The sequence below is a fragment of the Camarhynchus parvulus genome, chromosome 3 (genome assembly GCF_901933205.1).
Source record: "Camarhynchus parvulus chromosome 3, STF_HiC, whole genome shotgun sequence".
In the NCBI taxonomy this organism is placed as follows: domain Eukaryota; kingdom Metazoa; phylum Chordata; class Aves; order Passeriformes; family Thraupidae; genus Camarhynchus; species Camarhynchus parvulus.
Genome location: NC_044573.1, coordinates 99471759 through 99744488, shown reverse-complemented (window position 1 = coordinate 99744488; position 272730 = coordinate 99471759). Strand labels below are relative to the sequence as shown.

The following is a 272730-nucleotide window of genomic DNA, read 5'->3' as shown; positions in this document are numbered from 1 at the left end:
TGTTAAGGAAAGTAGCAAAACATAATTTTAAAGAAGATGATTCTACTTGAATTTAGCCCTTACTTGATTTATTTGGAGGCAGATTTCACAAGAAGTGAGTGATTTTCAGAATATCTTTATCAGGTAGAACACCAGTCTCGTGGCTGGTGTGGATGTTGCAAGTTTTTAACCCACACTGTGGCTTCCCTGGCCTGAACAGTTACTTCTAGTCTGGATATTGAAATTATCTGCTGGAGAAAAGCAGAGCTTTGGGATCATAGAGAGTAAACCTACTTAGTTCAATTCTGAAATCAAGCAAAATGCTGAAATCTCAAAATTTGACAAGAAAAATGGAAGAAAATACCAATGAGGAAAATGAATTTGCAGTTGTTTTGGCATGTTTATCCAGATGTCTAAAACTGGCTGGCAAGGAAGTAAATCACATATTACCCTCACACCTGCACAGCAAGATGGTGTTCCAAAACATTTCCTTTTGTTCTGCTCTGTCAGTTGGTCTGAGATATTGTTACTCTCCCAAGGAACCAGGGCTGGCCAAGACCTTTTCACTGTCACAGAAGGATGGTGCTGTCTCTAGTCAGTATGTGGCTAGTCTTCCCATCCCAACCATTTTCCCAGAGCTCAGCCTTGGAACAGGTAGCTGGAGGGCTGGTAGAAGTATTCACAAAGATACTTCCTCCCACTTGCTTCAGGCAAGGGAGAAATGTATTCCTCCATGGTGGATCAAGCTGTGAGCCTAATTCAGAGTCCTGAAATGGATGGTGCAGAAAATAACTCTGCCTTACAAGTGAGGCTACGCAGGTGGATACAGGAGAGATTACTCTCAGATGTCTTTAGCATTCTTGTTCTTGAGCATTTGTGAATACCTCACGAACTCCCCAGTCATCAGAATCTGGTAGTGAGGAAAATCAGAGACGATACCTGCACTCATTTTGACCCATCTGTTGTGTTTCTGCTGCTGAACATTATTTTGGACTTCAAAATCTTTTAATAGCCAAATATATACTTGACTAACACTTCTCATAGTATGAGTGCACAGCATAACTTGCCCTGTTATTTGGACCAAGGCTAATGTTTGATGTATTATAGCCATTTTAATCTAATTACCCCTAGAATTAGTATTACCAAGAGCAGCACAGGCCATGCATATCCTTTGTGTGTCTGCAGGCAGGCTACAGGAGGACCTGTGACTCAAGGAGAAGTCTGAGAGTCACTACAACTCCTCACCTCAAAGAGCAGCAGGGTTGTTAACTCGTGGCACTGATTTTGCAAGGTTTGTGCCTACAATCCCAGCTAACGTCACTAATTCACTCTGTGGTTGCCACTCAGCAGACAAATTAATGGCGTGAGTCATTGTCAACTCCTACTAAATAAACCAGTGAAGTAGAGATGAAAGGCTCTGTATCCAAGTTGTTTTCATTAATTGCACTGTGGGGCAAGGGTAGATTTAATTTCAAGGACGGGAATATTAACCTCAATTCCTTTTCCTTAATTGAGTGTGGAGAAACAAGAGGCATAAGCAAGGGAAGCAGAGAACAAGGACATGGGTCATTAGCACTGTCATCTGGTCTCACAGGCAGCAGTGCCTTGTAAAAAATGTCATTGCAGCAAGCAGGAGGCAAAAGCTTGTTTGGTAATGCACGGAGCATAAGTAATAAGGAAATTTACACTGGTGACTGAATTTTCAATTTTCAGTGTTTAGATGTACAAGTCTCAACACAGGCTTATGACGATAAACTAGTAACTGGAGCCCATCTTGCAATGATTCCTAGGGTAAAAAAAAACCAACAAAATCCTGCAGAACCCTCTCCATGGCTGATGCTGGCTCCATGGGAAGCCTTTAAGGAAAAAGATGTGGTCATTAGGCCTATTTTATTACTGATAGATAACACTGGCAGAGCATTTCTCACCTGAAAGCTTCAAATCACATTCCAAAATGCATGATTACAGGAAAATAGAGGCCCAAGGGAGCACAGCTGACCTTCCAGAAAGGAGTAAGAATTTTGGAGTAAGTTTCATGTTTCCTGCCTATTGTTCCACTAATGTATGTGGGGGGCTCCAGTGATCCTGTCACTGAATAATTATCAGCTAAGCAGCAGAGTTCAGGAGAAGTTTCCTGGATCTAGCTAAGCCAGGTCCAGGAAACATGCTTTTAGCTAGTGAGGACTTGGTACATTTTTAATTTCTCAACTGTCTGAGTTTATTAAGCTGATGCAAATGGAAATAAACTGATTACATACCAGGTCAGCTGTCGTTGTGAAAGTGGGATGGCAGTGAATGAATGAATGGGTACATCTTTTGGGTATGCATAGCAGGGTGGGTGATGAAACTACATCTTAGTATGAGATAAGGTGTCTCCTACATATAAAAGGCTTTAATAAAGACCATGAATTTTGGGCTTGCTACAAACTAGCTGACTGTGCCTAATCTTGTTCAGGATCATAACTGTTAAAGAAATAAAAACCCTAAGAGACAACTTTTTGGTAACGCATCAAAGAACTTTATAGTTCAAGGGGAGAGTAAAATATTCTAAACCAAACACATTATTACTTGTTAAAAAATTTTGAAAAATAATTTTAAAATTAAGGTATAATTTTTTGTTGATGGAATAGGTTAACAGAGATTTATTTATGTTATACACTTCATGATGTTGGTTGGTTGGTACGAGTGACTGTGTTTAATTACATTTAAATGCTGTGCAGTTAGGAAAGAACTAAAGCTGTATCTCCACATGCAGTGCTCATAAGAAGAAAGAATTTCTCACCAAGCTCAAATTCTATCTTCTCTGCTATTTAGAACACAGGAAACATAAGATCGTCTTTCTTTATGAATCTAGCAGTGACTGCAAAGCTGTAAATAAAAATGCAATTCTTTCTTGTGATGCCTGTGAGTGAGCATATCAGAATTAAATAAATAAATATTTCTCTTACATCTGCAGAAAACCTTTAGGGCTCTACGGAAGAGTAAATTGTGGGAGTCTCTTGACTTAGCTCAGTTACACTTGGTTCCCTGGAGGCCCATCATTTTGAAAGAACTGTGGCCTACTTGGCTTGAGAAACCGGGTCAAACTCCCTTTACATGGAAAAAAGTAAAAATAAAATATTAATGCAGCGTTTCTTGCAGTTATCCAAAGCACACACCAGAATCCAGCACACTACATAATGGCACTGCTCTGTGCTTACTCTCAGTGTGTCGTTGCTGTGTTAGTGAAGATCTGATTTATCATCTCTTGCCAGGAGAGCTGACCTCTCCTGGAGAAATTCTTTGAATCCTGCAGAAATTTCTCTGTGTGCTCAGCTTGGGGTTCTGTTACCATCCTGGGGGTTCCTGGCCAGAGAGCCAGCCAAGGCCAATGTCTGTCCAGAGGAAATGCCCACAGCCTGTGCCACCTATACCCTACACTGTGATTGAAAGGATCAGTCAATTTTGTGATCAATGTCTTCTTCGTGCCCAGCTCTGGTTTCTTTTTTCCCCATATTCTTCTATCATTGAAGCTTAGCTGAGTACAGAGGCCTTAGCTCACCCTCTACCTGTAGTCTTTGTTGTAAAATTGGATATGGGCCCACATGAGTTTTAAACTACCTAATCATTGACCTTATTTGCCAATATGTAGAGATAAATATATGATAGACACACATTAGCCTTTCAATTCAGGCAAAGTGGAAAACAATAATGTGCTATTCCTTTTTAATTGAGCACACTAGTATACAAAAGCAGAATTTTTTCACTATGTAAGTGATCATAAGTGCAAGTAGTTTTTCTGCAAAATTCCTTGGTGTCAGCTTTGCAGTAGCCAATACACAGCATTTATGCTGGGTCTGCAAGAAACGGCAATAAATTTGAAAAAATTAATTAACCAATACTGAGACTGCCAGCAGGGGCTAAATTACATCATGCTATAACCTGGATTTCCTGGAGGTGAGAGACTTCTGCAGAAGGAGAGATGAGCAGCAGGACAAAGCCCCTTTTTCTGAGCTATGCTGCTCACAGAGCCCTTCAAACCATGGCATTCTGCTCTGTAACAGTGATAAGACCCTGAGTAATGACCTGGGGACAGAGAAATGGTGCCAAATAACCCTCATAATCTCTTTTGTGCAAGGCAATTTTTCCCTTGCATTAACATGCCAGAGCGCTGACAATTTCGTATTTACTAAGACTTTTTGTTTTGCCATTTCCCAAAGAGCAGTGAATTTTGTCCTACTGAAAACTGTGATTATGCAAAAATAGGGCCTCTTTTTCTCCCCCTTGCCCCCGGAGGAATATCACTGCTTCTGAAGAAGCGGCTTTGCTCTGCAAAGAGAACCCAGCAGGCTTGGTAACTTAAAAATTTGATCGCCAATAAGCAAGTCTTCAGTTGTGCGCACATTTCATTTCAATGCAGTGGCCTGGGAATGTTCTCGAGCTAATTAAAATGCAGTAAGTAGTCAGCTGGTGGTGCTGAGAGCTGTTTTACCACTTGGAAATGGGAATTGCAGTGGTTTCCTCCTTATGGCCTGGAGCTGTTGGGAAGGAATATCACATGGAGAGCCTAGTCAATGCACAAAGCATCTCTAATGGGTGCGAAATGGTTTGGGGGTTTTTTGTGTCTAAAATCAGACATTGTTAATAATGTAAGAACAAGGAGAATGTGCTCTTAGGAGAGGCTGGGCTTTGCAGCTGCTACCAAGAGCCTACTTACAATCCAGGCTGATCTTGATTGTACCTGGACAGGCTTGAACTCAAAAAAAAATTGGGATATAGCCATTAAGAAGCATTAATCTCAGAGGTATCTGAAATTAACCTGTATTTATTTTCATAAATACCTTTTGTGTTTCTTTTGGTTCAGAAAATTCCACATTTAAACAAACCCAACCAAACCACAGCACAATACCTAAAGCCCAAAGATGAATCACTAGAGTAGCCTTTGAAACGACCAGAGGATGCTTGCAGTACTTGCAGCAGCTGCCAAAGAGCAGCAGGACAAGTGCAGGGCTCTCCTGCTCCATGATAAGCCTTGGTGTAAGCCTCCATATCCATAGTGGCCACTTACCTTTAACCCTGAGAAGCTCAAAAAGCACTTGCTGGAGTCCAGCTTCTGTTTCAGCAGTGGGCAGGGCTCTTTAGAGGGAAGAAGTGGGATTTTTGTACCACTCTCATCCTCCTACCTGGCATAAAAGATACAGATGAATCACTTGGAGGGGAAGCATCTCTGCATTCAACTGCATGCTGCCTCTGACTACCTCTTTGCAGCACTGCAACCTTTTTAAACTTACCAGCGATTTACTGGAGCGTGACAGAGAGGAAAATGAGGTGTGTTTTAACATTTCCTTCTGCCAAATGAGCACACAGTCTCACAGTCACCTACGGAAACTGGAAGGGTGGAAAAGTGAATTTTCCTTTTCTCATTGCAATTTAAAGAAAGTATATGGAAACTAGTTTGGTGGATCTGCAATCTGTACCTTATTTAAAATTAAAATTGTCCATTGAATAAATTTCCATTTACTCTAGCAGAGCTCTGGTGATTTACATCAGTTAAGAATCAGCTCATCATTTCCTTTAAAGCTACTTATATCATTCTGTGGTTATGAGCACTCTACAAAGCATTTAAGGCTGCATTTTTAAAGAGTATAAACCCTCGGCAAGTTTCCTCTTGCAAATACAAGTCTGAAGTGATATTTTACCATGAAAACATGGTTAATTTCCCTCTTCCAGAGATCTTAGTGAGGTTTAGTGCTATTTTACATAGAGTGATCTGTTTAATAACATGGAAATGTTCCATCCTGTTGGTCTCTGTATCCGTGTTTTTTCTTCATATTATGCTTTAGAAAAAAGTATTACGACAAACCATTTTTTTAAACTCAGCATGTTAAACAAGGCTTTCCTGAAGTTCTGATGTAATATCAATTATTTAATAAGCATGGAGCTTACAACTTAGCTAAAGGTCATCATCTATAATAGATACATCTGCTTGTGTTTACCTCAAAGCCATGCATCTTGACCTTTTTGCTATACAAAAGAATAAACTGTTTCTGTGTCTGTACAAACTATGATGACACTGTGGTTTTCCCTTTAGAGTTTGAACTCCTCATTTTACATGATTTTAAATTTAAAGAAAAAGAAAATTGCAGCAGCATGTTTATGCCAGAAAATGAATACAAACACTGCTGTACTCTCTTGAACATCGTCGCTATGATGTAAAGCTTTAAATTAAAACCAATTTTGCACACTGTCAGACTGCACCCCTATACTTTCCTCAGGACAATGTTCCTGTCAGAGCAATTCAACTTTTCTAGCAAATGAGACCATTTCTAAGGAGATAACACTTTCTCAAAGAATTGAATGACTTAGGGATGTGAGCTCCATGCTCAGCAGAGTGTTTGGCACACTGAAACCTACATTTCAGTGAAGTGGGTGGGACTGGCATTCCTAAAAGATCAAGTTGCTTTTGAAGATGAGTGCCAGTTGGTCAAACCATTTTTATCTGGAGTAACAATCCCATTAAAAAAATTCAGGTCTTTTGGCAAATGTACCAGCAAAGCCAGGGCCTCATTATTATCATTATTACTTCTTCTGCGGTCGTTGGTGCCCTTGGCCTCGGGGTGACACAGACCACAGGAATTTGACACCTAACTTTCCAGATGCAAGAGTGGGTATTGCTGAGAAGCAGTCCAGTGATCTCACAACCAGACACTGGGGAATGGGCCCCAGTCACCACCAGCGTCCAGAAGGATCAGTCTTCCAAGTGCCTGCATTTATTCTTTTTAAATGGGACAGAGGCTCTTAAATCATTGGGTGTGTGTAAAATTTTTTGCCTGGTCATACCAGAATTACAATTTCAAAGACACGTGGAGGAGTTGTATGGTTGTAACAATAATCCAGAGCTGCTTCATTTTAGTACTTGGAGGTACTTTTATTCCCAACCTACCCCTCTTTCATAACAAGAAAAGGAACCTCCCCAACGGGGAGGAAATAGGGAAGAAAATTTCCTAACCTAGTGGTCAGTACTGTGGTATTTTGGAGTTAGAGTTTGCATGTGGTCAGCTGAGATGTTTCTCTGGTTTACTCCTAAAGAAAGATATAGCCAAGGCTTCATGTGGGAACTCTCTCTGTTCCCTCCATGAACCTATACTGAAGCAGGTAGGTAGGCAATCTCTTATTTTTAAAGAAAGATTGTTTAAACCAGAATGCCTGGAAGTACCTTAACTCTAGATGACTGGAAATCATTTTCTAAAGCCTCTTATTCACTCAGAATCATTTAATTCTTTGAAATCTAGTCCATTTTCAAGTAATTTTCTTCAACAAATGGGACCAGCTCAATCTGTTCTTCACATTTTAGTAATTTAAAAGGACATAACTGAATTTTATTTTAATGGTAATTGCAAACTCATGCAGAAAATGTAAATGCATACTTCCCAACTAGCTTGCAGCATAAACCACGGCTTCTATTAATGTATTCCAATTTGTAATTCTTTGCACAGTATGAGATTTGAAAGCTGTGATTAAAATTAATTAGGTTAAGTAAAGTTTATCCCCCCTGAGCACTGCTATTTGAAGAAAGAAATAGTAAAACACTAGCTACATCTGGCACCACAGGAGGCTAAAGCATCACGAGGTGTAGCAGCATTGCTTGTTCAGAAGAGTTGCTTATGCTGCTTTTCTTGGTGAACTTTAAGTACAGTCCTTCCTCCTCTAAAAGCCAATGTGGAGTGTTGAGTTACACTTTGCCTCTTTAAATGCTCTGGAGCTACAACATCTGTATGAGCATCTGACAAACCAATTTTTGTAATACAGTGGTTGATGCTAATTTGCAAGTGGCCTCATCCTTACCTACCTAGGCATTATGGTGCTGCCACACTGCCATGGGAAACAAGCCTCACAAATTTAAGATTCACAAATACAAGAAGCAGTAGAAATGTTGACCTAAGTGAGGTCCCAAAGTTTCTGCTTGCTGGTGTATTGTTCTTGGATGGGTTTTTACCAAATCTTTCTTAAAGTATTTTTCCCCGGAGAAGGAGTGTTTGGATAAAAAGGAGCATAAGTGTTGGGAACGTGGAGCCTGCTGGGATGGAAAGACCTTTTTGAAAGAGAAGACAGTCATACCTGATCCCCCCATTCTGGCTCAGAGACAAGCACACTGGTTGGAAACAGTCTGACTTTTCTGTGTACACCATTTTACACTCTGATTTTTGTCACTCCAGAAGCAGCAGCCAATATCTCAAAATCTGGTCTTTTGCCACTCTCTGTTCCTTCAGAGCAACTCATTAACTAATTGAGCAATTCTTCATCAGGTGAAGCCTTTTGCAATCAGCATGTGTCACAGCCGAACTCCTGTATTACTTACTGGGTATTGAATGTGCTTGACCTAATAACCAGGGCTGTGCCAGAAGCAGGAAGGTATTTTTGGAGACTGATGCCACTGGTGACTCAAGACGAAGCCTTCATGCCTCTCTGATGAAGACAGGCTGTTCCCATCAGGGGAAGGTAAGGGCACTGTGCCAGATGACAACTCCTGAAAATGTTTTGCCCTGCCAGCCAGTGCTCCCTTTGCCTTCTCTTCCAGATGGATCTCATTATAAGCTGTACCAGTGGAGCACTTCCAGCTCCTGTGAGCTGTGTTCCCATGCCTGGAGTCCCTCTGTGTTTGTGTGCTAACCAGGATGCAGCTCAGAAATTCAGTCAGATGGGAGAGTGAGGAGTGGCAGGAGATGCATCCCTGCAGAGGGAGAAGCACGATGGGCTTGGCCCACAGCACCCACCAGGCACCCCAGCAGAGAGCAGAGGGACACATTGGCACAGGGATGTCTGCCAAGTTAAGCCAGTACAAAACTGGATAAAAAATTTAGAAAAATTAAAGCATTGAAATCTAAAGCCCACTCCAGGCCAGCAGTGAAGTCTGAGAGGAAGCTTTCTCATAATTATCTCTGATTCTTCTATGGCATCTGATTAGGAAAGAAATGGAAATTAATTCTGCTGTTGCTACCCTTGTTCTAGTCCAATACTAAAAATGACATCAATAACAAAAGTTGTGTCTTTCTCACCCAAACAACTTCACTCTTCCACATATTTCATTGCCTGCAGTCAGGCACTGTGCAGAGAACTCAGTCCTGGCGGAAGCCTAAGGCCAACCTGCCACATGATGGAGAAGCCACCACAAGCTGACCCCCAAGAAAAAATTGCTTGTTTCTGTTACTTTAATGTGAGAGTTGAAAAAGAAGAAATGGGAAATCCCACTAAAATCAAAATGCATTACATTGCCTCCCTGACAGTCATTTCTGAGCAAGAATTTCTTCCTCTCCATGGTGTTTCTGGGTTAGAAAGAAAGACCAGGGCATACACAGATGTGTAACCCTTGAGCTATGGAGCTGCCCAAGATGGTGCAAGCACTGCCACTGGGGTTGTAAACAAAAGGAGCTGGAAAAGGAGACGACTTTGCAGTACTGAGTAAAGCCACAGGCTCCACAAGGTGATTCATGGTTTCCCAGGCTCACAAGGAAGGTCTGCAATCCCCAGGTCTATCATCCTTTCAACTCAGGCCAGGGAGTTACACCCAGTAATTTTTGGTGCAGGCCTGTAATTTACCTGAGCTACTGCTCTGTGCTTTAGCCAAAATGGCATGGGGAATGGAGGGAGTTATGAATTGTTAGCCTTGGCACAGCAGTAATTCTGTACGAGGAGACGTCAGGAGGCCACAGGGCCCATCAGATGTGGTGCCTCTGGGATGGGTGGGATGGTGAGGCAGCTCAGGAGGGCTGCAGCTGACCAAGGTCTGCCACGTCCCCTTTGAAGGATGTCCATGGGCACTGAGGGGCTTTTTGCACCCTCCTGTCCTTGGGGCTGCTGTCACAGGCACAGAGCAGGTCTGAGTCTGGCATTCAGTCACCAGCAAGGAAGAGACCATACACAAACCAGAGGCCACTTGATTTGCTAGGGCCAAAGTTCTACTTTCACTTTTCATCCCACTCCTTCTAGCTGTCCCTTTATCCTCCTTTATCTCTCTCCTTGGCCCACCACTGATACCATGCCAACTCTTCTCTTCCTGCCTTTCTGCTCCTTCCCCCCACTGCAGCTAACACAAGCTGAGCAGCTTGGGTTTGCTGGTTTGTTGGAGGAGTCAGAGCAGGGGCAGGAAAAGGCTTGGTCACTACAGACAAAGGAAATAAACAGGACTGACACTTACTGTGTCATGTCACCTACTGTGCTGCAGTACTGGCAGCACATAGGTAAGGGCGACTGGGAGCAATGCACCATGATGGATAACGATGGGAAAATGAGAAGCATTGCATTTGCATGGGACTTCAGCAGCTGTGAAAGATTCACAGAAGTGCAAAAGGTGAAAGATAGCATGTGAGAGGGGTGTCTGCTCCCTAGCATTCATTCCCCTGTTCATTTTAGGGAGCATGAGAATGGCCAGTCTGAGCCAGTACAATGGTCTCCCAACCCTTCCTGCCTTTGATGGATGAAGTCTTTGATAGATGCTTTGAGAAACAGGGCACAGATGATGAGATCTTTCTTCTGGCAGCATGTCCCAGGCCTATGTGAGCAGCTTGTGCCTCCCTTGAGCTGGAGGTTGAAACATAAATCACCATGTTCCATGAACCTTCACAGCTGCTGAAGTACAAAATGAAACCAACTGCAAAGCATCTGGAAACCAAGATCTTTCTATATGACACTTACTCTAGAGGGCTCCCTTTTGCTATGTACCTAAAGGAAGAAGGCATGTTGTCAAGAATTAGGTAGAAAAGAGAGAAAATTTGTGAGAATAATTTTCCTGTTCCTCTGTAGGGCAATATTGTTTTGACAATTACATGTTTCCCATGAGGAGGATCCCTTCATTCACTCCCAGGGCAGAGCTGGCTTTACAAAGCTAGATCATGGGTTGCTGAGATGACCCCTAACCTGCTGCGTTATCCAGCGCTCTTATATGGGCTTCTGCTGTGAGCACTACAAAAATTTTGGGGAGTTGTTGGTTTGCTGGGCTTTTTTGCTTAAGTCCAGAATGGTGTACTCTGGAGCAAAGCCCATCCTCCAGATAAGAGATCAGAAGGAAGGACGCGACCAGCTGCCTACAGTAGCAGCATAAACTCTCCCTGACCTGCATGATGTCATGGTCCCAAAGTGCTGGGTTGGAGAGGTTCCTCTGCATGTGGGACTCTGCATAAGGAGAGGTTAATAGGTTTCTGCTGGCCTGGCAAAAATTCATAACAAATCTGCAATTCTGCTTCAAAGATCACCATAAACAATTCAGTGCTCTCGTTAGTGTCTACACCCTGCAAATGTTTAAACCACAAGAAACCACAAACCGCAAGAAACCTGCGAACTGAATAAACAGCTGCTGTTCCAGAGTCCAAATCAAATTTACAATATTCTGTTAATAGACAGGCATTTGCATTGCAAAATCAGATTTCATATTGCCAATATCTGTGTCACAATTAAAGTATTGCTGAGCTTTTAGGTGTTGAAATGAATTCATGATAATATACTCAAGAAAATTATGTCTTCCATTAAAAAAAAAGGAAGCTCTAAAATGTCGAAAGATAAAGTGGCACAGGATGTGGATGTATTAACATCTCAGGTAAATGGGACTCATTAGCTACAATATTTCATACTTTACAATATAAGGTATGCACATAAGAAAAAACTCCCTTGGGCTTTTGCAGCATATGAGCTCTCTGAGTCTTCCCCAGTGCTGTTGCCTGACTTGTTTTAACATTAACATTTATTGTGTGTAATTCTATCTGCTCTCACACTAAAGAAAACATCCCCCTTAGTGCTCTTGTCCTTGGACTTGCTTTTGTGGCTGCATACAGGGCAAGCAAAGCCATCGAGGGCACATCCACACTCTGTGTCTGGCCAGTGGGGGATGCTTGGGGAGCCATGCCAGAAACAGAGCAGGTGTGAGGTGCTCCTCCTCTCACCTCACAGTCACCTGGGAATCTCTGAAGAAAGAATGGAGGGTCTGAATCTCCTTGGTGGGTGTTTCTGGTGTGAGTTTATCTCAGTGCTTCCCCAGATGTGTGGCACCTTTTTGATAGGCATGTCAGGGAAGGGCAGGTCTCGTGGGAGGTGCACAGCCGTGCCAGTACAGCCCTTGTTTGCTGAGAGGAAAGGAGCAGAGAGCTGTTCACTGAGGAATTGTTTCATCTTCTGGCTGATGGGTGAGTCATTCATCATAACAGCATTGATCAGGCTAATTACAGCTACCTTACTAAATAAAATGTGCCTGAGACTGCTTTCAGAGTCGAACATCCACCCTCTCACAGCACCCAGGTAACCTTGTCCAATTGTTGCTGCCAGCTAGGAATGCTCCTGGAGTGAGTTCTAGTGTGTCAAGACCTTGCTAATTAACCATGCAGAGCATGACATGCCCCTGCTCAAGGCCCTGTTCCTTGGCCACTGGAGCTTTGTAGCAGAGGCATGGCTGTTGTGTCTGCCCTTCACAGGAGGAGAGGTTGTAATCCCCAGAATATCTGTGTTAGTCAAAGCTGTGCTCGTGTAAAAGGAAGAGTGGGTCAGACAGGAGAGATGGCAGCTCACAGCAGAGCTCACTGGTTTTCTTAGCAAAACCTGCTGAGCTCTGCAGAAAGGGACAGCGGGAAGTGTCACAGGGGAAGAGACAAGCTTGGGCCAAAGGAGGAGCTGAAATTCCTGGTGTAGGTCTCCATGCAGGTGGAGAGAACAGTTTGTGCAAATATAGACAAACCAGAATAGGAACCTGCACTGCGGAAACTGGGAAAACTCAGCATAACCCCAATATTTCTATTGGCGATGTCCACAGAACGGGAAAGAGACAAACACAGCTGGAGGGCAGGTTGGGAGAGGGGTCAAGAAATGCCAGGAGCTGTGAGCAGTGAGGAGCTGGCAGGAGCAGGGAAGCTGGGTCAGGAGCAGGCTGCCCTGGAGGCAGAGCCAGCAGACAGCAAGAGGAGAGGCAGGAGAGTGTCCCCTCCATGTCAGGTGGCTGCAGATGGGGGACAGGAGCAGGAGACAGGCAGCCAGGCCACAGGCATGGGGTCACACTGACCCCTCTCTTCCTTCCTTCTGTCTTGTGGGAAGATTTCTCCTACAAGGTTAGTTTCTTGAGAGCATTTACTGGGTCATTCTGTCAGCAGCCTGGCTGTCAGAGTCCTGCAATGGGTTCTCACTAGCAGGAGAAGACACAGCCCATCTCTCACCAAATGTCCTGACTCCGTGCCACTGGGGGGACGCTAGGGAGTGTGAGGAGGGGCACAGCCAGAACCTGGCTCACATGCCCTTTAGCAAACCTGTCCTTGTGGATTTCCCTTTCCTGACACATTTAAAGTTCACATGAAATAGGAACTTGGATCTGAGCAGCCAACAGCTTTCATCAATATGAACCATCCTAAATTTTTGTCTTTCCAGAGTTGTCCTCTGTAATTCTGAAATAAAGTGAAAATCTGAGTCAGGAACTTCATCTATTTTTTTAAGGCATTCTAACCCAACATTCACCCTGAAGTCTGGGTCTCTTCTGACTTCAGTGTTGATATTTGCATTGGTCCATCAGACAATATTCTAATTAAAAGTGTCAGCACAAAAAAAATGCTGGAAAGTCGACCTTGGACACAAAAGTTGGTGTTGCCAACAGCCCTACCCTTGCAGCCATCCTGGAGAGAACTCCATAAGCATAATAGCCACTAGGTGCCACTATAAGCACGGCTTTATATTTAGAAATAAGATTTTTTTTTTCTAAAAAAACAAAGTGAACCATCAAGGTTTTCTTATTGGAAAATAGTCCTTCCAGTTGTAGTGCATTTCCTTTGTACAGGACAGCTTTGCTTTAGAATTGCCATTTTCCTGGGCAGGCTTTCTGTTACCTCTCTCCACCACAGTCACCATGCTCGCAGACAACATAACAAAATGTTCTTGTGTGTCAATGTGAGCAGGCTTTTGTGTTTTGCCCTTTCTGGGCCATTCTCCTCAGAAACAGCTAAAGTAGAAATTACCTTTGGCATTCTCTCACGTGTCTTTCAAAAGGACTCCTCTGGCCTCCATCAGGGAGACATTCCCGTGTCACCTCAGGCAGAGAAGTGCATTGCAACATCAGCAATGTGCTTTGCTGCAGAGCATCAGCAGCCCCACGCTCCTGTGCACACTGACCCCATTTCCTGCAGGACAGAGAAGGACCGTGCCTTAATCGGCTTTGACTCTTACACCCCAAAGAGCCCTGCCCACTGCAAAACGGGGAACGGCCCAGGAGCCCCCAGGTGAAGGAGCCTTCACACTACGGAGAGCAGCACATCTGCAGGGAGGGCCGGGGAGGGGGATACACAGGCACCGTGCCAAGACTCCATCACATCCCAGCCATCCCACATGTCCCCTCTAGTATTCTGCAGTGCCCCAGGAGACGAAGAGCCCTATCCCAGGCTGTGCCCCTCTCCACAGAAAGAGGACTTTGCCCCCTTGGAATCTCATGCTATCAAGGCATCAACCACAGGATCTCTCCAGCCCGCAGCAGAGGCCAGACACCCGCCCTCCACCCCAGAGTGCTGAGCAGGCACATCTGATGCTGCCACAAGCAGGACACGCACGCTCTTTGTCCTGGTTCACTCCTTCCTGCACCACCTCTCACTGGGAGCCAGTGAAAACAGCACTGGTGGTGAGGGGCAGCCTGGCCACGTGTGACTCCAGCCCAAACCCTGTGAGCCTGCAGGAGCAGCCCCTGTGCTGATCCCTGTGCCCATGTGGGTCAGGCTGGCCTGGGCCAAGCCACCACTCAAAGGGATCCTGAGGAAAGGAGGCTTTCCTTGCTTGCTGCCAGTGCTGCAAACTGGAGTCTGAAAATTAAGCAATGATCTTTCAGCCTCAATTAGTCATCTAAGAGACATCTATTCTAAGGCCAGATGATCCTCATCGTAGGTGTGGAGTTATCCACCATAATAGGTGGATAAATGAATGTAGATCTTGGGAAAAATGCTTCATCTTTTAAATTTCATCCCTGTTTCATTTAGAATTGAAAAGCCAAATGGAAACTCCTGCCACTCACTGACAACTCACATCAGGTTTTAGAGCAGCTTTTGAAAAGTAGAAGGGGTATTAGGCCAACAACTGGTGCTAAACACTAAAGATTTTGATGGGTTTTCCCACTTGATAATTATTTCATTTGAATGTAGAGGAGGTCTGTGGGATTTAGGAAGAAATGTACTATCCTTACTGGTTTTGTACCTCAGTTTTGTTATCTTGTTTTAGTTAATATAAAAAGAATGGTTTTCTTCTGATCATTTTCTAGTTATTTTTAAAATGGAAAGCAGAGTCTTAAAAATGAGGCACTTAAAACTTTTCTCTTCTATTTTTACTTCCACAACTGAATGCTTTAAATCCAGAGCTTTTTCCAAAAGGACATTAATAAAAACTGACAAATTCAAAAATAGATAGGGAGAGCATTGGGTATGAGCACTTGTTGGGCAGACATACAAAAAATGAGAAAAAGTATCAATTTTCATGTGAGTCATCCTCTTTGGGGTGGTTGCAGACACCAGCAATCCTCATCACATTTGTGGTAGGGTTGGTTGCCTGCTTTACCCTCTAGAGATGTGCCTGCTAGAAGTCCCAAACCTTCCCAAACCATTTGCAAATGCTTCTAAGTGGAGCAACTATCTCTATTAAAGCAATGAAAACTAAGTTTTTTTCCCCTGCACTCCTGGGATTCTCTCTATTTTGGCTCATATTCAGGAAGGCAATTAAATATGTGCTAACTCTATGCTCATGAATAGTCACATTGAAATTTAAAGAATTACACATGCCTAAGTGCTTTCTTGAATGAAGCCCAAAGTTTGTATCCCAAAGAGAGCTAGAAACACTGTGGCTGAAAGCCACACACTGCTCTGAAGGCCATGTCAAGGGAACTACAATTCAGCAGACGCTCCCAGGAGGGTGTGGGAAGTAAAGGAAGGGAGTCCAGATTTATGGAGGTTACAGAGGAAAATTCACCATTTTCCATTTGTAGCCACTGCCCTACTGCTCTTGAGGAAAGTATGTAGTGTTTTTCTTCCATTCCCTGTTTCTCCTTCCCCAGCCTGATAGAATTTAAGTAATACCTGATGCTCACTGTTTTGCAAAGTTCACCTCTAGGATCCATCCTGTCCCCAGCCTCAGTGCTGTGGAGTACCTGAGTACATGTGAAGAGGATGCAAAGAGACCCAGGGGAATCTCTGCAAACCAGTCACAGGAATTTCATCAGGCTCTTACCTACCTCTGTGGCCTTAGCAAAGGCAGCCAACCCTTCTTCTCCTTTTCCCCAGCTAATGATAACAATTTCTCAGGAATAAAAAGTGAAACTCCTTCAGGACAATTTATTTGTTGTAATCTGTGCTCGCATTGGTAATTGTGGTGTCCTCTCTTGGTAGCAGAGCTGCTGTCAAAATAGAGAATCCTTCCTCACTGGCTGCTATGAGAGACAGCAGTTTACAGTCTCCTGCCAAACCACCTCCACAGTGAAGGCCAACTTTCCTACCATGATAAGTGCCAACCCCAACCCTGCTGATGCAGCCCAGCAGCATGTGTGTGCTTGGGTTGGGCTGAATTAGTCAATAACCTGAGAGAAATGGGGTTTGTTAGGTATCAAGTGTATCCTGACAGTATTACTGAGTGGTTTTTCCCTCCACTTCCCTTTTTTGCTAGATGGTTCTGGTACCTCCTGCTTTGTGCAAAGTGCAGCAGAATGTCATTTAGCACAAAAGATAGGGTTTTTTCCCTGCAAAGTCACTGTGGATGCACTCTACCAGGAGCTGATGAACGATGATGTCACTATGAAGGGTCACTTGGGTGACAGCTGATAATTCACATATCATTGAGTTGACTTCTTGGGGCAGAGTCACTGAAATCAGCACAACCCCTCCACAGGTGCCAATGGCTGGCTCACCTGAATGCCACAATTTCTTGTGTGGCCTCAGACAATGCACCCAGGTTCCCACCACATTCCTTTTCTCTATTCCTTTTTGTCCTTTCCATCTGCAATCTCCATTACATCTTGCACACTGGGAGATCAGGCCCCGTTCTTTTTGGAGGTTGTCCAGGCTGCCCAGTGGAAGAGGTCATGCAGAGAAAATGTTTCCGCCAGTTGTTGCCCTTGATTTGCCAGTTTCAAGTCAATATGCAAAGGCACAGGGTAAAAGGAGCCTAATTTTAATTCTTAAGATTGTTTTGAACCATAATGTACCATTGACAATATTTTTTTTCTGTATTTGCCCTTCTTAAATGCAAAGACTTTAGTTTTCTGTTATGCAGAAACATGTTTAGTGGGTTGACTTTTGGTTTCAGTTTAGATAATGGGTGTGAAAAAGACCACTTTCTTCATTTGGACTCATTCATTCACAGTTAAGAAATCAGTTGGGAGTGGAAGAAGCAGTAAAGCTCATTTCCTTGACCAGCCTGTGACTAGAAGTAGGTGAGCAAGGTCAAGACCTGCTCATTTTAGAAACATAAAGGATGTGGTTGAGACTTTCCAAACTGCAGCTCAAGCAGGTATGGTTCCCACTTCACACAACGGTCACTAATTTCCAGTGAGATGCTTTGGAAAATGCCATAGAGAGCTCACCTCTATCTTTAAGGACTTGCATGTCTTTAAATATCTAGTTCACAGTGACCAGTGGCAGCCTGTCCAGTCACTAAGCACACTTACTACTTCCCTTGTTTAACACATCCATTAGATGCAGGTACAAAACCTGTTTTGATGCTTTGTCTAGCCAACCTTTCCCACAAAACACCAGGCACATTTGAAGCAGTTGGGGTTTTGTTTATTAATAGAAATTGTTGGTTAAATGTCTGATTTTCATGCTTTTTATTGATTTTCCACTTCCACCCACCAACTCCTTGACACTAATAATGGAACTATTAGTTCTAAGAAACATTGTCTTTTACCTTTTTCTCATACAATATTTGTGTGTCTACACATACAGTCTTGCTCATGATCAGAGAAATTTGATGTTTACCCTGCTCAATCATCTGGTCCTGTGCCTGAGTATCACAGAGGGTCTCCTGGTTACCAGCCATCCACTACAAAAAGTAAACATTCATGCCCTTTATAACCTGGCTCTGCAGATGGATCACCCACTCTCCAAAGTTGGGGTTTTTTGCCAGCACGAGAATAAAACTAATTTCTTGGAAACTTCTACAAAAGCAGACCTCAGGTGGTGTTCTGCTACCAAATCTAAAATAACTGCAAATGTTTTCTGAAGACTTAGCTGAGTTATGACTTATCCTTTGCTGAAGTTCCCAAATTATTACCTGATCTGTAACCTAAAACTGGTTTCTGTGAGAAATACTTTCAGTTTGGTTCTTCATTGAGGTCTGAAAATAGTGGTCTGGTACAAACGTCCTGCCCATGTTACCAACCACAATCTTTATATATAGCAAGCACTCCTGTGAAATAGATTGATTACAGTTAGCCAACAAGAATTATTTCTACCAGACAGTGAGATCACCTTGCGGGTGTGGAGACTGTTTTGGAGGAGGTTGCTGTTTTAAGCTTGCTTGAGGTGTGCCCACAAGTCTGTTTATTCTCATGTATCTTATGTGGTCAGGGTGGTGGTGCTGGAGATTTTCATTTCTGAGCAATTTCTTTTAGTTTATTAAATTAATTTCGTTTCAAATGGAGTGCTGGGTTTTCATTTGTGGTGCTGCTTTTCCTGTTACTGTTGTTGTGGTTTACCGTCCATGCTGGGGTATTCAAAAACTGTTCTTCAAACTTCACCAAACTTGTTTTGTGATATGTGTTTTTGCAGTTCTGAGCATTTCTTATTCCCAGGATGCTGTGCATGGGCTGGGACTCCCTGCAAGAAGGATCAGAGTATATACAGTGCCGAGACATCACTGGGGGCTTGTGGCTTCAGCCAGACTCATTTCATGTCCTTGTTGGTCAGGAATTGAGAGGATGTAGAGATCCACCCAGACAGGGCTTACAGCAGCAGTAAGGCTTTTTTTAATGTACAGATGTTGTTAAGGAGTTGCATTTCCAGACTGGCTTCTTCCCTATATCCAGTACTGCATTTTAATTGCTAAAGCAACTAATGGAGAAGAAAAACAAATAAATAAATAAATAAAGGAGAGGTAGCGATAGAGATAGAGTCTTTCCCAGGCTTAAGCAACGATTTAGAGGATGATGTTAGGCAAGTTTTGGTACTAATTTTCCTATTTGTAAGATAGAGATCTTAAGATTAATCACAGCGGGCCAGTCCCTCAAGGATGTCATGAAGGTTAACTCCTATTAGAAAGTATTCTGAGCTAATCAAAGAAAAGGTTCTACCCACACGAACATAGTGGGAGGCTTGGCATTTCTCTACTCAGCTACAGTGACGACATTTGAGATCGTGACTCCAGTTCCCAAACATGAGCAATATGGGATTTCAGCTGGGGAGGTAGGAGTGAAACAGTGCAAGAACACATCAGGAAAGGGATAACTGAGGGCACCATCTGCTCAGACCCTCAGTGGCCAGCAGAGCAGGACCTCCGCATTTTCAAGCGCACATTTACATCAGTATACATTTCCATAGGCTTCGGAAAGATACGGTTTAAACGGCACAAGAAGCACAGAAAAGCAGGAAGATGCCCCCCTTTCCTTTGACAGGAGCTCTGCTGTCAAAGCTGTGTGCTTGGCAAGGGCAATATATCTGACAAAGTCTGCTCAGACAGTACTTGCAATCATAACAAGGTCTGCTTGAATAACGTCACCTCGAGACTGGGTCTGAGCCTCCCTCAGAGATGCACAGCTGCTTCTGCTGGGAATCTCTCCAGTGAGGTGTGCACCATGGGGTCACAGCAGCTGTGGAAAAGCTGCTGCAACCCAGCCACAAATGCCCCCCAGCTGTGCCCTTTGCCTTATTATCATATCATGTCTCTCACAGTGGTCCTCTCTGCTCCCAGCCCCATGTCATGCCAGTAATCCCAGGGCCACCCACAAGAGTCCTTAGTGTCCCTTCATCACTACTCATCCCAAACCCATTTATTTCTTGCTTGCTGAAGATGGACTCATCACAGTCTATAACAACTCCTCTTGCACAGCCCCCCGACTTCTACCACTGTACTGTTTTCTTCACACCCCAGTCACATCCCAGTCAGTCCCCCAGCACTCTCTCACACCTAAAGACCATTACAAACAGATGAGTAACTCTCAAACCAACTTTTCCTTTGTTTTTAATAGAGATGGTGAGTTTCCTGTGTGGTAACTTCTGCCTGTGTCATCATCATCTCCATCATTCCTCCCAGTATTCAAAAGCCTTTAAGGCTCTTTGCTTTATATCAAAACAGTTTTGCCATTTAACAAAGGGAGGCAGAACCCTGTCAGTTTTCTCAGCTGAAGTTTGGTGCAAAATAAATTTTGGAAACCATCAGCATAACCAGTTCTTAATCTTGTGGTAGTCTGCAATGTGTTCCAGTGCTCCATGGTCCTTATCATTGGAAAATGCTTCTGATGGCTAAAATAAATGTTGTGCTATTGCCACTAGATATGGACAACATTTTATCACAGTCTCCATCGCATCTACATATTACATATTTGAAGACTGTTTCCTTCTCTTTTCCAGAGTAAATACACTCTCATTTTTCAATTTTTCCCCCGAGTTCACATTTACTAGACCTCTAATCACTCTTGTTGCTTTTGTCTGAGTTTTCTCCAGCATGTTAGTAGGGCAGCTAAATATATCACTGCTCTTCTTTGAGATTCAAATCGGTCTTTATGCTGTGAATTATCCCCGGAGCTCCCATAGGCTTGGTTAGCAGCCTATTCACCTAAATCCTTTGCTAAACCACCACTTTCTAGGATAAAGCCCCTATTCCTGTAGGTAAGCTGCCTTTATTTATCCCTAGCTTCATGGTCTTTCATTTGGCTGTCAAAACGTGTACTGTTTAACTGACCTTCCTTCAACAAGTAATCCAGATCAATTTTTCTAGCTGACCTATCCCTAATGCTTCTTCACCATTTTTTTTAATCTCCAGATCTTCAGTCAGGACCAGAAAGAAAACCTGTGGGACCCTGCAAGGAACAGCCCCCACGGGAACAAACTCTCATTTACGTGCAACATTGAGTCTATTCAGGATGGGCTCTTTTGACTTTGCAGATCTCATTTATTTTCACAGCACCGTGCTCAGTGAAATCACGTCTTACAAAACCCTAAAAATGTTGTGTCATCGCATTTACCCTTACCAAACCTGAGATCTGCTCAGGAAGCAATAGCAAACCTGCTATCTGGAAAGAACCTACAGCTTTCTTAGGGAGTGGCAGAGAGTTTGAGAAACAAAAGCTGGTGTGTTGCTCGGAATAGAAAGAGAAATGTAAAGGCAGGAAAACTATTAGACATGGGAGGAGTGTATCTGTACCCATTTCGAAAAGATACGAATTAAGTACTGGAACTGACTATCTAAATTGATTGCATCTGGTAAGCATTAACTGAGCACACATTTCTGAACTGTTTGCTGCTTTTTTGATCCCACTGGGTAGTCGGCTTCTGATATTTCCACTGAACCGTGTTTAATCATGTTTAGCAATATTTTAGTGATAAGTGATAGCTCCACTTCCAGCCTTTGATGCATATGATTATATTACCTCCTTCTTCAGTGAATGCAAAAATCCACTGGTAACTGGTACTATTGACGTCTGAGGAAGTCAGGGCTGTTATTGTTTCAGTGTTCAGCATGCTGCTGCTGCTGCTGCACCGCTTTGATCCGTGGCCTTACGTGGCTTTTTAAAGCGGAGGAGGGTGGAGGGAGAAGGGTTACTGGGCTTGTAAACATTTCTATTACATCAGATTAGTTTCCCTGCCATGTACAATCTGCTGGTGTGACTCAGACCTTCACATTTTATAAAGTCAGTTATGTCTACTGGGACTACAACCATCCTGAGAAATTCTAGATAAATGTGAATTAGTTTTATTCTTATCTTATTACACAATGTACAATTGTACCAAAAGAATGCCCTTTTGTTGACTTTTAGTGCAGATGTGCAACCACTGGCAGATAATGAGAACAGCATGTTCCCTGTCTCACCAGCTCTTTTATTCCTCGGCTGAAAGTCTTAACCCAGGTTTAGGACTAATCCATGCTCATTCACGGTGTTCTCAGCTGCTCTCCACCCACCTTTCAACTTTTCTTTTTTTCACTGGAGCTTCACCACGGACACCTGAGATAGAAGCCACTAAATGGCTGGAGTCATGTTTCTCAGTGCAGATCATTCAACCACTTTTACTCTGGGAAATAGGGAATGCTTTTTTGCAGTTATAAGATCTGGGCAGGGCAATTTATTTTTGCCCTTGATTTGGCTTAGGGCACCACCAGTAGCATGGGAAAACTGATAGTCATTACCAGCACAACTATTAATGTCTCATACGAAATAATCTGGGGCACCACGTGTAACGTTTTCCCTTCAGGACATTCTGGGCAGGATTTTCAAACACTCCACGACAGTCCAAGTTTACAACTGCTTTGTTATTTCCCACACACTTTCTTGCCAAATGTTTCCACAGTTGTCTGCTATTCAAATAGTTTCTTACTAGAGGGGTGGTAATTTTCATTGTTTCAGGGAATAAGCAGGGTTAGTGGGTTGTTTGCAGATATCTTTAGCAATGGCTGTGATTTCTTCAGCATTGGGGTAATCAAAGAGTGCTTTTCTTTTTGGATGACCTACCAGCCTGCCTCACAAAGGCACATCGCTGTTTCAAACTTTTCTGGCAACAGTAAATAGGACCCATTCACTAGCCCTAGGCAGAGGAATAAACTGTACTGTATCCTTAAAGAAAACATGATGATGATTTGGAGGGAGACCCCAGAGACTCCCCCAGGGTCCTGCAGTGCAACAATGCAGCACTGCAGCATGGAGAATCAAAACCTATGTTTTTGGAAAGCGCAGGGTGGGACTCGCAGACAAATAATGACAGTGAGTGAGAAAAAAAATCAGGAGATTGCGAACGATCCTTACCAGTCCTTCACTAATTGCTACTAAGCAAAGAAGACACTAAAAACCATACAAGAAATATTTAAGCTAATTACTAGACCAGCCATCACAGTGGGATGCAGCTCAGAATTATCTGCTAGGGTCATGCAGAAGAACCATTGTCACACAGACCAGAATCTCACAAGGGGATGGGAAACAGGACTGGAACACAAATCAAGCAAGAAACTTTCATTTCCCTGAATGAGTTTCTTGTTCTTTCTTTCTGCACCTGTATTTAATCCCACTCTCACAGCCAGTTTTGAATGCAGAAGCCTCCAGGAGGACAACTCAGTGCACAACTCCCTTTCCTTCAGGTGAAGGGGGATTTTGGTGTAGGTGGGAGGTGAGGCAGGTGCTGATATCCCTCCAGCCACTGAAGCCCTTTCACCAGGCTATCATGGACCAGCAGGCTGTGGGACAGATCAGGAAGATTTTATCACTCAGAGGAGTGTGTCAGTGCAGGATATGAGCCTAAAGATGCTCTATTTGGTAAAAAGCGTTTTCTTATTAACTAACCAGTTTTTGACAGGGTTTTTACTGAAACAACAGCCTCCCCCAGGGCAGGTAAATGTGACTGTGGCAGCAGTTAGCATTCCCCGGGGCCTTCCTGCATCTAGGATACAATTAGATCCATTTGTCTGCAAATGCTTTAAATATTTCAGCTGGTATGCCATTAAGGAATAAGAAAGGGTTTTATGTAAAGAGCAACTCAGAGCACTGCAAGGCAGCCAATATCACAGACAAGGCATAAGAATGATCTGGGATAGATAATGGTTGTGAGTAATGTTATAAATGATCTCATAGATTTTTTATTTTTTTTCTTCTGTGAAGTAAATGACCTTCTTTCTCCCACTTAGGGAGCCGTGGGGCCATTACAGTGTGAAAAATGTTTCTCTCAGTCAAGACCACTCAGTACAGTTTTACTGAGGTCCACTGGATAATTTTAATAACGTCTGCTCATTTTCACTCAGCTCTTTCTTGTGGTCTTGCCAAGACACAGCGATGATGGCAAGGAGCAAGGGCTCTCTCACAAGGGTGCAGGAGGCTTCTCGTCTAGGTCTTCTCTGATGTCTGAAACATCACTTGTGCACCTTTGCCTTTTCAACTCCAGATTCAGGGGTAGTGTTCTCATTGACAGCAGCAGGAAGATTTCCTCATATTACAGCTAAATTTATAAGCATCAATGAGAACCATGGCATAACATGATGAGACACTTCACCCCTGCAGCAGCAAAACAAAAGATCCTTCTTTCAGAGAACTGATGGGCAGTAACGTGAAGGCTGGCATGTGAGGATGCAGACAGTGGCAGTTTTCTGTGAGCAGAAGGCCAGAGAAAAGAGGGTGTGACCCACAGCACCGCAGTGATGCTACCAAGTGGGTTATCAGCGGATATCGCACAGTGTCAGCAGCTGACTCAGGCTTTCTCCTTGACTTTCCAGGCCATGTCTTGCAGGTGCCACATTGTTCACCCCTGTCACTGTACACATAGTCACAAAGCTGTAGTGTGGAGGTTCTAATTTGTCACATGCCCAGAGGCAGGGCTGCCCCAAGATCCTGTCTTTGCTCTCCTTCTGTGTTAAGGCCTTGACAAATAAGTTCCATTTAGAAAAGAATTCCACTCAGGATCTACTTAAAATCTTTCCTTTCCTCCACTACTTGGTACAATTTCCTTCTTTCCATCTCTGTGACATGTGCAAGTGATGTGAAAACAATTATACCTTCACTATGCCTTTGTTTTCAGAAGATGCTGGCATGGGAGATTTCATGAAAGGAGGCCTTGTGCCCTGGTCAGGTTTTATTATTCGGGGTGTCTAGAAATGGGAGAATAGCTTGCAAAAGCCTTGCATACTTTTTATAAGTTTAAGTGCTTGTAATCATGTATTCAAAATTGTTAGACATTGTGGCTAAAAGTCCAACCGAGACATCTTTAGGAAGAGCAAAACCCCCACAAAAATATTTCTGTGATACAAATTATTCAAATCCTTATTAGTCTCACCCATTCTACTAGTCAAAACCTATCTGAAGGATTCCTGCATGGAACAAGATTCAGCACACATGGCAACAATTGTGCAAATTCTTTTGATTCCCAAATTGCTGTATTTACCACAAAAACTTTGTTTCAGTCAGAGTCCCCTTGCAAATGTGTTTCAACTTAAAATGTCAGTTAAAGCACATCACAAAACCTGAAGCCCGGCCTCCTTTTTCATTTAGAATTTGTTCTGGCAAAGCTCTCCTCAAGTCAAGCAGAGACACCACCACTCTGGACAAAAGCTTCACAGTTTGACTCAATAAACTTGTCATCTTCACATAAAGAAATGGATAAAGATGCAAACAAGGCATTGTCCTGACACGTCACGTAGCTCTTAGGCAGGACGCTTTGTTCAGCCTCTAGGCAGGCCACCAGCCCTGGGCTGGCACTGATCAGTGCTGCTGAGCTTAAACCTGTAGTCGTGGCAGTCCTGCAGTGAGTCTCAGATCACTCTGCTCTAAGCAGCTGTGGTGGTCCCGCAGGAGCAGGTGACGGCCCAGGCCAAGCTCTGATGATTTCTGGTGCTCACACCAACACTGCGGTGTCCCACCCCACCCCATCTCATGGCATGGAGGGAGCACACTTAGGTCTGAGTGCTGGAAACCTGCCAGCCATAAACCCACCAACACCCATCCCTGCTTTATAGCCTTTCTGCCAGAACATAACTATTGCTTCCCAAGGCTTCCTCCCCTTTCTGCAGGTAAGGTCTGACAGTGCTAGAATGTGGGCTGCCTGCTGGTGCCTGGTGAGGGGAGCTCTGGTGCCAGACTATGAGATGTAATTAAGGCACGGGCAGGTGACTCCCATATGGTGCAGGCTGACCAGTTGTGTGCAGAGACCTCATACTTGACTAGTAAATTATCACATAATATTTACAGGGCGAGTAGATGGTGTGCTCATGCCATATTAGAGCACACTCTGTGCTACATTAAACAGAATATTTCTTTCAAGTTTATCAGTGTTTTTTTTTTGGAACCCATAGACCAAAATATCTAATGTAGCTTATTTACCTTATGCTCAACATCATCAAATATTGCTCCCTAAAATTTATGGGCATTCAGGGTGACAGATTGCCTGCATTTGAGATAGATGTCATTGTGCAATAAAATGTTCATGTTTAGAGTTGAAAAAGAAAATGATTTAGTGGAATATTGATTTTATAAGGAGAGGGGGAATTACAATTGGTGATTGGAGTCAGTCCAGCTAGAGATGAGTCAAAGCAAATGAGAAGATTCATGCCATTATGTTAGGAACTTAGTTTCCCTTACTTAGATAATTACTTACCTGTCATTGTAGAAAACCTTAAAAATACAAATGCAATGTCTCTGTGAGATAGGGAAGAGCTGTTATCTTCCATTATGCTCACAACAGAGGCCCAGAATATTCAGGCAATGCCCACATGGTTTGTTGAAGTCCCTCTTGAAGGCCACCACCATGGTCCAAGCTGTTAACAGCCCCCATCTGCCATCAGATCAGGGATATGGCTGACCATGCAACTCAGCTGAAAGGGTCATTCTCACATTACCCCCTCAGCTGACATGTTTACATCCTCTGATCCCAATCCCTGTAAGTACAGATGCATTCAGTATCCAAATCCCTGCAGGTTTCCAGCTTCCCACTGACCATGGTGCTATGATAAACGGGTTTGGGTGAGCAGAAAGGAGCCTTTTGGAAAGGGTATAATATCATCACCCATGTTGGGATCAAGCCAAGAGAGCTCCAGGTAGACTGTTCTCCCCTGCGCCAGGAGCTCTGAAAATTTCTAGAGGTTTTTCCCACCACATTCACACCTGACAAGCTCAGGGCATGACCATGACCCTCACTTCTTTTTGCACAGAGGGGACAGAAGACAGCGCATGAACCAAGAGCTTGCCCAAGGCTCTAAATCAAACTAATAAGCAAATGTAGAGTGCAAAACTATTCTGCAATTGTCAAAAGCAAAAATCTCTGTTCTCCAATGCAAGAAAATTATAATGATCCCCTGCAGAGAAGTTACTGCCAAGGGGTAAGACCAAAACCAGTCCACATTTAATGGCTTTGCACCATTAATGACTAAAAGCAACACTAAAGTTTTACAAAAGTCCAGACTTCCTCACTGGGGAATGCACAGATAATAGAGGTATTTTCATATCACTATTTTTTAATTTGGGCCAGCTCAGATAAAGCACAGACCACACACCAAAAGACTGGTCACTCTCCATTATGACAGCCATCTGGAATCTCCTCAGACTAAGTGTGCCCAGGCCATCACTGGTTTATGGCTAGAATAGGCCACTGCAGAAGAACAGAAAGCATGAAATTGTAATGTGACCTAAAGCTTAAAAATAAGTAAGAAATATAGTCTGCCCTTTTAGCACTTTCTTGGGGTTTGAAGAAGTTCGATAAATGAAGAGAGCCACTAGCCCTTTCTGACTTACTATGTCAGGTATCAAATCCAGATTATGAGCTATCCATCCATCTTCTTGGTAAAGTGGATTTGTTTCCATCATCTATGAAAGAACACGGGTAAGACAGATTACCCAACCCTGCCACATTCCTCCTGTCAAGCATCTTCAGGATTACTTGCATTGCTACTCCTCAGGGTCTTCCCTTCTCCTTGCAGTGGTGGCTTTTCCAAAGCAGCAATCCTGTACTTACTCTTTCAGCATGAAAAGGAGCACCAGGATTCTAGACAGGCCATACACAGGGATGCATCTTGTGTCCATGCCCCAGTGGTTCTGTGGAGGCCTAATGCAGGAAGGTGCAGTCTTGCCAGTTTTCTCACAACTTCAGGGCTCAGAGCAAATTCCAGAGTGCGTATTGCCGAACACCATCTGTCTTTCCAAAAGTGGATGCTGTGGAGGGCAAACAGAAGGCCAAGTTTCTTACAGATTTCATGCCTAGAGATGTTAACTGAAGTGTCCACTGCTTTGGCAGCTGGGCACACAGGCAATGAAAAAAATCAGCCTTGGATTTTCCAGCAGGGCCACTTTTGTTAGATTGTGCTGGATACAAGCTGACATGGCTCAGGAGAAGAGCACAGCATAGGATGCTGAAACTCAGGTCTCTAAACGCAGCTGTCAGTCTCATCTGGCTGTCCTCATTGCTGTGTATCCCCTTATGCAGATGCCTATGCACAAAGCAACCCCTATTTAAAACAAAACAAAGCAAACTTTTTCTTATCACCTATGGGGCTTTGTACCACATGGCATTGTTTTCCTTCCAAGCACAACAAAGGTCTGTGGCAGGATTTGTCAGCACACCAACAGCATTCTTTACTCATCTCGGGTGAGAGAACAAAGCAGTGCCTCCCTGGCTGCCCTTGAGGACCTTGCACAGTGCCTACACAAACATTAGCAATGTGTGCAGCTGCTGCACTGTGCACTTGCAGGGTGGAAGTGTCAATCTGATCTCCTGGAAAGGTACTTTTCATGATGCCTCATGACATAATAGTCTTGTAGCATCTTTAATTTAAAATAAAAGCTCCTTCAGAGGATTGCTCTCGCAGTCTTCCCAACCTGAAGAGCTCAGGCAGGGAGATGGCATGTAGACAGCAATGCCTTAGAGGATTCCACCCTTGGCTCTTTCATTGTTTGTTTGACGGTAATGCAGAAAAGGTGCAACTGAGATCAGCATCAGCCGGGCTGTGTGTCACCCAGATACACAGAGAGATGTAGAGGCAGGTCTGAAAATCTGTAGATATATTTAAGTAGCTGCTTCTGATCTGTATAGCACCGTGAGGCAGCAGCAACTCTCACTAGGCAGATGAGCAGAGGCTGAAGGAGCCAGAGGTCAGGTCTGTACAGTGTCATCTGCAAGCATGTGCACTGACACTATTAACCAAGGTGGTGTCAAAGAAGAGCTGCCTGATTCATCAAATCATAGACCTGCCCATGCACTGTATCCATTCTGAGTGTGATTTTAAATGGATTTTGGACTAGGAACTTCAAAAATATACATTTGCATCTTTCTTCACACAGAAGAGATGCTTAACCTAATTTACAGTGGGGACACACAAGGAACATTGTCAGCACAGGTATGGGGAAGAACCCCTGCAGAGAGGAAAAGAGTGGCTGAGGGTGAGCTGGAGGTCCCTGATTTGGCATTGACACCAGCCCTGGGGTGTCTGCAAAGCTCAGCCTCAGGAGCACCAGGTCTGGGTACCGCCACTGCTGCCAGCTAGCACATGTCCATTCACAGCTGTGTCCACAAGAGGATCAGGGGAGAGAAGGAGAATTAGAGCATACCAAGAGAAAAAATATATCACTGGCTGCACAGGAACGCTGGTTTTAGTTACTGTCTGCCATTTCTTTTCCTCCTTTTATTCCATTTCTCTGACATGAATAATTTAGAAAATTAATAGATTAAAAATTAATATATGCCATTGTAGAATGTGCATAAAGGCACATTGCAAGAGATTATCCTTTCCCAACTCATACTGCGGGCCCAAAGCTGACCTTAGCTTCCCCACTGGACTCAAACATTTTTATTTTTTCCTTTGTGCATTTTGGATCCAACAGCTCAAGGGAAACTGAACAAAGCTGGGAAATGGAATTACCAGCCTAAAAACAAGAGAGATCATGACTGTGACATTTCTACACTGAAAACTGAAAAATAAAAGCACAGAGAAAAGAAGGACTGACTGAAAGGGTACATGAAGAATTCCCCCTTGAGAACCTGCTTCTGTGTCTTTTGGGATTAATTTAGTCAAGGAGGGGACTGTGGATACATTATAATGCCTGCTGTTTCAAATGAAGGCTATTCTAAGCAAACAAAATCTTAAAAACACACAAAATCTTAAAAATACACAAAGCAAAGCTTTAAGCCCAAGAGAGATGGCTTTGAAGTAGTATTTTCGATCACCCTGTATCTGGTACAAAAGTTTCTATTCAGCTCAGTTTATAACAGTTTAAACAATGTTTTTTCCACAGGAAAGGAAAAGAAAAATAACATATTTCATGGTAAGCCACATGGTTAATGACCATATGCAAGGAATTGCTTTGCACTCACCAGGAAGGCAAGTTTTGTGATCCAGCCTTTGGGCTTGAGACAAGTTCCAATTTTAGTAGAATCCATTCAATGCTTAATATTTCCGGGGTAAACTCAGTGAATATCTGTCAGAGTTCTATCTGTATTTACACCATTAGGATTCACATCGCTCTATTTTCCAAGCTGCTACTCTGTGTGAACTTTCATGAGAACTTTCTTTGTTATCTGCCCGACATGGATGTGGAATATTTTGGTCAGGGTGAGGCTAAAGTCTGATACAGTGCACTCAAATTTTTCCACAGTACAGGCTGGCTTTCCTCTGGCATGGGTTGATCAAAACTTTGTTTCAAGTCTTTGCAAACCATTTGTGATCCGTTCACTTTGGGTTCCCCCTCTGCTTTCATCTGGTTTCTCCCATATTCTCATTCCTTACCCCTTCTGACACTTGTTTTTATTTCCACTTGCATTGTACCTTTCCAACTGGAGATACAGCCCTACAGAGGAATCCCCCTAAAACCTAAACCTAGACACAAATCCCACAGGAAGCATGCAGTTAGTCTTGTATTTGATGCCATCACAATATTTACTGTGCTTAAACATAGCATCCTATTTCTTCCTGGATTGAGAACTAGATGGAGACACTTTGGCAGTGAGGCCACCCTACTCTCCTTTTCTTTTTAAGCACTGCTTTGTGTCCCTTCTCCTCCCCTGCCACAAGCACTGAGCATCCAGGCTGGAGAAACACAGGGCAATGGGGCAATCCATGGGCTGGGGGCCATGTCCCCTCATTGCCTCTGCCCCAGTGAATTTCTCCCCTCTTGCAGAGAAATCCAGCAGCAGCAGAGGCAGCTAAATCAGGGAAGGTGAGGGCTCACCTCTTACAGTGGGGGGCATCTTTTCTCTGCACTTCTCTATCACAACTATTCCCTGGGTGGATTTTTAGGGCCTGGATCCCAGAGTGTGGGGAGCTTGGAGCTCTGCAGCTGAGTTGCATGAGGCAAGAAACTGAGAGGGGTCTCTCCCCTCTACAGCTTAAACTGTAAAACAGGGATGTTGGGAACGTGCCCTTGTATTCAGGGCTCATCCCAGAATATTTGATACCCTCATCCTTAACCCTGAGGAGACTGCAGTCCCACAGGAGCCCTCACAGTCACTGATGCCACCAGTATCCCAACAGCATCAGAACACAGAAGGGCTGCAGCATCTTTACCTCTTCCTGGCACCTGTCTTCTTAGGGGGAAATCAAGGAAAAAGTTTCCAGCTTACCCATTGTTAAGGCTTTTTTTTTTCTGGCTGTCTATCTGACCAGCAGAAACCAGCTGCTGTTTATGCAGTGTCTGGCATGCTCAGGTTACAGTTTCACTGGCACTTTAATAATTTTATTGATAATTATTATGGTTAATTTACATTGTCCCACTCCACGGTGTACACTTCGGCCATTCAGAGCAGTTGCTTGCAAGTCCTGTCCCCCAACACAGCTGCATTTTCTGTGGTGTGCCTGATCTACCTGTAATTCATGGCTCAGCTGGGATTTCTGTGGCACAAATAGCATTACACCGTTGTGAAATGACAACAGATGCCAGAGCTGTTATCTGTCAAAGTGGAGCCCGAGAGTGCAACTTCTACCAGACTAGCAGCAATTAGGTTTGCAAGTGTAACCAGATCCTATTGTTAATCCCAATTCTGTCTGGGCATCTCTAACAACTGGTTATGTGTAAGACCACGATGGCTTCCAAGTAAGAAATCATAGCATTCTCATTATGTGCTGAGTGTTCATCACATCAGATCCATTTCTCAGTATTTAACGTTAATTACTAGCTTGGGTTTGTATTAGCTGAGAGCTAAATGATGTAGTACTGCAGAAAACTATTAAGATCTGCGTCACATAGGCAAACATGACCATCCACTTCCAGAATGTGAAATGAATAATGAGTGGGTATAAAGGAGTTCTCAGAAACCCCAGCTGAATGCATTCAAGAGTAGTGCTTCCTCTTTAATGGGCTCTCTGCCAGAATGACACATCACTCTGCCTCACTGAAGTAATTTATAAACAGTCCTTCACAACACTCTTTTCTCTGTAGCGTGTGCTGCTTCTCCTCACAGGGATAGCTGCAGAGGGAGGATGCACCTGACAATAAAATTCTGCGCTGTTCAGAATAGCAAAACTCCTGGAGAAAGTGAGAGCCTAACTCTCCCCAGGACTAAGCCTAAAGGAAAAGGGAGGGCAGGGTGATGTGAAAAACAGAGTTACATAGAAGGAGTTGGCTACTGACCAAATTCCCAACTCTTTGAGGCTGACTTGGGCTTTCCACTCGAAAGCACTGCCTTGGTTTCAGACTGTAACGCAATATCTGAAAGCATTCTGTGTAACTCCCTGCATTCCTAGAGAAAGACAGGCCAGAGCTGGAGGCTGGAGTAAAGGTCTGTGAGGTTTGTGCATCATTCCCCCAAGGGATGGTGCTGAGGTATATCAAAGAGTGTTTAAAGGGAGGGAAAGGATCTTCTTAAAACCTCTGTGTACCTTCCCCTCCCTTCGTCTCTTTCTGCCCAAGCATGCTCCCATGCAATGAGTCACTGGTGGTTGTCACAGGCTTGGGATCCCCATTGTACTATTCAGTACACATGAACACAGTCCTCGCTTACAACACAAACATGAAAAACTAGATCCAGAGACACAACAAACCATAGGACAATTTCAGCCATCCTGCAGGTCCAGCAAACTACAGACAGGATTTTGGCCTGCAGTGTTCAAATGAGAGTCTTTCTGAAAGCAGGAGGTGGAAGAAAGGGAGAGAGCATTACACATTTTTAATCAGGAGCTCCACCCAAGCCCGAGGAGAAAACAGCAGAGGTTCTTGCTTGTGGCTGATGAAGGTGGAAGTCAGTCTCCTGACAGTGAAGGAAAGTTTATGGGCAGGGTGGGAACAGCCTCCATTAGATCTTGCAAGCAAAGAGAAATTATTTCTGCCTGATATCACAAAGAGATGAGAGCCAGCACAGGGATGTGATCACCACAGAGAGAAAGGAGCCAGCAAAGAAAAAGTGATGATTGGGTAGTCTAAGCAATGGGCAAAGGAAATGACCACTGCAAAGTTCCTACTGCAATAAAAATATTAGGATGCTGGATGCTGAGAGGCTATGAAGCCAGCCAGCCAGGAGACATTATATGTAGATGACGTATGAACAAGAAATCTTTGAGGCATAAACTTGGCATGTTTTTTTAAGAGAAAATACTAATTACTTAGGTTGGAAGAAAAAAATGCTTCCACTAATGTCTAAAAATCCTTATGCCAGAAGGCCTGTTACACCTTTCTCAGGAAAGGGGAATCAGCTTTTCCTTTGGATACCTTGCCCATCAATTACTTGCTTCAGCCAAGTGATTCCTTTGTCCACTGCCAGCTATTTATAGGCTATGACTGTTTGTACATGGCCCTACAGACATTCTCTACTTGCAGTCCAGATGTGAAACTACTGGCTCACATCAAAATCACAGACAGCACTGTGTCAGGAAAAGGTTTCCTAATCAGACAAATTCTAATCAAAATCCTTTAGCAGAACTTTAAAAGATTGCCCTGCCTTTAACTAGTTCTGTGCTATGAGATACAGCACTGAATCTAAGATATAGTGGATCTATCAGAAGAGTGCTGGGAATTACAAGGGAAGCTGTTCAATTGCCAGGTTTATATAGAGAAACTATGTGTATATGCTTCCTTGCTACAGTTTTTTGGGCTTTAAAGGCCCTTCCCTTTCGTCCCTTTGAACATGCAGTACTTCTGCCTCGATGCCCTGGAGCCTCTGTTACTTCAAAACCATTGTTGGGAATTTCCACAATTGCAGCCTTCTCCTGCTGTTGGAGGAAAGGATGGCCTCTGACAATGAACTTCACATACATGCAGACAAGAAATGCATTGTGTGGCTTCCCACTTGCCTTTGTTTCCCTGTTTTGCAGAATTTGCTTCTCTCATCAACCTGCCTAGGGCTGCCAGGGACTAATGTTGCCAGTGTGGTGTTGGATACATCAGTCAAACGATGAGCTTTGAGCAGAGAGTATCTTCCCTTACAATTAAAATGAGCTGCTCTCTGGGGAAAGGTAAGGCTGTCAGCTCCAAGGAAATTTAACTTGTCCAGTAATCTCCTTCCTGTTTCAAGACTTCATGACCTCCGTGAAAAGATACTACAAATTTTGTTAGCATAGCTCTTACAGTAATTCAGCTAAATCCTATTGAACTATTTGAACTACTTCATTTCATCTTTAACAGCAGATTTGGAACGTGAATACTTCTGTAAATTGAAAACAAACGTAGGTTAAATACCCAGCAGGGATTTCTCTATCTACCCCAAAAGCAACTTAGAACTTTGCCTTCTCCTAGTAGTACCAACAACTTCTTGCTAGGAAAAAATGACTGAGAACACAGATGAGCTTGCAGCAAATACAACAGGGTAACCCAAAAACGCAACAGCAGTGGAAGATAGGGAGCAAAGCATATAGAGTAAGAAAATAATTCACATCTTCACAAAAAACTCTGACTCCATCCTTTCCTCAATATCAGTGGCTTCAAGGCAGGATAGGTGGGAAGGACAAGGGACAAAGGTCTTCCCAAACAGCATGGTTTGCCTCCTCTCTAGGGCTGATTCAGAGGCCAGGTTCCCAAGGACCTGTTTGGAGTCAGTGGGAAAGGCAGGCAACTGCAGAAGACAATTCATGGGACCTTAAAAGATTTCAGATCTGCAATGTCCTTGGGGCCCTTTCACTCCAGCACAGCGGGAGACAAGTGACACTGGCTGGAGGCAATTTATCGGCCCCTCTCTTGACATGGTAAAGCCAGGGAGAGAACCACAGGGAGAAAATGCAGCTCTTGTCTCTGGGCTGAGGGACAGAGTAGGTCTGCCCACTGGACTGAATGATTTATCTCCATGGGCTGTACCCCTCAAGGTGCCTGCTGGGGTAACAAAACCAGACACCAACACCTGGAGAAAACAGGTTTCTCACCTTTCTTGTGAAGAAGGGATGCTTTCCCATACACAAGTGAGGTCCTCAGGTTTCCTGACATGAGACAGCACTGTACAAGAGTGGTTCTGCTCTCTGCTGCGTGGTGCTGCTGGAGAGCTGGCAGGAGCCCAAGCAGTGGCTGAGCCAACAGGCTCAGGTCTTTCAGAGTTGTCCCGTACCCTATGGGTCAGCTCAGTTAGCTGGGTTGTGTGTGAAAAGGAGCATGGCCAAGGGCCATGGCCTTAGCTAGTGCTCCAAAAAGAAAGAGAAAAGGAAAGGAGGGAAAAGCCACTCCAGTACAGAAAGTTGATAACAAAGTTCATAATTAGGAGAAAGGACGTCAAACATTTCAAGGCTCTTTGACTGTAAGTCACCAAGCTGGAACACTTAAAGAAGAGTGAGTGTGGGTGTTCAGCAGAGACAGATGCCCCCAATCAGTAATTATCCATGTATAAAAGAAAACTTTAAAGTTTGCTGTCTTACAGATTTCACTGGCAGGGTTACTTGTCAAAGGAAGCGCATATGCACAGTAATAATGTTAGCAAGGAGTGGGATTTACAAATGACATTTATCTCCAGCATTTAAAGAATAATAGCTGAGGAAGTGAGGAACTAAGGAGTGCTTGTTTGGCTATTTCATTACTCTGGTACTGTCAAAAACTGGCATACTTATCTCTATGGCTCTTGCATTCTGGACTGTGACAAATCAGTCAAAAGACAAAATTCTTCATATATATAGAGAGAGCTATTTATAAATATGTGTGTGTGTGTGTGTGTGTGTGTGTGTGTGAGAGAGTGTGTTTGTGTGTATTCCAACATATGCTGAAAATATTTTCTCTGATTCTTTCTGAATCATTACAGTGATCTTTTTTAGTTTGGCTAAAAATATGAACATTGTGTCATCAAATATGGCCAAGAGGTAGCACTATCATAGATATTGCATTCTTACCAGCAGCCATACACAAACAAACAAACAACCCAAAAACCAAACCAGGAAACCCCAATAAAAAAACAAGAGTATAAGAGCATTTACACTGCAAGAAATCCTGGATGATGAGCTGAGGTATTAGCAGACTGCTAAGAATATTCCTGGACATATCTGGTCCCTGAAGGAGCTTCTTTTAGGGTTTGTACTTTGTTAAAGAAAACCTCCAGCCCCTGGTCATGGTGCCACAGTGAAGCAATCTCCCTCAGTTCTGCTCCTCTGACCTACTTAGCTGGGCTTGGGCTGCTATTTTCATGCAAAGTATTAGAAATCAGCCTCATCATTACAGCAAAGATCATTATCTCTCGATGTTTTCCATCTAGCCCCAAGAATAACTCTGATGTCAGTGGGAAGCTCTCTCTCTGGCAGCCGTCTCCTTGCTGCCAGCTTGTCAGATAAAAGGTCAGCTGGCTCTGCCAGCTCCTCGGACAGCCCCACCCCGTGGGCTCCTCTGCTCACACCCAACTGCCCCAAGCAAAGCTGCCCTGAAGGAAGCCAGCTCCTGCACTCTGCTTCCAAGATCCCATTCAGCTTCCTGTCCTCAATTTCACCAGCCAAGTGCAGTCCTCAAAAACACACACAGCAGCAGGGCCATGCCAGTGCCTCCTGGTCCAGCCGTTCCTCCTCCACAGCAAATATCCCATGCTGGAGCCCCAAGAAGGGGAAGAACATCCCCATCCTGTCAGGGCTTTCCCAGCAAACAGCTGGCACGTGGTTTCCACATCTGTGTTCTTACAAAGTGATGTGAAGAGAGGGGAAGAGGGCAAAAAGCTGGGCCCGAAGTGCTGACTGGCAGACTTTGGGCATGCAGAGGGAGCAAAGGCTCATATTGGCCTCACCAGTAAGAGCTGGAATACTTTGTCTGCTTCAGGAAATTTGTCCTCCAGCTGAAATGCAGCCTAGAGTTCCTTACATGAAATCACTCTTCCAGTGAGGATACAAGAAATTACAGGGTGAACAAGAATAACCCCCCAGGAGTCCAGCCCTGAACACACAGTCCTAGCAAACCTCATTCATATCACTAACCACAATGGCCATTTTGCCTGAGGAAAGACAGAGCTAGGACTTCAGAGTTTGGCCCAAATCCTAGACTATATAAATAGATTTCTATGAATCAAAGCTCCATTATGTAAGACATAAAAATAAAAGAACAAATGAGAGGAAAAATAAGCTGAACTTCAGAGTCTGCAGTGAAGCATCATCTTAAGAGTCTGGGCACTGAGTCAAGACACAGATATTTTTCTTTTATTTTATTTTTTCCCCAGTTTGCCTGCTTTGCTTTAAAAGTGACTCATCCACTCACTCCCCCTTTCTCCACCACTTCCCATGTTGTTTCAAACATGCCTGTACATTTTAAAGCTCTACAGAACCATCCAAACTGCCTGATTATTGACTGCACATCTACATTTGCATTTCCAAATTAGAGGGGCGAAAGGGATGTGCCCAAATGAAAAATGCCTTCAAACACGTCGCCAAGGTTAAAAGAACCATGGTGTGAGGCATGCTGCAGTTTACAATAAATTGAAATGTGACTAAAGGCAGCATGTGACAGCCTTCTATATTTAGAGGTGGCTTTTGCTTTTACACTCTTTGAGATACCTGTCAGAAAAGCATCTGTGTTTGTGCATATCAGCAGAAGAATGAGCCCCTGAAGGTGTAGGAAATCTCCAACAATGGCTTTGTATACATTCCAGTTGTCGCTGGGGCATTTGTTTACACACATTGCGGGCTCGCCTCCCTCCCCACCTCTGGCACATTCCCATCCGCTTTTTCTTTGGGCCAGCAAGTATTTTTAGCTGATGTAGAACAGTGATTTCACCATTGGATCTCCTTGTCACACCTCTTCCACAAGCCTTTAAAAGAGAAGGCTCGAGAGCAAAACAAAGTGCCTATCATAGAAGTGCTGTGGTTATCATTCCAGTAAGAGAGGAGATACATATTCCGTTTGCATTTTCCTTAATTTATGTTATTTGCATAGCCAAAGGAGTGAGGAGTCTGTGTTTTGTACAAGACAAATGCACACTGAACACAGTTTGGTCTGAAGGGTTTTCTTTTGTTCAGAGAGATTCCACTAGTCATATGTGCACACTTTCAGCAGATTTTTTTTTTAAAGCAAGCCAAATAGATATAGATTTTTTTTAAAAAATCACCCTGAGTTGTCATTCTTTTGGGAGAGGTAGACTCTTTGCTTCTTCTTTTGTTGCAGCTTTTATCTACTGTTTGGTAAATAAAAGCATTTCTGTGTAATGTGTATTACATGCATCCCTTTAGGTTTATAAATAGTTACACAGAATGATACTTTTTTCACAGTCCCCTTTCTAGTCTGCTTAAAGCCTTGCCTGACTGCTTTTAAAGAAGGCTTCGCGACATTTAGATAACATGGTGATGCATGCATATAAGAGCAGCACTAATAGTCTAGCTGGGATAAGCATTAGAGCATTCCCACTATCCCAGATTTCCATAAATAACATTAATTAAACTCCCAGCTATTTATATGCAGTACCAGCTACAATAGTCTTTTATTTCATTCCCTTTTTCTCACCATTTGCTAAATCAATATTCAGCCAACATTCTGGAGATGGCATCCATTTTTTTGCAACAGGCTGAACAAGCACAATGGATGTTGCATAAGTTTAGTGGGAAACAGCCACCAAAATGTCTCACTGCAGCCCATTGCTGCTCCTTATAGGCCTCTCCACTGGGAGATTTGCAAAACAAAAGTAAGGCTTGTTTTACAAGGAGCTCCACATATTGTCATTCCCAACCCGGATGACAGAGTCTGCCACTGAATTCATGGCAGCTGTGAGACTCTACAACAGTAAAAGCATTTCTTTGCATAGGCCAGGAAAGGGATGAAATGCTCATCCTCCAGACCTTGCAGAGATTCTTGGTCCACAGCCCAACTCTAGACCTATACTCCATGTTTCCAGGGTTTGGACATGGTATTTTGTGTGCTACCATAGCAACTGATGCTCACATATCTTCTAGCAGATGGCAGTTCCAGGAAGGAGGCCTGAAAATGTCTTTGTAGCAATAATTGCATCCCTTGGACATTTCAGAATGACTCTGTCTTCCAGGCTGCTCTTCATGATGTTTCTGGCATCACTGCTTGGCATGTGGCTTCACGAAGTAAAGACAGGGCAAACTGGGGGTTGCCTAATCAGTGTCAAAGTCAGCTGTATTAAAAAAGAAAAAGCCAAACAGTACAAACTTTTAAAAAGCATAAAACAAGTAGATACATAGAAAAATGTGATAGAGAAGGATAATGAAGGCTGCTGTGCAAGGAAGATGTGTCTTACAAATTTAGCAGTGTTTTCTAATGGAGTTAATAAACATGTAGGGATAGCTCATTTGATTGATAATGTAGGACCAGATTTAAAACAAAGTTTCACAATATCCCTTACCATGGGCTCATAAAGATGCTAAATGAGGGGGAAAGTTCTCTCATGAATTAAAGTTAAAAGAAACAAGAGGAGGAATAAACCTGAAAGTCCTGTGGAGATCTGTTCTGCTAGTCATTAAGCATGTTCACTAACCACCAAAAAAGGCAATGGAGAGTAAGCTAATGAGGTTTATTGATGATACTAAGCCACTGAAGCTGTAAAAATGAGTGATGACTGTGCAGAATCACAATCCAGTGCTATGATACAAAGCAACAGGACAATAAGATGCCATGCAAAATTTGGTGTCTATGAACACAACATTTATGCATATAAGGAAAAGCAGCCCTAAATTCAGAGATAAGTGATGAGTTCAGAGGTGCCTATTAACCCTTTGGAAAGTAATCCTGGTCTTACAACAACTTTTTCTACGAACACTTTAGGTCAGGGTTTAGCAGCCCTTTACCAAAGGGACAACTGTTTTAGCTGGAACTATTAGGAAAGGAACAGAATCCAAAATCCTTGTTATTCCTGTATTTTGAAGCATCTATGGAGTTCCAGTCCTTCATCAATCTCGGGGTGGGGGGTGGAATAAAGGATACAATTACAAAGAGGATTAACACACACCAGCAGTGATTAAAAATATGAAAGAAAATATTCAAGAAGCAAGTAAAAAGCCTAGGAGGAGGCTTGCACCCAGAAAGGTCAGTAGGGAAATGAAAGGTAACCTTGAATGGCATGGACTAGTTGGATGGGGAATAATTATTCACACTTTCTATACAGTGAGAAGTACACAACTTCACATCTTGAGCCTACGAGGTGGTAGTACCAAAGCAAAGGTTGCATTTTTTCACAGCACTAAGGATACACTGAGGAATTAATTTCCACAGGATACTGTAGCTGCCAAAATCTGCATGGGTTACAAAAAGCAGTTGGACAAAGTCGTAGAAAAAGACCATCCTGAGCTACTGTGCATAAAGGTGCCACCTCCAGCTCAAGAACATTCTGGGTTAGAGATTGTCAGAAAATGGGAATACTCCTGTATCACTGGCACCCCAAAACCCTTTTCCTATAGACTATCAGTTAGTGTCAGAGACAGGATACTGAGTTAGCTGGGGCTTTGTCTGGGTGGTCACAGTCCCCTCATATTGCATCATCTGAGCTGTAGGAACTGATCTCAGGCTGTGCTAAACGTGACCCAGCTTAGTGCTTTTGACTGAAAGCCAATCTCCATCAGCTGCTTCAGATTTACCATACATTTACAAGAGCACACACAGTTATGGTACTACTCCCTCCTGCCTTGGCATCATGTGCTCTCTTGCTTCAAACTAAAAGGGGCAACCCACAGAAAGCATGAAGGGAAGCAGAATATTTTGTATTAGGCTTCTTCAAGCCCTCTGGACCTTATTCTTTTTCTGTGCTTTGTTTTCATCCCTATTTTACCTGAAATGTCATAGAGAAAATGAAGATCTCTTGATCCAATAACCTCCCTCATCCATCAGCTCTTTTTCAGCAGGAAATTACTGCCATTTGGTCTGAGCTTTTCTCATGGAATAAGGAAGGGCCAGACTCTGAAGACTGGGCTCACCCTAAGTTGTACCTCACCCAAATACAAGTCAGATTGCGATCACTGTCACTACTTAGAGGATTAAAAATTACAAGGCTAAGAATGAGAATCTGCCCCTAATGTACCAAGTCCCTCTTTAAGAGTCCTATTTGGTTCATCTTACTGTGGCTGCTGTCCCATTAAAACCTTAAAGAGAACTCATAAATATAAAAATACCCAAGAACATGGCCAAAAATCCTGCCCTGAATAATTGTACTGAAATATTCTAAAAGGGGCTTAATTTCCTTCTTGATAGCCTCAATAATACTTTGAAGAGAGAAAAATGAAAGTGAGGACATGTATTACATTCTGTAAATGTACAAAAAAACCCTTTTCTCAGGGACTACGTCAGGGGAATATGTCTAAAAGGGCATATCTGTGAAAATATGACCTCTGATTTTGCCAAGGTCAGCAAAACCTACCGTGATTCGCTTTGTAAGTGTCGGTCACACAAGTTAAAGCTGCCTCAAGGCAACTTTAACTTCTCTACTCAAATTCAACAAGACACAATGTTTTTGAAAGGTTTGCAAAATCCTCCTCTGTACGGAGGAGCAAGATTATCTGGGCCAACATTTGTTTATGATTATTTATGGATCCAAACCAAGGTTTTTTTAACTATAAATTCATATGGACTGGCAGATCAAAAAGCCATTAAGAGCTGTTAATCTAACATGGAATAGGCTTTTTAATTTGAGTTTCCTGGCACATGCTGTTCAAGGGTGGGTGCTGTTCTTCTCTTAGCCTCAGTGGCAAGAAGACCCTCACATCACACAGGCCTACAGTGCCATTTGTTGAGAAAATCTGTTATAATTCTGGGTTACACCATTTGCTGAACTTTTCTTGAGTTAAAGCTGAGAAGAGGAAGGGATGGGTCTTGCACTCTGCCTTGAATGCCCTTATATGGCTGCTCAGAGGCTGCCACAGCACCTCATATTCACTGTTCTGGAGACAAAGATAAGCATCTGGGGTCACACCATTACCCCTTCCTTCAAACATTCCTGGTTCCTAGTGTCAAAAATGAGCTCCCAACATCCTCTGCACTTGTGCTCACATGGGATTTTATTATTGTGCTAGGAATAGGAGGATTTCCATAGAAGGTTAAAGCATTTTGTGTCCTGCATGAAACTGGCCAGTTCCAGATGTTTTGGAAAAAGGTGCCAGGACCTTATTAAGCAGTTGTGGAGTAGTGTGATATCAGGACCTTATTAAGCAGTTGTGGAGTAGTGTGATATTCAAAACAGTTTCCAATTTACCTGCACTAGGGAGAGAAAGTAGCTTGTCATCTGCGATGTATTTATCTCCTTAATTTTTCCAGATATCTTACACAGACTAACAGTACATATTCTTTTATTGATGTAAATGTCTAGATGCCTAATAGTCCCTTTACTTTCCTCATATCTTGTAGCAATGAACATGATAGATTGCTGAAAAGGTATTTACCTTTTTCTGGAAATGGTTATCTTTCAGTTTCACTTTAGTTTTATCTCAGGTGATATTATATGCAATGTTTGTGTGCCATTGGATGCTCTGTCCCTTTCTATTCACCTCCTGCCTAAACAAGAGCAGGCCCTCTTAGTCAACCATTCATCAAGAAGTGTCCCATCACTTCAGTTGTTTTATCACCAGATTTCTGTGTCCTCTCTAGAAAGATTGGCCCACCTCCCAATGAGCATACCTTACATGACAGATTTATAATGATTTTGCAGATGTAAATGGTATCACTTCACTCATTTTTAATTGTCTGAGGCACATTGCTTGTTTTCTGATAGCTATGGTGTAGCATGCAGCATCTTGATGCTCCTGTTTACAAAAATACTCCCAAATCCTTCTGGTTTAGTTGTAGCCAGACAGGATCACTGCTGCCAGGAGGTGATGTTCCACTACATCCTCACAACACCTCTACATTCCCACCCTGCAGATGCACTTATTCCCACCCTGCAGCACCAGTATTTCTCGGAACTCTCACCGAGCTCAACCAGCTCCTGAAATGAGAGGGAAATGAACACCAGGAATAAAGGGCATATTCTGATGGATCAGGTAGCTGGATCAGTTCCACAGTCAGCCTGAAAAACAATATCAGAAGGAGGGTGAGAGTCCTGCTTGACAGCAGCAGCAAGAGGAGGAGGAAGGAGAGAGAAGGAGATCAAAATGGCATCTGTCAGCAGCACCAAGCCAACAAAGCACCCCCAGCAAGAAGACAGGAAGATGATTGTGATGCATCTGCTCCAAAATACACGTATCCAAAGACAGAAATACTTCTTAAACTACATGCCTGCTAAAAGCTAAGGGCATGCAGAAGATAAGTTCACCTTTCCATACAACTGCCAGGCAAGCATGCCAGCAGTGCCAAGCCTCCAAAAGTGTTACAGCCCAGTTGCCAGCAGCCATCTCACTCTATCGTCTCAGCCCTTTTTGCTGCTCTTCGCTGCCCTCTCTTGAGTCACCAACCCGTGGCAGGTTGTGTACATCTGTGGCTGCAGTGGTTTCCCCTCCTCTCCAGAGTGACATATTTCAAACACTTGCCCTAGATAAGGTGTTGGGAGCTTCTTGTCCTTGTTAGCTCTTAGCACACCGAGAATTGCCAGCCTACTTCTGCCCTGCGCTTCCCAGCCATCGAATACAGCACCCCTGGTCCTGTAACTACTTCCTCAATGAAATTTTTGATTGGGATTTTGTCAAAGGCTTCCTGAAAGTGCAGGTACTCAGGATCACTGTAGAAAAACCCTAGCCATGCCTCTGAGGAGTCCATGGAGCTGTAGTGTTTTATTTTTGCTTTAAACTTTTGCTTTCTCCTGTGAGTTTCCTTTATATTCAGATGCAGAAGTGATGCAAAATTTCATAGGAGGGAAAAGGTGCAGAGCAGAAAAGATGAGATAGAGTATGATTATGCAGGAATCCTGTGCAACTTGAATGGTAGGAAAGTCATTTTGTCTCCTGCACTGGAATGTCTCCTGCTGATGGGTGCAACCCTTTCCCAGTGACTGTGAAAATCTTGATAAGGAAAGTGATGATACACTTAGTGCAGCTAGAGCTCTAAGACTTGGGTTTGCCCTCCCACACATTTTGGGTGGGCAGGCAAACCACAGAATGTCATCTGTGAAGTCAGAAAGCATTGGGTACATTTAATTACTACATTAGCACTTGCTAACTCTTTGAATGCCAAGAACTGGTTGCGGAGGGTTTGGGGCTGTTGTTTGCACTTTGGTTTTACCTCAACATATCTATTGGGGTAGGAGCTCACACATCTGAGAGCTGGAGTCAGCCCATTAATAGGCACTTACTGCAATAAACAGCTCAGGAAATAATTGTGGCAAAGCAAAGAGCTGAGTGGCTTTGGCTTATTCTTTACTTCTCATTGTTTCTTATTCTGCATTTTCTCGCTCACAAGGTTTTCTTTTCAGCAGTTTTCTATTTCCAACCATCTTACTTGTTCTGAAGAAAATTAAAATTATGTAAATAAAGGATCTTTTCAGTTAAACAAGGTATTTCAGCCCTTGGGAGTTAGGCACCACAGAAATTCCCCCTGAAATTCTGCGCTGACCATTTTAACAGTGTGTTACATACTGCACAGCCCATTTATCAGCAACACCCTGCTGACTGACCACAGCCTCATCACGCATCCCATAGCCCAGTCACTCCTTTTCCCAGATATCCGAAGGAGCAGGCCAAATCCACTGTCAATAAGAGCAGCCAGCTGCTATCACCCCCTTTCCCATGAGTGCTCAGCCCTTTCACAGCCATAGGGTAACACTGCATGGCACTGGAGCAGAGAGGGATCCCAACATCCCAAGGAGACAGGAAAGATCCTTGTCATCTCAAATTACCTGACTCACCCCAGCACCCAGTTGCTCACCCAGTGAAGCAGCTGTCTCAGATCTTGCTGTACGAGTTCTCTGGGCAAGCCAAAGCCCCTTCCCCTGGGACACACACTCAGCACCTCCAGGACTTTGGCAGAGCCATACACAACTGGAGGCATTGCACAGCACATCTTTGTCTGACATGATGGTAAACCACATGGCCTAATGACCCAAAAACTTGGGCGCCATTTCTTCACACAAGAAAGGGAAGTTATTTTTGCATTTGGCAGTTTCCCTGAGAACAAAAGCCAAGACATGAAGCTGTTCTGATGTGATCTTTATAAATATTTGGTTAGGCAAATACCTGAATCAAAAGGAGGTTTCTGACAGATTTAGGATCTTTCAGTTACTTTTCCATTCTTGGGATATCTGAAATGAGTCAGTCTATCAAAAGTCACTGTTGCTTAATGCTGGGAGATCAGTGACAAAAACCACACTGTGGAGAGCTCCTCTGTTAGTCAGCATTTCCTTCCTGATCCCTCAGCAGGCACTGAGGTATGTGTGTATCAGGGCTGAGATTTGCCTTCCCTGTGCACACTTCTCTCCTGCTCACCTGGGAAGGAGAGAGCCTTCCTGCCACTCCTAGTGTGCTGCAACCCTGCCATCTGCCCCAGGGCCATGGAAATGTCCTGACACTGGGCGTCTTCTCAAAACACGCTCAGGCTTGCAGGATCTATATTGTCTTCCCTTGCTCTGCTCCAAATGTTGTTGAATCAGAGGCTAAAAGATTGCAGTGTTTGTTGTTCAAAGCAGAATTAAAGCGCTACTCAAGTTTGGGTTTTATTGTTGGGTTGGTTTATTTCCTCACAGCAGATCTCCCTTTACCAAACTTTTAAACTTTGAGGGCATTTTTGTTCTTTTATTTCCCCTTTAACTTCTGCCATGCATACCCTTGTCAAGCAGAAGCTCAGGCATTGGGACACTGTGGCTTTACTCCACAGGGAGTTATTAAGCCTGATGTAAACACAGGCTTAATAAACACAGTTGTTTCCATTTAGCTTATAGGTGAGATACTAGGCAGGTTTTGGTCAGTATGAATACATCTCACTGAGCCTGGGGTAGATTTTTGTACGTGGATATCCTTTACAGGTCTTCACTCAGGCTTCTCTGCAAACAGCAAAGTAAATGGGTATAACTACATCCTAAATCAGTCCAGAGAGATTTGCACTGATGCAACTGAACACATGGAGGTTTGGGTGTGCACAAACTCCTTAATTGCTACCAACCAACTTTCTGCAGAGTTGTGGTCCATATTCAGATGTATCCTTTTCTAGAGAGACTGAAGGTGGTTGCCCCAGAGAGCACTTTGTGGACCCCGATGTCTGCCCACATAACTTGTAATCTCATGTTTTACTGAGTTCAGCTGGCTTGCCAGCACTTATGAGCTCTGAACCACAAGAACCTAGACACAGAGATCAGCAGGACCAAGGGCTGTAGGCTCTGACCAAGGAGAGCGTGCCCCAGGGCAGGGAAAGTGTGAAAGGTAAGGGTTCATCAGCGGCTGTGGGCAGGTTCACCCACCACGTGGTGCAGTCAGCTGGGCCAACCATGTCACCTCTGCACCCCTGTCGTGCCTGACTCACCCAGCCCACATCCATACTTTATCATCCAGGACATTATCACAGCAGGAGCTCTTTTCCACACAGTGTCACAGACTAAAAAGAGAAGACGAGGAGGAACATAAAAATACAGAAAGTCCATGCTTTTTTCAACACTGACCTAATAAAAAAAATTAAAAAACTCCCATCCCAAATAGCAGTGAAACTGATAACTTTCTGTTCCACACAAGTTCTCAAGCATTGTCAGCCTGGAAAATGGCTTGGTCTTAACCTGGCCCAACCATCGGTGACAATATCCAGGAGTGCCAGACTATCTGCAGTGGGGCCACTGGCCCACAGAGACACCAAACATACACCAACCCTTTGGAGTAAGAGGGTCTAAAGCCCAGGGTATGGGACCACCAACAAGGTGTGCTCACTCCTAGTGATTGGAGTGAGGTCACCTGGGGCTCCAGATGCCACATGTGTCACCTGAGGTTGCTAAGAGAAACGGGCAGACAATAAAAGCAAAAGCCACAACACACACAGAGCAGATGTTTTTCCTTGCAAATGATGTTGGAGTAGTCAGGAAAACAGAGTGTCTGCTTATTTTCTAATATTTTCACACATTTTATTTTCACTTGTATCATCTTTTCAGGGTATCAAGCTCTTAGAAGGATTTTGGTTAAATCATTCCATGAATGGGAATAATCGAGCTTGTTATTTTTTTGTTAAAGCTTTTCCCTGCTTACTAGGAACTAGTTCCAGGACAGTATTGCTATGTATTCCTTTTACATTTAACCTTCCTGTCACTCTAGTTTTACCACTGTGAGTCTGAAATCCATTCATGTGGAAGCCAACTGTGGACTGGTGGTTGTGTAATGTCCCTTTATTTTATTATTTAATCTTCTTTTCATCTTGCTCATGTACAATATCCATGGATGCATACTTTCAGTGTGGCTATGAAATATCAGATCACTCTCTCTTCTTCCCAAGAAAGGAAAGAGAAAGGAAAGGGGCGATTTCATCTCAATCCCCTGGTATCAGGCTCTCTGAGTGTTATTCACTGTGCTAATAACTGTATCAGCATGTTTAAAAGATTATGTGCTTTTAATTGTTTCACTCACTCTCTCATACACATGAAGTAAACACACTCTAATGGGTTCTGTACCTTTCATCCTTTATTTTATTGTTAATGGTATCTCCAGTAATATAAAATGACGGATGAGTGCAGTCTGAGAAAAGCAGAAAAATCAATACACATCCAGACTCCACATGAGAGAGGCGAGGAGCTGGGGCTGCCAGGCACTGCAATCCCTCTTGGGCCAGACAACAAGAGCAAGGCACTGAGCGAGGAAAGGCACACCAGCAAAGCACCCCCTGTGGAAACAAGCAGTGCCCTGGGCATCCTGCACACTCTGCCCCATCATTGTACCTCCTGTTTGCAAAGAAGGGGTCTGCAGACACACCTGATGTACTGACACATGCAGCATGGCTGTGAGCACAGCACTCTTGCCACAGCTGGGCTCACCCACAATTCAGGCAGCACACATGGGTGGAAATAGCCAGTGCAAACTGGCTGGAGTGTCTTTGTCCCAGGCTCTCCCTGAGGTGAGGTCCAAGGGGTCTTGAGGAATGAGAGAAACAATGGCAAGACCTTTCCTTCAGCTCAGATGTGTCCATGCAGGCAGGGGCCATGCCCAGACTCAGGTGCGGGCAGACTCACGTGTGCTTGGAAAACTATGCCCCAAAACACACGATGGTGTTAGAGGGTGTCAAGCAGAACAGTGAAGCAGTTTTCCACAGCTTGTGAGGAGCACCTGACAGTCCTCTGCCCTGCTAGAGGAGAGTGTCACACACATTCTGCAGGAACACAACATCCCCGTGTCACATTCAGCCATCAGCCAGCGACCGTGTTAATAATGCACAGGGGCAGCCACTTGCCATTTCCAATTCTCTAGACATCTCTGTTTTCCCTACAGGTAAACATAGTTTGGTCTCTGGTCTGTTTAAAAAATCAGGGTTTTTTATATATATATATATATTCTTTTTTTCTTTTTAATTTTCTTTTTTTTTCAAGGAACAGGAACACAAAAGTCTAACAGACACCAACAATTTTTAATGCATTTAGGGAAGTAAGCCCAAAGGTAAGGAGAAGTACTGTTTGTTTTAAAACAAGAGCCCATCCTTCACATCAGGCTGTAGCCTGGAGTGGGTATCGTACTGCCAAATTATAAGAGCCTGTAATGGAAATGCTGACAGACCTTCAGCACCACGGCACTCACAGTCCCTCTATAAATAGACCGCAAATGCTTGGTATGTGAGATGGGTTCAAGTAGCCACTTGACAGACTCTGGCAATTTGACCAATGATTATTTCAGAAAACAATCACAGATGAGATCTGCTCATCTTTGTAGTCACTCTTGCAGGTGGTTTGGGTGCGTATCCTCCCAATTCTCCAGTGCCAGATACAATGCATTAAGATTCTCCAGTGCCAGATACAATGCTGTTCTGGCAGGTACAATGCTGCCGCTCCAACAAAGCTGTAATATGACCTACTTTGCTCAGTCTAGTACTATTCAATAATAAGTGGCCTCTATTGGGTTTCTACATGTAGACAACATCAAACACATTTCACTGAAACATTTAGATATTGATTTTACTCAGTCTGGAAACTTCAAAGTGGGTTCTTTCCATGTCATCTTGAAAATGCATCCTCTTGCCCCCATGCTATAGATTCTGTGCTAGTGCACGTGCATGTGGACTCCCTCAGCTGCTAGTCATCCCTCTGCTCTTTGTTCCTAAATTGAGGGCAATTGCTGTGCTCCTTTATCCTCCTAATGGCAATAACTACTCTGTACATAACATAAGAGCAACATAAGAGCTGTCTCTGCTGCTTGGCTTTCTTTCGGTTACCCAGCCATGCCTGGTTTTTAACCAGAATGCAAAAGAATGCACTGATTCTAAACAGGAGCACTGGAGGTACTGGAGGATTGTTTAAAGTTTGTGAGCCTGTTTCTTTACTTTCAGGGAATGTGTTAAGTTTTTATCATGTATTTGCTCATTCCATCATTGTTCCGGAGCTCTGTCTCCAACTAAAAACTCCATAGAGGTTTGTTTAGGTTCTCCAGCTATTGGAATTGTACTGATGGTTTCTTTTCTTTCTGTTTTCTTGGTTTTGGGATAAGATCTCAATCACATAGATAGAGACCTGAGTGCAACAGGTATCTTGTTAAGGGCTGACAAGAAGAGAGAAATGGCCATCAGATACACTTTCAGTGAGGGACTTAAAGGCTGATTTGAGACAGATTTCCAAGGACAAGGCGATACTCTTTGTCCTGAAGTCCTTGTGGTAATTTCAAGTGTGGGAAAAGTGTTCCCTTCCTGACCCAGTTTGTTACATTGTTTTTCTGCACATAATTATACCTCTGCCACTAATTCATCCAAAGCCTGTTGCATCCTGAGTCAGCCTCATGCAGAAAGTGGTTGAGGGCCTTTAGTCTTGAGGTATGGGTGCTTAAATTAGCTGCCCTAACAAGCTCTCCTGCAGCAGGAGAGGCCATAGGCATCAGAGGGGATCAATGAAATGGAGCCCTACCTAGGCATGGTCCATGTTCTTGCCATGTATTTGGGATTGGAAAAAAATCTTTTCCTGCCCAGAGTTGGGAGGTGCTGGTGTCCTCGGCACTCTGCCAGAGCAGCACTGACCAGATTCCTGACCTCCTTATCTATGAGCCAATGCATGTGTCCAAGTGAAACATCCACATGCCTCATCCTCAGATGCACTCTTCAAAGTTGCACAAGGTATTTAATCAGGAAAAAACGCAGCAAGTAGATGTTCTCATTTAGGGTCTTTTTGGATGGACTGTCTTTATGTAATCTATCATTGTGGTACGCTGTGCATGATGATGATGATGATGATGATGATGATGATGATATTATTATTAATATTATTATTGTTATTATGTCTAGAGTAGCATCATTAGGTCAATGGCAGTTATTTTCTTCTAGAAAATTATGAGTTAAGAGCACCACAGCAAAGGAAAACCAACAAGCGCCTGAAGCAAAGGAGCCGCTGCAACACTCTGCTGAAGAAGGTCAGCTCTCTTTCAAACACTACTTTTTCAAACTTTTGCCTCTTGATTGGCACAAATGAGTGCTCTTGACCAAGTGCCATTTACTCTGTAATCTTTCCTCCTAAAAATTCTGGTAAGAAAAACCACATCACTTATATTCACAGCAATTATTTCCTGGGAATGTCATTTGTTTGAAAGGCTGAACACAGAAGATGATGTCATATTCCAGTAATACTTGAGGACATTTGAACCAAAGCAAGACTAATCACATGGGGCACCTCATGAGAAAAACATTTCATCTAGGAAGCACAAACAGGGTGGACAGTGGCACTACCCAGCACCAGAGCCCTTCGCAGCACTTGGGGTTCCTGGTGCTTCCCTCAGCTTTTTGCTCAGCCTACAATAGATAGGCTCTCTGGGACCCTGGGCTTTGCACTGACAGTGCTTTGGGTATTTCTGTGGCTTGGCAATGCCAAATGTCACCTGCTCAGTCAGCACTGCAGAGCACACGATTCTCACCACGACTTTGGTGACAGTAGATGGTTAAGCAGCAACAAGTGCCAAAGGCAGAAAGGATGGGGTTGTTGTTTTAAGTCTGAATCCTTACAGTGATGGGGATGTTAGAGCACTTTCAGCACATATTATAAAAAAAAAAAAAAAAAGACCACGAGCAAATCAGGACAATTTGATACTGCTGAAGTCAAAAGCTTCTGCTGTTACATTCCTTTACGCATCAGAAATACTTATTAACAATTGCGTGTTTCTTTCAAAGGAGCACAGACAATCCACTGTGGTTTAAAGAAGGTGGAGAAAGCCCTGACAGAGAATAAAGATGAGCTACAAAACCCATAGTAAAGGAATGCCTCAGTGGAGATCACTTTTCTGCATCATTCCTGCTTTCCCTGGAGCTAAGCACAGTGCTGCACTTAACTGGGACCAGATCCTGTTCATTTTTTCAAGGCCTGTCATCTTCAGTTTCGCTCTTTGTATACAGCAATTGGGGTTCTATCCTACATGTTAAAATAAGGATATTAGCTAGCAGAGAGAATCCCTTCCCAAGCTGCGAGATAGTGATGGAGTCTGCTTTATGAATGCTAAAAGAGAGCGTGCAGTGTCTGGAAAACACTACACTGACCTGCGGGGGTTGAAACCTGCCTATAAAGTTCTCATTTAGCTGAGATGCTCTCAGAGTGGATAAGCCAAACTATGCTCTTCCTAAGTGTCTGCTAATAACCTTAATGGAGTGCAAAAGCATAGAGAGGCACCAAAAGGGATTTAAAAGCAGAGAGAGCGGGAAGAGCAGTAATGTCACTTCGTACATAAAATCTCACACCCCAAATAACAGAGGTGCTGAGGTAGGCAGAAACCTCTGGAGATTGTCTCATCAGTGTCTTAAAATGAAACACTCTGATCTCCACATTCACATTCACTCAAAATGGGACACAGACATCACATCATTGTCATTTGACCAAACACTGTGGAGGGCCAAAAGCATTGTCAGGGAAAGAGGAGGTTGGAATCATAGGATGAGATCTGCAAACATGTCTGAGAGTGCTACCATACCCGAGGCTAAATCCGCTCCAGTCTCAGTGCTGCCTGACTCAGTGGTTCGGATCTATAGGAATCATAGCCGCAGGGCAGGAACCCACATTCCCCACAGGCTGAGTGCAGAGCGTGGAAAGCCAAACAGTGAGCTCTTGAAACACTGGCAGGGTGAGCAGGGAGTGAAAGTAGGTGGCCATTAGCACCCAGAGCAGACTGGACAAAGCCCCTCAAAGACAGCTATGTTCTTTGGTCCTTTTGGAATTCTCACTTGCAGCTGGCTGCCAAAACTTGCCGAGTCATTTTGTACAGGATGCAAAGAGCCTTCCTGCTGTGTCCCAGCTTGGTCTGCCCATCAGTGCACAGCCACAGCACCGGCTGGGAATGCACCTGTGCTGACAGCCCCGTGCATTTGAGGTGAGCAGGTGGCGAGTGCAGGACACTCACCATCTACACAGGCTGCCCACACTATCAACAATTTGAATGATTCTTCCTCTTTTGAGGACACTCCGGCTGTAATGGCCCATACCCTGCTGGGGGAGTCAGGATCCCACGGAGTGTAAACTTTCCAGGTGGTTTCTCCAAACCAGGCAGCACAAGAGTTAAGCTCGGGCTTTGTGTGTGCTGGGGAAATACTCTAAACACTCAGGTGAGATAGGAACTTACTTGCAGGGCTGCTCTGAGGGTTTTGTCTGCTCTGTTTACAGAGACATTAAAGCAGCAGTCTCCTTTGTTAGGGCTGGTGGGAATCTTGTACTTCTCTCCCTTAGGGGGTTGAGAAATCCCACCCAGGAAAACAGAACACACCCAAAGATCCTGCCAAGCCAAGTGACGATAGTGGAGGGGAAGACATGCTCAAGGTTCTCCCTGAGGAATTTGAGCACCCAAATTGCAGCCAGAATCTAGGGGATGTCTCAGTAGTAGTTGGGGTGGGGGAAGTGTGGAAGGAGCAAAAAAGTGTATCTGGCTGGGCCAGCCCCTTTCCTTCAAGCAGCACAGCCAAGCTTTGAAAGACAGAGAACAAAAGGCAGACTGGTGAGCAGGGGAAGAAAGTGCTGGAAAGGAATTTGTTGCTACAGGAAGCTCAATGGTTTGTCGTTAAACAGACTGCAGTTCTGTTGTTTCCACGTTAAACCCTAGAAAGGGGCAGCTCCAGCACACAGGGGATTCTCTGTTGCAAAACCAGTGGAGGTTTGAAAAGAATGAAAGGCAATTTGAGTTTTCCAGCTATAGTAAAAAACAATAATAAGCAGAGACCAAGCTTTTTTCCCTTTTCTTCTCCTTCCAAAAATTCCCTTGTTTCATCTTTTTAAGTCTTAAACATTATTTAATTCCAGGCTTGCCTTTAAGGAACAAGAAAATGTGTAGCAGGCCTTCTAGATCCCAAATCTACGGCAACACTTCCAATTTTCATTACCAGAAATAGCAAAAGGAAATCAAAAGCAGGTGTGGGAAGGCTTCTCTAAAAGATGCCAGGACTGTCCTTTAACCTTTACTGGAGGCAAACACACATCTATGCATGCCAAGCTATTGCTTTACTGCGTAGTTCCCTTACAGTTACAAAAACCTGACAGAAGCAACCAAACACACTCAAGTTTTTCTAAGCATGTTTGCTGACAGCCCTTGCCACCAAAATATTTCACTGACCTTTGACAAAGACAGTAAATAAGGTTTGCTAGGCTGTAGGGAGGAAAAAATCAGGGCATTGGGGATCTCAGAGTTAAACAAAGGAAAGGGTAGCATGAAAACAACTTTTGAGATCAGTAGGAAGAAAATTGGCATCTCATTTATCTCTTGATCACACCATGTCCTTTTTTTTTGCATATATTTGCAGTACTTTCTCCAAGCTACTTGAGATGACTTTGGTTTGATCCTGTCAGATGCTGAGCAACAAGCCACAGCCACATTCAGCAGTTTGCAGAGATGGAGCCGAGATTAGTCCCAGATTATCTTGGTGCAGCCTGCGAAAGCCAGTCATTCTGTTTTTCATTTCTGTGGCAAAACTGCAAGATCCTGGAATTTGTTCTTTCTCCTCCTATATACCATTCAGTGAAGCAAGAATTAATGCCCCGGAGCTAGCTGTACACTGCCAACTCAAGCCTTTAAAATGAACACAAAAATCACAGCCCAGCCTGAACAGGGAAATGTAAGCCTGAACCTGGCCCCAGTGACAGCGCTGCTGGAAAGGCCCCTGAAGGCAGCTCCAGCACTGTAATAACCTACGTAAACAGGGATGGTGTTTTTTCTTTTGTTTTCATCCTCCGCCTTGCTTCAGTGGAAAGGGGTGGAAAAATAACTCACTTGCGTACACAGTCATTTAGGCCCAGTCATGATTCCCTTAGAGCCTGTGCCAATGGATTTTAGTCATTTTCTGGCAAAGGTTTCCCTTTCAACCACAAATACTGAATAGTTATTGGGTGAGTCACTGCCTTGAGTAATCAAATTCTTTGACCAGTAAATGCTTGCTTCCTGTGCTGCAGAATATCTTTCTTCACTAGAATATTTTAACCTGTGCCTTTTGTTCAGGGATTTTCCTTCCTGCAGTGCCAAGCATTGCAGGTGTGGGAGACCAGAGGGGTGCAGAGGAGCTCAGAGTTCAGCTTCCAGGGGAATTCCTGCTGCAGATCCCTGGGTCCCTCAGGGCTGAGAAAGGCACTGTGGCCTACTGGCCTCCCCCACCTCAAATCCAGCCTGTGCTGTCCTGGGAGAGTGGCAACCTCAGGGTTGGAAGGTAATTTTTAAGACAGAGGGACTTTACTCAGCAGCTCCGGTCATAGCTGGAGGTATCACATGGTTCTATGCAGCTTTGCCAGCAGATTGTAAAACAGCCAAACCTGCACATTTGCCTTGTGCCAGTGTCCCAGCCAGCCCCTCCAACCAGAGCAGTCGGTGCCTGAGGGCTGATCTCACTGACTTTAGGAAGGGAATGTGAATAACAACTGCATGGGATGGTGTTGGTGCAAACCATAGTAGCTAGTGTTGGTACAAGCTTTTGCAAGGGTTTTGACCTGTTTTCCCTTTCTCATGTACTAGCTTTGTAAGAAAATATACTGCTTAAAAAATCACACTGGTTTAGAAACACTACAGGGGAAAAATATTTCTTTTCACCTTTAGAAAATGCAATGTTTCAGGAGAACTTAAATGCTCAAGAATTATATTGTGGTGAGTGTTCACAAGACACCTTTTGAAGAATGTTAATAAAATCTTTTCTAGCCTTTTCTTTCATGTTTGCAGCTTTCTGTTTCATTTCCTATTTATGGGGGCCCATGCTTTCCTCAGGGCATCTTCTGGCCACTATTTACTGAAAGCTTTTTCTCTTCAGGGGAGGAAAAGAAAAGAGAGGCAGCAAGAAGGGAGGATTAAATTATACTCTGATATTTTCATGACAAGAAAAGCAGACTATAATAAAAGTACTCTAATATAAATTTATGATGCTAGTAGAAAAATCTCAGAGTAAGATGTCTTTGTGCATTTATGTACATATAAGCACTGCTGACAAATGGAGCAGATCCAGCTGTGGCTATGTCTGATAGCCTGTATGTCTGCTAGAACCATTTGATTCTCTCCTGACCCGATTTGTATGAACACAGAATTACTAGAAGAAAACAGAGCTGTTGAGACACCCCTGAAGAACCCTGGCTGTGCCAACACTCTCCACAACATGCCAGTCAATGGAGCCCAAGAAAAAACCTATTTTGTACCTTTTCCTAGAGTTTTCCTAGGGACTAGGTGTTTCCATGTTTGATGTGAGACCAGCATGACATGTTGCTGTCTCTGCTCTCATTGTCCTCTTGTCAGCTGATGTTTTTCCATCATTACTGTAGAAGCGCACCAAATTGAACTGGAAAGGACGGGATGATACCACCTACTCCAATTCTTCTCATTCTTGGGTCCATTAGGAAGAGCAATGCCAGCAGGTTGAGGGAGGTGATCCTGCCCCTCTACTCAGCCCTGGTGAGGCCACATCTGGAGTGCTGTGTCCAGTTCTGAACTCCTGAGTACGAGACCTGGAGCTCCTGAAGCAGGTCCAGCAGGGGCTACAAAGGTGATTGAGAGACTGAAGTGTCTTTTGTACAAGGAAAGGCTGAGAGAGCTGGACCTGTTCAGCCTCATCTCAGTACATGAGATGAGACAGCTAAAATGGGACCTCACCTACGTCTGTAGGTATTTCAAGGGAGGGTGTCAGAGGTTGGAGCCAGGCTTTTCTCGGTGATGCCGAGCAATAGGACAAGAGGCAACAGGCAGAAACTGATGGACAGGAAGTTCCATCTGAACATGAGGAAGAACTTCACGCTGGAACAAGATCACACACTGGAACAGATTGGCCAGAGAGATTGTGGAGCCTCCTCCCTCACTGGAGATATTTAAGAACAATCTGGATGCAATCCTATCTCATGTGCTCTAGGATGACCCTGAGTGAGCAGCAAGGTTAAGCCACATGTCCCACTGTGGTCTCTTCAAACTTTATGCATACTCTGATTCCTTGAACTGCAGGCTTTTAAATGTTTCCTGTGTTGGCAAGGTCTTCTGAGGTTAGGAGGTGGCATGGGTGAACCCATGTGGCTTTTGAGCATAACCTGACACCACCCTTAGGGCAAACCATCACCAAAATGAGCAGTCCTTCACCTCATCATCACCCCCATGCATTTCTCATGTTCTCTTTCCTCCAGGGTGCTGGCATTCCTATGATTCTTCAGTACAGTAGCTGAACAAGCAGGGAGCAGCACACCTTTTCTTCCGGGGTTAGTGTTCCCATGGCTTTCTGCCCTCACAAGGTCACAGTAGGGTCAGGCCAGCCAAACACAGATGGCAGCAGTGAAGGAAGCTGTGGAGCCACAAAGAGTGAGAGACAACAGTCAGAGACAACTTTTTGAACACATTGGCTGTATCAGTTTGGTTATCATAAAACTGTCCTTTGTCTCGCACGGATGTCCCTCAGGACAGCTTGTGAAACCCACTGTGCTTCCTGGTCTGAATCAGAGACATTCATGCTTTACAGATAGCTGTCTTTTCTTAAACTTGCTTAAACTTCCATGCATAAAGTTTATCACCACTTAAAATTTATCTTAGTTTTGCTCCTTAGCATTTCTTGTAACAAGAAGAATTTTTGTCCTGTATATAAACCTTATGTAGCCTCAATAATGTGAGGAATACAAGGTCTAAAAATTTAATTTAAGCCTTGGGACTCCCAGGCACAGGCCCAGTGCAGGAGAAATACCAATTTCCTGCAATGTCTGTGGCTACCACTGCAGAGAGAACGCAATCTGGTGGTAATGTTCCAAGGTTCCCAACAGCAAACCTCTGCCCCTGATGCAGAGCCCTGAGTTACCAACCTGGTTCTCAACCCTTCGTGCCACCCAAGAGCTGCATCCCTTCTAACCCTGCCTCCATCACAGCTTTAGTTGATCTCAGGTGTGGGGCTCAGCCTCCTCCCTCCCAAAGCCAGAAACAACTGCATCACCATAGAAAATCTGACAGCAGTTTGCTAAAGATGCATCATTCAGAAAAGCAACTGATCTCATTCTAATGACATGAAGCAGTGTCAAAGCCTTCACCATCGTGGTAAGCTGTTTCAATATCTATTTACCACCACTGCTAGGAAAGTGCTTCTATTTCAAGGTTGAATTCATTTAACTTCAGCTTACAGATATTGGATCTTGTTATGTTTTTATATATGGCATTAAAATATCACCCTAGGTCTCATTTCTCTGTGTAAATATCTATAAATACAGATCATGTCACCTCTCTGCCTGCATAAGCCTTGTCTTTGGGGCTTGCCTTCCAGCCCTTGGGTCATCTCTGTAGCTGTCCTTTGAATTTCCTGCAGTATTTCACATCTTCCTTGAAGCATGAAAATGAGAAGTGGACAAAGTATAGTAATAGCTGTCATTAATTCAAAATCACTTTCCTTCTTTTACTTCATATTCCTTTATTATACATCTAGGGGTTGCATTGGCCAATTTTTCCCACCACACTGCCTCACATGCTTGTGGTTTGATAATTATTTGCAATGACTCCCATGTCCTTCTGTTCAATACCACTTTCCAAGAAAGGGCTCTTCATTTTGTGCAAATTTTTCTATCAGAAGATAATGTGGTATGAAGTCAAATGGGTTTGAGAAGTATAAGCATAGATATTGGTGCAGCTCTGTGGACCAGTAATCCTATCAAAAAAGGGCAAGAGGTCTGTGTGATGAGACATGCCACACCTGAAACTATACTGACTTACATTTGCTATAAATTTGGATGTAACTTGGTTTATTGTTTGTAGAGTCCTGAATTCAGTCCTCTAATACTTTGACCAGGGTCTCATACTTCCCCGAATGACACTGCTTGCCCCCTGCCTACATCTCCAGCTTTTTCAAGCTCTGAGCACCTTGACTTACTCCTTTCATCCTCTTGGCTATGGGTAATCTGAATAGGCTGATTTAAATTTTTGATCTTTAGCAGATGCTGTTTCATGCACCTTTTTCTGTACTTCAGAGGTTTCTACTCCCGGCTCTAACTTCTTCTGAGCTGGATATATCCCCCTGCTGCACCCCACCTACAACACAAAAATCTCTTTGAAAATGTCTGCCTTTTTGAGATCAAATTCACACACCCACAAGCAGCAGTGGAGCTTTAGCTGACCCATAAATGTTCTCCTTAATATGACAAAGACACCTTCTTATTGTCTTTAGCCATTTAGTCCCAAGCTATGCAAGTGACTCCTTCAGATCCCCCCATCACTGGGCATTATTTACAGATTTTAGATTCACTGTCCATCCACCCTTTCAGCCTGGAAATCTTTCCAGCAGCATATCTTCCCCATGTGACTGCAGAACCAAGGCTGAGGCATGCCAGCAGGACAGCACAAAACAATCCTCAGTTTGAGGTAATGGTTCCCATATTACAAATCGGTCATGTCACCAAGAAGCTTGAGTTTCTGGAAAACTCTCCCTTTTGAAGTTTCAAATACGTGTGATAGATGTTGGTACTTTCTTTACAAGGTCGATGAAACCAGACTGATTTCACTGGTGCAGGCACAGCTGCCAATTTTTAGGTCAGTGATGATCTCATCTTCTTCAAGCAGAATGAGAACCAGTATGCAGAGTTGTCATATGTTCTCCTGATACCCGCACGGCTACTGCAGCACCAAGGTCAATACTAATTTAATCTGCTTTTGTGACTGCAGTGAAGCCACAGCACTTCTGCATTAAGAAATCATTCGTCATTTCTGGAAACTCAGGAAATGCTACTACTGGCCAAGGGAGTCTAGTCAGTGTGCACCAAGAGAAAGGGGTGTGTGATAATGCAGTTTTACTGCACATTATAAAGAAAGATTAAGAGCATGAAAGACAAGATGCATTTTAATAAATGCTCACTAACACCAACATGTCTTTAATTCATTGCTTGAAAGTGTAGTCTATAACCTTTCAGAGAGGCTGGATAGGATCTGTAATGGTTTAAAAAGTTCCAATGCTCTTAATGGACAGTGCCTTGGGTGAAGTTGATGTCACTGGTGCAGATCCCCACCACATATATCAACCTGGGATGCCCGACATCAGTGTTCTTTATTATTGTGATGTTGTCCTTCACTTCTGGAAAGCAGAAAACTGCTGTGGAATACACCTATTCCTCCAAGAGCCATATGCACTTTGGATTGATAGCTCTCTCTCTGCATCTTCTGTCTTCACTGGGACCAGCTGGGATGCCCTTATGGGCTTTTCTGGGCCCTTTCTCTGGCTTTAGACAAGCAGGATCTCTCAGTTTCCCACTCCAACCCCTGCGTGTCCCCACTTCCATTTGGTTCTTGCAGGTTCTTGGTTCAAATGTCTGATTCAGCACCTGGTGGTGAGTTGATACCTCCAGATGTGACGATAGCATTCCGGTTCTCCTGCTTCTGATCATGACAAATTGCCAGCCTGTTTCTTTGTTTCTTCTGTTCCCTGGGCAACCTATCTCCTTTGCCGAAGCTTGAAAGATTTGCCATAATACTGGCCAGATCAAGGAGACTTTAAAACAGCATTCATATTTCTGATCTTTTGTGAGATTATCAGCTTTTTCTTTAACTTCTCTCTGTAGATCTTGTCACTCCCACTTTAAGATGACCACAGGTAAGAAACAAATATGATGTGGTAGAGGTAAAAAGAGCTGGTAATGCTCTTCCCATTCTGATCACTGCATTTTTAGAAGAAAGCTCTCAAAGTACCAGAGAAAAACTTCCTATATGAGATGTCCCTGTCCAAACTTTATATTTTTTTAAGAGTTGTTGTTTCAAATAGACACTTCCACATTTTGAATATAAGTGGAAGTGTCTGGCTTCTATTTCTAAAAGATATACAAGAAGTCTAAGCAGCATTTGGCAATAATATAGAGTGCAAAACTGATACTATTAAGGTTCTATTTAAAAAAAGTTTTGTAAGGGATTAAAAGATAATTACAATGAGGATTAAGAAAATATATAGTATTTTTTCCTTCTTTTTTAAAATTCAATGCTTAATTCTCCAGAAAGAATAAAAAACACCGACAAAAGACATTTATACTGTATATAAGCTTAGCTATGAAAAATATGCCTACCTTTTTTTAATGGTATTTCAGCTTTTGTTCTGGAGGTTTCAGTTTGTTTTTTTTAACTACAAAGACAAGCTTTCTATTGTTGTTTAGCACATAAATGTTCTTTATGTCGTTATGATTCACAAACCAAAGAACTGACAAAGCTGGGCCTTTGACTGTACAATAACTGGAAAGCTTTGTGGGCCCTGTTCTGCTCTTACAGCTTAATCAGTGCAGTAATAGGACCTAATTCTGCTCCCATTCAAGTCAACTGGATTTTCACAGTTAACTTTTATGAGAGTAAGGTCAGAAAATATATTGCATGGAATTAAATACCTGACAGGTCGGGTGTTTTTTTTTTTTTTTTTTTTTTTCTTAAAGGGCTAATTCTTCACACTGAATTGCTGGGAGCTACAGTGGAAATGGAGAACGAGTTGCTTCAACCTTTACTGGCAGTGCCATGGTTTTGATCTGTATTACAAAGGATCACTGAACATGAAGAGGCCTGGTGGCTTTGAAAACCAGCCCCAGAGTGGCTGTGATCGTATTTTGCCCCACATCCCACCCACTCTCAGTCCATACAGCTGCCTCACAAACAGTTTACTCTTGGACTGTTTGGATGCACCTGGGAGCATCCTAGCCCACAGAGCAGGCTCAGGCAAGCACAATTCCTGCAGCTGCTGTGGAGAGCACACCTTGAGCCCAGGCAGACACTGTGCTTACAGACTCCCAGCATGGAAAACAGTCAAGTCTGCTCTTGAGGGTGGTGTTGGCATAGTCAATATTGTCTCTAGAGATTTCTGGGCATCTCTGAGTGCTCTCTGTGACCCAGTTCAGTTTCTGTTGCACCGCTGTTTGCCCATAGCATTACCCTGGTGTGGGTGGAAAGAAAAACATGTTGTCTGCCAGGTACAGCTGTTGGAAAGGGCTAGGCTCTCCCTGCTCTGAGAGGAGCATGCCTGCATACTTATAGGAGAAGAGCAGAGCTGGGCTCTGCAGCAATTAAGGGCTAAAGCTGCAGCTCGCACAGATCAGCCCTGCTCTAGGGATGTTGGTGATGCTACCTTGCCTGTGCCAACTGAGGATCTGGCTTCTGGCATCCTTCTCGTCTGTCATAAAGGCACAAAATGCAACATAGCAGTGAGCAAAAGAATAACAAAGGTTTTTGTTAGCAGCAAGGGTTAGAGAGCTGTATCAGTTTCTTCAATCACTGACGGAGTCCCTGCTGCTGGCCTCGTCACCTGCCTGTTTCAGGCAATCTCTTCTCTAGGTTGCCTTAGCCATCTGGTAAGATTACAAACAGAACAAAGCAGCAGCAAAAGAGAAGAAGGAGTAGGGGCAGAGGGAGCTCGTTCATCCTGCCTCGCCTCCATGCCTCCTTTTCATCCTCTGAATGTGTAAATCCTGGCTGTGGCCAAGCTCCTAACAAACTGTGTGTGCAGAGGTAGCCAAGACCATTTGATTCAGCTCTATTGGAAATCTGATTTCTCGTTGGTTTTACACAAAGGTCTATTAATTAGGGCTGATAGAGCTTAGTAAAAAAATCTGCTTGGCTAGCAAGGGCACTCTCTCGTTTGCTCACGCTTTTCTTAGATCTTGCCAAGATCTCAAAAATAGAGGGAGCTTAATTACAGTCAGTGGATTAATCTCTAAGGGAAAGAAATTGTAATTAGCTCTTTGAAATGCGCCACTTTTTCTTCTGGGCTTTCAGAGTTTGTCATTGTGTCTGTCTGTCCTTCTGTAGGACTAGAAGAAAGGTAATTCTGCATAGCTTTTATGCTCATTTTTCACACTAAGCCAGACATGCAAATGGCAGCCTGACTTCATAAACATTTCCAGTTGATTACAAAGAAACTGTTGTTTCCTCAGTTTTTTTCTCTTAAGTCCTGCTTGCTGCTTCCCCTGGAGCAATTCTCTGAAGCAGTGGTCACTTTGGGTCCTGCAGCTGAGGCTGCAAAGGGCTTTTGGTGTCTCTTCAGACTCGTTCTCCCCTTCACGAGAGGAACAAGGAAAGCCTGGGGTTTGACTGTGCCATTTCGAGCTGCTCATGTGATGGCATGAGTTGTAACCGCCCGTCAGTGATCGATGGGAAGGCAATAAACCCAGTGCCTCGTAGTCTATCATTTATGTTCATGTTCAAGTAGGTTTGAAGGTGAACAGGGGTGTTGGGGAGAAAATCTAAAGCCAGAACAAGGCATTGCAAGAGATTTCAGTGAATTCCCATTTCTCACGCATGGGAAATAGGCACAGGTTTAAAAATCACCTTGATAAATGAGAATGTGTCCAGCAAAGACACACCAAGCACTCTGATTTATAACAGTCATTGCATGCAGTCATGTTCCTGATACACAGTGCCTTTGCTGTTGACTTTGCATATATGTAAGCTGATTTTCCAGACATGTGCATTGGGGTACCTCACACTTTGGCAGTCGAGACCAAGCCCTTTATGTGTACACACTGGCAGTGTATCAAGGAGAAGAATAAAAAGAGAAAATTAAATACTGTCCTATGGGGGAGCGAGCATGGAAGGATCCTTCAAGATGTATATCCCTTAATCCTTCTGCCTAGTATTTCATCATTCCTCAACAGTGCCGTAAAGCTATCCCTTCATTAAAACTCTCAGTCCTAGGGAAGGTGACCCAAACTCCCCTTCCATCCATTTGAATCTTGCTCTGACAGCCGGTGACTAGTTAATTATTAATATGAAATATTTGATGGTACATACAGCAGCTGAACCCAGTTTAATGTATGCTCAGGGCAACTCTATGAAGCTGAAATCAGCCATTCTGATGCTTTGGATTTTTCTACTGAAGTTTTGCCTTTTGCTTCCTCTTTTACTTCCCTGTCTTTCTTTCTTGTGCCTTTGTGCCTTCATGCTGAGTGTCTTCTTTTATCTCAGCGATGAACTTACAGGTCTGCATTTCAATTCTATTCCTTTATGCACTGATCAGGCTTAATGGAAAAAATAGGAAACAGGACACAAGCCCTGGCTTCATCCAATCCTCAGAAACGCTATTTCTTTCTTACATCTGAGATGGTCAGCCAGTCCAGCGACCCACACTTTGAAACACTGCTCATGTCTGCGTACCCCTGGAGTCTGAGCTGTGCTAGTAGCCTCAACTGCTAAGTGAAATCACATCACCCAGAGTTAAACATGTGCTATGTGTGATAAATACAAGCTTTAGAAGACTTATCTTCTGTCTTAGGGCATGCTTTTAGGATGCAAATCTCCTCTTTAGAATGATTTGCTCACTATGAGATTATGATTTGCTACCTGCATGCTTTGCCCACACACAAATATGTTTCCGAGGTCATAACTACCTGCCCACCCTGGGTGTGGCCACCGTTACAGAATCTGTTGCTTTACTATTTAAAACAGAGGAATATCATCTGTTTCACTCCCGTGCAAGCTCTTCAGCACTGATTTTTCAAAATAGTTTTCCTTTATTGGGTCAGGTCACATTTGGCTACACCACCTTTGTCCTTTTGTTTCGGCAGCATCTTCTTTGCTGATCAAGAGAATCCATTCTAGTTAATGTTCCCCACCCTCACCCGCCCACCCCCACTTGCAGCAAATATTTTTATCCACCTCCTTGCATTTTGCCCTTTTGAGAATTGTGAGCCATGATAATACACAAAAGCTGGGCCAACACAGCCCGGAATCCAGGCTTACCCTGGAGAAAATCCCTCTCCTTACTGGAAGGAGCAAACTCCAAAGTACCCCAATATTATTTCCCTCTTAACATGAGAGTCAGCTCCATTAAAGCCCCTCTGAAAACCTGGCCATCAGACCATGCAGGAAAATAGAAATCAGCACAGCTATGCCCAAATAGTGCTAATATCAAGTACAGCAAAGACACTGGAACTTGGCAAAGCCTGATTGTCTGTTCATTCTTACTTACTGTACCTCCGGTCCTCATGTTACGATCACCAGAACACACACAGTAGTTATATGCTTATTATATTACATCCATCCCGCTCTAGGGAAAATGTGAGCACGTATTTAACCAATATTCTATTGCCTGCTGTAATTCCAGTTCACGTGAGGGACTTAGCAAGCAGCACACAGCAGAAGCAACAAGCCCTGTTCCTTGTTCCTTCCCTGCTCACCCAGCAGCCGCACTAAATTATGCACGTTGTTTTTCCTGAAGAATCTGTTTAAGCAGCACCATAAACCAGCGGTGTTTGCATCGCCGAGACAACCTTTGTTCTACTTAGCACAAAGTAGTGCTCAGTATCTGCGTGCAAAAGCAGAGGGGGAGATGATTTGGAAAGTATTTTGGGAGAGTTTAGAAAGCAGGATTGAGATTTTATTATTATTATTATTGGAAATGTGAACATTTTCTATCACATTAACTGACTTTACAGCAATTTATTTTGCTGCTATCATAAAGGGAGGTAATGAACCATGAAGTTTCTTTGGGAAATTGTCAGCATCTGCCTGCAAATAATTTTCAAACACGTGAGCCATGCAGGAAGAGCACAGTGATTCAAAGAAAATTGCTTGTCCTCATCGTAAAGGAAAACCAGTCAGTCTCATTGGTGTTGGACACATTCAGGAGGAGGATCTAGTTTAAAGACATGTCAGTGGTATGTAACAATGGAAAATTTAGATGCATGTTAGTCATCTCACAGATAAGATTATCTCCTTTGGAAGCATATGTTTCTGCAGCTGGATAATCATAGTGAAAGGATAATCAATAAAATGAGAAGAAATTCAACAACCTGCTTTTTATTCTCTTAGGGATCTCACTTTCAAAAACAATTACCTCTCTGTTATCTGTGACACCTCCTTTGTTCCTCACAGTAGGTGCCTAACACTAAATCAAAACCGAAACCCATATCTAATCAAAGATAATAGGAAATTTAAAAGATTTCCTTATCAGTTCCAAACACATATGACATCAGGTAGTAGTTATCTCGGATTAGGAAGCTTTCTGGGTGTGAGTTGCAGATAGAATTTACCTCATATCTCTCCAGCTTTGGTGACAAACATGGTACTGAAGAATAAAGCAACATTCTCAGGTTGTGATATGCTGGAAATCTATGGGAAATGAATTCTCCATGCCTATAGCTTTGTGTGGTCATTATGGTGCAAGGGGAATATAAAATGCAACCAGTTATATGTGAAGCACTTTATTCACACCATTAGTGGGTGTAATTGACTGTGTAAGGTACCTGGCAGGGAAAAGTCAAGCTCATGTATGTTTTAATCTTTAAAAGATTCCCAGTGATAGAAAAGTTGTACATTTTCTCTATTCAAGCTTTCATTTTATACAGTTAGGACATCTATCATTCCCTCTCTTGGGTCTTTTCTTCCTTGATGTAATAAGAAAAAATGGGGTTTCATTTTTTTTTTCCTTTACTGATATATTATCATTAAAAATATCTCAGACTTTGTTATGACTTCACAAAAAAACCTGGTCATTGATATTTCTCTGACTAGGAAAAAGCCAGTGTTTGTCTTCATAGCAGGTTCACTGGCTGGAGAAATATCTCACTAAACTCATCACAAGCAGAGTTAGAATTCATTGATTTACTCATTTTCCCCTGTGCTCATCACTTTAACAGCTGAACATTTCATAACTTTTGAATGGATTTGTCTCTGAAATAGATTGGTGAGGTAAAGAAACTTTATTTACTTTTATTTTAGTGGTGAAGAACTGAGGCAATGAGACTAAGTGACTTGTCACAGGTCACAAAGGAATCCAATAATGTATCCAGGAACAGAGACCAGACCTCTTTAATATCAGTCCAGTGCCTTAGTCACAAGAACATCTTTCTTCTCCTTTCTCCCTTAATAACCTCTAACTCATTTCTTCCAGGGATTCTTGTAGCAGTCTCTGTCTCTGTTCACATCTTGCTCGCTTTCACCGTAATCCCATCAAACCCTCCATCCTTATGGTGCTTTCAAAAACATTTTATATTTATTTCTGATATCAGTACAAACAAACGATCACAGTATTCTCAAAGTAGCATTATAGCAAAGTCAGTATGAAACAGATGGAACAAATAAAATGAGGTGATGAAATGCCATTCTAACAATAGTGAGAAGACAATATATTGCTAACAACACACAGTCTGCTGCTTCTCCACTGTGTGTGTAAAAAAGCTTTGTTAGCAGAAACCACAGCTAGTTATTAATCAGTATTATGGTTAGTGTTTGCTTTTACTTGGTTTTCAGCTGGGAGAAGGACATGTAGCAATTCCTCCCAGAGTACATGTCAACAGGCTAAAGATGTCAGAAATACCTGGTTTCAGTTATGCACTGTAACAGCATTTCCTTGGCTGGGAAGAAGACGAGGAGGAGAGCTTGCAGCACTTAGAAAAAGAGGAGAAAAACAGCATTTTGGATACATCTTTACAGGGGCCTATGCCCTTTTCTAGTCTCACTGCAAAAAAGCTTAATAGTTGATGAGGAAATGGATGGTGTTCATCAAGGTCTCTGGAGCCAGCAGCAGTCCCAGTTACAGTCATATATCTCCTGGTGAAGGCAGTGGGACAGGGTACCCAGTGGGCTGCAAAGCCATTTCTCCAGTGCATGGATGATACAATTAATTCCTGTTTCAGAAGTGATCTAGCAAGTGATTTATGCTGGTATCAGTGAGTAAGCATGCAAAAAGCCATGAAAAATTTGAAGGCAGAATTTGTCTAATTGAAGGTGGAATTTCTCCCTGTTTATCTTTCAACATGATTATAGGTCAGGGAAAGGGTCTACTTTGTACCTGACCTGGGATTCTTGAGGATGCCCACATCCTAACTCTCCAAAATCCTTACTGTGTTTGCATTCAATCTGAATTTAGGCTGCTGCAGCTTACAAACCCTGCAAATCCTTCTAGTAGCAATCTTGGGCTCTTTCTAACAGTGTAAATCTTCTAATCCAGCGACCTCTGACTGTGGCACATGGCTGTGGAGGCTGCTGGCAGGGGAGAGCCTGTCACACCAGGCACAAAGACAATGGTCATTCTCCTCACCACCATTAGTGCAGTCCTGAACAGGCTCAGAAACCCACCTGAGTACGCCCTCGCTTTACCTAGTCTTCATCTCACCACAATTTTCAGGGTGAATAACAGGGCTTTACAGCAACTTAGGCCTCAAGTAGCATCAAAAATTATCTTGGGGGAAGGTCTAGACTCAGCTGGGATATTTAGAATTAAATGGTTTCCACTTACTTTGTTTAGCACACATTCAAAGTTCTACTAAGTTTCAAATCAGCTGCAGGTAAATGTTATAGCTCACACCTACAACTTGTGTCATAGGGGGAAATATTTCAGTGTTTGCCCCTGAGAAAACTAGCAGATTCATTTGGCTCTCTCAGTCCCACTCATGTATTTCCAGTGGAACAAGGAGTAGAAATCTCTCAGATTTACAGAAAAGGCGTACAGGTCTCTACCGGGGTGACTTTATGATGCTGGATTGTATCCCCATTCATCTGTTTGGCCCAGAAATAAGTTTTGTGCCTTTAAAACTAGATCTGAGAGCGAAGTGGGGGCAAGGAATAGGGGTAGAATTTTCTCACAGCTGTATCAGCGATAAGAGCTTCGGCTCTCTCTCTCTCGGTGCGTGTTTTCTGCAGCAGAGCAGGGAGCAGGAGAGAACTCTCCTTTGCTTTTAGTTAGTTTTTCAGCTAGCTGAGGCAGAGAATTCCCTGGATTGTGGCTTTTTCTTTCTCTGGAACTGTTCAAACCTGCTCTGGACAAAAAAACAGAAAAATTCCAGGAGCTCATGCCCCCACTGGGGCCCACGATGCTGCATTCCAGCACCAGAGGGGCTGAGAGACACTCAGTGAGCTGAGAAACACCCACAGAGGACTCTCTCTGGACAACAGGGCTTTCTGAATTTGCCATCTCTTCAGAACAGCAAGAGGTTTTATTGTATAATATTATTTATTTTTTTAATACTTGTGAATATTTTGCTTGTTAAATAAACTTTTTCTCCCACTTTTCTAAAAGGAAACCTTTCCCAAACTGGTGGGGGAGAGGGGCTGCTTGAATTTGCTTTCTAGAGGGACCCCATTCGGAGGTTTCCTCCCAAATTTTGCCCCAAACTAGGGCAAGGTCAACTCTATCAACTACTTTCATCCAGACCTGGCAGGAGGAGTCAGCACAATGAGTCAGACTTAAAAACAAAGTGCTGGAACTACTGAAACTTCAGTATGTGCCAGATGCAACCTGTTTTCTCCAGCCTTTTTCAAGGTCTGACTACAGAAAACTGGCCCAGAATTAGCAGTGGCAGCCCCGCTGAGGATGCACATCCCCACAGCTCTGCAGCCACAGCCACATTCTGTGGCTGGGGAGGGTGTTTTGCACAGTACTGCTGAAGGAACAGCCCCTGCTATGGCACTACTTGTGGATGCTATGGCAAAATTCAGCAGCGAAAACCTTGGCCATTCACTTCAAAAAATACATTTCTGGAGAACATAAATTATGTTTATCTTGTTTGTTAATCAGAGTTCAGAAAGATGGATGGGTTTTCCAGGTCCTCTGGTAAGATCTATAACAGTCAGTTTTCAGGAAGCGCCATAGGTTTTTAGCAGAAAAGTCCAGAAACTTTAAAAAACCCCAACCTCCATATAATTAGAAACACTTGTATTGGGAGTGATGGCTTTCTCTGGTTATGCTACAAGATAGAGAAACTTGTCTTTACATGAATTTCCAGTAACCTCTGTTTTCTTACTCTTTTATACATGCTGTCCTCATAATATTTTTATAGGATTCGACAAAGAAACTATTTCAATAAAGCTTTTCTTTCTTCATGTACTGAGGAACTATAACTTTTCATTTAGCCTTTTAAGATATGACACATCTTTTGACACTTTCTGACTCCTGGTACAAGGCAAAGGCAACTTCTGAGCTTGTGTTTTGGTTTTCTTTCTCTTTTTGATCTGTTTAGCTGAGCTCTTGTCAGTTGAGAAAGAATTTTTAACCCATACAATTCTGGATGTTGAAAAAAAATGGCTTTTCATTAACACCAGGACTGCTGCACTTAAGAGCTGCAGCACAGCTCTCTTTTCCACCACATGGGACTGGACCCTTTTCAACAGAGCTCTCTTTTACACCACATAGGACTAGACTCTTTTGTCCTTTAGTGCTTCTTTGATTTGTCTATGATGTCCCACTTATTAAAGTTTTACATTCATAAGCTCCCTTTAATAATTTTCTTATTTCTTACTCTTTATGAGCATGGTTATTGGCCTTGACCAATAACATAATCCCATCTGCCCTACAGATATCCCTAATTCCACAGATAAGCTTATGGGTCTTTTGCTTCCTTGGTCTTTACTCACTTTCCCATCTACTTCTGAGCAAAATCCACAAATACTCAAGTTGTCATTATTTTTATTTTTTTAAGTTTTATATTCTCCACTAATATTTACATTGGCTATTTGGGATCTTTAACACTGAGATACTGAAACTAAGTTGTCATAATTTTGCATGTGAATATGCTCCTACAAAGGTGAAAAAATAGGCTAATTTGCACATTCAGATAAGAAAAAAAAATCAAATATACTTGTGTGAATAGACAAAAACCCATGTAACATTTTCTGCAAATGAATCTGGATTTGATATGTTCATTTTCCCTTCAGGTTAACATCAAGACAACATTTTGCCCAGTCACACCCATATTCATCTTCAGAATTTAGCCCTAAGCTAGTTCAGATATAATTATTGTCATTTCCTCCTACTTCCCTCTAAAGTACTGTAGGCATAGTTTGCTTTGAAAAGAGCTGAACAACTTTTTCTCATGAAATACATAAACTAATCCTCTGCTTAGAGCACTTGCTTCTTTTCACTCTCTACTTTACACAGCACATGTGGTTCTCATGACAAGAGAAAGGAACAGATTATTTTCCTCTCCTTTTTAATTAATCCTTTTTGTACCAAAGCTGTAAAAAGAAAGCAAAGATTACTTGGTCAAAAGTTTTTCTGTCATGACCTTCTCAGTGATGAGTAGAAATGGAAATTACCTGGAATTAAAGGCTGGCTAAGGTAGTGAATTACCTGTGCATGTTTACAGGTTTGCCTCACTGCCAGTTTACATCAGACATACAAATTAAGTTTGCGGTCCCATCCAGGGCCTCATTTGTATAAATCACACACTCCAAAAGGACAGTGCTGTAAATCACCCCCACAGGCAGCCAAGGGAGGAAGATGGGTGCACGTGCTGTGTTTCAGCCCTGGTCCTTGAGTAGTCTCAGTGTTTCCTACCAGCTTCTCATTCAGCTCCACTCTCACTGCTTCCCTCACCTCCTGGCCCACCTTGCTTCCAAAAATGCCCACTCCTCTTCTCAAAAAAAGACAGTTTTAATAGATGAGATGGACCCAGAGCCTAAAAGAAATCACCTGCAATGGTTAAAATGAGGGAATTATAAGCAGCTGACAGGAGGAAAGTATCTGACAACCTTAAGTTAAAGTTGCTCTTCTGGCTAATATCTTTGTTAATGATATTAAAAAAATCAAATGCCTCACTGAAATATCACATTGTACTTCTTTATCACACTGAACTGAGGCAAACAAACCTTTATTAAAAAATTCAGAGCCTTGAAGGCTCTTTCAAGGCAGGAGCTGCTGTAGTAGAATGTGGTGCTGTGAACTTCAGAGACATTGCCTCCAGGACAGCACTGAGGGAGCTTTCATACAGACATGTTAGAAATTCTGACCAAACCAGCTCAGCACAAGTAAACTGTAAATAGACAGTAATTCAGAGGGAGGAGAGGGAGTGAACAGCCAAAGATAATAAGATAAACAATATATAATTATTCAAATAGACTAAACATAAATAAAGCTGCATGTGTGTCTCTGTAAGCCCTCCGGGTCATTACAGAACTAAGGACACAATTAACAAGGATTAAGACATTTTCAAGAAGCTGAATTTATTATTTACATTTGTTCTCACTGTAGTGGGGGATTTTGAAATTTATTGAAATGCTGATTGTGCTGTTATGAAGATAAACATTTCTGAAGAGGAGGCAATGGAGGTTAAGAAAACCTAAGCTGATGAAGTTAAAAGAATTCAGGAGTGTTCAAAAGCTAAACTTCAGAACAGAGGGACTGGCAAGAGCATGCAGTGTGGAAAAACAAGGGTGTTTTCCAAGACTAAAGAATGTCTCTCTTCCAAAATATGAGACAGAAAGGAAGGTAGGCAGGGTCAACCCAAGCACTAAGGATGCTCACTATGTGCAACCATAGACATTGTTAATTTGGGGTGCAGGATCAGGCCAGCTGAGCTGCAGCTCTCTCCCTCAAACCCAAAAAATAGTCCCATTGATTTAAGGAAGCAGAAAGTGTCAGCAGGTTTTCAAAATCCTTTGACAGAGCTCCACACAGCAGAGCAGTGGGTCAAATGACAAACTGTGGATTAGTACACTGCATTATAAATGGATTAAGAAATAGGAAACAAATAATCTGGGTACAGTCCTGTGTGACAATAGTAAATGCTAAGTCTCTAGTGTCTTAAAGGTTGCCCCTCACATCTCCCCTCTTCCACTATGTTTATTTGCTTATTGTGAGGTTTTATGAAGAGATTGCCTGAAGAAAATGGGGAACATTTCTTTCAGCTGGAGTCTCCTTGCCTCCACCAACATGGCATGACACTGCTAGGCTGAATAGGCATGCCAAGGTTCCTGCTACCACATTATACATTCCAATTTCTTACTACTGGGAAAATACACACCTTCCTGGCTGTGATTTTTCTTCTGCTGTGTCATCCTGCCACCTCAGAACCCGGTCTGAAAAGTGAAGCAGGAGAAACATAGAACACCATGGATCTGGTGCTGTTCCTCAAATGATTTTTCAAAATGATTTAGAGAGGAATGACAAAGTGTCACTGAAGTTTATGCACGCTGCTAAGACTGAAGAGCAGCATAAATTATGGAAGATGGCGAGTGATTTCAGTAGATCTCACATATACACCCCAGGCAGGTAAAATGTAGTTTGAGAAATACAAAATAACATGCTGCTAGGTGAAATAACAGTTCCTTGACATGAAATGGCATTCTTTTCACATCATGGTTTCAGAAAAATTCAGCATAGGTTGCAGAAGGCATTCCTCCCACCTCTCCCAGGATGCATGTAATGACACTTAAGCAAATAAAATAGCATGAGCCATGCTAGGTAAACAGACCAACACACTGCAGGCTATTTCAGACCTCTGTATTTGGCAGAATGTTTCTTCTGTGTGTAGATCTTTGCTGAACAAGGGCTCTGATTTGGGTTTTGTTCTGTTGTTTGCCAAAGCTGAAGCAGCAGCTGAAGAGATCCTGGGAAGGCTGGTAGAAACAGAAGTATGGCTGCCTTTAGGTGCAGAGAAAACATGAAGGGAAAAGGACATCAGGCAGAAAAACACAAATATGCCCACCCTCACTGCTCACGCAGGCAGCTTGCTCCCAGCCCTCGCTGCACTCCCAACCTGCCCAGTGTCTCTGCCTCACACAGAAGGGCACACAAGGTTCAAGAGTTCCCCATTCTAAGCCTGCAACAAGCCAGCAGAATCATCACTTTTTCTTCACTGTCTGAGCCCACTACCTGACCCCCATGTCCCCTCCCCTCCTCCCTTCCCCACTGCACCAGCCTTTCCTTCTTCTTGGACTCCCAGCACTGCCCCTCACTAAAACACAAAGGTTATGAAAGCTCACAGGGGAGCACCAAGCAGGCAGATCAGCCTCTAGTGGGTGCCAGGCTGAGCCAGGGGTGCCTCTTTGCTGGACTCTCCAGGCAGAGGATCCACAGCAAGATAGGGTGCTCTGCCCTATCCCCAGACTCCCATTCCCACTCCTCCCTTTGCATATGTCCTGCTCCTATCTGCTCTGGTCAGCTGGTTCAGGAAATTGTGCTGGCAGAAAACTAATTCTGCAAAGAAGTGCGCAGCTGCTTGATGTCCCAAACTGGCATGCTGCAACACCAGTGCCTGCCTTAGGGGCAAGTAGCAGGGAAGGGATGTGAAAACACAGCCAGAGCTGAGGATGCTGTGGCAGCAGTGCCATGAGAGCTGTTTGGAGCTGGGGTCAGTCTGCTGGCCACCTGAAAACTGAGGCTTGTCTTCCTTCACCTGTGCAGCAATGACAGCCTCAGGCTGTGAAGGCAAAACTTTGGGATGAAAACCTGCAGAGTTTGGGCACCTCCTTGTTTAGAAGCCACCTCTCTGTTCAGGAGATCAGGCTTACACCTTTAGGCTTGAGCACTTAGGCCCCATGGGGAGTAGTTAAGCCTTTTTTGATCTCCTTTACCTTCTGATATTGCTGTTAAGGTCCATGTGCTGGATTTAAATAACCATTTTGCCATGTACATAGTAGAAAACCACATGCAATGGAGAGAGGGCGGAGAGGATTATCACTCTGCTGTAATGGAGCCAGGATCACTCTGCAATGATGCTCAAGGTCATGCAAGGTCATCAAAAGTGATTTGAAAGTGTTGCTTGCATTCTTGCCCAGGAGAGAAGAAAATCTGGACTAAGCTGGGAAGAAGAGGGAGTCTCACAGGCATTGCATGTTTTCACAGAGCAGTCCAAGTGGAACTCCTGCTATTTCATGAGGAAATACTGGAAGGGCAGAAAGAAGCTGACACCATTGCTGCCCTTTGTAAATTTTCCCTATGCCCTGTTCCTCCTCCTGCCACTGCTCTCTCCTTTGCAACTGTGGGAGGGAGGCAGCGTGGCCAGGCAGCATCCTCTGACTGCTGGCAGACCTCTCACACAGAGATGTGAGACACACAGAGGAACCTGTCCAAACCTCCTGGAAGGATAGAAAGGGGGAGCCACTGCCCAGTGCCAGCAAAAGAAATCTCTCTAAAGCAGTCATTTCACAAATGGGGGCTGGGAAAGAATGAACTGCTTCAGTTAGGCAGGGCTCAGGGGGAAGGGAGTGGTAGCTTGGGTATTTTTCATCTAGACAATTAGGTATGATCCTCGGGGCAGTGGGTGTTAGGCCAAGGCTGGAAAACTTTCCCTAAACTAGCAAAGCACAAAGCTTTCATGCAGAGTGTGCTCAGCCCTGAGAACTTCCTGGTAACTCTCGGGTTATTGAGGCAGATTGTTGATTAGAATCCAAGAGAGGATTAGAAACTCTTTTAAGCATAAATAGTATTTGCAACTGTGTGAGTTAAGCAAACGGATACAAGGGAAATCAAACCTCATGCTTCAGGGCATAAACTGCTCTCTTGTGAGTCAGGACCAACCTTTTTTTTTCCTCTACGCATCGCATCTCATAATTAGCTAGGTGCTTGCTGTGGTTTTGATTTGCTCTGCAGCATCAGTTACTGGCCGCTGCCAGAGGCAGGATGCTGGACTAGATAGACCCGTGATGTGTTTCTGTAGGGCAACCCTTTTGTTCCCATATTGGCAAAGCTTTGTGGGAAATCTTTAGTGATTCATGTCTTCAGCAGCTCCTGGTCATGCTGAACATTGTCCTCTCATTTCCATAGGCACTAAAGTCACTGTGAATTGCTACAGAAATAAAAAGGCAAAGTTGCAGGAAGGGTTATTTATCTACATGGTGCAGACAGCATTTATTTAGTAAATACAAAGATGCTTTTAGGACCTGTATGGGCAATTTTTGATTGCAAGAAATTAATTATTTTCTGTATTCCATTTCTTCTGCAAAGCCAAACAGCTTCCAGAAGGTTTTGTATGTTAAAAAAATACATATTTCTCTGTGTATGCACATACATTTATGCACATAGATATATATAAATATAAGTTGGTCCAATAAAAGGGTTTGAATTACTAGCATTTCCTTACAAATTAAAGGCAGGCAAGGACCAGTAATGCAGGTGACAGAGCATGCACTAACAAAGTCTGCCTCTCCATGCTGCCTCTTTGATGTACCTCATCTTTGCCCCGAAGGAATTTCATTATCCTATGGTGAGCTGGTAATGAAATCTGTACTCAGAATCAAGCCTTCATAGACAACGCTATCTTGACTCTTTGTTCTGTACAGACTAGCTGTGTGTGGCAGGAATATGTTTCTATTTGTGTGTGATCTGAGTGTACTTTGAATACTGATCTCCAGATAAAAAGGATAGAGATCTAATTTGACAAAATACTAAATTACTCTATCTTGCCTTATCTAACAAAATTCTGATGCTTATTATTGTGATGAATATTTGGGGCGATACTTGTGGTGTTCAGCATGTGTGACAAAAATCTCTCTGCTGAGAACCGACTGGAGTGTCAAAGACCCTGATTTATAAAGAGTGCAGAGGGCTCTTAAGCGCTATTTTTAGAACAATGCCGCAACAGATTTACACGCAGGGAAGAAACCTTCCTCTACAGTCACTTAGGAGGAAAGTAGCATTTCACTGCATAATAATGAGGAATTAATTGTTCTTTGTCATCACTTTTTATGCAAATTGCCATAGAGCACTTGCCCAATGTGCATTTTACCTTTTAACAAAGAAAGTAGTCATGACAAAATAGACCAAATTTCATAAGCTAAAGACAAAAGAAGGCTGCACCATTCCAAATTGAAGCTAGCAAGTCTATTCCTTTGAGGAACTCTATCAACTTCCTGTGAAAGTCCATTAAAAAAATAAAAGGAACAAGGAAAAGATTTCTTGGCCTACACATCTAGTTAAATTAAATTAAGTTCAATTATTAGACAAGTGAAATTTCTTCACATGGAATTTGCTCATCACTCTTTACAGACTTTGTTTATTTTCTCCTTTTCGCTTGGCATAATCACCAAATATCACCAATATTTTTTCCTTACTGCTTACAAGGTTTTACTGTATCATTACTGGATTTCAAAAGCTGTGGGTGGCCAGTTTTAAAAATTATTTTCTGACTTATACTTAAAAAAAAAAACCCAAACAAAAAACCAAACAAAAATAAAAACATTATCAGCCTTGTGTTTCATGTATGTTTTCACAACACCTACATTTAGACTAAACTGACTATTCTTCAGAGAAAACCAGAACAGAAACAGCTACGGAATAACATTTCTTTTCACTGCAAGAAAGAGAAATACATAATGAATCACCTTTCTTCTACATGAAGCTTTAATTTTTTAGTCATTCTGCAACTGACACTGAAAATTTAATGTAAAAATTAACTAGATGGCAGACTGGGTCAAAATGTAGACATCGTAATGGATTGCCTTGTGTCAAAGAATTTTGTCCAGAAACATCTCAACATATTTTCTTTTTCCTGAGAAACATAGGAAGGATATCAGTGTGCCAGGACTTTCTGTCTTGCATGTGCAATGAATTAATTCAGTGAACCAGCGGGTCTTTTCAATCTCTGGTTTCTACCAACTTCAAACATAATAGCGAGTTCCAACAGAGTCCCTTTTCTATTCATAAGCTATTCACTGCAAACCTTTGTAGTTCACAACTTCAAGTTAACACAGCAAAGAGCAGTTTTAAATCACTCCTCTAATCAGAGGTCACAATTATTTGCTGCAGCTCCCAAATAAACCCCACAAAAACACCACATGCTGCAAGCCAATGCACTCTGCTTTCACCTCTAAGAGAGAAAAATAACAGAGGCTTGACTTCTGCCTTATGTGTTAACACTTCAGTAGCACTATCTATTAATCAAAAAATAGTTGAAGGCAGCTTATAAATCCCTCTGCATGGAAAGAGCCATCTTCATCCTTACCGAAATACATTTTCTGCCCTGGTCCTTGCTTAAGGTGTCTTCTTGAAAAAAAGCAAAAGAAATGGATGTGAGAAGTAAATGAATCAAACAGATAATTAAATGTATCAGTGGAAAGCCAGTTTCACTGGGGTCCCAAGTCTTTGCTATTAGAACTAAAAGGAAAATGAACTACCCCTGCAAAAGCCAAAGCCTTCAGTGTAGCACTGAAGCACTCCAAGTCCCCACCCCACACCCTCTCAGAACCGCAGCATGTCAGGCATTTAGCCTTTAATAAAGGTCCAAAATACTCCAACAGCTTCCCTAAGGCCATCAGAGGCAGGGGGAGCCACCATGCCAGCAGGGCCAGCGTGTGCCCACTCAGTGCCAGTACATCTGCACCCTCTGTGTTCCCCCCAAGCACTCCCACCAGTCCTTCTTCAGTCTCTGCTCAGCCAGAAGCCATCCTCAACCAGCACAAGCCTCCTTATGCTGCAGCTATGTTTCAGCTTCATGAAGCACATGTTATTATTAAACTACATGACAATCAGACTTGCCTTTTAAATTTTACCTTCCCAAGTGTTGCTGTGCATCAGTTCCCACCCCTCCCTCTGAAGGCACACTGGACACCTTGGACATCCCCCACAACACAGCAGTGTGTGCTGCTGCTGGGCTCTGACAGAGCTGGTGGCTTTGCATTCTGCTTTGTCCTCCCCTCCATCTCCACTGCCCAACCCCAGTGCTCCAGGCTTCTCTCCCAGTCACACCAGCACTGCATTGTCTCCATGGCTCCTTCTGCTACATCCTGCATTACTCATCACCTGAAATACCTCTCCAGGTAAGGCTTAAGCAGCCGAGTGCTCAGTATTCCTCCTTCTGCAGAGGCAAAGGGAGCACACAGCCACCATGACACCACCCCAGACAGCACCGAAAGAGACAGTGCCAGAGGCACAAGAGGCAGCCAGGCATCCAGTCAGACATCCCACCAGAACTGCCAGTTATGAAGAAACTCCTTCTGACTTCCATAAGACAACAGCCAGATGTCCTCTGCTGTGGCTGCACAGTGCATCTAGGAAAGAGAAAAAGCCCCTATTACAGTATGCACTGAAAGCAGAATCATGGGTGCTAGAAGGTCACAACTGTTACCAACTCAGTACCTCTGTGAGTAATATTTACATCTAGGCTTTTAATAAGTGGATTTAAGTCTATTCAGCAATTGGCACATGTGTATAAACTCTCATTGATGTTGAAGACTCCATGGAGTAAAAGGGACCTTAGAGACAGCAAATTCTCTCCACAGAATAGTGATATTCTTCCTACCTATCCTCTGTTCCTTCCCAAAATAATGGCTTTGAATTAAATCTTGCTAAATAACTGGTGTCCTGTGGCATGTCAGAACTGCAACCTGGACTGCTCAGAAATATCTCTGAGCTCTTGAATGGAAAAAAGTCTCCAGCCTGACATTTAATATCTAGAATGCAAACACCGCTCTGTCATATCTAGATTAACCTCTGCATGCCCTCTTTGTTCTCCAGTCCCAGATGTTTTCCCTCCCTCGGCACTGTTCAAGAGAAAAAAGCATTTTTCTAATCCTCTTGTGCATCCCTTGATTTGCAGAAGGACAGCCTGGATAAAGCAGATGTTTTGTCTCCTCTCACAGTTGCTGCAGATATTTTCACTTTTCTGGATAACTGGGCTAGGAATGAGGCCTATAGCCATGAGCTATGCCATAACTGATATGGCGAAGGGATTTCCATGAGACAGTGGTGAAGCAATTACCATGGACATGATGGTCTGCTGATGGGGAGATAAGTTATCAGGAGGATGGATGACCCTTACCAATGGGCCAGGTGGGAGAGGGAGTGGTGGCAAGGTGTCATGATTCTGTGCTTGCCTTGCACAAGACCCAGAGTCTTAGTACTCTCTCTGTAATTGTCCATTTACACATGAAGTGGTTGCCCCCTTCCCCACTTATGACAGCAGTAATAGAATATTTGACCGTCTCCACTTCTCCCTCAGAGTGGAAGCTGGCATTGTAAATCTCTCACAATGCAGACAAGTCAATGGGCTTGCTGCTCTCTCTTCCCCAAGGCCAGTGACACATTTTTGGCCTCTGACTGCATCGGAGCATACCCTGGAACACTCATACATAGTGCTACATGCTAGTATTTTGCAGGTCTAGTGAAGTTATCACCAGCAATCTAGGGAGAATTTATAAGATGTTGCTCCAATAAACCGCACTATTTGTAAATCTGTGTTTGTGAAAGTTCCTACTGAATGTGACCACACTGATGGTGCTGAATTGCACACTGCACTATTTGTGAATCTGTGATTGTGAAGGAGAACAGACCTACAGCGTAACCCAGACTATTTGTGCATCTGGATCTTAATGAATGCAAGTGGACTTACAGTGTCAAATTGGTTGTAAACAGAAATTAAGCTCAGCTCCACCCAGCCCCTCTGATCTCAGGGCTAGCTGGAAAGCAAGGGGGCTTAATTTCTCCCAGATCTCTATACTCTTAATACAATAACTCTAAAGGCCAAGTGTTGTTGAAAAGATGGATTACAAGCTGAGCTAAAACAAGGTTTTGCCCACAACTGCCCCCAAACCATTTGACCGTGCTGATTCTTAGTGATAGGAGAATGTGTGAACCGAGATTTAAATAAGTAATTTCAGATGTCTTTGCTTTTAGAAACAGACTCTGTGATCATCCTGACCTGCAAAATAATGGAATTTGACTGAGTTGACCTTCAGAACTCTTTAAAAAAGAAGTTTTATGTTATATTTTAAAATATAATTCTAAATGCAAATTCTAAAATGTAACTCAAAATTTGTAAATAATAATAAGCACACTAAGTAAAAAAAAAAGCTGAATGCCGTAAAAGAGTTGAGGAAATTCTCAGAAGATGTTTCTGACTTAAAACAAAATGAAGAAGGACAAAGCCTAAACCTGGCTAGCCATCTCCAGGACTTGCGGGGGGCTGTATTTGCACGGCTTTTCACACAACTGAACTTCAAAGCACCAGCAGGCTGCTAGGGCTGTGTTTGCTTTGGGGATAACAAATTCTCATCTCCTGCAAAACCATTGGAAAGAATAATCTTTAGCTGATTCATCCCACCTGTCTAGCATAGGTGTTGCAACTACTTTTGCCAAATTAAACTATGTCAAACCTAAGTTGGGTGACCCCAGCAAGCAGGTGATGTGAATAGTTTGCATCTTTTTTTTTTTTTTGAAAAAGAAAAAAACAGCGAATTCCCTTAGTGACCACAAAATGCTTTTTGGAAATAATGTGTAAACCTTAGTGATTCCTGGCCCTCTGTTTCTTGACATACAAAGAGTTCCTTATATTCCTTTTTTATTATGTTACTCGCATCAATTTTTTTAAAGGTCAGTGCCTGCCGTGTTTTCCTACCTTGCTTCCTGACACTGTAACTTTAGTCCCAGAAACAACGCTGATACTTCAATATATTTCCAATATTATATCTCACCAGATCCTCAAAATGCCATGCCAGGGATCTGAAGCTCCGTGCATGACAAATGCTCCTTTGTTGAGCTTTTGATGTGATGTCAAGCCATGCTCCAGAGATGCTACACTGTGGATCTTTGATATGGCACACCATGACAATGTCTCCTTCGTAGCTGTCACTGCCACTGACTCAGGGTGTGCTGTTAGTCTGTCAGTGCTCCAGGAAATGTAATGTACCTGGGGTGTGTTAGGACCTACTTGTGAAAAGACATGTGGTGCCTTTAGTATAATCAATAATCAACTGTGAATTTCTTAATCACTGCGAAGAAAATGATGCAATGTCATTAAATCTACCTGCATAACCCAGGAGAATATGTGCATAATTACCAATAATGACTTAGATCTCAGCACAGGACCAGGGCTTACCCAGGAAAACTGGTATTTTTCAACCCAAATGCTGCAGGGCAAAATGTGCTTCGGAAGGAAATGACAACTTCCTGAATTAAAACTTGCAAAATTTGTCCTTATTTTTCCCTTTTCACTCCTTCATTACCATTGTAAAGATCAAATTGCATAAGACCCACTAACGTGTTGCTCCTTCATAGTCTTTGAGTCAGCGTGGTTGAAGCCAAGACTGCAGTACTTGTCTTTCCATAGCACTTTAAATTAGGAATTGCCTCTCACTAGGAAAAAGCCATTTGTTTTTATAAATACGTGACTGAAATACCTTGCAATACACAGAGCTCTCCAACAAGTGGCACTATCAAGACTATTCAAGCTACAAGATTGATATGCAAATGAGATCTCAGAAAGGGATGTTGGGACATGTTTTACAATATTGGATTCACTTTAAAATCTTTTAAATTTACATATGAAATATGATTGAAATATACATTCATAATTCAGCTACTCTGGAAAGTTTTGTGTTATCCAAAAAGGAGCCACTGAAAAGTAGGTCAAGTGCCATAAGCTCAACCAGGCAGTCCTCCTGAAAGAGATGAAGTCACGGCAGTGTGGAGAAACCACCTAATTAATATGTTAGTAAAGGTAACATGCAACCAGGAAATTTGTCCATAGCTGTGAGCCAACACATGTTGTTGAATGTGTGGATGCAGCCTTTTCTGGAGGATGAGTTGCAGCATTTGTGGCAGCTTATGTCTTGAAGTATTCTTGGGTCAACTTCTAAATTGTACCTCTTCACCTTCATTCTTACCCTATTTGGTTGTTATTGCTTGACAAATTGGGTATTGTTTTGAGACATCATACATGACGCCTCTTCAAATAACTCATATTTGTCTGGAATATATGTCTGGCTGCACTGCAAGAAAAATGGTCCAGAAATAGTTACATATACAAAAAATTTAGGCATGAAGATAGTTGATTGCAATGGAAACAGTATCAGACCAGATTTGTTGCTGGAATATAAGCAGTTTGGGAATGAATTGGGAAGCCAAGGCATTAAAATGTAAAATATGTGATATAAAAATAGCATTTTTAAACTGTAGGCTTCATTTGGTTAGTATAGTATTCATTTTGGTTAGTATAATATTCCTTCTGTATTTGGAAAACAACTGTCAGCTTTTCCTCAGTTTTCTACTGTTATATGGAGATACAACAGCCATAACAAAATCATGATCTGAGTGACTTATGGGAATGTGAACTCTGCCTTGAATTATGAGGTGATCACAAAATGATTAATAGTATTTGGGTACCAAAAGCTGCATAGAGATCCTTGGTGAGTTTTCAAAAAGCCTCTGTGCAGAGCCCCTGCTTAGCTCTACCTCCTTTCACTCTGTGCTGATATCTCTGTCCTGCACAAGCATGACCTGATTCACACTGAAGCCACTGCAAAATTTTATCACAGCACAGATTGAATAATAAAACCCAGAAGGGACATTCTCACATTACTCCTCCTTTTAGCCAAATGGTAGCATTCATTCTAAAACATCAACCAGTAAGATAAATGGCAATTATTGTGCTATGGGCAGAGCACACACGGTGTGCTTTGTTTCCAGTTGGGATGGCTTTGACTACCTGGAGCCATATCTCCTGTAGTGTGCTGTAAATAACAGAATAGGTGCACTCTGAATGCAGGGGCATAATGGGCACGTAGCATGCTAACTAAAGCATTACAAATGCTGCATGGCTTATTTTTATCTCTCTGTCCTTCTCATTATAGTATTTTTATCTCTCATGCCAATACAAAATTATTTTTGTGTCTCAGGGAAAAACACGAAGACTCAGCCCTGCTGGTGTATAAACATGATGAGTCTCCTTACACCCTGTGGGACTTTTTGTGTGCTTTACACCATATATGTCTGCAAAACCTAAATGGTGAGCAAGGCTTCATATGAACATTACTTGGAAAGGGAAAGTGAAGTTTATGAATCAAAATCTCCAGTGGGGTGCTATTCTGCAGCTACATGTAGCTAGGAAAAGTAGAGGCAAAAATGCTGTGAGGGACTGAAGACTTTCCATTTTACACAAGTAGACAATAATGCAAAATGCAAACTGAGGAGAATCACATTTTTGAAAAGTGACTATATGCTTGCCCTGACAAAGAGTCGAATCTAGGTTGACAACATAGTTTTCTGGAGTTTAGCAGACTTTGAGAATGCAGGTAGCTGATGCAATTTCAGAAGACATCGAGAAAGCTTCACAGGAATGGCTCCTCTCTAAAAGATACAGAAAACACAGTATATCATCTGGCTGTAGTGAAAGGGGGAAACAGAGGATGAAAATGTACAATGAAAACTGACAAACGCAGAAAAAATAACAAACATGCACATGTTAATTACTGAACGTGCTTTTGTTAGCAGTAGGTCACCATCATTCTTTATTGACATTTACTGCAACTGCAATTTCTTTTTCAAGATCACTGACCCAGGAAAATGTAACCCTCTAGTTATCCAACGCCCTTTAATTAGAGATGTCTCCAGAGATAATCTCACTCACGGCCCCTATTGTGAATCATTTATTCCCCAACTTTCCTTTTTATCAGCTGTCTTTCATCTTTATGTTTTTCCGTCCGAGCCCGACTGAGTAACTCGGGCTTGCAGAATGCGGCTTATTCATTTACCGGTTCTCCCAACTGCATTTCATGTCCACTGACATTTGGGGTCTCGCTCAGAAGCACTGGCTGCCGGCACCGGGATAATTTGCAGGAATCACAGCTCTCCACTTGGCAAAAGGAACCATGGCGCCAAGCCTCGGGGTGGGAAAGGGGCTCGGATTCGGGCGCTTCACTCACACTCACTCACTCACACTCACTCACACACACACACACACACACACACACACGCCCGAGGGGAGGCGAAGAACAGAATAACCAGGGCTCCCGCGTCGGGAGCACTTGTCGGTGTTTTGTTTTTGTTTTCAGTCCCGGGAGCGCTCACCTCCCCGTGCGATGCTGGGCACGGCTGACTCATGACTACTGGGCGCTTGCGGTCGCCACTATAAGTAGGATGAGGTTTCTCCGAGGGGCGGAGCGCGCAAAATAACGCAGGCATCGACACCGAGGCGGCCCTGCTGGCAGCCAGGGCTGACCGGGGTGGGTGCTCTTTGCCCTGTCCGTCGCACCCTGCCCAGTGCCTCCCCACCGCCACAGCCATCGTAGCGGGGCCCCCTCAGGCCGCCCCCGCTGCCATGGCGGCCCCTCGCGGCGGACTACGGCTCCCAGAGCCCCCCGCGGCCGCCGGCGCGAGCCCCGGCGCGGGGTCTGGCGGCACGCACGCACGCACCCCCCTCTCACGCGCGCACACACACACACACACACTGCCGCGGGAGGGAGCGAGCCCGTGCGGCGCATGCGCTGGCCCCTCGCGGAGGGGCGGGGCGGGCGGAGCGCCGCGGCTATTCTCGGAGCGGCCGTACGCCGCTCCCCGTGCGGAGGGGCTGCGGCGGGCGTAGGCGCGGCGGCGGGAGCTGCGCCGTTGGCGTAGCGTTGTTGTGAATGGAGCGCGCGGCGGGGCGGGGAGGGTGACGTCAGCCTGCGAATGTCAACAATGTAGCGATTGAGGGGCGGGGGCGGCGCTGGGCCGGGGCGCGGGAGGCGGCGGCGGGCGGCAGAGCCGGGCAGCAGCAGCGGCCGCGGCAGCAGCAGCACAGCAGCGCCGCCTTCCCTCCTCCACCGGCTGGGCTGCCACCGCCGCCGGCCCCGGGTGCCGCTCCGGCAGCGACACAGCCGCCGCGGTGCTGCTCCCCCTCCCCCTCCCGCCGCCCGCCCTCTCTCCACCCGCCCTCCCTCCGCTGCGGCTTTCTCTCCTCCTCCGGCCCCCCTGCCAGCCCTCCCCTCCTTCCCTCCCTTCCCCCTTTATTTTTCTCCGCAAGACTTTGGCTCTGGAAACAGCTGGTTCAAAGCAATCGCCATGTGATGATCGTCTGGGTCGGGTTTTTTTTTTTCATTTGGGGGGGGGAGGGTGCAGGTTTCTGACCGCAGAGAAATACTAATAAGAATTTCCGAAACAACAGCAGCAGCAACAAGAAGAGCAACCTCCCCCTTCCCCAAACCTCCTCAGCCGTAACAGCCCCCCCCAGCCCCGGGCCCGCTCCACCCCGCCCCACTGCCTCCCCCACCTCCCGCCCAGGCTGCAGCGACAGGGGCGATCCCCGAAAGTTGCGCGGAGGCGAGGTGAGTGCGCCTGTTCCGCGGCTCGGCAGCCCCGCCGGGGAAGGGGAGCGGGCGGCAGGGGGGTGAAGTTTGGGGGAGGCCGGCCGTGCGGGGGGGCAGCGTGGCTTCTCCCCTCCTTCTCCTCCTCCTCCTCCCAGGCGCAGCAGCTGTTGCGCGGGGTCAGGCGGGGGGCTGCACCCCCGCCCCCGGAGCTCCGCGGGCTGTGCGGGCGCGCTCAGCGCTTATTCCTTAAAGTGGGAAATACGCGCGTTGCGTAACGGGGAGTGCGCGGCGGGCGCCCGGGCGCGCGTGTGTCCGTCCGTCCGTCCGTGCGCGCTCTGCCGCTCCCCTCCGCGCTGCCGCGCCCGGGCGGGAGCCCCGGGCAGCCCCTCCGCCGCCGCGGGCACCTGCAGCCTCCCGGGGCAGCGCGTCCCGCCGCGCCCCCCGCCGCCCCCGGTGCCGCGGGTTCGGGGAGCGATGCGAACTCCGGTAACAGGAGTCCCGAGGATCGCTGAGGCGCGGCGTGCGGGCTCGGCGGCAGCGCGCCGCGGAGACGCTGGCTGTCATGAAAGAGGCTAAGTGTGAAACCGTGCCTCTCCTTTTGTGGAGCGGGCTATTTTGGTCATGCAGCGGGTGTCTTGCTGAAATCGCTTCAGTTGCCGTGAGATCATTGTGCCCTTGTTATTGAAGCTCCGGAGTAAACCCCGAGTTTCGGTCTTTACTGATAAACCTGAGGCAGGGACGACATCTAATTAGAAATACTCCTTAAGATGTTGGAAAGATTGGGAAATTACAGCGTTCCTGTTTGCTCTTGTTGAAGCCGTGTCAGTGTTTTCGTGATGAAAGCCCGTTTTCAGAGACTTTGGAACTGTCGCTAAACTTGTGCATATTTTAATTTTTTTCTTCTGAGCCTCGAGCTGAAAACAAGTTGGGTTTTTGTTGTTGTGGTGTTTTTTGTTGTTTTTTTTGGGTTTTTTTTTTTGAGCTGGGAATTGTCTGAGATTCTGCTGTAGCTGGTGGAATGCTCTGAGGTTTGGGGAGGGTGGTGATGCTTGGGTAAATCGACTTTTTCAGGTATGTAAATAGTGAAATTTGAGATAATTGCTGAGATGAGGTGGGTAGAATAAAACGATAAGGTGGTGTGTTAGGCTTTTGCTGCAACAGCCCCAAAGACAACAGCTTTAAACCAGTGTTCTACGAGCTCTGCCTCTGACAAATAGAAATAAAATTCCACCTCACATGTGGGCTTGCTCTTTTAAAAGCCTTGTTGCCTTTTGTGTCCACCCGCTTCCCCCTGTCACTGGGATCTGGGCAGCTGTGCAGCAAAATGGATCGGCGTTGTACTTCCCTGCCGTGTACTGAACCTGAGCTTTCAGCACTGCTTTTCACATTTGACCCTTCAGCTTCAAAGGCTGCTCTGAAGGTGCTCTACAAGGAATGGAAGGAAGCCGTGACTAATTGGAAAAGTAGAGAACTGAAAAATCAGGATCATAGGTCTAGTTGTCTTGTTAGTTTCCTCTGTAATGCCGTGTGAGCCGCTCAAACAGATGTACGCCAGTACACAGCTGCCAAGGGAGCAGGAAAGGTCCCCAGTGATTTTGGAGATAGGGTGGTTCTCAAGGTATTTAGAGATCTTTTGCAGAAATGCTCCAGAGGAGCAGAGTGTTCAATGCTGGGCAACTCCGCTGTGAGTCTTGCGGTTGAACAGCTAAAATTTTTTTAAACTTTTACCATTGTGGAGAGTAGATGGGGAAGATGCAGGCAGTGAATAGATGACTAACGCACATGCTGACAGATCTGTTAATCAACAGCAATTGTTTATGCTCAGGTATCTCACTCTGGGAAACAGTTCTAGGACAGGTACTCCTAGTCTTTTTCTGACCCAGAGGCACATCTGGAGCATCTGTTGGTGGTAATGTGCATGCTGGCAGATTGCTCTGGTGATGTAGGTGGGATACCTTGGTCTCTTTTCCTCTTGGCTTTCAGTGATTCATTTTACAGCAAGAAAACATTGGCTGTTTGCTCTTTTGTGTTGGGCAGGAAGGGAAGTTAGGAATAAAACCTGACTTTATGAGGAGATTTTGATAAATCTGTGATATTGGAGAAGTCTTCAGATACTCATTGAAATAGTGAAGTCTCCATAATATATAGCAATCTTACATATCTCTTTCTGCAAGTGCACAGTAAAAGACAAAGAGAGCTGAAAATAAAACCCTGTGTAGATTATGTGTAGTGTAGAATATGTGACAGAAGTTGCTTCCCTTTGCTTATTTTAAAACTTTTGTTGCTTGATTTTTCAGTCTGATGTGCCATTTTTTTCTTTATGAGGCTGCAGTGTGATTGCCAGTTATTTTCTTTTAGGTTTTCTCTAAAGGTGTAGTGTAAAAAAAATCAGTGGGTTTGTTTTTTTTTTTTTTAGAAATAGATGTTTTGTCATTGTGTGCCTGTGACATTCTTTTTGGGTAGGGCTTCACATATGCACAGATAAAGAGACTTCTCAGACCATAGCAAAGAGAGGTTTATGGCACTAAGCTGAGAAATGAGATGTGTAACATTAACATATGCAAAGTAATCTTTTCAGTAATAATGGCGTTTTTATGTAATAAACTTGGTAAAATTGAATAGTATTTATTGTGTGACATGAACACTGTCTCTTGTGGTTTTAATCTAGGTGGTATGAACATGGTTTATATATTCAAATCAAAATGTGTATGCCTTTTTACTCAAAGGAATACTTTGTGAATGGTTTCTTAGTTTACACTAAGAATGTACCTGCAGTGTTGTGCAGGTCTGACTTAAATTTGAAGGCATGCATGCTTCTTTCACCTCTGGGTCTGAATTTCCAGCTCAGTTCATTTTGGGTGTGATGCTTGTATATAAGGGTTTTCTGAGTTGAGCTGTTAGGGAAAATACACTCATTATTCCATTGATGTGCTGAAGAAAATTCAGGTTTAAACTTCATGCTTTCTCGAGTTACTCCTGCTGCTTTCAGTGTTCCTGCAGACTACAGAATGCTTTAACAGAATGTGTAAAAAGTGTTGTTCTGATACTGCAGTTCTTTACTGATATTTGAGCAGGTGCCCAAATGATTTTGTTGTTGTAGATGAATGGGCAGTAGAGTTCTACTCCCAGTAACTCCTGCAGGATATCTGGAATAGTGCTCAAAGTACTCATTCAGGTTGTTACAAAAAACGGTCATCATGCCTTTAAATTCAGCCAAAAGATACTAACCTTGGCAGCTGTCTGAATATTACACATTTATTTGAAGCTTGCATCAAGAAGATGTAGAATGTATGAATATAGCCAGCTGAGTTGCAATGTGCTCATCTTGCTTTTTAGATAGGCAGAAACATCTTTGTAGTGGATTGAAAAGAGCACTGCACACTATGCCACTCTTAGACTATGAATTACAATTTTAAAGCAGGCAAGCAGAAGAGTGTATACAAATGCTGCCTCTATGACCAGTGATGGACTTGCATCTTCTGAGTTACTAGAACTAATGATCAAAGAGCAACCACATGTTCAGAACAGGCAAAAGAAGAGGAATGAGGGAATAAGTCAGGGAAAGCCCTTATGCTAAAAGTTTACATGTATGCCAGAACTTTGATCTGTCAAAAATTGGGCTCAGAAGACTCCTCTGCTCGATGGTATTGATCTTCATGCAGAAGGAGCCACAGCAACAATCTGAAGAACACCACCTGTGCTGCACTGGCATCTCAGCAGATCAATAGATGTATCCCTATTTAGCTTGAGAAAGACTGTCTGTAAAAGCTCCTAATGCACTGGGGGCTGAACTGCAGCTCCCCAGTGGTGTACCCCCTCAGCCCTCGCTGACTTCTGTGTCTGCTCCCCCTTTACTGTTTACACCTGCTGGTGCAAACCTGCCCCCAGAGCCAGCCGGGACATTTCGGATTCAGTGCCTCAAGGAGACGGAGAAGGAGGAGGTGGTGCCGGTGGTGGCTGCAGGGGCAAGGGACATGGGGACCTGAGCTATGCCTTTTTCTTCTTTTTACTTTGAAAGGGGACCTAAAACGGTCAGATCCTCACAGATTTATTCCTGAGACCTACCATTTGCCTACAACTGTCTCTGCTATCTCAGCTGAACAAGATGTTTGAAAGCTATTAGGAACAAAAAGCAAGGGAATTTCCAGTTTATCCCTAGTAAGAGTTGAAACAGGAGCCTGAAGCTTTTTTTTGTTTGTTTGTTTTTCTCCTCCTGGATGTTGAAAACAAATCATCCGGGCTGTGATGGGTAGATGGGGTTTGGTGCACAGGTTCAAAAGGAGTCTCCCCACTAAGAAAAACAGGAACTGTTTGCTGCCTGTCACCACGCGGGGCTTCTGGGCTGTGGAGCAGCAATTTTGTTTTTTGAAAAGAGGAAAAGCAGCTTAAATAAACAAAATGACCCTTGAGACTTAATCACAGCTACTTATTATAGCTGACATTCACTGAGTACTTTTTTTTCTTTCTTTTTTTTTTTCTTCTTTCTTGAATGATCGCTTTAAAATTTTAACCTGAACAAGGAAAACAGGAACTGTAGGTGTGGAGGTGTTCCTTCAGCCCGATTTGCATGCAGGCTGTTTTTTATTTAGCGGGTAGGTGTGTTCGGTGTGTGTGCGAGTGCAATTGAACATGTCAGCAGTTTCCTACGAGCCGCTCTTGCTGACTCACGTGTCTGGTGCAGCTTGGAGCTACCCTGGCTATAAACTATCCACAATGGGAGGCGCGGGCAGAGAGACCGGCAGTGCCGAGCCGCTGTTCAAAGGTTATTTTCGGTTCTTCGGTCACTGCTTTGCTGTGGTTTTCTTCCCCAGCAACATCAAAACACACTGTCACTCTGCCAGGCTGCCATTCCTCTAGGTGCGGAGGGTAAAGTGGAAGTTCATTGTGCCGCTGCAGAGGTTGCGCCCCAAGTGCATTCTGATGCTGCTGATCTGCAAGCTCAACCTCTGGGGTTTAGGTGTTTTTGTTGGTGTTGGGTTTTTTTTGTTTACATAGGGTTTGGGTTTGTTTGGGTTTGTTGTTTTTTTTTGTGACTGGGATGTTACCCAAAAATCCCTCTGAGCACAGTTTCAAATTTGGGTATGGCAAGTCTAGCCTATGAATTGTGTTTTTCCTTTCCAAATGCAAGCTGTGCTGTGGAGTCTCCTACCCTCCACCCCTTTTTATGGCATAAATCTTCTTTAAAGCCAGTAAGGAATTATGATTAAATTTTTAAAAACCCGGTTTTAGCTGTCTTTAATTTTCAAAATTTTGCTATTTCTTAGTCTCATTTTTACCTCATGTGTGGCAATATCACTGGCTGCTAGCATGAAAGGATTCGTTCATCTGCTCACGGTCTTGTACAACTGCTTCTTTATTTACAGACTCTATTCTGATTACTCATAAGGATTCTAAAATGATAGCTGCTGCTGACTGATGATTTTTAACTGATCTTCTTGTTGTGGTTTTTGGGTTTTTTTCTTCTCTTCTTTCTTCTTTCTTTTTTAGCTGATCACAAAAGCCTTTGCAGAAGTGGAGTGAATTAGCCATCTGCAGTTCTTGATTTACTGTGAGGGAGTTTAGATTTGTAGTTGTCTTTTGTGTATTTTTCTTCTTCTTCTTGTGGAATGGGGTGAAAAATAAGCGGTCTTTGAAAGTGTGATAAAGAAAATCAGCTGCTCTAGAGCAGGGTTCAAAAACAAGGTGAGTTCATATCACTTGTTTTGTTTTTAGTCAACTACTTTGACCAGTAATTAATAGAAAACCACACTGAGAGCTTTATAACACATGAAGAAAATGGGTGTTCTTGGTTTCTGCCAATACAAATGACTCATCAGTATCAGTAGGGTTTCTATTTCTAATAATAAAACTGTGGAAGACCTTTAAAACGTGTGGTTTTCGCCCCTACTCTTAGTGAAAGGTTGGAAAATATTACTTTGAGATTTTTTTTTTTTTAACTTATGGGAGATTTAGTGATTTGCTATGCAGCAGTGAAAGATCTTGTACCCTCCAAAGAAAACTTACTTATACCACTGCTTGCAATGCAAAAGTCTTCACCTCTCCTTTCTTCTTTTAATGATTTGCATTTCACTGTAGAGTATTGCCGATCCTTAGCCTCGATGTCAGAGATGCTCATCTGGAAAATATAAACTATTTGTGTCAAATGGGGGAAGACTTGGCACACAACTCATCTTGCTGAGCTGCTGTTTTCTACCTCTTCTCCAGTCTGGTGAGGAGAGGCACAGTAAGACTGCTGAGTGACCTGTATTGCTGTTTCAGTTGGGGGTCAGAGGATGTGGAGAGGAAGATAAACAGAAAATAGGAGTTGAAACATAAATGACAACTGTAGGATGTGTCTGTCACTACCTGGAAGGAAGCACGCATCTTCCAGTACTGAAAGTGATACTGAGAAAAGTGCAAATCAGAAAGTGATCTGTTAAATTATTTTATTTTCCCCTCTCTTTTAAAAAGTAATAGTTTTCAAATCCTTTTAGCTGTTTACCTTTTTGTAAAGATTCTGTGCTTTGTTCAATGCAGTGGAGTAACCTCTAGCACATTCTGCTTTTTGTTTGAAAGTGTTACTTGTAGGTTGCGAGGTTATTTTGTTTTCATGTAAGCAGAGCATGCCCTTCATGGTGTTACAGTATATAAAATTTTAATTATTTTTTTCAAGGTGTTGTACTTTGAATTGTAGTCCAATCAGTGTCTCCTGATCTGCTGCATTAATATTTAGTGTTGCTATCTGTTTTCAAGTTGCCTGTGTTGTTACAAGGTTTAAAGGCTATACATGAGGCAGAGCTAGTATTTCCTTCCCTGTTGGAGTGAAAATTCCCACATTTATGAAGCCTTCATGTTTACTTTCACTGTTGTTGCAATATTTATACTAGTAAGTTAATCCTTATAAGGATACGATGGTTCTTTGTTTCTTCTTATTGTATTTTAAAAGCAGAGTGTGTTTTTAACAAAATCCACTCAGAAAATCTAGACTTATCCCAGCTTCCTCATTGTCAGTGGGCATCTTCTACCACTAAATATTTATATATATTAATGTAGTTGGTTTTGGTTGCACTGAAATACCCTGGATGTATTTGTCAGCTTTTTGTGTAACCAAACTCTGATGGAGAATCTTTGTCTTGTAGCCTCTTACTGGAACAAGTGCACTAAAAATAGAGGTACAGAAGCCTGTGGAAATAAAACTTTGCAACATGTGGAAATCCAGTTGTGTGTTACATGGCAACAATAAGGCAGGTTTTATTATTTTCAGATGGATATAGCATAAAAGGTCAAATTCCATCTTAAGGGATTTATTTAGGGACAATTCTTACTGAAGTTCACAGAAGAATAATTGGTAAAGTCTGCAAAATAAGGTGTCAGTGGTCATTCAGAGTTCAAGAGGACACAGGTTCAGCACTTTGAGTTTGGCATGTCTTTAGAAAATCCTGCCATGAAGGTTGGATCATGGCAAGTGAATAACGGGTCTAGATCTCACTGACGTTTTGAGCTCTTGACTCTGAAATGGGATTTGTGTCCAAAATCACTGAGGACTGGACCTGTGAAGGGCAGCTGACAGTGTTGCTGCCAAATTTGGGGCTGTGATTCAGCTTGGCATCTCCTCTCCTTGCCTTTGCTTGCCCTGGCACCTGTCTCATCCCACAGTGGGCCAACCCTGAGAACTAAATTGGCAGGAAATTGCTCTGTCTATGTGCAGGGTTAGTTTTGTGCATGTTACGTTTGCTGTGGAGTTTGTCAGGAACCTGGATAATGCATCAAATTAAACCCAAACTTGTTAAAAGGCTTAGAGCTGGCCATGGGACATCTGGTCTCCAAAGTGCACTGACCGTCACTGCATCATGCCCCATGCATCATGCCCCATCTCCTGAAGGTTGTTCTTGTCTTGCTCTGGCAATGTGGCAGCTCTGCAGAAAACCAGTAGCAGCCTGTGCCTAGCCTAACCTGTAGCTTGGCAGTAGGAACTTGCTCCCCAGCCCATGAGAGGTTAGGGATATTTATTTCCAGCTTGTTTGTGCAACAAACAATAGTTTGTTGCAAAAAATAGTTAGAGGAAAGCAGAACTCAATCAAATGAGTCTTCAGTTAACAAAATGCAAAGTACTATCTCCTGCAAATATTCAAATAACTGAAAGAGGGTAGCTTTAAATTAGATGTTGGAAAGAAATTTTTGCTGTGAGGATGGTGAGGTACTGGAACAGGTTGCCCAGAGAAGTTGTGGATGCCCTAAACCTGGAAGTGTTAAAGGCCAAGTTGGATGGAACTTAGAGCAGCCTGGTCCACTGGAAGGCATCCCTACATATGACCGAGGGTTTGGAACTAGACGATCTAGAAGGTCCTTCCAACACAAACTATGCTGTGATTCTGTAACAACTGTTCTAATTCCTACCCGATTCTGGCTTCTGGCCTCATGCCACCAGGTCATGTCACTGATCTCGCAGATATGATGAGCTCTTGAGAATTTTACATTCAAAGGGATGAGCAGACTTGCTGACTATGGAGAATTTTTTGAACCACGTGGCTGCATTCCTAAACCCTCAGGTCTTCTCACAACCTTTTATCACTCTGGGGATGATGGTGAGCAATGTTGAGTAACAGGTTCAGCAGATGACCCAAGTGACTTGAATTTACTCAGGTGTGAGAGGGATGACTCTAGCGTCATCCTTCAAAATGAGAGGGTGAAATTGAGAGCTGGTAGTGCCTTGTGCCACTGCGTGGGAGCACGAGGTCCTGCTTGGCCATCTGCTTGTCGTGCTTTGCTGAGCTGATTCAGCTTTTCGACCTAGTACACATCAGTTTACCATTTTCTTAACCCTGGCTAATTTTCCTAGGCAATTTGATGAGTAAGACCACAGATCCAAAGAGCAGCAGGGCTAATGTGGGAAAGTCAGGAAGGAGCAGTGGTTGTGCAGGTTGCTGAGGGGCAAACCCAGATCTCCTAGATTTGCTGTCCGTATCTTCACCCCACTAGGCTGCTGGAGCTGGGTGGCTGTTGTTTGGGAGTGGGACAACGCTGCTGCCCCTTTTCTGTGCTCTTGAGCAGCGCCCTGGGATGATTTTCTGCAAAGCTGAATGCTGATTGTGCATTAGGCAAACTTTTTACCAGACCCTGGGTAGCAAAAATTAAAATGGAACCTTTTGGTTAGGTCCTCTTCTTGAGCTGGGAAACCTAAATTCTGCTTCAGGTCAGCTTCAGGTATCTGCTGTGCCTGAGGTACTTTTGTGTGTTCTTTACCCTGCCAAGTGCTTGTGACTCAACTCAACAATTTAACTTAATTTCCAATCTCTTAATTTGTTCCTGTAACTTATTAAATGTGTACCAAGGGAAAGTGTGGAGCATAGTTCTTACAGAAATCCAAATTAAGTGAGGCTGTGAAGTAATCATGGGGCATGTCAGTAAGCTAACCCCAATGTAAAACTCATGGTAAATTATGAAATGTATGCATAGTTTGTCATAGTTGGAAATTAATGGGGAATGCAAATTTAAATGCTTTGCAAGGAAATTTTTTTGTTTGTCTTTTTCCCCTTCTTGGTCTTCTTCATTTGTCTTATTATTAGACTAAAAGTAAAGTCGGTGATTCATTCAGGAATCTCTTTCTTGGACAGTTAGTCATCTGCCAATTTGTGTTAACTTTCCACTTTTTTCAGAAAGTGAGTAATGCTTAAAGCACCAACCAGCAAATTCCAAGCTTAAAAAACTGTGAGTATCATTCAGAGCATCTCTAAACTTTCTCTAAAAAATTTTACCGTTTTGTAAGATCAAAGTAACGGTCTGACATGCAGTGTTGTACAGCTACAGTCCAGTTGTTTTGTCTAGCCCCAGTTACTAAAGCAAAACACAGGGTTGCAAATGCAGTGCACAAGTACAAGAAACCCACGTGTTATTTAGCCAATGTAACGCTTCTTGATTTTCTTCCAAGGTACTACTTTCAAGGGGTAAATACTGCCTGCATAGTTCTTTTTCCCTCCCCAGATTGCCATGGCTTGTTAATTTCTATTGTTTCCTACCTCAACAAATTGTGATGCTATCAAGGCTAATTTAGTGAAAATAGCTTGCAAGGAAAGTAGTAATTGTTATTAGCTGCCTGCTACAAATATTTCTGGTGCTTTTCATGATGAGTTTTGGTAGAGGGAAAAAAATACTGCGCTGTTAAGTGTTATTTGTATAGAACTTCCAGCTATGAAGTCTTTCTATAGCAGTGGGGTAGATATTTTGATTTCAAAATGATGCCAGTTATTTCTGAAGATGAACACAGTACTTGATTGAATCACTTGAGAATGTTACTACTTTTTTTCTTTCTTATAAAGTCTGGAGTAGCGTAAAGAGCAACAAGGTCAGTAATGTCGTAGGAGAACTTTATAGGACTGAAGTCTTTGCAGTCTGCTCTAAAATGACACCAAAGAGCTGACTACTACACTGAGCAGCAAAGGAATTCAAAGTGCAGATGAGACTTGAGTGCTCTGGAGAGGGTGTGCAAGTGCAGAAGGGTAGGGCAGTGGTAAACATGAATGCCAGAAGTGGTTTGCTTGGCCCCACACATTTCCTTGTTCCTTCCCCAAGTGCCTGTTGTCCTTCCCCCCCACTTGCAGTCTGCTTCTTGCAGTGAAGTTGTCTTCTCTATGATTGTCCTTTGGTACAGGTGGTTTTAGGGTTTCCTGGTGCCACAGTTCTGTAAACAAGCAATGCAAAAGCTGGTAGAGAGGAAAGAATAACCTTTGGTTATAGGGTCTGTAGCGTGATGGGGCCATAGCAGAGTTCTGTTGTGCTCAGCTGTTGTCAGAATAAAAACATCATTTGGTCTTGAGGAAAAGGTAGAGGAAGATCCATTCCTAGAATCCAATTCTATTCCATGTAAAAAAATATCCCGGTAACCATGTTCCAGTGTGAAGAATTAGGGCTTTTGAAAGGTTTTCCCTTCCAGTCTTACTTTGCACCTCAGTAAATTTCGATAGTTTGGTGAAGCTTTGGACAAACAGCCATACCAGGGATGCTTATTTGATCACCAGCCTTTGGGATTTGCCCCTCCTGGTTGCCTGCACATTTTTCAGCATCAGCAGTGTTAGTTAATGCAATCCACCCTCCCCCCTCCGCCTTCTGGGGCGTCTATTGCTAGCATTGCTTGCATATTTCTGATTTAAACCTTCAGAGCATTGTGAAGAAGTTCTTTGCTAGTTTTGGGGTGAAGGTGGGGGTGAGCAGGCAGAGAAGAGCAAAGGCTGAGGTTCCTGGTGCAGCTCTCAGTTGAGTTTGGTGCACTCTGTGCATGTGTGACTCAAGCAATGGCTGATTCACCACCTGAAGATGGTTTGGGATTTGCTTGGTGTTTTTTTGTTTGTAAAGTAGTAGTCCATCCAGAGGTGAAAGTTAGTGCCCTTTTGTTGGACTATGAGTAAACCAGAACTGTGAGAAATGTCTTTGCTCCCAGCCTATTGCTTCAAATGCTGGGCAACAGACCTGGAGTGCTGAACTGATGTTGGAGGAGATGGGCATCTGGGTTTCCTGGGACTGTGCAGGGTTTGAGGGATAGATTAATTGCTGGATTTGGCACTTCAGGTTGCAGGTCACCTGGATGGGGCAGAGAAGGCTGTAGGATTTATAGCTCTACTTGGTAACACCTGGCACGGCTGCTTTCTTTAGCTAGTCAAAGATTGTGGGGTGAAGGAGGGATGACCAGGTGCCTGAGATCTTGTATGTGTTGAAGCCCAGAAAAGGGCAGTGTTGACTGTAGCAAAGCTAAAATTGTATTCAGGGCATTTTTATCTGAGGAAATAGATGTCTGTATTTATGTGGTTTTGTCCCCTGCCCACCTTCCATTTGTTACTTGGCTGTAAAGTTTAGGCTATTGCCAGGAACACGGGCGCCCGTTGCCATCATCGTGCACAGAGAGGCACCCGAGGAGGTGCAGCCCAGCGAGGGATCTCCTGGGTATTTATGGAGGGGTGTCTCCTGCCCCAGCCCACTCTGCAGGTGTGCTGTGCAGTCGGTTAGAGAAACCACAAGTTGAAGGGTTCGCTGGGGTGAAACAGTTTACAAATAGCTTTTCAGTGTTTGTTTTTATTTTTAACTCCCTCCCCACCCATGGGTCTCTCCTCCGGCATATCGGCAAAGGTGAAATGGCTCAAAGAGGGAGAGGATGGTTGCAGAATAGGCAAAGCACCCCAAGAGTTTCCAGACAACCTTTGGAAACCAAATTATTTTCCCGGGGTCTTTTTTCTGCTCCCTTTTTCTTTGGGGTTTACAGGGTTAAAACTTCTTTCTCTGTGGCTGCTGGGTTTTTCAGGGGTGTGAGGGGTGTCATGATTTTTTTTTTTTCCCCTTGGTTTAGTTGTTTTTTTTTTCTTTCCCTTGAAGACTGACCACTGACAAAAAGATACCTATAGCAGTGTATTTGAAGCTGGTAGAGCCAGGGTGCCCTTCTGGCACCAGCAAGGAAAGCTCCCAAACCAGGTCACACTGCCCTGGCACCAGTTCCCAGTGTCCCCCGTACCATGGTCCCTATGGCCAGGCATCTTCTCTCTGGCACTTGGTGTGTGTCCTTTTTGCCCTAATTTTAGGTTATCACGGGGAAGTGATCTCAACCGTATAGCCTCATCTGAGCATGAGAGGAAATTTAGACATTTCTCTATTTTATTTTCCTAACCAATGTTCAATTGCTTATGGAAAATTCTGGTAAAAAGGGTAAAATTTCTTTGCTGGGTGTTTAATCTCAAAACCACAGCTCCCTGTACCCAGGACACAATAGTGGTAATGCCATGCTTACAGCCTTTTTCCAGCACAGTGTAGGTGTGGGTAGGTGTGCATGCGGGGGAGAAAGGGAAAGGGCACGAATTCGATGGAGGGGTTCTCTTTTGCTCCTTGGGCTGCTTTTCTGGTTTGTTTTTTAAATTAAAAAATGAGAAAGTAATTCTGGCTTGCTCACAGACGAGGTTAATCATTGCAGAGAGACCCGATGCTGGTTCCCCCACGTATGCATTTTCACACATGTGTTTCTGGCTGCGTGCGGACTTTGCGGCTGGCACAGCATAGCTGGAAAGTATGTGGGAGCATGTCTGCTTCCTCTGAGGCTGCTACAGGTGGTTGGGAGGGTGGGGGCTGGAGGAGGAGATGCTGGAGGCAGGCGAGGTACGACACCCATTTCCTTTGGCGTGTGCTGTGCGCTCCAAGCCAAGCGGCTGCATGTCGTGCCCGCGGTACTTCATCTTTGCGCTTACTGGAGGTTTATGACTAAGGTTGTGGTTTAATATGCCCTTTTTAGGTATGCGAAGGGTTTAAAATTATCTAGTGCTGCATTTCTTCTTTTTTCTTCCCCCCCCCATGGCATTTTCTGCCTTTAAAAGTTTCCATAATTTTTAGAGGGCAAGAAGGATAAGTTCATTTTTAAAAGAGAAAAAGTTTTCCCTGATTACTCATCAGCTAAAAGTATGCATTTTTGCCTTTCAAGGATCACTTTTTGAGACTAAATAACTGGTTTGTAAGTTTTAAATACCTGATACAAACTGTTGGACAGCCTTAAAAGAAAATAAAAAGAAAGCTTCGATACCTGGATTTTGTGAGGAAACGCTCTTTCATTAGATGAGATGCCTTCCTTCTGCAGCTGTACCCCTCAAAGCTTGGTGTTAACATTTGCAAGTACAGATTTGTTCCTTGTGATTTCAAAGTCTTTACTTGAGGGCTTGTAATTTTCCTGAACTGTTCAGGTGCCTCTTAATGCCTTGAATATTTGTTGTATGTATTGCATGTGGCTTGTATTCCCTGACATTTCAGATGAAATGCTATCACAAAGCCAGCTACCCTGGATAAAATTGCACATGCTGGGTTTGGAAGGAGGTAGAAATGGAAGGGAGCAGACCTACACATACACACCTTGCTTGATGTAACACTTCTTTCTTAGCTGGTTGTGCTGCTTTTGTGCCTGTGATTCCTTTTTTTTCTCTCCTTTTTTTATCTTCATGTCCTGAACTGCCATGGAGCAGGATATAGTTTATGTACTCCTTTTTTTTTTTTTTTTTTAATGAAGAAAAGTGTGGTTTTTGCATGAAGGTACCTGGAATATTTGGCATCAGCTCAATTGACAGGAGCTCCAGATGCTCTGCTCCAGGGAAGCTTGAGCAAGTTGAACTGTCAGTTGTAGCAATTAGATGTCAGAGGTGCAGAGCAGTCTTTCTGATGTTTGTGCCACCTCCTATCTCCTTGTCAACTAAGATGGATACTGAAGGACCCAACAGTAGTTTTCCTCTGCGTGTTTGACACTTTAGAAAATGTTGATACACAACCATTGTTGGAAGCCTTAAGGCTTGATACATTTTCAGAAAGGGAGTAAGTGCAGGGAAATCTGATGTTCCTCAAAGATCAATGAATCCATGCATCATTAAAAGATCCGTGAATCATTAGCAAAGTCACACAGAATTAAACTGATTTAATTTGGGAAAAGGTGCTGAAAGTCTCATGGCAGCTTGGCTTTAGCTTATCTCCTGCAGAAAGAGTGCTGATTTGGTGTCTTTTGTGTATTATTTGCTTTGGACTATGGGTTGCTGTTCTTTGTAACCCTGCAATCCATTTACCAAAATCCAGGTATAGATCAGGTGTCCCAAATGTCCCTCCGTGAGCACTGCAGGAGCTCCAGGAGCAGCTCAAGTAGTTGGTTCCAGTCCTCCACGAGAGGATTTGCTGCTGAGTGCTACCTGCCAGTGCTCCTGGGAGCTCAGCAATGGAATTAACCCAACTCAGCACTGCAGGCTGATGGATGGTCCCTGCACCAATGGACCACTCGTGCCTCTCGGGTAACACAGTCAGTGGGAATGGCCCCTGAATTGCTCATGAAGGAAAGATTTCGATTTAAGAGCTGTGTGAAAAAATGAGCAAGACAAGGGAGGTTGAGTTGAAATAGTCATAAACGTTATGTGCAGCTGCCAGGCTGGAATTGTTGGATTAGAAAATGAGGGAGAAAAAGGTGCAAAGCCAAGAAGCATCTGAAAAAAAAATCAGGAATTATACAAAGAGTAAAAATGAGAAGACAGTCAAAGTCCAGTACTCTGTCACACTGGAAAGAGAGACATCATTAAAACTGCTGTAGGAACTAAAACCACATACCTGTTCTAATTAGCTGCTTCCTAAGCATCCTCACTTCAAAATTAGCCCCCAAAAAAGCTGCTTGCTTACAGGAAACCATGTTTTTTACTAGAAGGTACAGTAAAAAGACAGGGTGGGGCATAATTGTGCTCTGTGGCATAAAAAAAAAAGTCAAAGTCAAGGGTATGCTGCACAGCAGTGTGTGTGAATCCATGGTACTTTTCTTTTTCAAGAAGAGTTCAGAAGGTACTGTGCTCTCAAGAATACCACACCAAGGCTTGAGCAGTTGAAAAAGGCACTTAGCTGTTGCAGGGAGCTTTAAGACTCTTGACTCCCTGAAATAACGCGAGCGTTAGTTCAGCACATAGAGCTTGCACACTGACCAGAGGCATGGCAAATACAGCTCTGATTTATTTTATTTTTTTAGCAGTCCTGCTGGTAGACATAAATGAAGCAGATTGAGATCTCACCACGGTTGCAAGCTGTGGCAGAAAAATTAGCACCACACTTTCCAATGGAAGCAGAACAAAAATGTAAAGTCTGCCAATTAAATTGGAAACAGCTCTTAATTTTCCCTCTCCTCCTCCTCACCCAAAGGATGAATGGCTTACTCTTCTGGATGGAACTTTGTGTAATGACTCATAGTTTTATATGGATTAGTGTGAATATGTAGGTGAGGGAGATGCTGGTATCTGAGAAACTATAGTGTCTGGAAGAAGTGTCCTGGAACACGGAATAAATGAACATTTGATCTGTTTCTCATGCTGAATTAATGGAAATATAAATGCAGAATGTCTTCCTCCCTTTACTCCCTCTCCTCCCAGATGCACTCACCAGATACTAAGGAGATTCATGGTGAATAGAGAACATGCCTGTTATGATAACTAAATTAGTCACTAAAATAAGGGTATTTCCCTTGCCCACTCTGAAATACGCATGGACAAGGCGCTAGGAACCAGAACTGTGGCACTGCAGACATCAGCAATGAGCATGCTAAGTTCTGTTGTGCCCTTTGTGAGGTGGGTATTGTTCTTAAAGGTTTCCAGCAAGAAAAGAAAAGCCCATCCACCTTTATGCACTGTGCTGCTTCAGTCAGAGGACACCAAGGACATGCCTTACACAGCAGCTGGAGGGACGAGCATCACACACATTGCCCTTCTGCTGGCACTGTGGCACACCTTGTGTTAGACTATGTCACCATCATTCTTGCTACTGTAAAGCAAGATAGGGCAGCCATATTCCTGTTTGGCTAAGCCAAAATCTCATGGCTCTGCAGTCATGTACAGCTGGCAACTTGAGCTGAAAGTATGGATTCACATGGGGCTTCTCCAGAGGACTGCCAAGTTTTCACCTCAAGGCTCCTGGCTTACCCTGTCCTCTCTGCAACCATTTACTATACATCCACTTGGATCAGAATAGCTGCTAAAGGCATGTCTGGGGAAGTGATCGTCTCCCTGTGTTTGGCACGGGTGAGGACACACCTTGAATACTGTGTTTAGTTTTGGGACCCTCACAACAAGAAGGACTTGTTTGAGGTGCTGAAGTGCATTCACAGAAAGGCAAGAAAACTGGTCTGAAATACACATCTTAGGAGGAGCAGCTGAGGTTGTTCAGCTTGGAGGCTCAGGAGGGTCCTTATTGCTATCTACACCTACTTGAAAGGAGATTGTAGACTGGTGGGAGGGTCAGTCTCTTCTCCCAAGTAAAAAGCAGTAGGACAAGAGGAAATGGCCTCAAATTGCATCAGAGAAGGTGTAGATGGGATATTAGGAAAAATTTCTTCATGGAAGAAGAAATTGGGAGAATTGGAAGAGGCTGCCCAGGACAGTGGCGGACTCTGTCCCTTGAGGTATTTAAAAGCCATGTATGTGTGGCATTTGGGGACATGATTATCTACTGTTGGACTTGTCAGTGCTGGGTTAGTGTTTGGACTTGATGATCTTAGAGGTCTTTTCCAACCTAAGCAGTTCTGTGATTCTAGTAAAACCCCTGTCAATGAAATGTTGACGTTAGAGAAGAATAAAGAGACCACTTTCTTCAATGACGTTTCAAGCTCAGTCATTTAGCCATGTTTCTCATAAGTGGTAAAAGTAAGGGGTCAATGTATTGCAGTAGAGAAGGTCAAGGAGGCAGAAGAAGATGGATGTGTTGAGCTGGAGCTGCTGCAGGTACACACAGTAGGGTCTTCACCCTCCAGTTTTGTTTACTCTTCTCAGTCTGCAGCAATGTCGTTTGGTCCTCAGCAAAAATGACTTTCCCCATGGAGTCTCCATTAATGGCAAAAGTGAAAGAGAAAACTGTTCTTACATCCTTCTATGACAGTCCTAAAATTTGATCTTATGTAATGAACTGTCCTTGTTGAGCATTTTTCCCAGTCTGATGTAAGTGGGTCCTCATTTTCAGATTGTTCACCAATAGCTTACTTTAACATTTAGTTGAAGGGGCCTTGTTTTCACATCTCAAGCCTGCAGACATGTATTGTGCTAGGGTAGCATTGTTACTAGGTAAGAAGTTTGAAAATCCTGAGGTCAGTTCTGAGCTCCTGGCCTCTGCTTTCCTCTGGCAATGTGTTGCTCCTCTTCTCTGGGAGGACCCTGGCTGTGGAGTCTCCACAGTTGTCTGCAGGAGAAAACTTCAGCTTTCCTTTCAAGCAAGATGCCACGCAAGACTTACCCTCAGGGTGCCACAATACCCTGGGAACATTTTCTGGAGAAGGGGAAATGCGTTTACATTAAAAACACGCAAACACTACCACCAAAAAGAAGCAGCTGCTTCTCATATAAGTGTGGGGGGGAATCCCACACTCTCTTCAGAGACGTAGACTTATTTGGTCATGTGCAGTATCTCAGACCTCCCACCATCTCATGTCAAGGAGGTCTGACTTCCATTTTAAAACTAGTACCTGGCATGGAATAGAGTTATACTGCAGTCTTATTGCCTAGAAACCCAAACATGGACACATCCAGAATTCATGTTGCTTGGTTTAATTTCTTGAAAAGAGTTTAAAACTCCCAGTGTTTATTTTGGATCCCCAATGCAAGGCACAGGAGGGTATTTTATGATTAATGAGCTTTTCTGCATATGTTTTTTTTGTGCCTCTTGGCATTTAGTAGTCTCAGTGACCTAGCTTTTTGCTTCATTTCTGTCTTGTTGGCATTGTCATCAGTAGTCTCTCGTGAGATGCAAGAATCTACCCTCAACCAGCTCCTTGGCTGCAAGATTCCACCACTCATGTTGCTTTTCTGTCCCACCGCCACTCATTTTGTTCCCTGCTTTGGTACAAAACAATTCCTGTAACACATAAAGCCATCATCCTCACCTTGAAAACAGGATCTGCTTAAGAAGGGGAGTAGCATTATACTGGAGTTTTTGGCCTAACTGAGAAGAGGTTAGTTTGGGTACCAGGAGTCTGGCCACAATCCTTACTGCTCAGGGGAGTCAGGTTTGCACGCCAGGATGGTCCCCATGCACAGCAGGCTGGTGGTCCCAGTCACTGCAGCTGTGTGATGGCAGCAGAGACCTGTCCCACACTGGAACACTGGCCAGAGGAAGGAGCGCCCTTCACCCGCCTTTCTCTGTGCTCGGAAAAGGAGAAGCACCAGGTAAAAGCACATGGTTCCTCGTACTCACATGAGAAATTAATTTTTCCTCTATAGATCTGCATGAATTTTATCAATAGGGAAGGGTTTGGCTTAGACATGGGACTGATCCTTCACCTAGTGTAACAGTGTGAGGAACTTCTGACACTGAAGATAAGCAATTTATCCTTTCAGATGGAAACTTTCTCAACTGGTGGCAGGCTGTATATGGCACATCAATCACTCTGCCTCCCTTGGGGTTTGTCTCTGCAGCTGCAGACCATGTGCTTGTGTATGTTGCATTCACCAAGGAGGTGGGGGTAGTAGCTAGCCAGCTGTAAATCAGTGAATCACTGTAGGGGAAATTATTTCCCTTGGGCAGAGGAATGTTGTGCTGGAGCAGAGGCTGAGTTTGGCAGGCCCTCCAGCATTTCAGGGAACCAATGCCACTACTCCATGGTGGCTCACCTGGGCTGGAGAAGGGAGTCCTGGTTGTCAGGTCCCGCTGAATAAGTCCTGCATGCTTTACAGCTGCTCTCAACTGTCCATGTCATTTCTTCTGCCACTTTGACCAAGGTATGGAGGGGATGGGCAGCAAACGTGGGGACAGAGGGCTGGAGTATGAGCCAGGGTCTCTGTAGAGCAAGAGCAAGGAGATGGAGGACTACTGAAAAATACAGGTGTACTGCAGGTCAGGCAATAGGTCTTCAAGGACTGGAATATGAGAAGAGCATGCTTTTGCTTCTCTGTCAGTAGGACTTAGACCTCCTTTCCTGCCTCTCTCCTACTCGGAGAGTAGTTAAAAAAAATCATCTAATCAACCTGTCAAAAGCCCTGCTTGTTGCTTCTGACCAGCTGAAGAGGCAACCATAAGTTTTCTTTTTTTTCTTGGCTGTTGATGCACGAGGGAGTTCAGTTTGTTTTGCTCATATACAGCTAGTCTATCTACATAGTAAATATTTTCTGTCTTTCTCCAAACCCAGGATACAACACACCTGGTTTTTGCAGTGATAGATGTGTGTTGATTTAACTAATTGTCTTAAATAGAGGAAGTCAGCAAGTAGATGGAGGATTTTAATTTCTTTGAAGCCATTCAGGAAAAGCAGCTGGATTTCTGTTCTGCATACGTCCTTATTCCAACCCATGCTTGACTAGTTTGGGAAGTGCTGTGGTGAGCACCTTACAAAGTGAGTTCAGTCACCTGCATGAGTGGCTGGATGATCATTGCAGAGGCTGCAGAAGAAGGTGTGCCTGAATGTCTGGGGCAGAGAAAGTGGCTCAGCTTCATTTTTTATGGAGGAAGCCTTAGAGGTTTGAATGAGCTTTTTCTCCATCCTGGTGAGTAACCCAAAAGAGTGAAGCTTTCCAGGGTAGAAGCTGTTGGAAAAAGTTGCTACCTGACAGCCTAGTGCTTTGGGGCAAAGGCATCCTTGTCAGAGCTTGGTTTCCAGCACAGTAAGGGGAACAGAAGAGACTGGATGAGGTAGTTTTTCTTGTGATTGACTGGTGTTAGTCTTTTTGCACCTTTCTCTGAAGCTTCTGTAGCTTTATGCCCTGAAGCTTCTGTAGATTTACTTCCTGAAGCTGATGGTGGGCTGGATCATGAGTGTGATCTGAGAAGGCATTTTCTGGTGTACCGTATAAACTATTATATTGATAGTATTTCCTGTGAGTGATGCATTTGGGAGTCTTGTAAAAAATGTAAACAAAAAGTACTACTCTGTGGGGAACATTTATCTTCTGCAGAAATGAAAATGAACAAAATGAAATGCAGTGTATTACATCCAGTAGACCACTATCCAGCATCCAGTGAAACAGATAAAGGGATGGAGACACTGCATGGACCTGTGCTGATTTAGGGTCCCATCTCCTCCAAATGGAGTGGAAGAGCTATAGTGAACGTTTACACAAAGCAGCCATTCCCTGTATGGGACAGCAAAGACCATGCTTACAAACTATGGTCCAAATAATGAAACAGTTTTCACTGTGGGGTTTTGGTGATTATTTCCTTTGCCTGGGAAGGGTATTGTTTGAAAATTGGAGCTCATAAATATGTAGTGAGGCCTTGGTGCTCCGAGCACTATTATATTGCTCTGGAAAATGTATGGCAAAGCTGTTGCAATACGTTTCCTCTTGGATCTTGAATATGAGGAATATCACAGAGGGAGAATCGTAGATCTCACGTAGCATTGTTAGTGAAAAGTGAAAGATAATGTTGATTTAAAGAAATCACCCCTTGGGTGTAAATGCTCTCAGTAGGTCAAGGGAATGGCAGAGACTCTGGAACAGGTCCCAGCATGGAAGTAAAGTGTGAATGTGACCATTAGCAATTGAGTCCAGCAAGGAAGGTATCCCGTTTTGTACTCAGGGATTGTACTTTTCAGTTCTTAAAAAAACCCAGGTGTACACTTTTAAAGTGTTGGGCCTTTGCTATTATGTATACATTTCCTGAGAAAGATGGTATGTTACTACACATTGTTTGAGTGGGCACAATTCCTTGCTTGGGCTACAAACATGTGTTTTAGATGGGACGTGTTTGTGCATGGAGTTTTATATAGCAATTGTCCTCTTTGCTTTGGTGGGTAAATTTTTTAGCGCTAAAATATCGAGCTGCAACACTGTGCTTCATTGTTAGACTCCCTGACCTTTGCCTCTAGTTGGAAAGGGGGCAGGAAATCTTTGTTTCCTAAAAGCTGCCTGAAGTCAGAGAAGAAAGCAGTATCCCTTCTGCTAGCAACATATGAAATGACCTCTTGGTGCAAACAGAAATAACTGCAGCCACATGAAAGCCATGCAGAAGCTTGGCTGTGGGGAGTCAGTGATGATAGGAAGCAAATTAATGACAGGGAACTGGATGGTAATGTTGGTTGTCAGATACATAAGCTCATAGGTTGCAGTAGTTCCATTTATCAGGATCTGCAACCCATCTCTTCCCAGAGCAAGGACAAGCCATGGAGCAGTCCTCTCCTCACTGCTTCAGCAGAAAAACCCAGTTGTGAGCAAAAGAAAAGTGATCTTACAGGGAAGGGAAGTCAAAATTGCTGCCTCTTCCCAACGCTTGGATTGTGTAAGAGAACAAAAAGCAATCCAGCATGGTGAAGACAAAACATCTCAGCCTCTCTTGCCAGTTGGAGAATTGCTAATAATGTTTACAGTCCTGGAACAAAAGACAACAAAACAAGTTACTTAAGAAAAGAATCTGTCACTCTGACAAAAGTAGAGCTTTCAGCTAGTTTTTTGTCTGAGCCTGTGTTTCTCCAGCCAATCAATCCTGTTACTGAATAAAACTCTGGAAATAAATGTAACAAGATTAATGTCTGTAACTATTTGTAAAACCTATGTGTTACACAGTCTCCTTAAATGAGATTATGTCATGTTTATAATACTCATATTTTGTCCCCAGTCTGGCCTAAAATTGAATAGTTTTCATTAATTTTTCTTGCTTGTTTAATTTTGTGCTTAAACCAATAAGTTACAAATCTGCATGACTGCCCACTTATTGTTACACTCAGAATAATTGCACTGAGTCACTGTGCATGGACTCGGATTGCCATAGGGTGTTAATACTTGATACTTAAGCAAGCATGTTTATCTGAGAGCTGGCTCATCAGTCTATGGAATGTGATGTTTACTACACGAGGTTCAGCCTAGAATTATTGCAGTTAGGAGATGGAGCCTGTGCTCATTAATAATGCCTAGGATCAGTGTTGGTATTTTCAGGGGTGTTAGGGAAATTATCTGCTAAGTGTGGGAAAATAAATGCAGGGAAAATAAGCGCTAGGCTTTGACAAAAAAGGGTTTGTATGCATTTAATATTGTTTTCCTAAAAGGTTTTTTTTCTGGCCTGTGCTTTTATTTATCTGTGTAGGGATCTGCTTTTTGTCTGTGCTCTGTCTTGAATGTCTTGTTTACCCAGAGGAGGATTTGGGATTATGCAAGTTAATAATCAATTCCCTTCATAAATGAAAAGATTGGTTTCTTCATGTCCAAGTTTTTTCCCAAGCTTTAGTCCAAATGTTTAGTTCCAAAACTGATGCAGACTTTTTTTCTCTAGTGAAATCTTCATCTGACGCAGAATAAAACCCAGGGAAACTGGTATTTGAAGTGCCATTTCACCTTCGTTTATTTTGCTAATGTGTTTTCAGATAATTCAAATCCTGAGAAATTTAGCAGCAGCATCACCTGCTGGAGTGTGTTTTACAAAAGAAAAACAAATAATGAAGGGGGTTTAGGGTTTATTTGCACCTTCTGCTGAGAGACTGTTCTCCAGTACTGAAGGATGCAAGTGATGTTCTGCCAACTCTTGGCAGGCAGGTAAGAGCAGGGAACCCTTCCCTGAGCAGATTCCCTGCACCAGCAGGTAAGCAGCTGTTCAGCTGCTCTGTGAGGTGTGGGCTGGGTAAAGCCTGCAGAGCTTCTCTTCCATGAGCAGGGTAGATGATTGCATGTAGGACTTTGTCAGAATGGATACTTCGGATTAGCAGAAAAGCACCATTTTTTTAAAACTGCAGCGAGTCCATAGTTCTTGTTTTTGGGATTACTAGCGAAGTGTCAGCAGCAGGCTGGATGTCATTTTTCATGGGAGAAACATCTGTTCAGTTCCTCAGATCAAGATAAAACAAACTTTGGCTTGGAAATCAGATGAGTTTGTCAGTCAGAATTACTGTATTGTGGAGCTCCAGGTGAGTAGTCAGAGGGCACTTCATTCTTTGTAAAAATAGAGGAAAGATGTGATATGATGTACCACTTTTTCACATTAGTAGTATTTAATGCCATTTAGGACAATAGCTCCTGACCAAGGTGGTTTTGTTAGCTGATTTCCTGTTACCACAATTACTTGGAATAGCCAAAGGAATCACTGTTATTCAGAGACCACACCTGTCAGCTTAATACTTTGTGTTTCAGGTGACATTTTTATATCCTTGTACAATAATTATAAATAATGATTCTTGTTATTTTTTAGCATATGTATTACAATAAGAATATACAGGGGAAAGGACTGGAGTCATCATAGTTAAAACTATTATTTTATTTACAGACCACATTTTGATCTCTTGTTGATCTTTTGCTTGCTGTACAAAGAATGCTTTAGTAAACAATATTGATTTGATAGAGAATGTAGAGGAATGTGTATTATGTTTACAAGAGAAGTTTACATGTTTTTTCCAACTGCATAATACATTTTTTTTTTTAGATTTTAAGTACTTTGCACTATTCTTAACAGCAATAACACATGGAACATACTGAGATATTATACACATATCATTTGTTCTTGTGAACCAGTATAACATACGTGGGTGTCAACTGCATATCACTGCGGTTTTTAACCAATTTATGATAGTTTTGTTCTGATGCAAAGCTTAAGTATGCTGGAACCAGGATTGCCGCCCACTTTAAATGTTGTTGCTAGTGGATAGCATTTATTTCAGTGACTTTTAAATCTTAACATTATGAAGTGGTTTTAAGAGACTCTTGTCGTCTTAAAGGAAGTTTTATATTCCATCTGAGTAATGTCTATCAGCATGGGTACTGGAGATCAGTCTGTAACATGTAGTGTGGGTGTGGAGTTCCACCACATTAATTAATTCCACTGAGGTCTTGAACCTCCTAGGAAAGTAGAGTCATCCCCTTTAACTGTCCAAGCAGGGTACAACTGATTGAACAGTGGTGTTCTCTCAAAGCTCCTGTTGATCACAGAATCCTCATTGATCCTCTGGATGGAGTCCAGGAAGCCCATCACTTCGAGGAACACATGTGTCAGACCATATGACCTTACATAATAACTACACACATGAGAAACCCAAAGGGTGGGTAATCCATGGGATGTCCAGTGTGATGCTGGCACTCTGGTGACTCCTTGTGCTGGAGGGGTTTGCAATTGCCTGCCTTGTGGTTCCTTCAGCTTTCATTTGTCCTCCTGCCTTTCTTCTATAGCAGTTAGGCTGGAAGAATGGGGAATATGGTTTGTGCAGTCCAGGCAAATGTTTCTGGAGGAAGCTCATGGATTGTTCCTGTTGCCTCCAGTCAATTCTTTGGCTGAAATTAGCTTGAAGATTAGAGGAGAGGATACAGCCACAAACATGCACACACAAGCTTACAGAACAATGAACATACCCAGGGAAATTGCCCAGAGTAAATTTTTTGTGTGTCACGTAAACAAACAGATCATAAACATTCAGTGCCTGCTTGTTAGGTTTGTTTGTTAGGTTACCCCGTGTTGCCTAAGAGCTTAACTTAAAACGCTTACCAGTGGTGTGCTTGATCTTCAGGGATCTACTGATAGAAACAGGCTGAACCTCATCACCCCTTCTTCCGTTTCTATATGTGTAAAATGGAGACTGCCTGCCTTCCCCGGGCTTAGAGAGGATTATTTACTCCTTACGGCCGGCTTTGGAGGGGAGAAGCACTAAGCAGGGCGGTGTGACGTATGACTGCTCCGGTGGAGATGGGGACAGAAAGGCACCAGGGTGCTCCTGGAGAGGGAGGAGCATCAGCCGGTGAGGACAAGGACAAGGAGAGTCCCTGCGTGGGCACATGGGGGTGAAGGGAAGGCCACCAGTGGCCACAGGGACACTGCAGCTGCTTGGGGCTGGCTGGCCCTGCTGGGAATATGCAGCCTGCTCTTTAAAGCAAGCAGAGTGGGACAGGCAGAGGCAAAATACCCACAGCATTTGGGTACTTACGAGCACAAACCTGTTGGATTTAATCAGCTTATGCAAAATGAACTGTACCTGGGACCTGCACGTGCAGGGCTTGCTGGGTGAGCTCAGGTTCTGGCATGGGTGTGTGCAGGTCCCTGCACCTTCCCTGGGCTGAGGGTTGCTGCCTTTAGGTTCCATCACCCTGCCCCAGGCCTCCCCCAGAAAGCACACCAGGAAAGGAAAGCCACATCACTCATCATGATCCAGCACAAATCTGGTGTTTACCTGGAAAACCATGCTTGGGTTCTGCTTGACTAAGTCAAAACCTGGTTCACGACAAGTTAACCTTATGTAGCAGCATTAGGAGAGCAAATGGTTCTTCCTACCCAGCTAAGTGTGTTTCTTTCCTCTTGAGGTCTAGCCATACCTGCTAGTCCCTGTTGTCTCTGTGTTCACAGAATCAATTAGGTTGGAAAAGACCTCTGAGACTGAGTCCTGTGACCTGTGACCAAGCACCACCTAGTCAACCCAGCCATGGTAGTACTAAGTGCTATGTCCAAGTCTTTCCTTAAATACCTTCAGGAGTGGTGCCACATCGCTGGACAGCCCATTCCAATATCTAATTACCCTTTCTGTGAAGAATTTCTTCATAATGTCTAGCCCAGACCTCCCCTGGCAGAGCTTAAGACTATGTCCTCTCATCCTGTCGCTGGTTGCCTGGGAGAAGAGACTGACCCCCACCCAGCTGCAATCTCCTTTCAGGCTGTTGTAGAGAGTGATAAGGTCACCCCTCAGCCTCTTTTCCTCCAAACTAAACAATCTGAGCTCTCAGCTACTCCTCATAGGACTTGCACTCCAGACTCTTCACCAGCTTTGTTGCCCTTCTCTGGACCTGTTTCTGCTCCTCAGTGTCTGTCTTGTCATGAGGGGCGCAGAAGTGGATGTGGCACTCAAGATGTGGCCTCAGCAGTGCCAAGCACAGGAGAACTCTGTTGAGGGGATGCAGGCCCATGCCACTTGCTCTCCCCATCAGTAGCTTCCCCATAATCTGCCTAAAGGTCCTGGTGGTTTTACCCCCCTGCCATGACTGGTTTTCTTTCCTGCCCATTCCCTTCAGCATCCTTGGGGATTTAACTCCATGTGATTGGGCTGGATAATCCCCAACAGATAAAGCAGTGTCTGAAACTGGGGTGCAATGAGCTCCCACAATGGGCAGAACAAAGGGATGCCCAAGTGCATCCTGCCTTCCAGAGGACTTCAGATCTGTATGTTAAAAATCAGCTGGCTTCTCACATTAACTCAACTTTGTGCTGTTGTTTTTTTAATGCTCCTCATCCTTTCCAAGTAGACAAAAGGCTGTAATATTAGAAAGAAAATTTATAAATCCAGGGAGAACACACTTCTCCTTGTACAAATTAATGGTCTGTAATAACTACTGTGTAGGAATTGATTTTCTGCAGGTAACAACTTCATGGTCTTGATATGATAAAGTAATAAAATTCTGCATTTTCTGTGTAACCCCTGCAGTATTTTAGGGCTGTGATAGAAACAGCCTTTATCATGCAAGAATAACAATTGCATTCCAACATTTTTAGATTTCAACATCAAACACAAGAGCAACAAAATAAAAAAATCTGAAATTCATTATCCATTTTCATCTGAGTTTGCCAGGCCTCACATTGTAAGTGTGGTGGTACTTCAAAGACCATGACAGTTCAGTTTAAAAAAAAATTAAATAATGTGTCATCCTCTTGAAATATTAGCATAGGAGAAAAACAAAGGAAAAGCCTCTCTTGGCATCTGCATCTGCGATGGGTGGATAATTCCTTTGTCATTTTGAAGTTCTACCTAAACTTACGACAGAAAACCTGGCACTTCATTATCATTAGGCTTCTTGCTGTCTCTTTTTGAAGCAGTTGGCAGGCTCCTGACTTTCCCCATGTAGCATGAACAGGGAACCTCCAGCTCTCAGAAGCCCTGGGAGAATGCACAAGGAGCTGTATAAGGGCAGAGAGGAGCTGTGAGGTGTGATTCTGTTATAAATGGCTCACTTAGGCCTGGGGGATTGTTGCAGCAAGAAGCGTGGCTTGGAGGGTAGATGGTGTTTGTTCCTGGTATAGAGAATGAGCGCTGTGACTCTGGACAAGCAAATAATCCCTTAGGGTGCTTACTGTGTCCTCCTCTGCATCAGCTGAAAGAAAGTGTAGAGCATGTAGAGAACTGCTGGTTTGCCTGGCTACACACAAGTCTTGTACTTATTGAAGTAAAAGTTGGTTTCTAGAGCCTACATGAAATCCACTCATATGCCTGAGTCCTTTTTCTGTGCCTTGGACAAAATAAACTTGTGGACATGGAGTTAGGTCTGAACTCTGGCTAAGCATTTGTATGCTTAAACCTGCTGGCAGCCTGAGAGGATGGTGCTGATCTGTGGAGGGAAACTGCATTGTGATGTCCTGTTTAGAGGGAAGCCATTGGAGAGCATGACCTAAAGGGTGCCAGAAGAGACACAGTGTTGATACCTTCTTGGGTCAAGACAGACCTAGAGGGTGAAGTTGCCTTCCCAGAGCAGCAAGAGTGGGCATGGATCAGGTGCTATGATTCTCCTGGTTGCACAGGTTGTGGTTCTCCTGGTTTTACCCAGAGCTGTTTCTTGAGAGGAACAGGACTTACCAAAGCCATAAGTACACCCTGGGCAGGCAGCGAGCAGATGCTGTTGATGCTTGAGTAGGGCTGTAGGGCTGTTACCGCCTCTTCTGATGGTGAGGGTGATGTGCCTCATCCCTCCCTACTTACATTATCAGCACTGTAGTTCTGCAGCCAGCTCTTCTCAGTGTGGCAGTACAAGTCTCCTCTGTTTTTATAGCCACGTTTGAAATATCTTGTTGCTTATTATGTAAAGTATCTGCTTTTCATCACTACATCTTTTTGTGTGAATGCTGTGTTGAGTCTTCAGTATGTATTTAATATTTCTTGAATGTTACATGTTAATTGCTTCCAATTTTCTATTGCTTCATCTTTTGGCCACTTCAGCGTAAGTTATTGTTATAGCTGCCCTTTTGTGAAATGTGTGATGCCTGTTCCTATTTTTCCTGTCAGTTCCATTTAAATACTTGGCATTTTAACTAAACCTTCTTGCCTCATATATTTTGTTTAGAACAACAGATTCCCACTGAATCAAATATGGGAATTTATTTAGTTAATAGGGAGACTGTGTTGCATTAATGACTGTAAAATTACTGTTGTAGCCTGCAGCATTGAACTGGGAATGGTGTGGTTTTTGAAAATAGAAGTTTGTGTGTTGATTGTTTATATATATATATATATCAGTTTCTCAAAAAATCTTATTACTGCTCTTCATGCAGAATTTCACTACAAGAAATGACATGTGCTATTCCCCTAGACCTTAGCCTTTGTGTAGGGAAAAGGGTACAGAATCTTCTTCATATTGTCTTCATGTTGTATGAAAAGGTGCTCTTTCGAAAGGCTAGTGAGGGGAACTGGACCTCAGCAAGAAAAATGCATCAAGGTAATGTGTCCCTGACTCTGAAGTTTATGTGGCTCTTTCTTGGTGGAAGGGTGAGCTGCTGGGGTCCTTCTGAAACACTGCTGAGTGTCCTCATCCCAAAGACAACTCTTGGAAGATGTAGGGTAAAGAGGATGGTACAAAGTTCAGAAGTTGCAGGGGACTGAGAAGGGAGTGACTGACAAAGAAAGCTGCATAGATGGTGATGAGTTTTATCTCAGCCCTCTTGCAAAAGCTTGAATTCCCCTTGGATCTGTTGTGACAGAGTGACAGCTCTTCCGAGCATGTCCTTTTCCTCTGGGTAGTGAAGGATGAGAAACTTTCTCCTAGGATGTGTGGGACCTAGACCAGATGAAACAAAGGGTGGCAGGAAGGGTCCCTGCTGCAGTGTGGGGGTATTTTGTTAAATAAGATGACTGTGCTAGAACTAAGAGATGCTGATGCTTCCCCACAGTCTCAGACCACTTCTTTCCTGGCTGGCTGTGCAAATCCTGGTCCTGCCATTTACTCCATACAGAAAGTATTTGGCATAAAGGGGATGTGCACATAAAGACTCATGAGGAAATGCAAGATCTCCCTAAGATAGCACAGAATTGTTTCTTAATTGGGGTTGTAGTACAGTACATCATAATGGACCATCAAAAGTTATTTGCCTCAGTGTCTGATATCCTCTCCAGAGCAGGGGCTGGTCTCCTGCCCATGCACAGCTGCTCTGGGCTCCACTGCAGTGAGCAGCCCCTCTGAATCCTGCACCTCATCCCTTCCACTCTTGAGATGTTGTATTTAATAACAAGGCCACTCGCATGCTGGGATTTGACATTGTCTTTTGTAAATTAGTGTTTTGAAAGGAAACCAGTGGACTTCGCTGGATGCCCATGAGTTGGTCCAGGTGCTTGTTTCTAATGCAGACAGTAGCTCATTCATGGGCATAACCCAAAGAGGATGTAGTTGGTTGTACCTTTTTTTTTTAACTGAAAAAAGTATTTTTGTAAGTTATTTTAAAATGGCATTAAGTTAAAAAAAAAAACCAAAAACAAGCAGGTGCCATGCTAAAACATGTAATGCATTTACAGTTTCATGGCATATCTCTGTTTTCTTCCTTTATACTATTGTTCCCCACAAAAGCAAGTGAATTTAAGACACCAAGCAAATGACTGATCATAATAACCTTTAAGATGCTGGATTATTCCTTAGGTTTATGCTGCTTTGGGATGCCTGTTGATTGCATGCCGACTGCAAAAGAGTTTGTTTATCTTAATAGTTACAAAACAAAGTGCAGGACCAAAAGAAAGGGTTACCATTAAGATGTTATAACTCAGAATGAAAAATAAATACGCTAAAAATGCCTTCCATTTCTTCGTAAAATAAATGAAAACAGTGTTAAACAAGTATCCGATTATTTTTAGAAATTTGTAGAAAGCTTAGAATGCAAGGACATGAGTGTGACAGCTATGAACCCACTACAAGACCACATGGAAACATTTAATTAAAAGATCGTTTTCTTTTCAGATTATAGGATGTGATTTAAAACCAACTTCAGCTTGTTTTTAAAATCAGTTACTTTCATCCAGTAACCTCTAAACACAATCTATTTCTGCTTTGTCTGCCCTGCATGCACTGAGGCTGGGAGGAGGCGAGAGGGGCGCTGAAGCTGTGGGTATGTGCTCTGTGCTGCCGTGGCACTATGCACCAGATGGTCCCACCCTGCAGCTCACTTGCTGCTTATTCCCTTCAGTTTCCTAAGCTTTACTGATTTTTTTTCTTCTATAAATCATGAGTTTCCTTTTCTAGCAATTAATCATTTTGCGTATTTTTTGGTTCTATATTTAATCCTTCCCATTCATCAACTCTCTCACACATTAATCTTCCAATATTGGAAGAGATGCATGCATTTCTGTGCCAGTTCAGATCCCTGTCAGTATACCCCAATTTCCTCTCTTTGTTTGGGTGACCAGGAACAAGATGCTCCAGAGGAAGGAGCAGTACTCCTGCCCCACCTCGAATGGCAAATACAACATCCTGACAGCTGGTGGTATCTTTACTCCTTAGTAATTGGGTCAAGACTGGACAGACGTGAGATGTTTATGTTCTTTTCCAATGTTTTGCTGAGATGGGAAACTCATATCCATTCACTTTTTCAATCCAAATGGACTCTTGGCCTGCCTGGTATAAAGGGAAATGAATTATTTTTGGGTAAATTGCGTGTTGTATAGAGTATTTTGTTTTACACATAGTGAATTTTTATTTGTGTGGAATTTATTTTCTTCTTGAGTTACAAAAAACACAATCTCCTGTTTTATCATCTCAGTTTATTTTCTAAAACAGATATTTTAAGCAGACCAAATGGAGCATGTTATCCAGAACTGGAGCACACCTTCTTTCCTCTCAGCAGGACTAGGGCAAAGGTTTTGCTGTCTCCCCTTTTTTTTCGGGTCACCCATTGCCGGAGTGCCCATGTTCAGAGCCTGGTTATGGGCTGGGCAGGCACTGGTCCTTCTGTGCTGTCCTCCCACCACAGGAGGGCAACCCAAGGCATCCCTGGTGGCACCACTTAAACTGGAGAGGTGTTTGTCAAATTACTTAAAGGCCACCACTGCATGGATGCATTTCTCGTTTGGTTTTTTGGTGTTTTGTTTTTCTTTTTTTAACAAAACAAGGTGGAGATATCAGCTGAGTGGCCTTCTTGAATGTAAGTAGGACAAGGGGTAATGGTTTTAAACTGAAAGAGGATGGGTTTAGATTAGATATTGGGAAGAAATTCTTCACTGTGAGTTTGGCGAAGCACTGGAACAAGTTGTCCAGAGAATCTGTGGATGCCCCATCCTCGGGAGTGTTCAAGGCCCGGTTGGATAGGGCTTTGAGCAACCTGGTGTAGTGAAAAGTGTCCATGGCAGGGGACTTGGTGATCTTTAAGGTCTCTTCCAACCCAAACCATTCTATGATCTATGAATAAGAGCTCTTTTGTTCCAAGATACACCTGCAACACATATGTAGATTGCTTTATTTTACTCATATATATGAATTCTACAGAAAACTTTATAAAAGCCACATCATGTTTCCTAAGCCATTCTCCCAACCAGCCCCTGGCTTAAAAACACTTCATGGGAAGGATGAGGGGATATGCTGAGGTGTTGACACCTGCAGCATCAGTTGGAAAGACCTGAGGCTCTCGTATCCAGTGCAGTAGGGCTTCCCATGGAACAAACCTGGCCTGTAGAGCCTACAAGAGGGTGACAAGGGCGTTTATAGCTCTGGATTTTAATACGTGCATGCAGTGCCTTATTTTTGGCAACAAGTGCTGCCAGCATCTCTTACCATTCCATGACTTACTCAGACATGTGAATAACTTCCCGCTTCTCGACTGCAGGTTGATAGTGGTGCCCTTTGTGGACTTGTGTGAACTCCTTTAGAGTACATAGTGTTGCTTTGCCTTCAGTGTGTGTACATTACTGCTCAGATAAAACAAACTCATAGTACCTCACTGCAGCTGTCAGTTAAAGGAAGTTGTGCATTTTTCCCTTGAGTTTTGGGATTGTTTTTCTCCAGCCTTTCATTCTTTGGAAGTCCTAGTAGCATGCTACTTTTTAGGTCTCTCTCTTTCTTTACAGAGGAAAAGTCACTTTCTGATTTTTTTTGTGTTCAGAATTATGCAAAGGAGTTGCTGAACATAAACATGCAACTGTAAATGCCATAGAAATGTACTCCACAAAGATTCCACTGTTAACCACACCAAAGAAAACAAAAATGCAAGGTTATTCAGATCGAGGTCACATGCAGGAAGTGACATTTAAATTCTTACTCATTTAAAATTAAGCCATCTTACCATTTTCCTCTTCTGAAGTGTTGCAGATTTTCCATTAGTTAAAGGGTTGTCTTGCAGGTCTTCAAGAATAAGTTTTTCCATTATTTTTTAGAAGCTTGAGCTGTAGGGCTTTTTTAAAATGATAGAATGCATGTGAGTGTGAGAACTGTGTACATTTAATTGGCTATTTGAGAAGCTGTGCTAGAAGATTGACCTCAGAAACATTAGGAAATAGCAGTTCCACTGCTTATCTTTACAGTTCATAAAAAGTATTGTTTAATTCTTGGAAGAAAAGGGTGTTTCAGTCTTGCTCAGTTTTGGTCTTTGTTCTGATTTGCTGTGCTTTTTTGGTGTTTTTCCTTGTCCTCTTCAGTGCTGGAATATAGTGTTGAAACAACTGTGTGGTTTATGGCTTTTACTCCAAAGTTTTTCATTTTTTCATTGTGTTGAGCCTTCTGTAAACAGATTTTCTTGAATCCAAACAAAAAGCAAGGGCTGCGATCTGGGGCCAGTTTTGGCTGTGAAATCATCAGGGTCAAAATCCCTTGCAGTCCCAGAGGCAGTGGGCTTGGGCTTGTCCAGGTGTTGACCTTCCCCACTGCTCCCAGCTGAGCTCTTGCCTGGATGGTGTCTTGAGCTGTGGGTCCCCTTCACCAGTGAAATTGTCTAAACAAGCGTGTTCTCCTTACTTTTTGACAGAGTGTTGCTGGAGGAAGCATCTGTCCTTCCTCTTTCTTGGAATTGCTGATCCTTTTGCTCGCCAGTTGTGCTGTGACTTCAGTGCAGCTGTTGATGCTCCTCTGGAGCATGAAAGGACAATGCTTTGTTTCATTTCTCAGGTATCTGCCAGAAGTATTTGATACTGTTGAAGTATCGAGATGTTATCTCAATCACTTTCGTTCTTGAGCGTTTCTCCGTTGCTACGATTGAAAACAAAACCACCAAATTTGAAGTTGAACTGTCTTTCAAATGAAGTATAACATTTAATGTACTTTTAGCTGGTAAAATCATCACAAGTGCTAACTGGTGTAATTTTGATAGTTACTGGTGAATCTTGTTTATTAGACTATATGTGTGTTCCTTTTATTTACCTCTTCAACACAACATTGAGGAAAAACACGTCTTCATTTCCTGTATATTATTCTGTCAGCCAGATGTGTTTCCTATTGGAAGACGTTAAAATAAGTCTATCAAGGAAAAAATAAATTAAAGATCCTCTGTTAAGAAAAAGGGGAAAAAAAGCTAAAATCCTGTTAAATAATTAAGATGCTTTGGGCTCTATCAGGATTGACAGTGTTCTTGCCACAATATACATATGCAAAAACTGTAAGAAGTTTAATATTTTATAGCAAGGATAACTCCAAACCCTAAATCTACTGGCTTGTTTCTATGGTAACAAATATTGAAATATGTCTAGCCAACACTGTAGGTTCCCCCTATTTAATTTCTGTCTATGGGGTCTAGGAATTCATTAAGGCTGTAGAAACCTTTTAAAAATTGGTACATTCTGTTGTAAAATTCCCTAAGATTAATGTTGAACACAACTCTAAATTTTAACATAAACATTTCCTTGAAAGAGACTTCTTAGCAAGTGAAGGATTAGAGTTTTATTCTAAGACTGTGTTTATGCATTGATCTGATATTTTTGTTCTTCATTGGCAAGTTGAAATTTTTTTTCCTGTGCATGACTACTGAAAAAATGGAATTTCAGTCTATAGATTCTGATGAAAATATGGAAGGCTTCTTAACTGGAGCAGTCTGGCTGGAAGACAGCAATGGTATGAGGTCAGCCACCTGCAGGCTTTAGTTTAGCGGTCAGAACTTTGTGGCCAGAGCTGCTTTTAAGGGATCCTATCCTACTCTTAAGATTAAAATGATGATTTACAGGGAGCTTCAATATTTATTTCAATTAGTTGCACCTTTTGTGTATTACAGAGCATTTTCTAAGTGTCTGATTTAAGCCATTTTGTGTTTGACATCTTTCGGTTGTTTTTCTTTTGAGGGCAGCCCGGCAGTGTTGGGAAGTAATCTAAGTGTTGGCTGTGAGATTCCATTTCCCTTGTGGTAACCTAAACCACAAGCACCTAGTCCCAGCTGTAAGAGGAAAATTTTGAAACTTTGAAGTCAACATCAGGTTGATGCAATATTTTGCATCTGGTTGACTAGCCAGAGTTAGATGCAGCTGGAAACATAAAGACTTCCTCCCTCAGCCTGTGGGGGGACTCTGGTTTTTGCTGGCATGTAGTAAAGATAATGAGGCAGCAGAAAGAAAATTTCAGAGACTGAGATTTGCACTTAACAGCTGTGTTTCAGGAGCCCGTGGTTATGTACTAAACGCATGGTTTCTCAGAGGGCTAATAGCATCCAACCTTTTTTCCTCTTAAAGAGACTTATAGCAGGGTACTTGGAAATCAGACCCAGCAACCTTAACTGATGCCTTGTAGGGCAAGGAGCTACAGTTGGCAGTGACTGAAGTACTCAATAAAAGCAGAAGATGGTGTTCAGAAAAAGTGCAGTTCATTCATTCATATCCATCTGGAGCAGTAAGGAAGAAGGTAGGCAATTTATTGGGCAAAGGATTATGTCCTGTGTGAAAAAGAGTGATTTCAGTGTGAGCCTGAGGCAGTGATTTCCTCCTAGTACTGGAGGAGCTGACAATTCTTACTTACACCTCAGGCAAAGCCAGGCTGCAAGAAGGGGCCAGTGTATGTGCACAAGGGAACATGAGAAGAAAACACCAGATATCAATGCTATTCAACTGTATTGTGAGAAAAATATCCCTTCACCTTGCAAGCCCTGGGTACATCTCCAAAACCTCTTTTTATTACCATAAACAATATGTAGAAAAATAATTCAGGTGGTATTCAGTGAAGAAGTTGCTTTAGGTTGGATATGGAAGGCTTGAGAGGCATTCCTGTGGGATCATTCAGGGTGCACTGTTGGCAGGCACAGTCCCACCACCACTTCCTGTGCTGAGACCAAAGCACCGTGGCAGCAGGCAGCTCCAGTGACCTGACCAGTGCCCTGCACACCCCCCTACGCACACCACGCTCACACAGTCCAATGAGGTTGCCTTACAAGGTTTCCCCAGACATCTGCATCTTTAAAGCAGTTGAATCATGGTGCAGTAACACAGAAAGAGGAGCCCTGCAGAAACAAAGGAAAACCTGGGCTTTCCTACACTTCCAGTCTGTGTGCAAGGTAGTCTAGGGTCTTCCTGCTGACTCACTGGCTCCTGCTGTGTCTCCAAGTGTCCAGTCACCTGGCTGGCACCACTGGTCCCTGTGCCTTCTGTTGTGCAAGGCATCCACAGCACGAGTTCATGGCCTCTTGCCTGGTACTCTTGCAACCCAGGGCACAACCTGCAGCTTTCAGATAGAGCTACCTACCCTGAATGTATTCCTTAGCAATTCCAGCTGTCATCTTGCTTCACCTTAGTGTGTATTTATCTCACCCTGGCCTGAGATACTCCTTTTTTCGTCACACAGGTCCTGTGGTGTTTTTTGAACTAGCGTGGGCTGGGGAAATAGGAGCTGCAGAGTCACCAACAAAAAATGTTACCAGTCTCCCTGTGTTATCAGTGAGTTGTATCACTGTCTGAAATGCTCTCCAGAGTATGTGCTTTTGTGGTACCCAGAGTCCCTGGGGTTTCTCATACTGGGAGGTGTTATTGCTGCTGTGGGAGTTATGCCTTCATGCACCCCTACACCATGCAGTCAAGAACAGTGATGTCCACTCTCATCAGTATTTTGAACTCTCCAGGCTTTATCTCAAGTCTGTGGAAAGACTTTTGATCTCTGCAATGGGCTTCACCCAAGGGGCCAATTTAAGTGATAGATGCATATTCCTGTTAACTCTGAAATGATGCTTTTCTGCAGGGCTGATTTTTTTCTTCTTCCTCTTTTCTTTTTGTTTTAATGATGAAATTTCACTTTTATTGAAATAGGAAAAACCTCAAATTTTGTAACAACAAGGTGAAACTTATCTTTTTAGGATGTGAAGTCTCCATATGTATTTGTAGAGTACCCAGTGGCGTGAGGGTTGTGGCTGAGGTGAAAGCCTTTTTTATTTGCTGCTTTTAATATCCAAACACAAATTCAGAAGAAAATAGGGGAAACTGACTCAAGACTTACTAGAAACAGAAACAAATTCCAAAAAAAATTGCCTTTTCATTTCTTGGGTTAAGTGTGGTGCTTGCCAAAACCATGGATAAGCTCCAGACCCAACTTTTTTGGTATATGTAACAAAATGATTCAGTTTTGAGGCTTTTTCATTTAGTAGTGATGGACCTGTCAAATTTATTTTCAAGAAAAGAGAGTAGGATTATATGTGTGCATGAAGGCTGTGAATATTCCCATTCCATTAGGCCTGTAATCTTCCACAGGCAGAAGATGCCTGCTCACTATAGCAAGGCTGGTCGGTAGCTGTCAGGAAGCTTTCATGACACCAGCTCTTCCAACCTTACTTTAAAACATCTGGTATATATCAGGGCTCTACTCACCCTTTCTGACTCTTGGAGCTGTGAAATGAAAAAGCAACCTGTATTCTTCTGTGATCAACTTTCAATTTTTCATATCGTCTCTGTGCAATCTAGACACATCAAAATATGCTTTGACTTGCTCCTCAGTCTGAAAAATACTGTACTGGTGGACTGCATAGTAAAATCCTGCAGAGAGTGAGCATGAGCTGAGGGGGGGAAGCACACATGGTAAAACGCCAGTGGTTGTATGGACAAGGCAGAGGCAGAGTTCAAGCCACGATTTCCACTATTAACCTTCAGGGTGTTCATGCAGAACAGGTAGTCAGTGTTCTTTGGCAGACCTAATGCTAGTATTTCCTTTAACATAAGCATGCCTAGGAAGATGCATACCAGATGATTAAAAAAATAATAGACTGTGTGAGTACATGCAGAGAATACCTGCTTTGTTACAGTAGCATGTGTTTCCTGCAGGAGTTACAGCCCCTTGTGAGAGGAGAAACAAGGATTTGTAGAACTGCATGCTTTTTAAATGTCTCTCAGTGCTGAGTGCTTTCCTGAAAGTGCGTGTAGTTGGATTTTTTCTGATAGGTTATTTGGAGACCTACAGTTTGGAACAGAAGGTGGATGGTAAAACTCCATAAGGCTTTTTATGTGATATTCACAACAATAATTTTACCAAGAGTGTCTCCCTGCCCCGTTTCTCAGCTGATTAAAAATTCAGTTTCTTATTTTTGCATGTTCTGGAGGCGAAATTTTGAGAGGTCAGGGGTGACTCTGTTGCAGCTTCTTTTCTGTCCTCAATTCCCTAGCCTTATGGTGAAGTGTTTTTCACTGTAGTTGGTTCTGCTGTAGTGGTTAAAGACAGAAAATGTTTAGCTTAACCCTGAGGCAGCTCAAACTTTGTGCTGGATTAATTAAAAAATAGTTCTGTGCCTTCTGTAGCAGCAGTGTTTGGGAGGGGAATGGAGGAAGGAGTGCCGTGCACTGGGGACAGGAGGGCTCATCACACCAGCCAGGATTGCAGCTGTCTGCTGGAGATCCTGGCACTTCAGGGCAGCGTGTATTTTCTCTCTGGTCTGCCACAGCTCCTGGAGCTGAATTTTGTTTGCAATGGTCTATCTGTAACAGAGCTGTTCCACTATCCCAGTTGTTGGGTTTTTGGTTTTTTTGGTTTTTTTTAAAGTTGTTTCAACAATCCCGTTTTCCATCCTGGGGAAAATAAAAAATATCCCTTTGGAAGAGAGGCTAGGTAACTAAGTTCTGTGCTTATCCTCCATGTGATGTACTTTGTGCAAGTTAAAAGGCTTGTTCTGCCTTTCATCTTGTGTGCTGTTTTCTGCAGATATTTCCTAACTTCTCCCATGACATTTTTGCCTGGTTCTTCAGAAGACTGTATAGACTGAAAGAGACTATTGTTTCTCCAAGAGTGCAGGCATGTGTACATCAGCTAATCTGGTTGGTACAGGATTTCAGGAGTGGGTGTTGAACTGAGGAACAGGGCTGGGATGTGTGCGCCTACAAATTCTTGAACGGCGTGCTCTGCTATTCTGTAAATAATATCACATTTCACTTTCTAGGTTTACCATTCATGTTTCTCCAAAAGTTGAACTCCCGTACCATGAGATGTAAACAAGGAAATGGCATACGGGAAGGTTGCAAAAGTTTTGGTTAGCAGAGACTGGAAAGGTGATCTTGTTTTCAGTCATGTGCCTGGATAGTCAGCTACTTGATTGTGTGGAGACTCAGAACATTTGTTTTTCACAAACATCATATGTTTAAAATCTATACTTCAATTCAAACATTGTCTTTCTAGCGTTTTTCTTCCCCAGGTTTGGGTTTTCAGTTTTGAAGTACAAGATAAGCAAACAAATATATTTTAGCCTGGTGTTTAGGAGGAAAACTTTGGCAGTTGAGGTGCATTTGCAAGCTCTTGACAAACTGCAATCTGAACCTCGAATTTGCAGCAAACTCATTCTGCAAAGCACTTTGCATACAAGATATCAGGCGAAATTCATTGGGGTTTTTTTCCCATTTGGATGATATCACCAAGGAGCAGGGAAACCCCCAGTTACTGTTTTTGTTTACAACCAGCACTTCGTCAGATGAAACCTTGCCACATACTTGTTTCCCCTCTTGGGAGCATTACCTAAAAGATGATGGTGCTGGGATAACTCCAGCTTCCTTGTGGTGACCCAGATCTCTGCTACCGATGAGATCTCTATCTCTGCTGGGCACAGAGCAAGAACAGCAGTTGTGTTTTCGACTGCAGATCCACAGGCATGTTCCCATACAGTGTTTCCAGGCTTGTCAGCAACCTTGCAGTGCCTTGGCTATTGTTGTTGATGTGCCCTTGTCTGCCGGGAAAAGGCAGGATTTTATTCCACAGTCTGGTTTCATGTAGGTCTCGTAAGAGGGTGTGAGGCAACTTTAGGGTGGTTAAATACTACTTTTAGAGCATGAGACAGCATAAAATTCCTGGTAGGTTTGTTTGGGTTGTTTTTTTTTTTTTTGCAGCAACAACATTGTATTACTGACAGTTGGCTGCATCTCAACTTTGGTAGAGTTTCTTTGCTTGGTCAGAAATAGTTGCTGCTTGCAAAACAGCTCCTTGGTACTAGAGGGTGCAGGCTGGGAAGACTGACACTTGCTGGTAGTTTAAGAATTTATGAGGATTTATCCTGTGATTTGTTGATGGGATTTGGTTGGCTGAAATGCTTTTAGATGGATGCACAGGAATTCCCAGGTGTGGATAAAAGTACTTGGCGATATTCAATCAAAGAGGATAGAGAAGAAAGATTGTGAAGTGAGGAGGACACGGGGGGTTGTCTGGCTTCTTTTTATTTACAGGGTGTCATATTTAACGAGGGCTTACAGCTTCACCCATAGTCTTGGGTGTTTTTAGCACAGCTAGACCAAACTGCTATGTTGGCTACCCTTGAAGGGTTTCCCCAATGCTTCTGTTGGATGAAACATGGGTCAGCTTCCTTGCATCACAGCCACCTCACTGTTTGCCCCAGTGGAGTTTCTGAAAGTGCGCATCCTTTTCAGCAGCCCATGGTCACAGTATGGAGCACTGAAACTAGTCTATGAAGCTATCTCTTCCTGTCCAGGACTTCTTCTGTGTTATAGTCTTGCTGTAGCCAGGAGTGTTTGAGGCATGCTTCTGCTGACAGTTTTCTGCTCTGCACTCCTGAGGATTGGATGTAGGGCAGTTTGGAGGGTTCCTCACAGTAGAACTCCCTATTTACAGTCAGTGAATTCATTAGCGCCCTGAATTATTTACCTTAAAGAATTCAAGTCCTGAATTATTTACCTTTAAGGTCTGTCTTCCTGTGTTATGCATTTGGTTGACTGTAGACCTGTGCTCTGTTACAAGCTATTAATGTCTAAAGTAGCATAATATCCAAGGAAGTTTCAGCTATTTACTGGTAATTTTATTTTCATACATAAATACATTGCAACATTACAGCTGATCTTTAAGGTCCCTTCCAACCCAAAGCATTCTATGATTCTATAAGTTCAGAGTGACACGCTGATATAAAATGGATTTGTGCAGACCTTGTAAATGCATGGGCAGTTTTTGAGTATGTCATCACACTCTTCTCTTTCTGCAAGTCGCCTGCCTGCTGCCAGCTGTAGCCGCAAACCCTGGGCAAACTCCCTATTCAGCGTTTTGTTTTTTCCTTGCTGTCCCATATTTGGCCCAAATTTTTATTTATGGCATGGTACTCAAAGCCGACTGAAGAAGTTTGTAATTTCCTCACGATCTTACTCCGTTTACCGGTGTCAGGCTTTGGGATTTGACAGATGATTTGGGAAGCCCCACTTCTCTTTGCAGGAAGAGACTTAAGAGGACAGAGGATCCTGAGCCTTGCTGCTGAGATGTCTCTATACTAGTGTTTCGTGTACTGGAAATACAGTTCCCTTCTGCTGTGACTGTTCATTACTTTTAGTTGAGAGAAGCCAGGTTTTCAGGTTGGTTAGGAATTCACTGTTAATGGACACTTGAGGGATACTGAGTTTAAATGACTGGTGTGGTGCTTCACTGGAGCTGCGTGGCAGCTCTCCAAGGCACAGCTCATCTGCCTGGATGCTGAGAGGGTGGCAGGGAGTGTCAGGGTGGCTGCCATCCTTGCTGCCAACAGCTGTTAGAGTTGTCATGCGCTCTTGCCCTGAAGCCCTGATGCACAGCTCAGGTACATCCCTTGTGCCAAGAGTGAAGGCAGCTGCAGCAGGCAGCACTCACCTGCCACATTTCCCTCCCTCCTCAGGGGTGAGTGCTTGAACTCATCAGTGATCTCTCTTCAACATACCTGTGGTACACCAAAGACTTTGCAGGAAGCAAACAAATGGCATTGTGCTCTGGCATCATATAGTCTTGGACGTGATTCTTCAGCAGTGCTGCAGCTGCACAGGCAGCAGCAGTTCTCCATGCCTAACCCCAATTCTTGCTCTCTCCCCATCCAACCCTCCAATTTTCTGTCTCCATTAAATGAATTTTCTTGTTCTGACATGTTTTTCCCTGCCATCCTCTGGCCCAGATCTTGGCTGCTCTGTTTTGAGCATAGATGACTCTAGGCTGCAGCAGGGAGGTCACCTGGATCAGGAGACCCTCCTTGCTTAGGATGGGGCCCTACCCTCGTTGGCAGCAGATGCCAGAGGCAGTGGTCACTTTTGTTCTGCTCTGCCATGGACTAGACTGTGTTCATTGAGTTGTGTGGCATCAGGCTAAACCCAAGTTTAAACTCTGTTCCCGAGATTGCGAGAATTTGGTCTTTCCAGCTGATTTTTTGCGAATGTCTCAGTCACACCACTGTGACCAAAATCTTGCAGCAAAACTTTCTGTCAGTCATCCATGTCAACAATGGACAGAGTATGCCAAAAGCCTGAGCCCTGAAACGCAGGAAGGGTATGGCAGCCATATCCCCCATCCTGTGCTCTGTCTGGGTTTAATTGTGTATACCCTTGTGAAGGTAGGCAAGGGACCGTGTACACATGGTTGGGTTGCATCTCTTTAAGTGAAGGGTTTTTTTCATTTGCTTTCAGAGAAAGCAATGAAATACTAATGGCATTTCCAGTACTGAAAATCCAGTTTCCTTTACTTAGCATGTGTCTTCTGTCCATTCGGAGAGGTTGGGGGTGGGGGGTTGAGGTTGTGTCTTCAGCTGGATTTCTACCATATGGGCTTTTTTCTTCCTTATTTAAATGTCTTCTATGAAGTGTATTGGCAGGAGAATTTGACGCTAAAGCTTAAAGCTACTAATATGGGAAGCGAGGAGTAAACACAGACACTAAAAAACCCTTCTGAAAATTTTAAGTGGAGTCACTACTTAAATCATGTTGTAGGCACAGACTATCGAGAAACTTTATGATTAAGTAATCTACTGTCAATGCAATTTTGCAAATATTATTTTTACATCACTGCTGTGGTTATTAGTGGCATGTATTTGCTGTTGATACTGCAATAAATTTAATTAGCTTTCTCTCCCTCTGTATTTCTGCTTTTGGTGGCACTGTCTGCTTGGCATTTGTCCCAGTGCTGCCTGGCAGGATGACCTGGGAAGAGGGCAGAGGACTGGGGCACAGGAGAGCTGTGTTCTTCTGTGTAGCTCTACAAGTGGTGGGCTGTGGTATCTCATCTGCCTCTCCAAACTGGTATCGGTTGCTTCTGTTTGATCAATGAGTAATTTTGGGGAAGAAATTTTTTCTTGTCTAATGTTTTTATGAGATGAGGCAGAAAACAAAAGACCTGAATATCTACCGCAAAACTGCTATAATGCAAATAATAGATAATTGCTTGCAGTTAATCAATTTTCTCTTTTGTTTTGTTTTTCACACAGAGCAATGAGGCAAGAGAGAAGTTTTTAAAAACAGAAAAATGTGATTGCATAAACATCGTTGTTGGCAGGAGGACCCAGTGAATTCAGGTAATAATGTGACACCACTTTTTATTATGCTTTAAAAACTGGCTGGATTTCAGGCTGCCAGTGGCCCTTTGTTCAGGGGCTGAGGAGTAGAGGAAGGTGACAAGGTATAACAAAACTCAGTAGCTGGCTGTTAATTCATTCAGACCAGATGAGAGGGTGTGGGTAATCCCACAGTGCTGGGGAGTGATGCTGGGGCTGCAGTAGCTTCCTGCTTTATGTCAGGCTGTTGTATCTGAGACTGGGTTTTGTTGGGGGTTTTTTACGGGCTTTTTTTTAACCCTAGGAGATTCTCTCCTTCGACCTCTTACAGCTTTGTCGATGTAGGTGGGGAAGCTCCATGCCTGTTTCATGGAAGAAGGTCAAATGATCAGCAGTCCCTTTAGACTGCAGAACCCTGAATCTGCAAATATTTCCCTTGAATTCCCCCTTTAAAAGGATTTCTGGATCAGAGCAGATCATTATCTGCTGAAAGACCCACACCTAGACCTTTACTGCTTTAGAGAATGACTGCTGGTTGTTTTCTGTGTGTGAAGACAATTTCTCATTGCATGGCTGTAGGAAACCTAATGTGTGATATTTAAGCATACTAATGTTTGCAGCATATTATCTTGAAGTAATGGACTTTAACATATTTAGATCCCCTTTTGTAGGAAAAGTAAATTCCTAGCTAAAATGCATCTCTTATGGTTTAAATAATTTTAATTATTTCCCTCACTGAAGGGGAGTGCAGAATGAAGGCAGGGGGAGTTTACAGTGCTAATTGCACTCCACATTTGTAATTGGGAGCAGATCCTATCCTCAATCTTCTTAGGCAATCCTAGTGAAGTCATCAGGCTTTTCACAAGCATATGGTTTTCCCCACGCCTGTTTGATTCTGGGATAAGGGCCTACGGTGTGCTTTTTCTTTCACTGATTTCTCATACGGAGGAAGTTTGAAAAATATGCATCATCTTTTCCAATGTAGGTCTCTAGCAACAGTTAAAGAAGGTGTTGAGGAAGTTCTGCAGTATTTTATTGAGATAGCAAAGCTTATTGCTTTAGACTGAGCTCTTTCTAACTGGCAAGTGCATTTTCTTCATTAGGTGCAAGGTGAGGAAAAAAGCAGTTGTGGCTTTGCATTGCTACAGTCATGACCAAGAAGGACGTTTAAAAAGGATACGAATGGGTGTGGATTTGATATTTCCTAAAGCCAGCTTTTTTTAGTATTAAATTGCATACTTCAGGAAGCTAGTTGCTGTATCAACATTGGTATAATGACACATTATTTAAAAAAATCAATATCCAGTCATAGAAACAAGTCCTGGTATAAGCAGTTGGGTGCTTACAGCTGTGATTTGTATGTATTTGCAAATGTAATGGGCTTTTTTCTTTCTTTCCCTTGTAGCACTGGTAACTTGGGTAAACACAGTATGTGTGACTCATTGCAGAACATAAACTTACTTTAAAGGAGCAAGTGTTGGATTTGCTGAATATCCTATTGCTTGCATCCCTGAATACTTTCTTGCAGTAGGTCATGATTAATCTTAAATTGGCCAACCTGAGGGGAAAATTACTCCTGATGTCCCATAGGTACTTCAGAAACAAATGGAATGATGGAAGTGCTTTAAAAACATAAATAGTAGTTAGAATTCATAAAGTCGGAAAGCAAACATATGGTACAAGGCCTTCTAAAATATAACACTTGAAAGCTTTTTTTATCATTTCAGAAAGAGCTTTTTTAGTTATCACAGGAAAAGTAAATATTTTCATTCCTTTTTCTTCAGCACACTCTTATTCCATTTATCTTTCTGTTTTTCCTTTTGTACTTCTTTTTTGTCCCCCCAGAGTGTTCTTATTTTGGTGGGATGGGTGACCAACACCTGATGTCCACAGAATGCCCTGCAGGAGAGCAGGAGATAAAACTGCTATTGGTCCTCCTGTTGTTAGGTACATTCTTGAAGTCCTTTTGCAGTGTCGGCACAGAGTTGATGTAATCCAAACTGAACACTCGCTGTGCGCATGTGTGCGTGAGCGAGACGTGATGGACACTGCAGCGGCTCCTGGGCCACTGGAGAACACACTTATGTTGTTTAATGTGATACATTGGTGATGGGGGATGCAGTCCCTCTGAGTGTGTGTGTACACACACATGTGTAGGCATGTGAGCTCACAGAGGGCAGCATGAGACAGCTCTTCTGCTGCACCTTTGGTGGGGTGGTTGTGGTCTCCACTGCTTCGAGCCATTAGTGGGACAGGGAGGTGAAGTTGCTGCTGGAAAGGGGTGGAAGGAGGAAGATGGGGAGCAGAGGAGTGGGGAGCCGAATGGGGACCAGGGGCCAGGGAGGAAGACACAGTTCCACAGGGAAATACTCTGTGCTTTGCAGTTGCTTGTGTGGATAGAAACCAGATGGTGCGCTGGAACACCCGCTCGCTTGGGCGGCGGCGGAGCCAAACATATGGTTAATGGTTAGGAGAAAGAGCTTTTCGAGCCAGGGCTTTGCTGACTGCCTCGCATTACAGATTGTTGCAGTGTGTCATTACATTGCCAAACTAAGTGCTTAATACCCGCTGCGGGCGCTGGGCAGGCATTTGCAGGAAGGATGCAGAGGCTCCCTGGTCAGGGCGGGAGGCTGACATCACGTACGGCCCCCTGCCACACCCCCCCACACCCCCTTTCCCCTCTGGAAACCCCATAAATCTCCCCATTTACAAGCCCAAATCTACAGCAGGCAGTTTTCCTGCTCTGAGTGTCTTTAAGGCATTTATTTCCAACCAGCATATGGTTAGTTTTGCCTTTTTTTGTGCCTTTTTTTTTTTTGGTCCTCAAGCAGCCGAGTTCACTGAGGCTGCAGCACCACACTTACACGTCCGGCATCTGAAGTTCCTGCTCTGGGATCTTTGGGCGACACCAGACCCCATGTTATCTAAGGAACTGCTGAGCTCATTCATCTCCTTTTCACGGCCCGCTTCCTTTTATTTTTAGCCAAATCCGTCAGGCCTGACAGGCGGGTAATTTGAGCCAGAGAAAGGGCAAAGCTCCAGGTCCTTTCCACAAAGCAATTCTTCTCCTCCCTCCTGGGAAGGCTCCAAACTTGGCCTGCTCCAGGCAGATGGATTTGTTGAGTCATGTGAGATCATTTACACAAAAACACAGCGAGGCAGTGAAAAGGAAAAAAAAAAAAAGGGGAAAGAAAAAAGAGAAAAAGGTGGGGGGGAAGGGGTGGGAGAGCATGCACTGCCGGGGCTGCTGTGAGCGTAGGAAATGTGCTGCGAGGCAGCTAGACAGAGGAATGCAGCAGATTCATTCTTGTATAAGGTAATGTCTCGTTTACAGTACAGGGTGGAGCCAGCACGGAGGAGAAATCTTTCGAAAACAGATTACTCATTTAAAACAAAAATTCTCCTTAAAATAAATAATAATAATAAAAAAGAAATAATAAAACACCCAAAACAACAACCCGAGCAGCAAGCGAGCAGCGCACATGGGCGCGCAACAAAGGCGGCGTTGTTGACAGCACCGGATTACAGTAGCGGTAAACTCCGGGCTGGGAGGTTGCTGGAAAATGTTTGCTCCGTGATGCAACTGGAGTTTGCTTTGTCTGGCCGCCAGTGCAGGGGAGACTGCGAGCCCAGCAGCAGCAGGGCACGCTTTGCTCCATCCAGGGATGGTTTCAGACAGTGGGGAGGGACGGAGCGAGCAGTTAAGGATCCTGAGCAGATAGGCTGGGGGGGCATCATTAACAGCAAAAATGAGGGGGGATATGCATGGAGGGGGTGGGAGAGAACCTCTTCTTTCTTTGGTTTTGAGCTTGTTGTGGCATCATCTTTGTTGCACCAAGGAGTAAATTGCATTTATTCACTTGAATATGAATTTTGTTTTCATTTGCAACCTAAGCTAACCCCAGCATGTTGGGTTTTGGTTTTTTAAGTGGGTGGTAAGAGAGAACATGAAACTTGGAGCTTTTCAGATCTTGTTACATCCTAGAGAATTAGGTTGGGTTAATTTATGCAGTGTTCTAACAAGATGCGTTCAAACCTTTAAATAGACTGTATTTAAGTATTGTTAATATAACTCCCAGTTACTCCAGTTTTCTTAGCAAGCCAGTATCTAAATGTTACTGTTTTGTCCCAGCGGTGATTAAAAATTAAGAATAGAAGTAGAAACTGGAACTGGAAATTGGTGGGAAACGTGCAATAAAACAAGTCCAATGCAAAGTATTTCCTAAAATTCTCAGCAACAGTTAAGGAGCTTGGGGGAGCATGTAAACAACGATTTGTATTTTAACATGATGTGTTCCCCTGCTGAGTAGTATCTTCTGCATTGCTGACTCCACAGCAATGTCTGTTGAGGTGCTTTCCTCTGGGGAGGGGAGGGTTTGTCTGGAGCTTGCCCCCCTCTAACTTGACCTTGTCTTTCCCTTTTTCTCCTCCTGCTGCTTTTTTACACTTTTGTCTGAAAGACAGCTGGCTTTCCCAGCCCGTTCGCTCTGCTGGGCTGAGCTGCTGAGCACAGCACGTTCAGCGTGGGGAGGGCCTTCCCTTCTGGGCTTGGAGTTTTCTCATTTGGTGGAAACCTTTTGTCTTGTTTGTCTCTTGATGAGGCCACCTCGTTACTTATGTACAAGGAGCACTTGGCAACATCCCAAGTCCCAGCTGGGGTTCTGCAGGGCACAAACCCCCAGTGGGGTCCCTGCGCATCAGCTGATGTCTGGTGTGAGGATCGGCAGAACTATGAAAATGAGGAGTACAACCAGGCTTGGGACCTAGATGGTGCAATAAGCTGTGGCTGTAGCAGAGCAGCCTTTAATGAGGAATGGCTGTAGATTGCTCAGAGGTCCTTGGAAAGGTTCTGGAGAAGGATAGCACTGTTATTTATTCTGTTTGCATAGTTACTGTAACTTTCTTTCCCTTTTTCCCCCAAAACCTAATCATCCTACATTTTCTGTTGCTGTGAGCAACATTTCCTGTTGTTACCCAGAGCTGCAATTCCAGTTAAATTCTCACTTTGTAAAGCTAATCTCTCAGCAGTGGGTGTGGGATTTCCAAAAGAAAAGGCATTTGTGAAGAGACAGTTTTTAAGATTTTTGTCTTAGTGGACAATTCTGCAAAACTCCTTTTTTAACTATTCACATTCATTATTGTTGAAAGCTCTATCTTCATCTCTATTTATGGCACTTAGAAGACTCGTAGGTCTTTCATTCCCCTACGGAGTGCCCCAGTCCTCAACGTCTCCTTTTTCCGCTTCAAAGATGCCACATGTGTTGCTTTTTGCATCTGTACGTCAGACAAGCAGCCCGACTAGGCAGGTTTCGGGAACTGTTTATGACCTGTCTATCGGGAAAATCAGCCTTACTCTTCCTTCCCCCTCTTTCACAGCCACTCAACTTCCTCTCCTTCTTCTTAAAGTGTGTTGATGCTATCAGCCCCCTAATTCTTTTATCTCACTTCTCCTATCGTTTCCATTCTTCTGTCTGTCTCATGATTAGACTAGAAATTTCTCTGCTGCTGCTGGCCTCTTCCCTCCTGGCACGTACTGTGGCGCTGCCTCCTTTGGGATCTGAGAAGGGATGAGTATGGAGTTCATATATGTTGGATCATGTCTTGTGGTTGGCATCAGTTTGCAAAAGTAGAGGACATTGTCTATGGCAATTTTTCTTTCAATTAGTTGCTTTAAACTACTAATTCTCTCCCTCCTAGGTTGGAGGATGAGCAGGATGTCCCCACCAAGGCTTGGGAAGGGAGGCACTGAGAACCTCCTGCTGAGGTTGCTCAACCCCCTTATGTTTTGACAAGGAGAGATGCTCTAGGAGAGAGGTAACCCTCTATGTTTGATGCCACATTATCCTTTCGATGGGACAGGATGGTGATTCTCTCCCTTGGAAAACTTAGGCAAACTTTATAGTACTCTGCAGTGATATCTAAGGTGAATGGCCCAAGCGTCCATTTATGTGACTTAGGAAATAACCTCAAAATAAATAAATCTCTAGCCTGACTTCCCCCTAACAGAAAATTATAGAAGTTATAGTGTAGTGGTGGCAAAGTTTCCTCTTTGTCGTGTGTTCATCCAGAGGGCATTTCAGGGGAGAGACAAGATTTATTCTAAACAGATCAATCTAAGTAAATTTTTCTCATCCAGCAATGAATGGATGCAGCCGTGAAGTGCAGGACTGTTTGTAATGTATTTGAAACCTAGCTGTTTTCTGGCTGCAGCCAAATCCCATTAACTGCGATTTCCCTGCTTCCCTTTTCCCCCTGTCGAGCCTTCTGGATAGTGGCTTTTCTTAGCGGCTTGTTTGTAGAATCTGCTATGAAATCTCCCAGTGGCTTCACTCTGCTCAAAGCAAGGGAAACTCTGGGAGCAGCTTATTACCTGCTTATCATCCAGTTTCCATTTCTGTTAGAAAGTCTCCATTGGCCATAGACCAAACAAGCTTAAATCTCTTTGCCTTCCATGTGGTCAAGCATAGTGCAGGTAAAAGTTCTTCCGGAGATTAAACTTTGCAGGTTTGTTAAGTGATACATCAATCTAGACAGCATTTGCATACAAAATTGCCTTCTTGAATTTCCTTGGAGCATCCTTAGGGAACCTAAAAGTTGTCTGAAAGTTGCTAGCGAGTATGCTCAAGCACCACCCTCTGACAGTGCCTTTGCAGTAGCAGGTTTTCAAGTCTGTTAAAAAATACAAAGTTGTTTTAAGGCTCTGTTCATTTCATTAGCTTTTCACTGATAGCTCCTGTAGCATTACTAGCTGCTAATGTGATCCTTTAGTTTATTGCCCTGATTTTGTTATAAATTAAATTGGTGTCAGTGAAAGTCACTTCTGATCAGATGCTGTAGAAATGTCTTTTTTTTAACCTCTTTGCAGCTTTTGTACAATTAATGGGAACATACTGTTGCTTCTTGATAAGTTCATTCATGTTTAATAGCTATTTCTGAGCCATATTTGACTTTTAAGTGGATGTATCACAGCTCTTGAAGCATTTTGGTGGCTAAATAGCGGGGATTAGACATTCCAATTGCTCTTGCCAATTGTTTTCCAGTGTTCATACTGAACTCTGTGTGTTACAAAAATATTTTTAGTTATAGCCTTGTCAGATTTGTTTAAGGAGAAGAAATGTCCTCATTTTTCAGAGAAGTTTATCTGGGAGTGAGTGGAATTATACTAATGTTTTTTTCTCACTTGATCAAATTTTAAGTGTCAAGATGAAAGGCCCACTCTTACTTGCAAAAATAAGACTTGCTTTTGCAGGAGTGGAGCAATTTATCTTCTGTATCTGCTTTACTAATTGCAGCCTGTAAAGACCCTAAAAAGTCCTGCTAGTCAACAATTACCTTACCACAACCAGGAAAAAATCAGATTTAAAATGCACTTAACTAATGCTCTGTTCCACATTTTAATACCTCTTGATTACTGTGGTCACAGCATAAATAAATACATTTGATTGCTTACTGGATCATGCAAGTGTTGGATACCTTCCTCCCTCATTACAATACTCCTTTTATCAAAGATAGCTGCTGTCATAAAGCCCCAAGCTGTTGATTAGGTAAAAGGGAATACCATACATGGGAAAATAAACCACGACCCACAAGGTAGCTTCTTACTAGAAAGTAATGAGATTTCTATTACAAAATTCAGCTTGTTGTTTTCTATTTGAATACTTTTCAAAATTAGTAATAAAATGCTGAAAAATAAACTTGTTGTACATTCTGGGAGAATGGCATGGGATAATTCTGGGAGAATTAACATGGGATATCTGTCTATTTGGTTTTGTGTTGATTGCTAATTGGTTTCCACATACTAGTACCGTGAATGGGTTTTAAGCCCCTGTGGTGGGCTTGGGCTAGTCTGGACCAGCTCAGACTCGTTACTGCCCTTCTCCATGCTGTTCACTATGGTTAATGGTGTCCAGAAGGATGGCAGAACCCAGATAGTTATGATTAAAGAATTCTTCTCCTGGGATGCCCTGCTTGGACACAAGCATCGGCGAAGCCCTTTTTGCAGCGGTGATGTTGTAGGCAGCGGGACTGCGTGGGGAGGACGCGTGGGTAGCACTGCGCTGCTGAGGGTACGGGTGGCACAGCCAGACCTGCTCAGATGGCATTGTGAGAGCGAGAGGTTAAAAGGACAAGGGTAAACCACGGTCTGAAACAGACTCTTGCGTGGGGCAGGTCTGTTCTTGGGTGACACTCATTTGGTTGTGCAGCTCAAGTGCAGCAGGAGATTCGCCCTGCCCACAGGCTGACAATCACATGCTCAATGGGAAGTTACTTTTCTGCTGGGTTTTGCCCCCTGTGAGTGTTGTCATTGGACATAATAGAAAATTAGGGGCAGAGGTTTGTGGGGTATCATAGCCTGTTCACTGTTTAAAATAAATCTTCTGTGATTAATTCTCCATGGGGCAAAGGGAGAGAGGGGTTTGCACTCTAAACTCTGGAGAATTTTTAGTATTTAATGCTAATTTTAACCCTGAAGCATTAGTGAATTAAGTAGAGCTCCAAGTGCTGCAGTTAGCCTTCAACAGGAAACACTGGATAGCATTGCTGAAGGAGTGATGATAGCAGGGAGTTCCCATATGCATGCAGCAGCATTTCTACAAGAATGAAAGGTTGGTATTTCCAAACACAAGTGGAAATGCACGTGAGTTGGTGACACATATTTTGGTTTTCAGTACAGTAGGTGGCAGGAGAGACAAAGTGACAGCTTGGCTGGGGTGGCTGCTAGTCCCCCTGCCATAGTAACAAACAATGGTCTACGCCCAGTACTGTGGAATAAATGTGACATTGTATTGCCAGGTGCTTTTGTGAGGTCTGTCCTCTGCTGTGATCAACACAATGCCATAACAAGATGGGAACATTGGATACACATATTGCAATGTCCCCATGTTAAATGCCATAATGTGTACTTGTCGTGTTTTTGTACAGTGTCTTCTGGTACATGTCAGGGACTACAGGTTTTGTGGCAGCCTACGCCAGTCCCAGTTACAGCCACTCATTGTCTTTCTCTTCCTACCTTGTCCAGGACTTGCCCCGATCCCTCTTGTGCCAGTGTTGGTGCTTATGAAGCTGACCATAATCTGCTTGATGGGGTAAAGCCATTCAACAGCAAACTAAGCTAAAGACAGGGTTGGACTTTGTACAGCTCAGCAGAAGCATCTCATCTCATGGTTGTGAAAACAGTGTTGAGGTAAAGAAGTAAGTGATAGGAAAAGAGACTGACAAATTCAGGCAATGGAGTGCACCTTTGATCACCCCTATCAAACAGGATGGATGACAGTGAAGTAGACACCAGCAACTTTGCTAAGCCAACAGCTGATAGACTTCACAGCTTCTGATCTCCAGTTGTATAAAACAGCCTTAAAAGCCTGAAAAACTTTTTAAGTATGTAAGAGTCTTTTCTAATGGAGATGCAAACTGAAGTGAAATTAGTGGCATTTTCCCTTTGTCTCTTAGACATGTCTCCTTTTTCAGGTGAAAGGGATATTCCTCATCCCACTTCAGTGAAGGCGAACAGATTGTTTCCTTTCTTATTTATGGGAGGTTTTGTCTCCCAGTGCCCCCAAGGACAAAATCTGCTCTGGTGTGTGTGTAATTTAAGCAATGTCAATGAGATTGTAAAACAGAGAAGGTGATTTGGCTCTGGGTTTGTAACTGGAGAAAGGAAGAGCTTTTGTCCATTGATTTATAGGGAAATTAGTGCATGGCGAAAATATGCCCACCTGTTTGCCATGGTTTTTTTCCTGAGGATTGTTCCCTGAAGGACTTCTGGTCCTGGTGGAAACAACTTCATTGTGCAGCCCTGCCTTAGCGCCAAGAAGAGGAGATAGTATATGACTCATATTGTCAGAAGAATCTTTAGTATACATACAAGCTTCCAGTGATGACTTTAGTCCTCCCTTTATCTGTATTTGGACGTAAAATTTGAATTCTGGCATATCAAAACATGCATGTATGATGGCCTAAATTTTGCATCTTCATAAGATGTCAAGCCCTTTTGCTTGGCTCCATTACTTATATTCTGTTTCTGTGACCACTGGTTTTGTAAGATTGTTGTCAGTGTTTTTTCAATAAGTTAATGCCATTTTTTTCATTGAAGGTTGACTGAACATTGAACTGGCTGAAGTTGTAAAACTGTTAGTGTAATGTAGTAGCAAGAACAAGACATTTTTGTCTTTGCTGGAGATCCTGACTGCCCCATGGATAGAACCTGAGCACTTCATACTGATGAAAAATGAAGGCAGGAACACAGTGATTTATTGAAGGTCATGGAGGAAACCTGAAAGGTTGAGACCTAAGTCTCTTCTACACCACCCCAGGAAGCTGAATCCTGTGATTTCTAGAAGGGTGAAGTTTACTTCCTCTTCCCCTGCGAACGTGAAACTCTTCCCATTAGAAAAATATTTGTTCTTGTCACGGCAGGTACAGACACACATTACAAATTTAGAACCAAGTTTGACTCATTGCCACAAAACCAAGCACATTTAGAGAATAGCTAGCTATAGCTGTATTGTGCAAAATGAACGGGGGAAATGGTCTGAGTGGCATAAAAATCAGTTAGTAACTGCTCTGTTGTGGCTTTACCCAACTCTCTGAGTTGTATCTGGACCAGAGGAGGGACCTGGGCATGCATTGGGTTTAGGCAGCTTTTGGACTGCTCCATCCCTTGCACCCAGGACAGGTTTTTTCTCATAGAAAAGCCATTTGTAAAGAATGGGACCTTGTTGGCCAAATTTTCCTTCAATAGGCTGGTATCTTGCAGATATTGGTATGCTGACAGAAACACTGTGGCTGCAAATAGTTAATTGGTTCTGTAACCAGGTTTAACTGTAGAGGGCTCTGCTTGGTGAAGAGGATCAGGAAGGAGTTCCTATTATTTTAAAGCACAAGCTGTTTGAGGCTAATTATGAAAAACATGCCAAGTTGAAATACTCATTCTTTTAAATGAATTTCCATAAGCAGCTCATAGACAGGTTTATGCTACACTGAAAGAAGTCTGACTGCACTTTAATGTTGATATCTGGATTGGTGATTAGGAAAAGATTGTTAAACAACTGGAGTTTAAATACCAGTACAGCTTCATTGTAATAATTTCCCCAAAGGCACATTGGTAATTCTGCTAAATAGAGAGTTTAATAGACTTCAATAATGTGTACTTGGGAGACCCTATACACAAAGGAATAATGCATAAAACATTCATTATTGTAAACTGCTACCTTTGCATGTAGAGAGGAATCTGTTGGAAGAAAACTGTTGTGTTGAGCGTGGCAACGTGTCAGAGGGTGTTAGCAGAGAGAAGTCATTGTCACCCCCTTACCTAATTCACCTGCTGTGGTTGAAGTTGCTTCATTTTACTCAATGGTGAATGAATTATTTGAAGTAGACATTAGTTTATTTTCTGAGAAGTCCTTTGAAAGCTGGTGGGCCATGGTGGCTCACAGGGCTTTGTTTTCTTTGTTATGCTGATTTAGTGTGAAGAGAAGAGGTACCTGGTAGGGAGCATAGCATAACCCCATTAAAAAATGACATTAAAATGTTGACATTAGAACAACACAAAGCAACTTTAGCAAGTGCCTCTAAGTGAGTTTAGTGTTGTATTTTGATTTCTTTTCACTGCACTGCTGCTGATCGCCCTGATGGAGAACAGGTGAGAAGGAAGGAGCAGATGCTTTTGGTAGTACAGTAAGGCATTTATCTCTTTTAATTAGGTAACATCATTAGTGCTGACAAAGTGCTGCAAATCCATACGTGTAATGGACTGCTGCTGTTTTTTAGTAGTGCACACAGGCTGTTGTACTTCTGAGCATTTGAATCTGCTGAATCACAGGTCAGGCTTTATCTCCTGTCTGATGCTGGGTTGCATTTTTGGTGGTTTATTTTTATTTTGTTCGTGTTGGTTTATTTCTTTGTTTTTAACCATTTTATTTCCTGTTCCCTCCCCCTGCCCCCTCCCCCCAGTCCACCTTTGCCTTTAATGTCTGGGAACTGAAGCACTCCAGGATATATATTGGGGCAGGCAGAAGTGTACCCATTTTCCAAGTATAGGAGTTGAATGAAATGCCATGTCTATTGCAGTGCAACTTCTCTATAACTGGGAAGAGGGAGGTTGGTCATAGGTCTTTGAGCCTGATTTCTTTTGTCTAAGATAGGTAGAGGTTTTGGGTTGGGTGTTGTTGGTTTTGGTTGGGTTTTTTTTTTTTTTTTTTGCTTTGCCCTCTGCCTGTTTCCTTTAGAGCAGTGGCATAATGTCAGCCACACTAATCGTGTCAGCTAGTGACAGTGACGTTCAGTAACAAAGAGCTGCAGCAAAAGGGAGAGAGGTGGCTGTGGCACTGGACAAGCAGCAGCAGCAGTTGGAGGGCAATCTGCAGGTTAGAGCACTCCTCTGTACAAAATCTGTCACTGTAAAAGTTGTGTGCACAGTTGTGTTCAAAGTGTCAAGGGAAGAAATGAGATGTATGTCAATGGTTATGTGTCCTTTAGGTCTCACTTTTCAGATGGTAAGCATTACAGCACACAACGATAATAGTATGAAAATAATAAAACTTCAAACAAATAAATCTAAATTTTAAAAAGCTGGGAGGTTTTAATAATGTGTCTGTCAATAATTGCTTAATAACCCCAGAACTCCCACCAAAACCTCCACTACAAACAGGCAACATAACCTAGACGTTTGAGGTATGCTGTGTGTTTATCAAAGAGCCACAGAGTGTCACTTGGGCATCCATGCTGATTCCAGGAAGAGAGCGTGTCGGTAAAAAAGATTCATCTGAATAGATCACGCACACAAGAATAAAAAGTGGTTCCTCTTTCTTTATTTTAGCTGCATGCCCCTCCCATCCTGGGCTTCCCAACACCTGCTTGTGCTGAAAGAGCATAAACAGAATTGCAAGATTCCTCAGCATTAACTGTTTCCTGACAATCCCACCTAAACACTGCAAGGTTATGCCATTTTCCCTCTTCATTGTTTTTTCTTGCCCTCTGCCACACATTCAGTAAGTCTCTGCAGCATCCTCAGATGGACCTCCATGTTTTTTGTGCTCTGCCATGAACTGAAAATCAGTTGTGTTCACCAGAGTTGAAATGAATCCAGAGTTGGGGGTCTCTCATTGCCCACCCTGTTATGTTACTCTCACACCAAGTGGGGGGACATGACTGAGGGCCAGAAAATTCACAGCTAGCACATACTAGCCTGTACTGAAGTATTATCAAGTAGCCACACCTCTGAGTAGACGTTTGGGTCAGGACTACATAAAGCTCCATTAATACTTGTAACTTTTATTAAATGTATTTATTTAACGCTGGAGAGATCCAAGGGTATGCTTCAGTGATGCCCAGTCAGCATTCCCCACTGCTCAACTGAAAGCATCATTCTGCAAAGCAAGAATCTCACTGGTGGCTTATTGCTTCCTCATGCTCCTGACTGTCTGGAACTGGCAGAAAGTTATGGCCAACAGGTTAAAGAAAAGGTATTGTCTTGGGAAAGCTTTAGGGCTTTTAGAGCTTTTAGATCTTTTTTGGTTTTACACACACACTGACACCCCATTGCTTCTATAAATCATCATTTCTACTGCACATACCAAAGATTTTCTGTGCTGTCTTATTCCAACAGTGAAAGAGTTCAATTGCCTCTCTTCCAAGGTTGGGATTACAAAAACTTTACACCGTCTCACCCTCCTCTCTTGCTGCAGGCACTCCGGTCCAATAAATAAATACTTGGCCGAGTTTTACTACCCTTTACCCCTTTAACTAAAACCAAATGCCTTCTGCTTTGTTGAAGGCAAGTCATGCCTACTTCTGTTGCTCCAGCCAGCAGTTTCTCAACCAGCTTGGCCTCTCAGGGACTGATTAATTTTTTGTGACTCTGAAACAGTTACCAATCCTTTCTGTGATTGATGTATGAAAGGAAAGTAACATTGTCCAGGGTTCTTAGGGAGGGAAAATAGCTGGTCATACCTTTTCTCAAGACTACAGGTGATCCAACCTTGCTCTCATTTCTCTAACAAAACTAGGCTGAAAGTGCTGTGATGGAGGGCAAAGGGATAGAATGGAAGGATTTGACAAATAAGCAGGTGATATTATGACAGGCTTCTGTATTAAGGTTATCCAGTCCTTTTTTATTTCCTTTTTTGTGGCCAGTTTATTAAAAATATTTTAGCACTTGGCACTGCTTCTCAAGAGGAGAAAGTGCTGGTCTGCTTGTCAGTACTGTTTCAGGGCAGACTTAGAGGTGATGCAGCCCCAGGCTTGATGCTTATTTCTCATAGGAAATACAGGGCAAAGCCCTGATAGAGAAGGGCTGCTCGTCAGCAACTGCAGCACTGGTGGGCCAAACTGTGTTTGCCTGGCTTTCCTGGGTGGTCGACTGGCTTGTATGCAGCACATGGAAATAGATCTTTTGGAATGTGAAACCGTGCCTTCTGCATTTCTCCCACAAGTACTTTATAGTTTTGACTGGCATGTGCAAAGGAAATGGAGAATAATAGAAGAAAAAAATTATATAACACTTCAGCTGTGCTTCTTTTCCATACCAAGGTTTTGCCTTTAAAGTAAAAAGACCAGTCTTGTGTTGTTGCAGAAGTCTTTTTTGAAAGTTCAGTGAAGAGTTATTTTGGTAAATGAGTAAAGATTTCTTCCTCCTGAAACTTATCTCCAGTTTAGATAGTGGATGTGCTCAGAGAAATGGAATCTGATTTCTGATTCTGCAGAAATAGATTGTGAAGGGAGCTTGAGTGTTTGGAGATTTTCTTGTTTTTCTTTCCTTTTTAGTAAAAATGTTATAAATCAGTAAGTATCCAGACTTTTGTAAGTCTCACACATGACGAGGAGGATGCTCTCTCAGTGTGGCTGCCATTTACTAACTAGCTTAGTGGTCATGACTCTTGACATTTGGTGTAATGTAGAAGTAGCATGTCTTTTGGACAGGTCCTTGCCAGCAGGACTCCTTTCTCCCTCAGGTTCAGCTGAGGAGCATGGAAAAGACAGCCTGCAGAAGTTGTCCTTTCAGAGTCCCTGCAAGATCCAACTTTGGCCCAACTGTGCATCAGCCATTTAAGACTGAGGATCCTCTGTACTTCCAGAAAAGTTGCCTCCCTGTTAGAAACAAAAGGATCTTTGCCTTGGATGTGAGAGTTTAAAAACACACAAAAATGCAGAAGGGGCACTGCAGCAGTACATACGTTAGAGCAGTAGTGCTAGAGTGTGGGGGGTGAATGAGCATGTGTGAGTCAAATAGAAATGGTTGCTTTTCCCCCAGTTCTGCCTTCTGAGGTAGCTTCGTTCTCCAAGGACATGGTCCTGCTTTTGTGAGGAATGCCTGAGGGCTCAAGTCACTTAGCTTCTGAGCTTTGTAAATCTAGGTGTAAATGTTCTGTTGTTTGCAAGGAGCCTTGCAGTTCTCTGGTGGAAATATGTGTAAAAAGTATACATGTGAAAAGTACCTCTGCCTTTGCAGTGGCTTTCAGATTAAAGATCTGCTTTGTTGACTCAATGGCTTCTTAGCCTGCTTTGTCAGCACTGAACATGCACTGAGATGCTTCCAGCTTCCAGCTGGCTTACAGCTCTTGGTTTCATCTAGCAAGAGCAATCTGTAATCCAGGGGTGCACAGGTAAGTGAGCTCTTGAGAGGTTTGTGGAAAAGGAATGATGCAGTCAGCATGATACTTGGAGAAGGTGAATTTTCTGAATGAAGTTTCCCATTGTGTCACACTATTTTGTTTTGAAGATTGTGCCTTCCAGTTATCCTCTCAGCAGAACAAGGCAGTTCTCTTGGAGGGGCCCAGAAAGTGTACACTTAATTGCTTTACAAATGATGTGAAGTCTTGGAATGCAATCTAGCCATTGCTCATTAGCTAGCTGAACCTATTAAACCTGGACAGCAAGCAGGACTGAGTCGTCCGCCCTTGATTGCAGGCAGCTAACGGAGCTGTGGGAACAAGCTGTGACTGCAGAGTGGAATTGGCAGTAGACTCCCAGCAACCCTCCCTGTTTTGAACTTGCCCTACACTCCATTTAGACTTCTGGCTTTGAGACAGATGATTTCAGAGCAGTGAGGAGGGGGGAAGGCAGAGCATGTAAAGCATTGTCTTCCCATATATATTAGCTTTGATCAGAAGTTAAAAACTAATCAGAATTTGAATGGTACTGGTAATTTGACATTCAAACCTGCAGAAGCAGAGGGATTTGTCATCTGGCCATGATTGGCTTTGATTATTGACTGGTAGTCATGCAGATGGTTCCATTACACAACACTAAACAAAAAAAGAATTGCCCAAACAATGTGACTTGGCATCTCCTCGGTGGTTTTTAGCTCAGAGGGAATCAGCTGAACTTACAAAGCCCATATAGAGGAGATTTGGAACCCAAGAAGCACATCTTGTCTTGCAAAACAGCATGGTAGTGTTTTCTTGCGTCTTCACACCACTCTAGCAGCACAGGAGAAAACAAAAATCAATAATTGTTGAGATTTTGGGGTTTTTTTCTTTTTTCTTGTAGTAGCTTGAAATAAAATGAGGATAGTTGGGATTTGCCCAGGAAACTTGAAGTGTTTAACCTTCTAAACAGGAAAGTGTTTAACCTTTTAAACAGCTCCTCAACTGGAGATGGATACAGCCCTCGCTAAGTAATGTTTACCTCTAGAGCACTCTTGGCACTGTGCCGGAGCATTGTTTCAGATGAGCTTGTGCTGCTGTCTGAATCTCCAGGATCTCATCCTTCAGCGCTCACATGCCTCCCATCCAGTTGTACTTTGTGCCCAGCCTTATTTACCTTGTGGGTTTTGCCAAGATCACAGCTTGGTGGTGTGGCTTTGGGCCCAGTCAGACCATCTGTCAAGAAGAAGGGGAGGAGAAGGTAGTGGTTTTGACATGTTGCTTGAAGAAGCACATGTCCAAATGTGCTTTGAAATCTTTGTTCTACTTGCTTGTTCAATACTTTCAAGGTGCTGTGTATTGTGGAATATTTTTCTGTTGTGCTGCCTTACTTTCCCTGTTGTGGAGAGATCATTTCATTTCTAGTCTGGATTCGTACATTTTGTTTGTGCTGCTGGCAGATCCTATCAACACCCACTTTTCACTGATATTTAAACTTTAAAAGATAAAATAAAAATCTTTGGTGTCATGGAACACTGACTTGCTTGTAAAATAGTTCTATATACCAGAGATGCTATTTAAAAATATTGTAGGAGTTTAGTAATACATTAGCATTTTATGCATTTCACTCTGAGCAGTCCCAAAGTGCTTAAACTGTAGTGCGCACATGCAGCCCTGTGGAGATGCAGTTCTCAGGACAGGGGCTGTAAACCAGCCCCTGCATTTGCTGATGGAGGGATGGATGCAAACAGCTTCAAGCAAAGCAGCCAGAACAAACTGCCTTCTGGAGGAAAATGCCACGTCTAGGTGTATAACTCCCAGGATTTCAGCTCGGGATGCTGTCAGAGTTGCCCACCCTGGGACCACGATGCTGTGTGTGGACCAGGACCCCCGTAGCCTGAGTTGCTGTGGGTTTTGTCACAGCCTCAGGTGCAGGCCCCAACCAGCACTTGAGGCTGGATATTTAAGGAAGTGTCCTCCCAGGCTCTGTGTTAAGAACTTGTTGCCTTTCGCACTCTTCAGTGGACTAACAGGAGGTAACTCCTTTGTTTGTCAGCAGCCACGATGGAGCTCTGCAGCTGCAGGCCGGGCTGGGCGCGGTTGCCTTGTAGAGCCGTGCGCGGGGAGCAGCGTGCGGGCAGGCAGCCGCCAGTGTCCCTTGGTGGCTGAGGATTCCTGAAGTGATGCCAAAGTGGTTGTGTCCCTGTGTGTGCAAAACACGTTTCTCTGCGTCATCCTAGGTATCCTTCAGCCTATTTTATGTTTGTGTCCCTTAGAAACCAATGTGTGAGTTGATCTCAGATTAGCTATTCTAGACATAGCTCAGCAGAGGGGAGATGTAGAGCTGTAGTGTGAGGACAGAAAAAAACATTTTCAGATTATTTTGAGACAGCAGTTACATCATTCTGGGAAATTCAGCCTTGCAGAAGCTAATAAAAGTAAAATTCAAGCTCTTATAAAGTTAAGCAGAACTAATACCACAGTGTGTTTTCTGGTTATCATTTCAAAACCTTTGTGGCATTTTCTCTGAATGTTCCCATATAGGCGCAGTTATTCGCCTGTGAGAATCTCAGGAGCAGCTGGGTGGGGGGGGGAACAGCAACCTCATTGGTGTGTAAGACAGCTCCATCTTCCAAAAAGAATTACATTGTGACCAGCTGTGATGTCCCAGTTCAGGGTTCAGTGAGTTGTCAGCAGCCACTGTCTGATGTTTCTAATCAAGCATCATAGCCTGTGCTCCTTTTTAATTCTTTAAAGAAAATTAAGCAAATAATTATTTCAGTTTTAAAATACATCGTGTCTAAAGACAAAAATAAAAAAGGAAAATACTCCCACTATTTTATTTTCATTTGGCATGACTGTTAGGCGGAAGGAACCTTTCAATATATTGAATTGGAAAGTAATTAATCTTGGGAGTGTGAGATGGGTTATAATCTTAATGTCATTCACTAATCCATGTAAATCCCTTTGATTTAACAGTGTTGTATGGATGAAAATGAGAAATGTTGCAGCTTATATTTTGGGATCTCCTTGCTTACAGTGTAAAAGCTTACAGAGCACATGGATGAAGGAGCCCTCCCTCTTGTACACTAGAACAACACTACCAAGTGCTGGCACAAGCCAGAGCATCACCTGCAGCTGTTGCTTTTTTCAGATGTAGCAAGTGAAGCACAAACCCTGTCATTTCTCTAGATTCAGCAGAATATGTTACGTGCAGTTTGCTAGTATGTTTATAGCAAACAAACTAAGAGGAGAAAATATTTCTAGGGGTTGTAAAACCTGCTTTAAAAGAAATGAGAGGCTTTAAAAGCTTATACAAATCTTGAAAGACACAAAAGGGCTGGACTGAACATTGCCATTTCAGTCAAATTTAGAACCTCCACCTACTTAAACAGGAACACGTTTAGGTCAGCATTTTGTGCTTGGCAAAGTCATCTCCCTAATCTCCTTTGGAGCATTTCTGACTGTGATTTAGGTGTAGGGGGGAGGGAAGTGCTTCCAGGCTGACACTTGTAGCTAAATTGTCATACCAAGATAATCTGTTGATTACCACTGAAGTGGTGTAGATTGATAGGCACTGAATTCTGAAATCTGCTATTCACTGTGTGCGTGTGCACAGTTATCCATTTGGAAACATTCAACCAAGGTATCCACAACCTTGTGAGTTTTAAACCATTATGCCAAGCCACAGCAGCAAATTCTAGTTGCCTGGATTGATCTTGCTTTGTTTGTGTGTTTCAGCAAGATTCAGAGAGGTTGTGTCAGTTGATCTATATGCAGTTTCTTGCATTTGTCAAGTAAGTGGAGCAGAAATATGGTTTCCTCCTTTCTCCACCCATTCTTACATTTAATGAAATGGGAAATGTTGAAGCTACTGGAAACCTTGATGTGACATTTCTAAATGCAGTGATGCTGTCTCTTAAATTTGGGTCCTGTAAGCAAATTACAAACATCAGCAGCTCCTGTACAGCTGATCTTCAGTCCTGTTGTTTTATGAAGTTGATTAGGAATAAGTGATCAGACTAATATATATTTTAAAACAGGTGATGAAAAGTGCTTTCCTGGGAGATGATATTAGCGGTAAATGTGTTGGTAAATCCCTCCATTATTATAAAGGATCCTGATTTTGAGTCTGCTGACAGAGGAGTTGGGATAATGGGAGATGGCATTGCAATTTAGGATATCTTTAACCAGCATCTTGAGAGCAGAGGCTCCAAGACGACTGTAGCTGGTGCAGCTGTGATTGCGGTGTGAACGTGGGTGTCTCGTAAGTGAGATGAGTCTCCTGGGAATTCACGTTGGCGCTCTGTCTTCCATGAAAGCCCCATGTGCTCACCCACGTTGATATGTACGGCTGTCGCCTACCTGCTAATGAACAACGAAACAAAAATGTTCTGCAAGGAAGTCTTCCCTTGGCATTCTTCCCCCAAGTATTTCTTCTTCTGCCTGCTCAACAGGTGCTAAAATGGAAGACAAGAGAGTTACAGAAGTGGAGGAGTTTAACTAAGGTGAAGGTCGCCCTGTGTACTCCACCACGTAACTCAAAGTTCTTGCTTTTGGGAACAGGGATTGGAGCTCATTCCTGTTTGAGCTGATGCTTCCGTTCTTGCCTTTCCATGCCTGCACTTAATAAAATCAAAAGCTGAGAACAAACCCAGTCTCGATGGGTTTGACGGCAGCTCAGCTTATCTACAAATATTATTAAAACATGCTCCATCAAAGAGGTGTAATTATCAGGATATAGAAACAAAATTGCTGCAATCATGCACAGAATTGTTGTCTAGCCATTAGGAGGCTAAGGAAAGAAAATCAGGTATCACAAAACTGAAATTCATAATCAAAGCAAGTGAAGCAATATTGTTATTACTTGGGGCAACAGAAGCTAGCTGTCCTCTTGTGAATCTGAAATAGTCATTTCAGTCTTCCTTCAAATTTCTCTTTGCTTCCTCTGAGACCTACTAGCCACTGATTTTTCACACGCCTGTATATACTCAGACACCTGCCTTTGGCTTGTAAAAAACTACGCTGGAAATTCTTTCCTGGACACTTGATGTAGGGAGTTAGTGCAGACAGGTACCAGCCATGTCCTGTATCCTCCTGCTGGTCACTCTTTCTTAGCAGGAGGTAATTCCACAATGTGATGGCCCAGACTGTCTTGGGGTGTCACTTTTGTCATTTTAAAGTCTGGATTTGAACAAGTGGATTCCAGAATCTTTCTGTTTCAGAAACACAGGTCATTTTTTTATGCTTTGTACTTTCAAAAAAAGTGTATTTTCTCGGGAGAAATTATGTACCAGATAGCCATAAATGGCAAAAATTGCATAACTTATCTCGAAGTTATACGCTGAAAGAGTACTTCAACCACCAAATTTTAATTAAAATCACCTTACAGAGACTAACTGTAGTGTATACAGCTTTTATGTGTATATAAGCTGAGGCATAAAGTACTTGCTTGGAGTTATACAAGAAAGTTTTTAACACAACCCAGGTCCCTTGTTGCTTGCTTTCCACAGCTGATTGTTTATTACAGTTTGTTAACATGAAGAGGTAAAATGCAGATGCTTTGTCTTTTTTAAAGCAAGCTATATATTAGTTACACTTGCTCAGACTGTATGTATACTGCTTGAGAGCTTGTTATCTGCAAATACCATTAAGACATCTCTGGTTTTTATGTTCTTCTGAACACACCTTCTTTGTCTTCCTGTTTCTGTCTTGCGTTATGATGAAACAACGGCCACTCATTTCCCCATATCTCAGAAATAGCATTTTTTTTGTCTCATTTTTTAGCCAGAAAACTCTCTTTTACCCCAAACCGTGTTTTTTCGTTCTTCCCTCTCCCCCTCCCCAGCTCCCACCCCATTTGGCTGGTGCCAAAGATGACAATCTCAGTGCAGATGACCTCCATGCACTGACCTAATCCATTGTCCATCCTGTAGATTTTCAGAGCAGTCCCTAACATCCTGATTTGGCTTCTTCATCTCTCATTTGGTCAATAGTTAACCGCTACAGTTTTGCTGTGGAAAAGTGATTTAGCAGGTCCCAGGTACTGGCCCCCTGGGTTAAATTTCATTCCTCTCTGTAGAATGTGTCTCCCTGAAAGACCAGGCTTTTTGCAAGGATGAGCAGCTATCCTTTTCAACACTGCTGGCCCATTTTGGCTCTCCCTCAAACCTGACTTTTGAATGTTCCTATTTCAGGTCTGTGGCTTGACCATTCAAGTGCAAAGTCTGCTCTTCCTTCACAGTTTAGGGCACCCAAACCCATAGTCAGGTCCAAAATTACTGTGTCACAAGGGGCTAAAGTGTAGCTACATCTCTCATGTGAGGCAGTAAAAATTGTTGGCAAAATTCTTTTAATTCTCCATCTGCTGAACCAAATACTACCATAAGTGTAGAAGAATATGAGCTAGTTCAGTAGCCAAAAAAAAAAAAAAAAAATTTTTCTCTTGGGCTCTAGTAGGTGTGAAGTTTCTGTGTTTTGCCATATTTAGGGAGTCCTAATGTGAACCTGTGTAAGATTCAGGTGGTGATAACTACTAACCTATTAGTGTGCTGGTTGTGAGGGAGAGAGGCAATGCAAAATGTCATGCAGAAGAAGGTATGAACAGTTTACATCAGCTCTGGAGACCGAACACAGCCGTTTCTGAGATGTAAGATGTGGTTACTTTTTTAAGGCAGGTATTGAAATGGCTGCTGTTACTGTAAAATGCGAGTACCCAGAATCTTTTCATCTCATAGCATCCTTATTGAGTAGAATGTAGGTGACAGGAAAGCTACCATGCTCCTTTAGCAGCTGGCAGTGCATGGCTACCACTTGAACCCAGAGGCCAAATCAAGGCTTCAACTGACCTTGCTGTGGGCAAGGTTTTAGAGTCTCATGGCCCAAACTGAATGGGTCAAACATCATGGTTGTGATGAAAAGCAGTGATACAACACTCTGTGTTTGGGCTTCAGCTACAGGCAAAGAATCTGTCCTTGGAAAAGAGGCAAATTAGAGGAAGATGGCAAGGTAGCTGTTCCAGCAAAGTTCTTGCCAGGTAAATAGCAGATTCTGTCTCAGGTGAAATGATGTGACCTGCTTTGGTGAAAGCTGTGAGCCAGGCAAGCCTCTGAAGAGTTCTTTAGGGAAAGGTTTGGAAAAAAAACTAACCACAGAAAGTAGGTTTCTGGAACAGTGAAATAAAGGCTGCAACAACAAAAGAGATGCAGGTGAAGGAAATGGAAGAATGAACTAAAATCCTTTGAGTAAGCAAACTGTCTGTGACCAGGAATTGATGAAGAGCAATCTTAAGAATGAAAACAAAGCTATAATGTATTCATGAAGCACGATGATGATAACTCAGAGAGAGTAGCATTAATTATGACTTCCACGGCAGAAAAATAGCTTGTAGACTGGGAACCAATTAGTGGTCGATTGCTCTGAACTAGATTTCAAACACAGTACATGAAATGACAATTACACAGTGTTACCAACAGACAACTACTGCGATGAGATAAGAGCTGTCAGCACATTTGGACCAAATTCCTTAGCTGACATCTGCTTACTAAAAGGGAGACTTCTTTCTTGGGGTAAGGGCCAGTGACAGAGCAGAGGAATTAATGGCCAAATGTCATCTCCTGTCTCCAAAGCAATCATGTGGGGCCTGGCAGAAGTCTGCCTGCTCTCTGTACTCTTGGTGATGCCTGGACATAGCATAGAGGTGTCCCCATAGCAGTTGGTGGAATTGTTGTGGTCTGAGTATATTGGAGACAAACACAGTGTTTATCTTCAGCGCATCTTAGTGTGAAACAGAAGTGATTATTTTTTTGTGACGGTACAAAAAATAAATTTAAAAAAAATTGCAGGAGAATTAGTAAGAAGAATTATTATATTGGTATTACTACTTAAGTGAACATGCCATATGTTGCTAAAAATGTTACTGGTTTGCAGCTGAGCAATCCCAAGTAGCAGACTTTCCAAGGATGCAAATACCAAAACCAACATTAGACATTTGAATGCATCCAGCAAAATCATCAGCAAAATCAGTTTCAGAACAAGAATAGAGGCCTCAAAAGAAACAAGAAGATAGCCTTGCCCAAGAAGCTGATGTAGTTCCTGAAAAAGCTATTCCCTTTGCTCAACAGGCCAGGTTCTACCAGCCAATAGGCCTATCTGAGGTTAGCAAGTGAAAGCTATTTAGTGACAGGAGGAGGATGGTGGTGGTGGGAGGAGCACTGTGACTTTGCCAAAGGAATTGAAAATCCCAAAGTAGAGATGCTGTCTCATAGCACAGAGGCAGATGTGAAAAGCCATCTAAAACCACAATTTGGAGTAGCTGGAGGTAGCAATCATTGCTGAAAAATGGTTGAATGAGTAGTTGCTGAGTTCTTCAAGAAATACAGGAATATGAAAAAAATTAACATAATCCAACTAATACAAAGAAATTGCATTTCAGATAAAGTATTTCAGAAAGCTGATGCAAGTGATTGCAAAAGTTGAAGTTCTGTTCCTTTCACTGGTACAAGCATCAAAAATGAAAAAAATCCAAACAAAAATGAAGCACAGAGATTCTAATTTATTTCTCTTACAGCTTCAGCTCAGACATTTCAATTAGGAAGATAAAGCAATGCCCAGGTTTTTGGATGGCCTCTGCTATCCAGATTTTGGATAGCCTCCTCCTTGCTGGCTTGAGGCAGATCACCTGCCAGTTTGATGTGGTTGTTTGTTTGGAGCTCTTGGTGAGAATATGTTTATTACCAGTTTCAGGAGACTAATCTATTATTTTCATGTATGTATTTATAATGGCTGTGAAGTCACTGACAAGCTCAAACCATTGAAGCAAGCAGGGAGCTGCGTGAGTGGTTCATTATGGATAATGCTGGTGTAAAACCAGTGTGCATTCTGTCACCACTTTAAGGTTGCTGTGGACAGTGGACAGTGAGTGGACAGTGACATGGCCAAGTCACCATAAGAAAAAGTGCAGCTGGATGTAGTGTAGTGAGCTGTTACATCAGTTAGATCCTGAGCATGGGATGCTAAAGTGGCAGTTCAAAAAACATGTAAGAAAAGACTGCCTGGCATTGCAGGGCTAATAATTTTTTAAGGAAACAAATCTCAAGAGACCTTTTGCAAATTCCTACTGAAGCATTGTATAAAAAGGCAGAGAAATACAAGGAATGAATCAATTTACATGTCTTGGCAGAGACACACCAACCAGGGGGGAAGTCCAAAAGGAAATGTCACCAACTGGCAAGGCAACAGCTGCGTTTACCAACTTAAACAAAATTAGTCGTTGAAAATACAAATGTAAAGACCAAACTAGGAGTCTTCCACTCAGATGTTATTTCCATCTTAACATGTGGATGTGAGTATTGGAAACTCACCAGAGGCGAAGACATCTCATGCCTCCAGATGTAAATACCTGGGGAAAATACGAGGTAACAGATGGAGTGAATGTGTCACAAATGCAAAGATCTGCCACTTTCTCACCAGTGTGTCCCCCAAGTTCTCCTGGGTAAGCAATGGAAACACTGGGTCGTGTGCAGTGAGTGGAGCCAGCAATGCTGTCTGAGCAGATGGGCTCTCAAGCAGCTGGAGGAACATACAAATGGTCAGACCAGATATTGCTTGGAGTGTGAACACTTACTGGCACTCAGCGATACAGAAGAACTGCAGAGAGTGGCTGAGGATTGGCACAGACTTTGGAGCCACATTGGCTTCCAGAGCAACATCTGCAGGTGCAAGAAGGCTTTAGGGGAAACAGTTACTCTTGGTACCTCGGGGGAGTGGTGGGGGGGAGGGTGTGCTTACATAGGTTTTTCTCCTTTCAAGATCCAGACTATTTAGAGTTAGGTTACTGAGAGGAACCAGAGCTTCCCAGTGACGGCATTGCTGGCTCAGGCTGCAGAGGGCTGCATTGCATGGACAAGCCAAGAAATCTGTCATCCCTGGTCTAGTGTGCTCTTGCTGTCTGACCTCAAGGAAATCACGCGACCCCCCAGTTCTCCAGAGCTCTCTGACCGCAGTACTGTAAGATTTTAATTAGAAGCAGTGGACAGTACACCACTTTTTCTAGTTTCACAAGCTGTCCTGAGGGGCTAGTAACTGTAGTAAGTTTCTGTGGAAGTGGAAAAACCCCACATGTTTCACACACTGCATTGAGAATAAAGAAGTTGCTTCTAGCTTTATTTATGAATAAGTATTTACATGGTGTAAGTGTAGCTACAGAGTGTCTTCAGAGATGAAGGGTAGCCCTTAGCTTTGTACTGTACATACAAAGTGCTTGTATATTATACTTAATACAATTTTGTGAGTTTAGTTCAGCTGATGTTTTAGATGATGGCTGTTACTATAGTTAAAAAAACGTTTAGGTTCCACAATTTTAGTCCAGTTTGCAGAACACAGGGACAAAAATAACATCCCGTGCTGTTTTTTAATCAATAGTACAAATAGATTCTTCAGTTATTTGTTCTTTATAATTCTGGTTGCTGTATGCAAACCCTGCTTTCTTAGAACAGTTACTAGACCCTGTTCATTCCTCTTGCTTTTATCACTGCATCTTAGCACCTTGTGTTGCAGGGCTGAAGCAGTTTGCACCCCTCTTGCTTGGCCAGTTGTGCTACCACCCTTCTTTTGACATCTACGCTGAGGGACAGCTGTCAAATTCCTAGTGGTGGTGTCACCTGCCTATTGGATAAGAAGCTGATTTTTCAGAGAGTTAAAAATTTAAGGCGGTAAAGACTGATTCTATCATCTGCTCTTGCTTTTCCAGCCAAGCTCTAACTCTTTCTCATTCAGCCTAGCTTTGAAAGGTTGGGGTGAGAAGATCCCAGCCCTGTGCCTAGGGAGACTGTTCTAGCACCCAAACCAAAGCTTTCTGCTGTGTTTGGAGTGAGAATCCCAATGTCTTTCTCCCAGATTTAAGCATGCTTTTTTACTTGCATGTGCCTCAGAGGCATTTATTGCCATTTACCACGACCAAGTGGTATCTAGCCAGGTTTAGCCCTTTTGGTTCTTCCCCCATAGGCTTGTAGGATAGCCGTGGCTCCTGGGCACTACAAATCTGGGACCAAGCATCTCTTCTGAGGGTTTGCTTTTAGCCTGCCCTGTTTCATGCAGCTGGCCCCCTCTGCAGCAGCAGGGTGAGCTGTGGCAGTAGGTGCAAACACACCTGCACATTTCACATGATACCATCTTTTTGTGTCTGTAGCCAGGTGGCAAACACCAAAGTCACCTACTTGCAGGGGGGAGCTAAGCCATGCATTTTGCCTTTGAGAACTGGTAGGCAACACAAGCAGCTCAGTAAAGACACCCACAGTGCTTTCCTGAGCTGGTGGTATGAGTTATGCTGCCATCTCTCCCCAGAGATGCTCAGAAAGCAGGGTATGACCATGGGACCATGATCAAGGATCCCCTTTCCAACCACAGTGAAAGGCAGTCTATCTAAAATTATTCTGCTCCCTTTTGAAAACAGTCTCCTAAGTGAGGCTGCAGACAGTAAGGGCAGCTGCTATCCATGCCAAGGAGCTCATCTGGATTGTATTTAAGAGGGAGTTTCAGATGAGTAAAACCTAAATGAACGCAGGATCTGCTTAATTTGAAATTTTGACATCAGCAGACATCAGAATACAGACTGGCAGCAAACCCTGTAGGTAGGTTGGGAGGCAGCAGAGATCTGTTGCCAGAGCTTGGTCCTTGCTGTGAGAGCAGATCTGATTGCCCAAGGGCTTCCTTGGCCAGTGCTCTGTGGAGCCCCAGGAGCATCTGGCAAGGCTGCTTGGTGGTTTTGCAGGGAGCTTCACTCCCAGGATCTCAGCTGGAATCCCTGCTAAAGTAGTAGCCAGCCTCATTGGGACCACTTCCCTTCATCCAATGTGACCCAGTGTGGATGTGGGCAGCACTGCCTGCCCAGGCTGGGCCAGATCAAGTCATTTGAGCCCCTCACATAAGTGGTTGCAGATACATCCCCAGAACAAAGTCATAATACAAATGGATTGTGGCAGCAGGGATGGAGTTCAGGAGGAATTAGCCTTTGGGGTATTTTATCAAATTTTTGAAGCATGAATTGTTGGTAAACCAGAGCTAACATTCCTAATCTGCAGCAAGAAGCAATATAAAGCAGCTGCAGCCCTGCTGCTGGTGCCTGGTGTTGTATTTCTCCTCCCCATTCTCTGCAGACTGGCTATTGCTGTCACCATCCCTCCCAGGGGCTTGGGGTGCTCTGAGGACCCCAGTCCAGCTAGAGATGGCAAAGCAGCTGAAACACTGCTGTGAGTGACCTTTGCCCAGGAGACCAGACCCAGCTCTCCTGCTGCCAGGCCCCTTTGAGCTGGGCTTTGTCCATGTGCAGGTGGCCACAGTGGAGCTCTCAGTCCCTTCCCGAGGCAGCAAGGGGCTCATTCACCACCTCGGAGATGGTACCTGCACTGGTGTGATGTGTGCCCTGGAAGGGACTGTCACTTTGCATTGACAATAAAGGGAATCTGGAGAGCTGACTGTCACAGCTGCAAGTTTCTACCTTGCATCTGAATCAGAGGAATTAATCCTTTTGTAAGCGGCTGGAGTGATGGAGCCCTAGAAGTAGCCAGATAGTAGACAGCAAATTAGACGATATTTTACTTTGTAAGATGTCCTCTGTATGAGAGTGTAACTATCAGCAGAGCTGGAGAGGTGGGTGTGAGAGGCATGATAAAACTGAGATTCTTGTCTCTTTAAGTCACAATGCTTGATAATAGTGTTTATTAACTGGCAGAAGCTTAAGTATCTGTGGTGGTCTTGCACATTTTGACAGAGAAAAGTGTTGTACAAATTAATGGGGATGTTCTCTAAAATATATTAATTTCTGCAGGAATATCATAGGTAGCCTTCTGTTTGCACCAGTCCTTTTCAGGATTGCATCAGGAACAACTGGATATTCACTTCAAACTTCTAATTTGAAGAAAGTTTTTATAAGCCTCGAGCTGTAGGTTTTATCTTCTTCTGCAAAATGATATGAAAATATTGTAGACAAAACTGTAGCTCTTCGTGGCCCCTGCTTGATTTTCGTGCATTGGTTTACTTCCTTCTTGTATTCCTCTTGATGAGGACAGGAGAAAGAGCATCAAAGTTATTTTCCTTTGTATGAAACTATACCTCTGCTGTGGCTAAGACCATAAGGACTTCTCACTTTCAGCTGGTTTCCATGTCCTTTAATCTCTCACAGCTCCACGTCTTTTTGCATCATCTCAAACTGATTAGATAAAAAAATGAAAAGTTTACTTGGAAATTACAAGTACTGAAAAGTGTCATACTCTTTGACTGCCTTGCTTGCAGGAGGCAGTGGGTGGGAAGGAATAAAAGCGTACCTTAATTATACAGTCTCTCTGTTTATTTTCACAGCTGTAGCTTTGCTGGAATGTGCAGCAGACATCCTAAATCCACCAAGCAAGGTCCCTGTGTGTTGCACCTGCCAGTCCTACAATCTTGGTACCAGTTGGGGATGTGTGTGTGGCTGAACAATGCAGAAAGACTACAAGAGGTTTATCCCATTAGAAATAAATTACAGTGTAGTGTAGCATGAAAATGATGTGTCAGTGAATACAGAACGCAGGATTACCTTCTGTCTCTTCCCTTTATCACAGATAACAGCAGCAGTATGGGAAGGAGATTTATATTGCACTTATTTGAAGCTGACCAAGCAATTTAGATGAGATGAAATAGGGATTTTATTTCTGGAGAGAAGAATGTGTGCTTGCTAAAATGCCATTAATTGCTTTATTATTTAAAGCACAAATTTTATCCAGCAATTTGTTGGCCTCCTCTTTTTTTCCAGTGAAATAATTCACCGTGGAAAGATTATTCTGTCAAAAAAGATGATGAACCTGCTAACAAATTAAGTTAAAAGAAGCTGAACTTTCAATTCAGCTTCTGTTTTCACCCCCCTTCTCTATCTTAAGTACTGTGTGCGTGTGTGAATTTCAATAAAAACAATAGTGGCTTAGCTAACTATGAAAAGCTTAACAAAAATTGCAGCAAATACCACTGCAGCTCTGGAATCATGGGCATCCCCTTACATGTTGGGAAGCTGCTGTCACGTTGTAGTAGCAGTGGCATGGCACACCCATTGCAAGCAGAGCCCTCTTGTGCTGCTCATACATAGAGCCAAGGAGCTTAGGAGAGCTCCTAGCCTCTCCTGGAGGAAGAGGCAGTCACTGGGATGGACCAGTCCTTCCAGGTCCAGTGCTGAACTCTGCTCCTACTCCCCTGCCCTTGTTATAAAAATGCCATGTCAGCTTCTTCCACAAGCGCTGTCCCTGTTTGTCAAACTTCCCTGCTTTAGCTCTTGTTTTTTTTAAATCAGTCTCTTTGCAATCTCTTTTTGCTCCTGTCGGTGTAATTTTGTGTTTCTTTATTTGGCTCCTCCATTACCCTACCAACAGCAACCTGGTGGCCAATCTCCATCCCCCAAAGCTATTCTTTTTCTCCTAGGGTTTCATGCCTGGAAGTTGCCCTGCCAGTATTAACCCAATGCTTGCCCATGGCTGATTTATTTGCCATAAAGACAAATTGAACCCAAAGGAGATGTGCCTCCATGCAAATCAGTTTTCTTGTACAAGCACTGCTTGCAGAAATGGTCACTTGTGTATCATGCCCAAAGCACAAGCTTTGGGATTTCTGCCTTGCCACAGGCTGAAGATTAGGAAAGATGTGGAGCTTATGAGGTGAGCAGAGTCTTCTGTACTGTTGGCTCACTTGAGTCACTTTAGAGACCTTGAAAGCATTGCTTGCTTCAGTTGTGGCCCTAAGGATTTCCTTACATCCAAGAGGGCAAAGGAGAAGGCATGTAGATGTGCTTTCTGGATCAAGGTGATAATTATGTTTTACTTAAAAAATAATAGCTGTTCCATGGAAAAAGAGCTCTGAGGCCATTTCTTGTATCTTTCAGTTCTTCACAAATAGAAGTAATTCCAAGATATATATATATACATATATATATATAAATTTTCATTATTACTGTTTCCTTGTGAGACAGAGGATTGCTCCCTGTCTTGATCAGTGATTAAAGCTGCAGTGAAACCCCTGAATTGCCAGCGATTCTGTATCATTTGTGTCGCCATCGATAGGGAAGAAGAATAGCTTTTACAAAAACTATTTTTATTACAGATGTGTAGACGTGAATTTATAGCTTCAGTCGTGCTTCCAAGAGAGCAGCTGTGAAAGTGAGATAGAAAGCTGGATGAAAGAGCTGGCAGGAAAAGTAAAACATAGCAGGGGGACTGCAGGAGGGGATAACACCTGGAAACATCTGTTGGGAGAAGTAAAGCTGGAGAAGGCATGGAGCCACTATACTTCACCAATCCCTGACCAGCTACTGGCTTCTTGCCTGTGTTTTGTTTCTATTTTGTTTCGCATTGCCTGGTGTATTTATCCCCACCCTTATTTACAACAGACGATTTTTATAAGGTTCGGAAGTGAGTGAGTGCTTTTTCCAGCTCTCTGGTCTCCGTGCCTGCTGGAACATCTGTACACACACACTCTTTTCCTGTCTAAAGATAGTTTGAGTTAGTGTGCCCAAAATACAGCTTCAGGCTTGGGTTTGTTGTTGTCTTAGTAAGCATAAAAATGTGTTCTAATATTATGTCACTCCAGTTATGTGTTTCAGCAGCTGCAGTCTGTTTGTGTCCAGTTTGTTGGGAATGGCCTCGCTTCCTGGGATTTGTTTTTCCATAGCTGGAGCCCTGGGTTACTTGGTTTGACCAAGACTGCACATTGCAGTCTTTCTGTGAGTACGATCATTCTTGCCCAGTAGGATAATTCTGGCAGGGTTTTCTGCTGGAATGACATGACCTCCTTTGACTGACCTCATGCTCTGCCAGCGCTGCTGTTTGCACATCATCCCTTCCCACCCCCTCTGCTTCTCCCTGTCCCTGCAGGTCTTGCTGCAGTGCCATCACTATGTTGAATAATTCTGCTTTTACTTCTCAGGTTTTCTGGCTTGACCTCTCCACCTCCCTCCATCCAACAAGGACGTAGTACCTAATCCCTTTTGTGGATATGTGTGTTCCTGTCGTGTGCATTGAAAAAGTGGGATTTGCTTATTGTAGACCTTTCCTTATTTTTACTTATATTTTGTTATGTTTAGTTTAATGCACTGTAACTTGTGCTGTGGGGTCACAAAGCATAATCTTACCCTCCCATCATGAAGTCCCAGATGGGAGTCTGGGATGGGAGCTTTATGTAGCCTGGAGATCTAGGGAGAGGAAACTACTAAATGGCAAGTTGTGTACCAGCCACACTTCTGGGTTGGCTGGTGCTTGGAAAGCTAGGGAACACAGAGATTTCAGAGGAGGCTGCTGTGAAGGGTAAAGAGGCACAGGGAAGTTACCGGATCAGCAAGTATTTGATGCTCAGGTATCTGTAAATTAATATCACAGTCCATGTATTGTGTGGATGTTAATTTTTGCTGATAAATGACAAACTACACTAGGCACTTTTATACATAAAGCAAAAATAGTTCATGATTGTAAAAGCTTTTGTACTCCTTGTTGCTATAACTTAGGAAATGTGAAATGGTCAAGTGAATTAATTATGTGGGTCATCTCAAATGAGTGCCTGTAAAAAATGTTGTGCAGCTCATTGTCTATTGTCTTTTCAAGCCTTGTTTTATGGAAAGGGAACTTCGGAAACTTGGAAGATTCTGACTTTTATTGGTGATATTCCTCTATCCTTGGAGCAGCGAAGGCAAGCTCTCTTTGCTGCAGGAACCTGGCACATTTGGGCTGGAAGGAAGGTGAAGGTGTCAGAGCTTCCTTAGCAGAGCAGGAGAGTATTCTGTCACTGCTGCTGGCTGGATGGCTCCAGGAGAAGGACTCAAGGAACCATACAGCTGGCACCCTGCTTACGACTCTTAGTGTCTGCCAAAATTGGTTTAAAATAGCTGTTACTCAGAGAGCAATATTACAGATTTGTATTTGAGCTATTTGGACTTCTTACAAGGGTTGGAATACAAGATGCCAAACAGTGCAGCTTGCTGGTTTTTTTAATACAGTTTCACATTGTGAAGTCTTTGTCAGAGAAATTTCTATTTCAAGCCCTGGGATACAAGGTGTTTGCAGTAAAGTGTGCTCTTGTTGCAGGGCTGAATATCTGCCCTTCATTGGCATTTAGGTTATCCTCATTTATGCTGCAGTGATGCCCAGGGGCTGGGTGAGTCAGGGCCCCGCTGTGCTGTGTGCTGGGTGACAGTAGGGTGACAGTCCCTGCCCCAGCAGCCAGTAGCCTGGGTCACTGGCTTCAGATGGCCACTGCCATAAGCTGCTTGGGAGTATCGGCTGCCAGGCCAGAGCATACTAAGGACAGAAAGCAGGGATAGTTCAGGTGAGGCAGCCAAACATACATTTTAAATGCAATTTACTGTCAGAACATCAGTAGTGCCTTCTTTGCCCAAGTCAGCAGATACAAATGCACAGCTCATTGTCAGTAACTGTCCTTATATATTTCAAAGCCTTATAAGCCCTGACCTAGAATTTGATCTCTGCCAACACCAGTTCCCACAGGAACACAGGACCACTGTGAAAACAAACTGTTAGAATCAGAGAGATGTATATTCTCCTTCACAGCAGGGAATCTGTCTGCCATATCCTTCTTTGTGCTCTGTGTGCAGTATCGCTGGGTGAAGTACGGGGGATAATGTCCATAGATTCCAGTGAGAGGTTGAACTGTAACAGTGAAATGCTGGGAAATTTTTTCATGTTTATAGTATGCCTCAGTCCAAGGCATGTGCAGGTTGGAAAAGAGTCATAGAATTGTTTAGGTTGGAAAAGACCTTTAAGATCATCGAGTCTAACTTTTAACCTAACACTGCCAAATCCACCACTAAATTGGACAAAAATGCACCGCTGGGTTCTGTTTGTGTGTTGTATAGGAGGATGTGAGGTGGTTTCTATAGCATGAAGTCTCGACCATTGGTGTGATTCAGCTGTGCTATTGCCAGCTGGGGCGGGTCTGCAGTTCTGGAAGTAGGGCAGATGAAGCCTCATCCCCACTCCCCTCGCCAGGCAGCGTGTGTGTTTTACACAGCACCAGTGTGGGAACAAGCTGAAGGGAAACTTCATTGTGTTTGACAGTGCCTTTTTAGCTGAAGTACTGCCACGATTGGCATGACAGCAGTGAATCCCAAAATTGGTTGATTGCCGAGAGAGCCTGTGAAGACAGACATGAGGGATAAAAGGAATTAAATACTTAATTAATAGGTTTATACTTCCTATTTCTTGAAGCATGACTATTTTTCCCTCTCCTGTTTGTTTACTTTAAGGTGCCATATGTTCCACTTGAAGCTGTATAGAAATTTGCTAAAGAAACCTGCACATCAGGGTTAAGAGAGTTCTTAAGTATGTGATCTGCTGCTTGAATATTTGACTTTTAAAATAATTAAATATTTTGAGCTACCAACATGAAGAGATTATTTGGCCAATATTTTGTACACTAATAATAGCACCTACGCTGTGTAGTGTAGTTACTCTTGATTTTACGGGACTAAAGCTTCAGCTTCTCATGGTAGAGGTTCTCTCCTGTGTTCATGTATCCCTGATAACAATTTTCATTAGAATGCTAGTTGCAAATATCAACATTTCTTTGGTGTCTCCTTCTGTTAGTTCCTTGCTTCCCACATGCTGTTCTGTGTGAAAGTCTTTGTGAATTGCTTAAAGGAGTAAAATCCTTCATGGTAATGGAGATGCTAACATGCATGACAGTTCTTATCCGTCCAAAAATGGCAGCAGTTGACTTGTAGTTTTTCATATAAGCTGATTTTTCACTCAGAAAAGTTTTCACTTAGAGAAGGTAGCTATTAATTACTTATCTATCCATGTTTCAATATGCCACCATCTTGTTAAATAGCTCCCTTGTCTATTTCTTTCTGAAACTATAAAGCACTCTTTTCTGCAGAACAAGCTCAATGACATCTTGACACTTCCCTAATGTTTTCAAATCCTGGTGGGTTTGAGTGAATTGTTGGATTTATTTGAACTTCAGATTCAGGGCTTGTAAATATGCACAGATGAAAGCTAAAAAGGTTGACAAGAATGCATTTGCAGTTGCAAGCACTAGGTTTGGCATAGTTATCTTTGGCAACATGAACCTAATCAAGTCCAGGAACTGGAGTGATCATAAATCTGTTGTGATGCTGATAGTCGTCTTGTATTACGGTAGTCAGTACTACCTCCTCTATTATTAGATTGGGCCCTGGGGAAATGCAAAGGAAAGTGTGAGTCTCACCCACAATGTTTTGGTACTAAGCAAGCCAAGCATTTGGAGAAGATCCTCATCTTTGCTTAGCAGATGGAGGGTGAGGTGAGCGTATGAGACCAAGTTGCTGAAGAGGTCTCATCTTCCAAATGTTAGTGCAGAGCCTTAATGCAGGATGGCCCTACTCTCATGGATTGGTACCTGGCTGTCCTGTTTCCAGACAGCAGTGCTGCTACCCACAAGAGACCTGGGAAGAGGAATCCATCGAAGCAATGAAGCTTTCAATGGATGGCATTGTTAAGGATGATTTCAAGAGCTGACTTCTAGCATTTTAGTGGTCCAGGTAGTTGAAAGATCTGTGAAAAACCCTGCACTATGGACTTATTTTAATGAAAGAGTTTGGGTAGTGACATTATATGCGTGTAAGTAGCCATTAAGCAGAGGGGAGGTAGGTGGCATGTCTTTTGCTACTACTTCTGCCTCTTCACTTTCTGAGCAGAATGCTTTTTAGTTTAAGGGCTCCTAGCATACCAGCATCTCCTGGTGAGAACTGGTTAGCTGGCTCTGTGCAGGACATGATTGGATTGGTAGGTGTTTAGTTCATAAGTTTCACCTACTCATCTTGTTTTCTATTAATAACTTTATGTTTTAATCCTGTAAGTGTATTGTGCCATGCATCTGTCTATTTGGGGAGCTAATCCTGTAGTGGTAGGTATCTATTTCAGGAACAGCCTGGATGAAGCACAGCCTATTTGAGTGCTGGCCTCCCTTATTGTGTGTAGTGGGTTAAATCACTGGTATTAGCATAGTGTAGGAGTTCAAAAAGGATAGATGTTATTTGCAGTGTCAACTCATTAAAATACTCTGTACAGATTTTTCCAAAAGAATAAGCAGCCCAAGCACACTGGGCGCCATGCCAGGGTATGTAATAGCCTTGCACAGCACCAGTTGAAGCTCCAAGTTGGATAAAAGGCAGCTTTTTCTGCATTTGTTAAGTATTCCTTTAAAAAAAATAAAAAAGGTTTGTGTACAGAAGTAGCAAATTAATTCAGTCCTATCAGAAAGTAGGTCAGTGACTGACCTCCCGATAGCATGAGGCAGCACTTTCAAGCAGAAGTGACAGCTCAGCAGCGTGGACCCTCCATGTCTCCAGGAAACTTGTTTTGACAAATGTAAACACATTATATCCTGTATTCCTCTTGCCTTTTTTTTTTTTTTTTTTTTGCTGCTGCATTAGAAACCACAAGCTGTCACTCTACATCCCCTTTCTTCACCCTTTCTGGTCCCCAAAGGGAAATGCCTTGTATCATAGCTAATAATTTTTGCAGGGCTGTGTAATGAGTAAGACATTCCAGCAAGGGTTTGGTGTTTTTTTATGACACACAAAGTTGAGCACTGTAAACCAGACTTGACTAAAATCCAAACCAAAGTCTTTCCAATGGTGAGGGAAGTCAGTGGGAAGACAGGAACTGGATTAATTTAGGATCCTTCTGTCCTAGTTTTGCTTTTCTTTATACTGAATGACATTTTTGCATATACCCATGTGCTTCTTCAGTGTTTACATTGCCAGTGTTGGTGTCCACATTGCTACAGAGAGAACCTTGAACATGAAGTGAATGTCTTCACTTCAGCCCAGCAACTCCTGAAACTGGGATGCTTTTGTAATTTTGGGTGAAGCAGTGAAGTGTCTATAGATGGGGTTGTGGCTCCTTGAATAGCTCATAAAGAATAATTGCCTCAGAAGACATGGGAATATGTTCATTTTTTCATTGAGTTGTCACTGTCAGCAGGTATTGAAGGTGGACTGTACACTACTAGTTAACTACTTTGACTTGTCCCTTTCCTGCAGTGATTTCTCCTGTGGAAATGATTGTGGATCAGAAGGTCACACAAGGTTTTCAGCTGTCTCCTTCTCCTGGCTTTTAACTAGGTTGCGCAGACAAGATGCTGTGTGGAATAGAGGAGGATTTCAGACTGTATTAGCCATCATGGCTCAATTTAAGCCATTTTACTAAAGATCTCATAAAACTTGACATGATTTTCTTCATTACCTAGTTACCCTTCTGGCCTGAGGTGGCTCAAAAACATTGAGAGACTCCTATGGATATTTATACAGATGCTGTACAAAGAATGATTTTTGCAATGTGATGGATAAAATAGCCCTTTAGCTGTACAATACCATTTAACTGAATTTTTAAGTTCATTTGCTTAGAAGAAATACACTACAATAAAAGTTGGATGACACTGTCTCACCTAGAAGTAGAGGTTTGACTGGGGAGGACGGGAATATATTTGTTAAAAACAAAATGCTTCTGGCTTTAGTAAAGGTTTGATCTGAATTTATTCAAACCAAGCAAGAAGTCAGATGGATTTATGTAACAGAACTGGCTATGAGAAGCTGGGGAAGAAGAAGGTCCTGTTTCAGTGAATTACATGTTTCTGTGCTATAGGTAATGTTGGCATTGATTGTTATATACCATGCAATGGATGTCATGCTGAGAAAGTAGTGAAAAATACACTAGTGTATGCAGTTAAAAAAAAGGCAAAGGAGAGGAGTGCCCATGTACAGGTGCGTCAGTACACTTGTCGGGGGGGGAGGGGGAGGCAGTTCCCAATCTCCTCCTGAAGGATCTTTGCGTGACACAGATGCTGGCTTTCAAGTCATTACACTCTCCACAGGGCCACCAAGTTTCCTCTGCTTGAAAGGGCTGGAAGTGCAAGGTGTGCTCCAGGTGAAGGCATAGATCTGATGCTTTTTCCCACTGTTTCATGCTTATAGAGATACTGCTTCCCTTTGCTCCCTCCTGCACTGGGGATAGAGAGTCAGGAAGGAAACGGCGTCTTTTGACTACAAAGATCACCGAGTTCAACCTTTAACCCAGGACTGCCAAGTCCAGCCCAAAATCATGTCCCTAAGTGCCATATCTACGTGTCTTTAAAGACCTCCAGTATTCTAATACTGAAATCCTTTTAGTTCAAGGCAATTTGAGCATCTCTTAAGGTTTGAGAACTGGAAGCACCAAGTGGAGAGCTGGGAGGTTTCCTCCCACCCCCAAATGCTCACAGGAGGTCCTGCCAGGCTGGCCAGTTGAGCTGCTTCCCTGTTGCTCATGGGTGGCAGAGCTCTGTGTAACAGAGGTGACATGGTGACCTTTGCAGTGAAGTGAAGACCGGCATAGAACAGAGACAGAAAAATTGCCCACCACTATTCCATGGTGTAGGCAGTCACTGGTGTCACTTGTCTTTGGGCTAGTGTCCTGTCTTACTTGTTGGAAAAGCAATTCCCATGGAATAAGAAATCTGAAATCCTCCTTTTCTTTTTAATTTCTTGCCAGGGGAGTTTGTTTCACAGTCTGCATCCCATACAAGCAGTGACTACCACTGCATATTTGGTATATATATTCAATGTATTAATTTACCCGTGCAGCTGCGTGCATGCATCATCAAGGAGCAGGACACCTTCATCCATTCCCTTTTGCTTTGGAAACCTTGCTGATGGCATGCTGGGATGAATGTCTCCTTTATGGCTTTCTCCTGATGCTCTGCAGGTAGCAGTTTTGAGGGAGTGTGGCTGCAGGATCAGCCAAGACTGCAATCCCCCCTGTGATGACACTGGAGGACGGAGCAGTGAGGTCTGATGCAGAGAGGCCACGGGAGATCCTGGGTCTGCATTTCCCCAAAGCTGAACCTTCCTGTGTTGGCCTGTGTTGGGTAGAGCAAGCTCAAACTCACACAAGGGACTTGGCAAGAATGGCTCTTCTGCTTGGGGGTGGTTTCTTCACACTGTCAAGTCACATCCCTGAAACAAAAAAACAAAACCAAACAAAAATTGCTTCAGAAAAATCCAGGTCCCACCTTTTCCCTCACAGTATTCTTAATTAGATTTGTGGCTTGGATGTCCTGGGCTTTTTCCATGCCAGAGTAAGAACTCAGGGAATTTAAGTTGTTTGTTGCCTTCTATACAGCAAAGTAAAAAGGCAGAGGGGAAATCATATTTTGGCAGTTGAGATAACTTAGAGTAAAACTTAAGATTTTATTAGTTTTCTTCCAAGGTGGAGGAGAATTGTTTTTACCTCCTAGGTAACTTGTCAGCTGAAGTTTTTGACTTAATAGTTGAATCGCCTTTATTTCAACCCTTTGGACTCTTGGACTGAATCCAGTGAAATAATGCATTTAATGTGATGCACTGAAAATATTTCTAAATTTTTGTTAGGAGAGGAAGGTAGGAGTTGCCACTTTAGTGCTTTTATGAATGTAGAGCAATCTACACTGATTAAGCATGGATGATTTCATTTCAGTCAACAGCACAAGGCAACGTCCATCCTGACTATAACAATGTAAATGTCCTTTGCTTTGCTTAAATCTGTCTAAGAGTATGTCATCTATCAGAGTAACATCTCAGATGGTGAAGAAATTCTATACAGGGTGTGTGAAATGAAGAATCTGTATGAAAGTTCATCCCTCCTTAATGTTTCGCAGGAGCTCTTTTTGGATGAAGTAACATGTTGTGAATTTTGTAGAGAAATTAGGTGATCATTAGGGTCATTCTTGCGCTGATGCAGGCATAGGACAGATTCTACTAAGGTAAAATGTTGCCCCTCTTCAGGACTTTTGAACCACTCAAAGCACTATCTTGTACAAGTGTTAAGGGGGGAAAAGAGAAAATTAATTCCTTGTGTTGCCCAGCTAATGTCCTGCATGAGTTTACTCTGCATTCTTGTGTGGTCCATGCTCTGAGATTTGGTGATCTTAGGGAGAGCTACTGGAGGACTGGATGTCCTGTGCACAACATGAAGCAGTGTCTTTTAAGGGCTCCTCATGAAGCCCATTTGGCAGGTGCTGTGAGTGCTCATTTTTCTTGGCTTTGTTTCTTTCCCTGGATTTAAGCTAGTTTGTGGTTCAAGTTTACATCACCACTGAAACACTGCTCGCCTCAGCTGACTACAACTTTGTGTCCATTACTGATTCCAGAGTGTAAACTAGATAGGTTATTTGTCCTGCCCTGAAGAAGAAGAGAAGGAGTTAAAATTTAAGAGCTGCCTGTGGTGGACATGAGTGCTGACTAACACCTATCTTCAGTATATGCAAATCAATTTGGACCTTGTCTGATGAATGCCACTGCTGGAGTTCTTTCTTTTCCATATAGAGGTACATATGAGAATTGAGAAATAAATGCGTTCGCTTAAGATAACATCGTGTGACAGCTGAGAACAATTAAAACTCTTACTTGTAGCTGTATTTTTTTCCTTCCTTTCTACAGCAGGAGGGTGGTGTTTGCAGCTCTAAGGAGTTGATACAGGCTATTTGTCACTGCTGTGATCTTATCTAGAACAAGTATCCTGCAAGGTTATTTATTTTACAGCCTTTTCTTCTAGTTTTGCACAACACACAGATCTTGGGAGATGGGAAAGGTTTTTTTTTCTTACTAGAATCTTTTTGGCAATAAACACATGCCTAACTGTAAGAGAAAAAACTTTCACAACCAAGCTTGTTTTGTGAAGCCCAAACATTTGTGAAGCTTACAAACCCTCAAACTTTGCATAATGTGCCCATCCCTGGTCTCAAACATGAAGTGGCAGAAGAGGGAAGTGTTACTTTTTTTAACCAACAACTTATGACTGTGTCAACACATGACAATTTGTCAAAGCTTGCTGTAGCAGTACTGTAAATTAATTTTTAGCATCACTTGTGAGTGGTAAACACTTTGTGCAGTGTGAACAGCTCCTAGTACAGTGTGAGTTGTCAGCAGCTTGTGAGCTACCCTAAAAAAAAAAAAGCACAGAGGGAAGGATACAAGCTCATTTACTAGTACAAAATGGATCTGAGTCTGCAAAAATTCAACATGTGGTGGTATGTCAACTCAACCTTGAAAATTCGTTTTTTCCATTTATAGTAATCACCTGCAAGGCTGGGAAATCACAACTTTCCATTCTGTGCCCAAGCAGTGCCTGATAGCAAGCAGTTTTCTCAGGCTCATGACTTGGTGAAGTAGAGCCCTCTCTTTGCTCTTGGGTTTTGCCTTTGCTTGCTTGCTTTAAAAGCAGAACATGCAAGTGTGCTCTTTTGCTGAGAAGTCTCAAATCAACCACGTAAAATGCCTGGAAAAAAATTAATATGGCAGCCCAAAGAGAAATGGTGGGGGCCAAGTGCTCTCTCCTCCTCACCTGTCCCCTTGCTGTTTCTCCTTGCCTATCTCAGGTGCTCTGGTGGAGCTGCCAGTGATGGTTCATACAATAGGAGTTGACATGATGGAAGAAAATTATTTGGTGCAAAAAGACAGGGAATGTGTATTGTAGAAAACAACTTTTCAGATACAAATGTATTTTAACCTGTCACTTGAGCAGAACAAGCAGTAATAACCTCCCAACCTAACAATGACTGTTAAGTTGAATGTTAATTCGCTCAGTCGTTGAATTGCTAACATGTCTACAATTTACAAGTGAACACCCACTCAACAGAGAGAAAATAGAAGTTGGTGCCTGGAATTCCTGGCCTTACTGAAATCACCTACATTTTTTTGGTACTAATTCATGCATTTCCTGCGAGTGTTTTAAGTAGAGCTAGATGAGAAAAACAGCTGGGCGCGTTTGTTTGCCACTTTGATGCGCTCAGTGCGGGGGTTTTTTCTCAGGCACAGTTGCTCTTGGCTTATACACCATAGGGTGCTTTGGCTGCACCCTGGGGCTTGTTCCTGTGAGCAGGCAGCACATGTGAAGCTTGGCACGAGAACTGTTGAGACCTGCTAAAGCTAGTTTTAACCTGGTCATGGTTTTAAAGAGAAAGATGACTTTATTTGTGTATTTGCTCATAAAGAATTTTGGTTATATTTCCTTTTCTAGATACAACTGTAAGTGCTGCCTGTATGAAAGAGCTGAGCCACACCATCCAATAAACTGTCTAGAGCAGCAGTTGGCTTGCTTGGAAATCGCTTCCAGGACTGCGTTGTAAGTAAGTGTTTTTACAAAAGCATCATCAAATGGTTTCTTCCGTTTTGGGGTGATTTTGAGATATTCTGGTTGTTTCTTATAGTTTCACTGTTTTATTCTAATATCTAGTAAGACACTAACAATGCAGTGGGAACTGGAGCACCCCCATATCTATGCATAGCATAAAACTAAAGCCCTTTCAAGGCTTTTTTGCTCTCTTGCTCTAGAACTCCCCAGCAAAGTACCTAAACACTTCTGAGGACAGGCAGCGGCATAGAAGCCTAGAAAGAAATTCGGCCAAATACATACTGACCTATTTTGTCATTAACTCTATGACGTACATGTTTTTCAAGTGTCCATTCCAGCCTGTACTTCAGCCTTTTAGCTGTGCTGGTGTAGCCCTGCTAGAGTGAATTCTTTGTGGAGGTCTTCATAAACTGTTATCTGCCTAACTCAGTTTGAAATGATCCATGAATAGATGCCCCGTCTGATCCAAAGAGAGCAGTGCTTTGTCCCTTTGGCCATGCAGGGGGTATTGCTAGGGAATCTCAGCAGGCTCTGAATGGAGATGAATTTGGTCAGCTACATCTTCTTTCTATGATCGTGGAATCATAGAATAACCTGAGTTGAAAAGGATCCACAACAATTTTTGAGATCATCCTAGGTGATGAGTGAGTCCCAATAAAAATGGCCCTATTTCAGGTCACAAGCCAATTGCATTGTATATGGCATTGAGAATGTGTTTGCACACATCATCCTAGAAAACTTTTATATGTACACCAAAAACCTTACTGTGCTATCTATACTGTTCATTTTGAAAGCATAATCCATTCAGGGATGTTTGCGACCAAAATTTTGTAATTTTTATTTCTTTTTATATTGTCTTCATTTTTCTGGTGCTGCAGGTTATGAGAAGTATGATACAAGAAGTATCTCTGACATAAGTGCATTTCCCTTAAAGAGGCCTCTGATAACACTGTTGCTTGAGAGAGCAGTGGTGGGAGAGTTGGTGACTTAGAGTTCAAATCACTTAGTTAGGCATATTTATTATACAGGCTGCTCACATTCCTCAGCACCTTGCAGAATATTCCCCACCGGTGAAATTTGCTGTACATATACTAGGTATAAATTTTTTATTTTTTTAATGTCAATCCTGTCGCCAAGTCCTTCAATCACAGCAGTTGAGTCAGTTTTTTTTGCTGTAGGTTGAGTCAGTTTTTTGCTGTACGTTTCTTTTTGTGAATCTTTACCCTGTACAGTCAACTGACACACCTGAGTCACTCTCTAGGTGAGGTTGTGCTGGACAGGAATCTTTGGCTTGACTCTGCCTGCAATTATCTGCCAGATACAGTAACTGCTGTTTTGTTCTTGTTTTGTGATTGCTGGACCCCTGAGGCACTCAGCCTAATTCTGCATGGGTGAAGTTGAATGAAATGAAAAAAGGACTGGTTACTGTCAGTGATGGGACATTTCAGCTATGGCAAATGTGCAGAGAACAAGTGGGGGAATTGTTTGGGGGAAATTAAGGCTTTGAAAAGTCCGAAGTCAAACAGTTTTCCAATTAGAAATTTCAAACAAGGCCTAACGTTTGTTTTCAGCAGCCTGTTAATGGTTCATCTGCTTCTGGAACTTAAATCCTGACCTAAGCCACCACTGGTTTCATGGAACCATAAAATCATTAAGAATCATACAAGCAGACTTGTTAAGGTTGAAAAGTACCTTCAAGATCATCAAGTCCAGCTGCTAACCCAGCACTGGCAAGTCTACCACTAAGCCATATCCCTAAGTGCCACATCTACACGGCTTTTAAATAACCTCCAGGAGTGGGGACCCAACCACTTCCCTGGGCAGCCTGTTCAATGCTTGACAATTCCTTTCTGTGAAGAAATTTTTCCTAATATCCAATGTAAATCTCTCCTGGAGCAACTTGAGGCCACTTCCTCTGATCTTGTCACCTGGGAGAAGAGACCAAGCCCCACCTGGCTACAGCCTCCTTTCAGGCAGTTGTAGAAAGTGGTAAGGTCCTCCTTGAGCATTCTTTTCTCCAGGCTAAACAAACCCAGCTCCCTCAGCTCATCAGGCTTGTGCTCCAGAGCTCTCACCAGTTTCATTGCTCATTGAAGATGAGCACTTCTCGTTCTTTCTCACAGGCTCTGCTGCACTTGTTCACAGGAAGCCCTGCTGTCACTTGAGCTGAAGCCACCATGGAGGTGCCCGTAAACCCCTGAAACTGTCTCAAGGGGAACAGCTTCTCTGTCACTGTTAGTAATGGATTTTCGTCCAGTTTATGTCATGATGTTTGCATTGCTCTGGCACCAGGAGCTAGAGCTGTGCATTCATTTAATTTACCCCAGGGTAGTTGCTACTGATTTGGTTCAAACCTAGTGTTGCAGCCTGCATGCTGAGGCAATCTCAGTTACACCAGTTCCTTGAAGGATTGACTATTCCAGTGTGGTTTTCTGCCTCATGTCCTTCCAGTTTAACTGTATTAGTCTGTTTAATGGTGCCAGAAGGCCACATATTTGCTCTCTGTGAAGCCTCAAACAGTAGATGCATGCTTTTGAATAGTTAAATAAACGTTAATTATGATTCACAAATAGTTTTCCCCCAACTATTAAGTAATATCAAACACTGAATTTTTCAGTCAGTAATTGTTTTTCCAGCTGCTGAGTGGGACAAGGTATTCAATATTTTTACAGAGTTATTTTTGCAGCTGCTTGGCTGCTTTAAGCATAAAAGTCCTGTGTTATTTTGTAGGGCTTGACAACCTTGGATGCACAGTGGGCACAAAAAGCCTGTGGTGGGAGCGGAATGATTGCAGTCTTCAGATGCACCTTGGTTAGCTGTGGATAGTTTGGACTGCATCCAGATGAGCTGAAAATAGCATATTGGGCACTTTCAAAAGTTTGTGGTTTTGCAACATTTTCTCACAAAAATGTGAAGTCTTTTTCTTTCTCACCGTGTGAGCTATTACACATGTGGAAATTAGTTATTTTTTCCTTTTCAAGATCTTGAGACATTCTGTGAGGGATTCAGCCAGTGTGAATTATTTCATGAAATAGTGGTTTGACTCATTGCACCTCCTTGCAAATAGTATAATACCAAAGGATTTTGTCTTAGAAGTGCATATTATGTGCTTTACACAGAAAGATCTTAAAAAATGTTAAAATATCAATTAAACCACAAGGCATGGTGATAGTGAAAGAGTCATTGTTTTCACCCACCATGACGACTGCCCTGGCAGTGAGCACATGGCTCACATTTTCCCAGTGATTCATTAGCCTAGCCAGTAAAACATCCTAGGCAGTCTGATGCTGTGGCTTACTGGTAGCTGTTCTTCAGATGATTGCTCATGTCGACATGATGCATAGCAGTGTCAGAACATTCACTTTGGAACTTACCTTTTTTGTGCATCTCTTTTCTCTGGTTTTCCCACCAGATCTGCTCTGCTGCCTCGCAGCACTGCTGTTCACATAGGCAGTTGCTGTGACTCTGTGAAGCTACGAAGAAGAATCACCTTCTAAATATCACTGGTGGGTTTTGATGAAGCCACAGTCATGAGCACAGGGTGCACGAAAGACACAACACTGAGTGCTAGGGAAAGGGTGATGTTGGTAGGGGAGGAGACCAAACTGTGAAGGGTAACTTCTGTTTGATGTTCCATTGTGTTGGTTTTTTAAGCCAGAACAGAAAAGAAGCAGGATCAAAAGTCTTCACAAAGCAGAAGTGTGAGTGTAATGAAACGTAGTGACTAGACAAAATAAAAAAAAAAAAAAAAAAGAAGTTCATTGTAAAACCCACCAAACTCAAATTTCAAAGCCCCAGAAGAAGAGGTCATCTGTCAGCCACCCAGCTTGGACTGGGCACCCAACTGGAACTCATGGTCTGGGTTCAGTTCCCTACCTCAGTCACAGGTTTCCTGTGTGTTCTCAGGCAACCTCCTTCATCTGCCCCATGACTGACTTCCTCATTTTGCAGTGGAGATCATCTTCTTCACGTTCATTGTGAGAATGAAGCCTACTGATGTTGCTGAAAGATGTGGATGTTGCGATGGGAAGAGTCACCCTGGAGACCAGAGCAAAAGGGGTGTGCTTCCTCACAGGGAGGGGATAGATGGTCACCATGTTGCTCACATCTCTGTGTTAAAGACTAAAGGAAATTATTTCTAGATCTCAAAAGGGCTGATTTTCTTCTTTCCAAGTCTTTCAGGCCTACTTTTTTTGTGGAGTTTGGCTGCCCCAGTGCAGCAGCAGGCATTTGGAATATTCCCTGTCTCTCACCTTTCTGCTCTCAGTCTGTCTGCTTATGTCTTTGAATCACTCCTGTCTGCTCAATACACGCGCCCGGCACAACCCAATGGGATCAGAAACAGAGCTTCTGTCATCTCCCAACTTACATGGAGATCTCCTAACATGGAAATATGGTTGTTTGTAAGAAAGAAACTGAAGAGTGCTTGAGGCTGATTGGAGGGGTACCAAAAGTGAGCCTAGCAGCTGAGGAAGGTGGTGTGAGCCAGTGGAACGTCACACTCACGGACTCCTGCCAAGTTGTGCACTGGCACAGTGTGACTGCTAAGGATGCCCACATGGCCCATCACCACCACTGGCCTTCAGCCCCTCTGCTCCTCCACTCAGTCCCTGACAAGCAAAAATATTAATTTAAGGGGTTTTTATATGCTCTCACTCAGTGCTGATGCTAATTCTGAGTAAAGAATCAGAAATGACAAGTCACACGCCTTTTGATGTGCCTTTTTATCTCATTTGGGTTGGTTGTTAAACTTTTAACTTCTCAGTACACAAAAACCAATGTCTTGTTCCTTCCAAAGCTGGTCAGCTCAGAGTCCCTTGCCATGAGAAAACATGGATGATTTAAGATCTAGTGCTGTGGACACTAGACATCCTCTCTGTGCCTGCAGTGCTTGTCCCTGTTCCCAACTGGTGAAACTGGAAATTCAGTCTACTTGCAGCTCTAAAGGACTAGGGCCTGAAAACGCAGCAACTGCTTAGTTGTCAATTGCTGTTTCAACCCCTCACCCAAGCTACAAATAATGAGTTATTGAGCTAATTTAGTTTTATACAGAAGTGATCTTCATCTTGCAAATCAGGAAGGCTATTTAACGCAGTGTAATTGACTTCAGCTGTAAGATTCAATGCACTTACCTAGGATTACAGTTCAATAAAATCTAATTGTGCTGAGAGCAACAGGAATTACAGAAACACCTGGGGATTGTTTTGTGCCTTTGCTGTGAACAAGGTGTACTGAATGTCTTCTGGTCCTTATGGGCTGGGTTATACTGCTGCTTGACCTGCCCATTGATGGGAACAGTTTAAGGTGACACCAGTTGGCGTGGGGAGGTGAAGCCAAGCAGGTGAAATGATGGGTGGCCTTCTTCAGTGAGCTCTCATTTCTGTGTGCCTGGCCAGAGTCAGGCTGGGGGAGCAGGAAGTGAGCAATGTCTGGTTTCATTATGATGGTGATGATAATAGGATCCATGAGATATGTGAGATTAAAAGCCCTATAACATTGCAGGCAAAGCCATCCACAGAGGACAAGGCCTGAAATCAACTCAGTGCCTAAACATCCTTTTGTCTTGGCTCACCCAGTGTACAAATAAATAAGGGAAAACTGATATTTATTCAGTATTTCCTCTCACTATTTACCAAGTAGGAACCTGTGCAAAGGCAATTGCTACCTGGAAACATTCTCTGGCCATCATGCATTGGCTTGTGTGCTGCAATTGTAAGAGAGCCTTTTTGCCCAAGTATTAATGAGCTTTTCATCAGCCACTCCGAATAATTGGGAAAGTAATAGATTTAATTTTTCACTTGCAGAGCTTCAGAGAAAAGTACAGCCTTTTTAGTGGGATCAGGACACTGGCACAGGTAGTGAGTAATTTGGGATGATGGCGGAGCAGACAGTGTGGCAAGCATCCTTGTGACACACATGAGGTGCAAACTTTGTTGTTCTCTTGTAGAGAGGCATCCCAATCATCAATCTTTGGTCCAAACATAAGATTGTGTAATTAGGAGTGCTTACCTAACACCATGGTTATTTTCTCCATTATTTCTCTCAGTTATTAATTATCCTGTTGCAAGCAGGAAAGGAAAAATGTACTTTCAGACCAAAGTAACAGATTTGGCTGGTTCCAGTACTCTGACTTCATAAGCAATAAAATATATAATATTGCTTGCTACAGCACATGCTGTACTAATCATTCTCTGTGCAACTGCCTACTTTTTACATCATTTTAAGCAAATGCCAGGACTATGAGGAGTAATAAAACAAGACAATAACGGCAGAACAGGTAGGTTTTGTTGTACAAGTTAAAAAGAAAACAAAAAAAGACCTCCATCTCCAAAAGCCATGAGAACTGTAGAAAGAGGCTCTTTTTGCCTGACAAAGTTAACCTGTAATTAGTGAATGTAGAGGACATCTTTCTTACACGGGAACAAGCAGTGAGAATGGATCATGCAGGATGTCCTTGAAGCTGCTCCAGTCACATTTTAAGAGCAGAGAGATTGAAAATAAAATAATTTTTTTTTCTGGTTATGGAGTGGGCTTATCGCCTACTTTTATTAGGCCACTGTTATGCTTGTGGCCTAATGATTGCTGGTTCTTACTACTGCTTTGGGTGATCGTTAGCTGGATGGTTAAAATACTGATGTTGAACTTCTGTTTTCATAAAACTGAAGAAGAAATTCATGTCATGCCTAAGGTTTCAGTTTGAGTTGAGCTGTCAGGGAGAACTAGATAGACATTTCAACACAGTCTTTGCTGTTTTGGTTAACTTTATGAGGTAATAAACCCTCTTTCACTTTGTTTCCCACGCCTTTATTTTTTAATTGGGACATTCAAGAGTTGGTGCAAAATTAACTTAAAAACAAATACAAGGGCACTTCAAAATGTGTCCACTGTGCGTGCATCAAAGAATTGATGTAAGCCTGTGCAAGACCTGCTGGTATGCAGCAGCAGACAGCAAATGGTTTGCTAGTATTGGCAATGCTCTCACTAAGCTAAATAACAATTCTTACGTTTGCTGGCTTAACAGCCCAAAGTGCTTTTCGTTCCTATCCATTTTTTTTCTGCTTCCTCTGTCTTCATATTGCCACCCTTGGACCTTAGAGTAGTAAAATGAAACTTCAAAGAGTTTATGAAAGTTACAGCTAAAAACGTGTTATCTTAGGTCAGGCAGATGAAACCAGTGCTAAGACCAGTCTCTTCTCAAATCTGGCCAAAATAGTATTTCACCTATATTTGGGGAGTGTGACAGTCCATTTCTCTCCAAAATAGCTGAAGTTGATACTTTTCTGTTGTTCAGAAAAATACAAGATTCCCCAAGATGTTGCAAGGTTGATGATACTCATTGGATTCTGTGCTGAGCAGAACTGAATCTATATGCTTCTGGACATTATTTCTCAAGCATGGTTGAGATTTCATCTTGTTTATTATTGTCATAGGTTTGTGTCATAAGTCTAGCTATGCAGTAATTTCTTACTTCAAAGAAATTGCTTGCCTAAAGATTTTTTTTAAAGCAAGGCTTTCATTTAAATCGAGTTCCACTCCATTCAGAAGAGTACGATTTTTGCAGATATGTCTGATATTAGTTTCATGTCCAACTCTCTACTACACTTAGGGAAATAACATCTAATAACATCATCTTCAGCCAGTAGATTGTTTCCTTTTCCCTCTTTATGCCATTTGTTTTTTTCATTTCTTTTCCTCCACAGCTTTGGATTTTGTCTGTCTTTTTGTTTTAAAATCTGCTGTTGTATTACTCTTAATACCCAGTGTTTAGATGGGTCCTTCTCCATCTTCTCTACAGCATGCCAAGGTTCTCCTCCTATCTCATGCCTTGTATTTAAGAATTAGTGGCATGATGCGTAATCCATGAGTTACTGATACACGCTGAGAGCTGTGCCTCCAGCAGTGCTGGTGATATACTCCAGCTGCTGGTAGGTGCTCAGTCTGCAGCACTGGGCTGGAGTTACTGCAAGATAAAATACAAAAATTGGGCATCCTATCAGCAACATGGTTCTAGTGGAGTAGTTTAGGTCTAAGGGTAAAAGCTAATATAGACATGACCATTAATTTCTCACCCCTCCAAGGGCATACTTCTAATTAAGACCATGTATACACTATTGAATGTTTCCAGTACTGTCCCCTTAATCTATAAATTATTGGTCCATTTAACAGGGCTCTGCATACAGCCCCAGCTAAGACACCTGGCTGGTACCCATTGATCCTGGTCCTCCTGCCCCAGTCAGGTCCTCTTCATTTACTTGCTAATGGAGTAGCCTGCTCTTTCTGTTACAGTCTCACATTGTTTCTCTAATTGGCTTCTTTTGTGGTAATGATTTTGCTATTCCCGGGTAGATTCCCTGGCAGGGGACTCAGAGTGGTATGTCTGTCTAACATCACCCTTATCCTGGTAGTAGCAACCACTCTGTTTTGTGTCACCTTGTCTTCAGAAAACACCGCTAGAGGCAGTTGCAACCCCACTTGATCTTTCCCTATGTAGAAGATGTGAAAATACCTAATGAATCATTCTGGGGAGGTGTGACCTGCGGGATGCAGACGCGTGGGAGTGTTTATTTGTTGCAAGCATCAGAGGGGGAATCACTCCGTTATCCGAGTACCCATGTCAAAAGGTGGGAAATCAGCACGCTCTGAAGTTTCACTATACCTTGATTCCTCTCCTTTCTGTCTCTTCCTGGAAGGTAGTTAATTTTGGAAACACGCACAAAGAGGAGAAAAGCAGCAAGTAAATTCTCAGGATTTCCTTTGGGGGAGAGATCCCGCAGGGGAAGGAGTGAACTCTTTTAATAATCTTTGCAGCATTTAATCCCAAGAAAGTGAAATAAAATCAGCGCTTCCACTGAGAGTTGGCAGCGTATATTTCTGTAACAAGACCGATTCTTTGTAGTACAGTCTGATTAAGACTGTATCGAGTTGATTGAGGAGAGCAAAATCTGGTTTTGACAGATGTTTCCCATGATCTGAAGAATACAAACACTCCTGCAAGATGACAGACGGCTTGTTTACATAAGAAATCTTTTTTTTAATTAAAAAAACCCAACAAAAACACACAAACACAAAGCAACATTTGGATCAGTCATTCTGATCAAGGCAGTGTCAATTATTAGGCTGTAAAGGGAACTGATGACTCAACTTAGGTACAGCATTGCGGCGATCTCCGATTTTCGGTTTCATAACAGATTCTTTTCAGGAATGCTTTTCATTCATGCCTGATGTTTAAATGTGTCTCTGGGAGCGTGTATCACTTTGTGAAGGGGATGTGAGAGACTGGTGTCAGCGTGCTCCGAGTGGCTGGGCCGAATTTGGGAAGCATTCCTCTACCTTGGTGGGATGCCCAGTGGGAGAAGGGTCCTCTGACACATTGCATTGTGCACTCGTACCTGCGCATCACCAGTGTTGTTACCATGGTAAATTTTCTAGGTAAGTTCACATCAGTAAAATTGAAAAGCACTTTGATTCAGAAAGTGAAATGTTTTGATGAGATCCCATGCTTAGTAATTCCAGCGAGTGCGCTTGTTAAAGCAGGTGAGTCAGAAATGGAAATGCAAAGCATTTCTCTGAACGGTGGCCGGAAATTAGCTTTGAAAACTGAAACAAAGCCCCAACCGCAGTTTTATCTATTTACCTAACAATTTTAGATCTGTGAAAATCCCTTTGCCTTTGGGATACATTTCAATTCCTCTCTTGTAATGCTGGTGCGATCCTTAAGTTGGATAATTAACAATGTGAGGACTATCTTGGTGTGTCGGACTTTTTTGGTTTAAAAAATTGAGTGTCCTGTTAGTGGCTTCATTGCCTCTGGTGCTGCCATATTCTGTCATGGCTTGTGGTGCAATTTGCTGGAAATGTAAGTCAGGATGAGATGTTTTAATATTTGAGTTAATGTAACACTGAGGAAGAAAACCAGGGGAATTGAGTGGAGTCAATTGCTGCATGTTACCCAATGCTTAAGTTGTGTGTGTACATACATATATATGTATTTATGTATCTATATATATAGCACATTGGGCTATCTGACTGTTCTGGCACAAAAAACTCCTCAGTTTGGGGCTGGCTGCTACCCAGCTTAGCATGGAGAGGCTTCAGTGGTCACAAGCCCCTCTGTCAGGACACAGCCCCCCATCTGTAGGGAGAGGGCAGAAGGGGGTCATGAGTGTTAGTAGTGATTGTCTTGCTGCAAAAAAATTTAAAAATCAGCATATTGAGTGATAGATAGCAACATTCTTTTCCTCATCCTGCACCTTTCTTCCCTGCTGACATCTTGGTACCTCTTGCTTATCCTTGCTGGAAGCTTTGGACTTGTCACTCAGCCTCAGGCAGTGTAAGGACTGACTGCTTTTCTGCCAGCTCTAGTGTGGTCTGAGGCCCATCAATGTAAATCATGGTGGAGGAGGACAAAGTAATAGATGTGTTTAAGGGACTTGCAATTCCCACGGCAAGGCTGGTAAAGTAGAGCTCGTTTCAAAGAGCAGGCGGTTTGGTGATTTTTCTTAATTACTGTTTACCTAAATAAATAAATAATGCATATTCATGGCTTTAACTAGAGTAAGTTGTGTTGAAATGTTTACCTCTCCCGAGGATAGTTATTAAGGGTGGGGTGTGGGGTGCAGCAATTAATAATAAAACATTCAGATGAGATTACGGAATGTTCTGATTGGAATAGTAAACAGTATGCTAGAAATAAAAGCAAATAAACAAAGCTGTCTTGAATTTAAAAAAAGAAATACTATGCTATCTGAAGAAACATGCTGAACAGAAGCAGTTTGGGTGAAGAGGCCATGCCCTTGGAGCTCTTCAATATCACAGGGAGGCTTCTTCAGTCTAAAAAGCACCCCTGTGGAAGAAAGCCCCTCATTTTGAGTCTGGAAAAAGGATGATACAAATATTGGCATCCACACAGATTAATGTGGCAGATGTAACACCTGTCAGCACCACTTTGAGGCTAGGGTCCATTTATTCTTTAACCGTGCGATGGAGAGTATTTTACCTGCTTATATCAGTAGTAAATAAAACCTTCATTTGCATTGTGAAGCTCCTCCCTCCTTATTTTGCACATTCCTTTGAATGAAATTCTTTGCTCAGCTGAGAATTTGAAATTTGGACTCATCCTTTCATATCTTTTGGCTGTGGTTCCCTATCTGGTTAATCAGATCAAAGAGAGCCAGTGATGTGTTCAAAGATTCTTGTGGCAGCTGTGTACCATTAGGCTGAATGATTAAAAAAAACGCATAAGTGTAGTTTAGCACAGTAAATACAGATTGGTCTTTCAGTTTAACATACGGTTACAGGCAAACTGAGCCTTTGACAAAAGACCTGCTGCTTTAACCCCATGCAGACAAAGCTGCTTTGCCCCCAGCCCCACCTGCCTCCAGCTGTTTTGGGCCAGCAGATTGAGCAATGGGTGTATCTGTCCTGTTACACTAGGTTGAGGATGAAAAAGAAAAGGGAATGGGCAGAAAGTAGGTAGGGAGCACCAAGGTAACGTGTGGGGACCATTAACCTCAAAGCTCCTTGTGCAGCTGGGGTGGGCTCTCTTTTCTCATTGAGCTGTCCCTTTGCAGCCTGCTGTCCTTTCTGCCCCTAACTTGGGCAGCTTTTGGGGATGAAGGCTTCCAGTCTCCCTCATCTAGACCAAATTGGTCCCCTCTAAAGTAGCTTCACAAGAGCTAGGATGCCCACTGGCACCTAGCACAGCCGGCGTGCTGCTGGCATGTCTCCTGGACTCCCTATCATCTAGAAACCAAAAAGCGGCTTCTCTTTGGCTGGCAGTGCGGTCTGACTACTAGCACAGCTGACTGCTAGCTGTGGTGAGTCTTTGCTTGTGTCAATCACCAGTGCAAGTCCCTGGCAGGTCTCTTAAACAGAGCAAGACGTCGAGGAACAAGCACGGGCGGATGGGCTGTTCCCAGCACAGATGGAGGGAATGTCCCATTGACTTTGGTGCTTGTGAAACATCTTCACAGCTGGTTTTTTCTGGCTGATAAATTTCCCTCAACCACATTTTGCTTCTCACTTCAATGGATAAACCTTTTTCCTGACCCATCTGCCTGCTCTGCAGGATCTGTGAGTGGTGTCTGAATCCCAGAAGACAAGGGTGTTAATGGTGGCACAAGGTGTCCTGTTGGACCATCTCCCCTGTAGCAGAGGCATGTGGTTTTATAAACATGGTGCATTTTACCCATTGGAAGAATCATTCTGGGCTACAGACAAGATTTCTCTGGAGCAGAAATACCCATTTCCATCTTCACCTTTTTTTTCCTAAGGGTTTCTGGGAGTTCCAGCTGCATGCCTTCTGGCAAAGCCAGCAGCAGCAGGGCTACCAGAGCCTCGTGCGGGGTTTTGCAGGTTGAGAACATGTTGCACACACAGAGTGCACAGCACAGTAAAGCTGATATCAGCTCGCAACTAATTATCTCTGTATAAAAATTCCCCTGCTCGCCGTTTTGCCGTTAGAGGCTCACTGGTAAGATTTATGACTCTGGCTAAAATGAAGTACCATTTCCTTTTTCTCAGCATTACTGTGCATGGCCTTTCTGGCTTTTCTTGTTAAAAGGACCTGAGTTCACCCAAGAGGGAACATAGTTTTGAACCACTTTCCCATCACCATTCTCCCTTTCTCTTTTTAATATTTATAACAACCACTGAAGATCACCCACAAAGCAATTTCATGTCTTTTGACTTTCCCCTGTTTGGAGTGAGGGGTGGAGACAGAGAAGATGAGGCAGCTCCTTCATGGGAGATGCAGCATTTGCTCACTTTCAGCCCTACCATAGCTTGCACAGGCAAGATGTGTACATCCATCAACATGAGCTCTCTCTTCATAGCTTGGTGAGCAACTATGGCATCCAAGATTTACATGAGCTAAAGGATAATTTCCTCACTTCATGCTGTAACATGGGGGACCACCTGTACAGCTGGAGAAAAAGCTGTTTCTCCTGCCCTTATGTTGCACATGTATGTCCTCATTTGACAGGATGATGAAAATGAGACCACTGACTGAACTTTCTGAACTTGCTAATATATGGCTGACTTCATCCTAAATCACCTTAAAATTAGTTTGTGTGACACTGTAAGGCAGTTGGGGTTTTTTTCTGAGTACAGAGGGAAAAAAGGGAGCAATGTTGAGCTGCTGCCATCTCTTCCCAGTTGCAGTGAGATGTAGTTATTTTTGTATTAGAGCTTGGAGGAAAAACAGTAGAGATGCCAGATAAACCTCCCCAAAACAAACATTTGTGTTAATACTTAAATATTGTTCATCTTTTGCAGCATTTACTTATCTGTTTCCCACATGCTGAACCTTATGGGAAGTTTTTGTGGTTGACTGTGGCCTGTTCTTTTGTTCTCTATGTTAACTGTTTTCTCAATTTGCAATTTTTAAAAGAAATCAGCAGTAAAACTCTGACTGTGATAATCATTCAACATGGGAACACCTTTTTGGCATGACAGGGGTGTGTTTTTGTGGGTCACATGTGTTGGGTCAGGAGCCTTGGAGCATTAACCCAGTGAGCTGTGTCATTTCATGATGACCTGGGAAGCATCCTCATCCAAGAGAATCAACACTGGCTAGTCTGGTGTCATCTTCCAACATGCCAGACTAAGGGACAGCAGTTTGATCCTCATCACTGAACCATCTCGTTTTCTCCTGTTTTTATATGTGTTAACCATAATTTCCAGCCCTTAAGGGGAAATAAGCTAGGTGTCTGAATTTTCATCAGATCTGACACAAAGTATTAGGCTGTGGCTTTTGCTGTCTATTGGTTTTACTGCACAGGACATAAATATTCAACTCATGTCATCTGATAAGGTTGCTGGGGAGGGGGTTTTTCTCACAAAATATATTAACTTTCCTTTCACACCTAGCCATTCTTTCATGAGTCATAACCCCAAGATAAAATATTTTCGATGATGGCTTTAAGTCAAGTATATTCCAATGAGAAAATCACTCGGGTTTTACATTAAAAGATTTACAAGTTCCTGTGGCAGTAGTCTTGAACTGCAGCCTTATGCCTTCTAGCCCTGCCTGCTTGATGTGTCACAGACCTAACTGCAACCAGAGGACAAGGAAGGGTGGAAAATTCTCCCTATGCACGTTCCCCAGCTTCTCTGAAGGTTTTCTGTTTAAGCCTGGTTGGTTTTGTTAGGTGTAGCTGGTGAAAATCCAATTTTCAGACTCTGGAACACTCCAGGGCAGCAGCAACTGCCTTTCCCTGCAGCCAGTCAGCCAGCAATGGGTGTCTTGAAGGTTCTCCTGGTGACTTCAGTCACAGTCTCTAGCTAGGGTGGTTCCTGACACTGTTTTGCCATTATCTGAGGGAATAGCTCAATCTCATCTGCTCTGACTGCTGACACAGCTCACCCAGATAGGGATGCACTCCAGAGCTGGTGCTTACAGCCCTGGAATGGGTGGGTACCTCCCTGTTTGTGGTCCACGCCTCCTTGCATTGTTGGTTTTCCGCATCCCACCTCTGGACACTGGGAAAGAAGCTGCTGTGCCCTTCTGACTCCTGTTTTTGCTGCCCCTGGTTAAACAGTGAATGTGGGAACAAGCAGGAGTGATAGATGAGCATATTCTTTCCCTTTGGAAGAACTCCACAGGTTATTTTGAGGAAATTAGGTGCACTGAGGGTGAAGCAGACCTTGTGTCTTTTGTGACGTAGGTATTGATATCATCTTGGGTTTAATTTACAGATTTCAGGGAGAGATCATGCATTAGATGTCAGGAGCACTGCAAATGCCTTCTCAGCCTCAGGCGACCCTTCAAGCTACAAATGTTCCAATGAAGCTACTTCAACCAGACAAAAATTACACACAAAATGTAAGGAAAACACATTTGCTGATCTGTGATGGTATTGCATGTAACAAAGCAGGATCCTTGACTTCACTGGAATCAATTTCTGTACATATTTGTGTAAGTAGCATCATTGCACCCCACCAGGTGAGGCACTGCTTCAGAAAACACCAGCTCTGTTTGCAGACCTGTGCCCACTGCTCCCAGCTCGCAAGTGCTCAGCCTTCCTTAAATATTTTTCCTCCTGTCTGCATCTGAGAGAAGCTCACCAGCTGGTCTCCTTGTGTGGGTCATTTTACTTAACCCTCAATTTACCCACCTATGCTGAACATCAGGATAAACAACCACTGTGTATTTGTTACATTTGTGTATTTGTTGCTCACTTCCCTCATGGCCCACCCAGCATCTCCAGTATTCTTGAGCACGACTACACAATTTTCTGTGTTTGAAACACCTTTGATGATAAGTGGAGTAATACCCAGGTACATTCATCATGCCCTTCTCAATTCACTTTTCTTGGTTTGTTTGTTGCAAACAGAAGAAATTGCCAGTTTTTCTCCTTTTAAGCATTAAAGCCCTGTTAAAAACAAAACCTCTCCTTTGAACATTCTGTATAACAGAAATCCAAACTGGAAGGTGTTTTATTGAAGCAAATGGTTTTTCAACTTCATGCATTCTTCTGCCGGTTAGAGTGTCTGGTGTGTCTTCCTTTACATTTGCATTCCTCAGTGCTAATTTCACCTGCCAAGGCAATATTGGAAGTCATCAGAAAGGGGGAGAAAGAAGGTAACCTGGTTCAAAAAATGTACAAGAGGTTGTTAAATAAGTTTTTTTAAAAATCAAGCAGATTTACAAAGTTCAGTTGGAAGTATTGTTATTTTTCTAGATTTCTTTGCAAGTGCTTAAGGCGGATGTTTCTTTTTGGAATAAATACAAGGTTTTCTTGCAACCTCCAAGACTGCAGGAGCTGGTGTAGGACAGTGATTTTGTGGCCTCTCATGACCCTCTTAACTGATGGCCCACACGTGCAGGTCTGTGCTGAGAGCTGAGACCTTGATGTGAGCAAGCCTTGGAGCAGAGAGTACATCTTACCCTGCCTAAGATCCCAGCTCTTCCCAATGCTGTAAACCTGGCTGATCAGCCTGTTAAACTGCTGAAATTCCTCTTCAGTAGGTGCATGGTTGGTTCTTCCTATGAGCTCAGTTTTTGTGTATTCCTGTAGGTTTGCAGCTGTAGTAACAGCTTTGCCTTTAATACTTTGCCTGTTTCAGGAGAAGCCTTTTGTCGAATGGAAAGCATGAAGGAGCCCTCGTGCTGAGCATAGGCGGGGGTCAAGTTTCATTCTACCCTAAGCTGACCCCTGGGCAGAGAGATTCCTGCTTGAGTCTTTTAGATCATGTGTAAAACCTGATGCTGGCTGAATCATCCCGCATAGGGCAAGAATATCTGGGGAACATGGGGAGAGGTATGGAGTGAGACATTTGCAGAAGGGAATGAAATGTTTGGGATGCAGCCTCATGCTTTCTACAGCAGTGAACATCAATCAGACCTTCTCAGAAAAGCTTCAGTGGTGCTGAAAGTCTTCTTTCTCCCCCCACCCCCTGTGCCTTTTCTTTTTCTCTTGTTTCCCTATTCTCAACTTCTGTTTATTCTCTTTTTCTTCTGATGCATCATGGCATGTAAAATTTTTGCCCAGGAAACTAAGTTATCCTTAAAAACACAGAGACTTCCCTGGTTTTAGTCCTTTGGCCATTGAGTAAGCAACAGTTATTTTTGTTCTACCAGTGATTTATGACTGAACAGATTTAGAGTTTATATTTTTAGGTTTATCGGCAATTTAAATAATGTATATTTGTGACCATAAATATTTGGTACTCTTACAGTCTTACAGTTATGCCCAATTGGAGAAAACTGTATAAACTAAAGAGACACAAGCATTGTGTTCCTAGCCCAGCCTCATGATTCCTTCCAAGTACCTAATTAGGTGATCCTTAAAGGTAGCAAGAGTTTGAGCATCTGTTGGTAAACCATCTAGAAGGGTGCCATCCAGAGGAAATAACCTGCTTTCCATAAATGAACCAATTCTCCACAAGACTTGGAGTAAAATGCAGTAGGATCACTGCTCAGAAATTCTTGAACTTTTTTTACCAGGAACAGCATACTTAGAAAAATAACCACCAAATCTCTCTCATTTGCACTGCGTTTTGTTTTGGGATTTTTGTCCCCCACTTTTTTATGGAGTCATAAACAGTCATTAGTCCTAATAAATAGACATAGCAGACATCTCTTGAGAAACCAGGATTTTTTACTGAAGAGTTAATTTTGCATGTTTTTAAAAAATAAGAGTAGTTTTTTTAAAGATCTAAACTTTAGGGGTTTGTTTTTTCCTCTGCCTCACCTCCCCCTTTATCTAGCTTTAGTTTGTGGTAATCCTGCAGACACAGCCTTTGCAGTGATCCTGTGAAGACAGATACATGACACTGCTTGTACTGCTGCTGTCCCCTTCTGTTCAAAAGAAAACCATCTTCCTTTCCACTTCCAGTTGCCAACTTCACTCAAGTAAATAGTAGTTAGCATTCCAATGTTTTTTTCCAGGAAAACAGTGAAGTGTTGGGCGCTGGCAACTTGAAAACCTCAACTTGAGAACCCCTGTAGCTTAAAGCTAATTACTTGTCCTTCCACAAGTATTTCCTCCCCAGCTACTTCAGAGTGTGACTGCTTTCTTGATAGATGGGGGAAGCCTTTTCCAGAGTCTGGGATTGGGATTGTGCTCACTGTGGGGTCTGGGCTGTGTGATAATGCTGGGATTGGCTGCTGGGGGTTTCACCTCCCCCTGCTCCAGCCTCCTGGCCCCAGCCCTGCTCTCACCAGCCTTCCCCATCCCAGAGTGCCTCCCCTCCGGGGACTGAGCCCTGAGCCCCTTGCACAGAGGTGACAGCACAGTGAATTTTCTGTGGGCAGATGAACATTTCATTCTCTCTCCAGTTTTCTTTTGACATGGACTGGCATGACAGGTAGCTTTGCTTTAGGGTGGCTGCAGGATTAAGACACACATTGCATCAACCCAGGGATACCAAATTAGGCTGATGGTGTTTCTTCTCTGAAGCTCGTCCGAGTAAAGGAGAAACAAAGGAACAAATTTTGTGTTCCTAACCTAAATTCCTTGATAAAATTAATGCAAAGCTTTGACAAAAGCCAGTATTAATTATTATTTAAAGCCTACTGGATAAATTTGCTGGTTTTGTGATAGCTCCTTTCTGGTGTGCTGTGCAGTTTCCTAGAACCAGAAGGGTGATTTAGGTTGAGCTTTTTATCTGGTTCCAACCCGTCTGCCATCGGCATGGACAGCTATCACTAGACCAGGTCACTCAAAGCCCAATCCAACCTTGGCCTAGAACACTTCCAGGGACGGAGCATCCACAGCTTCTATGTGTAACCTGCTCCAGTGCCTCACCACCATCACAGTAAAGAATTCCTTAGTATGTATGTGTAACAATGCATGTACCTGTAGTGTGATCTGGCAGAATAATCTCAGAAACGTGATTATTAGTTAATGTGTTAGCTTATCTGTTCAGAATTCTTTTCAGGGGCCTCATACTGTATGACTGAAAGGAAAACATGGTCTTTGTAGGAAGGTATCTACAGCTTAAAGCTTTGACGAAGTGTGAAATGGACATAAGTAATTATCATGTTTGGCATAAAGACCTTCTATATTAAAGAAAAAAGATGCCCCAGCGTGTTTTTTTAGAATCAGAGGGAAAAAGAGGTGTTTGTAAAGATTCGGTGCTTGATTTTTTTTAAATTCGTGCCTTTATTTTATTTTAGGTTGCTCCAACTGAGTTGCCAGAACACTGCCCCACAGAACTTTGGAGGGTCACTTCTTAATGGATTGCTGCAGCCTCTTAATTTCTCCATTGATCCTGTTCCCTGCATCGTGAGAACATTTTAGCCAGCACAGAACCTAGAAAAGTTACATGTAAGTCGTGATTCCAATTCCTTTCTATTTAAAGAAAAAATGGAAAAAAAAGATCTTGGGAAGGCAAGGTAGAGGCAGTAAATATCACACTTAAGAAAAACACCGTAAAAGCTGTAATTCAACTGCAAACATTAGGTGGTGAATAAATTGTTATTGAAGTAGTTACTTGCTTTTTTAACCTAAATAGTGATTGTCATTTTGACAGCTTTTCTAAGTGTTCTGCTACTACGGTAAACCATAACAAGAAGTGCCTAAAATAGCTCTGTTCCCCCATTGCACTAACTGTGCTTTGTTTTTCTCTGCAACGGGCTGTGTGTGTGCACGCTTACCTTGGTGCACTCTGCCAAAGTTGCACATGCTCCATGTCACTTTGGAGGCCATCATCTGCCCTACAGGACTGCAGGCACCTTTCTATTTCTCCCATGATAAAATCCATATGCTTCTCCTTTTGGGTTCCTGGAGTATTTCCCTTGGAGGAGCCCTGGTGCTGCTTCGTCCTTCAGCCTGCTGCCCCAAAAGACTCTGTTAGCATCAAAAGTATCTTCATTGCTACCTCCTGCTCCTTCCAGGTGAAATCAGTGCTCCACCTGACTGTAGGAGGGTAAAGAAAGTTGTGCATAGATGTACTAGGGAGAGATTGAGGGGACTGCAGATCCCTTCCTAACTTCTCAGCTGGAGCAGTAGTCCCCTGTGCTTGTTGTGCTTTGATTTCACCCAGGATGGGGAACAGCTTATGATCCTGTGCACGTATTTCATCCCTGATCCCACAATGACTGAGTCTTCCTCTGAAACATTCCATAGCAGAGTCTGGCATAGAATCGGTGGGGAGAAATTGGTTTGACCCTTTGCAGTTTTTCAGCAGTTCTAACCCTAGTTCTGGTTTCTGAGCTAGAAGAAGCTTCTGGACCACTACAAGGATGGCATGGATGTGGTGGTCTGTGCTCTATGGAGGGTGGGGCACCCCAGAGCTGACAAGTTTGGGAAAAGGCTTGAGCACAACTTAATTTCATTAATTTTTAAAACAAAACCAAATCTCTTTGTCGTTAAGAGGTTTTTATCTTTGGGATGGTGTTATAGAGCAGCTTGGCAAAAGGAGGTAATACAAAATTGTGGTTCACAGTGTGGCACTGTGCACATTGCCACCCTTGTTTGTTCACTGCAGTAACAAATGCATATGATGCAGTTTAGTCAGAACAGGTCAGTGAAGCAGACCACTCCTTACTGGTCAGTTTTTCTTGAATGCTTACTAATACCATTTTTAATATTTGGAACTGATCTGTATGTAATACTACTTCTAAAAAAATATGAATGTTTTGGAACCAAAGTATTTACATTAGAAATATACCTTTGTTTGAAGTACTTTTTTTGCTTCTGTGACACTAAAAGATTTACTAAAAAAAAGAAGGGTTTACTGCAAAAGGAGGATTGTGTTCTTTAATGCATATGGAAATTTAGTTTTTAAAGAGAGGAATTTTTTTTCTGGTGTGATGAGTATCAGCAAAAACAATGGTGAAGTCATAGGCAGTGGAGAAAGTCTGGGTAGTAACAGAATTCACTGTCAAAGAGGCCTTACAAGGTGTGAGTTTGATTTTGTTTTCCAAAAAAGGGAGAGTGTTGCCATTTCCTTGAGGGTCTGGCATTCTCTCATGCAGTTATTAATCAAATCCCCCTTAGCAGGAATCATCTGACTACAGGAAAATTTTGGATCTGGCTTGAAATTTGTTTTTAGTGCTTGTCTTAAGGGAAGAAGACTTGAAAATATGAGTTGTAACAGCTAGGCAGGCAGAAAAAGCTTGTTTTTCATTAGTCCTACTTAGCACTATTCCCATGAGGTTCGGAAGCCTTATTCACAATTTTTTGCAGGCTTTTCTCATGATGTTTGAAAAGCTTATCATTAGGCATCTTGCAAATTCACTATTTAAAACACTTCCAGAGGAACTAACTTCAAAAATATCATCCTTGTTAGGGGACTTGAAAAAGCAGACAGAAATGGGAAAGACAAAACCTCTCTCATTCCAATAAGTGAGTGCATGGGAAGTTTAGTCTTGCTTTTTGTTGTGCTACAAATAATCAGATGTCTCCTTTTCAAGGAACAAAATCAGATCTGAGGACCAAATGAACTTGAAAACCAGCGTGAGGATGTGGGAGCTGCCATCAAATATGTGCCTTTCCTTTTTTTTTTCTTCTTTCTATTTTAACTGTGGTTATGGGCTTCAGCTGTGCATTGTTTTTAAAAAATGGTGTGTACTCCAGCTCCTAGAAAACCCATGCGTCACCTCACAGGCTGTTGGTGGGGTTGCACCCGTCGTGTGTGCAGATCCACACCAGCACAGGTAGACATGAGGGCAAGCTGCCCATTGCTTATTTGATTTCTCTGTTTCCCATTGTCTGGCTGGTTTTGATGACAGACTCTGCTAGTAACAATTACCTCATTATAGCAATTTCCATAGAAAGGAGCAGACTTTCACTTGTTAATTAGCCCTGCTGGAAAGGGCAGTTGCACAAGGTTGACCCAGCTGTAACAACTGCATTCTTGTTGCTTTTCCCAGGATGCAGTGGGATAAATAAGTATGCCTTTCCCCCCTTCCATTTATTATTTTGTTTCTATAATACTACTAGGATACTGATGGATAAAATCTCCATAAAAATACTGATGTGTGAGTTCAAAGCAAAATGTCCTTTGCTTGTTCTGACAGAGCATATTGCAAAACCCTGTTATGGGGCGTGTGCCAAGGTAGTAAAGAAAACCCCATTTCTCCAGGTTCCCTGGGAATGAATCCTGGATAGGTTAAACTGAGTGTACTGTAATGTGGGAGTACAGCAGTCAGGGAGAAACTGTGCTCTCTGCTGAGAGGCTCTCTCCATTTGTTATCCCAAACAGTCACAAATGGCAGAGAATGTACAGAGCTGTGTCTTGGAGCAGCTGCTGGGGCAGGGCTGCTGGCATCCAAGCAGAGACAGGTGACTATTCCTAGCAGTGTCCATACTCTGCTCATATTTCTCATTTTGTTTTACCTCCATGTGATTTCCTTTAAAAGCAGCAAAAATAGCATCCCAATCAATGTCCTTCTGCACCTCATAAAAAGACCAGATTGGTACTGCTTATCCAATGTTGTGAATTCACCAAGGGCCTATAAGTGGTTTAAACAGGATAAAAAAATAAGGCAACCCAAAACTCAGAAAGTTCTGTCCAGAAATTTCATATTTGCTAGGTATGAGTTCTTCAGAGTATTTTAAAAAATTTAAAGATTTCTTGAAATCTATGCTATGCCCATCTCTAGGCAGATGTAAATAGTGTAAAATTTTAAATATGCAGATATTGGTGGTTTAATGTCTGTCACCCGCCTACCACCACAGCCTGGGAAAAATGTAATTTTTTTAAAATCTGCTCTTAAAGGTCAGATAACTTGACAGAATTCAGAAGAAAAGCAGATTTCTGAAGGCAAAATTATATCACTTTGTACATTGACTTACCAAACACTCCTAACCATCAGTAGCAAACCCTCTTCTCAAGTGCCATGACCATACCTGAGGACCCTGGCAGGTTTATCTTACTGGATGAGAGATGTGTCCATGTCTACATTTTGTGATTTTTCTCATACATTTTCCTGTTGGAGTGCTGTTTTCATAGGGGTGAAGGCACTTTCTTACCCATTTTATGGTACTGACATATCAGGACTCTGTACCTTATGCCACCAATGTGTGGAGTGTCTCCTGCCGCGGGGACCTTCACAACCTCCCATGGCATCCTGTCCATTGACCACTGCTAGCAGCTCTGTGTCAGTCCCTCGATGTGATCAGGTGCTTCTCAGCACCTTCAGTGCCTCTGTACCTCAGCCAGGCTGGTGGCCAGGGACAGCCTTTGATACAAACACATCGAGATATATATATATAAATAAGTATAAGATTTTTTAAATAAAATATGTATCTGGACAAATATATGTCCTGGACAGTGCTGGTGTGGCTTCAGGCAGGGCGCCTGCACATGACACATGTGTGGGTGGTGAGCCAGGGTCCCTTCCTGGAGGTTTCTGCCCAAGACCCCGGTGCTGGAGGCATCCCCATCCCGGCACACGCGGTGACCGTGGGCTGTGTGGCCGGGAGGAGCGCTCTGCTCGTGTTCAGCTGCTAACAGCAGCACAGGACAGCAGGGTTTGTTGCAGTGTAGTGTGCCACCCGAACCCAAGTTCCTCTGACACCTCTTGCCTCGCTGGCATGACCACAGGTTTGTTTGTTCGTCACCCCAGCGGTGCCACGGGCTGCGTGGGCGCGCAGCATCATTGATCTGTTTATTCGGCGTTCCCCGTGTGGCCGCCGTGTTGTGGCGAGGACTTTTATTTTTTGCTGTGGCAGGTGACAGCGCGGGTGTGTGTGTGTGTGTCAGCCCAAGGGACTGAGTCACAGCCCTCCCTCCACCCAGGGCCAGCGGCACTTCCCCTTTCCCGGCGGGGTGAGATGCCAGCCCATCTCCTCGGGTCATCTTACCAGCCTGTACATTGCATTTTTTTTTTAATTTTTTTTTTACAGAAAAGCCTGAGAGACGGTGGCAGCCAGACCAACTTTCTCTGTAACCCAAACCAGTGAAAAGTAAAATCCATCTCACCACATCAGTTTTGTTTTCACTGCTGGCTCAACCTCTCCTCTCCTTCTGGCAGAGCCATGCACAGTCATTCAGTGCCCAGCTTGGGGGTGGTGTGGTTGTTAGCTCAGTGGTGTATGACCCATTTATTTTCATAATACTTAGATACCCGCGCTTCTGCGGCATTCGGCACACAGGTCCTGCGACCTAAATCCTGGGCAGAAAAGCGCACACCTGATTGCAGCGGCGTGCCTGGGGAGCAGCCGGCTCTGCCCCAGCCTTGTCGGGAGCTGCAGGAAGCTGGTGTGCTTTTGGGTCTAGCAGGCAATTGATGAGCAAGGGCAGGTAAAGGTGCATTTTTCTGGAGCCAGCACTTTGTCTTCGATCATTTAGTTAAGTATTGATTGCTAGCTGGTGGGACATGCTTCCTGTTACGATGTACAAAGAGTAGAGACGTAAAAGCCTTGTATGGGATCATTCTCTCGCTATTATAACCTGCACTTTCTGCGACAGCAAGATGATTAATGGCATGAAATTGTTCACTTTCAACATCTCCAGACATGGCATCACCCTCGTGTTGGGTCTGGTCTTAAGATGGATCTTTTTTCCTTTATTTCTTTTTTACTCAGTTAGTTGAATTCGTTTTCTGTGGGTTTTCAGATGATAATTAGGTTTATGCTTGTTTTACTTTCTGTAAATGGAAAGAATCAGGCACAGGACACACAGGAGAGTAAACTGGCATCGCAGTAGACTTGAGAGTTTTAGGTATAAAATTAAAGAGTAATTTGCAAAGTGACTTGAAGTAAAGTGGATTTAAACACAATGAAATCATCCTTGACAGCAATTTGTTTGAAGTTCTTCTACTGTTATGAGTGTAAAGGGATTTTTTTCTTTTTAATTGCCAGTTTCTGGGTAGAGTATTCAGCATAATTTCTCACAGGTAAGTGAAGCATTAACTCCTTGTACCTCAGTATTTTGGGCAGTGTGGGAAGAAACTGAGAGTTAGGGGGAAGCACCTTCTCTACTTCATCATTTGAAAATCAGTCAGTGGTCAGCTAACTTAGAGAAAGACCTTACCAGGGACACTGGTACTGGGAAAAATGTATGAAAATCCAGCAGAATCCTGGACAGTAGATAGGCACACCATGTGAACAGTTGTCTTCAGTGTTTCACAGAATATAATGGCACTCTAGATATAAACTGGAAAAAAAAGTAACAGCAACTAGCTAGTTTGCATTCCTTGTTCAGATGAGCCATGAGTTTTGGGGCTTTTACATTTATATACTTTTGCTGTAGGTGTTGGAAGTGTGGGTGGCCACGAAAAAGCAGTGGTTACAATAAGATTTTCCGTTTATTGCCCTTTGTGTACGACTAAAAATAAGATTCAAATGCTTCAGCATTTGTGGAGCAAGCATAATATTTCTCTGAGATCTGATGACTGGCTTGCCTGCAGCTTCGGCTCTGTCTGGTGGGTGAGTCCTAGGTTTTAATGCTTGTAAATGGGTCTGTGTTGGAAGGAGAGTCAGAGCTGACTTGTGGTGTGGTCTGGCTGTGTTAATTCATCAACTTCTTACTGAAAAAAAAAATAAAAAGTAGTTAGGCTTAGTACATAAGTTAAAGGTGGTGATGAAAGAATTTTGGAAGCAGAATTGTTCTGCTGTCTGGAAAAAGCAGCTTTGGAGAGGACTGAAAGATCTTTAAAGTCAAAACTTTAAAAACTTCAATGGTGTACCTTGAATTGTTGATCCAGAACTTTATCTTCTGGCAAAGAAAAAGCAAAGCAGAGAAAAAAGAAAGGAAATCTATATAAATCTGCTGAGCTTGAGAAACAAATTCTCAGGGTTAACTTTTGGCAGATAAAATCCTTTTGCTTTGCTTTTTAGGGTGACTGTTGAAATACACTATGTGATGCTTTTCCAGGTAGTTGCACTGGTTAGGAATCCACTAAACCAGTTGTGGTATCTTGAACTACTAAAGTGCTCTGACCACATTAATTGATATGTCAGCTCGTGGTCAAGAGAAATATTAAAGAGATATGTCAGTATATGCAGGGAAATTTGTAGCTTCATGGTGTCAGCTTTGGTGCTGTCCCAGCTTCGCTCATTAGTAGCTGTGGCATTTCCAGAGAATGAGTGTGCCTGTGCATGTCAGGCTTCTCGGTCTGATGTCATTCTTGGTGGATGAGAGGAGACAGCATCTATCCAAGAGCTGCAGGACCCAAGGTAGAGGCTAAAAACTTGCTCTCTGCTGTGGGGCAGCTTAAGCATCACTGCTTTCTTGTCACTTCATGACCTTCCCAGCTTTGCCAGGCTTTTCAGGGCAGCAGAGGTGTTGGTCTTGAGAACTGGGCTTTATAAGACAATAGGTTTTCACTCTGACTAACACCACGTGGTGCGGAGGATGTGAGGTGCTGGGGGCACTTAGAGGTACACGCGCTTGTTCCATGGACTAGTCACGCTGTCAGTGGTGAGTCTTTCTTTAGGCAATATGAAATCCCTTTAAATTAGCTCAGTGTAGTCCTCCCTCTCCTCCTAGGAGAGCTCAGTGCCTGTCATTGCTGCCTTACTTTTGCCTTTTTGCTGAAATGCTCCTTTCTGCTTTTACATCTGTGCCTGCTCATTGAACTGGCTCTTGCCCTGATACGAAGTACAAATGGCAAAGAGAGCTGATGTAGTAATCAAGACTTCAAATATTTAAGATGGGAACGGGCAAAACTTCAGCAATTATTAGTTTCCCCCACAGTGGTTGCTGCAGGGAATTACATTACCTCTGTTACAATCACCTGCATGTCTCAGTCCTGTAGGTGCCCAGATGCCGACAAGGGGTGTAATCATTTGCTGTAATATTCTTCTGTGGAATTTTCCCTTTTTCAGTACAGTTGTAGAGGTGGTTTTTTTTCTCCCCACCCACCCTTCTCCTTCTACTGCTTTGCCTGCTGCAGGTAAGTTCAAACCTGATGGCTTTGAAGATAATGACAGGAGAGAGTGCAACGTGTGCGTCATGTGGCAGCGGCACTCCCGCGCCAATTGCTGCTGTTGCTGCGCTTTCCAGCGGGATGAGACATGCTGGGCTCTTCCAGGGGTATCACCACACAGGCTATTTTTAGAGATGGCACATTGGGTGCGTTGTGCAACTATCAGTACCCACTGCTGTGCTCTTCATTTTTTCCCTTGTATGGTGATGAAGTTTTTAAGGTGTTTGCCTTTCTCTTGAACAGGTAGTAGGATCTCTTTTTGATTTTTTTAACTACTTGTAGAGGTGCTCCAGGGAATCTGTGACATTATCTTTTCTGTACACAGTTTGAAGGGAACAGTCCTACATGTGGCCACTAAATTAGGATTAATGCAAGTGACACAAACAATGTGGTTGTGATTTTCAGCCGAAGAGCTCTAACAACCTCTTGGGTTGCAGAGCAGAACTGCTACCTTGGGAAACCCCCAGCTTGTTTTTGGCTTTTTTTTTTTTTAACTTTACCACAGAAAACAAGCTGTAGTCAGGCATTTTTACAGTTGTCATAAACTCTTTCTGTGGCTCTCATTGAATGGAGTCCCTTGAACAGCCACCTCATGCTATACTGTGAGACGGTGACAGCAGCAGATGCTTTGGGATGTGGTGCAGCCTCACAGTGGGAGCAGAGCTGGACACAGAAGTTGACTAGTGGCTTCTGTCCATCGCTGCTGGAGGAGCAGGGCTGGCCAGTCGCAGACTGCTTGTCACAGTGCTCAAATAATGCAAAAACATTAGCAATGGAGATTTGCGGTAATGGTGTATTTTAAGTGCGTCTCTGCTCTGCCAGCTTCACTTTTAATGCACTCGGCTAAGGAATGCTTTGGAGGTTGCTGCTAATGGATGGATCTCTCAGAAAATTGGAATTTTGAAATAAGATTGACACTTTGGAGTGAGAAATATAAATCTAATGAGAGTATTTCAGCAGAGGTTTGTAATTAGGGATGAATGGAGGGAATTTGTACGCACAGTCTGCAGAAGGGCACAATGGAAGGTGAAATTGCACCCTCTGTGCTGAATGAGGGATGAAAGCCAATGTATCAGTGTCATGGCATGACAGTGTAGAGTATAAATGATACTGTCACTGAGTGCTGCAGAAGGTATCAAGGGAATTCCACTCCAGTAAATTACATTACTTAGACAGACCTGAAGGCATTGTGTCTGAATGATTGGAGGGAAAAAAGGTTGTCAGCACAAAGCAGAAGATATTATAGAACAACTGGCTGCAGGCTTGGAAAGCAGTTTTTTTCTGATGTTTACCATGCAAAGCTTTTCAGATGCTGTTTAAATTTCTTTTTTGGTTAAATTACAAATGTATTGATGAAGGAAAAGTATTTTTTGAGGTGGTGTTTGGGGTGGACACCAGCCTGCAGCAAAAGGTGTGAGCATGCACAGCTCCCATTTTTTCATTAGGAATTGGGACTTCTTCGGACTTGAGAAAAATCTAGTCATGTGTTCCCAGCTCAAGCAGTGTTTTTTAATGCATAGCTTTGTTTCACTGAGGACTTCCTTTTTGGCCTGGCTTTTGCTTGTGGGGTAATTCTAGCATAGATTTGTAGAGAGAGATGGGTTGTTATTGTTCTCAGTAGCAGTGAGGGGCTGGACTGTGGTGAGGAGCAGCAGATCATGGGACTTTAAGGTCTCCTTTAGAGGCGTGGTGAGGTCCATGATGTAGGCAGGTAGGAGCATGATGTCATGGTGACAATGCAGCAAAAATCCAGACTTACCCTTTCAGCATGTATGCACTAATGTAACACAGTGTGTTCCTCACACTGTTCTGCTTTTTGCCCACCAAACCCCACTGCTAAGGCCAGTCCCAGCCACCGGGATGGTGTTGAGTAAATAGTTATTTCTCACAATTTTATTCTCTGTAACAACCTACTATCAATCCACCCGCACAGGGACAGTACCTTAGAGATGGGTTTAACTGCTTCTCTGTCTCTGACCTCACACACAGACAACACCTACAAGCTCCTGTAATTTCCTAATTTGCTCATGGGTGAGACAGCCCAGGTTCCACAGCTCTCCCAAAAACTGCTGCTTGATGATTAAACATCTGTTCCCCGAAGATGCTGCGTTTCATCCTGTGGTACATAATAAGCTCTGCTTATCTTGGGGCTTCTTGTAAAACTTCAGCAGTCTTTGTCCTTATTAAAAACGTACTTTCCCACTTGTCTACTCATAAAAAACAACCCTGAAAGTACATGCTATAAGTAATGATAAGGGAGCAGGCTCCATTCCTCCTTTCCAAAACCTGTTTTTTGGCAAAGCCCACACAAGGCAGGAAGATGGACATGCAGCACAGTTTTAGCAGTCCATAGAACAGGCTTCTCCACATGGGAATGGTGATTCAAGTTGTGGGAGCATTAACCAGGAAATATGGCCAAACTGAAGGGTGCTGACTCTAGGAAGGCAGCAGTTAAAATGCTCCCATGGAAAGGCTTCAGCCCCTACAGCCTGTAGCTGGAAACCAAAGCATCAAACCCACAGGCTGTGTAGAAAAGCAGTCAGGCATCTGTGGAAAAGAAGTTGCCCTGTGTGGGATGGGATTCAATAGTAGAGCAATTTACTCTACTGATGGGTCCTGATCATAGCCAGAGGTGAGTGGGAGGAAGCAAAGTGCAATTTCTGTCTATACCTCCTGTATTACAACTGTGTTGGAGTAGTCCAGGGTCTAGGACTCTGTCTGTCTGTCTGTCTGTCTGGATAAAAAAGGGATTTCAGATACTAGAGGTGTAAAGTTTGTCCTTAGACCATCATTGTCAGGGGAAACTACTATGCCTGCTTGAGAACCTGTTCGTAGTAGGAGTAAAAATCTGCTGTTACTCACTTCTCCTGTGGTATTTTGTGTCAAAAGCTGGCATTTTGGCGCATGTGGTTTTTTGCATGTTGGGAAAGCAAATGCTTTTTTTTCTTCTATTTAGTGTTATTTCTCTGGTCATGATCAAGCTGTGTTTTCAAAATGTGGTTCTCTGTAGTCATCCATTAATCCACAGAAACTCCATTAATTCTCACAGCGCTAACCACTCATATGAGGCCGTTTTGCTCTTCCCATGCTTGGTCCTGCAGCATGAATGCCTATAACCAGCACCTGTGAAGTCACCAGGGCCACGCGGGGGAGTGATAGGTGCAAAACTGGAATTTAAATGCTGCAAAGTTGTGTGATTGCAAGAGTGGGATGAAGCAGGAGAAGGAATGACCAAACTATGCCTTAGGGAAGAGTGGGAGACTAACCAGTATTGCTTTAACTGAGAGGGATATTGAGCCTGCTCAGTCAGATCGGTATCCCCTGGCAAATGAATTTTGTTGTGTAAATGGCTCCCTGTGGTCCCAGAAGACTATCACTATCTCTTCTTATCTTGTACAGTGGATTTCTAAATAATCACTCTTGGTGGAGGAAAGCTGTGGTTTAGTAAGTGTAGCTTGCTAACGAGTCAGTGGTTTAATCTTCATTCTCATTCCTCGTGCTTTTGATAACACAGGGCTATAAAGTTTGACATTGTAGAATGTTCTCTATAAATTCTGATTTGCTTGCCAAAAAATCAGCCTATTATTTTCAATTCCTCATTAGTGTTATTAAACTGACGATTGATGTGTAAAAACTGCCATTTGCATGAAGTTCACAAAACTGCAATAAAAGACACTTTTGTTCTGACTTGGTAAGGAAAGAGAAAAAAAAAGCAGCTAAATAATGCTAGTTCTAACAGCAGAGATGTTCATATAAAGACATGTTCTGAACAATAAGATCATTTATCCATGTATGACATAAATACATCGGAATTTAAATTATGAGAGATCTTGTGAAATGCAGCAAAATGCACACCACTGGCATTGTGAAGTTTCCCTTCTCTAAAGCCCTGTTTTCAGAGAAAAGCAGCTTTACTTTTGCTTTGAAAATCCATTATCATAAGCCTTTTTTAAAAAAACGTTTGTCGTAGTGCAATATTAAAGCAATTTTATACCCTAAGAGCAGCTCTTTCGTGAGGTAAAATGCAATCCCATGTGTGTATGTAATTGCGGTTTATAATACTTCTCACAGCCCTAATTTTCCCAAAATTAAGAAAACCACTAACCTTTTTAGGCTTTCCTTTTCCTAATTGTTTTTTGTTCTCCTTGTCTTTCTTCCACAAAATATTCTTTTTTTAAAATCCCTGCTCAGGAGGAAAAAAAAAAAAGACACAGAACACTCTCTGGATTCATTGCAAAACACTGCTTGAAGGAAGCATTTTAAGAGTTTAGGTTAAAAAGTTTCTGCTTCTTTCAAACTACATGGGTGACACTGCTATTTTGGGAGACCATACCATCTGCTTGTTAACCAAAAAGCAGGGAAGATATTCCTAGTTCTAGTATAGGTTTTTGGGTTGATTCCACATAAAATTCCCAACTGATCTCCGCTTGTGTTTGCCCCCTCTATAAGCTAAGGAGAACAAGGCCACTCATCTCTTCAGCCGTCACAGCTCCCAAGCTGAAGATGCTCAGCTTGTGGTCCTGAGTAAGACATGGTTGTTCACAACAGGAACAATCCATTGAGACCTGTGAGGTCCCTAATTCTTCCTTGCAGGTGTTCATGTCACAAAAGCAGTGACAAGGAGTAAAAGAGCAATATAGTGCTCAGCCCCTGATGTGCCACAGGTGACTGCTACCTGTGGATGAAGAAGAAGGTGTTCGGGGAGGCTTGGTTGGGTGCGGTTGGAGGAGCTGAGTTTTTGTTTGTGTTTGAGTAAGAAAGGGGGAGGACACATTTTCTGGGGTTTGCTTGGTTTTTGGGGGGGGAAAAAGGCAGAAGGACAAGGTTTCCTAGCCTACTGATTGACCATCTGCCAAGTAGTGCAGGTGGAAAAAGTGCAGGAGCCCAAGAGGACAGGAAGATTGTCCTTCCCTAGGTGGAGAGGAATGGCAGGACTTGTAGTGCAGATGGATTCAAGGAAAAGTTGACATGAGTAGGAGCAAGGTGGAGCCTATGTATTTTGTCTTGTGAGTCTGTGGAAAATAGCAAAGCAGAACATGAAAATGTGAGAACACGTTACTGTGGTCCTCCACAGGTGATGAAGACATTTGTCTGAGACTGGAGAGATCTAAGTCTATATTATATTGCTGGAGTATCTGCAAATACATATGTATCACCATTACAGTATCTTCCTGACTGGCAAAATGTTTCATCCAATCTCTGTTGACAGAAAAGATTGCCTACTGATAATTGCTTTGCTTAAGTGTCTGATAATATGCCAGAAATGAGAGCATTCTCTGTTAGGTCATCTTTAATTATGCATGTACCACCTGTCAGCTTTAAATCTGGAGAAGATTAGTTTTCTCATTGGATTTAGAGTAGGGAAGAGAGCCTTCAACAAGAGGACTAGGCTGTTGCAAACAGTGTCTATGGGGGAGTTTCACAGGCAGTCTCCTCATCATCCCCAGTCATGGATACCGCTGTTGGCACATGCGGAAATATTTGAAATATTGCCTAAGCTTGCTGCCGTAGTGATGGGTTTCACAGGAAGAGGATTTCAGACCATCTGTTGCGTTTTCAAGTTTTCATCTTCCCCCATACCAAAGGGAGAGAGGGAGTGCTGAGGTGGGGGAGGACACGTGGCAAGTCGTGGCTCCTTTGGCAGTGCTGGGGGGAAATCCCCCACAAAAGCCGTGTGTGAGGGGGCTATTCACTTGCCACTGGTGAAAGTACATAATAAAACTGGTCAGGCCAGTACAGACATCCCAAGTTAATAGGAAATTAAGGGCTCAAAAGACTGAAAATTTATGAGGATGGGTGCTTTGCGGAAAACCCTTACAGGGAGAGATGGTAAAGATCTCAGGATATTAAATTAACATGGTTGCCATTACCAAGCCTACTTAGGATATTAAAAATTATATTGGAGAATAAATTTATCTTTGTTCAGGGTGGGGAGGCAGTAATTGTTTGGGAATAGTTGAAGGGATTTTCAGTCCATGGGAGAATACTAGCTGTTTATTTGGTACAGTCATAGATTTTAGGAATCTCCTTGGTTTTCTGGTCTCCTTTACTCCAAGGCCAGTGTGGTTGATTGTTCTCTGAAATGCATCATTTGCACCAGAAAACAGAAAAGGTCTTTGTTAAGCTTCTCACCAGCTTTTGGCAGAAGAGAACATCACTTGAACTGTCAAGCATTGCTCCTGCTGCTCCTTGCCTATGTATCTTAGTGGCCAGTGCTTCCCTGTCTCTGCGATTTTGGTTTTCCAGCTTCTGTCATCACTGCCTCAGCCTCCTGAAAAGAATTCCTCTGTTACACTGGTTAGCTGACACTGATCATTTTTCCTGGTAGTATCTTCAGCCAGAGCTATTTCTGAAAATCTGGGATTTGGAACAGTAGGTCAATTTGTAAAACAACGAGCGAAGAGGGACAGATGGCTGTGGATACGAGAGCATGTTTCTGTTCATCTCCATTTGGCTTTTGCTGATGCTTCATTGTTGCGCGAGCGTTTGAGGCTGTCGCTTAGCGTTGGTTAAGTGGTTGTTGCCCCTTTGCTTGAAAGACTGGCCTGTGGCACTTGTCATGTCCCCCACTCTGCTCCAGTGGGGCTCCAGGGCAGGCTGCCTCTGCAGAAGCTTGCAGTGCCTTTGCACCCAAGGACATGGAAAGGGTTTGCAAGACGAGTGGATTTTCTGCTCAGAAATATGGCTGTGTTTCTCTTGACCTTTTCTCCCAGGAGCTGCACTGGGCAAGGCTTTCCTGATGATTCCTTTGCTCAGGGTAAGGTTGCTGGACTCACCTTTCTTTATTATTCCTGTGTAAATGATTACGACTTCTCCATGGTGTGTTGTGCTGCTGGGTTTTGCTCAGTTCTTAGGCAGATTCTGATTGATTCCAACTTGCTTGCTCTGTCTCTCTGAGTAGTGGTGCCAATAGCATCACCTTGATGTAGCTGAATTTTACAGACCTGAAATGGAAAAGCATGGGGGTGTGCCACAACCCTTTTTTCCTTGCTTGTGATTCATTCAGCCCTTGCTTCCACCCTCCTATTTCATGACAGAGGGCTCTCCAATCTTGCAGTGTCCACTGGAAGACATCTCTTTTGTTCAGGCTCCTTCATTAAATACAAGGGTGTATGCATCCCATTATTCTGGTGCTACTGCTAAGCTGTGCAGCACCTCTGGGTACTGCAGGAGATGTCCAGTTCACTGGTCTGAGGAACAGCCATACTTAAATGAATGTGATACTTTGCTTTTGTCTCTGGAAAAAGGAACAATTAGATAAGGTTTATAAATACCCATAAGAATTGAAATCCTTGCTTCAAACCCTCTGAGCTCTTTTGGCTTGGGAGGTATGGCTTACAAAGTCCTCAGACTATGGCTGGTCCTGGGGGCTCTTCCTTGTCCTATATTTTACAAATGGTTGCTTAAATTACCTAGAGCAGCTTTTCTGGAAAACCTTCCTATTCTCAAACTTGGGGTGTCCTATCTAGTGACTACTTCCCTCTTTTCTCTCCTGGACTACTCTTCACTGGATCTCACTGCCTTAGTCACAGGAGGGGCTTTAGCTATCCTCTCCATTTCTCACAGGGACACTCATTTAACAGTTCTCTTGTAACCTTTGGTGTGTTGCTGGTTTTAGGCTTCACATGTTTTCTCTCCCTTTTCACTCTTTAGAAGCACTACAATAAAACTCTTCACATATCAGATTTAGTATCTGTTATAGCAGAGACTTCCTACAGGATTCATAGTTTTCCTTGCTTGATAGTGAAGCTGGTGAAATTCAGAGTGATGTGTTTACACTGAGCTATCTGACTGTATACACTGCTAATTTTAAGAGGAAGGGGAACCCTTCTTGGGATAATTAGTTTTGCCATGTTTATAGACACGAGCATGTTTTTCTTGACTCTGAGGCGGCTGCTGACAGCTGGTATTACAAGAGTTCATTGGGAGTCTCATGGTCCATGTGTCCTTATGTATACACAGCACAGACACGATGAAGCCAGGGAGAGATAACGAAGGCAGTGATGCTAAACCCTCTAGCAGTGCCCAGTAGTGAAGCATTTGAACAGCCAATATGAGCCAAATTCCAGCTTCTGTCTAGGCTGTAATGATCAGGAAAATCACCTTGTCCTTTAATAGATTTTACCAATCTGGTTAAGAAGCCAAGTCAGAGGAATCATTTCTTCTTACTGCCCTGGCAGTGGCAGCACAAGCTCCTAAATCAGGGGTTTGCCTGTGGCCCACCAGCACATGAGGGTGGTGCTGCATGTCCCTTCATGCCCTTCTGAGGTGTAGGGGCAGGGCAATGTGTGGGTTGTGCAAGTGCCACCATCAGGTTTTGTGGCCTTTCCACCACAAGCCAGTTGGCAACACAGTGCTGAAGACCAATGGTAAATACGCACAACCTTCTCGAAAAGTTCAAGTGGGCAATCAGAGCGCAGCAAGTGGCTGCTTTTACACTTTAGTTACAGAGTGATTCTGGAGAGATTTCAAGGAAACCTCTTTGTAGCAGGAAGCTGCTGCTCTAGGGAGCTCATTCGATGAAGGAGCTGCGCCTTCTGCACCTGGCGCCTCCGTCCCTGGGCTGCTTAATAAACACATGAGTGCGGCCATTATCAGCCAAGCTCCGCTTCTCTCGCCTGTGCTAATGTGCTGCTATTTTATGTCACATCAAGTGAGGAGGGAAAGCGGTGATATGAAGCCTTTCCTCCTGTTCCTTAAATAGGATTGATGACCACAGCTTAACAGCATTCCAAGAAAAAGACATTTGACTGAAAGTGGCCAGAGCTTCCCCTGAGATGCTGAATAAGGATGTTCATCCTGGTAATAACTTGCCTTTGCCATTTTCAGAGCAGGCGTTCCTATTGCAAATTCTGCATTAGCTTGCTGCAGTCAAATGTGTGCGCACATGTCTAAAGGTACCTCTTTGATTTTCCTGCTCTGCCTCCCCCCACCTCCCACACAGGCCCAAGGGAGCCCCATTGGCTCATTGACAGCTCTATCTCGAGGTGGTTCCTCCAGCAGCACTACTTGTTGCCCTTTGGTGCCCCTTCAGCCATGGGGGCGTCTGCTCTGCTGTGCAGGAGCATCAGTGAGCTTTCTGCACACTGTGGGCTGGAATTCCCTCTGGGCCCCTGCAATGAATATTGCAAAAAACTGTGCTGAGCAGGGGAGGGCATTGTGCTTTTATGTGCCATGGCTTGCCAGTTTGAATCACATCTGTTGTGTTGCAGGGGAGAATATTGCTTTGGTTGCAGTGGGTTACTGGAGTAGTGGCAAGTCCCATTTGTAAGGGGTCCTGGGCTTAAGTCTCATCTCATCTGTCACCAAGACTAGGAATCTACTCTGACAACTTCTGCAAATGCTGGTTTCACTTTTGTTTACTTATTTTCCAGCCATGTTCTTTGTTTCTGAAATGGTGTTTACATACTGTAGGGTTTTTTTTGATGCAAATCAATTAGTTTTAATTTCTTTCTCAACTACCTGATTTTTATCCCATTTCTTCACCACCATCCTGTTGTTAATTCACATGATTATGTGATGTGATATCCCTCCCTGGTTAGCAAAATGTTAGAATAGCTGTTGGCAGCTTCTGAAAGGGTAATTAGCAAATAGGAATTACTCAAAGATGTGCACACTAGCCTAAGTAGGCATTTTCCAGCTGTTTGCAAGTTCAGAGACTCATAGGCACTTTCTTGGGCTCTAACGCAAGATTAATTACTTGCTACTACAAAAGAACATTTACAAAAATGTGTAGCGTGCAATCCAGACTACTGTGTTTTGTTCCTTAAATTGGAAGTGGACATCTTTGTCAGTAAGAGCGGGATTTTTACAATGCTTCGTAGTCCCGTTCCTGAGGAGCCAAGCCTCTTCATTACAAAGGGATGTCACACTTAAATCAGAATGGTGAGAGCTGCCTAAGGAAGTGCTGGGGGCTGGGTAGCTGAGTCCTGACACTGCAGGGTGTAGCTGTTCCTACCTGGGCACAGCTAGGTGCCAGTGCCTTTGTACTGAGTGCCTGAGCCAGGGGCCCAGCTCCCGAGCCATCCCAGTCTAGCCCAGGACATCCTCGTTTCCTTTCTTTCTCATGTGCAGGAATTGCTGTTCACCAGGCTTTCTTTAGAAAGCCATTTACACTGCTCTGCCTCGTTTTGGATGAAGAAGCCCTCATAAATCAACTACAGCCACACAGCTGTGCTAAAGGTCTCCTTTTTTATCCACGGGCAGCTACCACCAGCCTGCTTTTATTTCTTCTAATTCCTATTCTGTTGTTCCTTCAGGATCAGCCTGAGGGCAGTTGTATTTTTTGTTTGTTCCCTGCAGTAGTAAGGTTGTTGATCCCTGATGGTGCAATGGAGAGAGGGGGCAGGCAGAGAGGAAGTGCATGGCTGGTGTATTTGGACTGCTTGACAGTTTTACTTTACGTTCAGGGTCTTCTTGCTACATCCATAGCCTCTTCTGTTCTCTGCCTTTTCACTTGACATCTCTTATGCCTAATTCTCTAATCAGCTGGATTATCATCTCTTGGCACCATGTCCTCACCCACTCTCTAGCCTCTCACCAGTGATTACCTCTCCCCTCTCATCTCTTCTCCACTCTGACACTTCTCCCTGTTTGCTTCTCTGAGTGCCTGTGACTTTTCTCTCTCCTCACCTCCCAGCATCATCCCACCTCCCAGAGGGAGAACAGACAATTTCTGCAAATCTTCTTTCTCGGCATTGCCTTCATTCCCACTGCTCTTTCAAGCTCCTTGGCAGTCGTTCTCCTCTCTGTTCTGGGCAGTGAAACATCTCTCTGATGCCTGTGCCCTCTTTTCTGCTCCCTCCCAACAGCCTTGCATACTCGCTGTATAATGCAATGCTTTTTCTTCAGTTTCTTCAGTTTCTTTTTGCTCACTGAAAACACTGGACAATAGCCACTCTTTCTCACAATTCATTTCCCTATTCTTACTCCAGCCCCTCTGCCTCCCTGGAAGCAATGGAGCTAGGACTGGGCTCCTGCCCCCTTACTATAGACCTTTCTCCCTGGAAACTTCTCCAACCATCCCTCCTCCGCCTTTCCTTCTGAGCAGCTCTTGATCCATGAGCCCCTAGCCTCTTCAGCAGCCTCTATCTCCAAGGTAACCCTGGTCCTTTCCCTCCTTTTTTCTTGAACCCTTCCACACATCCATAATAACACGATTCTTAGTGTCCTTGTGGATATTGCTCTTGGCTCTTCCCCATCCTTTCACTTTTCACCATTCCCTCTGGATTTTCCCATTTCAGAGGTTTTTTTCACGTCTCTCTTCTATTATTACTAAAAACATTTGCACAAATATCTTTTTCAGGATTTTAATTTCACCTGTTTCTTGTGCTCTTTCTGGAAAAGTTCTTGCCACATGTAGCAGAGAAGAATGCATGTGTGCATATGTACTTCAGGTGAGAGATGTGTGGAGTAATGGCCGCAAATAATACTGAGACACCTGACTTCTACAGTAAAAGGAGCATTTCTTTCTTCATATGAGGATGGGTTGCTCTGTTGATAGGACTCTTAATTAAGAGACATGTCATTTTTTAATGTTTGAAAAACTTGTGCCAGATGACATGAGACACACAAAGATAATAAATGCATATTTTTAAGAGGTAGTAATTAAACATTGTGCATATGTGTGTGCATGTATACAGATATATGTGTATATATGGGGATATATATGTACATATAGATGTATGGTTATATATAAATATATACACACACACATCTATAACTGTAGGTACATGCACATATGTGTCTGCTTTTAAGACACTATATGTGAGAAGGGAATGCTGTGATGGAATAGCATCATGCCATTCATAATCTAGTGGTGGCTGTCCTGTATTTCATCAAGCAACAGGTATTTATTTAAAGCATTTTAACGTTCCCTTGGGCATATAATCAAACTGTGTCTTACTCGCACTTTAAATTCTTGAGGTAATGGCATGCATCTGTGGATAGACTTACCTGATCTTGACCTCTGATAAATATGAATTAACTGAGCCTACAAGACTCCAATCGTCTTAATGGCAAAATCTTCATTTAGTCTGAGAGCTCAAAATTGTCTCTTCCTTTCCTGAAGCTATGTCTCTATGTGGTCAAGTTTGTCTAAAAAGATTGGATTGGGTCCTGCATAACAATGTTTGCATTCTTACAACAGTCCAAGAAACAAAGTTCATTGATTTAGTTAGAAAGACTTGTGAAGTGATTTTCTAATTAATTTAATTTTTTATTGCAATATAAGTTAGGTGCATTTAGGATAGGCAGAAGTTGAGGGGGAAGAAGTAAGAAAAAAGCATGCTTGCTTTTACATTGAGGACTGTTCTCTTTTACATGAGACAAACTCCCTGGCAAGCGCTAGAGTTTGCCATGTAGGCTGGTCCCCTTTTTAGCACAAAAATTGCTGTAGGGGTTTGCAGACACGGAGAAGTATTGATTGTTTCCTAGCCCACTGTTTGTATTACATATTTCAGTTAATAATTTGTAATGCTTTTAGATTAGTTTCATTTGAAATACTAATCAATGACCTTTATAGATCTCCTGCTTTATACATAAACATGCCAATCTCAATGGAGCATGAGAGTTTTATTTTATCCTGGATTGTCTATACTATATAATTATTAATCTGTAGTTTAATCTCCTTGTCCTCATGCTTTTATGGCTTGATCCCGCTTGTTGCAAGGGATCTCAAATCTAATTAAAGGGCATAGATTAATGGCGCTCAACACCTTCAAAAGTAAGTGCTGGCATGTGTCAGCTATGTCTTGTTGCATGAAGATCTCCTGATGCCTCTTACTCTACTTGTGCAGCAGAAACAGGACTGGCTGCCTTGTGTCTTGCAATTTCACTCTATGAAATTTCACTCTATGAAGTGTTGTTTTGAACTATAGTCGGTTTTCCAGACTTGAGGTGCACAGAGTCACAGTTTTCTTGCTGTGATGTTCTCTCAGACAGTTGTTGGAAAACCACCACCAAAGTGTTTCAGCTGAGGGGGAAAGAAAAAGAAAAATAAAACTTGAAATTATGTGTTGATTTCCCAACATTCAGCATTTTTTTGAGCTCTTCTAAAGCTCTGGTGCCCTCATGCTGTGGAGAAAATCATGAGATCTCAGCTGGAGAGTGGGCTAGGGAGGGGGACACTGCAGCCATTGCTGGAAATACTGCTGGCCAACAAGAAGTTTTGCTGAGGGAATTCCAGGGCAGCTAGCAGCTTCTAACTCAATTCTTCCTCAAAAGCTGGTTTTCTAACAAAACAGGGGGGCTTGTGCTCTGCTTGTTCCATCATCTGCATTTGGTGTGGTGTTGCAAACTGCTCAGGTGGGATTTTGCAGACCAGTGATGGTCAGCCAGTTCTGCTTGGGAAGCAGGAATCTACTGGCTCCCACCCTCATCCTCACCCTCATGAGCTCAGGGGTCAGGTTACACAATGGCACCTTCAGTTTGTTTAAAGCAAGGAAATTATGCGCAAAAGCTGTTAAAAGAATATAAGGTTGTCAAGTCAAGTGAGAAATGTTATAACATCGCCTGCTCAGCCTTCAATTGAATCCTGCATGCATGCAAATTTGACAGTCTTTAATTGCATGTCTCCAAGATCTGTGGAGAATATAGCTTCTCAATTCATATCAGAAAAATCATACAGACTTTTTTCTTCTCTGAAAAAAAAAGAAAATATTCTCTCTTAAAGATTGTCCAGACTGTAGGTATGGGTGTACATTTCAGCAGCCAAGCAAAGCTTCCACAGGTCACAGCTGCCCAAAACACAGCCCTGAGCAAACCTGCCATGGTCCTGAAGGTAGTGTGGCAGTGGTGATTGCCACTGTGCAGACAAGGACCTCACTGATTCCTTTTGTGTTGTCCTCAGATATGGTACAGCCAAGGTGTCCTGGAGTGTCTGTTCCCTCAGGAATGGAGAGGAAAGGGAGAATTAGCAGCAGGTGGCACTCACCATGCTGCTGAGGGTGGACAAGGCTTGGGATTTTGTGGGTTTCCAAGCTAAGGTCTGCAGAGACGGTGGGGAATGTCTGGTTTCGGTGGCCTCTTTCTCTACCAACATTACATTCCCCTTGAAGATAAATGAGCAGACAGGGGCTGTAAATAACCGTAGAGGGAGAGAGTGACAGCAGTGAATACCCAACAACATAAACCAGTCTTACGTTAAGTCTGGTGTAACTCTAAACCAATATATGTAAGTCTAAACCATTAGGATTGCACAAGAATCACTTTGTTTGACATTTTATTAGCCAGGTTTCTAGCATTATGGGAGAGGCATAGGAGAGAGTGGTGCATGAGCAGGAATCCAAAAGATTTTCAGAGTGGAGTGGTCCACCCCACTCCGTTGGAGTGGTCCTCTTAGAAATGGACTGGAAAATACATGTTTGTGACTTGTTGCATGAGAAAATGAAGCAAGAAGGGAAGCAATTTTTCAGACAGTACTATTTGTGGACAGTCTTAAATAACATGAATCACAGGGTCTCAAATCCTGTTCAGTGACCTTGTGCAATCAGAGTACATCATCTACTAGGAGATTATGAATTTATGCATGTGCTGTACTCAGAATTGGAAAAGATGTTTTCCAAAGTTAGAATCTGTTGTGTTGGCATAACATTGCATTTAAAGTAAAAAGCGTTGAACGCACTGGGAATTGTTGAAGAATATTCTGCCAGCTCTCAAAATTAGGATTTTACACTGCCATCAATAACAAAAAGTTACTCTAATGAGAAGCCATTCTGGTTAAATGAAGAAATACAAGTAGTGATAAAACATTTATTAGTTTAATACCCAAAATGGAAAATAGAAAAGGCAGAAGTGTTCCCCAGGTGTTTTTTTGTACTTGAAACTGTGGAAGAGGATGTGTCCATCCTGTGCAGTAATATGGAAAGAAGAGAAAGTTTGCAGCAACAAGGAGGATCTGAGAGGCAAGAGTGGTTGAAATTAAATATTCTCATATCCTACTAACTTTTACGTCCAGGAATTTTAAAGGAAGTAGCTGAGAAGCTCTGTTAAGTGGCTGGTAATTTATAATAAATCTTGGGAAATGGGAAATTCCAGAAAATTGGAGGGCTGCCAACTGTATTTCCGATATTTCACAAAGATAAAAGGGATGTCCCGGGGAACTGATGGCTGGTTTAGCTTGACGTCAGTCCAAGGTAAAATAGTGGAACAGCTATTTCAGAATCTGTCAAGAGAGAACTTGGAGGTTAAAGGTACAGATAATTCCAGTAACAGTTAAAGAGAGAGCCTGTCAAAAAAACTCACAGGATTTCTTTGCTCTGTTGAGATTGCACGTCTGTGTGATAAAAGCAGCTGTTGATTTGCCTTTAGGAGGCCAGAGTAGGTGGTCCTTTCTGCCTTTCAGGTTTGTGAACCATATAAGGAATGCCCAGAGATTAAAACTCCCATGACAGAGTTTCAAACAGAAATAATCAAGCCACTCTGTTTCCCTGGGATAAAGCGTAGCTTAGTTTTGGGTTTGGGGTGTTAATCTTCTATTTGATTTGATTTGATTTGATGGCTTTTGCAGCTTTAAGTGTGCTTGAATACATTGTAGTTCTGTGGGGGTAAAGAAAAAAACAAGCTTCAAAAAGCTTCATGAAAAGCTCAACAAATAATGCAAGTATTCTTAAACAAAGATAAAATCCAAGTTCTTCATATAGCAGTCTTTGTAGCTTTAATCCCTTGTTCTTTACCATGGCAAAGAAGATTGCATAAGCTTCTCTGGATCTTACAGGAGAAGGAAAGCTTGTGTTTGCCTTCTGCTGGCTTTGCAGTCCTGTAAGAAACTACAGATCCGATGCAATGTTGGCTTTACGTACCCTCAGAACGAGTACCCAAATACATCAAATCTTTTGTTTTTCTCTGGACTCCTTCAGACTGCAGTTGCACTGTGTCCAAGTGTCCCTTTTTGTCTCACATCCTCTCCTTACCTTGGCTGTAGTCTGGTAGCTGTTGGCAGCAGAATTGATTGCTTTCTGGGCACCTTCCTCCATGGGATGATTTATTGTCTACAGCAGGAAAGGCAGTCAAGTTCCAGAATCAGGGCCCGTCCATGGATAAAGGAACTTAAAGTAGGCACCTAGGTATATGTCAGACTCTGAGAATAGTGGGAAAGCTTTCAACTCCTGCTTAAACCTTCTGATAACAAAATGGCAATTCTCAGATCTTTGCAGGATCAAAACCACAGTCAGAATGCATTGGTGTAATCCAGGTAACCCCTTGGCACTTGCTCTGAGTTTCTAAATAGTCATTTCAGTCATCTGCTGATCATTTGATCATTATAAAAACATGTAAAAATAAGGTTTTTTGCATATATTGATAGTGCTTCCAAGATTCAGATGTGTAAATCTGTGGATCCTAATGCAGTAGTCACTAGAATATATTTATTTGTTTAGTAACTTCGTTATGGATTAGTCAAAAATCTATGATCTGGCCATAAAGAAACTATTTTTCGTTCAATTTTCAAGGGAGAACGTTATAGCTGGTATCCCACTGGTTGTGGAAAATGCTGCACAGACAGATAGTGGCCCACTCTTAGAAGAAGGCATCACCTGTATTCTTTCCTGAGAGCAGAAGGTGCAAAGTTAACACCCTACACAAGTCTGTCCCAAATTTAACCCAGTGACCTACTGCATGTGTCCCTGCTCTTCACACATTAATCACTGCAGACACGTTCCAGAGGACTTGCCAGTTTGTGTCCCAAGGAAGGATGAGGGATGTGTTGACCACCTGCTAACTTGCAGCAAAGATGAAAAGCTTGCATTTTAGGGTGTAAAACAAAGAGAGCAGATTTTTCCCATAACAACTATGCAGTATGACAGGAGAAAATAGGATCGGGTTGCTTTCCCAGCCTCTGCAATTTGTGTACTGAAAGGTATTCACAGTGGTTTTGGCCATTGCCTCTCAAGCAGATAGAACTGCTTCCACTGGTTCTGCAGATAGGCTGGAAAAGCAGTAATAAGTACAGCTTAGTGAAGAAAAAGAAAAATTTTTGAGAGAGAACTTTCATGTTTGCTTATTTGTAGATCTTTTTTTTTGTGATTGTTTTTTTGGTTTTAATTTTTCTTTTTTTAAAAAGTGAAAACAATGCTCATTTTATAGCAACCAAAATTTAAAGTACAGAGCTTCAGCACTGAATTCCACTAGAGCATTAAACTTGAGAATAGAACATAAAGGAAATTAATAATTTTTATACAAATAACTTGTTAGCATAATCTTTGACATTCAAAGGCTGCTGAAAGGAGCTGCACACTGCTGTTGTTCATAATTTGTAGTTTCCAGACCTTGGTGGCATTAGGGCAATATCAGCTGTGCCTTTGTTCTCATAGTCATGTTAGCAAAAGAGATGTCAAATACAGAGGTGCCTTCTTTACTATCCTGAGATACTGTTGTACTGGCAAGTGACCTGGATATTTGACAAACCATTTGTACTTCTGCAATTCTGCAGTGTGAGTTATGCATACATATACACATATGCCCACACCAGTACACATAAATTACTTAAAGGTTTAGGAAAAAGGGGGAAGCCATAACACTGTATCACTCCTCAAGCAAAACCCCCAAATACTCATTTAAAGCAAGAAAAGCAGTGGGCATTTGCCAGAATTTCCAGCCCCTTAAACTTTTTCAGAGAGCTTACCAAGCTGGAAGGCAAAATAAAAACAAACCACTGTTTCGTTTTTCCCTCTCAGATTCTTTAATCTGGCAATCCAGCTCACCCCAGAACAATCCAAAAGGTTACGTCTTTTACCAAGGTCCTGAAACCATTGACTGCTTCAGAAGAACATAATGTGGTGTTTGTTGTGCTTGGTGGTTTCCTGGCAGTGTTTCAGTGTTGGGCATTCCCCATTCTGCTTTGAATAAGCTATTTTGAGTAGCAGACTTAGTTCCAGTCCCCTTCACCATGGCCAGCTACTGTAAAGAGCAATGTGAAAGCTGTGAGAGGAGATTTTGTCAGGAAAGAGTTCTATGTTTCTTACATTCCATGTTCATATATGTCAGTCAAGTAGCTTCTGAGAAATAAGGATAGTGGACAGTTTTGTGTTGTTCCTTCTGTTTTCCTACCTGGTCTATGTGGAAGATGTCCCTACCAACAGCAGGGGAATTGTAACTAGATGATTTTTAAGGTCCCTTCCAACCCATTCCATGAATCTGTCTTCCCCCACACATCTACCATTCCTGTTTCCTGAGGGCATCATCAGTTTATTTACAGAACATTGAAAATTCATGTTAAATTAAGGCTGACTTACTCAGTGTATGAAAATTAGTAGTATAATTATATAATTTTTACTGAGTCATAAAAACATTTATGTGTATACTTTACCTAGTAGGCCTATATAGAATGTATAGGTCAATGCATATACTGTGTGTAAACATTATTTGCATGTTAACTAAGGTCCCTAAAGAATGTGAGCTCTCATTACCTTGTTCATCTGGGTTTCTCTCTCAAGAAACAATAGCAACACAAACCTCTGAAGTCAAGAAATAGGTTTTATCTCTATATGGAACATAAATCTGTTTGGACTTGTCAAAGCAACCTCCACTGGGAATCCCTGACTCCTTATGGTACCAATCTCTGAACAACCTGAAGCACAATTTCTTTAAACTAGACACCTGGGGTTTAAATAAACATTCATCATGGAGACTACAGGCATCCTGACAGTACTTTAAAAAAAAAATATTCAGTGTAGACATGAAGCTGTGGTACACTTTTGCTCGTGTATGCATTCTACCAATAGCAAAACCATTGTGGATAAAAATGCTACAGATTAAAGTCATATTCAGCAATTCTGTTTAAAGGTCTGCAGGATCAGAGTCCCGCTTTTGGGTTTATTTTTGCTTTTTTAGGGTTTTTTTTGTTTGGGGTTTTTTTGTGCAGTATCCATCCAGTTGTGCTGTAGGGTCTAAGTCCAGTATAAGAAAAGCAGTGAGTGACTTTGCAGTGGGACTTAATTCCAACATCAAAGCCTCTGCACTGTGATGATAAATGAGCTGTTAAAAACAGCCATTCCACAGTCTGCAGGATACATCCCTGTTCCTGTCAGTTTAGCTAAGGAAGGAGTATCCAGTATTCTCATCTCCATTTGGAATCCATGTGAAGCTTGCCATAGAGAAATGGGGCTCATGGCCCAGCCCACCCTGTGGAGTAACTCATGGGGGACCAGTTTGTGTTCCTTGAACCAACTGCTGTTCTGCTGTTTAGCAATTCCAAGGGTGCTCCCTGGGCTGTGGACGCTCAGTGGGTTGGAGCCATGCAGCCTCCTCGGCAACAGGAATTCTTGCCTTTAGGAGACGTTAGCAAACATCTGCAGGGCCCTGCTGTGTGCCCAGCCAGACCTGCCTGTCTCAAAGGCTCATGGTTAAATTCTCCCTGGATTTCTCTTAGCTGTCCCCCTTCCCACTCACAGTCCAGTGAAGGTCCTTCTTCAAGGCACTATGGTCAGGAGCACCAGCCATCACTCTCGGGAGCAGCATGTCTGCAGCTGCTGGCCAGGAATGCTCTGCAGTGTCTTTTCCAGTTGTCCATGTACATTCTGCTTTACAGCAGAAGCTACCTGATCAATGTGAAAAGTTCATCTCTTAAGACAATCTTGCTAATGGCCCTGGCACCCACAGTATGTTTGGCGGGAGGAAGTCCATGTAGCCTGGTGGCCCGCAAGTCTATTTTCAATTATCTGGGGTGCTCAGAGAAGAAGACATTAATATTGCTAAGGATGACATAGCAAATTACTACTGCTCCCTAACCTTTTTAAATTGCTAACACTGTTGTAATCTGTAATTACAGAAATCAATGTGAGAATTGTGGCACAGTATAATTATCTTTCCTGATACTTTATTGCTGTATGAATTATTAATCAAAATCAGTCTTGTGTAGTATTTGCGGCAACTAAGAAGAATAATCTATAATTAAATTTCGTTGTTTCTATTTTTGTGCTGGTGTTTTATGATGTTGTAATTGATAATTAATTGGTTAAAAATTCACACAGTTCTTGGGAGTTTCATATGACTATGACTGCTCAGTATTCAGCATTTATTAATTGAATAATGGGCTCACTGAAGAGACCTTTGTATATAGTCTGCTGTCATTACAATGAGCTCTCAAAAATGGTGAATTAATCATTAGTCCTTTCAATAGTTTCTTTTTAAAGGAAAGCAGTGACAATATAATCATATCCTTTGTTGTTATAGCTATAATTGAGAGATCGTAATAACCAATTATAAGCATGGTCATTTTAGGAGCTCTGAAGTGTCAGTTATTGATAACTTTCTTTAAAAACAAAGTGTTGATTACACAGAACGAGTCTTTTCATAGAAAAAATATTAGGAGATGGGGAAGGAAGCCTGGAAAATTATTTTCCTCCCACTTGCCACTTAAAAACAGTGCATGTTTATCCCTAAAAACTGTCAAGTCTGATGTGCTTCTACTGCCAGTTGTCAGAAGTACAAGCTGCTCTCAACTTTTTTTCATTATTTTATCATCATTCTCCTCGTTTTTTTCTGAGTACCTTTTGCTAAATTGTTAGGAGGGAAAAAAAAAACAATAGAAAATGTCAGAACAAAGGAGCATTTTTTCACATTCTCTGCCTGAATCTCATTGAACAGAAATACTGTGAGACATTTACGTGCAAATCTGTAATGCAGACTCCAGCTACTGCTGACCAAAGAGCCTTAGATGTGTTCAAGCTGGCCACTTGAAACTGTTCCTTAGATTCTTCTGCTGTTAGCGGAGCTGATTGAGAGAATGTGAACTGGAACTAAAAATACTCTCAGTTCCGTATTGATCCTCTCTTAACACAATAAGGAGCAAGTTGGGAGTTGCCTTGCATAGCAGGACATAAAATGTGATCTCCAGCTTATGTTTCCAAGAAAAACCTGTGGTTCATTTTAGACCAGGTCAGGTACTGCAATTCCTAAATGAGGAATCACAGTGTTATCTGTTGGCTTCTGTATTAAAATGTAGCATTACAGGCATCATGAGGAGAAACTGATAAACCTTTTTAGACCTTTGCAGTGAAGTTGTTGGGAGTCCTCTGTGCACTGTTATAGATGTGATGTCCTGTTTACCTTGCTCAGGGTACAAGGATGCCTTTAGGTCCCTCTTTTCCCCCATCCTTGCTGGTGGTTTGCCACAGATAGACTACAAAGATGCTTCTGCTGCAGTTTATACACCTTTTTATGAGTTTAATTTAGCATTGTATGGCTTCTCATGTCCTAAACCAGCTGCTCTGCTGGAGCCACTGGGTTGTGGGAGTTCCTGGTGTCAGTGGCACCCACCACATGTAATCCTTGGACAGATGTTCTCTACTGCTTGCCTTCAACAACTTGGTCCCACACAACTTCAGTTCCTGTTTGAGAAAGGGGAGCGCCAGGCAGCATGTCCATTGCTGTCTCCCACAGCTGGGGACACAGGATGCAGAGGTCTAGGAAGCAGTAGATTTGGGGTTTTGCAGTGGTTAGTAGGTCAGGAAGGATGGATAATACAAGCACATTTGTTGTTGGACAGTGGAATATTGTCTGTGGAATATTGGACAGCAGAATATACATGCTGCATCATGTAAATATTCAGCCCATGTAAACTTGTACTCTGAGTAATGTGGCTCCAGATATTTTTATTAGGAGTAACTAATCCTTTTACATCTGGAGTGAATTCTTTGCCCAGTAACGTTCAGCAGTGGTCAGTTGTACATATGGCTTATTGCAGTGACTATGAAATCTCTCAAGGAAAAACTAAACAGCCATCCTGCTATGAGGATGGTGTACTATTTTGGTTTATTTCAATGGTAAGGTATCACAGCCTCTCCAGGCAACTTGTTCCTCAGTTTTTCCTTGTTCAGTCTAAACCTCTGTTGTTTCAAATTGTTCCCAGAGTCTGGCTCGATCATGTCATGGACCTTGCAGGGGGAGTGTCAGGCTGCTGTTGGGACCCTGTATGTACATCCAGGCAGTCTGCCGTCCTAGAATTAAGTGTGCCCAACCTTGCTGTAGCTCCAGAGAGCAGAGAAGCTTGGGCACGTTGAGCAGCATGACCACAGCCAGATGTAAGCCAGTTTCTGAAGAAATTTCACTGCTAACATGCTGAAAATTGTCCCTGCATTCCTCCTCTGTTGAATACAGTTTATCCTAAGTGATTTCCAGTCTGATGCAACTTCTCTGCTTATGGCAACTGAGTTTCTCTAACAGCCATTTCTAAAGGTTTTGTCAAAGAATTTCTGAAAGTCAACACTAATTACATGTACCAGTGTTCCTCACTGCTAATTTGACACACTTCAGGAATTCTAAAAGAGCCCATCAGAGACATGACTTCCCCTTGCAGAAGCCATGCTGCTTTGTCACGATGATAATTTGCCTGGTTAAGTGCTCTGTAGCTCTGCAATGATAGAGATTTACTTTTCACATAATTAGCACAGTTCCAATACAGGACTTTCTGGTGTGTCTTGATAAGATTTTCTCTCCCGTCATGTTTCCCTTTAAAAAGAGATACCACATTGCCTGTGCTCCAGTCTTGTGAGGCGGGAGCTGGTTTTTTGTGATAGGTAATGTATTTTTGGTAGCAGCTCAGTCAAAGTGTTTATGAGTTCCTGGAGAGTTTTGGATGAGTGCCAGCCAGTACAGACAATGTGCTGCAAACCAGAGTGATTTGGATGTTCCATGAGCAACATTTTTAGTCTCCTGAGGTTTTGTCTGCTTCTTCCATGCTGAAGGGTTTGGTGGGATCTTCCACCCATCACCATGGAAGGAACTTGTAAGCAACCTTTCATTTCACTTCACTGCAGTTGCTGGCCTTTACCAGCAATTTTTTTGGCTCAGTTTCAATGGTGCTTTCCTTGCCCACAATAGTTCATGCCAGTTTCTGGAAACTTTTGTTTCATAGAGGCTTTTTCTGGCAGCATGGTGACCTATATGCAAACAAATGCACAGCATGTTCTTTTGAGCCAGAGAAAGGCTTGCTAAGACATTCCCTTTTCAGTTTGAAGAAATACGAAGTGTGTAGCAATGATTTCCATGAATAAGGTTCTGCAAACTCAGCATAATACTGAATTCAGCAAAAAATGATGCAGTTTGAATTAACACTGTGTAAAAGGCTTGCAGCCCAGCTTGCCTCAGAGTTCAGAGATAATACCAGATCCCTGGGTCTTTTTATTCCAAGGATAGAGGAAAAAAAAGAGTTGAATTCTTCTAATTTTTGTGCTACTACATGCCAGAGTCCTACAGTGACCTTTTCTCTTTGCCCTCTAAACCCATTCCCTGTGAAAATGAACAATATACTTTCCAGTGAAGGGTTTCGCCATCTTGCACCTTTCCTGCAGGATAAAGCCCTCTTGGAGAGGAAACACCTCACGTCTGGAGGTCATGTGGTTGATGGCAGACCGTGGAAAAGGAAAGGCTGTAAATCACTGGTGTTGAAGCATTAAAATCTGATAAATAGGTGGTCCTGAGCCATAGCCCAGCCCCGGTTTCCCTGTGCGCAATGCAGCGCTCGGGTGCTTCCTAGAGCAGCCAGGGGCACGGTCAGGGGGAAGTCTGTGGAAGGCTGAGGTCACAGCTGCCAGACAGGGCATCCATGTGGATTCTCAGTGGCTGTGGGAAGGTGAATGGCATGGATCCACCTTCAGGAAGCCCCTGGAGTCACAGCAGTAGCCTTGGGAAAGTATGATGATGTGACAGCGGGGTGCAGGTCCTTCCTGGGAGCGCAGGTGCCGTTTACAGCCCCGGCACCTCAGGACTGCACTGCTCAGGTTTCCTAGCAGAGGAGACTGGCTTGCTTACCAGTGGGGAAATACACCATGGTATTTTCAGCACTTCACAGCACATGCAGCAATTTTTTTAAAAAAATACACTTGATGAGAGCTGTAGTTAAAAAGTGAGAAATTACTAATTAGTAACTAAGTAATTTGGGGTTTGATTCACACAAATTGCACTATTACTGTAAGAGAGGATTGCAATTTCAGGCTAGCTGGGGTTTGGTGGGTTTTTTCTAAGGCACTGAAAATATAATTGATGTGCTGTTCATTATCTGCCAGGTGTCGGGTTTCTTGTCCTTTTTTTCATCATCTGAGATATTACAGGCATAAGACATGCCTGGAAAATAAAGGGGGGAAAAACTTACTGCTTTCCCCTTTGCATTGTCATTTGCAACTCTCAGGTTTTCCCACTAGATTGTTCTTGTAAACTCTTTCATTTCATAGCACGCAAGAGTGACCACTTAGAACATCATTATAGTGCTATCGTTAGCATCAGAGTTTAGTTATACAGAAAGCTGTGAGTGAGATGAGCTAAGTGTCATTTTCTCTTTTACCTTGGTGGAGTGCTAATAGCATGATTGCTGTCAATTCTTCTCATTAGTATCAATTTATACAGAGAATTTTTTTTTTAAATTTCTAGTTAAGAAATCCAGCTGGTATAACTCACCCCCCGAAGTGTCTCCCTCCCCTGCCTGTACGCAGATCAATTAGCAGCTATGTATCTTCTCTCTACATGTTAAGTTGTTGAAGGGCTAATCTGTGTTGGTTGGTTGTGGGTTTTTTTCTGTTCATGTAAGCATTTCAGCTGAGTGCTCAAAAGTGTAGCATGAGTCAGCATAAAGATTGAAAATACCAGTAAAAGAGAATCTGTAAGCATTCCATTAAGACTTCCAGTAATATTACAGTTTTGCTCTGTTGGAAAAAATACCTATTCTGTATAGAGTCATCATAGTCCCTGCCTTAAAAATACTCATATAAAGGTGGGAAGATGAAGTTACCATTGAGAAGTTTAGTCAATATAAGTAACAAGTGCGTCCTCTTAAATCCATTCTTGTCTAGATGATTAGTGTCTTTCAAATGGCACTGTAGGAAAATGGTAACCCAGTTTGAACTCACAGCAAGAGAAATAGTTTGAAGTCATGTTGTGTCTAGTGATGTACCTGTATATTGCACTAGCAGAGTAGAATGCTGCAACAATCCACATTAAAAAGTAGCAGAGGAGGAATTTTGCTTTTACTTGATACAGTAGTCAGATATTTACAGCACAGCAGTACTCTACCAAAATTCCATCATCTTCCCCTTAGCCCTTGATGCCTCTGAATTTTACCTCTCAGAAGGCAGTTGTTGTTCTCAATAAGGAAAAATAATTCCTTTAAAATGCCGCAGGTTTGTGCACTTGCACAACTTGCCCTTCAGCAGTAGGTAGAATAATACATACCAATAATCCTTTTCCCCATGTAAGCCTGAAAACAAGTGGGTTTGGTTTGGGATATATAGTCTGTTCACTCACAGGCTTTTACACCTTCCTACTCAGAGAAGTTGAAATGGGAAAATAATGCAAAAAGGATTTGGTCTAATGCTGGGGAAGATGTTTTTAGTAAATTAATTACTTCAGTGTATCAAGTGCAAAGGGGGTTCATGCAGTGTGGGGTATTGGGGGGAACTGTTTCCCTCCACCATCACCACTGCAAATCCAGTCTCTATGTTCAGAGGCTTTGCCAGTTCTACATGTGTCAGAAACTGCAGAACATCAGGCAGAGAATTTCCCTGACTCAGACAGTAGCAATGGGTGTGTAATGGGTGTCTGACATCATTCCAACCTCTGCTCTTCAGTCAGAAGAGCCTCAGCAGGAGTAGCCTCAGCACCCATGGGCTGCCTGAGGCTGCACATCCATTCAGGTGAAGGGATTTTTTGGGTCTGTGGGTCTGGAATTCGGGAAGATCTACTCTTCTGTAAATGGCATTAAGCCACTGATGAAGGCATGTTGCTTTAGCCATACGTGGAAACATATTTCTTCTGGAGCTGCTAAATATCTTTCTCTCCCTCTTAAGGCTTAAAATTGTGATTGAGAAAGTTAGTTGCTGTAGTCAGTGGCTTGTCTGTCAGGTACAGTTCCACCTTGCCTTTTACTTGAGCTGAGGTCTTCAGTGTGACTGTGTAGTGCTGCCTGTCTGCTGGAGAGTAGACCTGGGGGTTTGAGGGGTTTTTCCCTTTGATCTGAAAATATCAGAGGCAAGCACAAAGCCCTTTTTTCACCATTAGAAAGCCCAACAGTCACTCTAGCTTTTTTTTTCTAAAATCTTTTAAAATTTCCAATGTCCCCATGTTATTGCCATTACTAAACTGGAAATTGGAGATGCATAGTAGGTGGTTGAAGAAAGGCACTTTTCAGTCTGTCTAAACCCTATTTTGGTTTTGAGGGGGGAAGTTGGTGGAGCAAGTAGGTAATCCAAGCATGACAGGGTGAAATCCAGTGGCATCAAACCGGTATCAATCATGGTATCTTTCCCTAGGAACATTCTTGTATTTAAGCATTAATGAGCTGCTTGGCTGGGGTCTTGAGGTTTCCAGATATTGAGCTGAATCTCCCCATAGCATATTCACCCAGGGACCGTGCTGCTCCTCACCACCTTGTTTGTGCTTTCTTCTCCCTTGTGCCCTGCAGGGTGTGAACGGCATGTCTGTGGATGAGAAGACTGACTCCCCCATGTATGTGTATGAGTCAACGGTGCACTGTACCAATATTCTCCTCTGCTTAAATGACCAGCGGAAGCAGGACATTCTCTGTGACGTGACGCTGATTGTGGAGGGGAAGGAGTTCCGCGCCCACCGGGCTGTGCTGGCTGCCTGCAGCGAGTACTTCTTGCAGGCCTTGGTTGGGCAGACGGAAAATGACCTGGTGGTCAGCCTGCCGGAAGAGGTACAGTATTGTCACCGTGCCCCCAGCGCGCCCCTTCCTCCCTCCTGAGGAGGAAAACCTCTGTGGTCTGCTGGGGTGGCAAAGGGAGGGGGGCACAGGTGTCAGTGGCTGCCCCAGCACAGCTCAGGATGTGCTTTTTGTGTTTGGTTGGGTTACAAATCACTGAAGGATGGACATGTTCACACCATGCCAGCCTTATGATGGAGGCAAAGCTTTAGGATGCTTCAGCTCGCCTTTGTCACTGCTGCTGAAGGAATTGTACCCAAACATTTCATTACGTAGCCTTGTTCAGGGCAGTATTAGGACCCTTATATTCCTCTGCTCTTCTAGACAGGAAATTTGAAAGGAGTGATGTGACAGCTACATGGCAGGTTATTGTTGAAAACTCATTTGAGCTGTCGTGTTGTTCGGAGTTTCATTGCTGTCCACCCCTGTCTGACAGCTCATATCTTTATTCCACTTCTTTCTCCTTTCCTGCTCCTCATTCAGTCTGGCTTCCTCAGAGCTCCCCTCATAAAGAGTTTGGGATTTAACTGTGTTTTCCCCCAAGAAACCATGAACTCAGTCTGTCAGAAAGCAGAGGTTTTGTCATGCAGCGTAGCTCCCACAGCAGGAAACCCAGGGACGTAGAAAACACATACCTCACTGGAAAGTTTACTTTATTTTATCACAGAATCTCACTGGCTGGCTTCCACCCCCACTGTAATTTCCTCACAGCCGTAAAGCTGTGACGGCACAGCTACCGTAGAGCACGCTGGTGGCTTTGCTGCCCACAGAGGGGAGGTGCATCTCTGCTGCCTTGGCACTGCCTGCCCAGTGTCTCCGGCTGGGAAGGGTGGCACGAGGAGGGTGACAATGTACCTAGGGCACAGCACAGCAGTCACTCAGTGGGAAGGTGCTCTGGCACACAGAAGGTTTTTCACCATCATTTGCTTAATGCCCTTGAGGAGGCATGGTGTGTTTTTAAATGATGACAGGTCACAAAATGTCACACATCATTTTTCCCCCTCTGGTTTAGTTCTCCAGAGACTTCAGCAGCATTGTAATGTTGTCACAGCACAAGTTGGAGAGCATTAGAAGTAGGTCACTGACTGTGACTTCATGAGTCCTGACACTGAATATTACTCGTGAAGACATTCAACCCAGACATTTTGCATGGAAATTTAGAGAACCACTAGGATGCACACTTTGATTCTGCAGTGTCCACTAATAATTTCCAGTGGAAGAATCAAGTCTCAGTTGCATGGCTTTCTTGCCACAAGCAAGGGTAGGAGCAGAGAAGTGACAAAACATGCCCAAGGGTGCAGAAGTGTGAAATTGCAGTGCTATTCCATGAAGTCTTAGTGAAACCTTTGTGTATAATTCAGATCCTGTTACATAAAGAAAAGTAATTGACATTCAAATAAGCACATAGAAGAGTGACTGAGATCTTCAGAAGTATGAGCCTGGCCTAAAGGAGGAGAAGAAAGGACCATGGCAGGCTCATACTGCTGGTTTGACAACTGAGATGTGCTGCAGCTCTAGGTAGGCAGAGGAGCTGAAACAGCCGAGAGGAGAAATTTCTCTTTAATGCCGAAAGACACTGTTGGCTCAAGCATTAATTGGTTTCAATCGACTTTCAGTAAAAGTAGATTGGAAATTAGAAGATTTCTAATGCCAGCAGCAGTGAGGTGCTGAGCTGCAGGCCAGTGGAGGGCTCATGATGTGCTTGCACTTGTTCACTCAGTCCTATGTTAATATGACACGAAAGATTTAAAATACAAAAGTTTGTCTTTCTATGTGTTTTATATGAGATGCTGTCTAAGAAAAAAATCCTCCAGTTCAACCATAAATCATTTCTATTTAAGTGAATCCTCTTCAAATAAATGAAGTATTAGAGCTTTACATTTTAGAATGTATCTCAATGAAAGATCAAAAAATTTTAGATTTACAGTGGCTGCTCTTACGGCTCCAGTGAAGCTCGTGGAGTTGCAGAAGTAGTGAACCTAGTTCTTAAGGTTTTTCCAAGAACTTTGAAATTGTCATGCCTTACCCAAGACCAACACTGCTACTTTGCTACATGCTTCTATTAGTAGAAGAAGAGCTACTAAAAGAGCTACTAGAGCACGAGGGCTTTGACTTCCTCATCTTGGAACTCTCTTGAGCTATTAAAAGAGATAATGACAGTTACCAATGTTTACTTGTACAGATATTTTATTTTCCACCTGCAAATTAATTGCTGCTAAACGCATTGAATCTTAGTTTTCTTATGGCTACTTTTCTGAAATAGCTGTGTGTGAAGTGGTCAGCTAAATAATTTCCTCACAAAAGCTAGTCACTCACAAGGAGAGCAGCCTGATGCACTTCACTATTTCTCAGTTACTCCTTGGTTAAGATGCACATCCCTGCTTCTGGTGCTGCTCAGCTTCACAGCGCTGGGCACTTTGGTAGGTGCCTGTGCAGAGGTACGGGAGGTGCCTCCAACAGCATTGGAGCTCCCTGCAAGAGGAACTGAAACACTCCTGGTTTGTAAAAGCTGATAAGGCAGAGGAAACACCATCTTAGTTATATGGCATTTAAAGAAGTTAGCAGGGTCATCTTTGGTTCACAAGCTAAGGACACTTCCCAAGGCTACTGCTTTCAGTCCGTGGTCTGCAGAACTCCAGCAGCAGTGAGTTATTTCTTAAGGTATCTGTGAAAACTGGCTTACTCTGTCATGTAGGGAGCTATTCCTCCAGTGGAAAGATTTCAAACAAAAGCTGAATGTGAATATACTGAACAACTACTTTTTTTATGCTTAGAGACAATTTATGTTGATGTATAATATAGAAAAACAGATACTGAAAAGAATTTTTAAATGTAGTCTTCACTGTTCAAAACTTCTCCAAAGTTAACAATTGTTCATAAATTTACAGAGCTATTTTTAAGTCAGCCACACAAACACTGTATTTTAAATCTGAGTATAGTTTGAAAACTGCTGAAGTATGTTGTGGAGAAAGGGCATTGTTGTTACTATTATTTGTCAAAGGTTTGACGTTGAAGCTGGATAAAGTTTTATATATAAAGCTTTTACATTCATGTTATGTTGGTGTGAGGAAGCTTAATATCAAAGAAAATAACTTACTTCTGATTATTCAAAGCAGTAAATCTGCCTCTGAAGTCTAAACTCCAGGCTTTTTTTTACTTCATAGCATGTTGGGGTCATTTTGTTAATCTGGCATCCAGACATTGTTAACTGTTGTCTAGCTAAACAGGGAACAGATGTTTTTCACACTATTTCTTGTTTATATCCAGTTACAAGCAAGAGCAGTCTTTACAATACACCAGTCATTTCAGTAGGGAGACATTGTGCACACACAGAATTGGGACTAGTTGGATTTAGAGGGTTTTAAACCACTGCAAAACCTTGTGTTAGACATTTCAGGTTAACTCAAGCATGTCTTAACAGGCTTCAGTTCAAACCTTTCCTTAATCAACCTAAATAAAGTCAATATGGAGCTAATTCTGCACTGATTGAAGAGTTTCCATAAACCCTTTTGTGCTGGCCTTGGTAATTTGATTTTGTACCACACCTTTTGTTAAGGCAACATATTTCAGTGTGTAGACAAGCTGCCCAGAACAGCTGCATAATAGCAAGAGCTCAGATGTGGCCATGGTGTGTGAACTATCAGCCCTCAGAGCAAGTTAGAGAAATGGACTGTTTCAGCTGCCTACAGCTAATAAAAGAGGACCCCATTAGCTCTCAACTTCTATGCTTTTTTCTTCGTTTTCAGTTTTGCCAAACAACTGGAACCTTGCCTGCTTTTACCCGGGGTGCTTTTCAGCAATTAATGCAGTTTTCCTCGAGTAGGTGCTGTTAAATGCAACCCAGAATTAGTCCTTTCAAAGAACTGAGTTTGAAACTGTAAAGTTGGTTATTCACTCCATACCCCTAACTGTTGTTTTGTTTTATTTAATCACAAAAACTGGTCTTCCTTCCTCTAACAAGGCACTTAATTAAGTTTTTAATTTATGATAAGAAGTTAAATGGCACTTATGAGGTTTTTTTAATGGTTTCCACTTCCCATCCAGATTACAAAAAAAGGTGTGATGGAGAGAGACACGGCTGTCAGCCAGGGGTATTGTAGGTCATGCCAATATTAGCTGGCAGCAGGCCTTTATCCAATTAACATTGCTTCATCACTGCAAGTAATAGCTCTCGAGTAGATGATTGAGTCATTCATGCTGTAGTGGTACTCAACTTTTCTTGAGAAGGAGCCAGTGCTTCATCAAATGGGCTTTTTATTTGCTATTATTACCTGCCTAACTCTGCTAATGGACGTGCACAGCAAGTCTGCATGGGCAAGGTGAAAGCTGGGCACTGGATAAGGGAGCATCTTCTGTGCAAACACCTTATTCACTTTTGAAAGCTGCGGGTGCAGTTAAATGGTCAAAAGACAGAAATGGAAATAGCAACAAGTAAAACTTCCCAATAGGATTCGATTCCTACAGGTTAGAAATAGAGATTCTCAACATTGCTTGCATTTTTTTTTTTTTTTTTGGGGAAATTACACTTGAAAGAAATTTTCACCATCCATGAAAGCACCAAATACCTTCCTCTCAGATGAAGCTAAACAAAGGTTTTCTGAAGCAGCAGACCAAGCTTTCTTTAGCACTGGTCTGATAACAGCCTTTGTGTTCTTTTAGAAACTTGCTTCCCCAGTAGGTTGGTTAGTTTTACCTGTAGCCCTCAAATTTCTTGAATTTGTTTCAGAGTGGTGACCTTTTATAGTGCAATGAGCTGTCTGCTGGGAATGTTTTCTTCCAAAAGGATTAAACTGAGCTATCTGTGGTGTCCAAGTCTTCCAAGGTGCAAAAGAAAGCAGCATCTCTTTTAGGATGAGGTTGTGGGATTTATCCACACAACTCTTTGCTGTTAAGAGAATGATGTTCAAAGTAGATGTAGAGTCTGAATTCCTCCACATTCTCTCTCCTTCACTGCTGCAAAGCCTGCCTTTTCCCCACAGGGTCTAGTCCTGTGAAATTTGTCATCTGCTTCTTCGTTAACTCCCTCACAGGGTCCTCCTTTGCAGGGAGAAAGGCAGGACAGGACCTCAGATTTGGGATTCAAGGCTGGCAAAAGCTGAGTGTGTTGGAAGGCAAAGGCATGCAGCAGCACTCTGGGTGGGACTGAGCCAGGCATCTAACATTAGCATGGCTCGTAGCTGACAGGGAGGAGAAATACTGGCAGCTGCTAACCATCCATGCCAACCTGCCAGCCTGAGGGAAAAATGCTGGGAATTAGCCAACGAGAGATGATTGTGATGAGGAGAAAATCAAAGGCAGGATGCAGGACGTCAACTATTATATACCCTGCTGGCTAAAGGCACTTACTATTCCTTTTTATCTCTCTAGAAATAAACAGTGTTTTCTTAGTTTGTCTTTTTCCTTTCTTTGTATTCTTTGTATGTATAAATATAATATCTTTGAAGAGTGTAGAGACTGAGCTGAGAGTTCTCTGCACTGGAGCACAAAGTGAAAGAGGTGATAAATGTGGAAGAGAGGAGCAAGAGGGCAAGAAGTTTATTTCCCAGCTGGAGGAATGTTTAACACAGTAGGGAACAACAAAAGACCCTTTTTCGTTGGCACCCTGGAGATATATCAGGAGTAGCTAAGGTTAGCTCTTAGAGAATGGAAAGCAGTAATGTGGCTTTCTCTTTACATGACTGTATTGGCCATTGATGTTCCTCACAGACTGCAGCACTGGCCAAAATTATTCCTGCTTTGTCTCAGGAGGTGGCAAGAACCTGAAAGCCATTATTCCCTTCATCTGCAGAGCTTTTTGTGGTGGAAAAGGGATATCTCCATCAGGCTTCAAACTCACTTATGCTTCAACCTTACCTCAGCAATGCCACTTTAATCAGTTCATATGGATAGAAGGTTGGGTCTTTGGTTTGTTAAATTCCTCCCAGGGAGGAATTTATTTATGAGGAAAATGTTATTTTTCATGCTGCCTCACAGTGCCAACACAGAGGGATGGCTGGAGGATGCAGCTCTGTACTGAGAGTAAAACTGAGTATTTGGGTACTCTTTGAAGTCTGACATGACAGGACTCTAACTCAGGAGAAACTATGAGACAGAACTGGCTGATGTTTTATGTGTGTTGCTTATGTAGCATAGTGCAAGGTGCAAACAATGTACTTTGTTTCTACCAGGTGAGTAATAAAACAGAAATGATGTGATACGAAATTCCATACATGTATCACTGCAAAAGTTGCCAACACTGCTTGATTTTTCATGCCTCAAATGTGATGAAGAAGCTAGCCACATACTTTTCATTCTGCATAGTGTAACTTCCATTATTTTCTGATGAGGGCTGTCTTGCTATTCATAACATTCTCTGATCTTTTGAGGTGGAGGAAAGCAAAATACATCTATGTTGCGGTGAGAGCTTAGGCTTCAAAAAGCAAAACAGAAGTCATGTATACATGCATGTTAAGTAGAGAAAATCTTGCAATAGCTTCTTTCCCTCCCTTTGGCAGTAACTGTACAATTTATTTATGTATTCCAGCAGGCATATGAAAGTGTACTGTAGAAGGGGATCGGGAGATTAAAATACAGAACAAAATTCACCATTGCAATAACTGCAACCAATTTTTTTGCCCCTGTTAGACTACTGCCGGCCATTACTGTTCAGTTGTGTTAGTGTTCAGGAAAACATAATCATGGAATAATTATAAGCAGGTGCTTTTATTGAAAAGCTCTGGCTGCCAAATCTGACTCCAGCATGGGTTTGGAATGAATACGTTTTTATACTCTTACCATCATATAGCTACATATTAACTATTAAACTTATATTGTTCTATTGTATACATTGATTTCATCCAAGCATAGATTTTTGTAATTTCCATCAAACCCCCCAACATTGTTTCTCATGATTCTTGTTACGATTAAACAGTAATTATATCCAGTTACCAAACAATCATCACATCTAACAATCATATCATTTATCATAGTCATTAAATGATTATACAAGTGCAACCTAACCTTTTCCCAGGGCCTACCTTAACATTTTCCCAGGACTTACCAGGCCTATCCTTCCTTTCTAACTCCCCTGAATGTTCCATGATTTTAGAAACATTTTATCCCTGTACTATCAGTTGGGCTGATTGACTGTGATTGCACTTGCTAGTGAAAAGGCACTTTGCAGTGTGGAAACTTTCTTGATCAAATTTAACAAACATGGTCTAAAATGTAAAAAATAGCTTGAATAGTAAGTCCTGTGTTAAGGGCGCGAGAAGAAGCAATAAGAATGCATAACAGGAGGTGGATTGGTTTTGTTTGTTTGTTTGGGTTTTTTGTTTTTGCTTGCTGTGTTCAAATATATATGAATGAAAATGAGATGGCTGAGCCATGACCGTGCCTCAGTTCTGAGCACTCTGGCCCTGCAGACTGAAAGATTTCTCCCTCTCCTCCCCCTCCACTTACATTTCTCTTACCTTTGCTTTCTCTCTTATCTAAAAACCCCTTTCAATTTCATTAAAGACTTCAAACCAGGTATCTGCTCTTGTAGAGTCCCAAAATACAGGCTGGGCATTTGACTAAACTGATAGGTAAGGTCCAGTGAAGACACCTGTCAGCTTCACAACATCAGACATCACAACCTGTAAGGTACTTTCTGATTACAGTACCAAGTTTTGTTCCCAAGACCCCCAAAAATAAGATTTTCATCTTCATACTGCACTTTCTGACAAGGATTCCCTGGTGAATATTGTCAGACTGACTGTTTTTCTCAGCTACTAATGAGATTGAGCATGTTATGGGGTGGAATATGCTATGTATTCAAATTATGCATTGCAGCAGTCAACAAACATTAAACCTAGGAAGTATGGTTCAATTTGGAAGTGAAGTATGGATTTTAGGTGAGCAGAAGGCAATTGAATCGTACTAGGATTTGGGAATGAGATGTTTTTTGTGAGTTTTGCAGGGTTGGATTTTCTTAGAGGAAGAAGTAGACACAAACATTCTGTAAATTTGATGTAAGATCTGAAGAGCAAAATGGCTGGTTTATTCCAGGATTTTTGTGCTGTAATGAATTTTGACATTTTGACAAGGGACAGCCAGCAAACACCTCTGAGTCCCAGTGCTGTCTAACACTACTAAAAGCTTTGTACTTGGGTACTTTATTTACTTTAATAAAATAAATAAATAGGAGCAGCTGTAGCTGGTCAAACTACAGATCTAGCCCAGGCTTGGTTTGTTTAAAAAAGTGAGTTTTAGTTTCTCTGAAAGCGCTTGAGAGGAGACTTGTGTGGCTGTTTAAAGACTTAAATGAAAAGAAAGTATCAGGCATCTCTCTAGGAAGCATGTTGTAAATTACTGGGGAAAGATATCAAGAGAAGCCACTGGCAATTGTTTTGAAGTCAGATTAAAATAAACTGAAAAATTTGGCATGGGTTTTTAGCAACAAACTTTTCAATAATATGTGTATGACTGCACATTGTTTCATAACTCTAAGGCAAATGGCCTTTGGAAGCAACAAAATTTAGACACCCCTTTAAGAAATTTGATGCTCAGTACTGGTGTAGTTCAGTGCACTTCAACATCCTAAAAGAAGATAAATCAAGTTTGCTAATCAACCTTTCTGTCTCTCTTTTTGCTTAATCTGACCTTCTAAGAGTTGATGACATCAAAGTGTGCATTTAACTGTGTCTGTTTCCCTGCACACAAGAGTAGTTGAATTTTTTTAAATTTTTTTTTAAATTTAGAATCCTTTAAAAGACATTGTGGAGAAAGTTGACTTGGAATTATAATGGTACCCTGCTCCTTTCTGGGGGTCCACAGTCAAAATAACCATAGGTGAACTGAGAATGGCAGAAAACTGCAATACTAAAACTTTCAGTAACACCAAGATATAAACAAGGTGTCACCAAACAGCTGGAATTGAGAGGTATCAGCTCTGAAGTTAAATAATGGCAATATAAAACCTTCAGCAGTAGATTTCTGAGGTCTCTTGTGACCAGATAAAATACTGTCATCACCTCCCTGCACATGCTGGAGTGGAAGTTGATGCATCAGATGGGAATTACAGCACAGGTCTGTGCATCGGGTCAGTGATGATTAAATCACCTTGTGTGAACCACTCAGCAATGTTTACCTCTCTCTAAATGCTCTGGTTCACATTACCTCACATGGAGGTGAACAAAGCAACCCACAGCTGGCACAGCTGCTGATCCCAGAGCAGCCCACACACCTGACCCAGAGCTTCCAGCTTATCAGTCCTCAGCCAGTTTCAGTCTCATTTTCTTCCCTCTGTATAAGGCAGTGGAGCTTGTTGGACTAGCTGCAGCATTTCTCAGGCTGATCAGGGCAGGATGGAGGTGCTCACCTTTCCTGGGTGACTGGTCCTGAGTGATGGATGGGGTCTGCTCTGTGTCCTCTGCCTGTTCTTCCTGCATCACTCCTGAGCTCCTGTGCACTGCCATTGACAACAGCTGCTGAAACTACACATCCAAGAGGAAAGTAGGGTTGGAGGCATGGGGCAGATCAGGATGAGCCTGTGAATTGCTACAGGCTTCCTGTCCCTCACCAGGGGACCAGGAGCACTTTGAGGATGCTTGATTAGGAAATTTTGCTTAAGTGACAGCAGTTGCATACCATCCTATATATCCCAAACAACAGGCAAGCAGTTCCTAGCAAGACTTAATCTCTTCCAAAGAGAGCTGATCATTCTTGGCAAATGGGAGCTGTAGGTTTTCAGGACATCAGAAACAGGCCATCTTTCTTTTAGTGTTGAAGGAACCATATTTAGTTGAGTATATATTGCACCTGGTCCACATCATTCCCTGCATCAGCTGCTCATCACTTCAGAGCAGCACTTCAGAAAAATGGAAGTGTACAGACTTACTGTAAGGATAGCAGAGAGATTTGGCAAGTGTGAGCCAGGATGGATTCATGGCTGCTGTTGTGTTCTCAGGGCTTCCTTCTGTTCCTGCAGTGTCAGATGTACTTCCCAAAGACAGGGATGAGGTGAGTTTATGGGGGTAGTAAAAGGGAAAGGAGGCCATCTAAATAAATTAATTGGCCCAGAAAGGGACCTGAACAGTTCAAAGACATGTGGGCATCCAGTGTATTGTACTTGAAATGCATGGTAATGCTCTGCTTGAAATTTGCTTGCTTTGAGTTGTGATAGGACCAAATTCCCACATCTCTTCGTATACCTCTTACTTTAGGTTCCCAGAATGGATGGGAGTGCAGTCTGTGTTAATGTTTCAAGGTTTAGAAAGTAGATCAAAAGAATTGTCTATTCAGACTTTACCAGTACAGTTCTTAGTTTCTGGAAAAAATACTTTTGATCAAGTGGTGCTGGATTTTTGAGACTGTCGTCTAGGAGGCTGAGACTACATTTCTGACTGTGTAAAGCAAACTTTTGCTTCTGAGAAATGTCTTGGGTTTTCACTTACCTTTGAAATTCAGTCCTGTGGTTCTCTGTTTCAAGGGCCTGCAGCTAATAAGAAACAAGTCTTAAACAACTCTGAAAGCAAAATATCTTTCCATCTCTGACCACAGAGCAGTAGTAGAGCATGCCTAGCCACCTCTTTCCTCAGATACACAGGCAGCCTTCAGAGAAAATTTGCCTGTCAGAGGATTCCTGGTCAAGTAAAAACAGAGTAAGTTTGAGTTGTTTCCTGTTTCCTTCAAAGGACAATGTTGGAGCCAGTAAACTTCCAAGACAGGAAAAAGCTGTGGAGAGACAAAACCTGACAACTTCCCTTCTGATCTCCACAGAGGACTAGTGTTCATTTCTGTTTCTGGAAGGGGAAGCTGGACTTGAGGTGGATAGGTCTGAGCCAATCTGCCTGTTGAATTCAACTATTTTTTAGCCTTATTTTTGTCTGACTGCAGATTTTCTTGTTGTGCCATGGATGGCTTTCTGCATATGGCACTTTTGTTTAGACATAAAAACAAATCAAGAAGTTTCTGTCTATTCCTTGAATTTGCTAGTTTTCAGGAGACTGAACACATCAAACTACATTTTAATGGGTATGTTTTAAATGTTGGAATTGATTTGTCAAATGCAAGGCACAAAAACTGAAGAGTTGCCTGTCTTTTGTAAGAGCCATCTCTCCTTGTCATTTTTGCTCAGTTTATATAAGCAGTAGCCATTGAGGTCACATAATATCTGCACCATTGTCCAAAGAAGTGAAGAATGAAGAGATGTCCCTGAGATACAGAAGCACTGGGGCATTCTACAGAGAAACCTGTTCACAGGTACAAAGTCATCACTGCATTCAAAAAGCAGAAAGCATTGCTTTCAGTAGTGGCAGAAGCCTTCAAATCACTAACTTCCTTTACTTTTTTCCCCCTGTCTCCAGTGCATCTTGCAGTTGGAGGACTGAGAAGAGCACCCAGTAAGGGCTACCTCAGGCTTGGTTTAGTTTTGCTTCCTTTTTAAAGATGAGCCTAATCCTTCTCTTACGGGTTCTATTTCACTATTATGCATGAGCTCTCCAATTGGAAAAATCAGTTGAGGAGGCATGCATAAGTAAATTTTTAAAGACAAGTATTTGATCACATTTCTGGCCTTTGCCTTCAACTCATGCTACCCAGCCATGGCGATCCTAGCAGGAGCTGCACTGGACCTCTGCAAGCAGCTCTGTAGGGCAGACAGGCACTGCACACGTAAACTGCTCTGCAGAGGGTTTCAGGTCAATCCCAGACTTGGAGAACCAGACTGTTTGTATCATCTGCTCTTGCACTCTCATTTTAGTTATCAGATATGGTTTTAATCTGAATTATTTGTCCAAGTTACATTTTGGTTTTATAACTGCTTTTCTGCAGAGGAATTGCTTAGCTAAAAGGCTGTGAGAATTTATGGTCTTTTCTTGTAATTTGTGCTTTCAACCTCTTGGTTGAATGATGAGGTGATAGTAAAGACCTCTGTATTCTCTTTCAGGAATGGATATTTAACTCATATTTAGGCTTTTCTTTTTCCAAACTGCTCTGATTTGGGTAAAGGAAAAGAAAAGGTCAGGTGTCATACGTGTTCTCAAGGGACTCCAAAGGTGTCTTTTCTATTGTAAAAATCAGAAGAAATCAAAGTGGTTATAACTATTTGACCAATTTGTTCCAATACTACTATTTTCTTAAAGCCAAGGGTTTCATGAGGCCTTTCTGTAATTAGTTGTCTGTGCTATCAATTTTTTTACATAAAAGGGAGAAAGTAATTCCATTTACAGATTGCAACTCTCGTCCGTCTGTCAGATGGGTGTGTATTTGCAAGATGAATGCCTGCTTCTGATTTCTGCCATTAGAGCAAAGGTTACTCTGTCATTGTCCCCAGAAAGCTTTTGGACTAGCTGGCTTTGGTGTGTGCATGCCCTTTTTTTGGTACAATACCAAGTACTCTGTTAGGACTCTAGTAGTGACCAAAGGGACAGAAGGAGTTTTGGGGATAAACCCTGTGGCTAAAACTCTGTGAAACCACCACATTGATCTGCTGGAGAGTGATGGAGAGCTGGGCTCTGTCTGGTGTGCTCCCCATGCCCATCCTTGCTGAGGTGAGCCAGCTGATGTCCTGCCGCCTCTGAATATGGGGTTCTCCAGCACCAAATGTGGGAAGGACTTGGGAAAGCAGCAGCCCCTGGGCAGGCTGGCATTTCCACACCCTCTTTATGCACATAGTATTGGCACATAAATGCTCTTGCTCAATCCTATCAGCTGCATATCATTCTATTCTGGGGAAGGTGAGAGCACTGCTGGAAATGACTCAGCTCCAAAAGGTATCAGCTTTACGGCTGTTTTCCCCCAGAGTTGTTCCTTGCTTTAGGTTTGTGCAGTAGCTACCGTACTGGGGGGAAACATCACTTTTTTAGAAAGCAACAATGAGAAATGGCTGCCTGTCAAGTGAAAGCATTTGTTCTTTGGAGTTTATATGACTGATGAGTTCTCTGCACTTCAGCAGTGCTCTGTTTTGCCAGGGGCTTTTAAAGGTCCTTGAGAAGCCTCTACAGCAAATGAGCAAACCTTGGCAAGACCCTGCATTACACCATGCCCTGCCCAGCATTCCTGTAGTTCTTACCATTTCCTGCCCCTTACAACATGGCTGTGACTTTGGACAGCAACCACATTCTGTGTTTTAAATGTCTTTATCTGTGGGGGTTTTGCAGTGTGCAGTGCATTTGCACAGGGGCAGGGGGATTTTTGCTTTGTGTGATTATGTGCTGTTTTGTGACTGTTCTGTTTCCTCTCACATCCTCCTTCCCTGTCTCTTGTACCTGAAACATTAAATTAAATCTAACATAGCAGTGTTTTCAGACAGAGGCGACACTTGGCTGTGCCAGTTCCCCAGTGGCTTTAAACTGCTGGCTGCAATACTGCAAACACATTCAGACCCTGGCTTGGCCAGCAATTCCCCCCAGCTCTCTGCATGTTTGCTCTCCAGGCTTTATTTTACCTACATTACTGGAGACTCTGGAGTCACAGCCTATGTCTCATTGTTATGCATGGATGGGAAATATTCCTGTACTTATTTGCATTCATTAGCTGTTGGGAGCTCCTCTGTTGAGGTCTCTAGCCTTGTTTTTACAGTGCTTTTGGCAGTGTTTCTGCACTTGGTGTGCGAATTTTTATGATCTGTTGCATGTTATTCATGCAATTTCCTGCCCTGTAATGGTATCAGTTTTCCAGACACAGAGGAATACAAACGAAAACCCAGGAGCCTGCATTAGCATAAAATGTCCCAGTTCTGTCAGTTTGATTAATTTGTCTCTTTGTCTCCACTCTATATGATAAGTGCTATTAATGGTTGCAACACTTCATATGTCAAAGTCTTTCTTCCTAATGACTTGAAAATGTGGTTTATTTCCCCCTTTTTTGTATTATTTTTCTCATTTAGCATTCCACTCAAGTATAGATTTATGCCATGCTCTTTCATTATCTTACTGGTTGCAGCACTGGAGTGATTACATATGGTGTAGGGTATGAGCAAAGATGCGATCCCAGGGGCAGCAGCTGCTGATGCAAGCTGAAAATAGATCCAGCGTATGCTCAGCACTTTTCCCAGAGGTCTTTTATTTATTAGGAACAGTCTTGGTACAGGACAGCTTGGACCCTCATTTAGCAAGATGACTTTTTGCCTTTCAAGAGCAGCGCGGTGACTTTGCTCTATTTACTGACTGCTGTGTAATTTTTTTTTTCACCATCTCCTGTGGAAGCAGAGACTTTACCTAACATAAATTGTAATATAATCCTGATTTATAATGAAGTCAAGAAATGACAGGCTCCATTTGAAGTAATGGAACTTGACAGATCTAAGGTTTAAATTAAATAATCCTATTTGTAAGACAGCATTTGTACATGGTACACTGATTTAAAATGAACTTCAGTTCTTCTTCAACGAATCCTTTACCATTCTCTGTGTTTTACCTTCCATAGAGGGGGAAAAAGCTTTTAGGGGGACAAAGTTCATTTGAAGAGAATAATTTATTATTTGAAAACATATATGGAACAATAAATTGTTTTCTTTCCCAAAGTTCTTGCAAATTGTTTCACAGAAGACAACTTTAATTACAGAGGAAAAATTAATGTGGGTCACTTATTCAGGCCAAGCCACAGCTAACCTGCTTCAGTGGCCAGAAGAGGCCAATTGCTGAGAATGAAGAGAGGGAGGATGCTGGAGAGAAAATAGTGAGGAGGGTTGTGGCTCCACTCTTCCCCTCCCAGGAGCAGAGGTTCATTCTCACAGTGGTTTCTGTGGAGGAAGAAGGTCACCTCCTCCTTGCTGTCCTTCCTCCCCTTACAGCTGGCGGAGGGGGACACTCAAAGATGCTTCCTTCTGCCTCTGCACCCCACTCTTCTTCACCTGTCACTGTTGTACCAGTGCAGGCAAGAGCCCCGGGGTGCACAAATGGAAAGGCTGCTGGAAGCTGGCAGTAAGCACTGGGCGGGGGTTGGTGGAACAAAAGGCTTGCAGAGGAAAAAAAGAGACCAGGCAGGGAGCATGACATGCTGCAGAAACATTCAAAAAAGGCAGTGGGATAAAAAAACTAAAGGTACAGTGCATGATTTTTTTGGCTTAGATTGAGGGATGCTGTTTTAGAAAATGCCCCCTTCTCTTTTCTCTCACTCAGCATTGTGGTTTTCCCTTCCTTTCTACCTGTATTTAGTTGCAGGTGCCCTCTCTAGCATCTTTCTAAGTTTCCTTCATACCTGGCAGGGATGTGGCCCTTTCCCCAGGGGTCTGACAGATGCTCTCACGCTGGACCAGCCTCCCCTGCTCCAGCAGAAAGGTCCCAGGGTGTGTGTTCAGCTCAGTAACAAGCCTGTGTCACCCTGCCACCATCACCCTCCTTTCCTGGGAGCACATGGAAGGTGTGGGAGGGCAGGGTGGACACTGACCCACAAGGTCACCCTCAGGGGAGGGAGGGCAGCCTCTCCTGCCTGGGGCTGTGAGAGCCATCTGCCCGGGCTGGAGCTTCAGCGCCGTGTCTGCCCCACAGGGAGTGGCTTCAGGACCAGGCAGCTCCTTTCTCCTCTTTGTGGTGAACTCCAGCAGACAGTGAAGATGAGATGGCTGCTAGGGAGGGTGTTACTGGGGCTGGAGCCCAGCCTGGGGACATGGCATGAGAGTCTCCTGCTCCCATGTCCTGCTCTCTATGCAATTAAGAAGTTTTTTCCCCAGTGCTTGCAGGGAATTAATAATTTCTATTAATTAGTAACCAAGCCAAATCTCCCCAGTGCACTCAAAAAAGAACATGACTCAAGAGTGTCACTGAGAAATGGGAGGAAAAACAAGCTCACAAAGCCAAAGTGGTTCAGGCCAGTGGAAAAGGTGAAGGCAAGGAGTATCCATGCAGCAAACACGGCATTGATGTCATGTGGGCCCTTGCTCCTCATCTAGGGAAAAACCCAGCAAGGCCCAAGAGCAAAAATCCATCAAGATGTTTTAGAGTTGCTGCTGGTAGCCTGCACACTGCTCATCTCCCTCCTCCAACAGACATGTGCATGGCTGCAGGCATGGCTTTGTGTTCACTTGGAATTAATGGGATTATATACAGCGGGAGAGGAGGCAGGGTACACTGAATTCTGCGAATACAGAGCTTCAGCCTGTGCTGCTTGATCTTTAGAAAAATATAAGTAAAACAAAATAAAGTACCAAGAACCAATTCCAGAGTGCTTCAGTGTGCACATAAACTGGTTTTCATTGCTCACAGCGCACATAAATACTCGCTGGTGACTGAGGCAGCAGAGTAGCGCTTAGCTGTTCGTTATTTTACCAGACAGTGATAATTGTAGTTAATATTTTCTTAGTAGTGTCTCTGAGAGTTTATTTATGCTGTTAATAATCTGAGCAGCTGTAATGATGCTGGCTGCCAGAGCTGTAGCCTTTTAGAATCACTCCAGTGTGGCAATGATACGATGGTAATAGAAATCCAAGGGAAAAACGATCTTTTCAGAGCAGATGGGGCTAATTCAATCCCTTTCACACACATTCACGTTATCTAGTTTCTTTCTCACACTAGCATGCGTGGGTGCACGTGAGCATATGCAGTCACATGCACACACACACAAATAGCTGTAAAGTCCCACCTTCTACCCTCTGAGGAAGTCAAGCTGGAAATGCCATCATTTTTCTGTGTGAAGTCTTTCTGGGGCTTCTAGGGTACATGGCATTTTCTACTCCTTAATTTCTGGGTAGATCTTAAAAATATCATGTATGAAGCAGAAAGGGGAAAGCCATTTCCTTAGGGACAGCCCAGAGCTGGGCACAAGGTCGTGGTTGCGCTGGGATGCTGTTGCCCAACCTTCCCATCTTTCCCTGCCTTTGACCTCTTTACTATGGGTCACTCCTGCTAAGCCTGCACTCCTTTAGGGACTAAAAGAGCCATTTACCTTTTACTCATAGCAGACATGAAGTCTCAGCAAGAAGGCAAATGCCTACAATTTTTTCTGGTGGGATTTACAGAGCCTAGTTAACCTTTTGAGCCACTGAGAGAAGAGTTAACTGCTCCTCGTGGAGGATGGGAGGGAACCAACTTTGCCAGCTCAGCAGTGGCTGGTTCTCCTTGCAAATCTGCATTGCTGAGCTGAGCAGCATTGCAGGCCATTGATGAAATGTTCCAGGCAGTGGAACAAAAGCCACCGTAATCCTCAGATCTGTTGTAGCCATGCAAGATCAAAAACAAGGTGATGGCAGAAGAATTGCACATCCAAATACCAGAAATGAAACAGCAAGGCAGGGGAGGAGAAGGAAAACTGGAACAAATGCAGCATTTGGCAGGTTTTCTTTTAAAAATAGGAAGCTGGGTCAGTTTTACAGGGTTTCAGCCTACCAATTAATAGCTGTAATTGCTTGGTTGCCTCATGAAGTGCAATAGTAAAGCCTTTTACATTAATTTCCCTCCACAACCCAGCAAGAGCGTCTCTGGATTTAAAATGAGATAGTGTTTACTGGGCAGCAGTGTCTGCTGCCCCAGTGTAAGGATGCCAGTGATTTTATCTGCTGTGCTGTGCCAGCACAGGGTGACAGGCAGTGCCAGAAGCACGGGTGTCGTCAGCCCTGTGGAAGCCAGGACAGAGCATCCATGAGCTGCTCTGGGAGTCGCCCAGCCTCTCTCCTGAGCCTGCTTCTCCTCCAGCTCCTTTGTCTTCCCACTTAGTGCTCTTCCTCAGAGTGCAACCTTGCGGTTTTTAAATCATGTCTGACAGAGCCTGCTTCCTCCTCTCCTACACTGCATGGAGTGTAATCGTAGGGCTTGCAGCGAGGTGGCTTGCTGTGAAGTACTCCTTGTTTTTATGAAGTAATTACAGTGTATTTAATGCACTGTGTATTTAATACGCTATTACATAGTTCGTGTGCATAAATACGTTCTGCCATGCCTGGGAAAGAGGAGCATTGGTGAATTTACAAGTCTTGGTAATTTTTCAGTGTTGTTGTGCTTGCTTGTGTATCAATTACAGCTTCAGAAACTCTGAACCACTCCTCTAAGCACCCCTCTGAATTAGCAAAATTCTACACGTATCTTTATTTTCTGCCTATTTTGATATTTTCTAATGTAATTTGGAGGCTTCTAGGATTCTTTCTTTATTCTAAAAGTTCTGAAACTGCTTTTGTTTTCCCTTTTTCTACCCACTTTGGCTCATGTTATGCACTTAAACAGATCTTTCACAGACTTCTCTCACAATTTATATTCTGCGAAAGCTTTCCCACTCCTTCCTCACCCCCCCTTACTGCTAACACTTCCTCTTGTTTTTCTTTCTTTTTTAATCTTAAGGTCAGTTTAATTTTCCTTTTGCAAAAATGTGGGACTAATTTTAATTTTAAATTACAGTTGCACTTTAATTCTGATGATGCTTTTCAGTTAAAATCTGTTCATTTCTGCTTGTTTCTTCCCCACTGGTTTCAGTATGGCCTGCACAGGCACCCAGGGAGCGAAGGCAGCATTTCTGCTGAGCCTCCTTCTTGTGTCATCCTTCGTTACTGTGTTCCAGGTTTCTTAAGATGCTCCTTGCACTGGAAAACACGAAAGTATTTGAAACAACCAGGTGTCACAGCCATGTTTCCCTTTGCTTTCTCTTCCAGTCCATGCCTGGGTGTTTAAACTGCTACTCAGTGCTGCTGGTTTTTTATGTGTGCTTTGTTTATTGAGTAACGTTGCAGCCACATTGTGCCTTTAGAGAAACTGTTCTTTGAAACATCTTAATCTCTTAATTTTCTTTGTAACACTTTCACTCGGTGTCTCACCTTAGCAGCCCCAAAGCTCTCCTCCCAAAGCCTTTTCACCTAGGCTTGCCAGCAGGCACTCTCTTGGCCATAACTTGGAGTTTTCTGTGTTCTTGTTATGCTGTGGACAACCTGTTGTTGACAACATCAACAACATACTCCAAGCCACCAGAATTAGTTAGGAAAAAATAATAAAATGGTATTTGACTTCAAAACAGGTTACTGAGTGAGATTTTAAAATGAGGGCTCTGGCAGTGTCAAGTGGCAGGTTTGCTTGCAGGGGCTTAAAAAGTTTCCCCCTCCAGTCCAAGAGCTGTTTTGCCAAAGGTGTTGTGCTGCTGCGAGGTGGCAGAGAGAGGTGCAGCACAGAGCTGCCTTCCTGAGCTGCCCAACTTCTCATGACTGAGTTTCTCTGTGGCCCAGAGGAGTAGCCATGCAGGCAAATGTCCCCTTTTGCTCAGAAGACTACTGTGAATAATGGTAAAACCTGGGGCTGCCCAGTGGGTACATCTGGCAGTGACTGATGTTTGGAGTAGATGTGATGCAGGCAGTGCATCCCTGCTATGGAAGAGCACTGCATCTTCCCATCCTATAGCCTTTCTGTTTTCCAAGTGTATTTATTGATCTTTGGTAAGTTGCCTGCTGCTTCCTGCACTGAGGTGTGTCTGCAGCTTATGCCTATGATTTCTACCTTCCTTCTCAATAAACGGTGTATATTCCAAAAGGTGTGTCAAATTCAACAAATTGCCTTTTCCTCAGAATTTTCAGAGATGCAGAAAATGTGCAGGGATACTTTCACAATTTCCAAAAGTAAATTCTTTTCATTGGTTTGAAACCAGTCTCGCTTTTGAAAGGTTGAAGGAATTTGAATTTGGCTTCAGTAACTCTGCAAGAAAATAAAACTAGAAGTTGTGGATTAAAATAAGCATTGCAGTTGGATCAGAGATTATTTTTACTTTTACTACACTCTAGGTTACTTTTTTAATTTCCTAGACATCTTCTGATTCTCTCTTCCCCTTTGGTTCCTCTGACATTACTGGCCTCTGACTTAAGGCCTGGGATTTTTGAGAGTGCTTCAAAGCTGGGGCTATGGCCACAGTGAATTTGATTCAGATAAACCTAAGTATGGGTGCCTCAGCTCTTACACTGCACCCATGAGCCGTGTGTGGCCGAGTGCTGACATAGCCAGTGATGTAATCATTGATCCAGTGGCTGCTTACGCCATCCTTGCGCCCGGAATCAATCCCGAGCCACTGGCCCCGCCGTCAGCACTGACGCACTGCTCACGGAGCACTGGACACAGTTTGCCATTATTGCTTCCCATCCTCCAGGCGAGCCTAGCGTGAATGACTGCTCCTTCCTCCCCATCTCCCCTCCTGCAGTCACACCTGCCACACTGGAATGCTCTGCAGGCACTGAGGGATGTGGGTCTCTCCTTCCCTTTCGGGTGCCGAGGGAGGAGGCCCTTTGACGTGCTCGTGCTGCCCCGGGATGCGTTCATTGTGCCAGAGAGTCACTTGGTTTCCCTCTACTCTCACACAGACAGTCAGGGCTTCTAGTGTAAATTTGTTGTCTGGCCAACAGCTGGGATTTCAGGGGGGTAGGCTGAGGGTGGCACTTGTAGGGTTTTTTCTTTGGAAAGCACAAAATTGCAAGTTGGACAAGCACTTCCAGTGTGGCATCTTCTGTAAAAGTACCATTAAGGGCAGTTAAGCATCTTCTTAAAGCTCTCAGTCTGACAACCTCAAGAGGCTGTTTGGAGGATGCACTGGAAAGACATCAGGATACCCCTTAGACCGCTCAGGGTGTGGCTTTGCAGATGGCAATTTTTCCAGGGGGACTTTTGAAATTAATAATTGGGTAATGGGCCTCCTAAAGAAAGGAGCTATGTGTCCAGTTTCTCTGCTCCCCTGGTGTGCATTCATGCTCAGAGAATGCAAAGTGATGGTGTGGTGGCCTCCCACCCCTGCAATGTAGTGTGGGAGAGGCCATGCTGTCACTGTCACTCCTCTGCACAAAATTCATATGCCCTACCAGAAGAGGCAGAATGCTAAACTGGGGCTGGCAGGGTATTTACTTAATTTAAAAAATGTTTTTAGAGTGAAAACAAAGGCCTCTTTTTGTTGATCTTCTCCATCAGCATCTTGTACATTCCTTTGTTGTTTAAAAGCTTACAAGACAAAAAACCAGCTTCTCACCCAAGTCGAATTTTTAAACAGTAATCACTCATTTTAGGAGCTCCACAGCCATATGAGCAAATAAATAAGGGAAATACATCTGCAACCTGCTGGTGACAGAACATTTAAATGCTGTTAAATTAAAGATGGGAAATGCAATAAAATACTGGTGTGGCATTGCCTTACAAAAGTACTCTGCTGTTTATCATCTCTTTCTGATTTTTTCCTGCCTCCTGCATGTTCCCACCTTATGTAAAAGGATCATGGTTTCAAAACAATTCCTGCCTGTGTGCATAGATAGGAACAAACCATGATGTCTTAACACTGTTGGTTTTGCACATGTGACTGACCAGTTTGAGCCTAGTAATAAACTTAAATCTTTCAGAGAGTTTTCCAAAACCAAATAGGCTCAAGCTAGGAAAAATCCAGGCTTCACATCCCAGGTAAAAATAACCAAGTAAATAACAAGGAAGTCTCTTAATTCTTAATGGAATAACAGCTTTGGTGACTGATTTTGGTTATCAGATTACCCCCTGAAAATAACTTCTGTGCTATACTTGCAATTGACTGTAGAACAAGAAGAATACACTGTGTGCTAATTTTAGCAAATAAGATTAGAGTTAATATTTAATCCCAGAGACCTTCTTCAGGCTGTGGAAAAAAATAGCAGCAGTTAACTGTCACTAATCTTATCTCCTATTTTTCTAGCATGTGTTTGATTATATAACTTGTACTGCTGGGAACCTGCTGGCTGAGTGAGAAGTTGGTGGTTTGTTGGCCACATGCTTGGACATATTAGACAACGTCAGGGCTGAGATGGATTAAAAAGCTCTACACGTGCCTTTTGGACTGCAGCAGCAATGCTGAAAGGCCAGTAAAACAGGTACCACAGTAGACCTGATATGAAACAATATGTGAATAACTGGTTCATTTGCAGTTCTGCAAGAAACAGTTACATTTCTGCTATTTTTCTATCCAGTTGTTTTAATACTTAGTTTGAGATTTGATATTCAGCATGTGAGGTTTGATTCAATCTTCCTTTCTTCCTTCCCCACAAAATGGCTTAATTGAATTGATGATTGGAAATTAGAGATGAGGGGTTTCTAAATGTTCTTAGTGCCTGCTGATGAATTTAACCTGAAAATCGAAATACTAAAAATATAAACCATTAACCTACAAGCAGCTTGCATGCTTCACAGCAAATCTATGAGTGCTCCTATTGAGTTTTAACAAGTCTACTCAAATGTGTAAAGATAATAACATGCGCCTGCGCTGCTCTGTCAGGACTTGTGCCTTCTCAGTGGGTCTGAAGGTCTCACCACCCAAATTACCCCCAGTTCAGTAGGATTTAGCAACTAATGTTCTGCAGATTTCATTGTATCCCTGGAGGGGAGGAGAGGGCTCTGCCCTCTCACGCCACCACCAATGAGCTTATTCTTTGCATGTGCCCCAGGTATGCTTTATTTGGAAAGGAACAATTGCATGTGCATTTGCTGTTGAACTTTATTGCTCTTTCCTAGCAGATCATTGGCACTGTGCCCTCATTGACACAGAAATTAGCCCTGGAAAAGTCTACTAAATTAAAGCCCAGCTCTCCAGAACAAGGTTGTGCTTTGTTAGTTTTCCTTTGCAGTACCCAGACATAAAGTATCCATCATCTTCCCTGGAAAGCCTTCCAAGACCGCTCTGAATTGACTGTTAGGTTAAGAGTCAGGGGAAAAAAATCCCTACATTTTAATTTCTTTTTGCTGCAAATGCCAATAGCGCCCCATAGCAAACCAGACAGTTCTTCTCTGTTCTTGATGTTAGTTTGCATCAGATTACTGTAAACATTCCCTTGCTCCATTTTAGATACTGCCTTGCCAAGTTTTACATTCCTACATGTTTACAGTGATCTTTTCTTGCCCTTAATCACTTTTCCCCTCTTTAAATTGAAGTCAGACTTTGCTGGCATTTCGCAGGGGTTGACCTTCCCTGCTCCAGATGCAGCTTTTCATACAGATGCCATTCCGAGCGGGGTTACCAGACATCCATGTTTCCTTTGGAAATAACCTTCCTTCCCACCCCCCATAAGAAACACTGTCTGTGCAGAATTGGAGGATTTTCTCTATTTGTCTGGGATTTTGAGACATCTGGAAGTCTGGGCAGCTCGCTAATGAGCGTGCACTGATGAACTCTGCGGCGCACAGCGAGCCCGGCCCATCGGCAGAAATGTCAGCCCTCCATGTGTGCTCCCAGACCACGTCCCGTGTGTTCAGAACAGCACAGAGGCCTCCATGGCATGCCTGATCAGCCCTCACGGAGGACACGGATACAACAGGGAGCCAGAGCCAGTTCACCCACAGTGCTGCGCCTCCCACGGTGCCTGTGTGTGTACAGATGCGTTTAAAATAGAATTTCTGACCTAGAAGTCCTTTACAAAAAGATGGTGTTCCCAATGCGAAAGTGAGCTAACCCTCCTCCTAATTTTAGAATAGTACGGGCCCAGAACTAGAAGAATGCTTTGCTAAAAGTGCTCTATTTGCATCTGTAATGCTGCCTCCTTTACTAGCATTTATTGCTGACTGTCTTCTCAGCTTCTTATTCTCCCATCCAACAGTGATCAATACTCTTTTCCGTGAATTAGCCAGTTTTTTGTTAATGACCAGTGAAAAAGGGAAGGAAGGCAGAGAGTCTAACAACAATACAGCTATTTCTCCAAAAGGAAAAAGCATTACCCGGAATGCATCAAGGAAATGTAATGAGAGATGATGGAGGAAAATAAGGGAAATATTTCCTCACGAGGAGGTTTTAAGTAGAGTCTGGCAATGATCTCCCAAAGGAAGTAGTGGAAGTCTGGTCACTTAAATCAATTAGGACTAACCAGAGCATCGCACTCCCCAGGACTCTGTGAGGAGAAAAGCAATGTCAAACTGAACTAAAATAGACTTTGCGTGCTTATTTTCTGCAGGGCTGCTGTCTGTGTTTTGCCAGTAAATTCAATATGGCTAATGCTGATTAACATCTCTTGATGGTGATCATATCATTGCATTGTTTCCAGCCTGTTCCTCAATAGCGCACACTCACAAGGGCATGGCCATACAAAACACGTCCCCCAGCTCAGTCTGAAAGACAAGAGGCAGACAAAGGGCAGGAGAAGTTGTTTTCTCTCACCTTAACAGTGGTCAGCCTTGTTATCATCACAACGCTGAATTGATGCAGACCTCCCTGCTGCACACTGAGCACAGTGTACCTGTGGCAGCATAGCAGAGGCAGGGGCTGCACGTGGACTTGGTCTCTTGGATTGCTGTAGCGCAAGGAGGTGTGCCAGGTGCCTTAGGTACGGCTGCAGTACCCGTGTCCTCTGTGCACTAGACCATTCTAATGCATACAAGTCCAACTGGGGACAGAAGCAAGACAAATAAAGTGCTTTATCCTTAGTCTTGGTGGGCTGTTTGGCATGCTGCAAGTGCATGTAAGGGAAACAAACAAGTAAACATAAGGGAAAGAAATCAAGGCTCCAAGAAGCTAGGATCTTTGCTTTGCTCTGTGTGAGCATTGTTTTATATGTATGCTTTAACTTTTCTCTGGCTGGTTTTCTAGTAGCCAGTCAATTCCATTTAAACAATAGAAATGAGAAGAAATTAGAATAAGGCAAAGGATTGAAAGGCAGGGAAGTAGTGACTTGGCATATGATCTTGGACAGGGTGCCTGGTGGAGGTTCCCACAAACTGACCTGCCTGCTTAAACATTAATTTATACAGAAAATAAGGCTTAAAAGCAAACAACTCTTGGACATCTTATTTTCAATGGAGAAAAAAAAAAAGCCCTGGGATTGTTGCTGGCATGGGTTTACCCATCTAACAAAGGCCTCTCTCACATGTAAATGAAGACTGTTATAGCAGAGAAATTATTTCCTTCCTTCTGCAAATGTAGATCAACTTGTTTTCACTAACTTTTTTCACTGGGATGCATCAGTCAGATCAAATAATTTTAAAAGACTGTCCTTATCTCTTCCTAGAGAAATGCCTGTGTGGCGGTAGTACATGGAGCTTCAAAGGCTTTTCTTTCCCAATGTGCGGTGTTCATAGTCACGCTCCAGTGGCTCGATTCCAGCCTTCCTGCCAGAATGCATCAGATGCAAGCAGTCCCAAAACTGGTGGGGCCGAGGCAAGGAACCTGCCACGGGAGCCGAATCAATATTTAGACAGCTTCAGGCGGCAGAGCTTGCGCTGGCTTTCACACTTGGCAGCAAGCTTTGCACCCGTTTGTTTCCAAAGTTATTGTTTGTGCAGTTTCAAGAATTGGCACTAGAGAGATTTCTGCCTGAGGGCAGTGACAAGTGCCGGGTGCTTGAAAAGAAACTTTCCCCCTTTGGATGTGAAGATTGTGAGACTGAAGGTTGTGTCAGTGGGTAATATCTCCAAAGGAAGTCAAGGCACACATTTGTTTGGAGTTTTCATCATCCGTCACATGAGGCATCTGCTGGGCACCATGGGGAGCCCACGGCACAGTCTCGTGCTCTGCTTCCGATACATCCGACGCAGAGCAGCTCCAACAGCTGCCTTGCTGCTGTTTGTTATCGTGGTGGTTTACCTGGAGCAAAAGTCTGTGTCAGCGTGGGAGACAGCCTTGCTGTGGGGTTGTGTGAGTCAGCCCAAGGCTGTGCAGAGTGCCTGTGCTGGGGTGGCAGGCAGGCAGGTGAAACCCTGGCCCAGCACAGAAAATTATTCTAATTTGCTTTCCAGCCATTCCACCTAGTGGCCGAGTGGCACCACTGCCAGGAGAGCTGTGTTTGTGCTCCACAGTCCCTGCAGACCTACGCTGCTGCCGAGCTTACAAGATACGCAGCAATATGTAAGCCCCCACACTGAAGATCTTACCATCAGCCTGCGAGTAGCTCATTAAGTTCCCGAGCAATTTTGTTAATCATGCTGCATAGATAAAATGCAGATAGGCCTTTAGTGAGCTGATAATCTAACAAATAAGCAGAAAGTGTAACACTGATAAAGCAGAGATTGGTTTAATAGCCAGCTGTAAATCTTGGCAATTCTGTACCAGAGGCGTATTGTTAAACAGGAATGTGCAAGTGTGTAAGTATGTGCATGAAAATGCACTGCTTCTTAAAACAGCAGATAGAGCAGTAATACTATGGATGGAATAGCTATTGGAAGCAATTTTAGAGGTGTTTTAAAATATTTTTCTCCCTATGAAAATCTGCACCACTTGTGGTGTCTTCATAATCTGCCATCATAAGTACAGATCTATGAATTACAAAGGCTTGTTTGTGAAAGTCAGGATTTTCTATAAAAATCCGTGAACTCTACCACTGCTCCTGAAGCAGTATAGGGCTTTATAGGCTTTTCATTGAGATGAACCAAATTATTCACTCAAATACACTCTAATCATGAATTAGACCTTTGCAAATTCATGGCCTGATGGCTCACCAGCCTTTTGAACAGCTTCTTTGCTCGGTGGCATTAATTCAATTGGAAGAATAATAAAAAAGCAGCAAGACCTTCAGGGTATCCCATACCATCCCAAATATACCCTTTTGAGGAGCTGGGAAATGGGAGTTTCAACCCTCACAACCTGGGAAAGGAACCTGGTCTCCTACTTTCTAGGTTCCCCTTCTATCTTTAGGCCATTTTGCAAAAAAAAAAAGAAACAGCAGTTTGTTTGTTTTAAACAAAGGACCTGAGCTGGGGATGCCTACCAGAGACATCTGCATCCAGAAGGAGGTTGCAGACCATGCATCCCAACCTCACACAGGCATGCAGGTGTTGGCTGTGCTGAGTCCCATCTAGAGGCCTTTGCCTGGTATGCAAAGCACAGGGAACTCAGATAAATGAGTGCTACTTGCAAGAAAGGCAAGAACTTCTGTCTCAGGGAATTGAGACTGAAGGGGCTTACCAGGGTCATGTAGTAGGTGGTTGGTGCAATGAGAAATTGAGTTGTGGTCTTCCAAATCTCAGCCTTGTAGCCAAAGCAGTGAATTTTCTTGTACAGAAACCTTAACCCTTGACGATGGGTTGTGGTTCTGAATCAGCCTCTTGCTGCTTCATGAAGAATAATTTTTCCAATCTTTTTGTTTCATACTCATTGGGAGAAAAAAATGTAAGAGAAGTTAGTGGTAGTCAAAGTATTTTTGTCAAAAATAGACAATATCTATTGTTTACTATGTGGCTTAGCAACTTATTTGATAGCTGTATGTAAAGATACAACTGTAAAAAATGGGGGGGGGAGTGTATATTTTTTAATGTACAGTATATTAATGTTAAACACAGATGGTATGGAAAGAAAAGATGAGTAGCAGTGCATAACTCCGACCTGGAACAGTTGTCTGGAGATCACTCTCCTGGAAACAGTTTTTACTCTTTCTACAAAGAAAATGGTGGAAAATTAAGTACTGAGGTGGGACTCGGAATAATTTCTACCATTTGAACTATAAATATTAATTTCTTTTCTGTTAGCTGTACCTCAGGCTCACTAGAATTGGGAACAGTATGAGAGGAATAATCTCCATGGGATAGAGGAAAGTTATGCAGTCTGTACTTACCTATCATGTATTCAGCAATGGCTTGCAAAAAATTTAGAAGAAAAAAAGGAAATTATTTGCTTTTTAAAGAGGCAGAAAGATTTTCTGTTGAATTTTGCTGTAATAATAAGTGTTTCCTTATCAAAACACTTTTTGGATAAGTGGTATCTTAAGCTTGAAACCTGTTCATTGGACCTTCCATCAGAGCAGAAGAATCAAAATTAAATTGGTGCTTTCATGGTTGGGGACTGTAGCACAGTAAAAATGAAATCCATGTAAGATTTAGCAGTGTCCAGGCTAGTTTTGTCAGCCTTTTATTAGGGCAGAGACTTAGTTCATAGGTCTTCAAGATACTTGGGAAAAACAGTCTCAGTTCAATGCTAGTTCGTGGATGTAGCATCACTGCAGGTGTGACGGAAGAGCAGCTGGTGCTGAGCAGTATTTATTTCTGAATGCCAGATCTGTTAGTTTATCTAAGCACATGATGAAGGACTTGGGATGATAGCAAGAGCTGATGATAACGCCAGCAATTTTCCTCTCTATTTTTGCAGGTCACTGTCAGGGGATTTGGTCCATTGTTACAGTTCGCCTACACTGCTAAGCTGTTACTCAGCAGGGAAAACATCCAGGAGGTCATCCACTGCGCCGAGTTCCTGCGCATGCACAACCTGGAGGACTCCTGCTTCAGCTTCCTTCAGACACAGCTGCTGAACAACGAAGATGGCCTGTTCCTGTGCAAAAAAGATACCACCTGTCAGCGCATGCACGATGAGGAGAACTCCGATGGAGATGAGGAGGAGACAATGGAATCGGAGACGTCAAAAATATCTTGCCCAAGGGAGAGGATGCACCAAGAACCCTTCAATTTTGAAACCACTGTTGCTGGAGCGGACAAAGGCGAAGGGATGCTGCCTGACTGTGACATGCTGAGAGATAGCAAGGACAATTTGGATAAAGATGCAGTAACACGGTACCCCAGATACAAGAAATACCAGCTTGCTTGTACCAAGAATGTCTACAACACATCACACATCAGTACCTCAGGTTTTGCAAGCACATTCAGTGAAGAGAGCTCTGGAAATGGCCTCAAATCAGGACTTGCTATGGGGCAGATAAAAAGTGAGCCTCAGAATGAAGAGAACGATGAAGAAAGCATCACACTTTGCCTGTCTGGAGATGAACCTGACATCAGGGATAAAGAAGGGGATGTTGAAATGGACAGGAAACAGCCAAGCCTCACTTGTGTCGACAGGCCAAAAAGTGGGTCTTCTCCTTCTTGCTTGCGGTCTTTCTTCAACAGAACAAAAAGCATAGATTTGGTTGGCTTCCCCAGCACTTCCCAACAGCACTTTGGCAGGAGTCCAGCATGCCCTTTTGAAAAAGGGACAACTCAGGGTGACCACAAAACTGATTATGTCCCTTTCACAGGGAACTATGGACAGTCCCATGCCATGCAGAAGGATGCTTCCAACTTCACAGTGGGATCACCACTCAGGGGGCCCGGCTTTGAAACTCTCTGTAAGCAAGAAGGGGAACTGGACAGGAGGAGCGTTATATTCTCTTCAAATGCTTGTGACCAAGTAAACACTTCGGTGCATTCATATTCTGGTGTGAGCAGCTTGGACAAAGACCTCACTGAGACTGTGCCAAAGGGTCTGTGGGCTGGCGGCAGCCAGTCCCTCCCCAGCTCCCAGACCTATTCGCACAGTGGACTGACAGCTGATCACCTGCCGGGACGGATGCGGCCCAACACCAGCTGCCCGGTGCCAATTAAAGTTTGCCCTCGCTCTCCTCCTCTGGAAACCAGAACCAGGACCTCCAGCTCGTGTTCCTCCTACTCGTACGCGGAGGACGGCAGCGGCGGCTCTCCCTGCAGCCTGCGCCTCTGCGAGCTCTCCTCTTCCCCTTGCTCCCAAGGCCCCCGATTCCTGGCGCCTGAGCACCAGGAGCCCAGCGTGGTGGGGGATGGATTGTACAACCCGGTCCGAGCCCAGATTAAATGTGAGCCATCCTATGGAACAAACTCCAGCGATGAGTCTGGGTCATTCTCAGAAGCAGACAGTGAATCATGTCCTGTGCAAGACAGAGGGCATGAGGTAGGGATTTAAGATAAGTACATCTATCACAGTTGTTGTGACCCAATTAATCTCTCCTTGATTGATTCTTTCAAATGACTTTGCATTTCCCCAGCACTTTCTTTGTTTATAGGGGCAAAGAGTAACTTCTGGTTATTCCCTCATCAGCTCAATGCACATGGTTGACTTCACATTAATAGGTCTGCTTGATCTCTGAGGTGTTCAGCTCCTCTATAGACTTGAGTATAGGAAAACAGTGAACTGCTGAATGGTGAGAGTGCATTGAAGTGCTTAGGAGTCTGCCAGCAGTGTCCTGTCTGCCTCCCTCCCTCACCCACTTCTGTGGCACAAAGCACTGCTCCTTATTCTTAATTTGATGAGGTGGTTCCAGCTCCACTTGTTACTGCTGTGGGTGTGTTTGAGCAACTTCAGGCTGTTCCTTTCCTGACACTAAGGGTTGGGCAGCTTGCTTGAAGAGCCAGGCTGCATGCTGCCAGCAGAGGTGTGAAATTACTCAAACAATTGTATAGATGGCCACCCTGTGCTGTGGGAATGGCATTCATGTCATCTTCACACATGTGTGTGTGTCTGTGTGTCTGTGTGTGTGTGTTCTGCATGTTCAGGTACTGGGTTTTGCCTCTATTATGTGACAACTTGAGATCACGTTCCCTGCCTGTGACATTTTGTTTGGTGGTGAGCTCTAGCAGCCATGGCATGAATGGTTTCAGAGAGGTTATCCTTTCATTTCCAGGATTGTTAGAGCAATGACAAGAGAATGATGTGGGGCTGAAGAGCAAGCCATTGATTTCCATGTAGTTCTCCCAAAAGAGGGAGGAGAAAGAGGGGCCTTCTCTAAAACTGTAGATGGGCCACCTGAAGATGCTGCAGTGATAACTGGCTAACCATGACCAAATAAACTGTGTGAAGTCACTAGTTTGAGGGCAGACTTAAATCAAGGAGATGTGTTGTGGAGCCCAGAAAGTGGAAAAGAGTGAATGTTTATTCACAGAGCTTCCTTAGGAACCTGCGTGACCTAGAGAACATATGGGTGCAATCAGGTATCAGGTTCCTCTAATAATGCTGAAAAACTCCACTGAGAGCTTTTGCTTCAGTGTGGGGAGCAACAAGTGCAACTTTTGGGGGTTCATATGCAGAGAGCTCCCAGTTCAGAACTATGTGGGCTTAGTTATGGAGTGGGGATGAAAAGAGTGAACTTTATTCTATACCTCAGTCTTTATTCCAGCTACATCCCAGGCTTTATTTTTCAAACAGTTGTGGGTGCTTCCTTTAGTTGGCTGCTTAGCTTTCAGAAAGGGCTGAAGAGCCAGGGGAGCCTCCGGTGTCCTAATCCCTGGTCACACTGGACCAGTGATTCTGAGAGGACAGTTCTTCTTCGTCCTCACGGGGACGATGTAGAAGGGAGAGGAATCTCTTTGAAAGGCTGTCTGGGATAGTGTGCAGATCTCATTTGGGAAGCCCTACAGCAGTCCAGGCCATAGCTGGGTTACTCAGTGAAGTCCTGCCTTTACAAGGAGCAGAGGGCAGCAGGGACCATCCATTTCCACCCATGTGTGCTGCTTGCTCAGCATGAGGCAGCGCAGAGGGCAGAGGTTTGCCTTTTGAGATTTGATAATTAATTAGCTGTCACAATTACCTAATTGTGTGGAAATATGCTGCAGCAAAAATGAGCCTGGAAGAGGGAAATTAGAAGCTTACAGGGGACTGGTTGTGATTTCCTAGAAAAAGATATGTGCAGGAGAGCATGGACGAGAGGAGGGACACACAAGGAGCAAACAGGCAGCTATGGGAGCCTGGCTGGGTGTGCTGCTGGCAGGCAGACATCTGGCTCTGAGACAGTGCTAGGAAGGGTTTGCTCCACTCCTGGTTTTGCTGCTGGGGAAGATTTTCTGAACTGTGCTGAGCAAGTTTTCTCCCTGGGACTGCTGATAAGGCTTTTTTTTTTTTTTGCTTTTTTTTTTTTTGCTTTTTTTTTGTCTCTCCCCCAGGGTATTTTGGTTAGGACTGCTAGGCATTAAAAATGTGGTGAGGAAATTAATGCTCCTTGAGGTTGCACTGCACTATCCTGAACAAACCAAGGGTAAACAGATCACACCACTGCTTTGATAGAAATTTTGTCTAAAAATTAATCTTTTGGAGGTTGTTACCAATACAAGAGCAGACTTTGCAGCCTCATTAAAAAATACTGTATTACTAGAGTGACTTAGGGTGTGTATCCTGAAGATCTGCTGCTGTGGAAACCTCGGTAGAGGGTATCTTAAACCAGACAGTAGAAAATAAGTAACAGCAGCAGGCAGTTCTTGTATAAGTTGCTCTACCTGCTTTTAGCAGTTTGGCTGTGATTAAAACAGCAGGAGAGACTCAAAACTGTCTGAAATGGACAGCTTTCTGTTCTTCACCTCCCTGCAAGCTGCATGGGAATCTCTCTCCATTCCTGAAATTCTTGCTTTGCCCTTCCTGTCCTGATGACTTCTCAGACAGGGCCCTTTCCCCCTCCATATCAGAACACACAATGTTTTCTGGGCTTCTATTCAAAAAGCACCTGATAAGATATCTGGGGGATGACATGCTTGACCTTTTGGAGAGTGGCCATGCAGGTTCCTCTGCTGCAGGTCAGCTTTTATTGGGGTGGGATGGCCTGATGGGAATAAGCCTGGTGGACTCTGACCATCGGTTGTCTCAGGGGGCTGCTCAGTTCCCCTGGAATTTGGACCTAGTTGGTCTTAATTTGGCTCACAGAGTGCTGTCGCTGCCAGAATTAATGTCACAAAACATCATTTGCTGGGGTATTGATTGTGTGAGAAGTAGGTGAGAGGCTTCTCTCTGCTTTTTTCAGGCATTCTGCTTTCCCACAGACACATGCCATTCTGCAGCACATGGCCAAAGTTGTTTGGTGCCAGAAGTGGGATGCTAGGGCCCAGTAAGATGCCACATGGGTGAAAGTGACCCCACCTTGTGATGAGCCTCCATCTTATTGGGGGTGCAGAAGGCAGTCACAGCTGTCAGAGGAGGTGGCAGTCCTTGGAACACCACTGGTACATCTTCTCCAGGATGTCCTTGCTTATTGCTTCCCTTCCTGGAGCCATCAAGGCTCTTCTGCAATCTCCCTTTGTTAAGGCTTCCTGACAGAAGCAGCAAGTGCAGTGTAGGGTGTACCCATGGCACAGAGTTGCAGGAACAGGGCTGTAACTTGAGCTATTGGGACTTCACAGAAATATTTAATAGTTTGTGTTTTTCTTTTCACTCAGTTCTCTCAGGTCTCCACAGGTTGTGAAAAATCAATTGCTGAGATATAATACTAGAGAGAAGACTTGAAGCTCAGTGCTTACAGGCAGGTTTTGACAATCCTGCTTAAAATAGCAACAACAAAACAATAAGCCCTGAAATAATGAATTGTTGAGAAGGAAGTAGTCTGTCAATCTGTTAACCTACTTAAGGAACAGAAACTTCTGCACTACCTACTTTTCTTGGTATTCCTTTTCTTCAGTAAGTACTTCAGAGTTTTTATCTGCTAGAAAATTTGTAAAAAATATTGTACTACTAAACCAGTTAAAAAGAAGTCTCAGCTCAGTCTAATATGATAAGTGAGTTTTCTGAGGAAAAAATAAACAAGGGTAAGAGGAGGTAAGAGGTGGAGTTTTCCAAGAGCTATTACTATCTAGAGAGTTGCATTCAATGTCTCCTCATCTGTATTTCAAAAGAATTTCCCGCCTGGGTTAGTGACTCACTTTTCAAAGGAAATTTTCATAAAGGGAAAGCTAATGCAATTAGACCTTCGAGGATATTGTGGGTAAATAACCTTCAGCAAGAGTTGAAACCCCTCCATGTTAAGTGACAGGCAGCCACCCTTTCTCTATTATCAGCTGGTGCTTAGCAAAATACTGCAAGTCAGAGCCCCAGAAAAGAGGAGTAAACCAAAACTGCTCTACCACAGATCTACTGTAACTATGCTGAGTTACCACATCTGAGACTGTTAGTGTTCCTACTCAGTGAAGAATGTTACATGGAAGGAAGGGCAACCAAGAAAAATACATGTGAAGGCTTTAACTTGCTGTGATATGTGATACCTCCCCAGAATCTGATGATCGGTCACCCCAGCTTTCCTGATTTTGCTAGGTTTGCAAATTTGAAAATGAGAAAAATTAGTCTCCAGATTGATTTCTGATAGATGTTTTCCTGACTAGGATGGCATCAGCAGAGCACTGGGAATTGTTTCTCAATGTCTGTTTAAATGGTGTCTTGTCAAACATTGGTCTTGTAAGATAAACTTCATGGAAGTTTTGTTTTCTTTCCTCTCTTCAGTAGGAGTGGTCTCCATACTGGTGGCAAAGAATTGCTGGATTACAAGAACACTGAGAGTTTGAAATGTCAGGAGGGTCCTTTTAAACACTGTATTATTTCATGGAGCCCTACAACCAGTTCTTTTATACTCTGCTCTGAAGACCTTGCACAAGCTCTTGAAGGATTCCAGTTCTTGAGCTGCAAAAGCAACTCTTTCAGAGAAATACTGTACTTTACCCCCTGTCATTTCACTGCCTGACCTTCCATTCTTAAGTGCACCTGTGGCTTCTGTCAGTGTTTTTGTGCTATCCCTGGTCTCAGAGAAGCCTGTTAAAGAGCAGGAGTATCATACTGTTGTGCCCTTTGAAGGGCTGGGAGCTGGAGACATTGCAAGCAGTGAATGGGAACAGGTCAGCCCAGCATTCTAAGCACCAGCAGTGTGTGGTCTGAATACAAGTCCAAATCATGGGCTAAAGGATGAAAATCCCATCCACATCTCCTGATTACTGGGTTAATGCACTCAGCCATGGGATTAGCCTGGTCCCCTACTTCTGTGAGGCAGGTAGCACATAAAAAGGTTACCCAGGCTGCCTCCACAGCAGTGCCCTCTCAGGCAGCACTGGCTGACCCAAACACCTCTCATGGCCCTCACAAGGTGAGGCTGGAGGGGACCCCAGGCCTCTACGGGGCCATCAGCTGTCTTGTGTCAGGTGGAGCACACTGCAGTGCAACCTGCTGATCTGAACTGGGACTGACAATTTAGACCCTGGTTTGTTGACACAATGGTAGATATTCACTGCCTGGGCTCGTCATTCCCAGTCATCCCATCATTTTGGCAGTCCTCTGCCATCTTGGTATAGTTGACACCTGGAAAAAGGAGGTGTTTTGAAGGCTTTACCTGTGCCAGGAGACAGCAGGACGAGAAAATACATCTTGGCTATCCCTTACACAAAGTATGGCCCATTACCTTTGTGCATCTTGGATAGCCTGTGTCCAGGTGAGATCAGGACAGGAGTAGGTCCCTAGTCTGTAGGACCACAAGTGGTGCCTGAAATACCCTGTAGACAATTCAGCCCCTATCAGAGGTAGACACCCCTCAGCTCCTGTCTTGGAATGAATTTCTTCCTGAGTGTTTGTGGGAGACAGACTTGCATGCTAAGGAAGATACTTGAAAACACAACATTAATGCCTTGGACTGTCTTGTGTGAAGCCAAGTACCTATTTCTGCATTTTAAAAAAAGGCATTAATATGATTGAGCCCCTGGGCTGAATTTCTTGGGTGGGTCCTGAGAGCCTTCCAAGGAGTCAGCAAGTGTGAGTGTCAGAGGCTTTCAGGATTTGAGGGCACTAAGGCAGCAGGTTTTTTTCTTACATCTCTGAAGCAACTGAGCAACTGCTACAGTGAGTTCCACCTTCTCATGCCCACTACATAATGGTTGCTTTTTCTTATGGATAATATATTTGTCCTTTAAGTTACTGTGATGTTAAAGTGGCACTTGGGAAGTTCATTACCTTTACTAACACTTGGCTAGGGTGCGATGATATCTTAATTAATATATAAAGAAAGAATGAAGAAACTAAGGTTACCCATAGGATAAAGAAATTACCAAGAGTTGATATTTTATGATTTAATGAGAGTGAATACAGGTCTTCGGTTCTTTCCTTTATTCCAGGTAAAAAAGAGAGGGGGGAGGGCAGCAGCAGTAACTAGTGCAATAGATGAACAGAACAGCAGTAACTGGCATATGATCCAAGCTGGCACTAACTAGTGAAGCTTGAAGGAATTAATTGGTTATCTATGGGCCTTGCATGTGCTGAGCCAGTCGCTGTCCCTGTCTGCCTACATCACTGCTCTGACTTGGCCTTTCAAAGCATTGACATTCGCACTGGCATCCTAATGCTAATAAAAGGGAGGAAATGCCACAAAATCCTAACCGGGTTTCCTTTTTCTCCAGGGTGGGTTGGCAGAGTTGGGGTGGTAGAGTCTGCAGTGGTGGTAGGAGGTGCCAGTTTATTTGTTGTGTGGTGGAAAGCAAGCTTGTGCTGCTGGTGTAAAAATGCAGGGAAAGAGTAATTGTGCTGATCAGAGAAGATTTTGGAGCTCTGTGAGGTTAGCTCTGGCTGGAGTAACTCCTGGAAGGAGCAGGGATCCCCCTTACATTTTTAATTTGAAATAGTTTGAACCAAAAAATCATAGTAATTAGAAAGACAACTTTACAAGAAAGCACACTCCTGATTTTCTTTCATATTTTAGAAAAGATTGTCTTTCTCAGACACCTCAGGTAAGTTTCTCTCACCTCCCATAGATCCTGTAAGATGCAGAATCTTTTCTGAATCTTAAATCCACTTCTTCTGCAGCCAGAAGGAGGGAGAAGCCGTGCAGCATTGCCATCTGAAGGGAGCAGGACATTAGGTAGTCCCAACCCATCATTTCAGGCAGCTCTGGGTGAGTCAGATGAATCCCACCCACTGCACAGTTGCAGGCTCTAGCAAAATGACTCACCACTCTGTTATGGTAAATAGCAGCTGAGTCCTGCCCTGTGCAGATGTAAAACACTTTAGCCTCTCCTCTCGCTGCAGCAACACCCCGGTGCAGTTATTCACTGTGGCTGTGCCAAAAGCTTGGTGGGTTGGGTTTTTTGGTTTTTTTTTCAGTTGACAGCTGATTTCGAAGAGGGAGACAGGCAATAAAAATGCTGTGAATGGTGAAGGAAATGAGTCTGACTCACTTCCACTTTCCCTTTCACATTTTTAATCCTGTGCAGTGCTGCCTGTGACAGGAGTGGGATTATGCTGGGATTACTGATAGCAGTCTCTGATCTGCTGTGTAGATGGTTTTATTTTCAATCTCTTTCTTTTTAATGAATCTTTTTTATTTGTTTTCCCATTTCCCTTCAGCAACTTCTACCTGACATATTTAAATTGCTTCTCTTTCATTCCCATTCCAGCTGCAAGCACATCTCCTCCTTGCAAGTAAATATGTTTTGAAAGGGAGAGGTAGGGAGAAATAAAGTTAACATTGCTTTCCATTTTGGTCTTAAGAAAATAAGGAAAAACTGTGAAGATGAAAGGCTGGTTTTGCAGTGAAACTGTGGTGTCTTTCAGAGGAAAGCACTGGCTGTTTTCATTTTCAGACCCTGGTAGAAGCTTGAGAAAAAAGCAGGTGACACTGAGTTTATGTTAACCATCCAAAGGCTCGGGAGGGGAAATCAAACAGGTTTCATGTCATTAACTGGCAGTCTGTAAACAAGGTAGTTCACATCCCTGTGCCTCAGGTCAGCCTTTGTGTGTACAAGCAAGAATTTGGGAGGGTTTGGGCAGTGTTTGGCATTCCTTGCTGCTTTAAATTGACCTGTCAAGTAGTGTATTATGAAGCAGTGCCTGGACGCGTGTGGCAGAGGGGCATGAATGAACATTCAGGGCATGAAGCCATCTGAAAGAGCGTGGCAGGTGTTTGCGCAGAACAGTGTTAGAAGGGTACAAGAAAACAGCCAAGAACACTCCTGAACAAGGGGAGGAGCTGGTTACTGCAGGTTCAAGTGCCTGGTGAGGGTCCATGACTGTCAATGCCAGAGGCCACTGCTCTGTGTTGGTGTTCGTGTGTCCTCAGCAAACTGTTCTGCTTGAACAACTCAGCTCTCTGAAGAAGATAACTTGTAATCCATGTTGTTGCTTTCTTTATTTCCAAATAATTATTAAGAGCACCATTTGAAGACAATGCATGTTTTAAATATCAAAGGAATGTTTTCAGCCCATATCTTTCATTTGGCTGGAGCAACTTACCTTCTTTGATAGCCTGTGTGCAGAATAGCCTCCTTGTTCCAGAGGTTAGAGTGTACCAAACAGGGACAGAAACATAAATATTTACTGCCATCTTTTGGGCAGTGTGGGTATGACTCAGAAAAAGAAGGGGTCAATCGAATTACTCTGCATCTCCTTCAGCTTTGTCAGCTGACTCTTACCTGGCCACCAAATACAGCAGTTGGCCAAAGAACATCAGTTTTTTAACAGTTATCAGTCCGAGGCTCTAAGTGAAGTGAGGTTTCAAAAGGGAAGTGCTTACTTTGATTTGAGCAAACTGATAGATTTTGGGCTGAAAAACCTAAAACACTTTGAGCACATCCACCATTCTTAAGCTTTTGACACAGTGTGTGTTCATTGCTTCAGACTGCTGGGAGCTTTGTGTTTTGCTCTGCTTTAATGCATAATTGCTATGATTCTTGGAGTCAGACCCTGACCTTTTCAAGAAATACAATTTCAGTGCTCTTTAGTCTGCAAGAATATTGGAGTGTCTACATATATAGGTTTATTTTTAAATGTATATATTTTAGCAAGATAAGATATGTTGCATCACACTCCTCTGACCCTTTCTTCTTACACAGTGTATTGTTCAGTTGAAATGCTGATTAGGTGACCTTTCCTAATTGCAATACATTATTTTTCATCCACTTGAGGTGTCAGGTTGTATTTTTAATCTCATATTTAATCAAACTTTCGGTCCTGCAGTCTGAGCAGATGCACATTTCCTGCTGTGGTAATAGGCCCTTCCTTGAAACTAGTTTGAATAGCAGCGAGGTACTTCACTCTTTCCAAAAGTCCGTGTCTCTTAGTGGACAGAACCTTCTTTTAATTCAATAAGATAATTTACTAAGGCTTTGTAGAAAGATGAAATTTTTATCTGCGATTCATGTGTGTTGCTGATTTAGGTACGATTATCGTCTTATCCTTACCATCTGGACCTCCACAATGTGCCACAAGGGAGGAACTTGCTCAATGTAAAACTTGGTTTGTTGTTTGTTGAGGGGGTGGCAGCAAAGATAATTGTCCTTCCACTCACTGTTGTTCAGCTTGCACTGAGCAAGCAAAATATGACTCTTTGCTCTTGTCTTGTGTTTGTTTTAGGTGAAACTTCCTTTTCCTGTTGATCAAATCACAGATCTTCCAAGGAATGATTTCCAGATGATGATAAAGATGCACAAGCTAACCTCAGAGCAGCTCGAGTTCATCCACGATGTCCGCCGGCGCAGCAAGAACCGGATCGCAGCCCAGCGCTGCCGCAAGAGGAAACTGGACTGCATTCAGAACCTGGAATGTGAAATCCGCAAGTTGGTGAGTTCTGTGCCCTCGCCACAGCCCAGCTTACCCTCACACGGTAGCCTGCAGGGCACCACCAGCAATTCCAGCCCAGACTTCAAGGGGTTCAGTCAGTTTGTACACTGATGAGCAGAATGGACCATAGGCAGTGCCTCCACGTTTTCATGTAAGGGAGTGAGGAGACTGGAGTGAGGCCAAGGGGCTGCTCAGAAAATTCCTCTCACTATCAGTCATGGTATGGACACCTCAGGTGGGGCTTGTTTTGTTTCATTTTGCTTTGTTCTCTGCTCAAGTTGTAGGAAACATCATGTGGAAGAGGCAGGGATCTGTTGAAGAAGCTGAGTTACCATCTCCTCACAAATGGCAGAAAGCCACATGACTTTGGGTTACTCACTTGCTGCCTGTGCCTGTCTGCTTCCCGTCTGTAACAGGGAGGTGACACTGACCTCACAAGCTGGTTGGGAGGCTTAAATCTTCAAGGCTTGTGAAGCCTTCAGATGCTGTGCTGCTGAAGCCCTGGGGGGAAAAAAAGAAAAATCAAAACATTGTTCAGAGTAGTGCTGCAGTGATGCAAAACAAACAACACAACAAAGATAAACAAAATAGTGAGCAACTGCTTCCTGCGCTGAGTATAATGCACAGTGTGTACAGGGTGAGTCAGAGGTTCTGCACAGTGAAAGAGTGGATGGATCCTCATCAGGTTGCCAGAAGAAGCAGGTTCAGTCTTAGCTGCACATGCCTGTCGCTCTGCACTGAGCTGGTGATGGGGAGGAGTTCCTGTCTCACTCTCCAGAGCCTCAGGAGCCGCACTCTGAGGTCTGGACTAGCAGCAGCGGGTGATTCAACCTTATACCTGTAGCCTTCGCTTGAAAATTAGTTTGAGTTAATTGATTTCATGCAATCCTGTGACATGGCCATTATTGTCTGATATGGTAAACTGTAGACAGGCAAAATAAAAATTTTAAGTCCTCTCCCCAGCACAAACAGGCATCTCAGGGGAATGAATGAAAGGCATATGAGTGGCCTTGTGGGCTTGATCCATGCTCAATTTGAGGAATCAAAAACCATTTGAGGTGCAGGATTCTTCCCAAAAAAAAGTTGACATTTCTATTTAGTAAAGGGGACTTGAATATGTGGCAATATGCAGTGAGAGAGCCAAGTAGGGAAAGGCACCCCACTGAACCTGTTTGCAAACAGTGAGGGGCCGGTGGGTGAAGTGATGGCTGGATGCCTTCTTGGGCACAGTGATCATAATATGATGGAGGTTTTAGTTGCTGGAGAATCAAGTAGGGAGGTCAGCAGAGCTGCCACCTTGGACTTCCAGAATGCAGACTTTGGCCTGTTTAGAAGACTGGTTGGGAAAATCCCTTAGGAGGCAGTACTGAAGAGAGGAGTTCAGGAAGGTTGGACATTCTTCAAGAAATAAATCTTGCAGGCACAAGAGCAGGCTGATCCCATGTGCAAAAATATAAGACACTGGAGAAGACCAGTGTCTTATAAACAAAGAGTTTCAGCTGGAACTCAAGGAAAAAATGGAGTTTATTATTTTTGGAAGAAGGGGCAGCTATTCAGGAGGACTACAAGCATATTGTGAAGTTATGCAGGGAGAAAATTAGAAGGGTAAAAAAGTCCAACTAGAACTTAATCAGGCTACTGCTGTAAATGACAATAAAAAATGTTTTTTTAAACAGACAAGTGACAAAAGGAAGGCCAAGGAGAATCTCCATCCTTTCTTGAATGCAGTAAAAACATAGCAACAGAGAAGGAGGAAAAGGCTAAGGTACTTAATGCCTTCTTTGCCTCAGTCTTACTCAGTAGTAAGACTGGTTGCTCCCTGGGTACCCAGCCTCCTGAGCTGGAAGACAGGGACAGGGAAAAGAATAAACACACAATACATGACCACTGGAAATTCCTTTGTTTTCTTCTGTCCACTTTGTGATCAGCAGTTTCTAGTTCATGAATTACATAATGGTGCTGTGGTTTAGGGGTTTTTCATTTCGCTGGGTGTTGTTTATGAAAGACCCCTTTTCCCCCTGTAGTTACTGTAAGTCACCCATCTTCTTGACACAGATGGTTTCACAGCAGACAGTGAGTGAAATGGTTGTATTCTCAGAGTTTGATAGGTAATTTTTTTTGCCTGCTTTCTCTCACTCATTCATCTACCCACTCACATTCCCTTTTTTCCCTGCAAACTCGCAGCATATTCTCCTCCATAATTCATCATCTCAAGATGTACTTGAGCATCTGTTTATTTTTTTATTATTTTTGTGCTTTCTTGATAGATTTATCAATATTTTAGCAGTTAGTTCTTTTCATGTGTACTGCTCTCTTTCACATTCACACAGCTGTATGCTTCCAGTGTGGGCTCTGGACCCAGGGCAATACTATCAGCTGTCAACAACTTCCCATAGCTGGATTATGAGAGTTGTGGAACTTTCACACCTCAGATGCTGAGACATCTTGGGTTTAGCAGTGTTACTAGGTGAGATACGTGCCTGCACTGCGTTTGGGGCCAGCTCAGCTCTGGAAATAGTTCTGGTACTCTACAAAATCTCATCTTCTCTCTCGAGCTGTATGCCCACCTGCCTGAGACAGAAGAAGATGCAGCAGGACCATCCCAATCAGTCTACACTGAGTCAACACCATTTTTTTAGAGGCGAAACCCTTGGCTGGGTTCATAAAAATATCTGTATTAGATCAAACCCAAACCATTAAGCACTGGAACATAAGAAAACCAGCCATGATGCAAGCCACAGGGCACACTTAGAACCTCTCTTCAGAATAAACTCACCTCTCTCAGTGGTGACGAGCTCCAGGGGGTGCACCCAGCCTAAGCAGCCAACCTGACAGTTCAAGGGTGAACCAAACGCCAGCAGCTCATCCTTACTTCAGGAATTAACCCATTCTCTTGCTGATTAGATGGGAAATGGCACTTCTCCCTCAAAATGTTTTGTTCAGCATTCTTTTATATCATCTGTTGGGCAGCCTTAGTTTATAAAGGGAACAGTTCTGTGGGAATTACTTGGGATTCTATCCTCTTCCAGTTCAAATGTTTTTCGCCAGATGTTTCCCAAACTACTGTCCACACAGGCGTGGTGGTTAAATACTTGATATCTTTGTGACTTTTCCTCTGGCCATGTGAAAACATGTGTGACACATTGGTGTTCTTGGGTACTGCTGCATATGTATTGTATTTGCAAGGACCCTCATGGCAGAGAGTGATGAATCTGACTCCATGTTTTGGTGGGGCGGTGGGATTTGATTTTCCTTTGAATTCGTTGACGTTGCAAAGCAGTTCTGTGCTTCGCAGAGAAGTTTTGTTTGCTAATTTATTATTTTATGATACGATATTATATTAAAGAATGCTATACTAAACTATACTAAAGAATACAGAAAGGATACTTACACAATGCTAAAAAGATAATAATGAAAGCTCATTACTCTCTCCAGAGTCCTGACACAGCTTGGCACTGATTGGCCAATGAGACAAAACAACTCATACCAGAATCCAATAAAACAATCACCTGTGGGTAAACAATCTCCAAACACATTCCAGACGAGCAAAACACAGGATAAGCAAATGTGACAAGAATACTTTTCCTTTTTCTCTGAGGTTTCTCAGTTTCCCAGGAGAAAAATCCTGGGCAAGGGGATTTTTCAGAGAATGTGAATGCCACACATATGTGCCCAAAGTGAGCAGGCAGTGGATGTCCCTTCCTCAGTCTAAGATGCCTTCTTTCTTTTTCAGGTGTGTGAGAAAGAGAAATTGCTCTCAGAAAGGAACCAGCTGAAAGCAAGCATGGGAGAATTGCTAGACAACTTCTCGTGTCTTTCCCAAGAGGTGTGTAGAGACATGCAGAGCCCGGAACAGATCCAAGCCCTCCACCGATACTGCCCCGTTCTCAGACCCATGGATCTACAGCCGGTCACCACCATCAGCCCCGCCCCAGCTGGTGTGGAGCAGAGCCTGGTGAGCTCCCAGTGCGTCGGCGAGAGCATGCAGTGCTGCTCGGAGCAAGGCTCGGTGCAGCTGGGAGCGCCCTGGCTGCCCAACAACATCTCGGAGAATTGTTCGGCTGGCGCGGGATTGGATGGAGCCGACGCAGGTACTTACCCCGAGAGAGAGCTTCCACGTGAGCAGAGCAGCCAAACGGTCACGGTAGACTTCTGTCAGGAAATGACTGATAAATGTACAACAGATGAACAACCCAGGAAAGATTACACCTAGTGACTCGTAACCTTAACGTTACACCTGGTCAGGTGTTCTTCAGTCAGCCAGTGGCAGTGTTCATTTGTTGTCTAGAAGAACGTATTTGGTGCACACTACAGTGGTCTTAGCAGCAATACTGTTTTTAAGTATTCCCTCCTCTCCACAAGCAGGAGTTCTCTTCACAATGGTGCTATCCCTTGCTCAGGCAGGGAACGAAGCAGTGGCAACACTGTCTGTTTTTGTATGTTGATTTCAATCTTAACAGGGATGGACATAACACCTCTGAGGACCCAACCGCAGCTTTTTTCTCAGTGGCCCATGTCACAAAACCCTAACTCAGGAATTTCCTCTGAATGTTCAATTTTTCATTGAAGACAGCTTCTTTACACATCAAAGTTTTATAGCTAAACTGTACATATTATATATAATATATATAAAATATATATATCCATATGCAAGAGTCCCTGCATGCCTCAATTTTCTCATCCTACAAACTGGAAGCTTTCATTTCTATTGTACAAACAAGTTCCAACATTCCTTTTTGTCTTTGATGCTAGAACTAGTTTGGTAACTTGTTACATGATAATTTTTTCCTCAGTTCGCAGTTCAGCAATAGCATTCAATTTATACTTATTTATAAAACTTTAATGTCAGAAACTTATTTGAGATTTTATTATAGACAATTTTTTTGGCACAGCCATTTCGTGCCACTTGAGCAATGTGGAGTTATTTTATTTTCTTGCGGATACTGTACAGTAATGGTCAACTTTGCCACTTGCACTGAGTTTCTGGTCAAACCTCTTTTCATAAATGAAGTCATGACTTCAGAATAACTTGAGTATATGGTTTTCTTTGCTTTACGGCTTAAAGGAAATAGAAAATTTTTATCTAATAGACAAACACTCAGGAGCTCATTATGTAGTAAAAACAGTCTTGCCAAATACTGAATTCACTATACAATTTGTAAAGAGAATCTGCTTGAATTATTTTTATATTTAGACTTCTTTCTGTTTCACAAACCAAGTTTAAGTGCTGTTAATGATGCTTTTGGAGTCTTATAGGGGAAAGTATATTTCACTCTTTAGAGAAAAGTGTATTTGACAACTGGATCAATTCATCAAATGTTCCACGAAGTAAAGCAAACAGAGATCACGTCAATATACCTGGGGGCTTTTTCTCCAGCCCCACTCTGCATCCTTTACTCATGGAAGCAACTGCTGCTCCGGCTAGTCCCCAGAGCCTGACCTCAGCTGTCCTCAGACGTTACCTGTTCTCCCCACCAGACCCAAATTGCAGAGCTGAGTCTGGTGAAGTCAGTGACCCTGCCTAGGTAGGCAGAGTTGCAGGATCATACCCCTAGTTGTTGACTTTGGCTTCCTTACGGAAGTCCAGCTAGCACTGTATCCTCTAAGCGCAAAACATACATTTGCCAACACCCAATTTGGTCACTTACCCGTCAAATTGTTGTGTTCCGGGATCCTCTCATCCTGCAGCATTGCCCTCAGCACAAACTGCAGCTAAAAGAGCGCTGTCTCAAAGGAGACTACTCAGTGAATTGGCTTAGTTGTAACTGTATTGGACTTGTATCTTAATGTTGACTCATGTTATGACTGTGTGAGACAGCAGCTTTCCAAGCATAACATCTGTATGTACAGTGTAGACAGAAGAACAACCTCCTAATGCTTTTTTTAATAATTATTACTCTTCTAAGTGTACTGAGTTTTTATTTTGTGGTTCTTTGCCCTACGTGTGCCAGGTTGTGTGGCTTTATCGACGACAACTGTCATGTGCTTTATTGGCTGATATTGTTTGTTCTCGCTGAAAAAAAAATGACCAGCTGTTCACACCTGTTTAAAAAAAAAAAAAAGTGTGGGGAAGCAGCTTCTCAGAAGCACTAAGTGATAATGTGTTCTTCTGTGCTAACGTTTACACTAGAGGTGTGCGCTGGTGGTTTTTTGAGGCACTCAAGTAGATCAGCATCTTGAACCCTGGAGGAGGAATCAGCTCCCTCTCTCCACTTTCTTCCATCTTCAGACTGTGCTCATGGACTGTCGCCCACTCGCCACAAAGTCTTGCTTTTATCCTCCTCATGCAAACTATTGTAATTGTAGCCAAGCTACTGAGGAGGAACTGCATATAGCATGTGCCATGTTTGTTGAAAATACTTTTTTCCCCGCATGTACAAAGAAAAACTAGTATATAATGTAGGAGAATATTTATGTTTAGGTATTAATCATTACTGTACAAAATCCTTACCTTTAAATGTTCAAAAATATACAAATGCCATAAACTCCTAGTTCAGATGGTTGAAAAGGGGGGAGGAGTTGTCCTTTCTTTTTAAAAGAGCTTAACCTAAAAATATCTGAACCCCCTCCCAACCATCCTTTGCAGGTAACTTCACTGAGAAGCTCTTTGGTGGGGGGGTGGGATTTGATTTTCCTTTGAATTCGTTGACGTTGCAAAGCAGTTCTGTGCTTCGCAGAGAAGTTTTGTTTCTATGAGACCATGGTGAAAGCTAGAATTTAAAACTAAATGTGAATCACATTATAGAGTCATAGCTACTTGGGGGGGATTGGGGCGGGCAGGAGGGAAGGGTCAACTGACACAGTATTTTAAAGATGTTTTTCTGTTGCCTTTTTTATTTTTAAGTGACCTCCTATATATATGAATAGATAGAATGTTTTATGAGTATAAAACCAAGTTTTAACTTGCTTCCTGACATGAAGATTTGCTCTACTAACAACTCATGTGCAACTGGTACTCTTGACCTCATTCCGACGGTTTAAAAAACCCACCCACACAACCCATTGCGCTGCAGCTCTCTAGGTTTGACCTGGCCTCATACTGGTGCTGGGTCCCTTGATTTCCTCTACCTTGGGAACTGATATTTAAAACCACTGCTCAAATAAGTGTCTCTTCCTCAACCTTTCTCTCGTCTCTCTCTTTCCCTCTCCTGCAAGCTTTTCTGGATGTTTGGTTTCATTCTTTCCTATTAGAAGTGGCTGATTTTGTGTCATTGCTTCCTATATTTACATGTATCATGGTTTTTCAGTGGGGTTTTTTTGGTGGTGGTGGTGGTTGTTTTTTGTTTCTATTTTGTTTTGAGGTTTTTTTGCTATTTTGAACCATGTGGCTTTCAAAGCAGTTACTGGGCTAATGTTTAAAGGAAAATACTGGGAGAATTAGTTTCAGACCTGGACGTCAGTTTACATACCCGACCATTCTTGTCTCACGAGGTCAAACCAATGACCACAAAATATCATTAGAAAGAGCGAAAAAAATCTGACTGCAGAATTCTAAGAATTTGGCCAGTGGTCACTGTGATCTTAAGAATCTCTTTGCATTTGTCAAAGAGGATACATGCAGCATCTCTCCTGCTGGGCGTTGCTTGGGAATGGTATGGTGAGACCCCCATCTCCCCTCTGAGCACTGCTCTGCTCCCATGGGCACGTGAGTCCTTGGAGCTCTGTCCAGTCTGTATCTAGTCCTCCTTTTCCTCTGCCATTGCTATACTTGTATTGCCAGGAAACCTCATTTCATTTAGGCTTGTTATGCTTTGTCAGGTGAGTACTACACTATATAATGTGTTTGTTTCTCTGCGTTCTCTGGGGGTGCCTTGAACACAATTAAAGCTCATTGCAAGCTGATTCTGGAACAAAAAGGTAGTGAAAAAATAAATTTTACAAAAAGAGTGAAAACAAAACAGAAAACAAACAAAACAAAAGCAAAAACGTTGGTTGTATTATCAGGAGATCCCAGTATTTATATCACTGACTTCCTAACGTGATGACTCAGGCGTCAAGAGTTTGATGCTGCAGTATAAAACTATTATTTTATATATTGTACAAGTAATTTATTAAATGTCTTTCTAAGGGTATATGCTGCTTTTAAGATGCACTATATTTTTGGATCTAATCCCTGTATTATTTTTTTCCCAAGGAAGTAAAATGTGCTGCAAAAGCAAGCCACAGTGATTAGTATGCTAACTGCTACTTCTCTTTAAAAAGCAGAGTGGGAACGAGATACGTTACTTTGCTAAGTGGATTAACTCCTGCCAGAGAAATGATTAATGCTGATACTGTGGTTGTTAATCTGGAGTGTGACACTTCATCATGTCTGTATCCTAAAGAGTGCTTAAATAGAAGTTAAAATGCCTAGATATATAGTTAATTTTTTTAATATGTGACTTCATGACTGCCTACTAAATAAAACAAATCTGCATGCTGGAATCACTATAATCCTGTAATAAAATGAAAACTGATCCACTAGGAGAATGCATGGTGAAGCATTGCAATTCCAGAATCAACACCACATCCTCATCTGTGTCTTGTAATCCACTGCTGTGGTGGTGAGGAGAGAGCAAGGGGTGCATTCACAGAATAGGAGACCAATAGTGAATTTTGCAGTGAGACAAAGTGGATGTTTGCCAGGTTTCCACAGGCTCACATTTTGCTCCACTTGACATCCTCTACCATTGCAACAAGGAGTGCTGCTTCCACCTTTTCCTTTCCCCGATCTGAGATGCTTTTGAAGGTGCCTCTGGGTGAATGTTGTAGCCCATGGCTACAGCATTTTAAAAGTCTCTATTTTAGGGCTGCCTTGAGAAGTTTTAGCTCAGTATGAGCAGCGCCTTTGCATAAGGAGGGGATCTGCTAAGTATGGAGCAGTTTTATTTTTATCAGAAGTGAGGTGAAACTCAAACTATTAACATAAAGAATTTCTGCTCTCTTTCCTGTTAAAAATTTTCTCAGCAGATTTTGACTTCATTTCAGTTTTGTCTCTGCCAACACAGTCCAGGTTAATTTTGCATCCATATATAGAATACATGTATGTATGTATGTATACATACATCTATAATTCTAGTCAGAGTGTGTGTTTGTGTATTTTCCTGTTTATAATACATATATGTATATTTATAGTACTCCCTGGAGTATTTTATGACTCAGGCATCAGGTCTGATGCTGTAGAATACAATATATGTGTATATGCATATGTTCAAATACTGTGTGTATATTTAAAAGATCTATTGTTGGTGGTCTGTAGAATAATTATTCCCTTTACTCTTAAAATTTTAATGGCATTACTTGCAAAGATTAAGTGTACAGTATTTTCCTACACTCCACCAAGATAGGTATTATTTATATTGAAGTCAATTATTGATGAGCATTTTAAGGTATTACATTAATAATATTGCCATTTTTGCAAACAAAATCACTTTTTGGCAGGAAGGAATGCTAAAAATATCTCTTTTATAAGCTTATTACCCCAACCAAACCACTGCTAAAAAGCCAGTTAGATGACTCCTGTTCTTGTGCAAACTTAAGTTACTGTGGGCAGAGCCCTTGCCATAACTGACAGTCACTGTGTGGTTCATGCAGTGCCACTGTTGTCCCTTTTGGCTAATTAAGGGCATGCAGAAAGAAACTAACATCCCAAAATAGAAATGGGAACTGGCAGTGTTCGATTTCATTGATTGCTTAGAAGCAGAGATGGTCCCAGGCGGGGGCTGCAGTGGATGGTGGGCTCATCCCTGCAGCCTGAGGAGCCTATGCTCTGGGATGTGGGCAGAGGAGGGAGCAGCTGCCCCGTGCTGTGGCTGGCACCCCCTGCCCAGGCTGGTGGTACCCTGCAGCTGTGATGTACCCGAGAGGAATGTGCATGGTTTCAGTCCTGTTCTCACTGCTGCGCTTGCTCTGCCTGAAGCTCTCTGGATCCCTCAGACCAGCAGGAATGATACTAAACACTTCGGTGATACTCAATGCGTGGTTGTTTACTCAAAGTTGCAAGCATCACCTTTGATTTCAAGGGTGAGGATGCCCTAAGAGTTTGTTCCAGAACCAGTTGGTTACAAGTGCACCTCTTATATATGCCTTACAAACTTCAGAGGCCATATTCAAAACAGGGTTTTATCAGTGTATGCAAGGGGGTGCAACCCCTCTTCTCTTCCTCCCCAGGTCAAACAGTATGGACAGTTTTCACACATATCTACCTGTATAACCCTCTGTACCTCTCATAACTGGTCAATGACTGTAACAGGTTACATCAGGTGTTTTTTCTACATACTTTTTACACAAATTCTATGCGATTAATGTAACTTAATTCAATGCATCATTTTATTGTACTAGTTCTTAAGCTTGTCTTTATTTTTTTTTCTAGGTGACTGTGGTTTCTTGTGATTTTTATTGTATAAATAAATGAGGTGGCTGTTGATGCTTACTCTCTGTTACTAAGAATTTTTACCTTTTTGGAAGAAAGCATTGCTATGAACTAATGAATTTAAAATGTCATTTACTCATTGTAAATACAGTATTGTGCAAAAAAACAAAAATGAAAAAAAACCACCCGACCCTTTTCATTCATTTGAATTGCTAGTGTTAACTGAATTTTGTCTAGACACCATTTCTGTTGATGAAATAAAGACATATCATTATGTATTGTAAATTGTCTCATCGTGACTCTGAAATCGACGTTGCGGGGCTCGGTAAACAAGCGGGTGGTAGGTGAGACACAGGAGGGTGGGTTGGAAACAGTTGTTACTGCCAGGTGAATCTCTGGACTAATGAAGAGACTTCTACTCACGTCGTCCCACTGCTAATTCACTAGCAGTCTTTGATCCAGGGATCCAAGCTACCTTTGATCTGCAGGAACAGCCCAGGGTGTTCCGTTGCAAACATGAAATAAGTTTTTTTGGAAGATCAAATAAGCTGTATCTATACTCATTCCCCTAGTGCATGACTTAAGGCAATTCTGCTCAGTCTTTGTTTTGGTCTTCTAAAATGCCAGTGTACTTGTTGGAAAGTAAGGGAGCCTGAGATTTGTTTCCCCTTTAAGGAAAACCTGAGAGAAACTGAGAGAGGTTTGTGTAGAAACAAAACATAGCTAAAAAATCTCTGTAGTATTCCTCCCTGAAAGTG

The 272730-nt window shown here is 43.0% G+C and overlaps 1 protein-coding gene across 6 annotated transcripts; it reads left to right on the top strand.

The window, feature by feature from the left end:
* Positions 1-84499: 84499 nt before the first annotated feature.
* Positions 84500-268372, top strand: BACH2 (BTB domain and CNC homolog 2). 6 transcript variants are annotated; one of them, XM_030945459.1, is made up of 9 exons: positions 84500-85083; positions 127987-128073; positions 169679-169783; positions 184490-184616; positions 188415-188565; positions 222508-222762; positions 250690-252234; positions 261415-261621; positions 265355-268372. In XM_030945459.1, the coding sequence occupies exons 6-9, from the start codon at positions 222520-222522 to the stop codon at positions 265832-265834; spliced, it is 2475 nt and encodes an 824-aa protein (XP_030801319.1). In that variant the 5' UTR covers positions 84500-85083; positions 127987-128073; positions 169679-169783; positions 184490-184616; positions 188415-188565; positions 222508-222519; the 3' UTR covers positions 265835-268372. The 6 variants fall into 6 exon arrangements, with proteins under 6 accessions (XP_030801319.1, XP_030801318.1, XP_030801317.1 ...); XM_030945458.1 differs by having other exon boundaries at positions 169679-169787; XM_030945457.1 differs by lacking the exon at positions 184490-184616.
* The last annotated feature ends 4358 nt before the right edge of the window (positions 268373-272730 follow it).

Bases quoted from the DNA above. Each gene is read 5' to 3' on its own strand.
- BACH2 (XM_030945457.1), top strand. From the start codon at position 222,520: ATGTCTGTGGATGAGAAGACTGACTCCCCCATGTATGTGTATGAGTCA. The intron at 222,763-250,689 runs GTACAGTATTGT...CTATTTTTGCAG, and splicing joins TGGTCAGCCTGCCGGAAGAG to GTCACTGTCAGGGGATTTGG. The intron at 252,235-261,414 runs GTAGGGATTTAA...TGTTTGTTTTAG, and splicing joins TGCAAGACAGAGGGCATGAG to GTGAAACTTCCTTTTCCTGT.